The sequence below is a fragment of the Peromyscus californicus genome, unplaced genomic scaffold, assembly GCF_007827085.1.
Source record: "Peromyscus californicus insignis strain IS unplaced genomic scaffold, ASM782708v3 Scaffold_16__1_contigs__length_79575227, whole genome shotgun sequence".
Classification (NCBI taxonomy): Eukaryota; Metazoa; Chordata; class Mammalia; order Rodentia; family Cricetidae; genus Peromyscus; species Peromyscus californicus.
The window spans coordinates 67,184,717-67,473,074 of record NW_026294458.1 but is presented as its reverse complement, the minus strand read 5'-3'; positions in this window follow the sequence as shown (position 1 = coordinate 67,473,074).

The following is a 288,358-nucleotide window of genomic DNA, read 5'->3' as shown; positions in this document are numbered from 1 at the left end:
AGTAGCTGCTCAAGTTTCTAGACCACCAAAAAGGTCAAAGGAAGGTGCAGGGACATTGGTAGAGTTATCTGAGCCAATGATGCAGAGTGAGGTTTAAGAATACTATGATCTACATTGAAGCAAACTCTGATCCTACACTAGCGTGCCAAAATATTCATTCACAGGGTCTCTCTGTTCCTTTAAGAATGGTGGGAAAATATTTAAATGTTTCTATATTTTTCTATGTGTATACACCTATAATTGTATATGCATATATTTTTGTTTATGCATTTTTATTTACATGTGTTCTTGAATGTTTATGTTCATGGATTTATGGTTGAGCTTATTTTGTGTATTCATATGTTTACATTGCTATTTTTAACTACCAAGTATAATACTTAATGATGATAATTATGTTGAGCTCCATTTTCAAGTATTAACACAGATCAAATTAACTCAGCACAATATATCACAAAAGAAACAACAGCAGACATTGAGGATTGAAACTCGCAAATCTGGTAAAGCACATCTTTTTTTAATTCAAAACTTTGGTTTGTTCATATTTTCATATTTGTGCATTTTCCACACTCAATGTGACCCCATATGTACCTGAGGCAAGATGCAGTGTAGCAGAGGGACACAAAACATTGAGAAGTCAAAACTTGCAGTGAGGAAACAATGTGCTGCACTGGCCTTTTATTTTTTTGATTTACCAAACTGTCTAAGAAGGTGGAATTCTTTTCTTCTAAAATATAGGGCATAGGATTTCAAACTCATGACTATCCCATCACCCTCTTTCTTGTGACAACTACTAGGCATAACATCATTTATTATTTATTTAAGTTCTCTTTCTGTAGCAAAAAAAAGACTGCCAGCTTTGTTATATTTGATTTATGGTACCAAGAACAATGGGTAAAAATTTTCAGATATCTGTTTCATCTATTGAATGAAAAAGGTGTGCTGTGTCACTTGTAAAGCCTATGAGAACAAAGTGATACAGATGACAGTGTATTAGCATTTTTTGTCATACATAGGTGCTTATCAATATCTTATACTTAACATCATTTCACCATTCTGTTTTTCCTCCATGGTTGAAATGTGATGCTCTCCTATCATGCTCTATTACAGTTTTCATGTTTGATACTGAGATGCACTTTGTTTTCCTCAGAATCTGATATTCCACCCAAATGTCTCAACATTTTTTGTGATTATTACTTCAGTGTTGAATCTACCATAGACACAAAGCAAATAAAGGACAAAACTAGCTTATAAAGGACAAAACTGACACTAACCATTTATACTCATTCTGCTTATCATAGCATAATGGGTATTGGTCAACTCCCTGAGATTCAAGGTTGCAAATTTTCATTCTCATATACTTAGTGTCTGAAAGAATTTTGTGGCGTAGGGCCAGCAATGCTCTTCACAGCCATGTTCACTTGCCATTCCAAGATCAGGAGAATGAATATATCTAAGAAGGGTTATTAGAATGTCTTACAATCTGTGGTCCAGTTACTCCAACAATGGCTGTCTACCAATAATACAAGGTCCAAGAATCCACTAATTGTTGAGTCCACAAGGCTGAATGTCTGAGCTGGTCTTGAGTATATGCCAGAATCCTGAAGATGTAGGCTCTAATGCCTGTGAAGGAATAGACTTTTAGCAAGAGCAAGAGCAAGAACAGGCAAAGTGAGTGCTTTCTTCTTTCATGTCGTTTGTACGGGCTGCCAGCCTGAGATGTACCCTAGATTAAAAGTGGGCCTTCCCTTCGTCTAAGAGATTGGTTCATTTTATAAGGTAGAGAGTCTGTTCTATCATGTTTTCTGATAATAAAACCGTGACATTGAAAGTTTCCATAGTATGTACTCCATCAATATGTACATAAATACTGCATAAATATGTACATCATGTGCTCATTAAGATTTAAAACTTATATAACCAATATGAGTAAAAATTATCATCTAGTTTCTATAGTTTAAAGAGTTAATCTTAATTTATGTTGAATTGAGGAGTAAATCAATACATAGACTCTGGGGTTTATATGATCTACATATGGTGATTCATAACCATGGAAATATTTAATTGCTTTTTACTGCATTCTTATTTCAAGTTCCTGCTCACTAAACTTAAAACATTTTTTCCTCTTGTAGAACAGATGTCTGGAATATCAATGGTGCCTCTGAACTTTTTGAAATGATTATTAATTAAAAAAAAACAACAAATTTCATTTTGACATTTCCATTATGTTTGATCATATTAGAATTCTTCTATCTTTTTCCCCTTCTATACTCTTCTATACAACTTTTATACAACTTCTCTTCTTATTGTCATATTCCTCTTTTCCACACAAATTCCACACATGAGAGAAACAGGTGACTCATTTTATTGTGAGACTAGCTCATTTTGGTTAAAATGAGAATTTCTTAGTTTGGGCTTCTTGAGAACTTAACTGACTCATGTGGAACAGTGACTAAGCATCCCATAGTCCACAATGAGAATTAGCTTGTTCTTCCCTAATGGAAACCATGATCTATTTTCTCCCATTTTGTAAGTAAAATAGTTTTTTTTTTCTATTTAAAACCTTTAAACTTATTTATCAGTCATGAATACTATTTATATGGGTCTTTGTATTTATCTCCCTTCCCCTTTTTTTCTTGTTTGTTGAACTGAAAGAATTATCTGCATATCTACCTAAGTGTGGGATGTCTCATGTTCATTGTTAATGTAAATCACAATCAAATTTGAACAAATGTAGGAGCACAGCCTTGCATAATCAAGGACAAATCACACTCTGGAAGGTTAGAAATCTTTAGCATAAAACATGATGTACCAAGGATGAGAAGATAAGTTCCGTGCTTTTCCTGGATAGTTCAGGGAGCACATACTTCAGAATGCTGACTTTGTGCCAACATATCAACTTGGATAAAAGTTTGTATTATACTTAGATCCATCTCATTTGTGAATATATAAAAGGATATTTTTAAATTTCCTGTGTGAGTTACTGAAATTCACTAGAAGATATGTATCTTGCTTTTCCAAGAAAAATATTTTCACCATAACACGTTTAACAAAAATGTTGGAAGCATGGCAGTATTTTCATTCAGTATGCCAATTCCATGCCTGTTTTGTAAGCTCAGATGTTTGCAGTGTGGTGAGAATGTTAAACCACAACTCATAAAATGAAAGAGCTAACGGAAAATCTCACTTGTATTTCTGAAATATGCCAACTATTTATATTTACATGTTTAATTTCCAAGCCAAATCCTGACATCACATAATTCTGTGCATTGCGTATGGGATCTGTGGACTAAAGCATCTTCTTTCTCATGTCAGAGTTATAGTTTAAAGCAAAAACAAAATATAATAGAAAACCATTCAGCAGAAAACAAATGAAGTCATTTCACACTTGAAACTTAGTGAAGGGCCGGGCAATGGTGGCACATGCCTTTAATCCCAGCACTCGGGAGGCAGAGCCAGGCGGATCTCTGTGAGTTCGAGGCCAGCCTTGGCTACCAAGTGAGTTTCAGGAAAGGGGCAAAGCTACACAGAGAAACCCTGTCTCAAAAAACCAAAAAAAAAAAAAAAAAAAAAAAAAAAAAGAAAGAAACTTAGTGAAGGAATAATTATATACTAATCCTTCCTGGAAGGCACATTAAATATATCAAGTATAGATTTCTCTAATCTGATACAAATAGCTGGAAAAACAGAAATAATGAAAGATATAGCATGAATCTTAGAAGGTCTTATTAATAAAAACAAACCTGAAGCCAGGTATTGGGGTGAATGCTGGAAGATCAGAGAAGCAGAACAAGGCACAGCTTCCTCACCTCACAATTCCTCAGCTGATCCTGTTTCCTCAGACTGTAAGCCTTTGAGTCCTCATCCAAATGAATCTCAGCTGAACTGCTGCTCAAAAGCCTAAAAGCTTAACCAGACTCTAGTTCCAGGTCCTCATGCCTTATATACCTTTCTGCTTCCTGCTATCACTTCCTGGGATTAAAGGCATGTGTCACCATGCCTGGTTGTTTCCAGTGTGGCTTTGAACTCACAGAGATCTCTGCCTCCAGAATGCTAGGATTAAAGATGTGTGTGCCGCCGGGCGGTGGTGGCGCACGCCTTTAATCCCAGCACTCGGGAGGCAGAGCCAGGCGGATCTCTGTGAGTTCGAGGCCAGCCTGGGCTACCAAGTGAGTTCCAGGAAAGGCGCAAAGCTACACAGAGAAACCCTGTCTCGAAAAAACCAAAAAAAAAAAAAAAAAAAAAAAAAAAAAAAAAAAAAAAAGATGTGTGTGCCACCATTTTCTGGCCTCTATGTCTATCTAGAGGCTGTTCTGTTCTCTGACCCCAGATAAGTTTATTAAGGTGCACAATATATTGGAAAACACAATATCACCACAGAAAGGTTACCTACCCATACACTAATGGTGCTTGCTCTAAGAAATGAGACTATTGGATTTCACCTTAGAGTTTTAGCATTTCACTTTTTATTTATTTTAACTTTCCATATATACCTTAGAAACTGGGGCAGAGAGGAAGTGGTATCACCTTTTTAAACTTTGTTACCTCATGACTTGTATTATGATCACTAGGGACAGAAAATTAACACAAGAGAACTCAGCATCCAAACAACATGGCAAACAATTGAACAACAAACCAAAGAGCTTTCATTCCCCTGAGATGGTGAATGACAACATGGCCAAAAAGACAAATATGAACAAAAAGATATCTAACCTCAAATAACTGAAATGCATTTATTGCTAATTTTTTGATGACTCATATCATACTTAAAATTTATTTTTAAGGAAGAATCTTTCCTTGTACAAAATCCCCTATGACTTTGAATCTTTCCTTTATCAGAACATATTGATATAATAAACAAATTCTTAACTTTCTCTCATTTATCTATTACCTTAGCTATCTGTTCCTACAATACCATAAAAAATATGCTTGATAGTCATTGCTTGCTGAGGTTAGCAGAAATATTAAAATATTCCTTCTCTTTGCTTTCTCTGTTTTGAGACTAGAGGACAACATGCTTTTTTGGGAGAAACAAGTAAGGGCGGTTGAAGCTCCTGAAAGAAAACATGAAGGCAGGGTGTTTTTCAAGACCTATGACAAATGGTGCTGCTACTTACTGTACGGGAGCAAGTAATTCCTGCTGTGGAACTGGGGTTATGAGGTGAAGTCACAGTGAACCAGCAACTGTGTCTGTTCCTGCCATCAATAGAAATGTTAGAAACCTCCAACAAGGCGCATCATAGGATAAATGCTGCAGGTCAGACATAGATAGAGATTGTGGACACAAGAATCAAGGATAACTTCCAGTCGTAGACTAGAAAAGTCTTCATTGAATCACAGGGTTAAAAGTAGACTGTGAGAAATGGGACTGTACTAGAAGAACAGATGGTCAGGAAGATGATGTCAGAAATCACAACACATTCAACAATGGATACAGCGTTCCAAAAAAACTTTGACAAAGAAAATATGCTCACATCAACTATTCAAAACATAATGACTAAAAATATCAAATGTTTGTTATCATAACGAATTAATAAATTACTCAGTACCTCAGACCATCATGGTATCTAGGTAATAACCGAGTAGATCAGTCACAGAGTCAGGGCACAGAAAGGCACCTCTGGTCTGTCTTAGGCTATCCTTTGTCTGCAATACATTCTGAGTGAGCTCAAGATTGACTGGGCTCTGGATTTCTCTGAATGTCATAGCATTGTGAAGTATCCCAAGCAAGCTTCCCCGGGACACCTGAGGTCTAAGAAGAGCAGATGGGTTGCTCAAGGCTGTCTGAGGCCTGGGTTTGAAACCCACATGGAGCAGTGTTTTGCTATATTTCACTGGTGAGAACATTTCACAAGACCAGTCCAGAGGGGACAAACCCCACGGAGAGAGCATGAGTAACATGAAGATGTTGCATTTGGGATGCACGAGAAGTACACAGTCATAGCCACAAACCATATACAGCGCAAATGGACACACGAGCATATCCTGGGAGCCTTAGATTAGCCCAGAATTTGTTAAAAAAAAAAAAAAAGAGCTATCTGGTTTGAACGACTGTTCAAGAAGTCAGTCTAGTTTTATGACTTACACTGTCTTTCATTGTTTCCTATAAATGACCCAAGATCAAGTTAAGCAGGTGAGGCAGGGTCAAAAATGACACTGCTAAGACCAAATCTCAATCTGTCCTGTGTTGATGGACAGGGGTTCACTGATAAGGATATAATGAAGAATGGATACAGTTGGAGACCCAGGTATATCTTAGGTTTCTTACCAGACACTTTTTTTGTTTGTTTGTTATCAACAACAGTCATCTGTTTTAATGACATTTTTAATTATTTTATTTTTGAGATTATAATATAATTACATAATTTTCTTTCTGTTTCCTCCTCCAAACCCTTACGTATAATCCTCCTTGCTCTATTTCAAATTCATGGCCTCTTTTATCACTAAATGTTGTTACATGCATATATGTGTATACATATATGTTCCTAAACTCAACCTTCTGAGTCTGTATAATGCTGCTTTTTCCTAAATTTAACCTCAATCTACATAATGTTACTTGTATGTATGTTTTCAGGGCTCACTATTTTTAAGGAGATTATTGTAATGTCTACAGATAGTTTTGTTTGTCTGGGTTGAGGTTTCTCTTAAGCATATATTGCTTTTTGTATTTTCGTACAAAACTATAATGTGTTAAGCATGAGCACATTGTTCTTCATTCAGATCTCAGATTGCTCACCATTGCACCAAGGAAACCACATACGTTCTTCATTCAATATCATGACTTTACAATGGACATTGAATGCCTGAGACTCTCCATGCAGCAGTTGACATCTTATCCATTCCTTGTAGAGCTGTGAGAAGAGAGAAATGATGATCATTTTGAGGCATGTGGTCCCACCAAGGGAAAAGAGCCATAGCAGAGAAGGAGAGGGCAGATGCAAGATGATGTTGGTGCTAGAAACAGATTCCTGTAAGGTCATAACAGTATCATAGTTTACCATATAGATCTGCCCAGGTCCAACTTGTCTTCTTCCTGTCTTGGAAGTTCTGTGGGAAAAGTTTTAAAAACTGATCATTTCACAGGCACATTAGGGAATCACAATGTGGGGAGGAGAATTCAAAACTTCTCTACTGCATCTTCCTATTCACAGAATGTGGAAGTGTCCAAGTAGGATGAGAAATCTGATGCAGATAGGCAAGCTCACAGCTTTCATTGGCCATTTTTGGATGACCTTACATAGGTATCATTTTGGGAACAGCATCCTTGAGTAGAATCAATCTTTGTGTACTTAACATGGACAGATCCTTCACTGTCTATTGACCATGAGATGTTCAGTTTTTAAAAGGTTTTCCTTCAGCCCTTCCTCCCCTCCCTCATGCTCATTTGCATAATCCCTACATGCATGCTGACCTTAGCAAAATATGCTATCTATTAGTTCTTTCTACTAATTATAAGATTAACAGAAAAATAAATTTTCTTTATCACAGAACAGTGTGTGAGAAGCCCATTTGTTTATGCATATGAGATACTAAATTTATATTTTTGCAATCTACAAAACCAGGGAAATATTAATACAGAATGAGAGTAACATTAAGAGATCTAGTGGGGCTTCTGCACACACAAAAGAACTGTGAGTTCACTACTACTTCGCCATCTCTCCTGCGGGCTCAGTCAGCCCCTTTCCAGGATCTGTGTCAGGGATTTTACAGTTCCTCTCAAACTTCTGTTGTTTTAAGATCTGATTTTTACCTCTAAGCAAATATTTCCACATCCTGCTGAGTAGACACTTACTTTCGAGATAATAACTGGAAATCATGGTCACTTGGTGTCATCAGTTCTGGTTTCAACACATCAAGGCACCTATTAAACTCTAGGTTATAATAGCAAAGGCCATTGAATGCAATTAAATCAAATGATCATTGGAAGTTGTGCGTGAATTACAAAATAAAATGTGAATGATTAAAAGCAAGCACAAGGATATATTTATACACAGTTAAACCATTAAAGTCAATTGAAAATTGATCCTACATACTATATAAAAGAGATTCAAAGTAAAACTGTGTGAGCTACATAGCTCAGTGAGGAAGAGTGGTTTTGCAAAGCCTGAAAACCTGAAGTTAATCAGGTTTGGAATCAACATGGTAGAATGCAGGGACTGATGCCTGTAAGTTATCTCCCGACTGCCACACCTCCTCCATGGCATGTGGGTGCATGCACGCACACACACACACACACACACACACACACACACACACACACACACATCACACACACATGCCCACAAACACACACAGAGGCACACAAACACACAAATATCTGTAAAACACTTTTCAAGTGAGTTGTATCACAGGGACAATAAATCTAACATGTAGTAAAATGAGCAGTATATACAATATTTTCATAATTTTATTAAAAATGAATGGTTAAATATACCATATTAAACATGTTCACATGGAGGGTGGTATATTCTGTTCAGACAAACAATTAAACAAAGCTGGATTATTTTATATTCTAATGAAGATGTCAAGGCTGAGAAAATTGCCTTACCTAAAGAAATGGTGTACCATCACACTAAATATGATTATCACCTGAAAAGTTATTGTTGCTGCCTAAGTCATACTACATGTGATAAAAATGTCATGTAAATGATTATGTAAATAAAAATTGAAGGGATAAATGAATTTCATAAGGGACATAAATGTTAGACTGTGTAAATGCCTTCACCACCACGATACTATTTCTATATCTTTTAACAAATATACATGTTTCTCCAAGAGACTTAAAGAATATACCAGAAATGTGTCTTTATTTATTAACAACATTAGATTCAAATAACCATTCTAGGATGTTTCTCCATCAAAAAACAATCCACTAAAATTCAATTTCCTATGCATATTTTAGTAAGTTGGACCTTTTAATTTTATTTATTATATGCAGAAATATAGTCACTCCAAACCATCATGAAATTCCCCATGATACCAGAGGAAATGAGTGTGAATTAATGCCTTTGAAAAAAAGTTTATATGGCTAACTGCTTTCCCAGGTTATATTTCATTCTCCCTGAAGCATACAAAGGGAAAGAATTTATTTAATTTAAGCATGTACTTATAACAAGTTTGGACAAAGATCGTGCATTAGGACTCAAGTCCAGCAAGAACTGAAGAGTGCTGGCTTATATCATAGCTGGAAAGAGAAGTTTGAAAGGGTTAAGGTGACAGTCTTGGCCCCTTAAGAAATCACAGAAATACTCCCACTCCATCCCCATGTTTTAAGGATCACTGATGCTTAGAGATATCTGTATCCCACATTCAATCCTTCCTTCTGATTCCTTCAGTCTCTAATCTCCAAAGTTCATTTCCACTTACAGAGAGCCAAGGATACAAGTTTATCTACAACAAGAAACACTAAAATGAAGCAGACTACTGAGTAATGATGACATGTTCACGTGAAGGGAATGAGACTGTGATTGACTGCTTGTGTGGTCACAACTCATGACATTCATGTCATCAGTTCTGGTTTTGACACATCAAGGTGCCTATTAAACTCTGGGTTATGATAGCAAAAGCCATCAAATGTAATTAAACAGAATGATCCCTGGAAGTTGTGTGTGAATTATAAAATAAAAGCAGACAAATAAACACAAGAGCAAAGATGTATTTAATATGCGGTTAAACCGTCAAAGTTAAGTTGAAAATGAATACTACATACTACATAAAAGATGTGTTAAAGAAAAACTGTGTAAGCTAATTGTGTATTTTGTCTGTCCTTGTGACTCTAACTACCATCTCCAGGACACATATGAAGACAGAGGGTAAGAAGGGCTGCTAGATTTCTCTTCCTTTTTACACAAGGCTCAGGGTGCCCTATCTGAGATAAAGAGAAACAAAGAGAGTGAGCAAGACAGAGAGAAACAGAGAGGGGAGAAGAGGGGAGGGAGAAGAGGGCTGGGAAACAGAAGAGGAGAAGAGGGAAGACAAGAGGAGAAGAGCACCTTGAGGTTGGAATTAGTTAGTCTTCCCACGAAATTATTAATTTATTTCTATTCATGGATCCATAATCCTATGACTATAAAAAAGCACTGTCTCAAAGACTATTGCTGTTTGGACTGTAATGCCCGGGAGATAATATTTGCTTTTAGGATTCCATTATAGGAGAAAGGAGCAGGCACAGCATTAGGGAGAAAAAAGATTCAGACTTTATTTCTCTGAGTTTCAAGTTTTTTTCAATGTCATGCTGTGATAGATATTAAATATCATACTTTAGACAAAAGCTTTATTTTATTCCACTCGTACAATCATAAAAATATACCATAGCTAATTAAACACATACATTTTATTTCCACTTGTGTGTCTTCGGTTCAAGATCAGGGTTGCTGTGTAGGGTGGCCTCTCTCCCTGGTATCATTCACAAGACTCAGAACCGAAGTGTTAAAGCCATTCTTTGTGCTTCTATCTTTCTAGCAGCACACAGGTAGGAATTTAGGGCTCCACATTTTATTTAACGGGTCATCTTTTGCTCTCTCTTTGGACTGCATTTTCACTGCCTTTCAGTAATATGTGTGTCCCTAAGTGTAGTAACTTCCCAGATTAGGTGGTAAATCTTTCCTGCCTGCCCCACTGTTTTTATGCAAACAGCAATTCAATTGCCAGTTCCACAAGAAGCTTATCTAAACTTAAACTATAAATAAGGAGGGTTCTTACCAGAGTAAAGACACTGAAGAATCCAAAGAGCGAAGATTATTTAAAGGTCAATAGAATAAGAATTTTGTGAGGAGAGTTGCTAGATTTCTAGTATTCCTTTCACAAGGCTGGGGGTGTCCTAACCTAGTGAGAGAGAATTTCATACGTACACCCAGCAGCTTGACATGTGTTCTCCCAAGTGGGAGCCACAGTGCTGACTCATACCAAAGGAAGACTGATAGAACATCCTTGGCAGCAGAGTGAAGAACTGCAGCTGAGGAGTCACAGGGTTTCCAGCTGGAAACAGACAGGTCAAAGTGCGTGCCTCTCAGGGGCTGGGTGTGATATGTGTGGGCAACAGGGCAGGAGCCTGAGGTCAGTCACAGTGATCTCTACCTAGTTGAGGTCCTCCCATAGAAATGCGATTTCATTAGTTAGTGGCTACTTGTGACCAAAGCAAATGCCAAATTCTAGTGGCTGGGCCACAGGGACAAATCACTCACATCGTGGAAGCTACACTGTCATTGAACCAACAAGCCTTCAAGAAATATACAAAATACAAAAGAAGCTTTAAATACTTGATAGGCACAGGATACTAGCTAGAGCTGTGGCTGCAGAGCCAGCCAAGAAGGAAAGATCTTCATTCACGTTTGCATTCACGTCTCTCCTTTCAGCTAAATCAAGGAGTGCATTGGCTTGAATGTGAAATGTTCCCGCCCCCCAAGAGCTCGTGCGCTTGAACATTTGGTCACAGCTGGTGGAATTGTGTGGGAAGACTATGGAATCTCTAAGGGGTGGAGAAGGGCTGAAGGAAATGATAAATGGAGCAGGTCTTGAGATTTTATAGGCCAGCCTCATATCACGTTCAGTTTCTGCCAGTGTAGCTACAGGGTGACCAGCTGGCCACCAGCTTCTGCTTCCATGTCTCCGTGGTGTACTGTATTTCCATATGCCAAAGCCCTTCCTCCTTTAAGTTGCCCCCTGTATGGTCGGTAACAAGACAAGTAACTTATGCACAGGATGAGAAGCAGCCTGTGGTACTGGAAACAAGATGGAGATACAAAAATTGTGAAACGAACCCCAATTATTTTATCTGCTAGACAGATGTCATTTTGAGTCTAATAGCTGGCAGAGGAATAGGAAGTCTCATTGCCTTGAACAAAGAATGAAAGTACAATTACTGAAACTGGGCACTTTAATTTGCTGAAGTCATGAGTTTTCAATTTTAACCATAGATTTTTTACTATCTAAAAGAGAAAAAGTTTCTCCACACTATTTATATAGTTTTGTGTGATTAAAAAATGAACTCTTCTATTAAAGTGAAGTAGTTACTTGACAAACAGAAAAAAATGTATTATCTTTCTTCACCATGACATAGAAACTTGGGAATTTGGGGTAATAGCCTGCTGCCTAGTGCTACAGTTTGTATATGAAATACCCCCAAATTTTATGAGTTTAGAGGGCCGTTTTCCAAAGGTGCTATTGGTTGGGGGTGAAACATAAAGATGAGGTCCTCCTGAGAAGTCTTTAGGCCTTTGGGAACATACTCTGAAAGAAATCATGGAACTCAAATCTCTTCACTCCCTATTCCCAGCCACAATGAGATTTGCTTTGTTCTAACTGTCATAATTTCACCACAGGTCTATAACTACTGGAACATGGACATGAAATTTTGAAATCTGTGATCCAAATTAAAATGTTTTACTTTACATAACTTGATTACATCTGGAATCTCTCACTATAGTAATATAAATCTGACTAATACACTTACCTTTTAATACATTGCTACAGATAGAAAGACAGCAGATGAAAGCACATGGGATTATCAAGAATTCAAGTTGATATGCAAGCAATACACAGATGTTTTGTAGATTACATGACATATTTGGATACACCCAGCCCTTTAAACAACCATGTTTTAAAGGAGTTTCTATTTTGCTATTTTACTAGTTACATGGAGTACAGTTTGGAATTTACAGAAAAGCTCCAATCCCTTAATACTCTGCTGCTGTTTGTCTCTCATTATTAGGGCTTCTTACTCATGCCCATGTCTGATTTAGCTAGTCATTTTATGTAAACTCTATTCTGGGATCTAATTCCTTCCCCATCATATTCCTGCGCCACACCTGCCTAGTCAAACTCTCATACTCTGGTCAGTTACACCATTTGTTTTCAGCGTATCAATTCTCCAGAGGCTGAGCGTTGCTGGGGAATATTTCATCAGCTTGCTGATTGGCAGGAATTCAGGTTATTATTCAACCTCAGCTGCTCTCTCCATGTTCTTAAGCAAGTTATTTTCGTAAAACCCTAATGACATCGTTTATTGAGCCCTAAAGTCTAGTAACCTCAAATCACTCTCACTCCTAAGACCTGTTTAATTTTTTTTTTTTTTTTTTTTTTTTTTTTGGTTTTTCGAGACAGGGTTTCTCTGTGTAGCTTTGCGCCTTTCCTGGAACTCGCTTTGGAGACCAGGCTGGCCTCGAACTCACAGAGATCCACCTGGCTCTGCCTCCCGAGTGCTGGGATTAAAGGCGTGCGCCACCACCGCCCGGCAACCTGTTTAATTTTTACTTCTCTGGTGGAAAAAAAAAAAAAAAAAAAAAAACAACCAACTAAACAACAAGAAACTAGAGATCTTGAGAAGTGGATACATCATGAAAAACGTAGCACTTTGTCCCCTTCCCTCTGTCTTTTTTAGCTTTCAGTCAGCTCAGATTAGCTTCTATGCAGTATGTCTCCATATTTACATCATTTACAGATTTTAGTTCATTTTTCATTATGTCATATGACTTTTCCCAGGATACTTATGAAATGTCTACCCATTCAAGTTAGAGAGGAAATTGCAAATATAAGAAACGATTTCATGCAAATCCAAATAAGTAAACCAATGTGGTTATCGTGGTTTCATACAGGGTCATGACTGATGGGCAGCTGTGTTTAAAAGTTTCATATAAGCATTGGCAAATTCAGATACAGCTCTACCACCTAGAAGACTCCTAAGCTATTTGTAGAAATCTACATTGTGAAAGAATCCCATGCTGATCAATTATTTTTCCATATATAACTTTGTAGAGCCAAGGAGCCTCCTGATAATATCCTGTAGACTTTTGAACTCCATAAGCTTCAGTATCTTTTATGCTTCCTACAAGAAGGAATGGCAATAGGTCAGGCATTCTGAGGCTCTCCCTACAGCTCTGATTCAAGATGTCAATGGTCAAGTCCAACTCAAAAGGAAACAACTACGTATCACATTCTCACTTCTATTGTTTTCTTTTCTTATTTTATCTTTAATTCAGTTTTATTAGCTTTTTCAGAATTTTATACAATGTGTTTTGCTCCTGTCCATCACCTACAGGTTTCTCCAAGATCCATTCCTCCCTCCCTACCCATCTAACTTTGTGGTTTTTTTTTTTTTTTTTACTTTTTTCTTCCATCAAGTACAATTTCTTCTTCACATATATTCTGAGCTGTGTGGCCTTCCACTGGAGTGTGATCATCTTGCCTGAGACATTACAATTAAACCAAATTGACTTTCACTTTCTCAGCAGCTATCAATTGCCAATACATCTTTGGTTCTGTGTTAGACTTCATACCCACCCTCCTTTTCATACTTGGATTTGGTCTGATTTGAGATTGCACTTACATGAAGTTTCTGCATGTTGTCACAATCACTGAGAGTTCATATGAATTTAATCTGAAATAGAAAATAAGATTCAATTTTTAAAAAACAGCAAATATCTTCATAAAGTAAAATCTTTAAGACTAGAGCCCAGCAGGGTGATGCACACTACTAATTCCAGTACTTGGAAGGCAGAAGTAGGTGGATCTCTGAATGTTTGAAGCCAGCCTATTCTACATAGTGAGTCCCAGACAAACTAGGGCTATATACTAAGACCTTGTCTCAAGAAAAGAAAAGTCTTAAGAATAAATTCACTTTACAGTACCTGAATATTCTAAATTTTAAAAGGAGTATTTGGAAATGGAGATTTTCCTGCTTTTTTCTTTAGCAATGTGGGATGCTTTCCTGGTCACCCTTCCCAGCTGCAGGGTTATTTGGCCCTGCTCTAGCTTAATCAGTTGAGAAAAACAAGAACACATTTTCTATCTCTCTTGACTTTTCCAGGATCTGTGCTTGCCACATCCCTTCTTGTCTGAGTTAATCACAAGGGTGGGAACCCAGAAGATTCCAGACTTCAACAATTACTCCTTCATCCTCACACCCATGAGACAAGGCTTTAGAGATAAAGTCATGTTCTGCAGCACAGGGGAGGGACTTCTCAGGTCAACTTTGGGAGAAGAAATGACAGGGGACATTAAACACTGAAAGTCAATTTTCCTTTCAAGTATCTGAATAAGTAAATGTGCATCAAGTTTACATGTGATGGAAAAGTATTATGGCTTATTTTTGTTTCAAGAATGGCTTCCCTTGAATCATTTTTTTCTTCCTTAGTTATCTTTGCTGTTTAAAAAAATCCCTTTGAGTAGTTAATGCATCATGGTCTTTATGATAAAAGATTTGGTCACTTTTCAAACCATTGTTCATTTAAAAGCATAGGTTATTAAACCAATTATGCAGCCAGTTTGGAAAGATTTTGAGTACACTATTTCTCTCTGATAGATTTGGACTTCCCTAAGCATCTGAACTTTAAAAGTAGAGGGATTTATCCAGCTTTTAAGCTTGAGTAAATTTATAAAACATGTCTTATTCTAGACAACTAATTTCTGGTTGCAAAATCTATCATTCTCCTTGGTCTGTACTTTCTACATGCATGGCCTTTCCTTCAAATTTCTTTCTGTGTGTAGTGGGTTTCAAAATCACAGTTTTATTTATTTTGGCATTTCATATACATGTACGGTTGAATTCCTCAAGTTTATACTCAGTGAATTTTGTCTTATGCCCTCATGAAAATTTATGATTGAACAATGGGTAAATAAAACCAAAACTGTGGGTTACAATGCATGAATGTTAGACAAAATAGACATTTGATCAATGAATTAGTCCCTCAATTTTCATTTGGTTCCTTGACTATAAAACATCTAATGTTAGGTTTCCTTTATAAACAGCTTGTGTTTGTATCATTGAAATAAACCAATCATATTTTGTTTAAAAATACACACACACACACACAGTAACAGTGTTTTTCAAACAGCCAGTAAAAGGGCAAATACAGAATTTAGTTAACCACAAAAAAAATCAAAAGAGATTATAATTAGTAATGCCAAATTTAAACAATATACTTAAAACATAAATGTTGATAGTGTTATTTTCCAAGTTAAACAATTGTTTTTTATTGTATTCTATTGTATTACCAATCCCTCTCTGAACCCTGACCCTGTAAAACACACACATTTTGCTTTTATTGTCTTTTGGCTGCTTTTGTACTTTGAGAGTAAAGTTGGAAATATTGGAAATATTATTAACCAGCTAATAATTGCTCTTTTATATTCTGAACAATTAATTTTCTACTTAATTTCCTCCTTAATGTCTCTAAATGATAAATGAGTTAGATGAGAACATTGAGTTTTATATATTTGTGAGGCTGAAAAAATTTTAACTCATGCTAAAATCAAGAAAAAAAAATGATCTTACATTACAACACTCACCCAGGGAGTTCAAGTATTGTCTGCGTTTTCCCATAATTGAACAATAAACTCATTCACAAAACATGTAAATCTGGAGGTGCATTTTTACAAAATATACTAAAACAACTTCCTACCCATAAGTCGTGTCTGCCTTTTAATTGGCTGTTAGAAAACGCCATTGAAAAATTTTGTTCAGTGAAGTCATGAAACATTCTAAGTTGACATTAGTTCTTACAATAAGCATTTTATTATCATGGCCTTACTTAGTTTATAGCATATTGGATAGTAACATTCTTTAATGTGTTATCAGTTATGGCCTGGTTCTAAGATAATGAATCACACAGCTCTTCCTTTTGGGAAGTTACAGAGTTCTCTGAAATTGTCCTTACCTTGGGCTAACAAGGTCTGTCTGTGATAATCTGTGGGATAATCCTTGCTGCTCTGTCGACACACAAAGAGAAATGGGGATGGTGGTGAATTACACACATGCCTCTACAGGCAGGCAAATAGCCCCCAGAGGTCAGTATTACTTAAGCTCCAGAAAGAAAACTAGAGTAAATGCAGATGTCATTCAGAAATTTTGTGTTTTTAGTTGTCCGTATATGGGGTTTCATGTAACCCAGGCTAGTCCTGAACTCACTATGCAGTTGAGGCTGGCACCGAATGAAGTCTTCTTCCGCCTATCTATCTTCATCTTTCAAATGCTGGACTACAGGTGTGTGTCAATATATCAGCTTAACCCAAATAACTTAGCTCAAGGAATTTGCTTCAGTACATGTGTAGGATGGCTAGGCAACTGCAAAGTACACGGGGTAGATCTTGTGTTCCTTGCAGTGGAGGCTGGGACTTCAGAACAGAAGCTGTTTGTCAGTCTACCAGCAGAAATTTTCTTTTAAAAGAGACATAGTTCTTTATAACTTTTAACTGATTGAATGATGCCCATCCACATGTACTACCACAACAGTTATTGTATAAGTTCAAGTGGTTGTTGACATCAAATGTATCTGAAATATCTTCATACCAATACCTAGATTATTGTTTATGTCACTGAGTAATGGCATCTCGTCAAGCTAACAAAACACTAATTATGAGTGGGTCCATACCAGTTTTTCCCAGTATTTTATAATAAAAATACCTCAAATATAAAACAATGATAGATGTATAAGAAATAACAACCATCTAGGTTTGAACTTTGCTAGCATTTTTCTCATTTAGCGTATTGTTCTTTAAATATGTGGGTGTGCATGTTTTAGAAAGGACTTGAAAATTGTAGCTACCACAGTGTGTCTCTAAAATTTCGGTGTGAACCTGCTAGGAATAAGACATTATTGCACATCACCATGATTTCATCATTTCTTCTAAAGTAAGCTGGTAATAATAAAACAATTATTATTGAGTTACACACTAAAAATTTCAAAGTTATTCTAAAATGAAGAAGGGGGAGAAAGAAAATCAAGAATTTATGGAAAGAAAAAGTGAAAAAAAAACCCAAGAAAGTAATAATCAAATGTGAAGCTTGAGTTTTCCTTCTAATATTTAAAGTTTTATAAGGGATGCATGGGTATAAAACACTTCTGTGTTATATTGACTGCCAATCCAAGTTTATCATTAGGGAAGATTAATTGTGAGTGGATCCAACTGAGAAATAGTGTACTTCTGTACAATTTATACACTATAGTATAATGAATATATTACAACTCCTTCTGGGATCTACATGCTAATGGTTCATATATTTGAAGTTACAAATTTGATTAAATTTGAGCCATTTCCTTGAAAACATTTATTGATGACTTGTTATTCTTTTTTACACATCAAGCTCTGTAAAGTAATGAATAACATGTAGATGATGCCTTTATTTTATTTCCCATATCATCCTATGCTCTAAATTCTATTAAATCCTTTTTATATTATCTAAGACAAGAACAACACCATTTGATGAAGCCATGAAATTTTTTGAAGCCATGAATTTTTAAGTAATGTATTATTAAATATGATCTTTACTACCACTCCTTTTGAACTAAAATTTGAAATTGGAGTAATGTTTGAGTTACTATATTATTATCGTTCTTAATATGTATATGTTACTTATAATGGTAGAAGGAGCTTATACTTAATTAGTAATATAGTTATGAATTGAATGCATTAAAATCATTAGCGCTATAAATGTAGATTCAGTGGCACTACACTAGCTTAGCATGTGCGGGGTCCCTGGTTCTGTCCTCCATCACCACAAAGAGATAACATCAAATCTCTGTCAAGTTTCTTACTAGAATTCAACAGTGCTTGAAAATGTAGATGTTGTCATGAAGTAAACAGTGCAAGTATTGAGTGAAGAGAAATGGAAGAAAGAAATGAAAAGTCATAAAATTTGGTGAGGTGATGGTAACTATCTGGTCAATTGAATATCCCAACTCACTCACTGCTCCATTTAAATTTACTTTCCATAAATCCTTATCACTTTCCACACCATGAATTAGGAATTATATGGTTGACCAATCCTGAATCTCATGATTCAGAGTTTAGAGAAGGAATTCCAACATAGGCATTCCTTTAAAGATAACAACCTAGCATGTGACAAAATTCATTTTCTCTTTCATCCATTTAATTCCACTCTGTGTTTGCACACTTGAGCATTGTATAAATCTAGTTTCCAAAGGATTTGAAGGAGGATTACATCAAAGAATTTTTCTGAAATACTTTAAATTTTGGTAATTCGCAACATGAGTATTTGCTTAGGCAGGCTAGTTCTTCAGAAAAGTAGAGAGAACACTCTGTACCAAGGAGGTAGTTTACCATATAACAAGTACTGAAGAACACAGGGAAGATAACAAACATTCAGAAAATTGCTAACCTTGTTAGATTTCAAGTCAACCTTAGAATTTGTGGCAGGATTCTACCGCATGAAAAAAAAACTGGACTTTTCTACCTTCATACATTGAGAGGTTTATTGAATTTGTCAGCAATCCACATTGCATACAAAAATGTCACTGAGTGTTCCCACCATAAATTATGCCCTGAAACATGAACATTAGTGGCATCAGTATAGGCTAGTCATTTTCTGAGGGTTGCAAATGTTAATCCAAGGTATTCCCTCACGTAATCACACCACCTCACAGGTTTGGGGGAGTGGAGAGAATGTTTTTTTTTTATGACAACATAGGAAAAGTTCAGTATCTAGGTACATGGGTATGGAAGTGATCAGAAAGACCTTCTAAATGGGAGAGATGTTTTATATTCAGCAGTCATGTCAACTTGAAATGAATCCTACTCTAATATTATATATTTTCCTACAGGAGCTTAGTTTTGGACCCCAAGTTTCTGAATTTAAATCCCCAAAATAATGTTTAAGATATATTAACTCCAATAATAAAGTTCTAATACTCTTCTTTGTTGTCAAAAGCCCTGGGACAGAATCTTATCCACATAAATATATCCCACTTACAATTTGAGTTGTTTCTTATTTTAAGATGGGCAAGACTTATTTAGGGTGAGATGAGTGAGAAAAACACAGAGGGGGGAGAAGAGATTAAAAAAAAAACTAAAAATAGTTGAAAAAGCCATAGACGTGACACTACTTGGGTGACAAGTTTCACTCCCCAAACTATAGACTAACAAAAACCCTATTTCTAGGCATAGTAAATATCTTTTCGTTATTGATTTAAAGAGTTCAAAAGTCGCTAAAATAGCTTAGGTTATTGTCAAGTCTTTAGCTGTATTCTAGAAAAGAAGGCTAAGGCGCCACCAACTTTGCTTGTAACACAAGAATTGGAGGAACTGATCTGGATCAGACCAACAATAGAAGAGTAGATCTTATAGTATCAGCAGGAGATATGTAAGATGCCAAGGCAGCAAAGCAAGCCATAGTTCTATCCCTGTGGATGCTTACAAAGCACAATATTGACCAAAGAGGAAACATATTCAGAAAAGTACAATAATAGCACTTTCTTTCTTGGGGTCACCAATAGCTACCTAATAGGATTTAAGGCTCAGTGAATAGGAGCGAATTCACATCTGATACTATAAAATTAGCCAACCACTCATGACTGGTGAGACTATGAAACTTACTTGCAAACCAACTACAACCATTTTCATAAACAAGTATAGTTTCTAACTTAATTATAAATTCATATCCTTATATCCACAGGTAAGTGTAACTCTCTCTTACCAATGAAGCTTCTTTGTAGCAGATGGAAACCATTAAACAAATGTACAACTGGTCCAAATAAGAAAACAATTGACAGTGGGCTACCTGGTCCCAGTGAATACATTTACACAGCAATCTCTACTCCTAAGGCTCAGGGAATATTGTTGAAGAAGCTGTGGACAGCTTGTAAGAGCCAGGGGACTTGAATATTTGCTATGAGATAACGTCTTCTTAAAAAATAAAGAAAAGAAAAAAAAAGAAAGTGAAGAGGGGTGGCTGAAGGGGAGATGGGAGGAGGAATGGATCTGACTGGGAGGTAGGAATTAATGGTGAATATGATCAAAATACATTGTATAAACTTCTTGAAGAATTAATAAAATCATTATATAATTTAAACAGTAAAGTTCTTAAAGCATCTCTGCAAAAGTTCAACAGTTACCATTTTTATAACAGTTTCAAAGTCTAGTATAATCCACCATCTCATTGCCTTAACACTGCAGTTAATAAGGATAGGTATTAAAATGCAGAACAACACACCTCCCAAATATCTTTGGTCAAAATTCAGTTACCTCCTCTTTTAGTGTTTTTATAAAATGTTTATGTGTATTGCATGTTGTGTTTTATTGGTGGTCTTCATTGTTGGACAGAGGCATATTTTGTTTTAAAGATAAACTCATCAGATGAGGAGAAATGCTGTGAAATACTGTCTTCTGGAAGAAAAGGGGCTAACACAATGAATGCATAGCTGGTGCAATTATCTGTGCATGACCTAAACAGTATCCAGTCAGCCTGAATTCCTGCATAGATGGTAGAGATTTCCGAGGTCCCACCCCATATTGAAGAGTAATTATCAGAGGATAGTTCCTGGGGGAAGGAGATTCATTCATTGTTTGCTTGAGACAGCATCTCTCTATGTAACCTTGGTTGTCTTAGAACTCACTATGTAGACCAGTTGGCCTTGAACTCCTAGAGACTGATTCGGCTCTGCCTGCTGAATGCTGGGATTCAAGGTAAGTAGAGCCATGCCCAGCTCAGAGATTCATTCTTTATTAACGACATGGCCATCCACTGATTTCTCATGCTGTGCTGCTTGGCTCCACATACACAAACAGAGGGGAAGTTTTGATGGAACATTTAGTGGGTTACATTAAAATGATGTCATGAAGTTCAGAGGACGGCACTTTGATAGGCTATAAGGGAAGTTGGAGTGGGTAAATAAGCATAGGTATGATAATATTTCAATAAATACATATGTGAGATTCTAAAAAAGAAAAAAGAAAAATATTTTACCCTCTGTACACATTCAAATAAAACATATTTATAATCAACATCCTACTAACAGTAATTATCTTTACCGCAGCCACATGGGAGTTATTTGCTTTACTAAATGATTATTTCTTATGAGATGATAGTAAAAACACTTTACATATTTTACAAGGAAATGTATTTGTTTTTCTCTATTGGATAGATTCAAATTCAGTAATTTCTGTCCTGAGCAAAATATAAGTTTGTCAAAGGAAACATCTTTACTATGTATTCCATTTGTTTTTATTCTGCCTTGCTGTTCATGTACAACAGTTCTTTAGACATAAAAAAAAAATAGGCAGAAAGGGGAAATTTGGAAGTGGGAAGACCTTATCTAGTATAAAATATTGAAAAGTTAATAATGTGAGCTATACATATGTGATGGTTTGAAAGAAAATGGCCCTGAAAGGGAGTGGCACTCTTAGGAGGTGTAGCCTTGTTGGAGGAAGTGTGTCATTGTGGGGCAGGCTTTGAGGTCTCTTTTTGTCAAGTTTCCCTCAGTGTGACAGTCAGTTGATTTTCTGTTGCCTGCAAGATGTACCATTTTCAGCTCTAGCACCACATCTATTGCCCAACGCCATGCTCCTCATCATGATGATAATGAACTAAATAAGCAAGTCACTCCAATTAAATGTTTTTGTTGTATAAGAGTTCCCATGGTCATGGGGTCTCCTCACAGCAATAGAAAATCCTAAGACAACATATACATATAATTATAACATTAAATGGCTACACTACTACATTTATATCACAGTAAACTTACAGTGACATTTATATATGTATATTAATTGAAGTATATCCTTTAGTAGTGATTTGGAATTAAGGCAGTGTAATTTTATCAGCAGAAATATTTTTGCTAAAATTCAGTACTGAATTCCTCAGTGTTTTCTTCCCCCTTCTTTATATGTATCCTTTTGGCTGCTAATGTCTTCTGATCACATGTTTTAAATGTGATGTAACCATGGAACAGGCATTTATTATAACTTGCTCTCTCTCCCCCTGTATGAACTTTAAAAGGGTCCACCACTTGCCTGGGTGGCATTAAGATTTCATACAGTGTGTAAATTTCACCTTATCATCTCTCACCCACTTATCCTTGCCTTGATTACAGATCGTAGTATCTTTCTAGGATTTCTCAAAGCTTATGGATCAATCTTTATTCTTTATTTTTCTTACACTTTCACTTTTAATGCACAGGTAAATCTCTGGGCATTTTTAATGACACGAACCTCTCTCTTCAAACTTTTCTAACATTTCACATTCCAGTCTCAGTCACCACACTGCTCACAAGAACGGTGACTAATATTGCTCTTCCGGAACTTCTTGTTATAAAAGTAATTTTTCCTAAAGCAAATACCATTATTTTCCAAAAATCCAAATTAGGTCCTTGCATAGCATATCCTATAGCTTTCAATTTTACTTATAAGAAATTATGCAACCCTTTCAATGGCTGAAATCTTTAGAGGCTTTGGTCTCTGCCCATGTCTCTTTATATTCTGTGTGCACTTTCAGTGTTTTCAGGACTGCCAAACTGACCTTTTTTTTTGTTTGTTTGTACATCAGTCTGTGTTCTTCCTGTGGCTTCTACACCATCTCTTGCTCTCTTAATCTCAATGGTTGATCCATCTTGACATTATCATTTCAGTTTAAATGGAAGCCTTCTAAAATTTCCTTCATTCATCCAGTATAATAGGACAGAAGTGGCTATTTTAATTTCAATATCACTTTTAATTTTATCATAAATCTACCACCACTTAAAAGCATTGTGGTTGCACATGGGGGTAGATACCATCATGGATCACAGGGCCCTTTTCACTATTGAACATTGTGTGGTAAAATTTGAGTTGTCGAACTCCATGAACTCATCATTACTTCATAGTTTATCTAAGTCTCTACGAACATTGTCTTCTGAAAATTTTTTGTTATTCCTATAATCAATTGTTCAATGCAAACAAATACTTAACATCACGACTCATATGATAATTACAGATATTGTTGTACTTAAGAATCTTCCATGTGGCATGAGATTGGTACAAAATTAGGTAGTATCGGGCTTTCTATCTTGTATTTTCTCCAAAATATTTTCTGCCATTTTCACAATAGCAAGAAATATCCAACTTTAGCTGAATAATGGAAATAGTAACTGCCCCTCAATGACGTCATTGCCATCTACATAAGTAAGTGAGTAAATATGAGTAATAATTATAGTATCATATCTGTGGTAAAAGACTTCATTAAAATGTTTTACAAAATGATTAATCTGAAAACCTTATCCAAATGCCTCCCATTCTTGCCCAGACTGAATAACTTTAGCACAGTTGGAACTGGTTAATATTGGCCTTCACATGATGAAATCCCAAGAATGTTAAACAGCTGACATTTAGACACATAAGCCTGGAGGCTATAAAATCAAAAAAATGCCAGTGTGAAAAATAGAGCTTCTATTAGCGGCAATGTGAGAATATTTAACTGTGTTAAACAGGTTGAAGATGTAGACACAAATAGAAAATATAAATAGAAGTTCATAGTCATATTCAGCTCTGGGCCCATTAATGATCTCAAAGATACTTTATGCAATATCTGTGTATGAAGATAATATTGATTTATGCCACCTTGACCTACACACATACTGTTCACAATCACATAAGGCAAAGTTTTGTGTTGAGTACATGCTTAAATGTAAACTGCGGTCTTTCTTGCTTTATTCATCACATTAGTTTCTAAATGTACCCTAATGAAACTCTGGATAATTCCTTTGATGAAATTCACTTTTCCCTGCCATCCAAGTCACTTTCAGACAAATGAAATAATGAAAGAAGCCTGACGCCAGAGTCTCATGCAGAGCACAACTGAGTCTTTGAGCCCTTAGGTGTGGTGAGGAAGAATCAGTGGGGACAACTGGGTGAAACAGCATGATAAACATGCAGCACGTGGTGACCTGTCATCCCTCAATTCTATTTCTATGGTTTCTAGTTGCTATTCAAAAGAACTGCGGATCCTGCAGTTGTATCAGTGTTTGTTTTTTGTGGTCAGCCATCAAATAAAATGAATTTAACCAGAAGAATAAAATGTGGGTTTTGTGTTGTTGGATGGAATACACAGTCTTTCAAAGATTTTTTTATGTTTATCTTTGAACAGTATTGAACATTTTTGTTTGGGTTTCATTTAGAATGTGAGAGAATACCCAGGAAACAGCAAGCATTAGTAATATTTGTCAATATTAAATATGACCATTGAACATATTATGAAATGTCCAAGAATTAAAAACATGGGACATCAACATAGCCAAAAACCTTTAACCTACAATCTGTCCTGGTTGAAAGATGTGCTGGGGCAATAGGCGCCTGCACAGAGTGACCAATCCATGACACATCCAACTTGAGGTCCAAGCCACGAGAGGGAGCTCATGCCTGACATTGCCTGGACAGTTGGGAACCAAAGGCAGGACAGACAAGAGACCCATAATAGAATCAAACACGAATGGTTAAAAAAAAAAATTCAATGAAATGATCCCTAATATTATTGTGATATATTCATAGATCAGTGCTTAGCCCAATTTTCATCAGCAGGGCATCATCTAAAAACTGATGGGAACAGATGCAAATACTCACAGCCAAGTACCAGGCAGACCCAGGGACCACACAAAACCGGGGAGGGAGAACTGTAGGAGTCAGAGGGGTCAGGACACCAAGAGAGCACACCCTGTAGAATCAACTAAGCAGGGCTCATAGGGTCTTACAGAAACTGAAGCAACAAACAGGGACCCTGCATGGGTCTGAGCTAGGTCCTCTGCATACACCTTATGGTTGTGTAGCTTGGTGTTCTTGAGGGACTCCCAACAGTGAAAGGGAGGGGGTGTCTCTGACTCTTTTGCCTGCATTTGGGAACCGTTTCTTCCTACTGGCTTGCTGTGTCCAGCCTTGATATGAGGTTTTGTGCCCTTATTGTTCCTTGTTACTCCATGTTCCTTGGATCTCCCTGCTTCTTAAAGTAAAAAAAAAAAAGAAAGAAAGAAAAAGAGAAAAAGAAACCTAGGAAGATTTGCTGGGGAGACAGGAGGTGGGGGAGAAACTGGGAGGAGTAGAGTGATTAGAAACTATGGTTGTGATGTAATGTATGAGAGAATAGATTTTTAAAAAGAATTTAAAAGAAAATCCCCTATATAAAACTTAGTTCTGTACTCTAATAAATTCAGTGTAAAAATTGAGCACAGTCATTTCCTTCATGGTACATTCCCTTGCAATGTAGCTTTTCAAAAATCTTCTGAAAATGATAGAATTTATTTACCTCTCCCTTGAAGATGTCCTACCCTTGTGACATACAGTCCTACATATACTGGAGCAGATGTAATACTGTATTGGCTTTCTGTTGAGGTCTTAAGTTCTGCACATTCTTATAAAATGTTTCCAAAGCTATGTGGAAACATCCAGACAAACATGCCAGAAAGTAAGAGATCTGGTAGCCTGGTAGCAACTGACCTTTTGTCCTGAACTGGGCTGTTCTATGCCAACCTTCAGTCAGCCAAAGTCCACGCAGGTAGCCCAGCCAAGATCAACAGAGCTGCCAATGCAAAAACACAACTACAGCTAGGATAAGGAATTCTTACCTGACCAGGACTCACAAATAATAAAAATAACAATGCTGTCAGAGTCTCTTTAATTGATAGCAATATTGTGTCTACAAATAAATAATTCTGTAAATGAAAACACAGTCAAAGAAAACAAGCCATGGTTTCTCGGTACTGCTCTGGATCTGCATGCCATAGAACCATTCATAGTTGCTACTGGATACATCATGAATTGATGTAGGTAGTGAATTCTTGTCTATAATATACTTATCTATAATAATATCTATATCAGTAAATGGAACTGATGCTCATCAGACATGATAATGGGTATCCCCTAAATGTCTGCAATGTCATTAGCTCAGTTAAACCAGTCATTAAATTCCATTCGAACAGCAGCTAATATTAATCAAATATTCCTTCATCCTTTTTTGGAAGGAACATATCTGGTCTTTACATTTGGGTGCTGAGCCTTCTAGAATCAGAAGCAATCATTTCTTTTAGACCACTGAAGAGGACCTCTTGGTTCTAGAAATCAAAGGAAGGCAGTAAACATAGTACAAATGTGCTCTTCCTGAGCTCCAAATCAGGAAGAGCACATGACAGCTTTAGAGACAGTGATATGAAGCACCCAAATCAAAGTAGATTTTAAAAAATGGGAAATGTAAGAATATATCAAAGTTAGCTTTGTGTCTTTTCAGCCAGGTTTATGTCAACTTGACTGCAGCCCAATCTTATAAAGGCATTTTCTTGATTAAGTTTCCTTCCCCTCAGATGACTCTAACTTGTGCCATGTTGACATAAACCCATCAAGCACAATAATGCAAGGGAACTAGTAGAGTTTCAATAAAAAAATGTTCTCTGAAAGCTTGTACATTTGTAGCCAGCAGACAGGTCTTTGGGAAGTAGTTGGATTAAGAAGGTTCTAACATCAGCAGTGCAATCATCCATTGATATACTTGTAATTTGATGGTATTAAGATTGGTGGAAACCAGGAGTAGTGCCTGCCTCCTAGGCGTGATGAGTGAGCAGCCTTCCTCTGGCATATCCTTCTGACATGATGTTTCTACCTTTCAGTAGAGCTGAACACAATTGGCCAAGCCTACCCTGCACTGAGCTTTCTGAATCTTCAAGCCCAAATAAATCTTTCCTCTTACAAGTCATCATTCTATGTGACAGGATGTTTGTCACAGTAGTTTAAATGAGAATAGCTTACTATATCCATGTCACCAATCTGCCATCTATGAAATCTAAATATATCTTAAGAACACAAGTAACACAGTCATTATAATGATATCCGCAGCAGCTGCTGTGCTAGACAGTCTACTAGAAGAGCTTTGAGTGATGTCAGATACACAGTACTAACAAAACATGATGAGTTTGTTCTTTTGATTTCTATCAAGAAGGAATTGTATATATGTGTGTGTGTGTGTGTGTGTGTGTGTGTGTGTGTGTGTGTGTGTATTCATATGGGATTGGTTGTGATATGTTTTTATGACCTTCCTTCAAGGTTTTAGTTTACAATTAACTGTCATAAATATAATGTTAAGCATTTGAAATGTCAAGAAATTTTTTTCAGAGCATAGCAATGATTATTGATGATATTACATGACTCAGATTAATATTTTAAGACAATATTTAATTTGTTTATTATAATTAGAATGCATGTATTTGTTCTCATCTTCATTATTTTTACCCAGTTCAGAAGCCAAATTTGCACTCTGTGAAATGATGACTGACAACAGCATGTCAAGATAGTAAGATGAAGATGACTAAACCATTCATGATCAAATGTCAGAGCAACCCCAGCATCATTTCAACTATATTCTCTTGGTGGTCACACAATCTACCCTTCTGTGGTGGGAAAGTATAGACAAGGCAGAATGTCACATGTCACATTCAAACAAATTGACAAATGCAGGAAGGATGAGCTATCTTAGAAGATACAATCTGCCATAAAAATGTGAGTGTTTGTCACATTATTAATTAAATATTGATACAATGAGCAAGTGAAACTTCCCTTTTGAAAATACAGTAAGTAACATCATAGTAAATGAGCATCCCATATTGGGTATCAAATATTTCTCCAATTCATGTGGGAGGTCTTCTAAATCACTCTAATTTTATAGGAAATATTACCATTGATATTCAGGGCACAGAAACATTGTATTTATTTATAGATGACAAGGTGACACGTTTCTGCATAGATCCACTTATTGAGCACATATTATTATGTGCTGAGAACTGACTATAAGATATTTACCATATAAAACTACTTTGTTAAATTCTCTACCAGGTACAACCATTTTATTACTTTTTTATACAATGGAAAGCAATTTTCTACCAGAAAAATAGTGTGTTTTCTTAAAGATTATTGTTTGGATATGTACCACTTGATTGCCAGTAAGTAAATTAACAAGTTCTATATGCTTTCTGGGAATGGACTTAGAGAAGGAATTTTCCTTTTCTTTTTTCTAGTGTTGTTATTATTTTTATGAAATTGTTTCCCAGGCATTTTCATTTTAAAGTTACAAAATATACATTTACAATAACCAACAAATCAAGGAAAGAGAAGAAATTTAAGACAATGTGCCCTGATGTGTAGCTGGCACACCCTTCTCCCTAACATAAGCCACATCCACTGTATTATAACAATTACACAGTGATACCAAATGTCTTTTCCTCAGTATTCTTTCTTGAGATAGTTATTGTTCTGTTCCTATTTCCTCTTTGGAGGGTTTCAGTAGAATATTAAAAGTGCTGGGGAACTTCAGAGCAAATAAATAAAGCTGATGAAAAGTAAATTTATGTAGTGTAGGTCATTTTGGAAACGGGCTTCTTTCTTCTAACTGGATGTCCAGCTGAAGAAAACTTCGAGATTCCCCAAATGGCTGAAATATTGACAGCAGAATATTCTAGACAGTTGAGAGTCTGAATCACTACAGGGAGGAGGCTATTGAATATCTGCATTAGCCTTGACACAGAAAAGTCACATTTTCTACTTGCTGATTCTGAATTACTAATTTTACAGTAATTTGCCTACTCTAATTAATAGTTATTGCCACATGGTAGAAAGTAAGGCTTGAGTTAACTTTTCATCTGTACTTTCGCTACAAGTAGTAGAAGAACAACACCATTAGTGATGTGTGATGAAGGTTATCTACACTTTAGAAAAATAAATGTGGAGGTTAATTCTGTACTTTGTTATACATGTCAAGAATCTTCGCCATCCTATTATCTTGCATATTCACTGTTAAAGCAGACTTGGGATCTTTGTTAATTTTCTGTGAGGCAAAGGTAATTATAGCTCATGGTCTTTCCAAATGCCCCTACTCCCATTGTGCTAGTTTCAACACCAGAAGTTGAGCAAGAAACTTTGGGTTATATTTCTCTGGTCAGGCTAGGCACATGGAAGAGCTGAATTTTCTGACTTCCAGCAGGATCAAATCATACTAGAAGTGTAGATAAATCCAGCTTTCTTATGGTGCACTTGTCCTAAAGAGAAACCTGATATGAGATTTTTTTATAAGATCTTAGAAATGTAAATATGGGATGTTCATCCAATAAAAGTTCATTCCTCTTGAAAAACACCACATTTTGTTACTTATAAACACTCTAATTTGGAAAAATGGTGCTTACATACAAAATCATTTCAGTGGATAAAAACTAGTATTAGCATGATGTAATCAACATCTTCAAGCTAGAAATAAGATAGTTTAAAGGTGAAATGGGCAGGTATACTTTTTTGTAGTTATGGTAGATACTTGAGTTCTGCATTTCTAGGTTATAATTATAATTCTGAATTAACATTGTGATTTAGCCTGGAAATGTTTAACAAATAAATCAGCCGGGCGGTGGTGGCACACGCCTTTAGTCCCAGCACTCGGGAGGCAGAGCCAGGTGGATATCTGTGAGTTTGAGGCCAGCCTGGTCTCCAAAGCAAGTTCCAGGAAAGGCGCAAAACTACACAGAGAAACCCTGTCTCAAAAAACCAAAAAAAAAAAAAAAAAAAAAAAAAAAAAAAAAAAAAATCATAGCCTTAAATGTCAAATATTAAAATGTTAGTGTTAAGTTAATACATAAGATATTAAATTGGGCCACATACACCTAAAAAATAAACCTTTAAAAAATTGTCAAATTGAAAAACTTCCATATTACACAAAGGAATGATACTTTAGCATATTTTAAAAAATACAGTTAAGTGGTGGCCAACATACTCTTGTGTGTATTTGTCTATCTTCAACTCTACCAGAAATGTAGCAGATAAATATTCAACCACACTGTATCCTAAACGTCAGGTTAAACAGCCTGTTTAGATGCTTCTGTTGTTTGTTTATGGTGTTTTGTTTCATGGGGAGGGTGAGTGCAAAACTACTTGTAACTACTTAAGGTTTCTGTTGTTATTGTAAATTTCAATATTTGTGTGTTATGTTTGATACATAGTTGATAATTAAGATTTGTGATTTTAATCTCAACAGATGAGTAAACATTTAATGCAAAAGAATAACTGAGTAAATAAGTAGCCCTGTCTCTAACATTTTCATCACTGTCTCTATCTTTCTAACCTCTCGTGTGTGTGTGTGTGTGTGTGTGTGTGTGTGTGTGTGTGTGTGTGTGTGTGTGTGTGTATGTATGTATGTCTCTCTCTATATATATACATATATATATATATTATATATATATACCTTTATAACATTCTCTACATTGACCTGGCAAAGTGCCCTCTCATGTACAAAGGATTCAATGTCCATTTTACTCCACGTTTCCAATTTTACACCAATTATGGGTCATGAAAACCATGGCTGCTTGGGTAGCATTTACAGAGCAGGAACTCCACTGAAGTTATACAGCAGTGGCTGGATAAGTAAACGATGCATATTTATTTTAAATCTGATATACTAGTTTAATGTAATACTGTATTTTCCTACTTATCCAAAAAGCCTTAAGTAAAAAAAGAAAAAGAAAAAGAAAAGTTTGTTCTGTTTTGGTTTTTTTTGTGTGTTTTTTTAAAGTATGGGTATAGATTCCACAGCTGTGTAAGATATCTAAAGTACTAGTCTACAATTTGTCCACTTACTTTTCAGCTCTATAATTTTAAACTGTGAAAGATCTTTACAACTTTTACAAGGATATCACATGAAGAGCTTGCTTAGAACCCTTGCATGATGATTCTGAGACATCACCATTCACTCCCAGATGCGTTTTATCATGCAATGTAAGTTTTCATGGGAAAAAGATCACTTGAGGATAGAGAACTTTGGATTGCTGTATAACCATAAATTACAAATTCCAACCAGTTGACAGACTCAGCAGGGGAAAAATGCAAACTCTGAAGTTTAAAGTATAACTATGTTGCCTAAAACCATTAAACAGTCTGTTTCTGTGAAGCCCTCATAATTGTATTCTAAAAAGGCTGCTGAACAAAGACAGGATTGCATTCCCTCTGAGGCTGCTTCCCGGAACCAGTGATCTGAATTTCTTCTACTGCCAATGAAAATTGAAAATATAAATACACAGCCTACTTCACCCTTAGACTTGTTGTATGCTTGCTCTCATAATTTCTACCACTTCTTTGTAAACTTGTCTGTGGGAGTCAGTAGAAGGCCATGTCTGCATGGAATATCTTTGCTACTGACCTTCATCACAGGTGGCCACAACATTGCAGCACAGCTGCATTAGAACCTCCTGGATGAGCTTAACTAGGCAGGTTAAGAGGGTGGCAATGCAACAAAAGATATGGACTTTTCCTGGGTGTGAGAAACTCAGTGAAACTTGAACTGATAGGCAAGGCATCATTTTGAAAATACATGCCTGGCCTTTGCGATAGATTGATTTTGAAATCTGAATTGGGTTCAAAGTACCCCATTTTACCATCACTCATAGGTCATGCAGTGTTTAATTTTATGGCCCTTACTCTACAGAGAGCTTAATGGTAGTGGCTGCAGCCCTGAACATGATGGAACCTGCAATGTCATCGGAGCACACACACTCTGCTGACAGTGGCTGTCCAGGAAGTGGAAGGGCCTCGTGACTGGTACACCCTCTTATTCTCTCCTTTCAGGCATTTTGTCTGTCTCTTTGCTTCACACCTTTCAAAAGGTAGTCAGTCATTCTCTTGCGATTGTGCCATGATGTCCAGAAAGTGTTGGAGTCACAACTTTCTTAGTTTCAAGTTTCTGGATTAATCTATGACCAGTGCAACTTTAACTTTAACATCCATGAGATGCTCTCTTCCTTCATTTTTTTTCCTTCATTCTATCAAGTTTAGCTGTTCTGTGCTCTGGGATGTTGTCCTGTATGCTGTGAATATATGCTTCTCTGATTGGTTGGTAAATAAAATGCTGATTGGCCAGTAGCCAGGCAGGAAGTATAGGTAGGGCAAGCAGACAAGGAGAATTCTTGGAAGAGGAAAGCTGAGTTAGGAGTCACCAGTCAGAGACAGAGGAAACAAGATGACAAGGCAGAACTGAGAAAAGGTACCAAGCCATGTGGCTGAATATAGATAAAAATTATGGGTTAATTAAATGTAAGAGCTAGTCAGTAATAAGCCTGAGCTAATGTCCAAGTAGTTATAATTAATATAAGCCTCTTTGTGCCTACTTGAGGGACACAAGTGGGAGAGATTTGTCCTGGCTATGGCTGGCTGGGACACACGAAAACTTCCGAATACAGTTTTGGCCTAGACAGAGCTTACCTAATGTCAGTGTTTGATCATTAAATTCTTCATTCACACAAAGTCCAGCCAAACTTCAGGCTAGTTCAGCTCTCAATACTCTCCTTTTTGCAGCACCTGAAAAGTTCTGCGTAGTCCCAATGGACAGCAGTATGAAGAAGATAACCTCTCCCAGAGTCAGTAGAATCCAGACCTGCTGACAACACTAATGTGACTTCTAATCAGTCACCCAGAACCTCCTCATATTCATCTTGACAAAACAATACTCCTCCTAGAGAGATTTTCTGCAGCGTTTCTAAGTCAGTCTTATCTATCTAATTACTCACACCAGAAATCGTGTCACTTTTAAATATGTTGTCTCCTTACTTGACAACGCTAAGTCACCACAGGATGGGCAAACACCTTGCTAGGGCTTCACTGTTCCTTGGTCAGACAGCAATCATCTTCTTGATAGATCACGGTAGAGACTCTCATGTTCCTCCCATGTTGCAGCCATGTTCATGTGAGTGCCTCCAATATGTTACAGGTGGGATTACTTTTTAAAAGTGCAACTCTGACTGTTTTCTTCCACTTGAAATACTTCCTTTGTTTCCCATTCCATGTAGGAATGTGTCGTCTCGTTTCGGAATTGAATGAATGAAGCTTTAGGCACTCAATTTTTGTTCACTTGACTAATTTCATCTTTGCACCTTTCACCAACACTTCCACTTCGCTCCCTCTCTTTAGCTTTTTGTAAGAATCCCTTATTCTCTGCTTCTCTGACTGGGCATCTTTTATACCAATAAGGAGGCTTATGTCTTCTGAGCCTTGCTTGTTTCACTTACGACAATATCCTCCAAGTCCTTTCATGTTTGTGCGAATTGCTCCCCTTTTTATTATCCCACTTGTATAGATGCCATATTTTTTAAATCTTTTCATCCATTGACAGACTGGATAATTTTATATGTTAGTTATTGTAAAAATACTGCAGGATTCTGTGAGTACAGATGTGTCCTAGACATATTCATAGTAAGTGATGCTCAGAAGTGGAGAAAACCTTTTCTCCAGTTTTCTCATCTATGCGACAGGGTGCCTGACAGAAACTACTCAAAATGTGAAAATGCTTCTTTTGACTCATGGTTGCAGAGTGTTCGGTCAGACATCATGTTCTTGCATCCCTTATGAGAGAACGCATCATAGCAACAGGAGCGTGTGGAGGAGGAGGCTGTTCACCACATTGGGGACAAGAAATAGAGACAGGGGATGACACAGATGTACCCTTTAAAGTCTTGCCTCTAGTGACCCACTTTCTCTGACTTGTCCCAGTTCCTAATGTCCCCAGCCTCCCAAAATAGCATCACAAGTTGTGGACCAAAAGCTTCAACATTTGACCCTGTGGGGCACATTTCAAATTCATACCTAGTATTATGTCTGTAATTTTATGAAATGTCTTATTAAAGTAAAAATGTAACCTTATAGCTTATGTGAAATTAAAACCTTATAGAAATGGACAACACGTTTTTCATTTATTGGGTGTAGAGAAGTTGTAATTATTAGAAAGAAAATATGACAATTAAAGAGTGGTGTTTCATAGATCTTTTTGTTGGCTACACCAATTAGGCCATAATTCAATGGCATAGAAATTTATAGACAAGTGGTATGAATATAAGTCCCCTGGATTTGATGTCATATATTGCTATTGTTAGGATGTCACTTTTACTGAGTATGAAAAGAGCTACATTAGAATTCTCTGTGCTGTATTTGAAACTTCTAGGGAATTGACAGTGAAATAAAAAAGTTCTAAGCTAAAAGTAATATTGATTATAAAGAACGTGATCTTATTTAGTGTGAACGAGTACCAAGGAACCAGATGAAAATAGACACTAATAAATGGAATGAAAGCAAAAATAAGTGACATAGACTGGTTCATTTATTTTTATTCATTTTTATCAGTTTTTGGAAGTTTGGGACTGAATCCTAGCTTCATGCATATGGGGGAGGCATTCACCTTCGAGTCACACTCCCAATTACTCATTTGTGTTTTGGAATCAAGAATGCCTTTGCATTATTATAAGTACAACAAGCAGAAATATAATTCACATTATTTTCAAAACTATACATTCTTAATCAAAAATATATGCATGGGCTGTTAATGTAGAAAATTATTAATGTACCCTTTCACTTTCTGCAGTCATAATTAGGTAAAATTTACAAACCAAAGTTGACTTCCTATGTTTATGCATGTAGAGAACATATTGGATGTAATTGCTCAAAGATTCTAATGAGATGCATATAAGCACAGTTGTGTCTGCCAGCATGTCCAGCCGTGGTTCAGTTCACAGCAATGCAGATGATAATGGCTGTCAGCGGTGCCCCCAGATTTTTTTTTCCGCTGACACTGTGCAAAAGCCACACTCCAGGGTTGCACTGTCAGCAACAGAATATTCTTTAAAGATTCTTATTCTTTAAAGAAAACCCATCAAACTCACCTTGTTTTAACTTGTGTTTAAATATAAATAAATCAATGGTATATTTTCTACATTTATCTCCAATGTTTCACCAGTAGCTTTTTCTAGCAATTTAATGTTATTTATAGTAACAAAAATGTAAATTTCTGTATTTTAAATATTTGATAGGAATATTTAACTGTTTGTAGGAATATAGTAACCACACTAACATTGAGATGATACTGGTTATTCATACATAATAATATATAGGTTCCCAGAAGTCTTTCAGTTTGACTTTTGATTGTTGGTTGTTTATATGCATGGTATATAAACATGTTTTGTTTCTGCTATATCTAGATAAATTAACATCAGTAACTTCACCCAAAATATCAAATAACTCTGGCTATCACTAAACATCCTTAAAAGTTGGAATAAGTCCTGTTTTTTTTAATTTTTATATATGGATGCACTGAATTTGTATAATAACTCAAATGCTTTTTAAAGAATTTTTCCACTTGATGACCACCTTGTATTTTAATTAGATAAAAGTGAGTCCCCACCCATCTTCTTCATCACCACATGGTAAATATAACAACCTTGTAGTCAGTGTGTTACTACTTACTTAAATCATAATCAGTGCTATGACAGGGAGCACCCTGTTCTGAGATATTTTTCATGGCGAGAATTTCTCAATCAAATAAATCAGCGGGTCAACATGCACTCTGGTGAAAGTGCCTTGCTGGAGTAGCTATCCCCATGTTTGGGTCCTTAAGCTACAGCTACATCAAACTGCACTGACGCACCGTCCCAGACCTGACATTGGAGAGTCTGATTTGATTGGACTCTTTACTGCTGATTTTCAAGCCAACTTCTTGGACACCAAGTTTTACTAACATCTCAGTGATTTTTTTTGCAGTCTTGCCATCCAAAAATGTTTTTTCAATGGAAGCCTACCTAGTAGCAATATTTATATATGAAATATTAAAAGTTTGCATATGTAGACTTGTGAATTCAATACTCTTTATTTAGAAATATTTCTTTTGGTTTCTAACATATTTGTTTATATGTTTTAGATAATTGTTTTATAAGTGTTGATGGTTTTCATCACTTTCTTATCCAATAAATCTCCACAAATAAAACAACATGGCTTTAGCACATCATAAGTTATGATTAGAGCACTGATCTCTGTAGACTGTAATTTAAATGTCTGAGTAAAACACATATGAACTCCTGATGTTCAGCTCTTCCTCATAGCATACTTTAACACTACCCAAATTTTGTGTATTTCAGAACCTATTTCTTTCTCATAACCCCAGTAAAACTCATTCTTTTCCGTATAATTTAGCGATTAGATAAATGGTACAAGTCATATTCAGTAACATAATGGAGGTAAATTATAATATACAAGGCATATTTTATTAGATGTAAAAATGCTTCTAACAATAAAATTCATGAATATACACAAAAGTTAACCTTTCAAAACTTCATATGCACTTGTCCTACAGTAAACAAATTAGTCTGAAAATACTGTGTTTCCATGTCATCCTATTATAGATGACTAGCACACAACTTGGATCCTGTAAATCATTACTCCAAACTTCTCCATGTCCCGGTGAGAAATGATCTTTCTCATTACCAACTTGGATGGGTTAGAAGTGTCATATTTTTATGGATACTATGAAATGCCTACCTTCAATATTTAAAGTTTTATGATGCTTGGTAACATATTGATCAACCAGAGAACATTCATTGATGGCCACAAGAAACTACATATCCCAGGGGCTTAGTGAGTAAAGTGTTTCCCATGCAGCTATGAAGACCTGAGATCAAATCTCCAAAATCCTAATAAAGCAAAGCTTTGCAGTTTACATCTGTAACCTCAGCACCTCTTAGGCCTGGAAGTTGGTGAGCTAGCCTAGTATACACCCTGGCAAATGACAAGAGACTGTATCTCAAACAAAGTGGAAGGTGAAGGGTGACACTTGAGGATGTCCTCTCCCCTATATATGTGCACACTGGTACCTGTGTAACCAAATTCACCCACATGAACACATACACATACACAAAAACATAAACATTGTATAACCATTTGCGGTGCCATTTAGTTTGTGTAAGCATGCACTGTTTCTGCATCACCTAATGGGTCGCTTTCTATAATACATCTTTGCTGAGTAACACACAACTGACATGTAGCCCAGACCTTTAGCTGAGAGTTCTCCACTAGCCCAAGTCTACTAGATCATGTTCTTCAAGAACACGAGTGACCATGTTCTTGAAATCCTAACAGGTGTTAGAAATAATGCTGCTGCAAATGTTTAGATAGTAGATTATGACATTGCTATGAATAACCCAAATACTAAGGAAAGATAAAAGATGTGGACAGCCTTCCAGTCAGAAAATAGAATACATATAGGTATTTCAGGAACAAAAGGAAACCTCAATTCCTAATAAATTATTAAGGCTGAAGAAAATTAGGCTGAAGAGATTACTCAGTGGTTAAGGGCACTGGTGCTTGTGCAGGGTGCCAGAGTCCCTTTCCCAGCACCGACATGGGAGCTCACAACCATACATAACTCCAGTTTTATGAGATCCAATGCCCTCTTCTGACCCACTAGGCCACCAAACACATATTTTGTACATATAACTATATACATGCAAAACATCAATACATAGAAAATTTCATATATATATGATTTTGTTTGACCCCAACATCTGCAGGTGTAACAAGAAATGCATGTTCTTTAGTGATGGAAACACCATGGTTTGGTGTTTAGTTGTTCCCTCAGGTAACTTGACTAGTACAGACAGCCTCTGCTGCTACAGATGATTAAAGGAATTTACAATGAATGGCAGAAACCCCACCATATTTGGGCATTACTGAGATTTCAGTACCCGGTAGTGGTAAAATGCGGTTAGAACTAGGTAAGCATTACAGAGCGATAATAAGAGTGAATATATTAGAAGAAAAATTGTCTTCATTATAAGACATATATTGAAAGTCGAAATAGACAAGTACAAGAATGTGGCCAATAATGGGAAAGTGTCACATGAGGAAAAGCCAAAAACACCAGATGAGTCATGTTACACACAGAAAAGTAAGAGGAACAGAGTGTGCAGCAGAATCCTTGTTACTCTTTCACTCCCTCTGTTCTTTGTTTCCCCTCTACCCATTCCTCAAATGACACAGCAAAGTTTCATATCTCACCATGTCATCTACTTTCAAAAATTTTGACAGCCAAATATTTCAAGATCCCATATTCTTTTCAAGATTCCATGCTCTGGTGGTTTTCTATTGACATTCAATCCTTCTTGGGTGTCAAATCATTGCATTACTCACTGCTTTCTCTCAGCCCTCTTCCCAGAAAACTCATACTTTCATGAGTGATCTCACCCTTAATCACAACTTCCTTTAGCATCTATTCAGAGAACCATGGTGTGATTAACTTCTGATATTCGCTTGTCAATTGAGATTTAACTGTGTGCGGCTAACTGTATCTTTTATACTTTTAGGGAGATTTCTTCCAGACAGTATTACATCAAAGACATTGATCATATGTGAAAGATTGCATAAGATGATAATTAAGGCAGACCCATGACATTGAGCTGTCTAGCCTGAACCAAAGTTATGTTTGTGAAAGTCACAGAAGTAGAATCCAAACAGCAATAATAAGAGAAATTAAACAGCTACTATGAAATTGAAAGAATGCACATTGGCAAACTTGGTAAAGTTTATAAAAAGGATGAATAAATGTAAAGTGAGTATCTTTAGTACTATTAAATTTGGTTTGATTAATGGCAAAACATAACATTTGCAGTATATCCTTCATAATGCCCAAGTTTTTGATTACAGAGATAAAATTCACAATACTGTCATGTAATGTGGATATTTTCTTCCTTAATTTGATGTTAAAAATAACATATTGCCAATTTATAAAAGCAAACACTGAACTATGGCTCAGTTATTACTTGTTAGATTAATATATTGACATTCATTGATCCACTTGTTCATGTAGCAATGGACTCTTCAAGTTTAAAACTCAAATGTAAGTTACAGAGTAACAAGACATATTCCATATACTTCTTTTCATCTAAAAGTAAACATCCAGAACTGAAGGTACATCTCAATGGTAAGTACTTCTCTAGCATGGTAAGACCTTAGATTTGACTCTTACAGTTAATATATATATATATATATATATATACATATATATATATATATATATATATAGTATACATACATATGAAATTTAATAAATGTGATGGTTAATTTTTAGATGGTGAGATAACTGAATCATCCACCTATTTGTTGAAATATCAATCTAGATATTAGCACATAAATCAAAAGAGTTGGAGAAAAGTTGATTACCCTTACTCATATTAATTAATCTCCTTTAGATATCTGGAAGCCTTTGTGTGGTACTCACAGAGGTAATATAACAGTTAAATTGAAGACTACAGCCTCGTGTATTCCAACCTCATAGGTTCATTTCACTGAAGAACCCTGACAGAACAAGAATAAATTGGAAGAAGTTTGTAAGGGCTATGTAGGATTTTTTAGGCCACAAACAATGTTCATTTTTTTGAATTTTTTTTTTTACTTTTTAGATCATACTTCATTACACAATTTTCCCCTTCCTTTTGCTCCCTCTAAACCTTCCCATGTACCCATCTTTGCTCCCTTTTAAATTTATTGCCTTGTCCAATTCCAGTGAGTAGGTTCTGTTTTACTTTTTTATGTTTTAATATTTCATTTTATTATTATTCCATTTTTTTCTAATGAGAGACAGGAAGGGCATGGATGTGGATGGGAGGGAAGGTGGAGAGGAACTGGAAATAGTATAGGGAAGGAAAATAATAGGATATATTATGTGAGAAAAAAATCTATTTTCAATGAAAGGGTGATAAAATGAAAAGTGGAGAAAGAAAAACTAATAATAAAAAATTAATAATCTCTTTTTAATTATATGTTTGTATATATGAGACAACAATTAATATATTAATGTAACAGTGTTTATGTAACAATTATGTTAACATAACAATAGTAATATATTTGTATAACACTTGATATATTAATATGTATTTCTAAAAACATAAATACAACCTTCTCAGTCATCAGATTACTTTTTAGCTTGAGTAGTAGTTATATTTAATTTACCAGTAGCCAATTAATAAACATAGTTATTATTTGTCAATTAAATATACATATTCTTCATGTAAGTTCCTTACTGTATTAATGATATACTTCACACACACACAAAAACCCATAAAACTTTAAGTTTGAATCTGAGTAGGGATTATATAGCATTCAAGACCTATATTTATTTTGCTTAAGACATTATACCAATACTATTTTTCTCTACATAAAAGAAAAATGTGGTATTGTGTAGCTAGAGTTTTTCTGCCTGGCCCACAGTCAGGACAAATCTCTGACACCCGCCAGTCCCACAGCCACTCAGACCCCACCAAATAAACACAGAGATTTATATTGGTTACAAACTGTATGGCCGTGGCAGGCTTCTGCTAACTGTTCTTACAGCTTAAATTAATCCATTTCTATTAATCTATACCTTGCCACCTGGCTTGTGGCTTACCGGTACTTTACATCTTCCTTGTCCTGATGGCGGCTGGCAGTATCTCTCTCACCCAGCTTCCTGTTCTCTCTATTCTCCTCTCTGTTAGTCCCGCCTATACTTCCTGCCTGGCCAATGGCCAATCAGTGATTTATTCATTGACCAATCAGCAACACATTTGACATACAGACCATCCCACAGCACTTCCCGTTTTCTTTTCTTAAAAAGGAAGGTTTTAACCTTTACATATCTCCAAAGTCAGCTTGGTATATTTGGGAATTTGGGCGTAGCTTCTCTTACTAATTCCTGCTGGAGGCGGGCGCTGTATCTTATGGGGACACAAAGAACATTTTAGGATTATGGAGTAGTCCATGAGGGTGTATTCGTCTGAGCCGGTTGCCTTGAAACGGTTCTGGATGTTGGATCATCTGGGCCATGGTGTCATCGGAGACCTTTCAGGGGGTCTTGGTTGGTCAAACCTGATGTATCTTAATCTGGAATAAATCCATAGTCTCTGGCTTTCGGTACTTTACATCTTCCTTGTCCTGATGGCGGCTGGCAGTGTCTCTCTCCTCAGCCTTCCACTTCCCAGCTTTATTCTCCTCCTTGTTAGTCCCGCCTATACTTCCTGCCTGGCCAATGGCCAATCAGTGATTTATTCATTGACCAATCAGCAACACATTTGACATACAGACCATCCCACAGCAGTATTGAATCTCAGGTTCAACATTTTTACTATGTATATCCAGTTTTTCTTCTTCCTTCTTTCATTCCTTATATCTTACCGTCTTTTCTTCTTCTTTATGTGAGTCACTATGATTTCTTAGAGATAACCTAGGGTATTATAATGTATAAAATATCTCTAAACTTTATTTTTCAATACTGTAAGTTATGATTGAGTATTACCTTGCAACAAGGCATTTTATCCTATTTTCAACAAAATTTGATTCATTATGTTTCTCAATACTTTCAGACCTTGCTCTCAAATAGCATAAAAGGAATTTTAGTCCTCTGTGAACTAAATATTAATTATTAGCTTCTAGCTATCAATTTTTAAAGTCAACTTCAGTGAAGCTCTCAAGATGTGTTAGAGCCAGAAGTATAGAGATTATGTAATCAATTTGGAATTATTAGCTAAATGGCCCTTCTTGTCCTTGTGTCATGCAATTTTGTCCTCTTATCTAAGACTGACAATGGACCTTAGCTTCACCATCAGTTAGCAAGACAGAAGCAAAACTACTATGTTTTGTTCAACTTTTTCACAGAGTGAATGAAAGAAGTAAACTAATAAACTTACAATTTCTACTCAAAATTACAAAGGTGAAGAAAACTCACCTGAAATCAACTGATTTAGAGTTAGGTGATGTCTAAATCCTGGAGTTCCACCTGCAAATTTATTGAGCTCTTTATTCATTTTTTCTTTTTGACTAACAGTGATTGGGAGTTATGGCAGAAATTTTTGCTGTCCACCAGTGACAGTGAAAAACGATTAGAATGAAGTCAAAACACTTATTATAAGGACATGTGCCTCTCAGCGACTGTCTTCTGTTCTAAATAAGACACTTCTTCATAGATTGTGAAAATTACTTATCCACTAAATAGTCACTTTGTTTCCTGTGCAAATTCAAAATTATGGCTAAACAGATGAAAATGCTGAAGCATTTCTGTTGCTTTCCTATATGAGCTTAAGAGTTGAGGCTTTGTGATAGCATTCTGAACTTTCTTGCATTAAACAGTCTAGCACACATGTGGTTTTCAATTTAGTAATGTGAATGTTCTTGCATACTTTCAATTTACCTTCTGTGGGGTCAATTTTTGAATCTGAGCTGTTTTTCCAGTTACTCGACATCAAGAAATTGAATGATTTCAATTTTCTTCAGCGAAAACTCAAGCATTTTCTTTGTTTACATGGGGTTGATGTTTTTCCATCGCCAGTTTCTAATCAGTCCTCACTGATCATAAAGAGATGCATTTGTGTGGCTGACAGGTAAGCATTTTGTAAACAGTTACTAATTCCTTATTAACCATCCCAGACTTTTGTAAATTTTGTTTTTTAATTTTTTTGTATTTTTTCACAAAAAGCCTAAAATATAGGAAATAAATCTCTATCCACAAAGTCAGTTCCACCAATGAGAATGAAGTGGTTTATTAATTTGATGTATAAAATGTTTAACTGTTATTCTAGCAGTTTAAATCCATGCCAGTGTATTGTCTCATTTCAAGCCATACCACAACTGTGATCTCATTTCAAATGTTGATGTGTCCAGGTGATACTCTCAAATATTATCATGAAACAAAATAACAACAATTCTGGAATTATTTGTGGCACGTTTTACTTTTCAGATAATTTAAGCTGTTAAAACATTTACTTTTTATACAAAGATATAGTTTATTTGTCTCACTGCTCGCTTGAATGTGAGTTGTCCATTACATTCCCTCAGGCTTATGGAAGGGAGTCACTCAGTTAACTTTGCTCCAGCTTACATGTATGTCTATCATTTTCCATGCATTTAGAAGGAGGCTTAATCTCAAGAGAAGATTTTCCATTAAAGAACTTATATTTATTTTCAATGATTCCCATGATCTCCTAAACCTGAATTAAAAACTCCCAGGGACGAAAAGGACATTTTCCCTCATGTGCTGACCAGAGCCTATAATGTATTTACGTGTATTTGTAGGCTGGTGTAAGTGTGGGTAAAGTCTGAAATTACTCTAGACAAGAAAGTGGGGGAGTATAAACTTAGATGATGGGATAGAATGGGGGCAAGCCAAGGACCTCATGGGACATGAAAGAGTAAATGAACCTGGGTAGAGGGGAAGCTGACTCCAGGGGGAAGAGAAGGAGGTGTGAGGTAAGTAGGGAAGAAGAATCACAAAAACACATTTTGTTTGAAAATATCAGGATGCTTTATAACATGCTACATGCGGATTGAAATTTAATTGTATACATTACTACAAAAATTAATATTTCGGGTAATATATGTTTGGCCATATACCACGTAAAATTTTGTTTTTGTGAAATTATAGCAGCATTTCAATTGAAGTACAAATGTGAATTTAAGTAAATTCACTGTTAATAATTTTCCTTTTATGTGATTACACATCTAGTCAGGTTTGACTGTGCGCGTCCATAGCCCCAGCACCCAGAAAAGTCAGATACTGGATTACATCATGAGTTTCTGGCTAGCTTGAGCCAAGGATATAGCTGTTCTCAAAAAGCCAAAGGAAGTCGAGAGTGACAAAAGGATTAGTGCATTCCTCGGAATTTTATGAATGACTATTAAAAGTGTCCCTCCAGCTTCCTTCACAAAGGTGGGGTGTGTGGAGCTACATAAGGAGAAACACAGTAGAGTTTGGCTTACAGTTAAGTAGCTGCCTTCTAAAATTATAATTGCATAGAATTTCCTACTTCTGAGTGTTATCCGGGTCTCAACACCCCAGCCTCAGGTTGCCATTTATACAGTTTTAGATAACCACAGCATCTTCATCATGACCTTGGCTCCTATTAGTTTAGCTACTGAACAGAGGCACATGCAGACAAGTAGCAAGGTCTCTGCCACCTCATTGGCTGAAGGAAACTTCTTTGCATGGAAGGCAGAATGTAGAGAAGTATAATAAGTAAAAGGTGGAATGGACAAAAGTTAAACTGTTATTTCTGGAAATGCTCTGAAGATTTTAGCACATAAAAACAGGGCAAAAATAACACTTGTGAGTGTGAGTCTTTCAGCAGAAAGTAGAATTGGCAGGAGCTGAAGAAAGGCAGAACTGTGTTTAAGTTGGAGTTCATTCAGGTTTAGCAAATATAAAAGACAGAAATAGGTTAAATAAAAAGAAAAAAAACATGTATACAATGTATTTTGATCATATCCATTCACCATAACTTCCCTCTAGCTCTCTCTAATGTTACCTACTCTGTCCTTCCAGCTTTGTGTCTTACTTTTTATTGTCATTAAGAACCCCAGAGTCCAGTTAGTCCTACCCACATCAGGCATAACTGATGAGATATCCAGTATGGAATGAGCATCCTTCCAGCGGTCACATACCCAAAGCGGAGTCGCTCTCCCTCACTCTGCAGCCATCAGCTGTCAATAGCTCTATCTTGTAGAAAGCTTCTGTCAAAAAGACATTAACTTCATCCAGTCCTTTACATTCATCCATCCATGGCTCCCAATACACATAAGGTGTTTATAAAAATGTCTCATAGGTAGTAGGTTCTCAGTTTAAGACATTTTTCTGTACTTTCCACGTCATCAAACTGTACACCGGGCTTTGCTTATCATAAATTGTCAGTTCAGCGTTCATCACAGTCATGTGCTTTATCTTTATTTATGTTTTATAGAGAAATTTTTTATTCATTTTCATACCAGTCAAAGATCCCCCTCTTCTCTCCCCCCCTCCCCTCCATTTTCCCCTCCCCCCATTGCCTCCTACAAGAAGGCAAGGCCTCCCATGGGGAGGTACTTTTAGTGGAGGCAGGTCCAAGCCCCTCCCCCTGCCTTAGGCTGTTCAAGGTGTCCCATCATAGGCAGTGGGCTCCAAAAAGCCTGATCATGCACTAGGGATGGATTTTGATCCTACTGCCAGGGGGCCCCTTAAGCAGATCAAGCTACACAACTGTGTGAATGCTGCAGCTTTGAATTACTATAGACCAAGAAAATGTTAAGACCATCATATAGGAGCCATTAAAATTGAGTTTTGAATGACTCTTAGCCTTCTTGAGACTGTGAAATCTTGCTTGCATTTTTTCTCATAGCATAGATCATCATCTGTCCTTTGGTTCTCTGGAGATGAAAAAATATTGTTTCTAACCAATTGCTGCATTTAAGTTCCCAGTAGCTTACGTTCTGTTCTCTCTGAATGAGGTAAAAGGGATACCTCATATACAAGTGTATAGTATTCTGAGGGCAGGCTTTTTCTAACATTCTATTGTCCAGATAGACTCAGATGGAACATGTTGAATAGAGGGCAGTGTTCCTTGCCATGTTTCTGCTCAAACATGTTGACTCCATAAACTTATTTTAATACTGAGCCAAATGACTCTAATATTGTCCATGTGCTCATAACTACATATGACATGTTTCCTTGCCTCTCCATGGCGGAGTATCAAATGTCTTCTGCTTTCTCAAAAACTATTGATTTATGCCTATTGGGACCAATTTGTAGATCTTCACTTTAAAAAGTAAGTTAATTTCATTTTTATAAAACAACTAAAATACTCCCCTCAGAAAAGTAGGAAGTGTTTTGAGTCTGCCATAGACAGTTTAGTTTTAGATTCACCACAACACTGAATGAAAAGAGAAACTTACCTTACACTCCTTAGTAAGTGTATAGACACACACAGACACAGATGCGCGCGCGCGCGCGCACACACACACACACACACACACACACACACACACACACACACACACATCATGAATTACATCCCATGTTAAAGTAGATGAATTTTTTTAAAATCAGTGATCCAGTATTAACATTTCTTTAGTACTTCTAAATTTATAGTATACATTAGGGTTCATTCTTTTATGGTATACAGATTATGAGAGTTGTGTGACTGCCTGTTTAGCACTAGGGTAACATGGTATCATAGCATGCATAGTAGTTCTACTTCCCTAAAAATCCTCCGTGCTGTGTCTATCTACTTATCCCTCATCTACAATTGCCCTAAAACACTATTCTTTAATTTCTCTGTAGTCCATAATGTATGTGACTTCACTGAACAATGTTCTGTTTTGTAAACATTCATCTTCTCTCCTACCCAAAGACATAATTTGCTTTGATTTTATTTGCTCTTCTCAGTCTCAGCAATAAGTAAAACCTATATAAGCATTCATGAGTGGTTTCTGTTTGGACATAAGTTTTCAGTTCAGTTGAGCAAATATGAAAGAGTAAGTATTTACTGGATCACCATCTGAATATTATTGGTAATGCTCTGAAAGCTTACTAATATCCTAACTTTTGATGCACTGAATTTTAGAGTATCTAAATAATTCATTTGGTAATTACTCAAGTCTTCTAATAATTGAATCTTATTCTAAAATTGGCAATTATAGGGTGTTAACAAGATATTGCATATAACTTTTACTTTGATTGCAATTAACCATTTATGAAAAAGGATAATGTTATTTTACATAAGGTATCATGATTGGAAGAGAAAGAAAAATATTCGCAATCTTTATTGCATGCTCGCTATATTTCAAGCATTTTCATAAAACTGAAAATAATAATTCAGCAGTCTGACTTTTTTATTAGACATAGAAGCTTAAGTTCAAGAAGATTAAAGCATCCCCATAAGAGTTACACTGCAGATCCCTTTGTCAGACTAAGAGTCCACATCTTCACAGAGCCTACTAGTCTTGACATTGATGGAGGACCATTCCAGATTTATTAGTTCACTTCAGCTTTATTTTTTCTTCACTTAAACTACATGCTTGGGCAAACATCCCCTGTGATTTTCTCACTGTGAAAGTGAAAGGTGGGGCTGCAAATAATTTCATAATACACAACTCAAGTATCTAAACCATATGGCTTTCTTCTGTTTTTTTTCACAAATAGAGTGCTATCTCTATACAGCAGCAGCAGTACATGTGTAATTACATTCTCACATAGCAAGCATCCATCCCTCCGATGGAATCAGCAGTAAATATGGAGACAGAAACAATGAGATCTTATGTTCCTAGAGTAGGAGAATGAAAATGGAAGCTTCCTGGGAATTAAAAACTCTGTTTTTGAGGAGGGCAGATGCAAATTGTGTTTATAATAATAGGGATTGTAGCAAATTTTCTCACATAGGTTAATAAACATAGAAGTTCTAAGGACATTTCCTTAGCAATTAGCATTTTCTAAAGTGTATAGGCAATGTTTCTTTCCTTCTGCAGCAGCTAAATGTGTGTCCTAAGGAATAAAATAATGCTCTTTTGTACCTCAACAGCTTGTAATTTACTGTAGTGATCAGTTTTAAAGTTGCTTGAGTAAATAAGCCCCACTGTCAAGCACATTTGTGAAAATGTTAGCCAAGCAACTGAAAAGGAAGAGGAAGGCTCCAGCATCCCAAGTGCAGCTGGGAAAAGGAAAGCACCCCCTTGGGGAGTTAAAAGCAGTAGAAGGACTCACTTAATGTGGGGTGCCCCTAGAAAAAGGAAGAGCCTTCTCAGCTGCTGCAGTGTCCTGAATGAAGACAAATTAACATGTAGATTCCTCTTCTAGCAAACTGGGATTACATTCCCTTAATTGCTAGCTCCATACCATCCATACACAAGCCATTGAGATGATACTAGCTGGTGCTACTCAATGAAGAAAAAAAAAAAGGAAGATCAACTTGTCTCAAGTATTACTGTGGGAGTATAAAATGTACTTCTAGCTTAAGTGTGATAGGACAAAATACTCACACATTAGATGCTATAATTAGCATGTAAAACACCAAATGCTCATACCTTTTACAAACAAATTGTAGGTATCAGAAGAATGATAACATACCCATGTTATCTGACTGTCTTGCCTTAGCTGTGTTTGATTACAGAACACATGTTTGGACAATGAATCAGTGACAGATAAGTGAGCAATGAGCAAAAGATTTTTCCTTTTAAACAGTGAGTTGTGTTTCATGGCTTTAAAGTTGAACATAGCTCGTAAAATCATTGCATTGTGTTTTTGGCTAATATGCTATCCAAGGCTAAAAGGAAATTAAATGTTTAGATGTAAAATGTTTAGCCAAAAAATAATCCTCTGAATTCTGCTCTATTTTCTTATGTAGGTATGTGTGTTTATAAAATACATTTTAAGTGCTTAAAACATTGTGGATAGTAATTTGCTGATTTAATTGTAATAGGTTCCAAAACATATGGGTTACATTTCTCAGTTCCACCACAGTCCCATTGGGTTTTCAAATAGTGGGAAAAAACTTCAATAAAAAAAAAAATGTGAAAAATGGCTTGACAATTTCAACAAACTCACAATCGGCAGGATGCGGCCCTCCCACGTGCACAATTGACCTAAATGAGAGCATTTCTGTAAAAAAACATGCTTTCTCCTTGTGAGCTTATTCAACATCGTCTATTAGGCAGAATAAGAGCAGCATTTCTGCTTTTAGATCAATTTTTTAAAATTGATACTGAATTGAATTTGAAACAGCATTCTATAAGTACTGCAAAATGGGGGGAAAAAAACAAAAACAAAAACGAGCAAAACCAATTGACCCAGCCCATCAACCTTGTGTCAAAATAGACTTAGTAAGAAATGGCACTAGCATCTACTATGATTTTGACATATAGGCTGAAAATAACATTAATATCACGTAAATTTCAGGCTCGTGCTATTGAAAAGCATCTTACTGAAAACGTAGCTCTCTTCTATTTGTTTTGCAGTGGTAATTATTATTCTTCTAAACATATGAACCATATAATTTCTCACAATAATGAGAAAATGCAAAATCTACTCCCACTCTGCTTGCAAAGAATTCCAGATTCTGTGAATTTCATAGTGAAATAATGTTGCTCCTCTGTCTTCTGAGGAGAATATATTTATACTACTGTGAATTCAAGAGAGAAGCAACCCTCCTCTAACTCCACATCTCCTCAGAGACAATTGTGATCCAGGCACAGAGCATCCATTGTCCTCTGGTTTGCTTCATTAAGCCTAAGCAAACATCTTCCTACATCTGCTATAACCTTTAGGATAGTCTCCTTCCATTGTCTCCAAGTTCATTCTTTTCTTCTTTGATTCCAGATTTTTCTTCACTTCCCCACTTCCAGCCACATTCCAAGCTCTGTCGGATGTAGCTTGATGCTAGAGCACTTACTTAGCATGTATAAAACCCTGAGTTTGAACCTCATTGTCAATGTGGAAAGAAATAAATCCAGAAAGTATTAATAACCACATGTTTTCTCCTATCCTTCTGAAACAGTACTCAGCTCCCCTTTGGTGTAGCATATGTATTATCATCAGGAACATGGCATATTATATGCCTGTGATCTTAGCTAAGATCTCCAGCCTTGCATACCCAAAAGTCTTGGGATCTGAATAAAACTTCAAACTTCTTCACCTTCTTGCTTTCAGATTAGGAACATCATTCCAAAGTGTACATGAGCACACTGCAGGTTTGTTTATGTTATTATTCCTAAGAAGAGACTCAGTCACCTTGACATAAATCAGAGGATGGCAAAGCCATCCAGACACCCTAACAGCATAGACTGGCATTTTGTTTTTTTGTTTGTTTGCTTCCTAGCATCTGTGGAAGAACCTCCGAAAGAGAAGGATCTAACTTTTTAGACATTAATGTTTCTTGCAGTTCTATAATTTCTAAGGTTCTTTGGTAGTAGCAAAATTCTCTCAAAAGGCAATAGAGACACAAACAGAGTGAAGATACGTACCATACCTACGATTAAAATGAGAACATATTCATCATCTATTTGCTACTACAACTTAATCATTTGCTTTCAGGCAAACAAATTAAAGATCAAATCAGGCCAATACTAATGAAGGAAATCAAAGTAGGGTTTGTCAAGACCCCAGGAAAGCGTTTCTTGGAACACATCCATGAAACAGCTAGTCTCATATAAGACAGCTTGGGGACCACACTGTGGCCTGTGAGCAGTTTTTCCTGTCTTGTAGCTTCTCTTTTATGATTGTAAAATAGAGTGTATTGAAAACAGTGGATATAATTTGAGTCCCAGGGGGAGCTGAACAGTGGACTTACCAAACTTACCTGTATCATTGAGGGTAAAGAGGAAGGCTTGTTTACAGCTGTGAAAGCTGTGTAACCTCTTTCCCATTGCATCCCAATGAAATGTGTCTATGCTTTAGTGCTCTGGAGGATTTATTAAGAGCTAATTAAACCATGTTGAGGAGGATTTAATAGTGAACAACTCAAAAGGATTTATAGGCATGGCTCTGAGACACAGCAGCACTAATTGCAGAGGAAATAGGAGCAGAAGGAACGTGAGTTGTCAGTGTGATGAAATAAAATAGTTGCGGATGCACGTGGGTTGTTAACTAACACTGACTCCTGCTCTAAGAGCCGTCAGGACTTTGCTATGCAGCATTGAAACAGCTGGAAATGTTCTGTCCAAGACCCATGGGAGAAGTACTTTATTTGGCTTGAAATGCAAAAACTAGATGTTTGCTAAAATCATAAAAGCCATATGTTTTAAGCCGGTTAGATAAAATTAAACATCACATTGATAATGTGACAAGAGGAGTGAATATGTGATGTGCCAACCTTAACCTGATTAAAAAGAAAACATTTATTTCATGATTTAAAGTTTTCTGTGAATTGTGAGGAAAAAATAGGCATGTAGGTTGGAGTAGTGGAAAACAGACATGAGGAGATACATGCTCAACAGACTTGACGTGTCCATCCAAATTACATTGCAATCTTGGGCAACACATTCAGATTGAAGTATTTGTTTCCACCTATGCTGCTAGTCTTGTAACTTGTCACCACTTATTCCGTTATCCCTCCATCCCAGAATACCTCACTCTGATCCGATATCAGCCAGAAAATCAGGTCATGTAAGGGAAGGAACCACCCCTTCTAGAAAAGTTTCACAGTATGGTGGCACACACAACTTCTGCTATATGCTCCATGGGTTTCTAGATCAAGGGCCTAACATAATAGTTAAGGACAGCAGGACTGGAACATCAAGGAATCTTTATGTTGCTAGAGTTTTCCTGCCTGGCCCACAGTCAGGACAAATCTCTCTCACCCGCCAGTCCCAAGCCGCTCAAACCCGATCAAGTAAACACAGACACTTATATTGGTTTCAAACTGTATGGCCGTGGCAGGCTTCTTGTTAACTGTTCTTACAGCTTAAATTAATCCATTTCTATTAATCTATACCTTGCCACCTGGCTTGTGGCTTACCGGTACTTTACATCTTCCTTGTCCTGATGGCGGCTGGCAGTGTCTCCTCTCTCCCCGCTTCCTGTTCTCTCAACTTTCCTCTCTGTTAGTCCCTCCTATACTTCCTGCCTGGCCACTGCCAATCAGTGATTTATTCATTGACCAATCAGCAACACATTTGACATACAGACCATCCCACAGCACCTCCCCTTTTCTTTTCTTAAAAAGGAAGGTTTTAACCTTTACACATCTCCAAAGTCAGCTTGGTATATTTGGGAATTTGGGCGTAGCTTCTCTTACTACTTCCTGCTGGAGGGGGGCGCTGTATCTTCTGGGGAAACAAAGAAAATTTTAGGATCATGGAGTAGTCTGTGAGGCTGTATCATCTGAGCCAGTTGTCTTGAAATGGTTCTGGATGTTGTATCATCTGGGCCATGGTGTCATCGGAGACCTTTCAGGGGGTCTTGGCTGGTCAAACCTGATGTGTCTTAATCTGGAACAGATCCATAGCCTCTGACTTTCTGTGGAAACAAAAGCAGAATCTCCTTTCCAAAGCAACATATCTTTATCTTTACTCAACTAACTACTTTCCTGCTGCAATCTTATAAAGCAAATAAGCAGACAAAATGGCAGTTAGACATTTTTTTAATCATTATGGAAATACAAAACAACATGTATAAGCCATTTAAAGCTTAAAATTCTTAGTGTCTGTGGGAGCCCACAAAAGACTCCAGTTTGTGGCTTGATTTCCATCCTGACTCAAGGTCAGAGAGTTCAAGCTTGTCTTTAGCCCTTAAGGCTGGATAACAGGATGTTTGGCCAAAGGTGTGGTTAGTTCCCAAGGATGCATAACAGGATGTATGCCCAAAGGCCCATCATGTGTCTTGAGAATTAAAGATGTGTTTACACTTGTTTGTACCTTAAACCATGATGTCTTTGAGAGAGGGAAGTCTTTTGCTCCACTTGCTTTGGATATAAAAAGGCTGTCAGTAATAAACTCAGGGCAACTGTGTTATTGACTCAGAGCCCTCCCAAACCAAACTGTGTCTCTGTCTTTATCTTTTACATCTATGTCTCTATTTTTCATATCTATTATTTCTCAGTCCTCACTCCCTTCCCTATTCAAGACTGCTCAACAGGCTGGGTGAGACCCAACAACTGGCCCCCAGAAAGTGGACCTGGATATAGGGGATACAGTGAAGGACATTGCAATTTGAAGGGAGAGCTCAGAATGTCAAAAGTGTAAGTGCAGTGAGTAACTCAGGAGTAAATTGTAAATATACAACAGGGTAAGAGCAGACAGCTGTTTAAAGATATTTTAAAAGCCAGGAGGAACTAAAGTTAGAGCTGCAGCAAGTATCTAAGTCAGGAAGGTTTGAATTTATTATTATTTTTTTAGGTCTGAGAAAGTAGTTTGAAAGTGCGAACATCTGGGTATGTAGTGTGGGTTTGAATGAGTAATGGCGTGAGTTTGAGTGAATGATCCGGAAGTACTGAAAATTCAGGCCTAAACTGGGTCTGGAGTTGTTGGAGCCACTAGATGTGGATACCTTTCCAAACTTGTTTGATGACGATCAGTTCGATCCTGACTATAAAGCTGAGTTGGAGAAACAGAAACTTTGTGATTAGACTAAGAATGAGCTGAAGGGCTTGAGAGATTTAGTAGCTTCCCTTTGACAAAAATTGGAGTCTGTGTAGGTCTCCTCTTCTCAGAAGGGCACTTCTCTTCCTACTCTAGTGGCTGGATTAGAACCCTAGGGGGCCTGTCAGCATAGCTGGAGTCTCTGTTTCTCCATGTTTAACGGCTGGAAGATGCTCCAAAGAGACCAGGCTTTGAGAGAGGAGGTGGTTGTCTCCAAGCTCCCAAGGGCAAAGCAGTGGCAGAGGCAAGTCCCATCTTGGGAGAGGGCAGAGAGCTTGGGCCCCACTGTCACTCTGAAGGGATGGCTTGACTGGCACACTCGCTCACACATACACACACACACACACACACACACACACACACACACACACACACACACAGAGGCACATCTGGCCTGGGCATAGGCTGCATCGGAGTCACTTATGTTTGGTGGAGTCTGGGCTCCCAGGGGCTACATGAGGCAGACCTCACTCTAGGCTGAATGGTAACTGAGCTAGATCAATTTCTACAAGTTTATATTATTCATTATATGGATGATATTTTTGCTTGCCCATTAAAATGGAGGAGTTTTTCTGGAAACATATGGACAGTTTCAGCAGGGTCTTGCCCATGCAAGGTTAGTGATTGTTGTGGAGAAAGTGCAAAGACAGCTGTCTTTTCAGTATTTGGGATGTATTTTGTGTCCTAAGGAAATGAAGCTTCAGAAATTGGAAATTAGGAAAGACAGCTTGCAAACTTTGAATGATTTTTCAAAAATTATTGGGGGATATTCAAAGGCTGTGGACCGATTTGAAGCTGTCTTTGGGAGATCTTGAGACCCTTGGTTAGATTCTTAAGGGGAATGATGATCCTAGTTCCCCTTGGTGTCTTACAGATGCTGCTGGACAGGTGTTGGCTAAGGTGGAGCATGCCATTCAACATCAGCAAGTATGCTATGTTGACTATGAGAAACCATGGGAAACCCATGTGCTTTCTACATGACATACTCCAACAGCTGTGTTATAGCAAGATGGCACATTTTTATGTTTGCAACTGCCTGTCTCCCCAGCCTGAGCGTTGAACCCTTATTATGAAGCAGTAGCTACAAAACCAGATCAAATCTAGGCAATATTTCGGTAGAGAACCAAGTGTGATCAGTGTTCCTTTTACTAAACAACAAGTTGATTGGTTATTTCAAAATAATGATTCTTGGGCAATTGCTTTTGCTCAGTTTTTGGACCAAATTGATAATCATTTTCCAGCTGATCAATTATTGTAATTTGCCCAAATGCATTCTTTTATATTTCCTAAAGTTGTGATGAAAGATCCCATAAAAGATGCTATGCTGGTTTTTACTGATGGTTCCTCCAATGGAAGAGCTGCTTTTGTTATTAATGGTAAAGATTATGTAGTGCAAACAGCTCCAACTTCAGTTCAGACAGTAGAATTATGAGCCGTGACTATGGTTTTCCTACTTTTTATAAATAATTCATTAATTTCTATACTGATAGTTATTTTAATTTTAGAGCCATTCAAGTTATGTAGAATGATTCCTACATAGGGGCTAGTAATGGTCAGGTTAGGATGCTGTTTCAGCAAATTCAAGAGGCCATCCATCAAAGAAAGTTGCCATGCTTTGTGAGTCATATTAGGGTTCATTCCAATCTTCCTGCCCCTCCCCTAGCTGATGATAATGCATCAGCTGATAAGTTAACAGAGATGGTCATCTTGTCCCAAGTAGAAATGGCTCAACAGTCACATGCCCTTCATCACCAAAGTAGCAGAAGTTAAAGAAAACAATTTGACCTTACCGGGGAACTTGCTTGTAAAGCAATGTGATGTGTGCCCACAGTATTTACATGTGCCTCACTTAGTGCTAAATCCTTGAGGCCTTCTTCCTAATCATTTATAGGATGTTACTCATGTTGTGGAATTTGGCAAATTAAAATATGTGCTTGTGACAATTGATACTTACTGAGGATATTTGATGGCCACTGCACAATATGGAGAATCTACCAAGCATGTAATTGCTCATTGCCTGAAATGTTTCCCATATGGAGACACCAAAGATATTAAAAAACTGATAATGACTCCAAATATGTTAGTAAACCATTTTATCAATTTTGTTTTCATTGGAAAATTGAACACAAAACTGGCATTCCTTATAATTCTCAAGATAGTCTCAAGGTGAAACTTCAAAGAAAGAATTAAAAAGGGGGCATTATACCCTCAGTCATCACATAATGCATTGAATTATGCCTTATTTATTTTAAACATTTTTTGAATATGGATGCCCATGAGCAATCTGCTGCAAATAGATTTTGGCATGATGCCACTCAAGTGACTTTTGCTCAGATGAAATGGAAGGATCCTTTTACTCAATCATGGAAGGACCCTGACCGTCTTAATATGGGGAGGAGGGCATGTTTGTGTCTTTTTACAGAAAGAAAATGGAGCTTGATGGCTGCCTGAGTGGATGGTGCAGTGTATGAATCAGAGGAATGCCAGCCCGGATGATATTGTAGCTGCTGACACTCTCCCAGAGGAGTTGAAGTTAGATTTACTGAACCTGTGTTCTGACCCTCCAATGTTTCATCCTGCAGTATGGGAAGGGAAGGAGATTATGGTAATGATTAATAATCATACTAGAATTATGGTATTAAGCTGCTGATGCTTGTAACCACTTCTATTTACTATGAAAGTGTTACTGGATGAGAAAAGGTTAGGGCTCATCTGAGAGGAATTTTGTATGATGCTAATGAGTCCATAAATTTGATGCAGTTGCATCAGGAGATTACTGATTTTAAAAAAGGCAAAGTTGGATTTTGATGCAACTAAAACTTCTGTAGATATCCTAAACCAATTTTAAAAGGCCATTTCGTCTTAGTCATCATTTATTCATTTATTAGGAGGTATTGTAGCTATGGGAGCATGCGTCTGATTTAGAGCTGAATAGAGTTATATTCTTCACCCTCCCTTGAAATTTTCCAGAGGCTGATAGTCAAAGACAGGTAAGTCCATTTTTTACCATCTTTCAACCTAAGACAAGACATGGATGATAGAATTCATGTGCCAATTATGGGTAAGACTAGATGGTTGAAAAGGCAACCTATGACAGGCACAGTCATCTGAGTGCTCCAGGGGACCTTTAAAAAATATTTTTTTTTAAAAGGGAAGAATTTGTGGGAGCCCACAAAGGACTCCAGTTTGTGGCTTGATTTCCATCCTGAATCAAGGTAAGAGACTTCAAACTTGTCTTTACCCCTTAAGGCTGGATAACAGGATGTATGGCCAAAGGCATGGTTACCAGGTATCTTGAGAGTGAAGGTAGTGTTTATACTTGGTTGTACTTTGAACCATGATGTCCTTGAGAGGGGGAGGTCTCCCCCCCCCTTACTTTGGTTATAAAAAGGCTAATAAATACAGGGTGTAGATGTAACTGTCTTATTAAGTAAGAAACACAGAGCCAATGAAAAGTTGAAAGCCCAAGAGGTCAGAGCGATAGCTAAGAGCTAAAAACCTTACCCTTCACTGCCGCTGCTATCCTCCTCAGCAAGAGACCTACATCCTGTGTATCTGTCTTTATATAGACTTTCTGTTCTGCCTTCTCATTGGTTGTAAACCCAACCACATGACCTCCTCATCACTGCCCATCTATACAGACATCCAGGTCTTCTATGGTTGGTATTGAGATTAATGACATGTGTCTCCATGCTGGCTGTCTCCTTGAACACACAGAGATTTGCCTAGCTCTGCTTCCTAAGTGTTGGGATTGAAAGCGTGCACCACCACCACCCAGCTTCTGCTATGGCTTGCTATTAGCCCTGACCCTCAGGCGCCTATATTTATTAACATACAAATAAAATCACATTTCAGTACAAATAAAATATCACCATAGCTGGGCAACTGTGGTATTGACTCAGAGCCGTCTTGAACCTATTCTGTGTCTCTGTCTTTTTCTTTTACATCTACGTCTCTATTTTTCATACCTATTATTTCTCAATCCCCTATTCAAGACTATTCGACAGGCTGGGTGGAACCTGGCTGTGTCAAAGGTATTTTTATAGTCACAGTGCCTTCTGGATGTATCAGGGAAGCTGCACATGTAAATTTACAGCTGTTATGACAACATGAGAAGACTGTGCAATCCCAAGTCAAACCAAATCACAGCATAGATAAGTGAGTTGGCCAGAAAGTTCCAACCAAAGCCAAAGAGCTAGTGATAACTGTTAGCTGATGGGGGAGAAAGGGTTAGTTTTCTCCAAGAGTGTTGCCTCCTGATAAGTCAATCATGTTAGTATAAGGCCACATATTCAGGATTATTTGGCTAACACAAATTGGCCTTGATGGGGGAAAAAAGACAAAAATATGTGGGAAGCAAAGGAGGATGGATTTGGGAAGAGTTGGGGGGAGGAGACTGAATATAATCAAAGTCATTATATAAAATTCTCATTATGTTGTTGTACGTATTTTTGCACTGACGTCTGCCCATCTCTTCCTCTAATAGGTGCAAGAGGTGCCTGTGTCTGAGTAAGCTGCCATTGGTCCACTCTGTGCTTGTTGTGTCTGTGTCTCAGGGGGCCCCTCTGGGTCCAATCCTAGCTTTTGATCTAATTGGAGCAGGCAGATTCTGTATCTCAGGGAGCTGCTCTTGGCCTAATCCAAGTTAGCTGATTCTGTGACTCAGGGTGCCACTCTTATCTTATCAGGGCTCTTGTTCCCGTCAGACCTGGTGGATTCTGTGTTTCAGGAAACCTCTCTTGGTTCAGTGAGATCTGACAGATTCCTTATCTCAAGAAGCCACTCTTGGTCCAATGGGAGCTGGTGGATTCCTTGTCTCAAAAAGTTACTGGGGTCATAGGCAGATGAGTATTGGGCAGGGCGTGGAACATGTAGATTGTAGGGTCTGATGAAAGGTTTTGGTGGTGGTGGGGATTCCTGCAAGAGTTTTCCCTGCTGGCTGGCAACTGGGGCAGAGTTATTTGGGGGTTCCTGGGGACTGGCTGTGTCCCAGGGCCTGGGTCCTAGAGGCAGGACTCTCTGGGTGGAAGAGGAGCCACTCACCTCTTGGTTCAATGAGAGCTGGCAGATTCCTTGTCTCAGGAAGTTACTGGGCTCACAGCCAGATGGGTATTGGGGTAGGGCATGGGTCTTGTAGTTTGCAGGGTCCAATGGGGGTTTTTGGTGTGGGAGCCTGGTCGCAGGAGTTTTTTCTGATGGCCAGCAACTAGGGCAGAGTTGGGAGGGGATATCTCCTAGGAGATAATGTCTTGCAGACACAAGAGGACTGATGCACATGTGAACTAAAAGATATTGAGGCAGCAAGCACAAGAGCCACACAGGTCCAAACCAGACTAAACCCCAGCATTAAGAAAGTAAGTGGATGAAAAGTCCCATTCCTAACCAAGAAGCTATTTGCAATTGATATCTGTTGGAATAGGGAAAGGTCAGTTTTCTCCTACGGAGTGTCACTGAGCATATCAACCACACTTCAGGGTAGGCCCTATGCTGAGAGGTAATTGGTCAACATGAAACAGACTCCATGTTGATGGTGTATGAGTGAGTGAGTGTAAGTGTGCATGCACACACTTTTCGTTTTAGTATTTTTTTTTGTCTTCCTGATTATTTTTTAATTTGCTTGTCTGTTTTGATTTTCTTTTCTTTTGTTTTGTTGTTCTTTCTGTTTTATTTTTGAGATAGAGAGAATATGAAGTTGGATGGGTGAAGAGGTGGGGGATCTGAAATGAGTTGGGGGAAAATTTGATCAAAATCTAATATATAAAAATTTAAATAAAAATAAATTAATTTAAATAATAAAAAAAGAATTCTCAAAGAACTAATAAGAAAGGAAAAATATCAATGTTTCACAATGTAAATTTCTGATCAGTTTTAGACTTTAATCACAATGAATATTTTGTTTGTTAAGTGTGTGTTTGTGTACTTTGGGAAACTGTTGTCTTCATCAAACAATGGCAATCACATCACTGAAGAAACTATTCAAGAAAAGTGGTTTAATATGATGTTAGATTGTTATGTCACTATTAGAAGAAATCGAGCAATTATAAAATTTGTGAAATCTGCCGGGCGGTGGTGGCACATGCCTTTAATCCCAGCACTCAGGAGGCAGAGCCAGGCGGATCTCTGTGAGTTCGAGGCCAGCCTGGACTACCAAGTGAGTTCCAGGAAAGGCACAAAGCTACACAGAGAAATCCTGTCTCGAAAAACCAAAAAAAAAAAAAAAAAAAAAAAAAAATTTGTGAAATCTAATCCATAATGTCATTTTAGAATTTATACTATTAAAGACAGCAATATGTCTACAATGAAGAGTATTTGATTTTAGTTATCTCTAGAACACGATTTTCATATACCTTGACAAGTTCAAAAGAAAACTCATGTGATTGGACTGAGGGAACTATGGAAATTCAAGTTACAGAGAATAAATAATACATCCAGCATTACATATCTTAGCTTTATCCCAAACTCCCTGAAGTTTCAACTAAATATACTTCCTTGCTATTTAATCTTGTATATCTGCTTAATATCTATCTCCCTAACTACAACTATCTAGCCTTTCACTAAATCATTAAAACTCTTTGTGATAACATATAATTAGTGAAATGACAAAGCCTGTATTTTGGTAGACACCACAGGACACTATTTTTTTTGGAGGAAATTAGTCTGGCTTTACAATATGAAAGGTAAAAGTTGTAGTAAATTTTCAAGCTTGCCTTGATCTTCACACCACTCTCCTCACTTTCATTTTCATGTGAGTGTGATTGTATAAACTTATTTTGGGCAATGGGACCTGAAGAGAGATAGGCAAATTGTTTCCTATAACAACTGCTTACTTACTATAAAGACACAGGGTCAGCCAGTGTCAATCAAGTGCCTTCATTATTTTTATTGCTGTGATAAAATATCCTGACAAAATCAGTTCAGGGAAGGAAGGATTAACTGTGGCTTATTGTTTGGGGGTATAGTCCCTCATGTGAAGAAGCCAACATTCACATCCTTTCAACAATTAAGAAGTAGAGAAGGATGAATTTCAATGCTCAGCTAGCATCCCTATTTCATTCAGCCCAAGACTGAAGCCTTAGAATGCTGCTGCACAGTTTTAGGGTTTTTTTTTCTCACTACCATTAAACTAATCTAGATATAAAAAAGACAAACAGACAGGAAGTAGGTCTCTTGCTGAGGAAGATAGCAGTGGCAGTGAAGGGTAAGGATTTAGCTCTTAGATATTGCTCTGATCTCTTGGGCTTTCATCTTTGCATTGGCTCTGTGTTTCTCATTTAATAAGATGGTTACATCTACACTTATCAAGTGTTTTTGTCCTTCAGTAAAGATTATTTGGTAAGTTGAATTTTAAAAAAGGTTCTGGTTAAGACACCAGAGTACATACATCTAACATTAAACATGACTGACAGTAGGCACACATCAGAAGTTTACAAGAAAGTTTGTTGAACTGATATGAGCAATGACAGTACAATTAATTTGGATTTCTTTCTTTTATTTCCATTAAATTCTTATTATTCTTACAATTGAAAAATTTCCTTCTTTGCTTTTTACATTATTATCCATCCTGATTATTATTCTTATTATTCTGTTATCCAAACTAACCAAAAGGCAGAGCGAGAGAGCATCCAAATTAACAAAATCTGAAATGAAAAGGGAGACATAACAACTAACACTGAGGAAATCCACAAAATCATCAGGTCATACTTCAAAAATCTCTACTTCACAAAACTGGAAAATCTATAAAAAAAATGGATAATTTTCTGGATAGGTACCACATACCTAAGTTAAATCAAGACCAGATAAACTATTTAAATAGTTCAATAAGCCCTAAGGAAATAGAATCAGTCATTAAAAGTCTCCCAAGCAAAAAAAAGCCGAGGACCAGATGGTTTCAGCACAGAATTCTACCAGGTCTTCAAAAAAGAGTTAATACCAATACTCTTTAAGTTGTTCCACACAATAGAAACAGAAGGAACATTACCAAACTCCTTCTATGAGGCTACAATTACCCTGATTCCTAAGCCAAACAAAGATGCAACAAAGAGAACTACAGACCAATTTCCCTCATAAACATTGATGTAAAAATACTCAATAAAATACTGGCAAACAGACTCCAAGAACACATCAAAACAATTATCCACCATGATCAAGTAGGCTTCATCCCAGGGATGCAAGGATGGTCCAACATATGAAAGTCCATCAATGTAATACACCATATAAGCAAACTGAAAGAAAAAAACACATGATCATCTCACTAGATGCTGAAAAGGCATTTGACAAAATCCAACACCTCTTCATGATAAAGGTCTTGGAGAGAGCAGGAATACATGGAACATACCTAAACATAATAAAGGCAATCTACAGAAAGCCAACAGCCAACAACAAATTAAATGGAGAGAAACTCAAAACCAATTCCACTAAAATCAGGAACAAGGCAAAGATGTCCACTCTCCCCATACTTACTCAATATAGTACTTGAAGTTCTAGCCAGAGTAATAAAACAACATAAGGAGATCAAGGGGATACAAATTGGAAAGGAAGAAGTCAAGCTTTCGCTATTTGCAGATGACATGATTGTATATATGAGTGACCCCAAAAATTTGACCAAGGAACTCATACAACTTATAAACACCTTCAGCAACGTAGCAGGATACAAGATTGTGGTGGTATTGTGTTCCCCAAAATATTGTACACCCTAATAAACTTATCTGGGGTCAGAGAACAGAACAGTCACTAGATACAGAGGCTAGAAAGTGGTGACACTCACGCCTTTAATCCTAGCATTCCAGAGGCAGAAATCCACCTGGATCTCTGTGAGTTTAAAGCCATACTGGAAACAGCCAGGCATGGTGACTCACACCTTTAATCCCAGAAAGCAAGCCTTTAATCCCAGGGAGTGCTGGCAGAAAGCAGAAAGGTATATAAAGTGTGAAGACCAGAAACTAGAAGCTCTTGGCTGGTTAAGCTTTTAGGCTTTTGAGCAGCAGTTCAGCTGAGATTCATTTGGATGAGGCCAGAGAGGCATCCAGTCTGAGGAAACAGAATCAGCTGAGGAATTGGCAAGATGAGGTGGTTGTGGCTTGTTCTGCTTCTCTGATCTTCCAGCGTTCACCTCAATACCCAGCCCAGATTTGTTTTTATTAATAAGAACTTTTAAGATTCATGCTACATAAGATTAACTCAAAAAAATCAGTAGCCCTCCTACATACAATTGACAAACAGGCTGAGAAGGAAATCAGAGATACATCACTATTGCCCACTTGGGGCTTTAATTCCATGTTGAACATTGTTATGCTTTACGGGCATCATTGCTAGCTAGGACTATTAGCTGCTTCTGTCCTTTGGAAACTTACAAAGTAACTTCTAGTGCAATGGCAACTAGTTGTCAAGGAGGAGGCTTTCAGGTCAGAGGCAGTTTGAATCCTTTGGGTCCTGCATCTAAAGCACATGGTGTCTTGAGCAACAGTGACTATCAACCTCTGGAAGGCAACCAAGGGCAAAAGCAATAGTGTATATTTTTTGGGGGGGGGGTCTCTTGCACTACTCTGATGAACAACTCAGATGAAAGTTTCCCATGTCTGGTGTTAAGTGTTTTTATTGGACAGCCGTCTTCCAGTCTCTTGTATCCTGCAGAATATGTAAATTTTCTAATTTAAAAACAGCTCTCCTTGCAAGACTAATTTCAATCATTGTCTAAACAATATATAGAATGTAATGTTTCTATTCTCTTTGTTCGTTTTTTTCTTTTTGTTATAGGGTATTTCCATATAGCCTAGGATGTGTCTGAAATTATGATCTTCCTGATTCAGCCTCTTGAGTACCCAGACTGATTAATTTATGTTTAAATATAGAAAATTCACACAACACTTCTAAACTTTCCCCATTATTGTGTTGATTTACTTTCTTCCACACCAATTATTTTACAAGTGCTGAATTAGGAAAAAGCAAACAATGTTCATATGTTCATAGCTCTGTTTCTGTCCACAGACAGGATGCAGAAAGGATTTTACTGCTTCAGAAATCCTAATGACAATAATTTGGGAAAACTGGAGTCTGTCCTAAGAAAAGTAGGTCATCTGCATGGAAGAGTATTATTGGCATTTGTGGATTTGACATCACTTTATGATGCCTCCTTCAATGAAGACAGCTTAGCCACAAAACACAAAATCTTTACTCTAAAATTACAGTAGACTGTAGACATGAACATGAATTTATAAATAATTGTATAATATATTGTATGTACACTGTGTGTATACTTAATGAAGAATGGATTTCTATTTAAACTTCTTTGGTGTATAACATCCATAAATTTCAATTCTTCAAGAATATTTTGACTGTTTTCTTTTCATTTACTTTTCTTTCTTAGGTAGACTGTGCATTTTCTAACTCAGAAAGTATTCATGCCATTGGGCATGACTTTTTTTTTGTCTAGTTTTTATATAAAGTGACATACTTTTCCAGAGACTGTTTCAGTTAATAAAATGTTGCCCATTTCAAATAAACCAATAAATAAATAAATATGCATATCCATCATGTCTCTTATTCACAGAGTATTTTCTTCTTGGAGAAAGGAAATGGAATTTGGTTTTTAAATAAAATATGTACACAGGTATAATGTTATTTATATTATAGGAAACATGCATTATAATTTGTATTTTCATTAATAAAGAATTCTAGTAGCTACATTGAAGGAAATGCTAAATAAGTCAAATTGCCATTAGTTTGTTTTTACAAGTTATTTTACAAATATTGGATTTTATAAAGGTAGATAAAGGAAAAGTGTTGCTTATTTTAGATAGCACAATGAATGCTTTATCTATAGGCAAAACCCAATGTACATTTTCTAAATTGAATAAACGTTAGTTGAAGCTGTCATGTAATGTTGCTGGAATGTGTTTCAGGCTTCGTTACGGACTCATATTTCTTCTGTAGCTTCACATCTGTTTATTTTTATTCTCCTGGAAAATAATCTAAATTGCCTTTTGATTGTTTGTTTGTTTGTTTGTTTTGTCAGGAACACAAAACAACCCAGAACAACTCACAATAGTGTCTAATACAATGCTTTCTTGAATATCTTCTAAATGAACACCAGAGTTTGATGACTAATTGAGACCAAATCCTCAAACCAAAGTTAATTATGTTTGTCTTACTCATTGAAGTTGGACAAATGGAGAAGATTTCAGCAATACAACTGTTGGAAATTTGGCTTCAGCTTGAATTAACTTCCTCTTTCTGGAACATGTGGTTTTATAACACAAATACATTTTCTACAATGAGTATGCATTGCTTTTAGAAAACTTGGCTAAATGGTTGATTATGTTTAAGGTTAAGCATTATCAAGGAAAGTTCTAAGTTGGAATGGAAGTACAATTATTTCAGGTCCTCTGAGAAACAGTCAGGAAAGGACAAATTGATGGGGTCTTAGATCTGTAACTAATTATCTCTTCATGCATTTCCATTAAGCTAACATATTGAAATGATTAAACTTAAATGATTAAACTATTATATTGAAATTTTTTTACTTCACTTGAGTACAAATTGATCTTATATTTTTCCTAATTTTCTTTTCTGTAATTTAAGGCTTCTAGAATTGTGGCTTCCATTGGAGTTAGACATTTTTACTTGAATAAATTCTTTTTTTTTTTTTATAACTGACATGTGTTTCCAATATATCAGCTATCCACCCATCATTCACATATTCCCTCATCCATTCATTGGCTTGGTATTCATGTAATTTGTACATTAAACCCACACTGATTATATAATATATATGGTAATAGCTTAGTAATATGAACTAAGAAGTTTAAACTTAATATCTCTTCTTAAGCTCACTCATCTTTATTCTTATAGAAAACTTGGTCAAACACTAGTTTAATTAATATGCAAATGGCCAACATACTAAGGTGATAATAATTTTGAATGACTACCATTAAATGTGTGCAGGCCACATCTTTTACAACAGTATATGTGCAGTAATGATATCCAGAATCTTCAAATTTTCATGAGCATGCTTCACAAAAACTGAATGAATATTCTACTCTGTCTAAATTTTTCAGTTTGGTAGGACTTTTTTGTTTGTTTTGTATTATTTTTTGTAGCTATTCTCCATTTTCTTTCCAAGGTATTTCAGAGGAATTCTTCAAAAGAGGGGTATAGTACTTACAAATTATTCCTCTGTTGTTCTGTACAGTCAATAGAATGACTTCTGATAGATGAATTTTTTTGAATGAACAGGTTTATTAAATATATAGCCAGCTGAAGTAAAAGAAAAAATAGAGATACACAGACAGACAAGCAGACAGACAGATAGCAAAATAACATCAAATCAGGCAATCAAAACATCTAACAGAAGTCAACTGGGAAGATGCTTTAGGACAGCCCAGTTGAAGATATTGAGAGAGAGAGTCCTAGACAGGGAGTGTCCAGACTGGTGAGACTTCCAAGTAAAAGACTGAACAGTGACACGCAGAGACACCAGAAATCCAAGTTTTCACAACGTCTAGCAGAAACCAATGTGGGAAGTTTAGGTAGTTAGCTGGAGTTTCCAATTGTGCTTTTTCACAATCATGTCTGAACTTTCAGCTTTTCTTTCCCACCGCAACCACTTGCACATTGTGGGTTAAATAGCCTCTTCCATTGGAGATGGCTTACTTTCTAGCTGCTATCTTTCGTTTCTGTCATTTTCAGGGTTAGTGGAAGCATTCCATCTCAAGATAAGGTATCCCTGTCTGGGGGACACATTAGGATAAGCATGTTTGTGTCTGAAATAGGGGGGAAGTAAGTCTTCTTTCAAATACTGTTTCTCGGTAAGAACAGGATACACATAATAACTTAGTCTTATAAAGTACACTATGCCTGTCCAGAGATATTTTCTCTACAGAAGTTGATACCTATATGGGATTCATTTTATTTTTTCATTTGCGAAATTGTCGCTTAAACTCTAATGATTGCTGTGGGATGTCCTGTATGTTGTGAATATATGTTGCTATGATTGATTGATAAATAAAACGCTGATAGGCCAGTAGCCAGGCAGGAAGTATAGGATAGGCGGGACAAACAGAGAAGAGAGGCTGGGAGGTGGAAGTCTGGGGAAGACACCAGCCTGCCATCCAGGGAGCAACATGTAAAGGCAACAGGTGACATGGAACACGTGGTGACATATAGATTAACAGAAATGGGCTGAGTTTAAGTGTAAGAGCTAGACAATGGTAGGTCTGAGCTATTGGCCAAACAGTTTAATTAATATGAGCTTCTGAGTGATTATTTTATAAGCGGTTGTGGGGTCTGTGGGGCTGGGCAGGACTGGAGAAAACTCCAGCTATTTGTACTTTATTTACCAACCTTTTCTAATTGTTGATTTGTCACAAAGACAGTATGGTGTGATTGGTAAAATTTACAAAGCAACATACATTGGATATAATAAATGGAAACACTGGAACAATTGTTTAGAAGAGGTGTCAACCTAGCATGGTCCCAGATGGGAGTAAACCTATCCTTCACGAAGTATCAGTTTTATCACTCTCATATTTTTTTCCATGCTCACAGCTACATCTAGGCTCTTCATGACCTTGAACTATTTTTCAATTAATTTTTTTTCATCCCAATTACAGTTTCCTCTTCCTCCTCTCCTCCTATTCACTTCCCCTGCCTCCCCTCTACACCCTCCATCCATTCTTCCTTGGTCTCCTTAAGAAAGGGACAGGCCTCTTATGGACATCAACAAAGCATGGCACATCAAGTTGAAGCAAGACCAATCTCCTCCCCCTGCATCAAGGCTGGACAAGGCAACCCAGTGTGGCCCCATGCCCATGGACTGAATGCATACCTTTAGATTTTAATTTATGGCCTTTGTCTATGTCTGTGATTTTGATCAAATCTTTAAACCTCATTGGATCTGCATCTTTGTTGATTAAATTATTACTGATAACAGTACCAATAACAGGCTGGCAAGTTGGTTCAGTGGTAAAGATGCTTGTTGACACTCTTGAGGACCTAAATTCTTTCCCGGGAATCCATATGGTTGAACAAGAGAATCAACTCCTGTAACTTGTCTTTAGACCTCCATACATATGAACCTTATTGCATATAAGCAAATGCACATATACAAATTAATTAATTTCAAAAATTGCACCAATATTATATAGTTCGGGCTTTACTGAATATGTTAATATCAACAATATTTAAACCAGTGCATGGATTTGCACGGAATTGTTACAGACTTTGAGACATGTTCCTGTAATTCTAGTCCTTGAAAAGCTGAGTCGGGGGTTCCTGCATAAGAAACCAACGCTGACTATATGGAGAATCACATTCTATAAAGAAATAAATTTTAAAAAATAGCTATCATAGTGATACATTAACACATTTCTGTAGCTTTAGTCATTGTCCTAGTTTCATTTTAAACTCAGCATGCCCTGATGGTTGAATCTTTTCCATTATCTAATCATAACGTTTCTCTGCAATAGTTTTCAGTTTTTACACTGACTATTGAAAGAAAAGCCTGTGAAATCATTGAGTTTCCAGAAAGCAGCCATATGCATCATCCTAACTTTCCTACAGTCTAGTCCAGAAAGCAAATGTATAACTTAAGTATAGTTAGCTGGAAGAGGTAGCACATTTCTGCCATCCTGCATTTAGGAGGTAAAGGGCAGTGAATAACAAGTTTGAGGCCAGCTTCAGCTATGTACATAGACAGCCTCAAAAATTCTCCCCCCGCCTCTCTCTCTCTCTCTTTCCTCCCATATATATATACATCTAATGGTAGTCATTCACAATTATTATCACAATAATATGTTGGCCATTTGTACATTAATTAACCTAGTGTTCAATCAAGTTTTCCAAAGGAACTTAAGAAGAGATATTAAGTCTAAACTTCTTAATTTACATTATTTTTTTCTTTTTTTCTTTTATAATTTAATTTAATTTTACATATCAGCCAAGGATTCCCCTGTCCTCCCTCCCCCCACTGCCCTCTCCCAACTCACCCCCCATTCCCATCTCCTCCAGGGCAAGGACTCCCCTGGGGATTCAGCTCAGCCTGGTAGATTCAGTCAAGGCAGGTCCAGTCCCCTCCTCCCTTCACCCAGGCTGAGCAAAGTGTCCCTGCATAGGCCCCAGGCTCCAAACAGCCAGCTCATGAACTAAGGACAGGTCCCAGTCCCACTGCCTGGGGACTTGCTTTTTTCATCCCTGTGCTTTTTTCAATCATGGTCTCAACAACTCTCGCTCATATAACCCCTCCTCTTTCTCGCCGATTGGACTCCCGGAGCTCCACCTGGGGCCTGGCCGTGGATCTCTGCATCCGTAAACCATTACCATACATAGCACATAATCAGTGTGGGTTTAATGTACAAATTATATGAATACCAAGCCAATGAATATATATATGTATATATATATATATATATATATGAATACATATATATATTCATACACACATATATGTAAGGATATATCATATGTGAGAAGTCAACATTGGTTATATGGAGAAACACTTTCTCAAAATAAATACATTTTTAAATAGCTACTACTATAGTGATACATTAACACATTTCCATAACTTTAGTCTTTGTCCATGCCTTTATATTACACTATACCTATCCAGATATATTCTATCTTCAGATGTTGATACTTTTATGTAATTCTTTTTTGCCTTTTTATAGTTTCTTTAACTCTAAGAACTTACTTATACTGCATATAGTCATGTTTTGGTTTTGTTTGTTTATTTTTATTTCCATTATATCTCAGACTGGCCTTAATCTTTCTGTGTAGCAGAGAGTGAACTCTAATTTCCTTATCTTCATGTTTCTACCTTCTCAGTGGTGCGATTTCAGGCATGTACCACCATACCTGGCTTATGTAGCTCTAGGGATCAAACTGAGATCTTCCCGTATGCTAGGCAAGCATTCTACACTAACAACTGAGTTTTACTTCAGTCTTGATCATACATATTTGAATGTAGAAATACCTGGAATCTCTAATTCTTCAAAGAAAGAATAACCTGCATGAGTGCATAGATAATTTTGAATCTGTTGACTACATCCTAAGGGAAGCTGTGAGACTAGAGTGTTGAGTAAAGACTCTTAGTAGAGATGCTGGTCTAGGACTTCTTTTTTCACTAAGCAACTCCTTGTACCTTGAGTTAGCATTTCAAGATGAACCCTTGAAGAGCTCCACTATTTATCACAATCAGCTCCTCACTGCTGAACTTCATTGATAACAAGAGCTCAGAGGATAACTGGCCCCAGGGGTAGATTTGAAATTAAGAATATAAATTAGCCCAGCTTTGAGGAGTTCCCAGTTTTAAAGCCAAAAATAATTATTGAAAATGCCCCTAAACTACAACTATTAAAACATACTGCTCACTGATGAAATATTGCACAGGGAAATATCATAATGTGAAAATAATTCACTCCTGGACTTTGTCGGTTCTGATTACAATTCATGACATTGAATTTATCTTACAGCTCATTTGTGCAGAGGACAGGGAACTCTAGACCGCTTTCTCTGCATCCCACCCTCAGCAATGTTATCCTGTATTTTCTTAATGGGTTATATATACAATTTATGACAATCATTCTGTCTCAAAATTTAAAAAGAAAGTATATTACAACAGAGCCAAGAAGCAACTAAGCACATAGCTGGTTATCAAATGCCTTTGTCTATTGGAGTCAAGATTCTTCAACCCTTTCAGCACTTCAGTTTGGCTTCAGCTACTATGTCTGCATAGTATGACTTCATAGGAACACCAAGAAAGATGTGCTTGTTGATGTGAAGGGTCTGAAGTGTTTCTTTGTTGAAATAAACAAAAGAGTCCAAATATCTAGCCACCTTAATAATGTAAATTTCAGCTTAGAAATATTTTCTTTCAAGGGGTGGATGTTCATGACAAATACAGAGATTGAGAAAGTGGAGTCTGCACACTGTGCTCAAAAACATTCCTAAAACCGCATTTTCTCAAACTGAATGTAATGCATGTTTCATAAACGACTTTTACAGACTCATTTAGATTTTGTTACACCCTTTGGGGAGTTAACTAAGAAAGTGTTCTGTAACATTCAAATGTTTGGGATGCATTCTTTAGAAATTAATATCCTATTGGCATATGAGATATATTACCTCATCCTTTTCTCTGCCTAAAACTTTATGACATTTTGGGAGGGGTAAGAAAAGTGCAGCCTATCAGTGACATTGTATAACACTACTAGTGTTATGAATCTAAGCATAAAGAACTCTATCATTGTGTGTTAATTTTGAATTCACACCAGAGATACAAAATACAAGATTCAAAGTTGCTATGCACAGGGGTAGTATTGAATAAAAATAGAAGTTTCTATTCTATTGTAAACATAGAATAAAAGTTTGAAATATAAAGACCTGAAGCAATAGCTTTCTTCAGCTCTCTGTGCCAGACAGTGAAATCTGTGCATTTCAACTATTTTCTCTTTGTTCTGACATCCAACATTTTCAAACTGCATTCAGTGGAGCCAGAGCAGAAAAGGAAGTCTTTATATCTGTAAATTCCTACAACATGGACCAAGTCCAGTTAATTTTTCGTGACATGTTTGTTATCATAAGAGGATTTCAGCTTGTTCTTATTCTTTTCTTATTTGTTCAAGAAAAGTCATACAGGCAGATTCTCTTTTCTCTCCTCTTGAGGGATGTGCTCGTTTGGGCAATGTTGCAAAATCTTACATTGATCAATACATTTCCCTTTGAATTTAACATATGTTGCTACCTCATTCTTTTTGCACCAAATAATAGTCTAACAGATTTCAACATCAACTTCAATTTTCTGTTCCCTACAGAATCTTGAAGCAATTAAATTATATTATTTAATTAAATATAATTATTACATCATCTCTCCCTCTCTTCCTTCTCTCCTACTAGTCTGATGTTCCCTCATATCATCTTCCTCTTAAATTCATAATCTTCCATTTTTTAATAATCATTGTTATATATAAATATGAATGAATAAATTTACAAACACCCATTACTGAAACCTTTCAGTATTGTCTGTATTAATTAAGCACCAAGGCAATGACTGGAGATTACTTTAGACATGGCACTTAAAAGGATCTATTTGAGGATTTCAGACTCATGTGAACAATAGCTATTACAATTAAATTTAATAGCTTAGAATTTGGGGCCATGAATGATTCATGTTCTGTTCTTCAAATGCATGTCTTGGGGAATCAATTACATTAAAATATAACAGGATTTCCACAGGCTCTGAAGGGAGCTTGATTATCAGTAAAGAAAAGAATAAACCAGGATAAAGAGTGTGACAAGAAAGTTAAAAAAGATTATCTAAATTAGAGGAAAATAATAAAAACCAATGAAGCTCTTTCACTTTACAGCTGGTGAAACAGTTTCTGAACAATGTGTTGAATTGAGAGTGGGAATAAATATTTCTGCTACACACTAGTCCAGATATTAAATAGAATAGATTTAAATGTCTCCATAGAGAAATATAAAGTTTCCTAAGAGAATCTGCACTTTATTCTGTCTTGACTGGAGAATCTGTTAATAATCCCTGCTGCAGAATGAAGCAAGAGTCCTAAGTGGTACCAGCATTGAGGCTGTTATTCTCTATGTTCCAACTGTGGGAAGAAAGCAAGGCTATTTGAATCTCCACATTGTTATAGTTGAAGATGAGTTTATGTGTTTCTTTGTCCTCAATACTGTCATAAAAACAGACAATGAGAGAGGGGATGATAGCTTTTGATGGAGCTTAGCCACTGAGGACTTCCTGGTGTGGAATAAGTAGGAGCTTATACTAGAGTAGAGCACACATCTTTCTCTTAAGGGAGGTGGGATGCGATAATGATCACTTTGATTTTATGAAATTTGGTTCTCAAATATCAAAAAAAATCAAGTTAGCAACATAAAGTTGGTACCCTAGATATATGTGTACAATATCAATCATGGTATTAATCATGATATGGTGATGCCTTCATCACTACAGTCCAAAGAATTTTCTAAGTCCTTCCATGTGTAACCCAGTAATAACCTGTTGAAGATTGTTTCAGAAGATGAGAGTGAGATGAGAGTGAAGCAATGACTATTGGCTAAGAACTGTACATCATTAATCAATCATGAAGTTGATTAGAAGGAGCATAATTTGTTTGGCTACTGCTCTATTTCTTCATTTGTACTGTGACCACATAGCTGCAAAATATAATTACATGTTACATGTATCTAATATCAATAGCAGATCATAGACTAGTTCCAATATTAACCAAGTCTTCTCCAAATACATTCATCTTTTCTTGCTTTCTGTATGATGAATCTCCTTGTTTACTATTGTTTGAAATGTATCCTACCTCATTACAATAAAATATCTATATGTTAAGACAGTATTTTACATAATTTTAAAGCAGAAATAATAAACCAATTAATATAGTTTATATGAGACATCTACCATAAGGTAGCACTGCCACCCCCAGAAATAAAATTAAACATAAAAACATAGACTATGGGACAATCAGTGAACTGGGTCCTGTGGTGATATTTTATTTGTGCTCTAACAATAAAGCTTGCCTGGGGTTCAGAGGAAAAAGGCAGCCACTATATTAAATATAGAGATCAGGCAGTGGTAGCACATGCCTTTAATCCTAGCATTCAGGAGGCAGAGATTCATCCGGATCTCTGTGAGTTCAAGGCCACACTGGGAACGGAGCCAGGTGTGGTGACACACTCCTTTAATCCATCACTAGTTAACCATAGAGGTTTAGAGATCTGAACAGACACAGAAAGTGATAGAGCTGGGCAGAAAGAGGAAGTGATGGAGCTGGGTGAAGAGAGAAAGTGAGATGGCAGGGCAAAGAAAGGTATATAGGTGTGAGTATACAGGAAGTAGCTCTCTCTTGGGCTGAGGATTTCCTAGTGGTAGGAACTTGTGGCTGGCTTGTTCTATTCCTCTGATCTTTCACCTTTCACCCCAATATCTGGCTCTGGGTTTTTTTTATTAATAAGACCTTTTAAGATTGGTGTTACAGGCTCCATTCTTCATATAGATAAAATTTAAAAGTAGAGTTTGAAAGTTTTTAAATTTTCATTGGCTCACCTTCACCCCGATTTCTTTGTGGAGCACAATTCATTTTTAGCAAATAAAGGCAACACATGTCATGTTTTTCCACTGAGCTAGAGCTTCTAGGTGTTGAGGAAAACATGATTAGAAATACATGCACATACACCATGGATTTTCAAATCAAATTCCTTAAGTTTGGAAGTCCAGAATTTTTTGATGATCACAGTGAAACACCTACAATGAGACACTTTATGTATTTGTTTATTTACAATTTTTTAAAAAGAAATGTATAGATGGAAAAATGGGAAAAATTATGTGTCTTCCAAATGTAGACTCAAACAAAAATTCTCAATGCTTGAAAAGCACAAATAAATTAATCCTGTTATTTTTACTGATACTGAATAATTACACTTATTATTGAAAGTCTGAGTGATACGTTAGTACATGTGTGCAGTATATAAAGGTAAGATCAGGGAAATTGACATTTGTTCCTGGAAACTTTCATCATTTCTTTGTGTTAGGAATAATCAAAATATTCTCAAGTAGCCTTTCTGACACATACCAATATTGTCAGCCATGGCGTTTCACTGTGCTACCGAATGTGAAAAGTGTCTTCCTTTTCATCTGCACTCTTGTCTCTACTTAAAATCCTTGAGTTCTCTCCATTGCAGTCCTGCAATACTTTGCCTTAATTTTTTTCCTTTTTCTTGTAACATTGTCTACTGATGAGTTGGCTCAAGGTTCATCAGTAGGATAATTTGAGATTGGCAGGAATCAATTGATGTATCACTACAGACAACATATTATCAGACATGATAACACTTTTAAAAATGACTCTATCAGAATTAAAGATTCTATTCTCCCTCTTCAATAATTAGAAGACAAGAGCACCTCCCCAGTCTTATCCCACAAGTATTCACTGTGTTGATGTGAAGACTGCTACTGTCTTCTCTATAATACTAAACGAGCTATTATGGGACTAGCGCAATTCTGTGTGCTGTTACTAACTGATAGGACACACTCCTGTGTCACAGAGAAAGGCAGCAGAGAAAATCAGATCCATCCCAATAATTTTGATGTAAATAAAATTATGATGGCAAGCTTTGATTTTTTCATTAAGTTCTATTATATATATCAGAGTTTACACCTCTTTTTTATGCTATCATTAAATTAATATTTCAGAAATTTTACTTAGATTTTATAGGTGTTAAGTATGTGTTATCAATTAATCTTTTACTATAATAATTAGAAAAGACTGACTTAGGCAAAATATCAGTGACCAAACAGAACCCAATTTATTTTTTGTGGCTCTGAAATCCACCATTTATTTTGATGACCTTGTTGTCTGGGCAGTGACTCAATAAGCATGACTTCTCATCCTACTGACACAAATTCCTTAGCAACAACCAATCTACTCAATATCTTGGACAATGTGACAGGAGAGCTATGCCAGGGCTCAGCATTATTGGAGCTTAAGAATGTCATTCATTCCTAACTTTTGGGAGTAGCACCTGAATGACCTTCTTCACCGAAACAGCAATACCATCAAGAGTAGCATCACACTGTTCAGTCACAAACTTCCTTCCACTCCTCCTTGACTGTAAATGACAGGCAGGCCTTTGAGGTTTTTTCTTATATTACCAAGAAAGAAAGTACAATCAAATATCGTTGAGTTCTACTATTTTCTTAGCCAAACTCCACAAATGTTTCTTCCTTCTCCTATCCTTATCGACTCATTCTGCTTCATAGACACTTATTCTTGCCACATTCATTAACAAAGTCACTTTCCCAAGCCCTGAAATCAGAAACTTGATGACTTGACACAAAGATTTTAAAAAGTTACCACAACAGACTCCATAATTGAGCTTGTACTTTGGTTCAACTAGTTACTTTTATTTTTTACTGCTTTTCCTGGAGTATTGCCTTAAGTCATCTTTATGTAACACATTATGGAGTATTCAGTTTATCTACAAGATTATTTCAAAGCAAGTCAGTTCTCTGAACTCTACTTGTATAACACAATGAGACTGGATTGAAATTGGCGGGAAAAAATTTTTTGATCAATATGTGAAGAAATATTATCTAAAATGTGAAAGTTTTTAACTACTAAACACAAACCTTTAGCAGGTAAGTGAAGTTTCCTTCACAAATTTAAAGGATTAAATTTTATTGGACTCTGAGAATTCACTTTTAATTTCTTTTATTTTTTGAGATTATTTATCCCTTTCATTTCTTCCCTTCAATCCTCCCATATAATCCTCTTTACTCTATTTCAAATTCATTACTTCTTTTCATTTATTTCTTCATTATATATATGCACACACAGAGGCACATATAGACACACACACACAAGCACAACCTCCTCAGTCTAAATAATGTTATTTGTATGTATGTTTTCAGTCTGATCATTGGTGTGCTCTTTCCTGGAGATGACTATTTCTCCTTCTCAACAATGATCCTTAGTTGCCTATAGTTCTTTGTGTAGACTTCAGGACTCTTGGTCTTCCATGTCCATATTAGCATGCCTAGTGCTGTTGTTGTTCACGATCAGCACATGAAGAAAATGATAACCAATGGTAATTCAGAGTCTTGGAGCCCAGTCCCAAAGAATATCTCACAATACAGCCTCCACACCCAAGGCTCACAGATTATTACAGAAGAGGGGACATAAAAGATTATAAGAGCCAGAATAGCATGGAGTTTTTGTTGAGATTGCATCTCATAGGAATGAGAAGTAATTTTTATCCTTGGTTTTTATTCTCCTCACATTATTACATTAATGTTTATGTAAGTTAAATCCTTGTAAGAGTATTAACTACCTTTCTGTGGGAATGCCTGCCTCAGATGGTACATGTCAGGGTCATATACTTGACAAGTTCAGTGCTATGAATGCCTATGCCTTTGATGATCATAATTCACTTAGGAATAACATCTCCATGAATACCAGTTCCAATAAAAATATTCACAGTGTTACCTATAATGAAATTGTAAAATTTGGATGTACTCTCATCTCACTGAGAACTTAACCAAAAAGAAATACTATTGAAATAAAAAGAAGACCAGGGTTAATCATACCCTGAGCAGATAAAAATCAATCAGGTCACATAAACAAAGCACAACAAATATATTGTCAATGTGCATGATAATCATTAGGTTAAGTGATAAATGACTGCAGTCAGTCCTCTGCTATCCTGAGGGATCATAGAACCTACAGTCATTGTCAAGGTTACATAATTGTCCTCATTTGCTTTCCCAAGCCAGCCTGCAAATCCCTGTGGCTGGTCTTCCTCTGTCTGCCTTCTATTTGATTGGTCACAGTTCACAAACAGTCCTTCCTCATGAATCATATACTTTAATATATTTGTAATTATACTTGATTCTGTTCTTGACAATATGATATACATAATTTTATTTAAAATAACATTCAAGCTGTTACATGAAAGTTATATTTGTCTTAAAGTCCACCTTCTTACCTTGACCCCATCAACTTGGCCAAGAGATACAAATTAGCATATAATTCAGTTTTGTAAGATTTCTTTCAAACTTTAAAAATTAATGGGAAAGTAGTTAGGTATGACTCATAAGAAAACTACTCATGTCTTCATTTTAAAATGTACTGTGAACGAAAAATGATAGCTATCTACAACTTCTGGATAAAGAATCTCAGAGATTCTCAGGCTTCTGAAGTCTCTTTGGTGAAGGCTGCTCTGTCCTCTCTATTGTTTGATGCATGGAAGCCAACATTGGACCTGAAAAGAAAAGAAATTGACCCAATAAAAATACCCAAGAAAAGAAATCGACCTACATTTTGATGGATTATGAAGTGACATTTTGAAGTCCTATAATAGACTGTGAAAGCTAATATTACTGGAGCTTAATTTAGATGTATTCTTCTTTCTATGTATACTTTTCCTAGCATCATGGGTAGCTGCATTATTTGAAAAATAATGGTGAGGAAATTGTTTCTTACAATAGCAGTATTACAGTTTCTCACCAGTTGGAAAACAATCTTAGATACTCTCTAGTTTTAATATGACATGTGGCAAGACCTGTATGCGAAGTTTCGATCTTCTGAAAGTCCTGCATCAGATAGAAAGGAGACAAAGTCCTAGAAATAGCTTTTTATGTAAAATATTTTTGTTTAGCTGCTACCCCAGTGTGACCATGGCATGTCACTTTGTCTAGGACATTTACTTGAGATTGTGATACTCTGTGTATCTCTTTAAAAAACTCAAGTCCAAAGCAATGAAATCACATACACTCATAAACATACACAGAGAGAGAAGGAGAGAGAGAGAGACAGAGAAAATGAACAAGAAAAAATTTTCTGTAACTGTCCTAGAGACAAAGTGACATCAAAGAATACAAAAAGAAAATAATGCAAAACAATAAAAACTTAGTGTCTCGTACTTGTACTCTTAGAGATGGCAGTAGTCAGGAAGATGACACAGAAAGATTGCCACAAGTCCAAGGCCAGCTTGGACTGCATAGTGAGCCAGGCTGGATTCAAACAAAACCAAACCAAACCGCAAGTCTCATTGTGGAAGAAGATTGTCAAAACGTTTATACATTTGAAAATCACTGTTGTCCATTTCTCAGGATTGATACAAAGATTGTAAGTGAGGATTATGTTCATAATAACAAAAGACAGTAACTGGGTCTTTTCTCTGTTCAGTTTATTCTGCTTCTGAAAACAAAAAACATCCATAAAATTCAACGTTTGCCAGGCGGTGGTGGTGCATGCCTTTAATTTCAGCATTCGAGAGGCAGAGCCAGGCAGATCTCTATGAATTTGAGGCCAGCCTGTTCTACAGAGTGAGAGCCAGGAGAGGCACTAAAGTTACACAGAGAAACCCTGTCTCGAGAAACAAACAAACAAAATAATTCACCGTCACTGAGCTTAATAAATAGAAGAAGCTGCAAGACTTATTTGGATTTTAGTCATAATTATAAATAAATCCTAACTTACATGATAACAACTTATTTTTTGAAAATGCCACAGTAATTTAATTAGTGCATATTAAGTAACTTATCTGAATGTTCCTTCTAATCCTCCCCCAAATATTGTGAACACTAGCATGTATTTGCAGTCTAGGCAAATCTAAGTTGCTCTTATAAGAATGAAAGCAAACTCTGTGCTAGATTTTGTAAGAACAAAAAAAGCATGTATGAAGTTAAAGGGAGAAGAAAAGGAAAAGGAAATGCAAAGAATGTCTGAGACCCAGACCAAGCACAGAAAGCTGAACAGAAAGGAATTTCCCACATCCTTGATGTCTTTCCAGTACATTTTAACCCAAAGTACTGCTAAATGAAGTATCACAAGGTGACATCATGTGGATACTTTCCACTGCTGATAGGTAATTGGATTATGAATGAGTTAAACAGCTAGCACAAAATTCATAGATACTGAGTTAGCCAGTACTCCATGGGGGACATTACTAGAACAGCTTGCTTGATGAGAATGAATAACACATTAATGAAATTTCCCACAAAGGTGGTATTGGAGAGAAAGCTCTGTTGATAAACTACAGCAAGCAAATGGAAAGTGCCTGGTGTGGCAAAGACAGAAATCCTCAGGAATTTATTGGCTACATCACTGAAAGATCAATATAGAGAATATCGTGAAGAAAGGAGAGAGACCAAAGTAGAGCCATGGTGAACCTCAATAAAATAGGGAAAAATGGTAAATGGGGACTGGTGACCTACGAGGTTTCCATGCTTTGGGGAAAGTTTTCAATCTAGTGAGAATTTTGCAAAGCAGTAGAGAATTAACTTACCTGAGATTTAAATTCTCCAAATGAAAAATAATAATAATTTGATCGTGCAAATGGAAAAAGGAAATATAGAGCTATGAAGACCTAATTCAAACTGAGGAACCCAGTAAGGTGTTTTAATTAGTACTGACTATAAAAAAATATATGAAATGAAAGCTTGCCAAGGTTGAGCAAATTTATCAGAATGGTTGTAGTGATAGCTAGATCATAAAATGAAAGGATTTAAGCTTCCCTGAATATTTCATTTATCTTAGGATTAAAATTCTTACTGCACATTAATTGTGACATCTGAAAGTAGTTGCATAGTGATAAGCAGACATATTTCCAAAGTGTGGGAAGGAGTTACATATTAATACCCAATCACAGATTTATTAACCATATTTAGTAACACTCTCCTGGGACATAGCACAGATAAGGGATGACTCAGTTTATCATGTTGGCTGGATTCCCAAAAATTAAGTTTAGTGTATGTGTTGACAGGACCCCATTTGAGCTATTTTTTAAATATATAACTCTCTCAAAATTAATTGTTGTGCTTCCATGAGATGAAATATACTTTGTGGAACAGATCATGGAAGCATTATTTTCCTCCTGGGGATGGAAAGACAATTAAACCAGTGAAGGAAAAAATAAAATGGAAAAAAAGAAAGTGAAAATCTAGTGTCTTTAATAGTTTAAAAAAGTTTTAATTTCTTTTAAATGAAGATATTTTCCTAATCATCATAAAACATGCAAAAATCTTAAGGTAAATTTAAGTGTAGATGAATAATGTGTTTTTTTCTTGTATCGAAATTATTTTTGGGTAGGCCATGTTTTCCTGGTATCCTATATCCCTTCTGACTCCTACAGTCTTTCCTCTCCCTATTCTGCAGGGTTCCCTGAGCTCCTGGGAAGAACCAGATGGAGACCTCCAGTTTAGATGCTGTTTCTTCATAATGTCTAGCTGTGGGTCTCTGCACCTGCTCCCATCTGCTGTCAAAGGAAGGCTCTCTGATGAAGTCTTTTTAAGATACTGATCTATGAGTACAGCAGAATATCATTAGGAATCGTTTCATTGAATTCTTTTTTTTTTTTTTTTTTTGCCAGTCATGTTTGATTCTATCCTAGGTCTCTGGGCTATACAACTAATCTCCAAGCAGAGTTCTTAGGTGCTCACAGAGACTGAAGTGGCAAGCTCTGGGCATGCAAGGCTCTTTACTGGGCCCACTGCATGTATGTTATGCCTGTTAGGTTGGTATTTTTGTGGAACTCCTAACAGCCAGAGCATATGTGTCTCTGACTCTTTCGCCTGATTTTGGGACTCTTGTCCTCCGTTTGGGTTGCCTCGTCCAGCCTTGGTATGGGGGGTTTTCTTTGCCTTGTCTCATTGCATCTTGTTTTGTCATGTTTGGTTGTTGTTTCTAGGAGGCTTGTTCTTTTCTGAGAGGAGACAAGGGTACTAGAGCTGAGGGAGACAGGAGGTGGCGGGCTTAGAGGAGTGGAGGGAGCAGGAACCTTCGGTATGGATGTACTATTAGATGAGAGCAGTTACTCTTCATTTAAAAAAAGACAATAATTTTTCACACAATATATTATGATAATGGTTTCTCCTCTCTCTGCTTTCCTCAGTTCCTCCCTACCTCCTCTTGTGTCTGTATTCACCTACTCTCTGTCTCATTAGGAGACAAACTGGCATCTAATGAATAATAATAACATAAAACACAATAAATTGAACAAAAAACAAACAAATCAGAATATGACCAAACAACCAAACAAGAAAAAGAGGAAAGGAAAGGCAGAGACACACATGTTTGCACAAAAAAGAATCCCATAAAAACTCAAAACCAGGCGGGGTGGGGGGTGTGGGGGTGGGGGTGGGGGCGGCGGCCGGGGCGCATGCCTTTCATTCCAGCACTTGGGAGGCAGAGCCAGGTGAATCTCTGTGAGTTCAAGGCCAGCCTGGGCCACAGAGCGAGATTCAGGATAGGCACCAAAACTACACAGAGAAACCCTATCTGGAAAAACAAAAAACAAAACAAACAAACAAATAAAAACCTCAAAACCAGGTGCTACTGTATATACTCAAATGCCCTGGCTTCACTTTACAAGACAAAGAAACTCCAAAGTAGTTAATGTGATCATTTGGTGTTGGCCATGGAGCCTACTCTTAAGCGCGGTTTGTTTTGCCAGTGAGATTCCCTTGGAGAAAGCTAATTTTTCGTTTGTGAGTAGCTATCAATTGGAGATAGCTTCTGGATTAGGGTGAGGGAGTGTGTTCATTTCTCCTTTTATCTCTCAGACTCCATCTGATGTAGATCCCTGTGGGCCCTGTGGATGTTGCCATAGTCTCTGTGAGTTCATGATTACGCAAGCCCTGTTATGTCTAGAAGACCTTAATTTCTTGGTGTCTTCAATTTCTTCTTGCTGTTTAACTCGCTATGGATAATCTTTATGGACTGTTGTAGAAGGCCCGGTTTGTTCATTCCAACTGCTATCCCCAAATGGCTGATGACTTCACAGAAATATTTGTTCACACCACATTTTGGTGGAAATTTAGATTTCAAAAATATTAACAGAAAAAAAGGAAGGAAAAACAAACAATGGAAAGCAAAGTAAAAGTCAAAATAAGAGAAAGAAAGACTGTGATTGTAGAGAGGAGAAAAGAAAAGGGAAGTAAAGAGGAATTAAAACAAAAGAAAACTCATTAGTAAACATCAACTTAGGGTCTCAGATCATGAGTTCAAAGGACATTCCATTCTTTTTCAGTTTTTATTACTTACTTTAGTTATTTCTAAATGATACAACAAAAATGTACATGCCAATGAGGTATGTTGTGCTGCTGTGATACCTGCATTCACTCAAAATGTTCATTATTTTTAATGGTAAAGCCAATTAAAATTCTTTCCCTTAGCCTTTGAAAAGAAACACTACATTATTTTCTTTATAGTTGGTAAGCAGTACCAACTGCTTGATCTCTTTAAACCAAAACTTAGTGCACATTAACCAGTTTCCTCATACCTCCCACCCTATTTGCTGATAACCAACATTTCATTCTCAATTTAGGAGGCCAACTATTCTTCATATTCCACATAAAAGTGAAATAATGAAAGGGAATTACACTATTAGGAGGTGTGGCCTTGTTGGAGTAGGTATATTCTTGTTGGAGGAAGTGTGTCACTGTGCAGGTGAGCTTCAAAGTCTCATATATGCTCAAGTCATACCCAGTGAGACACACCACTTCCTGTTGCATGCAAATCAAGATGTAGGACTCTCAGCTACTTCTTCAGCACCCTGTCTGCCTGCATTCCACCATGTCAAACCATGATGATAAGGATGTCTGAAAATGTAAGACATCCCAATTAAATGTCTCTTCATGGCATTAGAAACCCTAACTAAGACTGAAGTTGGTACTAGGGATTGTGGTATTGTTGTGATATGCCAGACCATGTTTTTGATTGGAATAATACGGACTTTGAGGGGTTGGGTTAGGTAAGCAGTAAAATGCTTTAAGCAATCCTTAATGGGCCATACTAGCAGGAGCATGAAAGACAGTGGTGCTAAGAGTTATTTGAACTGTGGGGGCCTGGATCAAGAGTTTTCAGAGGAGAAGACAATTAATATGTAGCCTAGAGTTCATTCTTGTGATATTTTGGAGAAGAATGTGACTGCTTTTTGCCCTTGTTCAGAGTCTGCCTGAGGCTAAAGTAAAGAAATTTGGATTAATTCTATTGGCAGAGGAAATCTCAAAACAGCCTAGCAGTGTGTTTATTAGTGTTAACTCTGAGGAAGATTTATAATGAAAAGAATGCTGAGCAAATACAAATGTATAGTTTGAGAAAAGGGGCACTGGGTAGTGGAACAGAGTTAAATCCTAGGTTTAAGGAGATAAATGAATTAAGAAATTGAGTAAAGGGAGTGGTGTTCTCAGGGCAAGATCCTACTCAGCTAAGTTTCCAACTTGTGAAAAAGAATTAGAGAAAATCTTAGAGCCCTTGTATGGTGGTGCATGCTTTTAATCCTAGCACTCAGGATACAGAGGCTGGCAGATCTCTAAGTTTGAAGCTAGCCTGGTCCACAGAGCAAGTTCAAGTACAACCAAGCTTAGAAAGTGAAGGAAACCATGAAAAACAGAAAGCTAGTGAAGATTTAATTGTATAAGGGGACCATGTTTCAGCCCCAGAAAGCAGCAGAACTTGGCAGCTTAGGCCATGTGGATCCTGCTTTAAAATCAAGTATCAAAGAAAGGCATTATGGAACCTTTCTCTGTGACTAAGAAATGCCACTGAGGCCAAGCATGTGTCGGGGGTGTCCCTGCATGGAGATCCAGGAGGTTGTTGTGTGAAACTATTAGTACTGGCACCACTTTTTAATCATGAATTGATTTAAAAGCAAACATATATCAATGAAACAATATGGAATCTCAGAAGAACACCTGCATTGATAGCCAGCTGAATTTCAACAAAGGTATAAGGGTGTGGATTGTAAAAAATGCAAACTTTTTAATAAATGGTAGTAAGAAAGCAATATATTTACATTCAAAGGAGTCAATAGATTAGAGAAAGGGGAGGGAGAGAGGAAGATTTTGCCAGTTGTAAAAATCCACTCAAAATAGGTAACAGACTTTTAAAGCAAAACATAATGACAAGGCTGTAAGAAAACATATAGGAAAAAATCTCAACATTCAGTACAATTAAATAGGCATTGATATTTTGGACAACATACAAAAGTAGAGAAAACAAAAGCAAAATTAAGACAAATGGGCTTACATTACATTGTAATGCTTCTACACAGCAAAAATAAATTAATATCAGTGTGAAGAAACAACCTACAGAGTGGCAGAAAGTATTGACAAACTATGCATCTGCTAGTGTATAAATGCTCAGAAAATAAAGAACCCACAAACATCTTAGAAGCAGAGAGAAAACATTGTGACTTCAAAAGGATGGTGATTTGTCTTTTCTGGTTGGGGTCAATAAGTAGACATAAAAGAGACACGTACATAACACCAAACAAAATCACCCACTGCCATTGTTCTTTGCTATTTAGTTACTATTTGGTAAATTTCATACATCTCAGACATTTGTATATAGCAATAAACCATTTAATACAAAGTTGTGCTTTCTTTTTTGTGGTTTGATCCCTCATTTTAGATAAGTATGCATTGGCATGCTGAATATTTCAGTTTCACTTTCAATAGACGTTTTCAGATTGCTTATCCATTTATGTTGACAAATACTGAAACTGATTCTAGTCCAGAAGTGATTCGCTTCAGAAATCTAGCCACCCATGCCATCTTGGGTAAAATTATTCAAAGGCATCAGTATACATATCATAATGTCAGCATAAGGAAAATTATATTTCAAACAATTGCACAAACCAATTTCTCACAGTTCTTACAAGACCATTAAAGTCATTGTTTTTCAGTTTTAATATTAGTAGTAGTTGTGACAGCAAGAAGATATCTTCCAATATGTAAATACAGGGGTTTATTGACAGAGAGAGAAATATTACTAACTTATATTTGCTTCTTTAATTTATTTTTGTGTGTTTTTTAGTTTGTGTGTGTGTGGTTGGAGGGGGTCAAGGTATTATAATGTATATGTGGAGGTCAGAGAACAATTTGTAGTGAGTCACTTCTTTCTTTCATCATGAGAGTTCCAAGGATTGAGCTTATTTCACCAGGTTTGGTAGCAAGAGCTTTACAGACTGAGCCATCACACTGGGCCAGAAGAGGAAAAGTCTTTAAGCAGCTCTTACCATGATGTCACTGGAGGTATACGCAATGACTATATATATGCTATTGGAGCTTAGCCCAAACAATTAAAATAAAAATCTTTAGGGACTTACAATGCATTGTACTTTATGAAGTTGAAGTTGGTCGCTGGATTTAGTGACCTTCACAACTATGCTTGTCTTATTCATTTGTCCTGTTGCTGTGATTGATAAAATAATTCACAAAAGCAGCTTAAGCCATTAGGTGTTAGTTTTGTCTCACAGATCATAGTCTATAACGATGAGGACATCAACAGGAGGAAGCAGAGGCAGTTGACCAGTTGCCTCAGCAGCTATAAAACATGAATACAAGATAACTGTGTGTGCTTAGTTAGACTTTTTCTTTTTATGCAATCCAGGGCCAAAAAACAGGCAAATGTGTTTGTTGGACTCCTTTAAGGAGTCTCTTGGCATCTCAATTAACCTAATAAATATAATCCTCTCAGAGGCATGCTCAGAGTCTATACTAACATAAAAAGTCCTCACAGACATACCTGGTGTCTTGTCTTCTATGTGATTACAGATCCCACCAAGGTGACAATCAGCACTAACTATAACAATGTCAGATTGGCATCATTTCTTATAACGATTCACTCAGACACACAAGAGAGATATCACAATTTGGTGCATTCTCCATAAGAAGATTACCTATATCATGTGGCATTTTCTTTCATCACAAATAAAAAAATACAATGAAAATGAAAGTGACATATTACCATCATCTTACAAATGTATCAAAAAGCAGTTAAATTTTCAAAATTATTTGGAATAGAAAAGTTGAGTAGAGTCGTTGCATTAAGCCAGTAGAAATAAATACCCACGTTTTAAATTAAGTAGCAAAAACATAAATCCAATCAAGTGAAAAATATTGTATTAGCCACAAATAGACCTATAAAGCATACACCTACTAGTTACATCAACTAGGAAATGGTAAACAGCAGTACAATTTCTCTTAAATATTTTTATTCTATTAACTATGGTCACTTACAGCATTAATCATGTTCTACATTAAATAGTTTTAATATATTTCCTTGACATGTTTATTTTTATAATTTAATAACTTAAAACAATAACAAACATTGAACCATATATTTAAATTACTGTTACAATTTATGCATTTTTAAATTTTATATATGATCCGTTATTATGGATAATATATTTTCAGTGATAAAGCAAACATTCACTCTACTTTTTATTAGGGTTGTAACATGGTTACATCACAAAGAAAATATGTTCTGGTAGGTTTTTATAGAAAACCTACTTTCAATATTACACATTTCTTAGGAATATGCTCAATTATGTTATGATAGCAATTCTAAGAAAACTATAAAATGTGTTTATGAAAATTTTAGCAGAGTTAAGTTATGCAGTTAACGTTGGTCTTTCCTAAATTACTTAACTCAACCATTAGCGACCTGAAAGTCAAATAAATGAAGAACAAATTAGTGGACACCTATAATCATAGAGCAAGCAGCCATCCTACCTACGGATCTGTAGGTGCATTGGGATGTTCAAAGTTATGGAAAACACCCCAGTAATTAGTATTGAATATCTATAAGACAGAGCTAACCAAAATGTAAAAGAAATATTAAAATATATATGACATTATAAATGAACAAAGTTGAAATCTCAAGTGAATGTTTAACTGAAAGGAATAAGAAGCAGGGGGCTACGGATTCAGTAATAAGGTCAAAAAATGCTTACAATCTATTCAGAATCCAAAGCACATTTTTGCTTGCAGCTGAGAGATGAAAGGAAAATGGCAGGAGTAAAACTTTGGCTGAACACAAATAATGTTCTATTTCTAATGTACATGTGTATATAACCTTGGTTATATTTTTTCATGAGCTTTGTAAAACAGGGCATCTTTATTGATAACAGTGACATATACCTGTAATCTCCCACACTAGGGATAAAGGCAGGAAGAGAATCAAGAGTCTAAGGTAAGCTTGAGTTACATAGTGGTCTTCAGGACAGCCTGGTTAAATGAGACCCGTTTTCAATTAACTGTCTTAGTTAGAGTTTCTATTGCTGTGAAGAGACCCATGGCAACTCTTATAAAAAAAAAATAATAAAACCATTTAATTGAGGTGGCTTAAAGTTTCAGAGCTTTAGTCCATTATCATCATGGCAGGATATGGCGGCATGCAAGCAGACATGGTGATGGAGAAGGAGCTGAAAATCCTATATCTACTTCCAAAGGCAACAAGAGATGAACTGAGACAGTGAGCTGTTGTGGGATATTCCTTTATACTCTGTGAATATATGACACTGTGATTGGTTAATAAAAAGCTAAACTTCCAACACCTAGGCAGGATTTGGGGGGCAGAGAGAATCCAGGGAAGAAGGACAAAGGAGCCAGACAGACACAGAATAAGTGGGACATACAGAATGGGACAGAGGTAAAAGCCACATGGTAGAAAGTAGATCAATAAAAATATGGGTTAATTTAAGTTATAAGAGCTAGTTAGGAACAAGCCTAAGCTATCAGCCAAGCTTTCATAATTAATAAAAGTGTCCATATTGTGATTTGGGAGCTGGCAGGCAGGACAAAAAAAATCTTCCTAAAAATGAGGCCCAACTTGGGGTACGTATTTCCACCTAAGACCTAAAAAAGCTTTTAAAAAGATTAGAACAAAGAGTCATACATATCTTCTTGGTGGCCAAGATTTCTCAGATAGGCTCAGTGTTATTGGCATACAGAGCTGCGGCTCTTTTAAGAGTCCTCCTATGGAACACTTGAATGGGGTTTATGAGCAGTGGGCAGCTTGCTACTTGGTAGCATAAGACTACTTAAAAATGCCTACAGCAGCATGGACCCAGAAACTCGCCAGAGCTGGGGCAGTAAATGTGTCTCCCATAGGTACCTCCACCATGAGGCTACGCTCTCAGGAACCAAGCAGGGCAGAGCCAGCCACCAGCATGCCAAGAGCTAAGCTGTACGGTGGTTTAAGATTTTGCTCATGTAGACAGAAAAGGTTACAGATATGCAGTAAAGTTGATTCAGATGGGAAAAAAAAAAAAAACTCTAAACAGGTTATAGTGTGTTTAACAATGTGCATAGACTTAAGGAAAAAAATGGGTATAGGCAGTCATAGAAAAAAAAGTTTAAAAATAGTAGAGTTAAGTCTTTAAAAAAGAGTAAAATAATAATAAAAAAGAGAGAGCAAGTGTGGTGATATTTTATTTGTATATTAGCAAAGTTTGCCTGGAGATCAGAGGTCATAGTGAAGCCATAAATAGAAGTCAGGCAGTGGTAGCCCATGCCCTTAATAGGATCACATGGCAGGCAGAATCTCTGTGGGGTCAAGGACACAGCCAAGCGTGGTGACACACACCTTTAATCCCAGTACCAACCATAGAGACCTGGAGGTCTGTATAGAGAGGCAGTGATGAGGAAGTGATGTGGCTGGGCTTAGAGCCATTGAGAAGGCAGAACAAGAAGGCAATAAAAATACAGGTTAGATGGTAAGAAGTTCTCTCTCTGGGGAAGTGATGGCGAGGTGGTAAGCTGAGGCTAGTCATGGCTCTCTGTTATTTCTCTGATCTCTTTGGCTATTACACCTGTATTTGGCTCTGTGTTACTTATTTAATAAGAACATTTAGAAATTTGTCTACAAACAAGCCACGTAGAGATGGAAAATCCACAGAGTCTGGATCCTGTATGTTATTGTGTCGTGTTTGAATATTTTGGTTGCTGATAAGCAAACAACAGCTCCTGGGAGACATAAAATTATGAAAGGGGCTACTGAAATAAACCAGACTAGAAACTTTAAGAATGCCTTAACTTTAAAATGGAACTCAAAAAATGTATTACTTTGGATAAGAGGTTGTGCTTTTGTTTCCACAGAAAATGAAAGGCTGTGGATTCATTCAATGTTAAAGAAGATCAGATTTGATTGAGAAAGACCCCCCTGAAAACCCTGGATATAGTTAAAAGAGGTAAACCTAGAAAGACTGCAAGACAGAGCAAGGGGAACACACACAAATGAAAAATTGGTAGCCCATGTGATCCAGCTACTCAGAGTGCCTCTGTTGCAGTTTCCTCAGAGTTCTGCATGCAAAACAGCTTCAAGGCTGCTGTCTGAACTGAGATAGTTCATCCTCTGTTAGGAATTCCATAAGAAGATCAAGCTACACATCTGTCTCATATATGCAGAGGGCCTTGGTCAGTCCAATGCAAGTTCCCTGGTTGTCAGTTCAGGTTCTGTGGATTTCTCTGAGCCCAGATTAGTTGATTATGCGGGTTTTCTTGTGATGTTGGTTATGTAGCCTGAATCAGCCATCTCCTGTAAATAGACAAGACTTCCAGTGGAGGGATTGGAACATCAACCCAGCCACATAACCTTTGATCTACAGTCCTGCCTATGGGACGTACTGGCATAAGGGTAGTACAGAGACTGTGTGAGTGACCAACCAATGACTGGTCAGCCTGAGATCCATGCTATCGTAGGATTTCTATTGCTGTGAAGGGACGACATGACCATGGCAACTCTTATAAAGGAAAACATTTAATTGGGGTGGCTTACATTCCAGAGGTTCATTCCATTATCATCACAATGCAACATGGTGGCATGCAGGCAGACATGGTGCTAGAGCAGGAACTGAGAGTCCTTATATCTCACAGGCAACAGGAAGTGGTTTCAGAAACTGGTTGGTATCTTGGACATATAGGAGACTTCAAAGTCCACCTACACAGTGACTATTTCCTCCAACAAGACCATAACTACTCCAACAAGGTCACACCTCTTAATAGTTCCTCCCTTTGGGGTCCATTTTCTGGCCCCCAAATACTTGTAGCCACATCATAATTCAAAAATGCATTCAGGCCAACTCCAAAGTCCCCATAGTGTATAACAAACTTGTTTAAAAGTCTAAAGTTCAAAGTCTCTTTTATACAATATCTTAATTATAATACCCTGTAAAATCAAAATAAAAAAAACAGATCACATTCTTCAAACATACAATGGCACAGGATTATGTTACTTTTATGCCAAGATCATGGGAATACCCAAAAGACCACCACGGAGACCTAATCTGTATGTAAAAGCAAAGATCCTTTATTATCTTCAAGCTCTGAGCTTGGTCTCTCTGTCTGCCTGATACAGTGATGAGAGCAGAGAGCCCTGAGCCCAGGCAAGGTAGGGGTTTTTATCATAGCAGAGGTTGGGATGTGGGGATTTCCAGGGATCAGGACCCTGATTGCCTGGCAATTGTCTGTAAAACAAAAACAGGTGTGTGCTAGACTCAGGGACATCTGAACAACTTATCTAGTGGTTTGAATGTTAGGTGGATCCTTGGGTGGTGTTACTTTATGGCTTTTCTTGGATCTGGGTGCTGCCTGCCAGTAAGCCTGTCACAGAAGCTGTGTCTGAGTCCCTAAGCTTGTCATGGCAGCTGTGTGGTCAAGCTGTTTTGGGGCCCCTCCACAGTTAACATTCCAAAGAGTAGGGAAGAGAGCATAGTGAGGAGATACTGGACAAAAGCAATACCAAAAACCAGCTGGGCAAACTCTAAACTCTGCATCCCTAAGTCTGATGTCAAAACGTTCCTCAGGCCTCCAACTCCTTTCACTTTCGTTGATGGCAACATACTTCTTTCTCTTGGGCTGGTTCCACTCCTTATCAGCAGCTCTCTTCAGCAGGTATCTCACGACTCTGGTATCTCTAGTATCTTGGGGTCTCCAAGGCAACACAGGCTTCAACTTCACAGCTTCACACAATGGCCTCTCTAGGCCTCCATTCAGGGACACCCCTGACATATGTCTGGCCTCAGCAGCCTTTTTAGTCTCAGGGAAAACCCCATAGCCTATTTCTTCTATCTTTAACTCTAAAGCCAGAACCACAAGGCTGAAGCAGCATGCTTTCTCAGGCTGGAACATCCCCCCAACCCCTTGTTCAATTACATTTTCAACACATTTCTGTTAATTTGGTGGTTGCCTTCACTGCCTAAGCTTGGCTGTCATTGAACTCGCTCTGTAGACCAGACTCATCTCAAACTCAGAGATTTGTCATCCTCTGCCTCTGGAATGTGGGGATTATAGGCATGCACATTACACCTGGCTCTAAGCTTGTCTTTAATTCCTTTTTCACAAGTTGGAAATTTAGCTGGGTGGGATCTTGCCCTGAGATCAGCACTCCCCTTATTCCATTTCTTAATCTGTTTATCTCCTTGAACACAGGACTTAGTTCCATTCCACTTCCTGGTTCCATTTTTGTCAATCTGCCCATTTTATATTTTTATTTGCTCAGCTTGCTCCTTTTCGTTATAATTCTTCAACAGAGTTAATACTAATAACCACACAACAGAGTCTATACTAGGCTGTTTTGAGATTTCTTCTGCCAACAGAATTAATCCAAACTCTTCACTTTAGCATCAGGCAAACACTTTGGACAAGGGCAAAAAGCAGCCACTTTCTTCAATATCACAATGATCTCTAAGCAACATATTGAAATTCTTCTCCTCTTAAACCTCTTGAGCCAACCCCCCACAGTTCAAATCACACTCAGTAACACTGTCTTCCATGCTTCTATGAGTATGGCCCATTAAGCAGCACTTAAAGTATTCAATGGCTTTTGTAATCCACAGTCCCAAGGTCGATATTTCTTCAAACAAAAGCATGCTCAGGCCTATCACAGCAATACCCCAGTCCATGGTACCAGCTTCTATCTTAGTTATGGTTTCTACTGCTGTGAAGGGACAGCATGACCATGGCAACTCTTATAAAAGAAAAATATTTAATTGGGGTGGCTTACATTTTCAGAGGTTCAGTCCATTATCATCCTGGTGGAACATGATGGCATGTAGGCAGACATGGTGCTGGAGCAGGAGATGAGAGTCCTTACATCTTGCACAGGCAACAGGATGTGGTCTCAGACACCGCGTGGTATCGTGAGCATATGTGATACCTGAAAGCCCGCCTCCACAGTGACACACTTCCTCCTACAGCACCACACCTACTCTAACAAGGCCACACCTCCTAATAGTGCCACTCTCTTTGGAGTTCATTTTCTTTCAAACTGCCACATATGCCTTGACAGTAAGGCCATACCTGGTACTTCCTAGAGTGCTAGGACACAGAGGATAGATGGCCTTGAGACGGAGGATAAAACCAAACACTATTGGAGAACAATAAAACGTCAGTGAAAGGATGCCTAGTGGTATTCTGCTCTATTCACAGATTAGTGCCTAGCCCAATTGTCATCAGAGTCTTCATCCTGCAATTGATGGCAACAATGCAGAGACCCTTAGCCAAACATCAAACCTGTCTCGGGGAATCCTGTTGAAGAGAGGGAGGAAGGATTCTAGGAGCCAGAGGGCTCCTTTAAACTGGAAAACTGCCTTAAGTCAAATTTTAAAGCAGTTTTTCAATTTACTTAACCAGAGACTCATATGTATTTTCGCTTTTCTTTTGCTATTCTACTTTTTTTTTTTGCAAATTTCTACATTATTCTTTAATTTTCCTATGTGAATAATGTCTTTTGTGCCAGCTTGTGTTGGGTACAGCAGACCCATGCAGACAACGGAGCATCTAATCCCAGGGACAAGCTGTATGTCACATCCACCTTGGATGTGAAGGAGTATGATAAAGTACAAATATGTAATGTTTCAGTATTAAAAAAATGTCTACTATGTATGGTAGTTTTCTAAAGTACTATTTAACACCACAGATCAATGATTCTTGATTTATGAATTGATTTTTTGTTTTCTTGAGTTTTTTTTTTTTTTGGCTTTGAAATAGAGGGTCTCCCTTTTTCACTGGGCATATACATTAATTCCTGTGGCTACTAAACAAGCATAAATAAGTCGATATGAATACATATTTTTTTCTAAATCCGTGTTTGGTCTGGGGAAAGATAAACCAAAGGGAAACTAGTCTGGCACAAAGGAGGTAAAATGGCTGTAAGGTAGTGGTGTGGAAATTTGAGTACTATTCTGCTAGGTGTTCCTAATTTCTAGCTATTACAGGGTACATACTGAAGGACTACCATAAGTCAGTTCACAGTTTAGGTCTTTATTTTTCTATCACAAACTACTGGAAGGTACAAACCTAATCCTGCTTCAGGCCTGCTGGAGAGATATTTCTTCTGGCTCTCTCACTGGAAAACATGTCTATGATCTTTGTCTTGCATAACACCGCATCCAACGTGGACATGATGTACAGCTTGTCTGTGGGATTGGGTGTTTCATTGCCTGCATGTGTCTGCTGTACTCAACACCAGTTGGCACAAAAGACATTATTCACAACTAGGGCAATTAAACAACAAGGCAAAAATTTGCAAGAAAATAGAAGATCAAAAGAAAAGAAAAGCTGCATTATGGGTCCCACCCTCTTGACACCAATATGGCCAATACAGACTTTATTGGAGAAAGATGGCCAGCCAGTAAGAAAAAGGCGCTGACTCCAGAGTTGTAAACATATGACCCTGCCAGAGTGAGTTATTAGTTTAGTTTAGAAAAAGAAGAGGAGATTCAAATTGAACAGTGGAGAGAAATGGAATTACGTTTTGTTCAATGAACTAGATTTGCTTAAGAATACAGTATGTTTTTCACTACATGTGCATATGTGCATGTTAGAACATTTTACATTGATGCTATTAAAATAATAATCTAACATTTCCCTTTGCTACCCTCTAAATAGAGATAGTATTATAAATTGAATTTCTGCATGTCATAGATTCTGATGTCTGTTTTTCATTATTCTCAACAAGTTATTTTCATTATAACTTTTTTCCTAAATTGTGAAGCTTTCAATCCAGACACATGTCATTTCAAAAGATAACATAGAAAACTTTATTGATAGTTTGTGCATTACAGATTAATGTTCTCATTTGGGCTCTTAAAGGGAATGCAGAGTATATTTCCCAAAGCTTTCATTCTACTATTCAGTGTACTAGCTCACATTGAATGAGTTATTTCACCATGTAACTTCAGTCTATAGCATTTTTCAAAGACTGAAAGTCGAATTATTTTTATCTCTTTTGTCTTTTGAGTTCTTTCATAATTATATTATTTCTCCCTACCTTTTCCTCCCTCCAAATCTTTCCATACACCACTCATCACTTTCTCTTATATTCATGTTCTCTTTTCTCATTAGTTGCTGTTACATGCAAATATGTGTATATTTCTAAAGCAAAAATACAACTGCTTTGTCTGTATATGTTTTGAGGGTCACCCATTTAGTATGGGATAGATGTTACTGACCTTCTGTTCCTTTCAAGCCATGTCTCATACATTTAATATGCAGACGTATTTTAGCACCACACTACTCTCTAATTTCCTATCACATTAAAGACTACTGTAAATACAGGACATAGAGTGACAGTTACAAGACACTGAGTGTCAGCAGTTCTCAAGTAACATGTTGATTGTTCAGCTTCTAATGAAAGTAGAACATTGGCAAACATGCTATTTAAAAGCATGGGCTATGAAGTGACAAAGCTCGAACCTGAAGTTCCTATCTCATCACTTCTGAATATTGAATTTATTTTGGACACAGGACATGGACATATAGGCCAGAATGGCCTTAGGTTCTGACCTTCCTACCTCAGACTGCAGCTGCGCACTATCACATCCGGCTCTGGCATTCTATTATTGTCATTCTATTATTGTCCATACTAACACATAAAAGATGGTCAATAACAGGGATTAACACATGAGATTTTCAAGAAGACTAAAAATGCAATTTCAGATATACTTCTCTTCCATTTCTGTTTCTATTCTCTCTATATATAGATTTCATACACACACACACATATATATACATACATACATACACACACACACACACACACACACACACACACACACACACATATATATATATATATATATATATATATATAAAACACTTAAGAACCACTTAAACACTGCTTAGAAGCATGCACTCATATGACCACACATATATATACATACATACACACACACACACACACACACACACACACACACACACACACACACACACACATATATATATATATATATATATATATATATATATATATATATATATATATAAAACACTTAAGAACCACTTAAACACTGCTTAGAAGCATGCACTCATATGACCAGACTACATAGATATAAAATTTAAGCAAAATTTAAAAAAAAATCACAGAATATTCTAAAATCATAAGCCATTATTATAAACGAGGGACACACAAAGATTTGTTCTATTGAGTACTGTGGTGATTTGTGAAGTGGGAGAAAGAGTGGAAGAGGCACATGGTTTAGTACATGATAATGAAGGTTTCTCCTAGGCAGGATAAAAAAACAACGTGAGACAGCCTTTAGAAGTAGAAGCTGCCCCCAGCTGAAGCCAGCAAAGGTGGAGCTATTAGGCCTAGAAACCCAGAAACTGAATCTGGCCATCAACTTGAATGAACTAGGAAGCAGGTTTTTCCCTAGAGTTTACCATCAGGGACCCACCCTGCTGACAAGCTGATTGTGGTCTTGGGAAGCCTACTTCAAGGACTTGTTCCAGCTTACCCACATTTCTGGACCACAGGATGTGTGAGGCAAGGCATTTTTTATGATTTAAGCCGCTATGTTCATGGTAACTCTGCATGGCTGCAAGAGAGAAGCAAAATTTACCCATGATGAATTGTTAACATAATTTTGTCCTCTATATCTTCAGTAACTTATTGCATATATCAACTATCTTGAAGATCTGCAGGGATGTACACTGAAACAAACCAAAATGTAGGGTGAGGTGAGCATCACTGTTGCCTATTAAAACTGAGAGAATATTTGTTCTGGGGAAGGAAACCCAAGACAGACCACAGTTTCCAAGCCTTGCATCATAGCCAAAACCCATACTCACTTTTCTCAGAATTCAAGCTTGAGATCCAATCATTTTTGTGAGGCTGGAGGAAAAAACTTCAATGAGAAACAGTCCAAAACTAAAAATGCATTATGACTCCCAGATGTCAGGCCCAAGGTTACCAAAACAGCGAGGAGCCTACCCAAGATGCTGTTCCACAGATTCTCTAAGGATGCTGTAAAATGAGATGGCTACAAAAAAAAAAAAAACATCTCTTATGGAAACTCTCCACTCTGAAAATATGATTTAGTCTCAAAGAATTAATAAATAAATACTATGATCAACATATTTACATGTAATTTACTTACCATTAACTATTAAAAATTATAACATGCCTAAAGAGCTTCTGTGGTCCTTTTTTTTTTAAATTGAGAAGTGGTTTCCATGGTAACAGGTGATTCTAAGATTTCCATCATTCTGCTGTCGGTCTAATCAGCAATATTTCTGACTATTTAGATGCAAAATTCTGTATATGACCTACATGTTAGCCTTCTCCTTAGTTCCATTTAATATTTATCATCATATGTAAGCCTGCATAAAGCTTTTTAATTTATGGAACATACTATCTTACATGAGGAATCTCAAACCTGTTCTAAGCAAGTTTGAAGTGAGAATAAAGAGTGTGTCTTAGCATGTGCAAGGCTGTAGGTTCAGTCTCAAAAACACATAGACATACACACATCACATAAAGTGCATGTAAAGCTTTGCTTTGTGATCACATGTACTAACATTTAATGAAAAAAGAGATAGAAATTGTTTACATAAAGTTTCTACACAAAGACATGGTTCTAATTTGCAAAGTATTCTATATTTTGTGCATTTATCAAAACTCACAAAATATACTCATAATTTTTATTCATTGATGATAACATAAGAGAAAGGAAGAGAGTGAACCAAAAGAGAGTGAGCATTGCAGGGAAAGTGTAGTTATATTAATAATTTACATTAAATTACATAGAACATAAAATAGGTTAATGAATGGATAGAACATATAAATGAAAGTATACAAGGAAATACAGGTATAATAAAACATTAATGTTAAATTTGAGATAGTATATAATTTTGGGTGCCCACAGTGAAATTCAATGCAATGTCATTCATGGAAGTTTCTATTATTTAGCTGTCATCTGTGTCATTAAGTATGTATGCATGCACATGTGTGTATATAGAAACTGAGGGTAACAGCACACACATTTCATGAGTGACTCTTAATCCTATGCATTATTACTACTTTTAAACTTACTAAGGTAATCTTTAGCCCATATCTGAGCACATTTCTTCATCTAGAATAAGCTGGACAAAAATTGTTAAGACAATATTTGAGATTCAGTAACATTGCAAGATGGGACTAGCTTTCATGAGTAGCCCTAGCCACTTAAAGAGGAGCAGCATTAGGGAAATCATAAATGAGAAAAATGTTCACTTACAGAAAATGGTGACGGAAAACACTATACTTCAATTTCAACTGCAAATAATAAAGCAATGTCTGCCATATGTTTTGTGAACAGATATATCCATAGAAAGGGCGGAGACTTGATTTTAAAGTGGATGTATTGTCTAGGTTATCCATAGCAAGTAAATTAACTTATGTGGCTCTTCTTTGTCCTTGAGATTGTTGACTGCATTGGTCCATGAGGGTGGAGGGAGAAGTAGGGAACAGGGTTCGGAGGACTGTGAGGGCAAGGAAGACAGTCCTCCGTGAGGAAACTTCAGTGAATCTGCACAACTTTATTCCAGAGTATAAGGAATACATAGGATATTGGGGAGCCTGGGGACAAACCCTAATTTGCATTAAGTGGCACAGGCCTATCATAAGGCTTCATATGTGTCAGCAGGATCCTATAGCAGAGCTCCTAGCACAAATTACCATATGTGCAGCAGGGAGGTTTCCAGCAATGATCTGTGTCAAGGGTCACCTTAGAGATAAACCAGGCATCCAGACTTAGAGACAGATTTCAGGTAAGGCTAGTCCTCCAGGCCCAGGGATATTCTCCAGATAAGGGCAGGTAGAGATCAGAAAGTTTTGGTGGGGGAGAGGGAGTCTCCATGTTGTTGAGATTTGGAAAAAACCTGCCAGGCCATGATAGACTGCAAGCTCTCAACTGTGGTGATCTATTGTATACCCTAATAAACTTACCTGAGGATCAGAGGACAGAGTCAGCCACTAGATTAGACACAGAGGTCAGGCAGTAGTGGCACACACCTTTAATCCTATTACTTGGGAGGCAGAGAGCCATTTGGATCTCTGTGAGTTCAAGGTCACACTGGGCTACATGAGAGAAACAGAGCCAGGCAGTGGTGGCACACACCTTTAATCCCAGCGTTGCGATCTCATGCCTTTGCTTGGGAAGCACACATGCCTTTAATCTCAGGAAGTGATGTCTGGGCAGAGAAAGGTATATAAGGCATGAGGAAACAGGGACTTACTCTCTTTAGACTGAGGATTTTGTAGAGGTAAGAACTAGAGGCTGGCCGTTCTGCTTCTCTGATCTTTCAGCTTTCACCCTGCTATCTGGTTCTGGGTTTTTTTTTATTATTATTATTAAAAGACCATCTAAGATTCAAACAACACTCACCAGTAAGACCTTCCCACAAACTTAAAGGATCCTAAGATGTTAAGATTCTAATTAGTATGACAGAAACTGGAGGACATTTTGTTTGGAGAGTTGAATCCTAGAAATAGATCTCAAGTGATAAAGCTCAGCAAAGCACAGGTTTACAACTTTAAATTTCCAAATAAAAGCTGTGGATCTCAAAGTAAATATCTACAAATAATATGCACACAACAGTTAGACATGCATTGGATTCAAGTTGAAATATTCAGCTGTATAGTATTTAAAAAATGCATGTGGTGAAAAGAGTAAATACCAATTGAATATACAAGCCCAGAACATGAGAAGACAAAGAAGTATATGAAAATATACTGGAAATAAAATGTATAGTTATTAAGCTTATAAAAGCTCATTAGATAGAGTCAAAGCAAACGTATGATGTGCACCAGAACATATTAGATGAATATATTCTAAGACAGATTGAGGCCAGGGTCTAGATGAGCCTCAGAGAGTCCAATGCATGTGAAATGTGAAGAAGAATCCAGTGAACATGACAGACATAAGTAGCAGAGAAAAAGGGGGAGTGAACTGGAAAGATGGGAGAAAACAGAGAAACAGAATAGCAGGAATATTACTGATACAATAGAGTCAAACAGTTTACAGATCTTACTTAGACTTCAGCTATCCTAGTTTTCCTTTTTATTAATGTTTGGTGCCCTCTTGAGTGGTGCTAGTGCCCTTTATAAAAATGACCCAGAAGAGATTATTTACCTACAGGGAACCATTTTTGAACCCAGAGCAGGGCTGGGGAGAATAGGGGGACAGAAACGGGAAGGAGATACTTAAACATAAGTGATGGTGTCCCTGCAGGTGTTGTACAGGGAGCTGAATCCCATGACTAGATAAGAATGAAAACTCAGTGCAGATTGGCTTCATCAACCTGGACTATATAGGGGCTCAGGGCAGCTTAAGCCACACAGCTGCCATGACAGGCTTAATAAAACCAGTTAAAATGTAGGCCTGAGTTTTGGTTTACTGGCAGGCAGCACCTGGATCCAGGAAAAGCCATAAGATGAACCAACCCAGGGATGGGCCAGTATCTAAAGAGAAAGTACCCGACATTCCAAACATTCCAACTGTTAGATAAGTTCACCAGATGTCCCTGTGTCCAGCACACACCTACTCCCCTTTTGCCAAGACAACCCTAGACTAATTAATGATAACCAATCCAGGTACTGAACCCTGGAAATCCCCTCACCCCCAATCTCTACTATAATAAAAACCCTACCCTGCCCAGGCTTGGTCCTCTCCTCTCTCACCACTGCATTGGACAAATGGAGAGTCCAAGCTCAAGCTTGAAATAAAGGCTCTTTGCTTTTATACATGTGGAATCTGGTCTCCATGGTGGTCTTTGTGGGGGGTGGGGGTGGGGGGGGAGTGGGGGGGTTCCCTGTGATCTGGACATAACATTTGGAGGCTTGTCTTGGATCCCTCAAGCTCCACCAGGACCACCATGCATGGAGCCTTCAGCCAGCTGCTAAGTTTTCTGTGTTTACTTTCATTTCATGTCTTTCTGTTTTGGATATCCTTCTGTAAGTGGAACCAGTTAGAGACTGTAGATGGTCTAATTGGATGCTCAGGGGGGGTACCTGAGGAGATGTCCCAGGGCCTTTCTGTACAGGATTGGATTCCTCTGATTAATTTGGGTCCCGGGGCCCTTCTCTATGGATTTGGATCCCCCTGGTTTCTGTATTTAGATGGTGCTGGTCACACCTGTGAAATGGCAGGCATCTTAGTTTTAGTTCTGCCTCTGGGCACCAGGATGGCTGTTTATCTGTTCACTGTCTTGTGCTGTTGTGTTGTTTATCCTCTTTCTGACTTATGAGACTGAGGCTGACAATATGGGACAGAAAGTGTTTTCTGACGTGTCCATGGAAGCTTTGTCTGTTACTCCCTAGAGTTGTGTCTCCCTGTTTTGGTGGAAAGTTTTCTCTCTGTTTTCTGGTCTGTTCATAAGTTTTGTTGCAAGCTTGGAGCTGAAACAGAAGTGGCTTGGATCTTTTCGCTGTCTCTGCTGCTGGCAGCAGCCTGTCACCACCCACCACTGCCGTGGCGGCATTTTTGGTCAGGGCTCAGAATTTATCTCTGAGCTCTGGCCACTGGATTTGGGTTAGCAGGATTTCAGATGTCTTTTTGATGTAGATAAGGTTAAAATTGTTTTATGTTGTTCTTCTTTTTTGGAAAGCTGGCTTTAGAGTTGGATTATGGCTCTTCCTTCACTAGACCCAGGCATGCTTATTTGAAAGTTTCCTCCTGACACAGTGACAGGGAGAAGAAAGCAAAGCAGAACAGCCAAAAAAAAAATGGGACTTGGTTTATAAGAACATTCTGTACCTTGAGATGTATAAGTTTATTTTGTTGGATACTGTTGCATGAATCTTAAAAGGTCTTAATAATAAAAAATAAGCCTGAAGCCAGGTATTGGGGTGAATGCTGGAAGATCAGAGAAGCAGAACAAGCCACAGCTTCCTCACCTTGCCAGTTCCTCAGCTGATCCTGTTTCCTCAAACTGGAAGCCTCTGCCTCCTTATCCAAACACATCTCAGCTGAACTGCTTCTCGAAAGCCTGAAAGCTTAACCAAGGCTATAGTTCCTCGTCCTCATGCCTTATATACCTTTCTGCCTCCTGCCATTACTTCCTGGGATTAAAGGCATGAGTCACCATGCTTGGCTGTATCCTTGAACTCACAGAGATCCAGGAAGATCTCTGCCTCTGGAATGCTAGGATTAAAGGCATGTGCTACCACTGCCTAACCTCTATGTTTAATATTGTGGCTGTTCTCTTCTCTGACCCCAGATAAGTTTATTAGAGTGCACAATATTTCGGGAAACACAATACCACCAAATGATACAGTTAAAAATCTGTTAAAAGTTAAAAGTAGTAACCCTGGGAATTGATAATGAAAAAAAATCTATGCATGGGTAAATTTAAAGGAACCATATGGCATGATTTCATTTTGAATTGCCTCCATTTTTATTCAGTCACATGACTGGTTGCCATTTTGCTAGAGTTAGAGAAGGTGGATGTCACGTGATTTCACCATCTTTGGGCAGTCACATGTCCGGCAGTCATCTTTGCTAGGTTAGAAAAGATGAATGTCATATGATTTCACCTCCCTCTTGATTAAAGGTGACCATATGGAGTGTGCCTACTAAGGAGATAACAACAGGTTCCCAAGGTATTTTGGATTGGAATGGATTTTTTTGGTATGAGAATTCATGTCCTGTCCTGAAGACAAGTTTTATGAAAGATAGAATTTAAAAACAATGCTTTTTTAATAAGATATTAAAGCTGCACCTCAATGCTTTTATACACAAGAATGTACCTTGCTCTGCCAGCTGAACTTGTAATTTAAGAGTCACCCAGGTGATAATGCTTTTAAAGATATGAGGGGATCATGGGGAAAAGCTGAGGACTGTAAATGTATGACAGGGCTAGAGTTCCAAAAAGAGTCCAGTTGCAATGGTGGACCTTCACAAGAAGCACCAGCCACAGTGAAATGGAACAAGCTGAGATCTAGCAGACTATTTATATACTGTCAAGGGTGAGTCCAAAGAGGGGGTTCAAACCTCTAAAAAAAAGGGGAGGATGATCCAAAAAAAATTGTGAATTGATAGAGAGTCATACCACCTCCAGGAAACACCCCTATTTCCTCCAAAGAAGATGGACAGGCACAGAAGAACCTCCACCAAGAACTTGCTTCAAATGTGGCAATACCAGCCATTGAGCAAAAGCAGCCTTTCACCTCAACTGCTGCCAAGGCCTTCTTCAGACCCTGGACAGCAGGATACTGGGGAACCAACTGCCTTGAGTTGCCTAGACAAAGGTAGGCTGGTCCCAGCCACAAGTTCCAACTTCATAGCTGTTGGATCTTCTGGAGCCTGGCAGGCCTGGTAGCCAAAGATTGATGTTGCCTTGAGACCTCTGCCCTCAACAACCATAGAGGACCCTGGGGTGACTGTCTAGGTAGCTAGCAAGTAAGTCTCTGTCATTTTCAATCACTAATTAAGGTAAAATTAATCCTTCTCAGAACTCTGATACTGTTTGATGACTAGGCTAGTGGTAGCTTTGTTAGCTTAGTAGCAGCAACTAAGGCTTCAGCTGACTTCTGAGTTCTCTGTGTAAACTTCAGGTCACAGTCCTCACTCTCCTAGAGTTAATACTAGGTCTAGACACAATTTACCTCATTACCAGACTCAGAAAAGAGATTAATCCACAGAACAGATTTCAATGTAACTTTCACCATTCCTTTATTTAAAGGAACTCACTTTGCAGTGGCTGCTATCAGTGGTCAGCCACCTGTATCTCCTGGTGAATTAGATAGAAAGAAGGTGTTTTAAGGTGTAAAGTTTACATGAGGGTATGCAAGCTGAAGATGTGAAGATCAAAGAATGTTTTAGGGTTGAGAAAAGTGACTCAAGCTGTATAAATGCAAGTTATAAAGGTCTGGGGATGAAAAGGCCTAAGTGGTGATGATAAGAAAATAATTTGAAATTTTAAGTAAGTCATGGAAGTTTGAGTACAAATCTGAAAAATAATTTAAGAAAAGCCTGGGATATCAGAGTATATGTAAGTTCTGAGGGTCTGAGATATGTAAAGGTCTAAGGTTATAAAGCTCAGAAAATGATTTGAGATGTAAATACAAGTTACAAAGGTTTAAATAAATGATTTAAGATATGCAAAATGCTTCATATTTCTTTTCTCTTGGAGATTTCTTTCCCCTCCTGTGATATTGTTATATTAAGATTTCAAAAGTTCAGGGTTTAACTTTAATAGACTACTGAGAATTTAATAGAGAAATAACTACTTACTGTTTGGGTCACAAGCTCAAGATTTTAGATTTCTTTTGGCTTTTTTCTAAATATAAACTTAAATACAGACATCTCTGTTCAAGCTATACTTGACTCTCTGGATAGAAGGAAAATGTACATCCTTCTAATCCAAATCTGTAGATTTTTTTTTGTTGTTTTTTTTTTCTTTTTAGTATTCAAAGGTATGAGTCTATTCCTGCTGGTTTACAGATACCCATTTCCTACTTTTTATATGATATGGATTTCAGTACAGATTGGTAATACTAATATATCTAAAACTTTCTTGTTCTTTTGCAAAATAAGAATTCATATAGGCTTCAGGGGATCAAGAAATCATAAAATGTGTATCCATTTCACAGAGGTCAAAAGGACTCCAGATAAGTACAGCCTAAGCTTTCCCCAACTGTCTATTCCTGAAGATGGTATTTTTCTCTCTCCTGATCTTGGGACTCCTGCCCTTCCCAATTACTAAAACTATGGGTCTAAAAGTTCAAATAAGTACAAATTTTAACTTCTGTTCCTAGTTTGAACTTGTCTCAACAGGTTTCCACTTGGCTGACAGACACATCCAAACATCAGTTGTTGAATATGAGCTCAGGATTTGTTGAAAGCTGATGTGGACCAGCCCAGCCAATGTGATAATTCCCCATCTCTACTGATGGGTCAGATAACCACATGCTTCTGACAAAGGCCCCATTGCCCAGCCTTTATTAGCCTTTCAGCCTTTTGGGGCCATAACTACAACTCCCCAGTGTCAGCTGGAAGCAGTTACAGAAGAGAATACATTGTCCTATTCTCCCTGCCCATAATAGGTTGAAATGCTGAGTCAAAATGAAATTTCCTGCTATAGGGGACAAAATGGTTAATTATAATGCATATTTACATACCAGGAAAATAGGTCCAGAATTGTCAATTGATGGATTCATTAACTAAAATTGTTCTACAATAAGGTAAGATACTTGACCTTCTTTATGCAGAAACAAAGAGGTATTATATACCCTTAAGAAATTATTATTTCTATAAAAATCATTCAGGATTATAATCTGGTTGTTCTCAAAGATCAGAACTACAGGGCCTTAAGAATGGCAATAGATGTAAATGTTGCTACCCTGGAAAAATCTGTTATCTAGAGGTTTTTAGATCCCAATACCCTTGAACCCCTGGACAGACAGGAGTCATGATTGAGTTCTGTCATTGGTACTTATGAAGAGGGGAATGTGTGGCCCAGTGGAGCTTAGCTGCACAGCTGCCATAATAGGCTTAATTAAAAACCACCTAAAAATTAGGTCTTAGTTTCGGTTTACTGGTTCACAGCATGTGGATCCAGGAAAAGCCATAAGATGAGTCAGTATCTAAAGAGAAAGCACCTGACATTCCAAACATTCCAATCATTAGATAAGATGAGATAAGATCACCAGAGCCCAGCACACACTTATTCCCCTTTCACCAAGACACCTCTGGACAAATGTCAGCCAGTCGGGATCCTGAACCCTGGAAATCCTCTTACTCCCAACCTCTACTATGATAAAAACCCTAAGCCACTCTGGCTTGATGGTCTCTGCTCTCACCACAGCATCAAACAAATGGGAAGTCCAATCTTGAGCTTGAAATAAAGGCACTTTGCCTTTACATATGGGATTCAGTCTCCATGGTGGTCTTCGGGGTCTCCATGATCTGGGCATGACAAATCAGACTTTGGGGAGTCTAATAACACTTGGTTTATCCTAAATGTATTTAAGTCCAGTATAATTTGGAAAAAGATTCCTGGGGTAATACAATCCCCATTGCATAAGGAAGCATAATTACATTGAAACTCAAGATATAACAGCATGTTATTTCTTCCAAGAAGATAGGTTCTAGAGATATTCTACCTGTACTAGCTCAGGGCCTAAGGGTGGGGGTCTGATCTCAGTCATACAGATAGCATAAACATCAATGGGGCTATTAGCCACTTCTAATTCTGATTTAGGGACTTTGGGGGAGCCTCTGGCTATAGGTGTCATTTAGATTACAAGCCACCTCTGGTCCTGGTTCCAAGAGTTTGATATGGCCTGGCACCACAGAAAATGCAAATCACCAAGCAGTTAATCATTTCCAGTTCTCAGCTTTCTGGATGGAAGAATGTGTCTTTTCATCTTTCCCATTGGAAAGACAGTTCTATGTGAATAACATTTCTGGTTTTTCTGAAGATCTGTGGGCCCAAGGACCTTTGTGCTATGCTCCCAACACATTGAAAAAAAGCAGGCTTTGACACATTGATGTGAGAACCAAATATTCATTAAATACGAGTGAATAAATCCAGTAGAGGTATAGGTGGAGTCAAGGACAAATTTCAGTTATATATTTTTCCCTTTGAATTGAGTACTTAATGTGTGGATGTTCATATTTTGCTCTTTACCAATTTTTGAGTGTTGCTGTATTTCAGAATAATTTTGAAAAGAACAATAGAATAAGATAAAAGTAAAAACTCTGAATTTTTGAACCTATATTTTGTATTTGTGGATTTTAAGAACTTGAAAAAGTTCACCCACATTACATATTTTCACTGACGTTAGTGGGTGACTGACTACATTGTTCTCTGATATTCTACCATTTACTGAGAAGCTCAATGAAATATTACATGTGAAATACCTTATAAATCATACAAGTTAATTAAATTACATATAAATTATATAAATATAAAATAAACAAATGCATCTTTCTTAAAACCATGTAGCTTCCACTATAATTGCAGTAAAATTGATTACTATAATCAATGTAGTAAGTAGCTATTGTAGTTTAATATCTTTGAAAGTGAGATTTTTTAAAAACACTAGTTTTAAGGGCCTTTTCCAAATAGCATTATGAAATCAATTTTTTACCAGAATTCAATAAATGAGAAAGAGAAAAATGTTGTATATTGGTTTGAGTAATACAATAGTAAATTATGATCACGATAGTACCAGTTATGATGAAAGTTTAAACAAATAAAAACTAACACATTAATCACTGTGCAATGGATATTTATTCTAATACTTGCTATTATGAATTAAAATCATTCCATAATAAATTTTGTTAAGTTTAGACTTAATTGGCCACATGCTTCTAAGTCAATAAGACAGATATTTTAATGTACTACTGATTAGCATATATGAAAAACAACAGATTTTAAAAGAAAATGAATTAGCCAAGGATGCAGAAACTTCTAGGAACGTTAAGGTGTTGGGCAGGCGTACTAGTGGGTGTCTGTTACCAGAACTGGGTTGGGAAATTATGAAGGCAATGGGTAATTGTTCAATATGTTGGAATATGCAGGCTCTAAATGAGAGACCCCCTCCCAACACATACACACACACACACACACACACACACAGGCACACACAGGCACACACACACACACACACACACACACACACACAGAGGAGAGAAAAGAATGTAAGAGTCACAGGTTGGACATACGTGCTGTAAAAAAAAGTCTTCTGAGTATGACATACCCATCGCATTTATAAACTCAAAGCATCTGTGGTTATTTCCTCAAGACCTACACATGACTGAGCTTCTCATCATATCACCATAGATGCAGGAGGGGGTCCCATGAAGATACTCCTGTCCCTGAGGGCTTATTGGAAATTAACAGTTGTTGGGGAGGGGTAAAATTTTCTTCAATGGTATAATCACTGATAAGTTGCCCTTGTTCCAGTAAATAATTTTCCTTCCATGCTTAAGCAAGAAATTCTAAGCTCAGTGGGTCACACACAAAGGAAAACATAATTGTAAGAGGGTAACTTGTTGAGAAAAAAGCTTCCAGTGGGAAAAGGAAGGGAAAATGGGTGAGTGAAAATTATTATACTATATAACATTAGCATATGCAACTGTCATGCTATTGCATCAAAATTCTCTAGTATCTCTTTACACTTTTTAACTTGGCTTACTAAACCCCAGGATCCCAGAGGATACTAGTTTTAGAAGAGGAGCTAGGTTGTTAGGTTAGGGCAACATTACAGCCCCTTTCCTTGAAGTACTTTGCTACAGTTCATAAACAGTTTTTTCTCTAACTCTATGTCTTTATACCCAACAGTGTTTCCCAGAGTTTTTCTGTGATATGATTTGAATCTTTTTGTCTTTAGATTTCCTACATTTTGTTTATCTCTACTAAATAATCTAGTTAGATTTTTAACTCTAATTTTGAAGACCTTCAGCTAATTTCTTGATACTCATTGCTTTATGAAACTATTGCTACTATTCATGTTCATGACTAACATTTACTGCTATTGGATATGATAGTGGGAATGCAGCACACTGAATCACAACAAGGAGATACCAAATGCAGCAGGATCCAACCACAGCACCCAAATTCCCAGGGTTTTTGTTTATCATAATCAGTTTCCAAATTGTAGAGTTTAAAGTTAAAGGATCGTGGCACTTGTGCAGTCTTCATTTTTTACCTAACACCTTCAAGGCCTTCTTTAGTTAGACAATTAGTGATGCTGTGAATGCAAACCAAATTCATCCCAATTAATTATTCATTGCTTTAAAATCACTCCTGACTTTAAATACATGAGTAAATCACTACAACATAGGAAAAGTAATTTACTGAATAGAATGCCCTGAGTGAAGTATATGTAATGTATTATTCCTCTTAATCATATTTAAGTTTTTGTTTACACTTCATGAAAATGTTACTATTAATACCTAATGCTTATAAATTTTAAATATTTCTAGTCCCTTTTGTCCATTTCACAGAAGTTCTTTTTTTTAATTCAAGTCCTCTACTCATCTAGAAACTAGAACAATTCTTTTGCTATTTTGTATTGAGTTACTTTTATTCATTTTACGTACCAGCCACAGATCTCCCTCTTATCCTTCCTTCCACTCCCCAGCCCTACCTCCTCTAGAAGGTAAGTCCTCTCATGGGTAGTCAGCAAAGGCTGGTACATTCAGGTGAGGCAGGTCCAAGCTCCTCTCCCTGCATCAAGGCTGTGCAAGGTGTCCCACCATAGGTAATGGGCTCCAAAAAGTCAGTTCATGCACTAGGGATAGATCCTGTTCCCACTGCCTCTTAAGGGCTTAATGGAAATATCTGCAATAGATATTCAGAGTACCAGAAGATCTTTGCAAAATGTTAGTATTCATTTAATTTAAAAATTCACTTTTAAATTATTTTTTCTAGAGTTAACGTTTTTTTAATTCTGAATATGTTTGACAGTGAATTTTCAAAAATGTCTGTCACTCACTTCAGTGATTATGATACACTTACAAATAAATCAGTGTTGAATCCATAGACTCAAATTATTTATTGTAAAAAAAACAAACATGGCAACATGCTTTCTATGCCTTTACAATTAATGCAATTGATCTAAACACTTTTATTTTCCAGCAGTATCTTAATATATTGTTTTGTAAAATATATGCTATACAGATTAGAGTTTTAGGAGTTTTGATAATAAGGTAGGTACAGGTCAGGTTGAATTTTGGCTAACAAACATGCAGAAAGGTAATTAGGTTCAGCAATTCTTTAAGGGCAGACATGAGGAAATTTTTACAAACTCATTTTCTAGAAGAGGAAAATAAGAAGGGTGAAATTCCAAGGGGATAAAATGTTCTGAACTCCTAAGATCCTTCTATCTGCTGCCACAAGTTCTCCTTTAGATGGTCAGGAAAGTGTCACAATGACATTCCAAGGATTTCATCTTTCCTTTGGAGAATCCATAATTCATTGATATGGTCTTTGAACTATTTCATCATGCATTCCCCACAAAGTCTCCAAATACCAGGCTGCTTGGAAGTGTATAAAATGTTACAAGCAGTGTCATAATGAATGTTTCTAGCAGTTTTTCATTTCAGCACTCTGTATATTCCTCAACTTGCTTATGATTTTGTTTTGCAAAAAAATTCAATATAACCATAAATATTTATCATATTAAGAATTTTGCCTACTAGAGTACATATTTCACACTATCTTAAAATTATATTCTAAGTTTCTACATTGCTTTAGACTCTATGTAGTTCATTTCTCTAACTTTAAACAAACAAAAGTGCTGCTTTCAAAGCCAAACAATTCATCTGTTAAAGTTGGCACACTCGTAAACCACAAAGAAGATAACAGATAACCATCTGTATGGGAGCTCTTTGCTGTAAGGTTTTGGGAAAATGTTTGTAGCTGTGTTTTACAAGCTGCCAAGTGTCTTAAGGAGCTTTTAGCCATCCCCACACCCTGTAATCACTATAGGTACATTCCTTTGGGCACATATTTTTAAAAAGTCCTTTGAAGTTGTGGTTGGTATTGAGGTTGTTGATAAAGGAGATGACTGATTATTTGAAGGAAGGAAGAAGTGATTTTGCTCCATTTACTGCTAGAAGTGCAAGAAATGTTTTCTTAAAACTCTGAAATTTTCAATATTTCACTGCAACTTACAGAGAGAGGGATTTGAGTTTGTTTTTTATTGTAGATAAGCATATTTATCTTTGCCTGATGGTGTGGCCTGACCATCCTTAGTCTACACATAGTAGAGAAACGACCTGTCTTCAACTTTCACTTTGAGAAGAAGTAACCAAATAGCAAATTCATGTTCCCAGCTAAGTCAGCACCAAGTTTGTTTCCTTCATGGCATTCATTATAATCAGAAATTATATCACATTTATATTAAGATAGACATATTTGTTCAGGGTCATCTATGAGAAGAAACTAAGTTATGGCCCTTTTCTGCCTTTTTACTATCATACTCAATCAGGTCTGTACTTACAGTTTGGATTTTCACTTGTATCTTGTCTCAAGTCAAGAAAATTCTGGCAGTGATGATAAGGTCTATGCATAAGCCTCCTTCCAAATTAGATAATGCTAAGTTATTTTTTTCTACTTGAAAAGAAATGCACAGGCTTGGGAACTGTGAAGCTAGAACATGATTTCTGTATTTGTATGACCACTCAAGCATAGGACCTACCCCTACCTATTATGATTGTTAATCTCATCATGAGACATTTTAATAGAACATACAATTGAACTACTCATCATGATCCTAACAATATCTTTAATATCGTCCTTTTACTCAGCTTTGCAAATTAAATTTAATACTTTTCAGATTTTCAAAATACAAGTTGCTTAAAAATAAACAAACTGCTCTACAATAGAGGTATCAACAAGTGAGCTGTGAAAATAGAAAAAGTCGTAACAATTGGGAAGGTTTGATCACATGGGATATCTTAGTAAGTACTCTTGTTGTCTAGCTGTAGATCAAAGGAACTCAAACTAAGAACTGTGGTGTTTTAATTAGAATTTTTCACATGAAATAACAGAAATTGTTCTTATATGGCTTAAGAAGAATAATAGAGCTATCATCCTTATATTCAGTCAATAGGATTGCCCTGTTGCACAGACAAGCCTAAGGCAACAACCATTTGTTGAGTAAGAAATTAGAAAACAATTATTTTTAAGACCATGAAGCTTCCATTTGTTAAACTTGTTTTATACTTGTAAACTACATTTAAACTATGCCACCAGTTCAGAGATCCATGCTCTTGCAGGATGTATGTCACGAGCATCCAAGGATGTGATTTCTTAGGTGTGGGATGAAGAAGAGTGCCAAGAAATCCTGAGTTATCAACATCTGCCATGTTGTGAAAATGTGGTTCTACAGCCTGGTAAGACAGCTCAGCTGTGAGAATCACTTCCTAAGGACATGAGTTCTAATCCCCCATACCCATGTATAAACATGAAGCATAACTATATGGGAACCTGTAATCCCTGTACTGTGTGGTGCAGAGACAAGAGGATCACTGTGGCTTGCTGGTCATGATCCTATCTCAAGATTTAGTGAGAGACCCTGCTGCAAGGCAGTAAAGTTGAGAGTGCTACAAGACAATCATCATCATCTCCTGACCTCTAAGCATGCTTATATGGCCATACACTTGCATATGCACATTCAGTGCACATATGTCACAAACACAACATGCATATAACACACACATGCATATGCACAAGCATGCATATGCACAAGCATACATATGTACATGCACACACACACACACACACACACACACACACACACACACATGCACACATATCACACACAAACAGTCTACTGCATGGAAATTTAGGTTACATAAACTTTTTAAGTTTTTTTAGGTTCTTGATAAAAATGAAGAATATAATGGCTACTTTCAATACTTGGGGTGAACATCAAAATAAATGGCTTGAGAAACATAGAACTCCAGTAAGGTTAATATTTTGATAATTAATAAGTGATAAAAGAATACAAAAACGTGATTGGACACAGCAGTAGAAGAATAGAGAAATCAGAATTAGTTTTCATGTTTTGAAGACTGTGAGCTGTAGGAGAGAATCTCTAGATGAGATACCACCAGCGAAGTTAGCAAGCTAACATACCGAATGCAGGTATGAAAACATGACTGTGTTCTAGGTGATGAAACTTGATGAAAAGGTGTGTGTAACAGGCAAGGAGTGAAAATGTTAAGGATTGTGTAAGACTGAGGTACGTGCACTGAGATGAGTGGGGTTTCAGCACCCTGAAGGTACTGGGATGCAAGAATTCCAGACGACAACCAGGAGAAAAGAATGTAAGTCTTAAAATATGATTAGAAAAAAAGAGAGAACTGAAGCTCGAGATGAGGTTCAGTCCTTAAGAGCACTTGCTGCTCTTTCAGGGGACCCGACTTTGATTCCCAACAATACATGGTCACACACAAACATCTGTAACTCCAGTCTCAGGGGATCTGATACCTTTCATTTTGGCCTCTTCACATTTTAGGAACTATGGAGAATGGTACACAGATATATGTCCAGGAGAAACACGCATATACATGTAATAAAATAATTAAAAAAAAAAAAGAAGAGAGAACTTTTGCTATCAAAACTGCCTAAGAAACAAGAACAAAAGGCTCATTTTTCCCAGGAAAAGTACGATTTGTAAACAAGTAAGAATACACTTCAAATTTTCAGAACCCAAAAGGATGCCAGTTAACCAACAAGATTTCAAAATATGTTTCTTTTCTTATCTTCAAAATTAAAAAGAAAAAAATCTTTGCAAAGCTGGGCATGTGTGGTAGTGAAAGACTGTAATCCCAGAACTTGGGCAAAGGAGGCAGGAAGATTACAAGCTCAAAGCCAGACCCAGATACATGGTTTGAGGCCAGCGTAGGCTACATTAAGTTATCTCAACTAAATGAATGAATGAATGAATGACTAAGTACCATATATGTAAGTATATATATTTTATATATAGTTATATTTATTATATATAATATATTTATATTATATTCATATATGATTATATGTTTTATATATAAATATATAAAATATAGTATACACATATGTTTATATATGGTATAAGGGATTAATGTTGACTATTTTTCCATAATATTTAAATGGATGTCCTAGTTCCTTTTTAATATAGAATATATTCAAACTTTAGACAGTCACCTATGAGAAGAACAGGTAAGTCTTACACAATGACTAAGTGACAAATTAAGATAAAAAGAATTTGTTTGAGGTTGTCAAGCAAACAGAGAAAACAGCTGTTGGTAGTGTTCTCATGTTTGAGCCCACATAGACATGTGTTTTGTTTGGCTTTTGTCAATAATAGAGTTACTATTAGACAGAATCTGATTGGACCTGGCAGGCTTCCAGCTGTGCTGCCAGCACATTGCTTGTCACAAAGAGTAAATCTCTTGCAAACTCAAGGAAGTAAACAGTTTCAATTATTTTATCATGGTTTTTGATATAAAACCAAGAATTCTTGGGTATTGCTTGTCATAAATCTTTCTGAAGTAGTGATAAGTCTCCCTTTGGAATGGAGGCATTGTAAACTGTGACATGCCTTTGCTGACAGAGGAGATTTTTCATACAAACCAGTTATTGTGCACATACAGAACAATACCAGGTCATGAGAGGTTTGTAACTCAAAGCCTTATTCATTTCTATGATAGTTCTCTGTTACAGAGAAGCTGTATTGTGTTTATGCTAATTAAAAATTCCTTCCATTTTGAGGGAAAAAAACCTAAAGGAATGCGTTTTTCAACAACAACAAAATATAATTACTCCCACAGTTTATCAATGTACTTTTATTGTTAATAGATGAATCACTGCCACAATTAACAGGTTTTTCAAATCCAAACAAGAGGAGTTTTCTCAGAAGGAAAATTCTGGAATTTCAACACTGTCAATAATAAAAGTATGAGAAAACAAATGGAGAGTGTGCAAGAAAAGCAAGGGAAAACCAAACCAAACAAGTAAAACAAGAAAGCATTGAGTCTGCCTGTGTGCCCATCACGAGGAAGAGTCTACCAGCCCAGAAAAGTGAATTCTGACTGGAGAAAAGGTTCCACAGTGACACCTCAAGTCCCAACACACTGATAGTCACCTAAGGATCTGGAACTGGTTAGGTAGTAACAGGACATTTCAGATACCATGACTTATGCTGTTCTCAACCAACTGTTAGCATATTTTAGTTACACCATTTGTGAAGCACAACACTATTTTGAAATGCAAGACATCACTGTTCTCACTGTGTAAATGAACACTGATGTGATGTTACAGCAAAACAATCTCACAAAAGCCAAACATAATACAAGCATCAATGTTTAACAGTCTTATTTCCCTTTGGAATTTGAATATCAGAGAAAAATAAAGAAGAAAATTACTTTCAGAGTACATGACAAACTGTTAAGAGATTGTATGCTCACCTATCTACTCAGTGAAAGAATATCTTCTAGATCAATGTGGTTAAAAAAAAAAGTCATCTAATAGTCACAAGAAGATGCTATTACAATGCAAATGATTAAAATTCAGGTTTTAGGAAGAGTCAAAGTCTGTATTTCTAACACACTTCCTGACCACACCTATTGTTCTGTGAACCAAATCATATGAAAGAATCACATTCTATTGTCAACACTTTCCATGACATGGAATTCATTACTTCAAGAGGAAACCATTCCAGCTGGCTTTATGCTTTAATCAAAATTTTCTGCTTAATGATTTCCACCATTGATCCTGATACTCAGTCTCAAGAATCAAGTTTGGAGATCTCATTTCTCTTTGACCTAAAACACAACTTGAGAAATGTACCTTAAGTCTTCTCTCGTAGAAAATTGTATTCCCAATTTGTCTGTTATCCTTTTTTCTCTAAACTAGTATTTCAACACAGGAAGCTGTGTGAACTTTTCCTGGGGAGATGTGAACTAATGTCTATTCATCTCAAGCAAGGCAATGGTGATGAACTGAAGAAATGATTCTGCCCAAACCTAGCCTGGTGAACCAGTGAAGTTCTTGAGGTTGTTAGCTGGAGTGTGTGTGATTCAAAGGCATGTATATTTCAGTAACAGATACGCTGATTAGAGTATGGGCAGTTCATGAAACCTGCCTTCCTATTACTCGCTGCTTGACTTCTCGCAGCTCCATGGGTTTGTTCCATCTCATCTCCAGGCTCTCAGCCTCATTTTGTCCTTTTCCTACCGTCTCTCTCACACTGGAGCCTCAGACTTCTTAAGACTGTCAAACTTCACAACCTTCTTGTGCTGTTTCTTAAAATTGCTTCTCTTCAAGCCTTGAGATTCTGGCCACTGGTTCAATTGGAACATTTCCTGGTCCTCTGAGCTGCACAGAAAACATAATTAGCTGCTGTGTGGCCATCATGTCCTTCTGATGTTGTTTTTCTTTAAAAACAGTTACACCTTTCTTATACAATTCTTTGAAAGGTTTGTGCAATGTATCTCTAATGCCTCCAGCAGGGTCCACATTTCCTTCCACAATTCCATCCCTGGGAATTTCTCAATCACTATATCCTTCCCTCCTTTCTGGATAAAAGTGCATGCCTAAGGGGGAAAATTACTTTTAACTGATTGATTCATTAGAAAGGCAAATGATTCAAATTTCATTGTTGATCTTGTATTTGATTCCCTATAGCAACAGACTCAAATTTTGAAGTCCCCAACCTTCCCAGTGAGCATAAATTTTTATAGATGAACAAATGATCTCACAGACTATCCGCTGAAATTATCACTCCCACATGGTGTGTGCTCTCTCAGTCCCTCTGTTCCCTCCAGACTCTCTATTTTCACAGACCTTTCCTTTCCTAACACAGCCTCTTGGAAGATGCTTGCTTTTATAAATGCTTCCCACACATAAAATCTCAAGTGTCTATGTATTTCCAATGAGCATCTTCCTGCCTAAAATGATGTTTTATCTGTTATACACTTTGCATTTTATTTTCAGTGTCTCTGCTAAATTTGTATAAACATGCCAAGTCTTTCATGGTTTAACATAATCTTTGTGGAATTTATTGATGGTTACCTAATTCCCACAACTTAGAATAAACCAGCTCGTAAGCACCACTTTGGAGGAGCAGTGGCAGGGCTCGTTACTGTCCTTGCCCTTGTTTCTTGTCTGAAGTTGCCTTATCTGAGAAGGAGGTCTTAGTTTTCCTTTTTGAACAATGCATAACAAGTCACCTTATGCCTTTAGCAGATAAATTTAATTGCCGCTTAACAGCAGATCATAGTCATTGTGTAAAAGTATTGTGTAAAATATCCAGAAAATGAAGGACAGTTGAAATTTTGCCAAGAGAAAGAAATGGAAAAAAAATGAAAAAGAAACGAGGCAAGAGAGGGAGGCATGGAGAGGGAAGGGTAGCATAGGAGGATGATGTGACTGGAAGAGGGTGAGAATGAGGGAAGTTAAGAAGACAGTCAACAATTCTCGCTCATATAAATCCTCCTCTTTCTCGCTAATTGGACTCCCAGAGCCCCACCCGGGGCCTAGCTGTGGATCTCTGCATCCAGATCCCTCAATCGTTGGATGGGGTTTCTAGCACAACAATTAGGGTGTTTGGTCATCCCATCACCAGAGTAGGTCAGTTCGGGCTGTCTCTCGACCATTGCCAGCAGTTTGTTGTGTGGGTATCTTTGTGGATTTCTGTGGGCCTCTCTAGCACTTTGCTTCTTCCTATTCTCATATGGTCTTCATTTACCATGGTCTCCTATTCCTTGTTCTCCCTCTCTGCTGTTGATCCAGCTGGGATCTCCCGCTCCCCCAACCTCTCTTTCCCTCGACCTTCATTACCCCCACTCATGTCCAGGCCGTTCATGTAGATCTCTTCCATTTCTCCGTCATTGGGAGATCCCCATGTCTTTCTTGGGGTCCTGTTTTCCAGGTAGCCTCCCTGGTGAAATGAGTAGCAGTCCAGTCATCCTTGTTCCACATCTAGTATCCTTCTATGAGTGAGTACATACCATGTTTGTCTTTCTGAGTCTGGGTTACCTCACTCAGGATGATTTTTTCTAGATCCAACCATTTGCCTGCAAACCTCATGATGTCATTGTTTTTCTCTGCTGAGTAGTATTCTATTGTGTATATGTACCACATTTTATTTATCCATTCTTCAGTTGAAAGGCATCTGGGTTGTTTCCAGGTTTTGACTATTACAAACAATGCTGATATGAACATAGCTGAGCAAGTGCTCTTGTGGTATGATTGAGCATTCCTTGGGTATATGCCCAAGAGTGGTATAGCTGGATCTTGGGAGAAATTGATTCCCAATTTTCTAAGAAAGCGCCATATTGATTTCCAAAGTGGTTGTACAAGCTTGCATAAAGCACAGGGACAAATAGCCAAAGGAATGGAAACACATGAACTATGAACCAATGGCTGAGGGGCCCCCAACTGGATCAGGCCCTCTGAATGGTTGAGACAGTTGATTGGATTGATCTGTTTGGGAGGCATCCAGGCAGTGGGACTGGGTCCTGTGCTCATTGCATGAGTTGGCTGTTTGAAACCTGGGGCTTATGCAGGGTCGCTTGGCTCGGCCTGGGAGGAGGGGACTGGACCTGCCTGGACTGAGTCTACCAGGTTGATCTCAGTCCTCGGGGGAGGCTTTTTCCTGGAGGAGGTGGGAATGGCGGGTGGGCTGGGGGAATGGGAGGGGGGTAGGAGGGGAGAGAACAAGGGAATCTGTGGCTGATATGTAGAACTGAATTGTTTTGTAAAATGAAATTAAAAAAAAAAGAAGACAGTCAAGAAGCCTTAGATAGGGCTCAGATGCAGGGTGTTTGTCTCCAATCCAAGTGGCTGAGTTCAAGCTTCAGGTACTCACGCAGTGGAAGGAAAGAACCCTCATATGATGAAATGAGAGAGCCAACTCCTACAAGTTGTCCCCTGACCAACACATGAATGCAGTGACATGCATGTGATCCACAAACATAAATAAATTAATGTAGGATTTTTTTTTTAAACAAGACAAGCCCAGATTAAAAATTTGACTATGATTTCTTTCCTTGCATTTCTTACTGAGAGGCTTCAAATCCAGACATTCTGATAAATTTTATAGATCTATAATTAGGAAGTTACAGACTATGATAAATTAGATAACATATAAATGGAGACAGAGGTTATTTGCTAACAATTTTCTGCAAACTTTCTTTCATTTTAATCTTATTTTTTAGATTTTTAAATAATATATTTTGATCATATTCTCTCCCCCAATTCCTCCCAGATCCCCCACCCACCCATCAAACTTCGTGTTCTTTTTCTCTTAAAACAAAAAAAACATACACACATGCACACACACACACACACACACACACACACACCCCACACACAGGAAACAATTTGTATTATTTGACTATTCCAGAACATGCAGCCTACTCTGGAGTGTGGTTGATATACCCAGTGTTGCTCCAATGAAGAAAACTGATTTTCCCTTTCCTAGCAGCTATCATTGGCAAATAGCTTCTTCGTTGGGGTGGGACTTTTTATCCACTTTCCCTTGTCCATCCTAGAACTTGTCTGGCTTGAACCCTGTACATTTTTTAATCAAGCTGTTGTGAATGGTAGCAGAGTAGGGAGAAGGAGCTCTTTTAAAATTGTTCTCTTGTGAAACACCTTTGGAGTTGAGTCAGCTTCTCTGTTTCACAAAAGCAGGAATGGCATTGTTCTCTACTTCTTGTCTTGAAAACTTCATGTTGTCCATTAAGAAAAATGCCGTGGTTGTTCTTCAGTGCTATTAACAGAAAAATTAATTTGTATTATTTATTATTATTATTATTATTATTATTATTATTATTATCATCATCATCAATTTCCTTAGTTCATTTTCTATTGTTTACCTCAGTTTCAGGCTGAACACATCTCATATCTGACTCTGTTGTGTTAATGGAGATGATTATCTAAATCTATCCAACTTTTCCTGGGTATGCAGTGGTAGTCAGGAGATTCTGTATGTTTTTAGAATTAGCTACTTTTACCATCATAAATAATATGCACATGCATGTAGGCATAATGTATATATATATTCACCTGCCCATGGCCAAGTACATGCTGATAGGATAATAGTTAGAACTGAATCATTTCAGCATTCTCTGAAGAAGGGGAAGGAAACTTCCCTTGTAGTTTGATTGATGTTCACCCTCCAATGTACTGATTTACCTAGGTGTGAACTGAGAAAATAGCTCTTCAGCTAATTCTTCAGATATAAATGCATGATTGGCCCAAAGCTAACCTTAAAAAGCTACAGTTACTGAATCTTTTTAATTATAGAAGATCCTGTGAATCTAGCCCACTCTCAAGGAGTGTGGACACCTACCTCACAGGAAGTGGGATCAGAATAAGCCTTGTCACATGCTATCTATAACACAAATCATCTGATCACTTACCAGAAGTCTTTGTACACTCACTAGATTGTTTGTTTGTTTGTTTTTGTTTTTCGAGACAGGATTTCTCTGTGTAGCTTTGCACCTTTCCTGGAACTCACTCTGTAGCCCAGGCTGGTCTCAAACTCACAGAGATATGCCTGCCTCTGCCTCCTGAGTGCTGGGATTAAAGGTATGTGCCACCACCACCTGGCCACTCACTAGATTTTTAAATGTGCCTTTCATTTGTAATTGATACTTGAGGAGAGTATTCAAAGCTGTGTGCCCTACTGAAAAGGGACAGTGCCACTCTACCCAACAGAGCATATGAATACTGAATCTCATAGAAGCATAGACTATTATCAATATATCAGTGAATCCTGGCAAATATGTTAGTAGTTTCCGCAGAACATGGCAATTTGAATGCAGAAATCCAATGACATGTCTAGAGAACAATACTAGGCTTTTATAAAATAATTGAAAGGTCAAGTCAATTGTTTTTACCTACAGAAGCAGCAATGTGTCAGATGGATATTGTTTTGAAGGTTGTTGGTATGTAGTCTTCTCCAATTCCTTCCCCATTTATATCTAGCCACTATTAACCCTTTCTATAAGGATAATTGTTTTCCTTGTGTATTGCATATTTAAGATGGCTTCATAGACATAAGGCTGCAATACATGTCGTATATATTTATGATTCATAATCTTGCCTTGGTTTCTCAATGTACTCTACATAAATCCCTCCTGGTCTAGAGTTGTTCAGCTCTCAGCTGACCTCTGATATATATCCAGTAAAAGAAAAAGAAGCCATGAATTTGAAAGAGAGCAAAGGGGTACATGGGAGGAGTTAGAGGGAGAAAGGGGAAAGGGGGTGATGTAATTATAGTTTCAAATATATATATTTAAAAAAATAAGTTATAGCCATCATCTGGAAATGCATATATTATCCACCACTTACAGAGTCCAAAAGTACATGTTGCTAGGTAATAAACAGATGTTAGTGAAAACAAAATCGTTGGAATGGTATCTTTTAAATATGATCAGCTAAAACTAATTTTATTGCTAAGCAACCACTGTGTTAGATTTTACCTTGGAGGCCTCATATGTTTTTTCAGATTAAAAACCAAAGACAGTAAATAAAAACTGCATATCAAACTCTCCAATCATTGGCTCCTTGAATATAATCTGAAACAAATTTTAACAGGATTTTCATTTTCTTTTGGTTCATTCTCTTTGAGGTTCATGTCATTCTATAAAACTTTTTACATGTATGAAACTATGTTAACTATGAGTTTGCATTTTTATCCTGAATATTATTAATCTTTTTTAAAATTAAAAATAGATTATTCTCTCATACAATGTATCCTGACCACAGTTTCCCCTCTCTCCATTCTTCCCAGCTTCCCACTCCCCATCTTTACCCAAGATGCACTTCCCCTTCATTCCCTTCAGAAAGAGCATGCCTCTAAGAGACAACAATCAATCAGGACAAAACAAGATACAATAAGCTTTGCCATAAAAAGACATACCTTGAAATTCAACTCAAATTTTTGAAGTAAAATGTACAAAAAGTATTAATGATTACTAGCCCACAATGCTCCACCTCATTTTCCATTTCAAGAACACCTAAGTTCCAGAGCTCTTCTCTCTTCGGCATCTTTTCCTGGAGCAACATTTGCTGTCATGTCCCAGTCATTGTTAGCAATTATTTAAGCAGCCCAATCTTCCATCTTATCCCTAAAAAATGTGTTCATTTACAAAACACAATGGCAAAAGCCCCAGCATTTATCTCATAAAATTCTGACAAAGGAAATTAAGAATGAGACAGATTAATTTGTCATCTCGTAAATCAGCTATAGACATCTATGAGATTAAATAATTCAAAGAAATGCCAATGTTTAGTGATTTATTACTTTCCCTAGGTGATTGCAGAAATTTACCACACATCAAGTATAATGAAACAGTGTAAATACATTCATTCACAGTTACAGAGAGAAAAGTCAAACAGGTGAAGCCTTGGTGGAGGTCTAATCCATCTAGGACCACTTCTTTCCATGTCAGGTACTACTAAGAGTTCATGAATTGAAGAGGACCACAGGCTTGACTCTGTCTCCACACCCTTCACTTCTGTGTGGCCAGTGTCTCCTCTATAAGGTTCTTTTTTTTTTAATTTTTCAAGACAGGGTTTCTCTGTGTAGGTTTCTCTGTATCTCGCTCTGTAGACCAGGCTGGCCTCGAACTCACAGAGATCCGCCTGGCTCTGCCTCCTGAGTGCTGGGATTAAAGGCATGCACCACCACTGCCTGGCTCCCCCCCCCCCCCCCCCCCCCCCCCCCGAGCTGAGGACCAAACCCAGGGCTTTGAACTTGCTAGGCAAATGCTCTACCACTGAGCTAAATCCCCAACCCCTATTAGTTTCTTACAATGAGCAATTGTTGTTTAAAGGACCCAAAATCGTGTCTTATACTAAATCTTTAACTTACTCATACTTTCAATGCCACCTTTCCCAAATTAGTTAATATTCACAAGCTGTGGAGATTGGGCCATGGGGCAATCCTTTCCTGCTCCACCTTCAGCCTCTTACTATCTAAATGAGAAGTTTAAGTTGGTAATGTGAATGGGAATGTTCACATGTTAATATATCTACATCTTTAAACTAAGATTCCAGAATCCAGCCCCACAATTCTGCCAACTCTATTTTCCTGAAATTGTTACTTCTTTTGGAACAAGCCTTGAGAATTATAAATCTTAAAACCTATGACTCTATTATACCTAAATAGAAAACAATATCTCCTTCTTGTTAAACACTGAGCACACATCTGAGATATTGTAGGAGGTTTGTATATTTTGGTCTTAGCATGCTTGGGAAACTGGAGGAATGGGTGGAAGGTAGCTCATGATACTGACAGAGGGCGTAACTGTGAGGACATCGCTAGAGAAACCTGTAAAAATTACTGTTAGAATTTTATTGCACAGAACATCATTATTTATGGCTTTGTACACTGGAATAAAGAAAGCCATTTAAGACCTCAAGTTCTTCATCCCAGGCTTGACTCTAAGCTCGCTGTACCAGAGCACAAAGGCAGCCTGGGGCTCAGAGCTTTTTCTTCCCTAGAAAGGATCATGTAACCTGTCTCACTTCCTTTTTCATCATTTCTGTAAAGGGTAAGATATCCACAGATTCACATGGAAGAAATTAGACTTCCATTCTCATCCCGTTTGACGAAATTTTAGTAATTCCACTTTCCTTTATCAATTTCTGTTTCCTAATTTCTTTTTAAATACAGGAAAATGAGGAAACCTGTTTATGAATATAAGTGCCTAGCAACTTTGCCTGAAGACTTTGTCAGTTTTCTAAACACTTCAAATTGTACAGACAGATTTGAAAATACTGATTTGTTTATTTAAACCTGCCAGCCAACTGAACTAGAGTTAGCTTGGAGGCAAAGCATTTTCCTTGCAAGCATGAGGTTCTGGGTTCAATTTCCAGCACTGAAAGCAAAGAATTAATAGAAAAATAAATAAAAACCCTTCCCATCCTACCCACTTTTTGTCTTCCCAGAAAAGTGACTTTGATGACTAAACAAAAGTTCATAATGTTTGGTCTCCATGACATCAAATGTCACTCTATAAACATATCCATCTTTTGTACCTACTTGTTTTTTTATAAATATTTTTATTTTGTAATTAATTTAATTTTACATATCAGCCACGGATTCCCCTGTCTTTCCTCCTCCCACCCCCTAGCCTTCCCCCCCCAATCCACCCCCCACTTCCACCTCCTCCAAGGCAAGGTCTCCCCTGGGGAGTCAGTTCAGCCTGGTAGATTCAGTTGAGGCAGGTCCAGTCTCCTCCTCCTACACCAAGACTGAGCAAAGTGTCTCAGCATAGACCCTAGGTTCCAAAAAACCAGCTCATGCACCAAAGACAGGTCCCAGTCCTACTGCCTGGGGGCCTCCTAAACAGTTCAAGCTAATCAACTGTCTCACTTATCCAAAGGGCCTGGTCCAGTTCCATGGGGGCTCCTCAGCTATTGGTTCACAGTTCATGTGTTTCCACTAGTCTGACTATTTGTCCCTGTGTTTTTTTCCAATCATGATCTCGATATCTCTTGCTCATATGATCCCTCTTCTCTCTTGCCTGGACTCCTGGAGCTCCACCTGGGGTTTGGCTGTGGATCTCTGTATCTGCTTCCATCAGTCACTGGATGAGAGTTCTATCATGACAGGTAGGGTGTTTGGCCATTCGATAACCAGAGTAGGTCAGCTCAGGCACTCTCTCAACCATTGCCAGTAGTCTATAGTGGAGGTATCTTTGTGGATTTCTGGGGACCTCTCTAGCACTCTGCTTCTTCCTATTCCCATGGAGTCTTTATTTATCATGGTATCTCTTTCCTTGGGCTCCCACTCTGTTCCTGACCCAGTTGGGACCTCCCACTCCCCTAAGCTCTCTTTCCCCCGACCCTTACCCTCCATTACTCCCACTCACACCCAGTTTGCTCATGTAGATCTCATCCATTTCTCTGTTGCTGGGCGATCCCTGTGTCTTTCTTAGGTTCCTCTTTACTAGGTAGCCTCCTACTTGCAATTGACCCTTTAAATCACAAAGAGTTCTTTTCCATCTCACCAGAGCTCTGGGTGTTAAAATTGATTCAGTGACTCACTATGGAAAATTCAGTCAACATCACATTTTGAGGATCTACTGTATGAAAAACATTCTGCTGTGTTCCAGGAGAACAAGACCAGATTCTTTCTCTTCAAATGGCCATAAAGCATGTTGGGCAAAGCATTGATGAACAGATTGAACATGATACATTAAGATTGGTATGGTGAGGGTTGGAGAAATAGCTCAGTTGGTAAAGTGTTTGCTGCATAAGTGTGAGGACCTAAATTTGTTTCCCAGGACCCCTGTAAAAGCTGGCCATGGTAGTGAGTGTTTGTTTCCCAGAAACTGGAGACAAAGAGACAGGAGGATCCCTGGGGCTTGTTGGTCAATAGGTCTAGCCAAATTGATGAACTCCACATTCAGGGTAAGACTCTGTGAAATAAAGCAGTAAATAATAGAGGAAGACACCATATAGTACCTGGCAGCCTCCAAAAGTACTCAAAAAATCACACAAACACATACACACAAAATAAAAAATAAATTAATTAAATTATAAAAAATATTGATATTATGACCAAAGTAGGAACACATCACATTAGTGTGAGAATCCCAAATCAAGGCTTGGTCTTTGGTGTATCTTAGAGATCCTCCATGGAAGGAAGAGATACTGCATCATGTAATTTGTGTGAATTTTTTCTACTCGACCTATTACCTACTTTAAATAATTGCCTATACCCCTGAGGACTTCATTCCTATAGGAAGATACCAATCCTTGCAAAAGTTGATTTAATGGCAGTGAGTATCTTATCTGAAAATTTCAGCTTCAAATAGAGCTTGGAAGACTGTAAGTGTGAAGAATGCTAGGTCTAGAGCTCACATACCTTCAGGATATAATGATTCTTTTAGTCAAGTTATTCTAGGTCCTCTCTGCAAGTGAATTAAATGACTGGTTCACCTGAGGAGAGAGTTGAAGCACTAGGAGACTTTGACTTCAGAGATGAAGAGGGACAGGCTGCCTTGGATCATTGTTCTCTCTTATGAGACTTGACTATACTTCCTCCACTTACTCTAAAATGACCTGAGAGAATCTCCCAATAAGAAATGTTATAGTCACTAAATGAATATGTCGTCAGTAAGATGATAAAGAACAATGTTGAAGTGAGTTTCTGTTAGGTATAGGGAGTCATTATATAACTTTAGTTCCTCTGAGACCTTATGGGGTTTGTTGTTGAAAACACAATTATTATTACACTTAATAAAATACCACAGAAGTAATTCAGTTAGGTACAAAAAGGCTGCATCTATGGAATCTGGAGTTCAGGAAATGCCAAGCAAGTAAGAACTGATGCCTAGCTTCTGTTTGTTAGGTGACTTGAGATATCAGGGAAGGTGGTTTATTATAAGAAATCATGGAAATTACCAATTTGCTAACATGAGTGGTAATCCCATAGGCCTTCCTAATCACCCAAAGTATTTCCCCTAAAGATTCATCAGTGTTCCAATGAACTATTAGTCGATAACATAGTTTAGAAAGCTCACTTTTCATTAGTAGCCCCACTCTGATTAGAGGAACTCTACATAAAACCGTTGGTTTTGATACCTGTGTATGGAACCAGTTGAGTTGACTGCTGCAGTTTGTGAGCCTTTATCTGGTATTTTCTCCATGTGAAGCCAACACTAAGGACTTTCTCTTAGTTTCCTTTACTTAGGTCCAGTTATTTTTCAAGTTTGTTGGTAAAAAAAAATAAGACCATAAGAGATCATGAAGTCACATCTACTCCTGAACATTTGTCATCCTAATCATAATTCTGTGCATCGTTTTATTATTTATCATGGCAGTGCATTTAGATAGAGCCTCAAACTTCAAATTAGGCTATAATCTATATCAGATATTATTATTGCTCCAACTACTTGCATTCACTGTATCTAAAAATTAGATGTGAATAATTACATTAAGTTCTTTTCACTTAACACAGTGTTTCTGCTGTGAGACTCTCTAGCTATTTAGTTGTAAAAAAGATGTAGGAATCTCCAACCAATGATTGCGGTCCAGCCTGAGATCGATGCCATGAGAGTGAGCCCTCCCCTGACACTGCCTGGAACATCAAGAACCAGAGGATGGATAGCCCAGAGAGCTAGAATAGGACCAAATATGACTGGAGAAAATAAATGTCAATGTAATGATGCCTAATGATTACCTGCTATACTCACAGGTTGGTGCCTAGCCCATTTGTCATCAGAGAGGCTTCATCCAGTAACTGATGGAAACAGATTAAGAGACCCACAGCAAAACGTCAGGCATACCTCTGGGAATCCTGTGGAAAAGGGGGCAGAAAGACTATTAGAGTCACAAGTGTTAAGGACACCACAAGAAATCCCACAGACTCAAGTAACCTAGGATCACAGAGGTTCACAGAGACTGAACCAACAACCAGGAAGCATACATGGGACTTAGGCATGCTGAATACATGTGACAGTTGTAGTGTGGCTTGGTCTTCTTGTGTTACTCTTAACAGTGAGAGCAGAGGTTGTCTCTTACAATTTTGCTGGCTTTTGGAACCATATTCCTCCTACTGGGCTGCCTTGTCCAGCCTTAGTATGAGGGGAAGTTCTTAGTGTTCCTGCAATTTGATATGCCATGTTTGACTAATATCCATAGGAGGCCTGCCTTTTCCTGAACTGAAACAGAAGAGTTGGGCAGAAAGAAGTGTGTGGGGGGGGCTGGAGAAAAGGTGGGAGGGGTAATTGAGGTCAGGATGTAAATAAACAAACAAACAAATAAATAAATGTTGCTATGTTTCCTGGAGGGCATTTTCCAAATTTATTAAACTTGAGAGTAAATAATTCAAAGATTGCCATGCTGGTGGAGCTATCTAGCAGAATCGATGCTGAAAAAGAATTCCTTTTTTTCTTCTCCAAATACGTTTCTTATCATATTGATAGTGTCAACTAACTTCAGATGAAAACCATACACCGAATAAGTACTAACTGAAGTTTAGAAACTGCTTTAAGTGTTAAATTTCTGTTAAACTATCATCATATTATTCAGCCACCAACATCTACAGAGTGCTGATGAGAAACCTAAGAGACAGAAAACTTAAATGAGTATCTGTAAGCCAAATTGTGAGGAAATGTACAAGTTCTAACTACAATTGAGACTACTGGACACTTGGGTGTATGCTTTTCATCATGATACTAGTCTGCATCTCATTTTAACTGTTTTCCCTGTGCCTACTTTAAATGGTTCAAAGACACTGCTTATCTACATTTTGTAAAAGCAAAAAAGCAAAAGGTAGTTATTTCAGCTTACAGAAATAAAAATGATAGTCTCTCTCTCTCTCTCTCTCTCTCTCTCTCCTCTCTCTCTCTCTCTCTCTCTCTCTCTCTGTGTGTGTGTGTGTGTGTGTGTGTGTGTGTGTGTGTGTGTGTGTGGCATAAAAGGTGAGGAGGCTTTCCTCTCAAGCCATTTTTTTTAAGTGACAGGTGTCGAAGGGACCCTGATTGATTTTATCATAAATTGATCATTCCAATACATTTACTTACTTTAATGTAACTTTTTACCCAATAGAAATCCTGCTGTAATTAGTTTTCTAAAATTCTCAATAACATGCATTTTGTCTTATATGAAGGAAATAGAAATGAAATGATAAACTCTGGCCATGACTTTGTAAGCAAACAGTATTCTTAAAACAGAGTGTTTAGACAAGTGAGTTTACAAGTGGCATGCGTTTGGGGCTGCCATTGCATCATCTCCTGCAGGTATAACTGCATTCTGCCAGTGTTTTCACACCACTCTATCTTTTCTTAAATAAGAAACAGCTGTTTGAGTTTTAAAAAATCTGAAAGGTTGTGTTCTTAATTTGTCTCAAGTAGTATCAGATACAAATATACACATAAAGTAAATATTATTGAATTAAAATATTGTTTTCAAAATTTATTTGAAATTGTCAAAAATGAAATTCAGATGTACAAGAGGCATTAAAAATGAACTGTGGGAAATAGGGGGTTGTTACTCACTGGGTATAAAGTTTCAAATATACAAAATGAAAAACTCTAGATACATACTGTCATTATTAATACAGCAGACATAAATATATTAAAGGCATGTCTCATGTTATTTTTTAACCACAATACAAAATGGTAAATTGCTTTATTCTTAAATTTTGTAAGCTTTGGAACTATGTTCCACCAGAAAAGTTAAATGACTTTTTCAGTGTTAAATTTCTAATGTAATTGACAGCAAGTCGACAGCCAACATCAAATTAAATGAAGAGAAACTCAAAGTGATTCTACTAAAATCAGGGACAAGACAAGGCTGTACACTCTCCCCATACTTATTCAACATAGTACTTGAAGTTCTAACTAATGCAGTAAGACAACAAAAGGAGATCAAGGGGATACAAATTGGAAAGGAAGAAGTCAAGCTTTCACTATTTGCAGATGACATGATAGTATACATAAGTGACCCCAAAAATTTGACCAAGGAACTCATACAGCTTATAAACATCTTCAGCAATGTAGCAGGATACAAGATTAACTCAAAAAAATCAGTAACCCTCCTATATACAAATGATAAATGGGCTGAGAAAGAAATCAGAGAAACATCACCCTTTACAACAGCCACAAATAATATAAAATACCTTGTGGTAACTCTAACTAAGCAAGTGAAAAACCTGTATGATAAGAACTTTAAGCCTCTGAAGAAAGAAATCAAAGAAGATATCAGAAAATGGAAAGATCTCACATGCTCATGGATAGGTAGAATTAACATAGTAAAAATGGCAATCTTACCATAAGCAATCTACAGATTCAATGCAATCCCCATCAAAATCCCCAAAAAATTATTCACAGTCTTGGAAAGAACAATACTTAACTTTATATGGAAAAACAAAAAACCTAGGACAGCTAAAAGAATCCTGTATAATAAAGAAACCTCTGGAGGCATCAAGATCCTGACCTCAAGCTCTACTATAGAGCTATAGTAATACAAACAGCTTGGCACTGGCATAAAAACTGACACATGGACCAATGGAATTGAATTGAAGACCCTGACATTAATCCACACACCTATGAACATATGATTTTCAACAAAGAAGCCAAAACTGTACCATGGAAAAAAAGGAAGCATCTTCAACAAATGGTGCTGGCATAACTGGATGTCAACATGCAGAAGATTGCAAATAGATCCATATCTGTCACCAAGCACAAAACTCAAGTCCAAGTGGATCAAAGACCTCAACATAAATCCAGTTACACTGAACTTGATAGAAGAGAAAGCAGAAAGCAGTCTGGAATGTATTGGCACAGGAGACCACTTCCTAAATATAACACCAGTAGCACAGACACTAAGAGCGACAATTAATAAATGGGACCACCTGAAACTGAGAAGTTTTTGTAGAGCAAAGGACATGGTCAATAAGACCAAACAACAGCCTACAGAATGAGAAAAGGTCTTCACCAACCCCACATCTGACAGAGGGCTGATCTCCAAAATATATAAAGAACTCAAAAAGCTAGACTTCAAAAAGCTAGACTGAACAATTAAAAAATGGGCTACAGAGCTTAACAGGGAATTCCCAAAAGAAGAATCACAAATGGCTGGAAGACATTTAAGGAATTGCTCAATATCCTTAGTCATCAGGGAAATGCAAATCAAACCACCTCTGAGATACCATCTTACACCTGTCAGAATGGCTAAGATCAAAAACACTGAAGACAGCTTATGTTGGAGAGGATGTGGAGCAAGGGGAACACTCCTCCACTGTTAGTGGGAATGCAAACTTATACAGCCACTCTGGAAATCAGTAGGTTGGTTTCTCAGAAAATTGGGAATAAGTCTTCCTCAAGACCCAGCTATATCACTCTTGGGCATATACCCAAGGAATGCTCAATCTTACCACAAGGACACATGCTCAACTATGTTCATATCAACATTATTCACAATAGCAAGAACCTGGAAATAACTTAGATGCCCCTCAACTGAAGAATGGATAAATAAAATGTGGTACATATACACAATGGAGTACTACTCAGGAGTAAAAAACAATGGTATCATGAAATTTGTCGGCAAATGGATGGAACTAGAAAATATCATCTTGAGTGAGGTAACCCAAACTCAGAAGCACAAACATAGTATGTACTCACTCGTAAGAGGACACTAGATGTGAGGGAAGGGATGGCTAGACTGCAACCCATAGCTCCAGGAAGGCTAGATAACAGGAAAAGACCCTAGGATGGACACATAGATGACCCAGCGAAGGAGAAGTGGAAGAGATCTACATGAGTGGACTGGGAGTGGGGTGGTGGTGGCAGAGGGTGACGAGCTGGGGATGAGAACATAGGGAAATGGGAGGGTCAAGCTGGAACAGTAACAGAGTGGGAGGGCAGAGATGGAGATACCATGATAGATGAGGACCTCATGGGAATAAGAATAGACAGGGTGCTGGGGAGACTCTCAGGAATCCACAAGGATGACACCACCTTAGTCTGCTGGCAGTGGTCCAGAGGGTACCTGGACTGGTCTACTCTGGTGACTTGTCTAGTGAAAAACCTAGCTGTCATCATAGAGCCTTTGTCCAGTGACTGATGGAGGCAGATGCATTGACCCATGGCCAGGCACCAGGCTGAGCTCTGGAAATCCAATTGATGAGAGAGAGGAGGGATTCTGCAGGCGAGGGATATTGAGATCATGATGGGAGAATGTGCAGAGATGACTGGCCACACTAGTGGAAGCCCATGAACTGTGGACTGGTGGCTGTGGAGCCCCCAAGGGACTGGACTAGGCCCTCTGGATATGGAACACAATTGTTTGGCTCAAACTGTTTGGGGGGTACCCAGGCAGGGGGATCAGGATCCGTCCCTGGTGCATGGGCAGGCTTCCACAAATCCAGTGTCTATGGTGTGACACCTTGCACAGCCTTGGTGCAGTGGGCAGGGGCTTGGACCTGCCTAGGCTCAATGTGCCGGGCTCTGCTGACTCCCCATGGGAGACCTTGATCTGGGGGATGTGGGGATGCAGGGTGGCTTGGGAGTGAGGGCTGGGAGGTGAGTGGTGGGAGGAGGGAGGAAGGGGGATCTGTGGGTGGTATGTGGAGTCAATAGAAAATTTCTTAATAAAGAGAAATAAAAAAAAAGGAAACCAGGCTGAGCAAGCCATGGGGAATAAGCTAGTAAGCAGCACTTCTCCAGAGCCTTTGCATCAACTACTGAATGCCTCCAGGGTCCTACCCTGTTGGAGTTCTCTGCTGACCTCATTTGATTATGATATGGAATCATAAGCTAAATAAATGCTTTTCTCCCCCGCCCCCCCAAAAAATTCTAACGTATCACAAAGCTCACAGCACATAGTTCATAACTGGTCTCACAGCATATAGAGCCTGGAGCATGGAAGGAAAGTCATGTATTCTCAGTCTGTTGTTATTTCCAAATTCACTAGGTTTCTTTTTGCATCTCTTTATTAACCACAGATGAATTCAAGATTTCACAATAGATGCAGAAACTCACTTCTGCCTACATGGAAACTGGCTGAAAGTTTAAGTAGCCACAAAGGCTCAGAAAATGATAAGAATGCTAATGTAATGTGCACAGCACAAGATATCTCTTTACAGCACCATAGAGCTGGAGGAAATAATAAGTCCACAGGGAAATAAAATCATCAACACTAGTTTCCAGTGTTTGATGCAAACATCCAAATACGCAAATGAAAATATAGAATTGTTGCCGGGCAACGGTGGCACACGCCTTTAATCCCAGCACTCGGGAGGCAGAGCCAGGTGGATCTTTGGAGTTCGAGGAGAGCCTGGTCTATATAGTGAGATCCAGGACAGGGACCAAAACTATACAGAGGAAACCAAAAGAGAGAGAGAGAGAGAGAGAGAGAGAGAGAGAGAGAGAGAGAGAGAGAGAGAGAGAAGAAAATATTGAATTGTTCTGCTTTTGATAGAGCCAAAATCTTTGGAAAATAATTTTTCAAGTTCTAATTAATTTTTACATTAGAAATTATTAAACAAATACTTGCACTTATTATGTTAATTTCTCATAAGAAATGATTTGTAATCTTATATACATATTGCACCTTAAAAAATCTATTTAGAAGAAATGAACATCCCAGGGTCCCTATTTCAAAATATGTTCTTTCGTTCAGAGGGAGAAAGTCATTGAGAGTCGCCATTCCACATAATTGTGATTACTAATCATCAGGAGAAAATTAGTCATTACCCAAGAGATGTGGCCTTTGAAAACAAAATTATTTGAGAGTAGAGTCATTTGAAGGAGACTTTAATTTTTGCCATCTACCACAATCTTCAACATAGAATACTTCATAAAACATCTTGATGAAGGTCTTAAATAACAAATGAACTGGTGTTTTCCTTCATCTTTGCGAAATGCAAGTAAAAATGGTATTGGCAAAATTTAATCACTAGCTTACAACAATAAAAACATGTGTTTTTATCTAGCTTAAAAGTTGGTTTAGTATTCCTTTCTTTCAATACAAGAGTCTCCTTACATGTTACTAGTGTGTCTGAAACTCAATTTATTATCAGTTGGAGCCTGTCTTTGGAGGACTCAAAGGATTTAAAAATTCACTAGTAGCCTTGTAAAGGCCCGACCAGCTAAATCTGAAGACTCTGCCAGCTATCTCCTGCCCTTACTGTCCACACGTTCTTTTAGCTTCTAACAACTAGATGCTTCATGATGAAAATAAATCAACAATGATGTTAAAGATATGTGCTTAGCTAAGTTAAATAATACTTGTATCAAGACAACTTATATAAACTGTGTCTGTGGTACACTTGCTTTCATTTGCTTCCTAACCAAAAATAAGTGCACAACATTATAAGATCGACATAAGAACACATTATTTGACCTCATTATCCCTTTTTAATGAATTGTCATTTATTTTTTGAAAATTCCATTCAATATATTTTCATCATGTTTTTCATCCCTCTCAACACCTCCAAGATCCCTATCCATCCACCTCTTTATCCACTGAACTTTGATTTTGTTTTTCTTTTAAAAGAAACAGAATAGATACAAAGTACATGGATTCTGTTTTATGTTGGATATTTTTGAGCATTGATTTCCACTGCAGTGTGGTTGATATATCCAAAGTCACACAACTGAAGAAAACTGATGTTCCCCCTGCCAGCAATTACCAGTTATGAATAGCTTCTTGGTGAGGATTGGGACATTGTGTCTAGCTCTCCTCCATGCTGAGATTTTGTCTAGCTTGAGCTTGTGTATACCTTGTGTGTGCTGTCAATCTCTTGTGAGGTAATATGTGTATCTTCCTTATTGTGTCTGGAAAATGCTGTTTCCTTGAAGTCATACATCAACCCTGACTGCTAGAATTTTTCTGCTCCCTCTTCCTCATAGTTTCCTGAGCTTCAAGGAGAGGGAAGGGTGTGATAAAGACATCTCATTTAAGACTGAGAGCCCTAAAATCTCTCACTCCTTGCTCGTTGTCCAATTGTGGGTATCTGTGCTGATTACCATCTACTGGAAGAGGCTTCTCTGATAAGGGATGAGTGATGCAGTAATCTATGGATATAGTAATATGTCATGAGGAGTCTTTTTCTTGCTGTGTTCATTTAGCAGCATAATAGCAAGAGATGTTCTCTGAGGGCCCCGGACATATGTAGTATCATATACTTGGCCTCACTAACAGTGTCAGGTGTAGGTTCTATTCCCTGAAGCAGCCCTTAAATCCAATCAACTCCCATAATATTTGTACTACCATTACACCAGAAGATATATTTCTCATAAACAGATCATTATTGTGATTCTCTGACTTTGTAATTTGGTGAGATTGATGATTATTTCTCCTCTGATAGCACATATTAGACCTTGTAGCACTATAAAGCTAATCATTGGAGATGAATCTTCAAGTTGAATACCAGCTAGATACCTATATGCTCTATGTCATTGAGCATGTGGTTTATTTAACAGTAGGAGCTTATCATCACATTGTGGAAGACAATCAACAGCGTTGGGAATAGCCTATAAAGTTTAGGGGCTCTCTTTGGCAACAACTAAAAAATATCTAGCCCATTTCTACTATAGGAAGCTTGATTTGGTAATATATAATGTTGAGTTGGGATATTCCCTCTCCTCTTATATGGTAACTTCACTTTAACTCCTTGGAAGCTTCTGCATTAGTAGGATTTCGTACGGCTTTTCAAAGGCCTTTAGTATTAGTTCTTCTTCTCCATATCCTCTCCTTTACATTGCTCTTCCAACTCCCACTCCATTTCCTCCTCCTCTTCTAATCTCTCCTCTATTTCTTTATAACACTATATTCTATTTATTCTTCCTTGGAAAATATCCTTCTCTGCCCTGGTTCCTTACTAGCTACCTAATTGCTGTGGGTCTTCTAAATGAAACACATTTACACGAGCAACTCATGTTTTCTCTTATATGTTGAGGTTAAGAATAACATGGTAGAAAAATCAATCCATTTTGTCCTAAGAATCAATTTAGTAGTTGGAATGTTGCTTAGTACAATATCACAGTATGATTACGAGAGAGATCCAGGTAACTACCTACAAGCAAATATGATTCATAAATGAATACATGAAACCAGTAAATATTCTTTTTGTAGTAAACAATAACTATAATAATAGTGAAAGTAGATTAAAGGCAAGAAAATGTGACCATTTGCAAGAGAGTTACTTTATTAAGTGAAACAGACAACCACGTACATACAACGATTCATAGCTAAAAACATCCTGGATTAGAAACACAAATACCTGACCATTTTTGCAATAGAATAGATTCAGTAGTTTATCTTTATGCTTTCCTCTCATCCATTTTTCTTGCAGGATTAATATATCTTAGCACTAACTGTTATTTTAATGAAATGTCATCAAAAGGACGAAATACAACCATGTTTGTATGTGAGTCTTAGAAATCACTTCTGGGCAGAGGTGCAGCTGCACTGCTGGGCTTGGATTTCAGTATCAACTAGACAGGATGCTGAGCTTTCATTCAGTTCTTCTGTGAAAACCACAACAATGTGTCTTCAGTAAACTAGCTTATTTCTTTATAGATAGCCTAAAATGTGTGGTCCTATCAATGTGATGGGTCTTCATAGTCCTTGGGAGAAGTGGGTTCTTGCATAGATGGAAGAAAGAATGATTGTGTCAGCTCTTGGTGTTTTATCAAATCTTGTGTCCTTCCATTTTTGAGGAATTGGAGCTGAATCAACTCCCCTAACTTTGCCCAAATATTCTTTGCAAAGCATTGAGCTCTGGAAATCTGTCCAGTTTCTGCATCTTAGTTGCCAACTCACATGTGAATAATGATAATAAGGCTAAGTCTAGATCCTGGCTCTGTTTCTATGACTTTCAAACACTTTTAATGCTCTGTTTTTCCATATAAACAGTTATGCATCTGTTTCCTCAGCAAGTTTTGTTTAATTGAATAAACACTACACTATGGGTTAAGAAAGGAAAGTAAGAGAAATCTGGAATTCCATTGACTTTAATTTATACACCAACAGTAATGGCTGAAGGAAAAAAATGAGGCCAGGTCATATTTCTTGTTTTACTAAATGTACTGCTAGACATATCACTCTAGGTCACCATCCAGAATGTGCAGAATGCATTATGTTTATTACTTTACTAAATTGTTTTGCAAAACTGAGTAGAATAACTTGATTGAAAAGGCTTCAGAAAGGGATATTTTTATCATGAAGCAGATTAGGAAAAATGTCTCCAGGGTTGGGCACAACTTAAAGAAAACAGTTGCTAATGCACTAAAAAAATGGATTATGCCAAGCTTCCCGTTAATACTTTTATTGCTTCTAAAAGATAATGAATGATACAGAGTACTCAAAACATTTTATAAAGTGGATTATATCCAATCAACCAATAATCACACATAAAATGTATGTGGATTGGAGGTGATCTAATACAATATTCATACATGAAATTCCTCCAAAATAAAAAGTTTAAATAAAAAAGAATTCCCTTTACAAATTAGCTTGTAATAATTTTGTAAGTAATACAGTCAGTAAAAAAGGAAATTTTAAATGCGTCTTTTATAAATGATGTGAAATATCCAGACAAAAATATTTAGATTAAAGTAATTTCAGCATGAGTTTTTGATCAAATTATATGTCTTTAGCTGAAACTTAGAGAGCTACATTCTTGTAGTACATTCAGTGTGAACAATGTGAGGAATCTTGGTTTTTCATACCTACTGACAGTGTATAAAAGAACAGAATTAATAAGCTAAAATTATAAGTGAATTTAATTCAATTCGTGTTTAAATAAAAATTTAAAAAGAAATATTTTTCAATAGATAAAAACATATAGGAAGGTAAATTTTGAAAAATTGCTGCTCTGGACAAAAATAAAAGTTCAAAGAAAAACTCATAAACATTGTCATATATTTTTACAGTCCATGGTATTTTCTTATGTGACAGGACAGGAACTTTTCAACCTGAAAACATTGTAATATAGGAAGCAATTGGCTACACAATGGGCAAAGAAGAGTGAGATTGCATACATGCACTTAAGGCCAGCTCCTCAAGAAAACTTTGGGTTAACTGTTCAAAATTTAATTTGATCACAGTTCTTTGTTCTGTAAGAAGGAATAAGGACTATCCCTAAGGAATAATACTGTATAGTTAGAGAGTCAAAAAAGTGACTCTTCAATTCATTTTTAGAAGTATCTCTCAAGCACTAAAATGGCAAATACACAGGTCCATATTTCTTTTGTGATGTTTGGGAGTGTTTTTTTCTCATAAGACTGAAGCCAAATTCCAAGAGCATAATAGCCATACTTTCCCCTCAACTTCCTGTCTAAGGTTATATATGAATACATATGCCTATGTCAAAGAGTCTCTGTACAGCACAGTACCACATATGATGAATATATACAGTGAAAATTTAAAATTAACAATACATAGAATGTACATGCATTATCTATATTTCAAATAATTCCTCATCTTGTTAGGCTGAATAAAGAAACATGTTCCCTTTCTCAATCCCCTAAGAAAAAGTCTCTCATATACATAGACCGTCTTTTTCCCTAGTCTTCGCCTACCACCACCTTTGCATTAAGGAAAATGTGGCAGCATCTCATTACAGGGGGACACACAACTATCATCTTTTGCCTTTGTGCCACCTTTGGTAAGTGATAAAGAGGAGCCTAGGGATTAAAGCTTGTTTCCTTTACTGGACACTTTGATGGGAAACTTCTTGAGTATACAATTCCAAAGCACAATATTCATGCTTCCAAGTTAAGCGCCCAGCGGGACCCAAACCCAGGGGCTCACAGTCACAGCAGATCTACTCTATAATGCTTGCCTCACTCCTCTCCCCTTTTCCTCCTAGTCACGAGCCAAAGTAAACTATCTGTATTTAGTCCTTTTTCTAGACTCTGTTCGGGGACAACAGGATGGAGAAACTCCAAAGTAAAGAGAAGCCAGAGTTAAAACTATAGGCAGCTGACTTAAAATATCAAAAGGAAGGTAAAGCCAATGTGATAACAGAAATAATAAAAATTCACAACTTTCATATTTGTGGATTTACATAGGTTCATTTGGAATTTAAAGGGACATTTAAACTGATTAAAGCTTGCCTTGTCATTTCAAACAGGAGAGGCGTCTATCAGCAGACTGTCCTAATTACTGTCTTCTAAGAGTGAAACATGTCTGCTGGGTCTCAATGTATTCAAATGGAATGCCTCCAGAACTCTGAGGGGCTATGGAATTTCCTCACTGCTTTGCTTGGCAGAAATCCCTAGGACAATTTAAACCCACCTTCTTCCTCCAGTTTGTGCTTTATCTTTTACATAAATCGTGCACACAGTTTCAAAACGCCATGAACTGTTAGGGCAGAAATGATCTCCTTCCCCACAAAACTTCCAACACCATCATCGATTTCTGACTTTTTTCCCTTTTTTCTTATTCTTAAGGGATTCGATAATTTTAACATCTCACAGCATGAATTGAATTTATACAGTCCCTATTCTGATTTTCCCACCATGGATGTATTGTTGTAATGCTTTTGTTCAAGTGTTATTTTACTTTTTTTTTTCATTTTTGTCCCCATATGTAAAGATAAGAATAAATTAAAGACTAACGTGTGAGTATAAAGTCCAAATACTGCAAGACTTGGAAACTGTGTGTGTTCAGTTCTCCTTGACCATTAACTTCAGTTGTCTCTATCCATACCTTCTCAAAGCTATGTGGTATACAACTATCACAGACATACACAGTGACCTTAACATTGTCTTCTTACTCCTTCGTTCACTTATGTGCCAGTTTTCTGATTGCTGAGGCCCTGCATCTTTGTTCTTAATCATTAAAAAACACATCATCTACATGGAAAAAAGAATCATTTCCAGAGGAATAATAAACATAAACACAAAGGCAAAAAGTAAAAGTAGCAGATACACGCAAAAAAGGCAGCAGCCCTGCAGAGTCACTACCTGAAAGTAATTATTCCCTGTGAAGGTGGCGTGCAAAAGAGGAAGCAGTAGTGGGAAGAGGTCTCATGTTGTAGAAAAAGAATGACAACTTGAGATGCTAAGAGGGCCTTGCCTTTTGATTGCTACCTAGGTCAACATGTCTACAGAATCCATCTATTAGCCTCTGACCTTACTTGGAATATAGGCCACCCAATGTTTATTAGTGCCTTTGAAACTTTAGCCAGATTTTTAGGAAATTTTATAATTTACATGTGGAGATTTATAGTGTATCTCTTATCATATAATCCAATACACTCTTACTTATTATAGACATACATAACAGCATCAGTGAAAATGAGGAAATATCACTGTCAACTTCTGATCTTCTATATGAGTGAGTATCCTATGTTTATTATTTGAGCCTCACACTTTTCTAGATATTTATTGAGACCACCCAATGTAGGTTTCAGCTGTGAACAAATATGGGTAAAGATCCATTTGGAGGGTTGCTGGAGAAATGGCTCAGCAGGTAAGGTCACTGGCTGCTCTTCCCAAGAACTAAAGTAGACTTTCCAGAACCCCCATGGTGGCTCATAACCATCCATAAGTCTTTTCCCAGAGGATCCAAGGCCCTCTTTAGCTTTCATGAACATCAGGCATGCATGTAGTTCACAGAATCCATTTATTTTATATAAATAAATATTTAAATTTTATTTAATTAAAATAAATTTTATTTGACTAACTAATTAAAATAAAATATTTATTTTAAAACAGAATCCCAACCTACTCTGGGTGAGGTTCATGAGTAGATGAATGATTGCTTATTTAAAACTGTGGAATTAAACTAGAGTTGCCATTCAAATGAAACAATTCATTTAAAAACAGAAAGATTAAACCGTGGAAAATACAAATGTGAAATATCGTTTAGAAAAAAGAGTACTTTAAAAATTGGTTATTTTTGATCTGGTTAAAAAAATCTATCAAACTAAAGTTAGTTTGTTAAAGCAAAGAGAGACTAGAATACCACTTTTTGTACACATTTGTACAGATTATAAGCTGTTAGGTAAGCATTGAGTTTAAATGCTGACAAAAGAAATCATCCATATGATTCTGCTGAAGGTGCCAAGGTATTCCATGAGAAATTTTGGAAATGAGGTTAGCTTTCCTCAATTTTATTTATCAATATAACTATAAGGATAAAAGTAAACCTAAAACTTGTATGTATAGATGTATAATATATAAAACATATATACACACACATATATATATACACACACACACACACACACATATATATATATATAAATATATATATATACTAATAATATTCATATAAGCAGATACTATATAACCTACTTTCAGCTGTGGTGAGAATATTTTCGTTTTTCAAAGGAAATCACATTTTTATTTTTATTTTTTTAAATTTTTTTTATTATTATTATTTTTTATTTTGCAATACAATTCAGTTCTACATATCAGCCACGGATGAAATCACATTTTTTAAAGTATTGACTTTGTGTGCATGTGTGTGAGTGTGTGGGTACAGCAGGTATATGGATTTCAGAGGACAATTTCTAGGAATAGGGCTTCTCTTTCCATGGGTCTTAGGGATGGAATTCAGTTGATCTGTCTTAGTGGAACGTATCTTTACCTGCTGAAAAATTTCACAAGCCTCTATTTTAATTTTTTTACATTTTATTATTCTCTTAGAATGCGTAGTATTATTTGTTGTATTCTATAGACTACTTCAATGTGTAAGAGTCTGAGGTATCCAGTATATTTGAATGTAGAATTTCCCTTGTCTTTCAGGAAGTATTTTAAAGTACAGTAACTAAACAATTCTTACCAACTATGTAATCACATAAAAATTAATATATTTTTCCTTTCCTTCTTCTTCTTTTTATGTTTTTGGTTTCTCAACACAAGTTTTCTTTGTATAACTGCTCTGACTGTCCTGGAACCTGCTTTGTAGGCAAGGGCCTCAAACTCAGATTAACGGGATTAAAGGCATTCCCTGGCTATCTTATTCTTTTTAAAATATATTTGCTAAAGTTTGAATTTTTTGGAGACAGAGAGCTAATGTATCACACTAACAATAATAAAACAATAATTCTGTTTTCAATACATGCTGTGGGATGTTCTGTATGGCAAATGTGTTGCTGATTAGTCATTAAATAAAACACTGATTGGCCATTGGCTAGGCAGGAAGTGTAGGCGGGACAAGGAGGAGAATAAAGCTGGGAAGTGGAAGGCTGAGTCAGAGAGACACTGCCAGCCGCCACGATGAGAAACAGCATGTGAAGATGCCGGTAAGCCACGAGCCATGTGGCAAGGTATAGATTTATGGAAATGGATTAATTTAAACAGTAAGAACAGTTAGCAAGAAGCCTGCCACGGCCATACAGTTTGAAACCAATATAAGTCTCTGTGTTTACTTGGTCGGGTTTGAGAGGCTGTGGGACTGGCAGGTGAGAGAGATTTGTTCTGACTGTGGGCCAGGCAGGAAAACTTAAGCTACAAATACAGCTATTCTATTCATTTTAGAACAGATTACTAAATATCTAGTTATAAAAAGTCCATCTTATGAATAAATGAGATTGCAAATATTTGGTTACATATCCTTCTGTATAGAATTCAAAAGAAGAAGAGTACTGCCTATTTCCAAATAGCAATAGAACTAGTGAAAAATATCAGCATATTAATGTATTTATGTACTCTTAAACACCTACTGTATGTCAGGGAGAGTTACAGTAACTGTATGTACAGAGAAAGGAGGGTAGGAGCCAGAGGGGTCAAGGACACCACAGGAAGACTCACGCAATCAATTTACCTAGGCTCAGGGGCTTGCAGAGTCTGACCCGACAACCAGGGAGCCTGCATGAGACTGACATATGCATTCTCTATGTATGTTACAGTTGTGTAGCTTGGTCCTATAACGGGACTCCTAACAGCAGGAACAGGGGCTGTCTCTGACTCTTTCACTGGCTTTTGGGATCCTTCTCCTCAGACTGGGTCACCTTGCCCAACCTTAACACACAGGAGGTGCTTAGTCCTACTGCAACTTGATATGCCATGTTTTATTGACACTCTTGGGAGACTCATAGGTGCCTTTCCGGGATGCAGGAGGAAGAGGAGAGAATAAGGGGGTGGAGGAGTGGGGAATTGGGAAGAAGTTCTGGGAGGGGAGGATGGGGGGAGGCGGGTGGCAGAAATGTAAAATAAATAGATGAATAATAATAATAACAAAAAGCAGACAAAATCTCTTCTATGATGGAGATGAGATTCCTGTGGGGTTGTCAGAAAACAAACAACATCTCTCAATAAAATATTTTGGAGAATTGAAGGTATTAAATACAATGAAAAGTGAAGAATGAAAAAGGAAGTAAATGGTGTGGCAGGTTTTGAAATACAGTACTGACAGCAACCTTGTGCGCCTTTAAGCTGAGCTTCTGAAGATGTTAGAGAAACTGCATCCTGTAGAAGGAACAAGGCAGTGCAAAATCCAGTGGTTAAGGCTGTGTCTGTGCTGAGGAAGCCAGTTTGAGTACAGCAGAATGAGTCAGAGAAGTCACAAAGTTTACAAGGTCAAAGAGGTAAGAGAAAACTGTCTCAATAAGGATCTTGATGCCATTGAAAAGGATGAGGCTTTTGTGCAAAGTAAGATCACAAGAAGTTGGGATGTTTTTAGAAAAGAAACAGAATTATCTGAATCATATTTTAGAGGGGTCACTCAGTGGGTCTATTCTGAATACAGAGCACTTTACTGAGGCACAGGAGGAAGTCAGGAGTTATTTAAGAGGATATTTCAACAACTCACAGGATTGATAATGGTCCCTTGTACTAGAAAGACAGTAAGAAAGGTTATATCTATTTGTTGATAGCAGCTGTATTTGAAAGGCGGATCCTAAGGATAACACTGGTAGATCTGAGTCAAACTATAAATAAAATAAGATGAAAATAAATCCTGTATTTGTTTATTTGTTTAAACAACTGAAAAAAAGCTGGTTTTTTGTTATTATTTGTTTTGTTTTGTAGGTTATAGTAAAGGGAGTCAGAGGGAATGACACAAAGCTGACGTTTGAACATGTTAGGTTTGAGATGCCTATCAAACATCCAGCACAGAAGTTAAATAGGCATGGAGAGCTGGAGAGATGATTAAGAGTGTGTACTTGCCTTGCAGAGGACCTATGTTCAGTTCCCATACCTTAATTGAGAAGCCCACAGCTGCCTGCATCTTTTATTTCACAGGTACCTGATGCCTCAAGCCTCTACAAGAACTCATGAGCACACACACAAGCACACACACAAGCATACACACACACACACACACACACACACACACACACACACACACACACACACACACAAACACACCCCAGTTAAAATCAAATCAGATCAAAACAAACAAACAAAGCAAAACATGTGAGAGATAACCAAAATATAGATCAGAAGAAAGGAATGATGTTCTAGAGTTAGAATTTTAGGAGTCATGGTGGCATGGGGGAATTTTTAGATTGCTAGTCTTGGTTAGATTACTAAAGGAGTGAGTGTGGTACATAGACAAGAAAAGGGTTAGATTGGGAACCTGTAGGATCAGATTAGGAAAATAGAAAGAAAGCAGAGCAGTCAACCATGAAAGATACTGATGAGCTTGAGTCTATCTGAAGTCCTGAGACACAATACACACATTCAAATGTGAAAAGTGGTGTCTACATGAGATGTTACTGAGAAGACAAATTATACAGGGTGGAGTGGAGACCTTGGGACTTACTGGTATAGAGACCACAGCTAATACTAAAAAAGTTCCAGTGATATTACGAGGTGATCAACTGGATTGATTTTAGAAGAGAAAAGGTAAATATAATAAATTGTAGCAAGGATAGACATCTATGTTGAGACATTTTATGGGCACAGACCATGTCCAAAGTGGAGTATCCATGATGGGAGAATGTTTATACTTTAAACAGAGGAAAACAATGGATATTGAGATTTATCAAATAAGTATCACAGCTACTGGGAGGAAGATGAAGAAGTATGTTAATGTCATCAGTCAGACATTTCTTAGGATGCTATTAATTAGTTGTATAGTGGAACTTTCTACCTTTGCCATCACTTTCTTGAGTGTACAGGAACATTTAGAGTGGAGGTATGAACTCACTGTCAATAAATAGACTTCGTTTATCCAAAACACAACTTCTTTTATCAAATAGATAGAGCAAGTTGTTCTCTGAGTAAACAATGATGTTCAACCTTAGCAATACCACTCACAAGGACTTAGATTATCTTTTTCATGAATCTGGATCACCTAAGGGGGCTGCCATTCACATTGAAGATATCTCATAACATAATGTGGGATTAAAGAGAGATACTCAGAAACTACTACTAATTTACAAATCAAACCTCTCCCTCAGTCCCCACACGTACAACCTCAGCTCTGAAGGCAACTGAGACCACATGCCTCTGACCCTTCTCTCAGAATCTATTGACAACCCTTCCATAGCATCCCTACCATCTGAGTCCACACATAAATTCAACATATTCTGAATGACTCTGCTCCCTCAAAAATGCATATGTTGAAACTCAGTGGCAGTGTGATGATATTGAGAAGTACACTCTGAGAGAGCAATTATGTCATGAGGACAAGATTCCCATTTGTGTTCTTGTAAAGAGGCTACAGAGAGCTGTCTGGTTTCTTTTTTTCTTAATGTAAGTACATATCAAGAAGACAGCATCTATGAATCAGTTAGCCAACACAAAATTTCCTGGTGCCTTAACTTTAGACGTCCTATCCTCCAGGCATGTGAGAAATTATATTTTCTTCATTTCCTTGTCTCTATAAGCACCCATTTCTATATTGTGTTTGATAACAGTAGCCTGAATAGACTAGGGCATCCCATATGATGGGCAAGAGTATGTTGATGGCAAGGCATGGCATGCTGTTGACTATGTGAAGATCCATCTTTGAGAAATATGTAGGAGGAGGCTAGAGAACAAGGATGCCTATGCCCAGAGCCAGACAGCTGCCTATTAGCAACTGGGAATCTAGCCTGATCAGAAACAGCAGACTGTATTTCATATACATTATTCGAAAGTAAGCTTACATTCCAGCATTATATAGCAACAAGTTGTCAAATGGATGAGTCTATACACTGACAGAATATTATTTTTCACTGTTTGTTTTTTTTTGCCTTAGAGAATCAGTTCACGGTAGAGTTCCATCATGGGATAGGGTTTGCTTAAATTATAAGGAACATCTTTGATTATTAAATCTACTGAAAACACACACACACACACACACACACACACACACACACACACACACATCCTCACTTTATGTACAAAAGAAAACTGAAGCTAAAATTCTGTGACAAATCTCAACAAACTCCAAGTCTTAGTGTATGCTGGACCCATACTTTCAACCCAGATGTTTGGTCTCCAGAGTTCAGAAATTTAGCGGTAAAGTGAAGCCAGCCTTGTGAGTGCACTATACAAAATCCTCCCATATTGGCAAACTCACAACGCAATAATAATTCAAGCACTGTCAATTCCAACTATGTCTTCATATACTTAAAAGCACTTCTATGTCAAATGGCTGACCTGGTTTGTGTTAGATAAGGTGAGGATATCCCTTGTATTTCCACACCAACCTAATCAAGTGCAACATAAAAATTTTGCTGAAAAACACAATATTTTAATCAGCATGAACAGTTAAGCCTGAAAGCTTCCTAACCTTGCTTGAAGTAATTTATAGATATATCTTCTCTCTCTTCATAAGTCACAGTTGGCTTTCAAGATAGACTGGCACACTTAAACAATCCTCCTGCCAAAGTCTTGAAAAGAATATTGTGATACATGCACAGTATTCCTTAGTTTTTATTTCAATAGACATGTGGGAATCCACCAAATATTTTCTTGAAGAAAGAAGCTTTTGATATGTGACCCTTTCCCTTAACATATTAGATTCTTGATTTAATGCCTAGAGTAGTAAACCATAGAGGGAAATAAAAAGCAGAGAGAAAGTAAGCCCATTGTTATGTAGAGTTAAGCATGTAAAAGTAGCACTAGCTTTACAAGATATAAAAAATGATCATAAAACTCATTCTGTTATTCTCATTTCTCAGTTTCAAAAATGTGCAAATCAGCAATTTTTAAAAATTTTTCTCAAATATAGAATGTTAAGGAGTTTTAGTATCAAACAGAAGAAATTACATCACCTAATCCTTCCTCTCAGATTCTTATTTCCTTACCTATTAATTCAGACAAAGTTCCCAACTTTCAAACCTGAATTCTTTTCACATGCAGCTGTTAAAGATTATGTGTAAACTCCTGTAAAGCCAGCTTATATTGGCTGCATGTTGGCAATCTGAGTTGACAGAAATAATATAACACATTTGGGGATTTACAGTGCAAAACATAAACTGGATTCTAGTGTTGCACATAGGCATAATAAATATTAATGTGTAAACTCTAGTTTCTTAAGGCTGTTGCTATTTAATAGTGCTATCTACAAGTTATGTTTGTTTTCCAAATCAAATGCAAAAAACAATGAGTGCTAAACGAAGTTTTAATTATGAGACTCTATGGTCAAAACTAATCACCTCATGTGTTTTAAGCAGATGTAATTAGTAAGGTAAGTGGGCATGTATACATCATTGGAATGGCTGGATAGTGAGATCTACTTGGTAACTCCCAGTCAACAAAACCTTTCTTGTGAAGCAACTTGGCCATTTGGCCACCATGAAACCACATGTTCAGTGTGTTCAACAAAATGTCTAGCACAGTAGGAACACAGATGTGACACCTAGAGTCAGGAATCATCACAATCTGAGTGGATAGAAAAAGTCCCTTCAGAAAGACATCTGGAAAAAACAAGCCTTAATTTCTCAGCCCCTAGAAGTAGATGTTGAATGGAAATTCAGTACCAGTAACACATGGTTAGAGGATACATTTAATTGACTTATGAAGTAGATAAAATTTCATGGCTTTATAGAAACTACAGAAAATCAATTTGTAGCCTCCATTAATAATGAACAATGGAACCCTGAAAACTGATAGTTGTTTTAACAGATGCATTAAATTGGTAATTATAGGTATATTTACCAAAATAAAATTTAACTGATATTCACACAATTTTGGTCTCTGCCATATGAATTTATAAGCTATTTGAGGCATCAGAAAGGAACTGAGTGCAAAAACATAAGAAACTTTGGCATCTAAAAGCAAAGTCTGATGGCTCTTGAAATTAGAGACAGAAAAGGCAAGCAAACAATCTTCATTAGCAGATGCATAAGAAAAAATATTGAGCACATGTATATTGAGAGTAATTGTTATGGTACATTCTTGGTACTTTGTCAGAAAAGCAAAGTACAAAGCACAGAAAAATATGTAAAAAAGTTTTACTGTCTAACGATATTTCTGAAGGACACAATATGTCATCTTTCCTTATAGTAGTAATCTAATTTTACTTCTTAAAATATAAGTATGATATTTTAAAGATAATTACTTACAACAATATTTAGTGTAATTACCTGGACTATTATGAAGGTTATTTTACTTAGTAATGACAAGATCTGAGAAGATTGAAGTAGAATGACTCAGTTGTATGCTGTCTATTAATATTTGTTCCTGAGATTACCCTGGACATTATGAATCTACTCATCTGTTGTATTTTGTTAGAATTTTTGCTCAATCCTCTGGCCTATCACCTAACATTGAAACTCAATTTGTTTTTAAGGTAGAGTTTCTCCTATCTTGTAAATTATTCCATTGGCAGAGAAAACATTGAAGTAATATTCATTACCTTATCTCTGTGGAAAATAGGAAGATAGATCCTGTGGACTTAGCTAAAAGGAAATTGATTTTAAAAGATAAATAGCACTTTTCAAATGTACACCTTTTATGTTGTAATATAAATATGTTTTAGCAAGCCATTACAGTAATACTGCAAGCCTGACCTTGTGACCATACACTAACAGCACCTCATGACCAGGACTTGACTTGTCCCTGTAGGAACGGACAGCTCATTAAGTGGCACTTGATGTCACTCAAAAATGCTGCTTTCTAATTGTTTTTTTTTCAATATATTGAAAATTTGTGTTCATGATAACACAAATGAAAGATACCTCAATATCTTTTTTACGATACTTTAAATTAGAAATAGTGTTCCTTTTGGCATACCATAAGATTATATTAAATTAAGATGAAATTAAAACCAGAAAGATTATTGAAATAACTACTCCAACTATAAGAAACATAAGAAAGTCTAAAGTCTTAAAGCTAATCTGAAGCTTCATAGAAAATAACTTCGTTATAATTCTAGATGTGAGGGTAAGCATAGTTTTAGAATGAATTCCATGGTTTTGTACAGATAAAGACCAATCAGATTTAAGATTATGGCAAGATTCAGAACAGCTGATCTTTAGTTTACTTATATGTAAAAAAGGAAAAACAGAATACAAACAAATGTTCCCCCAAATAGTGATGTTTGGTGGGTTACATGAACTAAAGCTGACCAGAGTGTATAGGGAGTTTTAAAAGATATAGAAAATATGTTGAGATATATCACTGGGGCCCTTAAGAATCCTAAATGGAATATAAGTAGCAACAGAATAAATATAGATAAAATAATATGCATTATAATACAGACACACAAATTTAATGAAATACATATAGATCAACATGAATGATCTATGTTATTTAACAACAAAATTGTTCAAAGATCTCTGTCTGAAAGTTTCATACTCCTTGCTAAGCTGTGAATAACTGATACAAGGGCCATGTCTGATCTTTTCTTTTCAGGTTGAGCTTGCAATATAAGTGATTCAAAATTATATCCCTTCAGTTTCTTAATCTGAGATCATCTTTTGTGATTCCTGGCCTAAGACTCAAAGAAAAGTAGAAGCTTAAGGAAAATAAATAAGGTGTCTACTGTCTATAGCTTATATTTTGATACCAATATATTTCACAAGCATTATTTTAAAAAAGAATCTTATCAGGCTGACTTGGTAAGTGGTGAGATTTGTGAATGAAATGTTTCCTGGTCTTAACAATGCCCTTTATGACAGTGGCACCTGTAGTGGTGGATGGGTGTGGTCTTTGAAGACAGACTGATCAGAAAGAAAGAATGAGCTGCACTACTTTCTCCCTTTGAAGAGTTTCTTAATCTCTGTGTCTTTTTTTTATCCATAAAATTGAAGCAGAATTTTGGCTTATCCCATAGAATATCCCCAGACAAATTACAGAATCTGATTCTCTTCCTTGCCTTTACAGTAATGGCAGGTAAGAATCCAAGTTTCATATAAAACCTGTGATCATTAGTGTTAATTATCAATCTGGAGGAATCTAGAGTCACCTGGGAGATGAGCCTTGTGGAATGCTTTAGAGAGATTATCTTGATTGCATTACTTGAGGCAGAAACGTCTTCCCACGGTGGGTGGCAGCATTCCCTGGCTGGGATCCTGGACTGTATAACTGGAGAAAGGAGTGGAACAGCTACAAGCCTTGCTCTCTGCTCCTGACTGTGGATGTGATGCTATCAATTACATCAACTTTCTGCCACCTTGGTTCTCCATGTAATGGACTTTATGCTTTAACTCTGGTATAGAATAAACCATTTCCCCTTAAGTTGCTTCTGTGTGTTTTCTCCTGGCCAAAAAGAAAGGAAAAACTAAGGGGTTCTAAATTTCACTGGTGGTGCAACCTTGATTCTTTTTCCTATGCCATTTATTGTATTTCATTTGATAAAAGATCTATCCAATAGTCTAAACGCAATATGCTCAGAGAACATGGACCTTCTGAAAAATTAATTCTTGTAAGTGTAATAATGCCCTAGCTAAAATATTGGATATAGTTATAGAAAGAAAAAAAATAGGCTAGTGAGACGGCTCAGTGGGTAGAGCACTTGTCATACAGGAGTGAGGACCAGAATTCAGATCCTCAGCATCACAGACATGTCAGTAGGACTTCTATCCCTACCACCTGGGAGGCAGAAACAGTTGATTCCCAGAGCAAGGGGGGTGAGCTCTGGGTTCAATTGAGAGATTCTGCCTTTGTATCTAAAATTGAACGAAATCAAAGAAGATACCTAACATCAATTTTAACTTCCACATGTAGGTGTGTATGTACCCACACCCATATAATCATGCAAACACACATTCATATGCTACATACCCATACATGCACACCCAAAGGAAAGATAGTATGTATTTATTTGAAATTCAATTTAACTAAGCATTCTATATTTTATCTGAAAAATTTCTCCCCCTTTGCAAACGGTGTCAAAGATTTATTTTAAAATTGCTGCATATTATTTTTAAAGTGGAATACACAAACACACACACACACACACACACACACACACACACACATATATATATATATATGTATATATATATAATTTTTACTGTGGGTATAAATTTTATATTAGAAAAACTAAACTGGGTAAAAATGAGCCTGAATTATACAAAGTGAAACTTCATTTATTTACTGAAATCTACCAAGTAGGGCATTCTGCCTCCCCGCCAAAAAAAGAAAATAGTTCAAAATGTTAACCAAGCCAGAACATTTTAAATTGACCTTTCAAAAATAATTGATCATGGAAACTGATTTTATTTTCCCTGAGTCCATGTGCTGCCTCAGCCAAATTATTTTATTTGATGTCTGACTGATATATTTCACATGGGAGAATGATAGAATTTGATAGCAAAACATGTGTGCCAGGCACTCAACAACAGGGAGACAATTCTGCCAAGGAAATAACATTTCTCACATCCTGTAGAACTTGCACTAATTTTCTACAAAATAACTCCATTTCAAAAGCTTACATGCATGTTTAGCAATAATAAACAGGAATTACGACATAGGTCTTCAGGTACACAATTAAGTTATTCGAAGAACTTGTTGGAAATTGATGCTATAAACAGAAAATCTGTTTATCCCCCAGCAACCGCCTTGGAGGGGAGAGGTAGAAGTTAAGCAGTCTTGGAAGGCAAGGCACTGCCCTCCAAGACAAGGAGGAAATCACATGAATGCTATATTTCTTGGGTGTGTTCACACAGTCTCAATAAAATGCTTTACTCAAGTTATTTTGGCAGCATTCACAGTTCAGCAAAACACAAGGAGAGGCCTAAGTGAGTGTGTAGTTTTGGAATACTGTATTGGAGTTGAAATGTATGATATGGGAACCATAGAAATGGAAATACACAGACATGCTATGCTTCTTGAGAGCTCAAAATATTTTTTTAAATTTTATAAGTGCTACTTTCCATGAAAAAATCTTCTTAGGCTTTACAAAGCCTTTGAGCATTTATAAAACTACACACTCACTTAAGTCTCTCCTTGTATTTTGCTGAACTGTGAGCTCCAACTATGAATCAATGTGTCTGAAGGAGATAGATAGATAAATAGATAGATAGATAGACAGACAGACAGACAGATAGATAGATAGACAGATAGATAGATAGATAGAACAAAATGTGTGTGAATGGTTTAAAAACATCCTCCTAAACATTAGAGAAGTAGACTTTTTGTAAAGTCACAGAACATTGAATTCTACATAAAGTAAAAGCAGTCTAAATTTAAAAAGAAAGAGAAGGTGTAGATTTGGTGGGTGGGGAGGTGGGGGGATCTGGGAGGAGTTAAGGAAGCAGAAAACATAATTTGAACATAATGTATGAAAAATATATTTCCAATGAAAAACACTTAAAAATGAGTGCCCATGCTTGTTCACACCTACACGCAGAGAGACAGACATAGACACACATATGCATAACCATCATCCAGGCCAAAACATCATGGAAATCATCAGGATTGAGATTAGGTGTTGCCAGACACTGAGCTGAAGTACCAAGAACCAAAGGCATAATTACTCACTAGCTTTAGAGTGTGAAAAGAAACACAGGCAAGAAGAAACGGGCTGAAGAATCTGAGTGAGAAATATTTGATATTTACAAAGAGGCAGACTCACAAATAATTCAAGAGAGCAGAGGAGGGCAAAGGAAAGAAAGAATGAGTCGCGCGCGTTTTCCTGAGTGGCTGGTCTTCTGTCTGTGTATAACAGCTTTTTCTCCACTCTCATGTAACAAAGCCATGTAAAACACAAAGGCAACACTGGCTGTACCTTTTGGTAATGGGTAATACTTGAGGCAGAATTTATGTTTCTGACATGTCTTTGGCTTTGTTCTCTCCTCTAACAGCCACAGACCCTTCACGTGCCAGTGGAAGACTAGACTCACCGAAGCAAAGCAGAATATTAGTCTTAACTGTTTGACTTTTAGGATTAAAGAAACAAATAAACTTGGGAATGTGTAAACAGAAATTCCCAGAAAAATACATATAAAATGAAAGCTGTACCAGAAAGTTTGTGATAGTGGAATTAGACGGTACAAACACAGAAGTCAATCACCTTGGGCTATGTCTGTTCCTTAACAGTCATTCATTGTCCAGTTCTGTGATTGACCAAACATCCTGAATTCTTAGGTAAATTGTTTTGTAATATATGAACAGGCAACTGTCTTCCATCAATCCAAATGCTAAGAATGACATCAGAGAGTTTCTATAACCAGAAAATTTTATGTCTTTATCTAACCCACCTACCTGATATCCACAACTCTGTATTATAAAAAAAATACCTTGATTTACAATTTCTTTTTTTTTTTTCTATTACTACAAAACTTAGGACACATGTTCTTGTGTTGTAGTGTGGTATATAGAGTAACCTGAATCCAGATTCTTGAACCATGGACATTCAGATTTTGCCATGAAGTAAACTATCATTTATGTCTTGTGATGTAAGAGTTTTACTTTTGTAAACAAATGGATGAACCTTTTTTGCATGTCAATCGAGGAAATTCTTTGTGTCTAAGACATTATAATGACAAGCCATTGGTCACTAATAATGACAGTAACACCAAGACAAAACAAGTCAGTAGGTGCCTTCATTTCCAGTAATGTTTGTCCGTCTTCTCATAGATTTCTGTAGCTAGAGTTTTCCTGCCTTGCCCATAGTCAGGACAAATCTCTGTCTTCCACCAGTCCCCCAGCTGCTCAGACCCAATCAAGTAAACACAGAGGCTTACAAACTGTATGGCCATGGCAGGCTTCTTGCTAACTGTTCTTATAGCTTAAATTAATCCATTTCCATAAATCTATACCTTGCCATGTGGCTTGTGGCTTACCGAAATCTTCACATGCTGCTGATCATGGTGGCAGCTGGCAGTGACTCCCTCCGCCTTCCTGTTCTCTCCTTTCTCCTCTCTGTTAGTCCCGCCTATACTTCCTGCCTCACCACTGGCCAATCAGTGTTTTATTTATTGACCAATCAGAGCAATTTGACATATAGACCATCCCACAGCACTCCCCCCCCCTTTAAAAAAAAAGAGGAAGGTTTTAACTTTTGCACATCTCCAAAGCCAGCTTGGTATACTTGGGAATTTGGGCATAGCTTCTCTTACTACTTCCTGCTGGAGGGGGGTGCTGTATCTTATGGGGACAGAAAGAAAATTTTAGGATTATGGAGTAGTCCGTGAGGGTGTATCGTCTGAGCCAGTTGCCTGGAAACGGTTCTGGATGTTGGATCATCTGGGCCTTGGTGTAATTGGAGACCTTTCAGAGGGTCTTGGCTGGTCAAACCTGATGTATCTTAATTTGGAACAAATCCATAGCCTCTGGCTTTCTGTGGAAACAAAAGCAGAGCCTCCTTTCCAAAGCAACATATCCTTATATCCAAATTTTGAAGTCAAGGTACCTTTAAAATATACATTTTGGTATAACTCAACAGCTTTTGCAATCAAATGTTTTTCTTCGGTTATGAATATCAAAGAGTACATAATCCAGATTCTCTGTGTGGTAGCCATGTTTATGTGGCTTATTTTTTATATTACCTTGAGGCTATTGCTTTAAACTGTAGCCTTCTAAGACTGAAACGGCACTGTGGCTGCTGGCTCCTCCCACTTCAGCTTCCCAACATGGCTGTTTTCCGTATACAATTTTCCTTAGAAAAGATATGAATAGAAGGAAAATAAAAGTGGTCTGCATTTCCCCTCATTGGAATACCCATACTTTTCACAGTCATCGTCTTTGGAGTTGAGGTCCACTTTCCTTACTTGTCAAATGGAAAGCATATATTTCAAAGCGGTACTAGGAGATTTAAAGAGGCACTAACTCTCCAACACACAAGATTCACATCTTTCTTTACAGCCCACTTGTTCCATGAGTTCCTGGGGGGAATTCGGCTTTGTAGTTCTCTGTTTTAACATGAACACAGGAAGTGAAAGATCTCTTAATCCCCTTCCTTTATGACTAATGCTTAGGGATCCTTCAGGAAACATAGATTTTTACTGTAAAATCAATGCTGGAATTAGAATTTCCCACAGGGAACGATCCTATAGGCACACAGGATGAATAGTGTGAGATTTCATGTCTAATACAAACTTAATACTAAAATGAAAGAACATGGAACGCGTGGATCTAGAGACATAAAGGAGATTCATGACCCAAAAAAAAGTGAGATTTCATTCCCACATTCCTTCGCTATGTGGCAAGAGATCACGAGACAACTTATTTTACCTATGACTAAAGGCTTCAATGTATTTTAAAGAGAAAAAAATGTTACAGTAGAAAGAAAGTGAAAGGTGGAAAATGTTGGTTACACTTCAGCGTGGCGAGCTCTAGGTACTCAGAGCAGAACTTGGCCCTGCAAGTGGCTTCATTTAACACACTAAGTCAAAACACCCACCGAAGTTCTCCAAACACCAATACATATATCAAAACCAAACTCAGTAACTGAAGAATCTGAACTCAGAGGAATCAAATTGTTTAATGATTATGTAATTTTGATATTTTATTGCATGCACTATGAAGGAGAAGCCATTAACATGAAATGACAGTACAAAGAAGCCAGGGATGGCTCACCGTGTGTACATTTTATAGAGATTAAGACCCACATCTAAAATTTACATGATTTCATTTACAAAGGTAAGGTTAACTCTGTCATTTCATGTTAAGTCAGTATCTATGAACATATGTGTGTTTCTTAACTAATGAGATTTTAACATAATGTATGTAGCTCCTCAAATTTAACCTTCAAAGCTGCTTAAAATGGAAAAACGCTGTATAATTTCAAAGACTTGGCAATAGTGCAATAACACCACTACATGCTTCTTTTCATATGGTTTTGAATGTGCTCTTCAAAGCCCATTTCAGAAGTCATTAAAACAAATTATGCCTGAGCACCCGATTCCTGTACTTTACTATAAACCTTTGCTCTAAAATTTACCAATGAAACATTGAGCAGCTTATATACTGCAAAAATTTTAACCATTTCAGACTCAGGTGCCAACAAATGCCAAAGAGATTCCTAGAGAGCTTCTGCTCTTTGAGTTACATTAGAAAGCTTTGGAAGCTTTTTTCCTATGACAGTAGAGGATGGTGCCAGCAACAACAATACTGGCAGCTGCAGCACCTGAGTGGAGGAACTCTCCAGAAGGACAATGCAAAAGTAAACAGGCAAAAATCAACAGTCTCTTTCTGAACCTAATCAGAAAATCACTCAGAGGGCTGTCACTCACAGAGCTTTGTCTCATGTGTGATTTTAGATAGCATCCAGTCTACAATAAATATTAACCATCACTGTTACTTTGTGGCTCTTCTCTTCCACACTAGCAGTGTATTTTAACATTATAAATTAATACTGATGAAGAATTAAGCACTTTTTTTTTGGTTTTTTGAGACAGGGTTTGTCTGTGTAGCTTTGTGCCCAGGCTGGCCTCAAACCTCTGCCTTCAGAGTGCTGGGATTAAAGGCATGTGCTGCCACCGCCCGGCTTAAATTAAGCACTTTTTAAGTGCCATCAATCAGGTTCATGAGTCCTAGGAGCTGAACTCAAGTCATCAGATTTGACAGGAAAGACCACTGATCCATTTTTTTTTGTCAGCCCCATGACTTCTTTTTAAAGCAAGAAAGTAGAAAATGATGCAATCAAATTTCATTTTTGTAAGATAATTCATCAAAGTTAGAGAAAGTACAACAGCAAGAAATGATAAATGATAAAATAGTGATAATGCTGCATTGAGTCCTCTTGGACTATATGGAAATAGTACAGTTATAAAAAAATAAAAAAAAAAAAGATTTTTATCCTGTAAGCTACTAGTGTTTGTTACACAGATATGGTAACTATCAGGATAAAAAAAAAATCTTTGTAATATACAGGCATGGAACTACGAGACAAAGTCCAACAAATTGCATACAGTTGGGTCTTGTTGGCAAACATACTGCGGACATAATTATGTAAAAGAATGAGACTACTTTGAAATACAAATGAAAGGAAGAAACTAGAAAAGATGAACTTGGATATCAAACATTGAATTACTAAGTAATAGTAAAACACATTGACTTAAATACTAGATCCAGAAAGGATGGATGACTCCTCTGGAAGAGACAGTATTAAAATAAAATTTAAAAGTCAAAACGTCACTATAAGACAGTGTTTCAAAAAGAGGATATAAATAGAGAATTTTTTATAGAATGAGGAGTTGAGGCAGTTTCAATCCTATAGTTTCTGGTTCTTTGTGAGGTACTAGGAAGTTGATCTCCCAGAAAGATATAATTTTTCAATAACATTCCCTCATTGAGGTAGTTACAGAAGACACAGGAAGCTAATAAAACTTACAAGACTCAGGAATCTTAGGAAGCCCCAAGTTTCATAAGGCTCCTACCCTTATTTATAAACGTAGTAAAACATCTGAAAAAAAGAGACTCTCTTTAAGATGCACCTTTGATGACTCATCTGGGACTTCGAGTCACTTATGCTTTTGTAAGTAACCGCCCTCACCCACATTCTTGTCAGTAACCCCAGTAATAGTCAGTAAATTCATTGGTTCATCAATCTAGTCTTTAGTGGGATCATTTCTGTGACCTGTTGTCAGTGCCCTATATATAGTAATAGACTGCTGTTCAGGTCTCTCCAAGAAAAGCCACAGAGCAAGAATAGACAAAGGCAGCAGTTTCTCAGAATGGGATTTTAGGTTGTGTGGAGCTCTGAATTTACATCTCCAGAACTCATGTAAAAGCCAGGCATTGTGGCATATGTCTGTAATCACATAACAGAGAGGTGAAAGGCAGGTTCTTGGAGTTTATTGTAGCCAGAAGTTTCTCTGGTCCTGCCTGGGCCCTGCGGTCAAGACAAATCTCTCCCACCTGTGTCCTACAGTGGCTTGGTCCCAAGTAAACACACAGAGGCTTATATTATTTACAAACTGTATGGCCTATGGGTCAGGCTTCTTGCTAGCTAGTTCTTACAACTTAACTCAGCCCATTATTATTAATCTATGCACTGCCATGTGGCTTTGTGTCTTACCAGTACTTTCACATCTTGCTTCTCCTGGCAGCAGCTCACAGTGCCTCCTGACTCCACCCTTTCTCATCTCCCTCTTCAGTTTGAATGTACTACCTAACCTTATTCTGCCTCGCCATTGGCCAAACAGCTTTATGTATCAACCAATGAGAGCAACACATATTCATAGCATAGAGAAAGATATCTCACAGCAGTTCATTGACTACAAGTTTTGCTAAATTGATGAGATTCAGTTTCAGTGACAGATGCTGCTCCAAAAATAAGGTGAGAAGCAACTGAGGAAAATATGCCCAAAATATCAGCCTTCAGGCAATACTAACACACATACACATGAGTGTGTGTATTTGCAACTCATGTGTAAACACATACAAAAAAATAGCCTGTGATTTGTCAATTTTTAGTAGCAAACTCATTGAGAACTAATTGCTTGCCTGAATGAATTATCAGCATCCACATTGTACTTTGCTGCTCTGGAGGATCTTAAATACATTGAAGTCAGACTATCACAGAGAAAAAAGGAAATACATGAATTATTGTACCAGAGCTTTCCTAAATTTCCTAAAAAAACACTGCAAAAATACAGCTTTAGGCCTTTACAACTCTAGGCCTTCGGTCACTCATCTTTCTTTGTTCCCTAGTAAGTAAGAATCTTTGTCTCCTTTCTAAACTGTGACATTCACTTTGCCCAAAGTGACAAATCCCAACTTGTTTCTGAGCTAGTCCCCGAGGGTGGTATGGCCAAAACAGATCTTTGGAGGGCTATGATCATCTTCTCCACCCAGGGAGGTGTCCTTCTTTGGCCTCACCATGACTGATCACAGAAAGAAAGACTGAGTATCCTTTCCTTCCTTTCTGGTTTCCATTTTGCAGTTTTGTGGAGAAAGGGTGGGGGTGGTGGCATTCATCATCATTTTATGAAGAGATGGGCAAGAGAGAATAAATAGGTCCTGTTCTGAGTGCTCACTGTGAAGTAAGAATGATTTTCTTCTGACCAAAACAAAATGCCACGCTGCTGATTTCCCTCAGCTCCTTGTCAGTCTTGTAAAATAGAAAAGGTTCATAGCTGCTACTCTGAAACTTTTGCCAAAATAATTTAATATATCATGGTGACTGAACAACACCTATATATGAACTGGTCCAATGTAATAATGGATCATATCATAAGCTTGTGTGCAGAGTATGAATAGCAATTGGATCAAAAATCCCCCTGGTGAACAAGATACCCTGTCCTACATGCATGCTACTAAATCACTGACACTTTGGTAAGTTTATGTTATAGGTATGACTAAAAGTTTCATGCCCACAACTAAACTTGATACATACTGAGAATAACCACACATTTGTTTACACACAGAATACTAAAACTTCTAAATTTTAAACACAAATGTTGACAAACATTGTTGGATTATTTTATTTCAGGATCACCCTGTGTTTGCAGAATACACTAAATCTGAACTTCATTGTCATGATTAATGGCAAAGCCCGTTGTTTTAAAATCGTATTGAAATTAGTTTCAGTACTATCAATTTTGTAAGCATGATGTTTGGGCCACACACCAACCTATAATGAATAATGCTGCACTTTGCTAAAGGATAAACTAATTTCCTAAAATTGTTATGAAGCTCCTTCTTCAGTGATTGGTTAACTGTGAATGTTGATATACAACTTATAGTGTATGTTAAAGGATATACAAAATTGTTGCCATATTAAAGCTTAAAATGTACTGTCTAACTGATTTATTTGATTTTTATTCTTTTCTTTGACAGGTCCATGCAAGTATATAATGCATTTTGAGTATTTTCATGCCTACCCCCTCTTAGTCATACCTCCCACACACTTACCACTTTACTCCGTTCAAGTTTCTTTTTCACTCATGTCTTTTTGTTTGGTTTTCTGACCCACAGAATTTCATCAGGACCCTCTGTATGACCACAGATTTCAAATTATCTGTTGGAACCTGGTAGACTCACCTCTGACAAAACATTGAAGTCCATGACTGCATCTTCCTCAGAATCCACTAATAGTCAATTGCTCAGCAAGAGCGGGATAGCCCCATGAATCCCTCCTCATTCCTTGACTAAGTGATAAAAGGCCAAATTTTGTGCAGGTCTAGTGCAGGAAACCACAAATAATTCAATTATTTAATCTTTTTAATAATGAAAATTTCATAAAACCCATAAAGATATGTTTTATCAATACACATTTAAATGATTTCCTCCTGTTTATCAATGAGACTTCTTTTTTTCTCCAAAATAAAGTAAAAGTGACATTTCCATGGTAATCTTTTTTTGCCTCAGTGATTATTGAAAGGACTGTATTTGAACGGAATATGTTTATGTTAGAATTACTAAGAAATGCTGAGGCTGATTGTTTTTCAAATACATTCCTTTCAAACCTTTTAATAATTCAAAACAAAGCCGAGGTCTTGCAGAATGTATGGAAATTATTCATTAATACATGGTTATTAAATGTCCATGGAGTATCCGTGTTGGTCATTGTATTTATAGTTTTTTTTTCAAGTGAAGAGTTTAGGAGACTGAGTTAAGATCACTATACAGGAGCTCCTAAGCTTTTGGGTGGGCTGCACTGAGTCACATCTATTAGGGAAGGCTTGACCATGCATTATCACAGAAGTGAGGAGAACAAGGCTTTCCAAGACATCAATAGTGGGTAAAATCATTGCCAAATATTACTGAGTGCTCATCCATCAGGCAGAAATAAACTACAGCTGTGTATTTATAGTAGAAAGCTTCAGTACACATCCCTTCACTGGTCCAACCACACTGCCTGCATCTTGTATTGTTTTACCCCTGCCTTATTTCTTTATCAGTCCCACTTAATGTCTCCGGAGCAGAAAGAGATATGATGTTGACAGGGCTGAATGAGAAGTCTTATGAAAAGATACGTGTGAGACTGACAGATTATTCATATTTGCATTGCTACTATTTTCTGTTCTCTGGACATTGGGATGCTAGGTTTACAAGTGGAAAGATGCACAACTTTCTAGCCATGTATGCTAGAATAAGTTACAGAACTATAGAAGAGGCATGGGCTCATGGGAAATGAATCTGAGTCCTTGGTCTTCCAAAATTCCTAAAGTACCCAAGAGGAGCCACTTGCCTGGCTCCAGAATTATACATTTTTAATCTATTCTTCATGATGTATGATTTTTAAAACACAATATTTGATCAAATTATGAACAAAAAATATATGCATGTGATATCTTGACTAAGAAAAATTTCTCAATTTGACTTAAGGGGGTTATTTTAAGAGGTGGCAAGCTAGATTCTTACTTCCCATGAAACATGAGTGACTGTGGACCACCAGTTGGCTAGAAGATACCAAGCAATAGAAATAAGATCTTGGATTGAATCATAAACTGAACTTAAGGAAATTTTTCCACTACAGTTAAAATATTCATTAAATCCTATGAATAAGATGCTAGGAAATATAATTGACAGATCCTTAAGGAAATTACATTGACTAGATACTAACAGTGAAAGTGTTCTCCAACTTCAATAGCCTATTTACTATTGCCAATACTTTCAGTAATTTACAGAATAATTGACTAATTAGATTTCTTTCTTAGCTCTTAAATAATTTATAGTAGAGATTACAAGTGAGTTTAAAATTTTTAATTAGTCAATTTGCATGCTATCTAGAAAGATAAATATACATTCTACACACATAACGTCTACATACTTTTAGCTTTATGAAATAGATAATAACATTCTGTTTTGAAATTCTCTGTATTTGATGGATACAAAACCATTAATTAACATTCTAAATTGTAATTTTGATAAAATTGGTTTAAAAAAATCAGGCTATGTATTTCTTTAAATAGAAAACAATTCAACCAACAGAGTATTCCTATTATAAAGAAATAGATGTACTCAACACATTTGACAGGTGGCAGTTACTCTTAGATGTGACTGAATTAGCCACAGCTGCTTTCCATAGAATAAAGCCCACATGCTCCATAAAAAGGAAGATTAGTTTTCATCATATAGTCCTATTGGGTAATAATATTTAAGGAGCCATGTTAATGCAAGCTAACTCCATTTGTTTCTGGTGCACTAAAATCAACACAGAAAATACACAGCATATGTGAAGGACTTATGAGTTATGAGCCTCAACACTGTAAAAGGAGGGATATTTCATGGAACATTAATTCTTTCTAAAAATTCAAATATTTTTTCTAATTGCCTTATGCCCTTTGCATAATTACATCTGGGAACCTAGTCATTCACTAGTAATTAATTCAAATATCACTCTGTTTCATTACAAGATCTGGAGATCCTTATTGGAAACTAAGGATCTCTAGATCTTGTAATGAAACAGAGTAATATCCACAGTGACCGGTAGAAGCATGTGTTTTTGGCATGGGCTTCACATCTTCTCCCATTGTTTCCCAAACATTCATAACTATTTCAACTATTAGTTTTGTTTAATCAGCAAGTGTTTTGAAGAATTATTATTTGCACATGTGCTATATTTTACAACGAAAACATTAGTTGTATGTTTACAAGGGAAAATGGTACAAATCTACAAAGTACAGACAATATTTGGTTACCCTTACATAATATCACTGTGGAATTAACTTAGAGCAGATGGAGCATTGTTTTACTTGAGTCACCAAAAAGGAAAAGTGAGATACTTTTTAAAAAAAGATTAACCTGTATTAAAATGAGAGTGTGTCTGATTCACAAATTTCCGTTGGAGACAAAGACCCAGAACAGCAAAGAGGCACTCAATCTAACCAAAGAAGTCAATTACATTTTACTGTAAAATAGTGTTGTGTTGATAAGCAAATAAATAAAAATGAGCCTGAGCAGAAAGTGAATATGCATTTCCCAAGAAGTCAAAAAACATCATCTTCCATTTCAGAAGCTTCTAGGCTGTTGGGGCAGTGTGTTCCTTTTGCTATACCCATAGCTCTTATTGTCACATCTAAAAGCCCACAAGCAGAAGTATTATCAAGGGTCCTACATGGATAAATCAATCAAAATATGCCTTTTTCTAAAGCTTTGCTGGGATCTTGAAATCCTAGAGCTAATATTGTTTGTTGCTATAGTATGAATCTAACAATAATATACACTAAACACTAATAAACTAATAAGTAGCTTGTTCTCATAGAAAACATTATCTGATTCTGGTAGACACTTGAAGAGAAATTAAATATGGCCTTATCTGTAGTGAATCGCCTCAACTCTGAACTTTCTCATACAAATATGCTTATTATGTTAGCAATGCAGGAAGTGGACTCCAAATCTCAGAATAATCTCCAAGTTTATTTTTTAACTTTGCTATTATTTATTCACCCTGGGAATATAATTAAAGCTTTACTACTCTAATTACTAAAACATGAACCAAGACCAAAGAATTCTGGATCCTGTTTTCTCAAACTTGTAGAACCATATATACAAAGGAACACATACACAAATACCCACACTCTTGCTGAATTCTATTCTCTTTTCAAGGATAATTTTCCAAACATTTTTGTTAAAATCAGTTTTAAAAATTAAGAGAATAAAATATCTTTTTATGTGTTTATGCTTTATGAAAATTTTATAAATATTTTCCATATAATTAAACTAAAACTTTAGCTGAAGAGCTTTTTATCATAAAGCACATATACACACACTTGTATTCAACATACATTGATAGTATCCACTTTGATATTGCTAAGAAGACAAATTCCAAAAAGAGAAATAAACTTAACTTTTACCTTTCAAGATTTGTGCACCCTGCAAAAAAAAATAGAGAAAGCAAATATAGAAAGAAAAAGAAAGAAAGAAAGAAAGAAAGAAAGAAAGAAAGAAAGAAAGAAAGAAAGAAAGAAAGAAAAAAAGGAAGAAAGAAAAAAGAAAAGAAAGACCAAGGCCAATTGAGAGATAGGAAATCTTTTAACAATTTGTGTTTCAAGGCTGTGTAAGTGTTTCCTACCACACCCATGGCAAAGCTATTCCATTCATGCTGCACATAAAAAGGTCCATTCAGACTTTGGAATTGAATGGAACTGGTGTAGATCTTATTTATAAACTTGATGGAGGCCCCCTGATGTGTGAAACAGATGTGCTGCTCTTTACTATCTATACCGATATCCAAAATGGTTGAGCGATGAGTGTTTCTCTATTTTCTTCAGGAAGCAAGTGGAAAACTGGAGATAATGTTTAAGGCATATGAATAGAATTTTGTTATGAACAATAAAACACAGTGAGAACATTGGGGAATTTTCTTAACAAGTTTCTCATATTGCATTTCAAATGTATGCAATAATGAAGGGATTCAAACGCACCAAAGGTTATAACAATTCTACTCTTCGCTCCTCGCCACACAAATTTGTTAGAACATCATCAGGAGTCTTCCAATGACTTTGCTTTAAAATTCTGTGTCAAAAGAAAGTGAAAACAACAAGTAAAAAACCTTCTGTTTTTAATACAGAAAAAAAAAAGGCTGGTGCTCAATGGACATCTGAAATCATGAAAGTCGGCATTATCAGCCTCCATTGCTGCCTATCCTTTCATAAACATACGAGAAAATCAGTTAATCCATATGTTACCTTGTGTGCCTGAGTAACAGGACATGGTATTTAGAGGCCAGTATAGAAGAAGATTCTGCTTCCCTTGGCATGGTATGGTTTCATGGTTCACAAAAATTCAAGCTCCAGACTAGAGACATCTGCTTTGGAAAGCAATAGGAAGGATACGCTTAGTAAAAGCAAGGTTCCTGGTCTCCTTGGCTCTGTGTCTGGTCCAAAGAATAAGGAAGATGTCAGAGTTTTGTAGTTTTTTTTGATGTTATGGACTCCCAATGACCTTAGGACTTTCTATTAGGTACTGTTTTTTAAAGATTCTACCACCTTCTAGCAGACTAAGCAGATAGCTCACTGGACAATGTGAGATGTTCACATCCAAATTACAGTGCCAATCATGAGGTGGAACTTACCTCCCAAAATATCTATAGAAGGTGATAGCTGGGAGAACAGTACAACCAGATGGTTGGGGTCTTAGAACTAGTGAGTGAAGCTGGGTGGTGGTGGCACACTCCTTTAATCCCAGCACTCAGGAGACAGAAGCAGGCAGATCTCTATGAGTTCGAGGCCAGCTTGGTCTACAGAGCAAGTTCCAGGACAGGCTCCAAAGCTACACAGAGAAACCATGTCTTGAAAAACCAACCAACCAAACAAACAAACAAACAAACAAACAAAAACTAGTTAGTGATTTAATCTAATATAGATCCTTTTTCATATGGTTTTAGGTCCCTTACCTGTACAATGGACACTAGTAACTCATAAACGTGTGTGTGTGTGTGTGTGTGTGTGTGTGTGTGTGTGTGTGTGTGTGTGTGTCTGTGTTGCGAATGTACACATATGTTTCTGTTACATGTGTGGAGACCAGAGAAGGAAAGTGGCTTATTATTCTCTGCCTTATTTCATTGAGACAGTACCTCTCACTGAACTAGGGCTGCACCACCACTTCAGTTAGACTGGTCAGGCAGTAAGTCTTAGTGACTCTTGTCTCCAACTCCACAGTGCTGAAGCCACGTGAGTCCCTCCAACATCTGTGGCTGGATGTTTATAGGGCATTCTTATGCACAGTGCAGTGTGGCATTGGTGGTATGACAGTGAGCATGGCTGCTTCCCAAATCTTAATTTTCATGTAATGTCATTTTCTGCTCAAGATCCTGTCCAAAAACCACACTACACTAAATGCCTTCTTGAGCCTCCCTTATCTGTGATGATTTATTGCTGGACACTTTAAATAAAATGGTTTCTTATTGAGTAAAGAAAGAATTTTGAAAACTTTTTTTTCAAGTAAATTTGATTAAACCAAATAAAACTGTAGCTATGTATGACTTATGTGAAAATCATGCATGTGAGAGAAGGATGTATCATGATTGTTCTTTATTTACAAAATCTGACCACTAAACAAAGGGCTTTGATAAGATTTAAGAAAAGTTGATATTCATGAGGTTTAAAACTATTCAAATGTGTTACAGAACTTGATATGATTTTGAGTATGTGTTTGGTAGCATCCTTGATAAAGCTCATTTTAAATCATCTAAAGAGACCACAAGAGAATCCAGCTAGGTAACAAAACTATTTTAGGATGATTTTCCTTAGTAGATCTGCAATATAATGCTCACATGCTCACATAATGACAGATAAATATGCTTTGCATGCAAAAAACAGGAGCACAAATATATGCACATAGGAATATGCACACACATACTTGCATACACATCTGCACGCATACCTATGCAGACACTCACATGCATACACACACACACACACACACACACACACACACACACACACACACACACACATTTTAGAGTGCTATACTCTGGGTATTTGGATCTTTAGTCAGTAGCCAAGAGTATTGTTTTCTTCATAGAGTGAAAAGATTTTCACTTTATTTCTACTGGTATATTGTTTTGACCTCTCACTCACCTTTCACATCTACGAGGTTGCTTCACAACTCTTAAATAAGTAAACAAATACCTGAGTAATTAAGCCACCTTTTCTTGCAGCAGAGGATGGTATTCTCAGCTAATTACTTTGACTATTCTGGATTGCTGTGCTACTTACTGATCTTGAAAGTGAGTCTCTGGGCCCTTCATTATGACCTATAGAAACTTAAAAAATGCTACACCATTGATTGCATAAATATATTCTTATGGATTCAGCTGTCATTGAATAGTGGATATCAAAATGTTAATCGCTATGATTAGGAAATTTATAAGGAAATGCCTTATAAAATTTTCTTCAGGAGACTATCCATGCTTTTTATCAGGTAATGAATTCCTTCTTTACTTCTAAATAGTTGATATCATCACAGAGTGCCATGAAAAGAATCCCTACACATTGGACAGAAGCAAATCTATGGCCCAGTGAAAATGCATTAGTCAATTTTGTTGAGCAAATGTATCAGTTGAGTGTTAAGGCTATACAAATATTGTAATGAAAACAGTCAAAACAATCTTTACAGGATGCAAGGAAGTGGTGTGAGGTAAGAAAAAAAAGAGATGCCTAGAATCAGTGACAGAAACATTTCAGTTATGCTCTTACATCATGACCTAGGTCAGAAAACAGGTTCGGGATAGAGTATATGGGTCAGATCAAGAAGGACAGAGAGGGAAAAAAAGTGCTGGTGAGCTAATGGGAGACAATAGTCCACTAGAAGCTCTTGGCACCAGATTAGAACCATGACCAAGACAAAAGACTTCACTAAGGCAACACACAATAGCATCTCAGTTATAGGTAAAGAGCAACTGTTTGAAATGAAAATCTCATCTTTGAATTTGAAACTCACATCAGGAAAAGTTAGGACCCTTAGGCTAAAAGTGAGCAAATGTTCTCCTTGATGTTGCTATTTTATGCCTCCAATGGAAGTAAAAAAGTCCAAAGTCACTTGAGTATGAGTTAAGAAGTCTTAGCTGAGGAAAATTAGTACACACATAAGCTTAATAAAATAGCTGTTAATATTACTAATAAAATTAAAATATGAAAATGGAGAAAGGTGTGAATATGAAAAGGGAGTGAATTATGGTCAGTCCTCTGATAAGTGCTCTGCAAGGCATTAATATAGTTAAAAAGACTTTCTAAAAGTAAGCATGCACTAAACATTTACAACTCTTAAATACTTGCTCTTGAGATGATCCCCTTTAAAAAAATAAAAGAAATGTAGTTAACTCCAGTCCTCTGAGCAGAAGCTTTATTTATAAAACAACGTATTTATTGCATATTGACATTTGACCACACGTGGTTGGTTTTTGAAGGCATTTTTCCTACTATGAAAATTACATCTTAAAATTCCTTTTCTAGCACATCACAGAATGTTTCTGATCCCTGATTATGTATTTGGGTTAATAATGAACAAACAATCCCCAGCTAAAGATAATTATTATATTTTATACACATTTCTCAAAGTTTTCCTCATGAAAAACCCATAGCTTTTACGGCATCCCTTTCATTTTTGAGATTTTCTGAAATAGTTCTATAATCATACAACATGGGAAAATATAGTTTGTTAAATGTAGCAAGAATACACTTGATCTCAGGGATTAACCTCAGAAAGTGAGTCCCAACTACTTAGCGATCAAATCAAGTTTCCCTAGGCCAAATTCAATTCTTGTAGTTTAAGATGCAAGTTTTGGGTGTGCCAGTCTGAATGAATGTAAGCTTGCCTTTGGGGACATGTCCCTCCTTTAGACAATGGTTCTATTCTCTCTATGCTTCCTGGGATACACTCACCAAGTCCATAGCTTTGCTTGTCATGCTTGGTTTAGTGGCATTCTTCACAGGATTTCCTCTAAGCTACTGGACCTTTCAGGACAGAAATGCCTGCCTACCTGCCCTCTCTTTCTTCCCGGAAGCCCCAGACCTCCCAAGTGATTCCCTTCACAGAAAACAACTCCCCTCTCCATCAGCAGAGACACACTCATATTGTAGAAGAAAGGGAACTATTCCAATGAGTTATCCACTGATCTCCACACAGATAAACAGAAAAAAATGAAAGAATAAATAAATTACACATTACTTAATTATTAACAAATTTTTTAAAACAAGAATAGCACAAGAAAACTAAGATATTATTTAGCTTTGGGCCTGCTTCTTTACATAGACTTACTTTCAAAGTTTTCTGACTTTTGTCTAGTCTTAATTTCCAAAGATATCTAAGTCTTTTTGCTATTCTGATTATACCATACTTATTTTATTTTTATCTACTTTTACTATGAACATAAAATATCTGGTGTTGGAAACTATTCAAATATTTGTAATGCCTAGCTCTCAGCTTGAGCTTATACCTATGACATAAAAGGAGTTTGGATATCTCAAAGCATGACTTATGGGTTCATTGACTGGAATGTACAGACCTTCTGTGAACTAGATTTCCAATGTAGGCTTGCACTTAGTTCATGAGACACTCATGTGGGTGGGTTTCTTGTCTTAGGCTGTGGTGTGCTGTGGTATATATGATACTAGCTAATCTGTAGAAGTTTGCCAGTTTTCTAGCTGTCCATATAGTCTTAGTGTCGTAATGGCATGGTAATTATAGTTAAGTTAGAAACTACCTGTGTTTTCTTTATCCTAACTTCATATTAACTGTGAAAATATCACTAAAGAAACTGTGTTTTGATGGACATCCTAAGAACAGAACATATTCAAGCACAATCAAGCCTTCCTCCCCATGCCTAAGGAATGTCTCCAATGTACTATGAAGGTGCTATGTGATTGAAGATTTTTAAGTATAAAACATCATTTCAGGGTTCACAGCATGAGAAGATTATCCAGATAGGATAGGCAAGACTGTATCTTTGGATACAAATGAGAAAATGCAAATAAATGATGAACCCTAGAAAATAACCAACCATTTCAGAGAACACATCCTTGACTTTGAACAGCCATGAAATGTCACCACAGATGTTGAGATGAAGTCCATTTCAGTTAGAGCCTTGCATTACTTCCTTGTAGACTATATATGTATTCCTTGTTATTTGTGCTCTACAGTTATTTTCCTTCAGACTGAATTAAGCACCAATTTAAGTGAAGGGAAAGTCCCCCACCCTTGTGTCTTCTGCCAGATGAGGGGCTCACACTTCCTGTCAATGAACTTCCAAGTAAATAAATCATGTTGAGTTGAGCCCTTGGATTTCTACAAACATTTCCAAAATACAGCTATCAACCTGTCACTGGTGTGGAGGCAAGTAGCTCTTGCTATCTGGCAAGTGTTAAAGAATGCTTGCTGAATTAGTTTTACTACCAGTATATCTCATGGGAGGACCATGGGTTAATAAGCAAAAGCTTTATTGGCTGGGAATTTCTAAGATATTCTGCTACATACTCCGTAAGTTTATATTATGTTGGAGATGTCTAATGTGGTTTTAAAATCCATTATTCAGGAATGGAGGGAGAAAAGTCTCCATCTTTTATGTGCCAGGCTGTGAAAGAAAGTGATCATTGAACAAAATACAAGCAGTCTTTGTCTGAGGTAAGTTTCACATAAAATTCTGGATACTGGAATTTGGAATTGTTTTGGGTCTGGGCCAGACACCAACAAGCCATGGGGTGATGGGAGACAGTAAAGAAGGCCATGTACTGTGAGAGCTCAGTAAGCTTCAAGCATGTTTCTTAAATGGATCCTATCTAAAGCTAACCTAAATACATGACCATCTCTTCATCTCCAAACAATTTAAAATAATATTTATATTTATTGAACAGAAAATAGTTCTATCCTAATGTGACTTAAACTGCATTTCACAAAGCAGAATAATAGACTGAAAAACCAAACATTATAGCCAAGAAAACTGAACTGAAACTTTCCTGATATCATTATACTACCATAAAATATGTAGGCATTAAATTGTTCTGGTCATATTGAGCAACTGATTGATAGTTCTGAAACAATTCTCTCATTCATTTATTTGTTTCTTTATTAATTCATTCAACAATATTATGTGTGTAAATACAGAAATAAATAATCCTGAAGCTCAGCCAATTTATAATCCAATGTATTTTATAATCTTTAAGTTAATGTTCTCAATATGCTTTGTAAAAATCAGAAGTATAGCCAGTCTTCAGAATTTACATGAAGAATAACTCTAGCCTACAACAAGAGAATTACCATGAAAGCTTACACATATTCCATGGGAATTCTTGTTGCAGTTTTATTTTGCCAAATATTTGGAAGCTACAAATATTTCTTCTGATCTTGATTTTCAGTTGATACTGTATATGTCTGTGGTAAAGAAGAAAGCTAAAAGAAAGGATCATAATAAAGTGAAGGTTTATAGTCTACTCATATCAGATATATTTATTTTTTCCAAAGTTGGAAATGCACAACTCACATTGGCTTCCTCCTATTCCTTATCGCCCTTTAGTCATCTAACTTCTAACTAATCTAAATACTGTATTTACGTACTTCACATATGTCAAATCCAGTCTCAACTCTCAGTTCTTCTACTGTCATTCATATATATATATATATATATATATATATATATATATATATATATATATATATCCCCTTTCTGAATATATTAAACATTTATTGTCACTTGCACAACCTAAAACCCAGTTTTCACCCTTAGTTATATTTTCGCCATATCTTTCCAGTGCATTAATAGAAATCACAAATCCTGTGGCGTGTCATCCCAGGACATTTCTGTTCCATTCTCAGCTTGTTTAATGCAAGTACTGGGGCATCGCTGCCATACTGAAAACCATGTACTGAGCACATCCCCTTATCCAGTGCTCATTGAAACACGTGTTTCTCTGTGTTAAAGAAATATTTCATCATCCCCAAAACCTCACTCAGTTTTTAAATTGGTATTGTGCTGCTGTGGAATTTATGATCCTTCTGTATGCTGTGAACATGTTAATTGGTTAATCATAAAGCTGTTTGGCCTATAGCAAGGCGGGATAAATTTAGGCAGGACAACCCAACTGAGGACTGGGATGAAGAAGGGCTGAGTCCAGATAGACATGTGGTGGTATTGTGTTCCCCAAAATATTGTGCACCCTAATAAACTTATCTGGGGTCAGAGACGGAACAGCTACTAGATACAAAGACTAGAAAATGGTGGCACTCACACCTTTAATCCTAGCACTCCAGAGGTAGAAATCCCTCTGGATCTCTGTGAGTTCAAGGCCACATTGGAAACGGCCAGGCATGGTGACACATGCCTTTAAACCCAGAAAGCGAGCCTTTAATCCCAGGGAGTGATGGTAGAAAGCAGAAAGATACGTAAGGCATGAGGACCAGAAACTAGAGGCACTTGGCTGGTTAAGCATTTTGGCCTGGTTAAGCTTTTAGTTGGTTAAGCTTCAGGCTTTTGAGTAGCAGTTCAGCTGAGAGCCATTGGGATAAGGACACAGAAGCTTCCAGTCTGAGGAAACAAGACCAACTGAGGATCTGGCGAGGTGAGGTAGCTGTGGCTTGTTCTGTTTCTCTGATCTTTAAGTGTTCACCCCAATACTTGGCCTCAGGTTTGATTTTATTAATAAGAACTTTTAAGATTCATGCAACAGAGACCCAAGCGAGTTATCCAAGAAGGAAGATGCTAGAGGAATGGTAAAGTCACAGACCACGTGGCAATACATAGACTAATAGCAATGGGTTATTTTAAATGTAAAGCTAGTTAATAATAAGTCTGAGCTAATGGCTGAGCATTTTGTAATTAATATAAGCTTTTGTGTGTTTATTTGGGACTGAGCAGTCAGGATGGAAAAACTCAGCCTCCATTTACATTGTGTTGTACGTATTAATAATTAGGGGAAAATTGGTATTTTAAATATTTTGTTTTTTTAAGATCTGAAGAAAAATAAAGTATGTTTCCCAATCTACATGAGTTTTCATTTAACCTAAGTAAATTTAATTGTTTATTAGTATATGAGCCTTTTACATTTTATTTTAGTTCCCCATATACATTTCATATTTTAAAGTTACTCTAAACTTTTATTTTGGTTATCAGTAATTTATTTCTTGGTCATTGAAACAATTTTCACAGGCAGAACCTCTGAGAAGTTTTGGCAACATGAAGATTCTTGCCTCATAAATGGGTTAGTATCATTGTTTCAAAATCGAGTCAATATAAAAGAGATAGACTTTCTCATTCCCTCTTCTCTCTCTATTTTCCTCCCTCTCTCCCCCACTCTTCCTCTCCCTCCCTTCCACTCTCCCTCCCCTTCCTTTCTCTTTCTCTCTCTCTTTTTCCCCTTCTTCTCCCTTTCCCTCCCTCCATCTTCCATGACAACATGCAGTAAAAAAGCCAGCTTCAAGCTCTGGAAGATGCTGACACTTGATATTAGATATTAGATTTCTTAGCCTCCCAAGCTGTGAGGGAACAAGTTAGCATATGATATAGATGGATGGCTTATGATATCCTATTACAGCACTGCAAAACAGACTGAGGTAGTCTATTTTAAATTAATTCAGTTCTAGGGTATTTTCTATTTCTCTTCTGAAATTTCATCTAACTCATGAATTACCCAGAAAAGCATTTCAAAATATTTTCCCACTATTTAAATGTTTATCAGTGTTTTTATTGTTTGATTTCATTTTAATTTCACTGTGCTCAGGAAATAAGATTTTAAATTCACTGAATAAAATTATATACATGCAAGTAATTTGATGTTTGAAAATTCACAGAGACTTATTTAGGGCCTGTAGTATAGCCTATTTTGGTCAATTCTGAGTGTTCATTTGAGACAAACAGGTATTCTAAAGACAATTCTCAGTTAATTTAGTCAAGATGAACCATTAGTGTATAAAGTATCTTAACACTTCAAACTAATTAACACTCTGACTCTGTTACAGAGGAGTGATCCTCAATGAGAATGAGTCTTCATTTAATCTAAATAATTTTTGTTGATTAGTATATAAGTCTTCTACATTTTGTTTTAATTCCCCATATGCATTTTACATTTTAGTGTTACCAAACTTTCATATTGGTTACCATTAATTTATTTGTTGGTCATTGAACCAGTTTTAACAGGTAGAACCTCTGAGATGTTTTGACAACATGAAGAGTCTTCCCTCATAAATGGGTTAATTGTCTCAATATTTCTCAAAATTGAAGCAATTCATTTCTTTCCTGCTGCTTTGCTCAAAGGCAAGCATTCATGGGAAACAATGTCACTACCTTTACAATTTAGATTTAAAATGAGAGATGGAAAAAGAGAGACAGAGACAGATAAGAAAGAAACAGGATGAAAAATTGAAAGTGGTGGAATATTTGCATACTTGACTCTATTCCCTAAATTTTTTCTGTGTGTGATTTTAGTGCATATAAAGCTCATAGACTAAAGAGCACTTAAGAATTTCTATTCTTAACTGGGCAATAGTAGAGAACACCTTTAATCCCAGCACTCAGGGGGCAGAGGCAGGTGGATCTCTATGAATTCAAGGCCAGCCTGGTTTGCAGAGCTAGTTCCCGGACAGCCAAGGCTGTACAGAGAAGCCCTATCTCAAAAGAATAAACAAACAAAAATAGTAATGTCCATTCTTACCCCAAATTAAAATAGATGTCATCTCTTTTGATATTTAAAAAGATTACCCCAAAAAAGTTATCAAGAAATTATCAGAGTATACACAACCATATAGTTCATCACTTATTTTTTAAATCAGTGAAAATGTAGCAGAAACAATACCATTTTTTCATACTTCCTAATAATGAGTTCAAGATGTCTTAACCACATATTACAGAATTGTTACAAGTTCAGGGTTGTCAGTGGGACAGCAGGCATCCACACTCAAAGTATGTTTTCCTTCAAGAACCCTCCAAATGCTGAGATTTTTATCCGCCCTGCATGAACCTCACCAAGGAATGAGTCACTGTGGGTGGGGAGTGTGGAGAACACTCTTCGTGAGCCCACCAATGAATTCTTGGCAGTCACTTGAATCTACTGGCACAAAAAGTTCATCACTTTATATTTCTTGCCGCATTAGAATGGGTCTTGCTGAAAATATTGTGCAGATGCAAAACATCTTGGAATTGTATAAAATACAGTTTTGATGTTTCTGTTTTTAAAAAGATTTATGTGAACACTGGGGATTTGTCAGTAATAAGCATCTTCTTGGAAACCTGAAGTATTCTTTAAGACAGTAACCCAAACATACACATTTTAAGATAATTAATCATATTTTTAAATCTTGTCAAACCAATTTATTACACATAAGGGCCACTTCCCTGAATGTTCTAGAAAAGAAAAATTACAGCATGGCCCTTCACTGACCTTCCTCACTCTTTGGTTTAATTTCAAATAATGTCAATGACTAGCCCTGTCTCATCCTGTGACAACAAATGATTAAACTATGATAGGAACAACATTTCTATATTCACTTAAGTCACACTTGGAAAGTCGATTGAACCATTGGTGTCTAAGTATACTTCATTTCATTGATAAATCAGCTAAATATGAAATTTCAGTTTGTTCTCTAAAAAAAGTTTTTATAGGCTTCTATAAAACTTGTTAGATATTTATATTGTGTTCATTTAACGGCTTCTGGAGCCTTGGATGGAATATAAGAAAATGAATAATTACTGCAGTAGGGCAGGCCCATAGGGTCAAGGAAATTGGCTCAGACCAGTTGCCAAAGCATACGCATAATCTACTCCTTAAGAGAAAACCTGAAGTCTACCTGAGGGTCTAGCAAAAGGATCTGTCAGAGTTCCTCCTAATCATGTGGAGTCTGACTGAACATCTAGCAACAGTCATGTCAGAGTTCCTGATCAATTTCAGAGTTCTTGATCATGCCCAGCCAATGAGGGACAACTACACAGACTGGGTGCTGGGAGGAGAGTATACAAAGCCTTCCCTGTTATTGAATAAAGGAGTTTGTTATTTGCCTTCAAGGACACAGACTCCCAGTGTCTGTGTCCTTGACTCTGTGCCTTCTTACCCCCTCCCCTGAGGGAGCCATTAGGATCTAAGCTACAACTTACCTGTTTTATTTTAGGTGTTGGATAACAATTTTACTTGATTCTAATAAAGTATTGTCATAGATTAATGTGCACAAAGATCAAGAGACGTGGTAATGTATAAGTTTTTATATCAATTGCTGTGGGATGTTCTGTATGGCAAATGTGTTGCTGATTAGTCAATAAATAAAACACTGATTGGCCATTGGCTAGACAGGAAGTGTAGGCGGAACAAGGAGGAGAATAAAGCTGGGAAGTGGAAGGCTGAGTCAGGGAGACACTGCCAGCCGCCATGATGACAAACAGCATGTGAAGATGCTGGTAAGCCACGAGCCATGTGGCAAGGTATAGATTAATAGAAATGGATTAATTTAAGCTATAAGAACAATTAGCAAGAAGCCTGCCATGGCCGTACATTTTGTAACCAATATAAGTCTCTGTGTTTACTTGGTCGGGTCTGAGAGAGGCTGTGGGACTGTGGGTGAAAGAGATTTGTCCTGACTGTGGGCCAGGCAGGAAAACTCAAGCTACAATCAATGCCATTTTTTTTTTTTTTTGGAGGTCAGGGCTTTGTATGTAGTTCTTTTAGTATAGTGCTTTCCACCATGCAGGAAGCCTTGGAGCAGCTCTGCATAAAACCCAGGTGTGACGGCTCAAGCATCATAGTTGATATACTCATCTATCTCCTTTCTGTAGTTTCTGGCTTCTCTCAGAGGGAAGTAGTGTCCTTTAAGACAGATTGAATGTAGAAAGACAGGTTTCAGAAGAGACTAAACTTACTATGTTTATTTAACTGCAGTTCAGCATCTTAGCAAGTTGTGAATTAGACATTTATTTTCTTTTTTTTTTCTTCTTGGTTAGCAATCTTTTTTTTAAATTTAAATTTATTTTAAAATATAATTTAGTTCTACATACCAGCCATGGATTCCCTTGTTCTTCCCCTTCCTGCCTCCCTCCCCTCCCCCCCCAGCCCATCCCCCATTCCCACCTCCTCCAGGGCAAAGCCTTCCCCAAGGATTGAGATCAACCTGGTAGACTCAGTCCAGGCAGGTCCAGTCCCCTCCTCCCAGGCTGAGCCAAGCATCCCTGCATAAGCCCCAGGTTTCAAACAGCCAACTCATGCACTGAGCACAGGACCCGGTCCCACTGCCTGGATGCCTCCCAAACAGATCAAGCCCATCAACTGTCTCACCTATTCAGAGGGCCTTATCCAGTTGGGGACCCCTCAGCCATTGGTTCATGATTCATGTGTTTCCATTTTGTTTGGCTATTTGTCCCTGTGCTTTATCCAACCTTGGTCTCAACAATTCTCACTCATATAAACCCTCCTCTTTCTCGCCAACTGGACTCCTGGAGCTCTACCCGGGGCCTAGCCATGTATCTCTGCATCCAGTTCCCTCAGTCATTGGATGGGGTTTCTAGTATGACAATTAGGTGTTTGGCCATCCCATCACCAGAGTAGGTCAGTTCGGGCTGTCTCTTGACCATTGCCAGGAGTCTATTGTGGGGGCATCTTTGTGGATTTCTGTGGGCCTCTCTAGCACTTTGCTTCTTCCTATTCTCATGTGGTCTTCATTTACCATGGTCTCCTATTCCTTGTTCTCCCTCTCTGTTGTTGATCCAGCTGGGATCTCCCACTCCCCCAAGCTCTCTTTCCCTCAACCTTCGCCCTTCATTACCCCCACTCATGTCCAGGCTGTTCATGTAGATCTCATTCCATTTCTCTGTCATTGGGCGATCCCTGTGTCTTTCTTGGGGTCCTGTTTTCCAGGTAGCCTCCCTGGTGATGTGAGTAGCAGACAAGTCATCCTTGTTTCATGTCTAGTATCCTGCTATGAGTGAGTACATACCATGTTTGTCTTTCTGAGTCTGGGTTACCTCACTCAGGATGATTTTTTCTAGATCTATCCATTTGTCTGCAAACCTCATGATGTCATTGTTTTTCTCTGCTGAGTAGTATTCCATTGTGTATATGTACCACATTTTGTTTATCCATTCTTCAGTTGAAGGGCATCTAGGTTGTTTCCTGGTTCTGGCTATTACAAACAATGCTGACATTCATTTTCACTCTCATCATACCAAAATAAGTATTTAATTACAATGATTTTAAAATTTCAAAACATGTCTTTTAAAAGTTGGTGTGTATGTATTATGATATATGCAGTGTATGTGTGTGTGTGTGTGTGTGTGTGTGTGTGTGTGTGTGTGTGTGTTTTATGAATGTTCCTGTGTGAGTGTGAGCACATATGTGCCTTGACAGTTATGGAAATTAGAGGACAACCTCACGTGTAGGTCCTCACTTTCCAACTTGTTACAACATAGGGTCTCTGCTCACCACTGCTACACCACGCTTATTTTCACAGCTTCTGGGGATTCTCCTGTCTTAACCTCTCATCTCCTTATTCTCAATCTAAAAGCCAGCTTTGTATCCATCTTTGAATTAATGTTTGGAATTCAAAGTTGTTATCAACGCTTATGTAACAAATGCTTTATCCATTGAGCCATCTTTCCAGTCTCAAGACAGTTGTAATTTTAACAAGAAACTCTTTTTTCACCATTACACAGAGACCATAGAACAAAGTTGAAGCTGATAGAAATTTATTTCACTTCTATAAAGAGAAATATTTACCAGAAGTCTGATTTCACATTTTTATGAGTAAAAAAAATCTGTTTTATAGCCAGAAACTTCTAAGTAATATCAAATACAAATTTCTCTAAGTATTAGATGAAGAAACTTAAGAAGCTGTAGCATGGTGCCTGGCTTCCTTGAGCTCTGAGGAGTGCCAGTGGCATTGAAACACTGGCCTCTTGGGTCACATATCTTACAACCACCCCCACTACCTCATTCATTATGTGAAAAAGAGACATTCCTGTGGTTTTCGAATAATGTCTTAGTTGAGTTGATCCACGATGGGGCATATTTCTTTATATCCACAGTGTGTTCACTCTTTACGGAGTTCCAACAGGCTGGTTTGCAGACTGCTAGAAACTCAGGCCAATGGGACTTATAAAAGTGCCTGCTCTTAATGGCCACTTCCAAGAGACCTTCAGGCCATTAAAATTCACCTATTGTGTTTTACTGGGCACATAGCCAGGCAGTTCCAAAGCCAGTATAGCATCAAAACCCAGGAACAGGGTAATGCATTAAGCAATTTGCCTTGTTTCTCGTTTTGACCCAATCTGAAATTTACAGGCAAATATTAAAGAAACCACTAATTAGAAAATGAGTTTCAGGGCCAAATTTTTATGCATGATAATTTACTAGTCTGGAATTTATTCATGAAAACTGAAGTTTTAAGCACAAAAGCTACTTTTTATAGCTCTATAACAGGTGTTTGTGTGTGTCTGTGTGTGTTGTGTGATATGACTGAACAGTGGTATATCACTAGATACCACATCAAATAAAGTGCAAGCTTTTCTAAAGCTCTAGAAAAGAATAGGCAATGGGTCCATGTGGCAATAAACACAAAAAATAGGCAATTGATAGATCCATGTGGCTATGTTCTATGTTTACATGGACAGTGATTTGGGGAAAATTTATAAGTTTACTGTGGTTATTGAGAAGCTGTTCCATTCCCCTCCCACTTAACCTTCTCCACACTTCCCTCTGTAGAATGCTGTCTTAGCGACTGTAGGAAAGCTAAGAGCCATTGGAGGAAGCAGAATAGGGCAGATATTTTGTTTCAGTTGGGTGGTCTCACATACCTCCTTATCTCTGTGATATGGTGTCAGGTTAGTGTTAGCAGCATTCTAGCCTAGTGAATGGACGGACTAAAATATTAACCCAGACTTTTCTGAATTTAACAATAAGAATTTTTTTCTTTTTTTTTATTTAAAAGGTTTTTTTTTTTACATTTTACATGCCAACTACAGTTCCCCTCCCTCCCCTCCTCCTGCTCAACCTCCATTTTCCCCTCACCCCACCACCCATCCACTTCTCAGAGAGGGTAAGGTCTCCCATGGGGAGTCTGGGAAGGATAACAAAATATTTTTTTTAAAACAACAGGATAGTAAATATTTTAGGCTTTCTGAACCACATATGGGGTATCATATAAATATTTTGTGTCTTTAATGTGACCTTTAAAGGCTGTGAGTCATGCTTATCTCATAGCTTTCTCTACTACTTGCCCCTACTCTGACGTTTCATCCTTGTCACAATCCTAAAAAAGCAGTGCGTTCAATTGGTTTTGGAATAAAACCACTGAAACCATGAGCAAAAATTAATCTTTCTTGTTTAGTCTGTTTTTACCAGGCATTTTTTCATAGTAATAGGGAAAAAAAAAAAAACGGTACAGGTTAGAGGAAATGTGGATTTTTTTTCTACTCTTACCATAAAAATCAATAATGATTAACTGTGAAAACAGGAACATCCAAGAGTATGCACTTACCAAGTATGGGGCTATGTACATTGTTGATATATGCCTGAGGGTTAACAAATATAAGACTTGGTTATTTTCTTCTATTCTTCTTTTTTCATTTATTCTTTTTATTAGACTTTGAGCCAGGACCCATATAGCACAGAATGGCCTCAAACTCACTGTGTAGCAGAAGGTGGCCATCAAGTCCTACATCCCCTGTCTCCACCTCCCATGTGGTCCTATAGGCAGGCATCTTTAGGCCTGGTGTATGTGGTGCTGGGGGAATTCATTATGGAAGCTGAGGTCTCAGGCATGCTAGGAAGGTGCTCTGCCAACTGAGGTGCATCCTTGAGGTGGGATTCAGAAAGTTGTTCATTGTTTCTGGGCCCTATTTGTTTTTTGCCTATGGCTACATACCTTTCAATTTTCACTAACCTTTATCCATTACTTTTTCTTCAGGATTACCAAGTAGTTGACAGAGAGAACTTGAGGTTGGAGCTATTTACCTCACCTCATGGTTCCAGAGAGCTTTCTATCCATGACAGGGAAGAGAGAGCAAAATTACTCTTCACATGGTGAAAGGAGTTTATGGTAGGGGAACCTCACATCTACGCAGACCCAGAAGAAGTGGAGGTTGATAACATATAAAGGCCCTCTCCTTGTGATCACACTTGAATCTACCTCCTAATGACTCCACAGCCATCAGCATAAAACATTAGATAGACTAAACATCAGAATATGAGCCTATGGAAGAGATCTTAACACCACCACACAGTACATTTACTTTGGAGGTGTAATGGGTCTTAATAACTAGTACTATATACTCCCAATCTTTTTTTTTTATAAATTCTTGATTTCTGCCCTTTAACATGTACTTGAGATTTTTCTTCTTATATTTTAATTAGTGATGACAAATAGATAGATAATAGTGCAATAATTGTCGTTGTTACACAGTCATCTTCAGTGTACAAGGCAGGGATTGTGTCTTATGTATAGTTAGATCTTTTCTAATTAACTTCACTTTTTTATTTATTTTTGGAGGACAGGATCTTCTGTATGTCATATTATGACTGAATTCACTGTGGAGCTGAACCAGCTCAGAAATTCTGGTCTCCCTGACTCTACACCCTCAATCCTGAGATTGCAGTGTTTATAACCACACCAAATGCAGGGGTGAGGATGAAACACAGGGCGGCATGCACACTAAATAAGCATTCTACTAGCCGAGCTGAGCCCCCAGACTCCTGAGTGACTTCAATAAGACTTTATACTCTTCATTGTAGAAATGTTGCATATCATTTATTAGATGTGTGTTAGGTGTTTAATGGTCTCAATCTATTTCCTTTCTGTGCATGATCACTGTTAATTTATAGAAGTAGAACTGATTTAAATATTGGTATTATATTCTACCACAGTTAATTCACTCATCAATTCTAATCTAACTTGAAATGATTTTGAATTTTCCAGGCACCCACTGTTATTGTCTGAACTTATGATTCATACCTCACTCACAAGTCTCTTCCCTTCCTTTTGTTCTTGCCGCCCCTCTGACATAAAGATCTCCAGAGCAATGTTGGGAACTGGTAAAAGAGGTTGCCTTTCTTGAGGAGCAAAGTTTTCAAAAGTAATTAACATTTTATTTTCTTGTTTGTTTTTGTCCTTTGGTTTCTTTCTGTAATTGTTGGGAAGAATTTACCATTGTGGCTCTCTGGATCTCATCTTTTCTTTTTTTTTAGCAAGGTTTTGAGTGGGAAAATCAATTTCTTAACTATATAAAGGAAAATTTAATTTGGACTCCTGTTGGAATTAGTAGTAGGTTTTGATTTTAGAAGGATTGATTATGTTTTTTTATTTAGTTGTTAATCAACTAATACAAAGTTTCGATAGATTTTTCTTATTTGCACTTTTAACTTAACTTCTATCAGTTTCATACATGTATCCAATGCATTGTGATCATTGTCACCATTCTTACAGATTTACCTGTTGCTCACTTCTGCTGACTTCCTTATTACTTTTTAAATATCTGTAAGTTTCTCTTTTCATTCCCAAAATTAGTAACATGATTCTCTCTGTCATTATCTTTCTTATAGGATGATCACTTTTGAGAAAAATCTCAGTATACCACTAAAAATGAAAAGCATAGGATCCCAAAGGTATTCAGAAGTAGCTACCTAGAGGAAAAGGTTGACTCTGGCACCGTCTCTGGGTTCCTAGGCATTTGAATGTGCATGTATTGCCTCATGTTTCTCTTCTTTAAAAAGTGATTGCCCATAAGAAAATAATAACTGAAAGATGGCTCAGCTGGCAATGGCACTTAACACCAACCTGGTGATCTGAGTTTAACCCCTGGAACCTATGTGGTGGAAGGAGAGAACCTACTCCTGCCCGTGTTTTTTGAACTTACATCTGTACTATGGCACATCTATGTCCATAAACACAGGCACACACCACAGCCACCCACCTCCCCTCTCAGGCATATCACACATGTGTACACACACACACACACACACACACACATAAATAAATATGTAAAAAAGAGATATAGTGATGCTTTCAGAATAAAATAGACTAATATATGCAAAAGATATAAAATGCTTCCTTCATGATTATTGCTCTCCAAAAAGGGGAAAGAAAAACTACAAACTATCAAGCATCAGTGAATCCTATAGACTTTAGAACTTGGGTTCCTCACACATCAGTATTACATAACCAAATTCTCAGCAAGGTGATTACCTATGTTTCTAATCTACTCTTTTGATATTCCTTGAAGCCATTGTTCTGGAAATGGAATAAGTTTCTTCTTAGGTGAGGAAATAGAAAGAAACACATTATCTTCTTTTTATTGCTAAGATTTTTTGTTGTTGTTAAACATACACATAAATACTCAATAAAACTCTTACAAGAGAAAGCCTCATTCAAATTTTGTGCCCTTTCTCTTCAACCATGATTTAAAAGAAACAAAGAACAAATGTCTGCACAAACAAAAGACCAGACACCACAAAAAAACAAGGAAAAGTGTCTCTCTCACACACAAGCGATGACATAGAACTAAAAACTTATAATCACAGCTAGGAAGGTTTAAACATGCCTACTGACTCAACCATATAAGATGGGTCTGTTTTTGAAAGGTTATTTACTGTAAAGCAATCCTAGTTTTAAGCCCATAAGCTCATGTCACTTAGATGACTAATAAGCCTTTGTCTAGACTTCATCTCCTTCATCTCTTTCATATGTAAAAAGGAACGTGTGGAATGGATTCAGAATTTATTTTCTCTACACACAGCAAAGAAAAGGAGGGCAGGGTGCAAAGACCCTTATATCTTCTTTGTCTCTATAGTCACACAGAGAAGAGCAACAAAAGACAATGAGATACATAAGAAACAGCTGTCTAAATGGACTTAAGGTTCACTCAGTAAGAGGGAATTCATGCCTGCCACTATAAACCTTTCCAATTTTCCTAAACCAGAATAATTCTAAATGATTGCCCTTATACTGAAATGCAAGTATAGTTCATCAAAGAGGCTTATTCTGCCCCAGACAGAGATTATTACAGATATGCACAACTGGTGAAAAAGTTGAGAACCAATGGCCATTGGTTACTCAATGCCAATTGCTGCATCTACAATACAACCCCTATATGTAAGTCTCAGAAAACATCACAAAATATGGGCCCATGATAATAAGAGCTGTACCTGTAAAATCTCAATAGTATGAATGCATAAGCAAGCCCTGCACAATGGCAATGCCAGTTGACATGCCATTGTAGGTCAGGGAAACATCACAAGGCCCTACCAATAGATGAAGTGTAAAGGCAATCAATGGATACTGAGAGATGGAGAATCAGATTCCTCTAGGAAACCCCTTTATAGTTTATCCAATCCCAATTGCTCAGATGTAAACACACACACACACACACACACACACACACACACACACACACACACTTATCATTATTATCATTAAGAAAAGTTGGACAAGCAAGGACACATCAAACACCCAAGGGTGACACCACATCTTGTGAAATAGGACCACCCACATCTGTCATAAACCAGGAATTGTACTACAGACTTACCCACAGACCGATCTGTTGGGAGCATTTATTCTTAATTGAGGTTACCTCTCCCAAAGTAACTCTAATCTCTGTCAAGTTGACATAAAACTAGTTTGCATACCTTTGAGCATTACCCAAAAGTATTGTTAAGACAGAGTGATATTCATGCTACCAAAGAAGAAAAGTAAACATCAATCTCATTCAAATGTGAAGGTTACAAACTACAACAATAACTGACCTGAGGAAATATGTCCATTGGTACAATAGTGGCATAAACGTCATGGTAGTAATCAATCATTTTAAAGTTGAATTTGAGGCCTGATCCACAAGATGAAACACACAGCTGACACCATCATTATCAGGCTAAGAACCTCTGGCTGAAGAGACCACAGACTCTAGGAGACAACCCAATACTCTTATTCAACTACATATACATAGTATTAAACCAATTTTTAATGACTTATCATTGCATCCATAGATTAAGACATCTGTTAAAACGCATCAGAGAAGCTTCTTTTTGCAGATGATAATCAGTGCAAAGCCACACAACTAACCAAAGTTTCAGAGAATAAAGTATCACTGACTGTCCATTCCTAAATGGAACACATGTATCACGTGTCCTCCTCTTGTGGCTCATGGATAATTGGGGAAAAGAGGGCAAAAGAGTGTAAGATCCAGAGCTGGTAAATTACTCCAAGAAACCAGTGTCTTATAATCACTGTAGGACGGCTGTTCATAGGAACTCACACATGATCTTTGCAAAGCCAAGAGAGACAAAAAAAAAAATCCGAAAACGGAGACAGGAGTAAGGCATGAAGATCCTCCCTCTGATTTGGGGCTACTTGCAAATGTAAAGGGCTAAGAGAGGGAGAGTCCTTTTCTCTAAAGACATAGCCCCTGAGATGTCAACTACACACTGTAAAGAAAGGCCACACAAACAAAACTATGTGGGAAGCACAAATGGGCCATGAAGGTATGAGGGAAAAAGAAACAAAGCTGGATGACTAGGGAATGGGGTGGATCTGGAAATAGTTGGGAACAGAGGTTGAATATAATCAAAATTCATTATACAATGTTATTAAAGAAATAGTAAAAAAAAAAAAGTTTAAAGATTAAAGACAAAACCAAAAAGAAAAAAAAATCTCATGCACTAATATCCAAGTTCTGGAATTGGGAGTATAAGCAATATACCTGGCTTATACTTTATTAAACCAATCACTTATTTTCTAATTCTGTATAACAGGAAATACACACATATAGAGTACTTTACCATTTTTATATCATTGTTATCTAAAACAAAATAAAGTCATACTTGATTTTGAACCAAATCAGCTGTTTCATTTATTGACAATGATTTTATTTAAAATAATAAGTGACAAAATGCCTTGATCAATAGAGAATATTCATGACATTTTCTCAAAACTGAATTGAGTCTTCAATTCTATTTAAAATAGCAGAAGGTGTTTATTAAAATACAACCTCTCAAGTGAAATTTAGAACCTTTGTAAATTTGAATTGATTATTGTTTAGCTCAATGTTTTCCCAATACATGACTTTTCAAGGGACAATATCAGCATCATTATCAATAATTGTTGGGTTTTGATACTACAAAATAAAAGGTCTTTGCTTGGAAATTTTGCCTGTCTCTGTGAATTAATGATGTTTATGTGACTAATGTATGATGAGACAAAGTTGAACTTGAAAAATGGGTCATTTACTATGCCACAGAATCCAGTGATTTTTAAAACAAACCTAAAATGTTCACAGATGTGCTTGTCTTTTTATCTCTGTCTATCATCTATCTATTATCTATCTATATCATCTCTCTATCATGTAGATCTATTTTCTATCATCTATCATCTATCTGTCCTCCATCATCTATCTATATCTATTATCCATCTACCAACTATCTATATGTATCATCTATCTATATCTACATCTATCTATATCTATACCTATTATCTTTCTATCATATATATGTATACACACACACACACACACACACACACACACACACACACATATATATATATATATATATATATATATATATATATATATATATATATATATATTCTATTGTGTACAAATATGTGTGAATTTGTATGTGTGCTCACATGTTGGTGTTGGTGTACTTACTTTTTTAATTTTATTTTATTTTACAATATAATTTGATTCTACATATCAGCTATGGATTCCCTTGTTCTCCTCCCTCCCGCCTCCTCTCCCCTTCCTCCCAGCCTACCCCCCATTCCCATCTCCTCCAGGGCAAAGACTCCTCCGAGGATTGAGATCAACCTGGTAGACTCAGTCCAGGCAGGTCCAGTCCCCTCCTCCCAGGCTGAGCCAAGCGTCCCTGCATAAGCCCCAGGTTTCAAACAGCCAACTCATGCACTGAGCACAGGACCAGGTCCCACTGCCTGGATGCCTCTCAAACAGATCTAGCCAATCAACTGTCTCACCTATTCAGAGGGCCTGATCCAGTTGGGGACCCCTCAGCCATTGGTTCATAGTTCATGTGTTTCCATTTGTTTGGCTATTTGTCCCTGTGCTTTATCCAACCTTGGTCTCAACAATTCTTGCTCATACAAACCCTCCTCTTTCTCACCAATTGGACTCCCGGAGCTCCACCTGGGACCTGGCCATGGATCTTTGCATCCAGTTCCCTCAGTCATTGGACAGGGTTTCTAGCACAACAGTTAGTGTGTTTGGCCATCCTATCACCAGAGTGGGTCAGTTCGGGCTGTTCTCGACCATTGCCAGGAGTCTATTGTGGGGGCATCTTTGTGGATCTCTGTGGGCCTCTCTAGCACTTTGCGAACACTGAAGACACCTTATGCTGGAGAGGATGTGGAGCTAGGGGAACTCTCCTCCACTGCTGGTGGGAATGCAAGCTTGTACAACCACTTTGGAAATCAATATGGTATGGCGCTTTCTTAGAAAATTGGGAATCAATCTTCCCCAAGATCCAGCTATACCACTCTTGGGCATATACCCAAGGAATGCTCAATCATACCACAAGGGCACTTGCTCAGCTATGTTCATATCAGCATTGTTTGTAATAGCCAGAACCTGGAAACAACCTAGATGCCCTTCAACTGAAGAATGGATAAATAAAATGTGGTGTTGGTGTACTTATGAGCGTACATGTGCATGTCAAGGCCAGAGATGACGGCCAGTGTCTTCTTCAGTCACCTTCCACTTTGGTTATTGAGGCAGGCTCTCTCACTGAACTCAGTCTGACAAATGTGGCTAGTTTTCTATATGTGGAATTGCAGATAGCTGCTACACCTACCCAGCTTGTAGTAGTATTTGGGGACTTTGAACTCTACTCCCCACACTTTCAAAAGTGCTATATCCATTGAACCAAATTTTTCCCTGAGAGTAATGTTTAACAACCTACAATTTATCTAAATCATTGTACCAAAGTATAGTATCACAACTATCAAAAAGTACAACTAAATATTGCTTATTTTTCCACTTATATGATGGTATGATGCTGAGTTTTCTTTACATACTTGAATAAAAACAATGAATCAACAAAGTAAATGCAACAGCGATTGGAGCCTCTAGTTCTCTTCCATTAAATTCTTCAAAGAATTCTTCAAATATATAATACAACTCTTTTCATGGTTATTTTTGAGTAATAGCTTTCATGAGAACTTATAACTTAATTCAGTTTATATTTGTTACACTGTTTTCAAATAAGAAAGCATGCATAGCTCAACCTCCTAGTTTTAATTTTTCGTATGCTTAATATTGACACAACTTTTATGAAAAACATACTATGCAGGTCTAAGAAAGTAATAAAAGAGTACAAGGTTTAGTAACAGCATTTCTTCTGAAAATAGCTAAATAAAACATTTCGTGTTAAATCCAAACAATAAACGCAAACTGTTGGTGTGGAGTGGGTCTGTTCTGCTTTGGGGAAATTAACAAAGCTAAGGTGAGGTCAGGTGTTGCTGCAAAGGTGTCGGGTCTTGAGTATAAGTCTTCTTTAAAGGAGAATCTCTGAAGCTAATAATACACTTTGCCTTTAACTGTGTTTATGCATGTGGGAAGGGACAGAGAGCTGAAAATCCAACATGGACATCTGAAATATGTGTCATAGTTAAAAATCAGGTATATTTCAGTTTTGTCCAAAGTTCTTACAAATGAGTGCTTTGGGCTCCCTTTCATCTGACTGCAGAGTGATTTATCAGTCCACTTGGCACGTCACCTCAACTCGGACAGCTCTCATCAGAGTGGCTGTGAAGTTATCATCTGCAGCTGGTAAGAGGAACACTAAAACCCTAAATCCTAGCAAATGAAATCTGCACTTAGTGATGTTATGAAATATGTCAGTGGCCACATCACCCAAACAAATACCAAGAATTCTTTCCATTTTTAAGCAAATTTCTTAAAGTTTAAGCATCCCAAGAACATGATTTTGAATTAAAAGGCCTGAAATTCTTAAACAGTTGTTGTTAATTTAATACAGGAGACTTCAGAGAGACAAGTATGAAATTGACCATCTTTTAGGAATTTCAATAAAAAGAAAGACAACAATAAGATGTAAATAAGTAGCATTTAAAAGAACGCATTCATTAGAAGTTGATCAAACTTAATTTCTAGAAACAATTAGAGCATTTTTTTCAAAGACAATGGCTCTCAGTTCTAAGTAATACTTTAACTTAGTTATATTTAAAATTACAAAACTATGTGTTTTTAAAAAATATTAAGGCACACTCTCACAGCAAACTCCCTGATCTTCTTGCTTTTACAATAGTTCTGTACCCTCTTCCAAAATGTTCCCCGAGCCTTAGATTTGGGCTTTGTTTGCAGAAATATCAGTTGGGATTGGGTTCTACAACACTGCGTTTTGGTTTATTGCGGTTTTCTGTAGTGATCGCCCCTGTTGCAAAGAGAATTTTCATTGTTGAGGAGAAAGGACTACATTTATCTGTGGCCATAAAGATGCGTTTTTAGATTGTTGTTAGGAGTTATGCAGGTTTAGTAAAGTGGCGGTTGTAGGTCCTCAAAAGTCTGAGAATTTACTAGCCCTGGGTAGTTGGCTGGGTTTGCAGGACCAGAGATGATTATCCTCCTGTTGAGTGGGTCTCAAATCCAATTAGGGAGCTGTTGATTACCATCAAGGTATGTGTGCTACTACTGCAGCCTTGAAATTATCGTGCCATGCTGGTTGTATTTCAGAATATATACACATATATACATGTAACACAAATAATTTCAAAAGAGATAATGAATATGAAAGAGAGCAAAAAGTGGTGGGAGGGTTTGGAGCGAGGAAATGGTAGAGTGAAATGATGGAATTATAATCTCAAAAAATAAAAGAGCTATACAAAAAATATTATTTTTGATCCCCAGTTTTTTCCACATAGTTCCCTTTCCCTACTAACTTAACTTCATGTCCTTTCTCTCACTCTCTAAAGACAAACAAGAAATAAAAAAAAAAATAAAATGAAAAATAACTTTAAAAAGCCAATAAGAGCAAAACAAAACAAAGCACAACAAAAAGAAGGAAATGTTGGGGAATGTTACTTTAACCATGTAGAGATATGCTACATTTGTTTATGTTGGGAAATGTTACTTTAACCATGTAGAGATATGTTACATGTGTTTATGTTGGGGAATGTTACTTTAACCATGTAGAGATATGTTACATTTGTTTATATTGTGGAATGTTACTTTAACCCTGTAAAGATATGTTACATTTGTTTGTGTTGGGGAATGTTACTTTAACCATGTAGAGATATGCTACATTTGTTTATGTTGGGAAATGTTACTTTAACCATGTAGAGATATGTTAAATGTGTTTATGTTGGGGAATGTTACTTTAACCATGTAGAGATATGTTACATTTGTTTATATTGTGGAATGTTACTTTAACCCTGTAAAGATATGTTACATTTGTTTGTGTTGGGGAATGTTACTTTAACTATGTAAAGGTGTCTTATATTTGTTTATGCTGCATTTGTTTAAGTATGTAAAGATGTGTTACAATTACTTACATTGCATTTGTTTAAGGATGTAAAGATGTGTTGCCTTGCCTGCCTAAGGCACTGATGGGTCTAATAAAAACCTGAACAGTCAATAGCTAGGCAGTAGTAGGATAGGCACGGCTGGTGGGCAGAGAGAATAAGAAGGTGTAGGAATTTAGACTCAAGAGAGGAGAAGAGAGATGGAGGGAGAGAAGGTGGGGGCACCCGGGGCAAGCCAGCCAGGCAAGCAACCAACAGCCAGCCAGACAAAAGAGTCAGGAAAAGTGGGACATACATAAGGAAAGAAAGGTAAAAGGCCCTGAGACAAAACAGATGAAGAGAAAGAGGTTAAATTAAACTATAAGACCTAGTGGGACAAGCATAAGATAAGGCCGAACTTTCATAACCAATAATAAGTCTCTTTATCATGACTTGGGGGCTGACATCTGAGAAAGCCTGCTACTCACATATACACAAAAAGAATCTTCCAGGCACAGCAGGACTGAGGCACAAATGAACTCACAGAGACTGTGGCAACATACACATGACCTACACAATTCAAGAAGACAGATAGAATACATACCCTCTATCTCTAAAAGGCAGACATAGACATGAGGTCCCACTCCTAATAAAATGCAGTTAATTCCCTCTGTCAAAGGGAAATTTCATTTTTCCGTGGTGTCTGACTGGGTATATCAACTACAGACCAGGGCAGGCCCCATGCCCAGGAGTAAGTAGTTGGACAACACCAAACTGACATGGTAAGTTTTTTTGTGTGTGAATTTATTGTTTAGTTATTACCTTATTTGGGCATTTGTTTTGTCTTATTGGCTTTTTATTTTCTTAATTTTCATTTTTGTGGGGATTTTGCCTTGTTTCTTTTTTTTTAAGTGCAGTTTTTTTATTTTTTTATTTTGATTTGGTTTTGTTTTATTTCTAAAGACAGAGAGAGGAAAATAACAAATAGTTGGGTGGGTACCAAGGTGAAGAGGATTAGGGAGGAGTTGGGGAAGAGGAAAACATGATCCATATATATTTCAATAAGTATTTTAAAAATAAGCTATCAAGAAAACAGTGACTTTGGATTTGAGATTTTTGTATTCCTGTGAATGTTGAGTACATTGTGATTCAAATTATAATTGTGTTACTTGGTTCCAGTGAGTTCATCCATATTAAAACTGTCTAATTTTGAAAAAAATAATAGATCTGAGAAATAAAATTAGGTTAAGTATTTGTCCTGTTTCTCTCATCCAACTATCAAGTTTATTATAGCAATTTGCTACTGTGAAGGCATAGTATTTTATATGAAGGCTTTAACTGATATTTGTAACATCATTAAATAAAAACCTAATTTAAAAGATTGGGGAGGCATGGTGGCATGCTGTGGGATGTTCTGTATGTCAAATGTGTTGCTAATTAGTCAATAAATAAAACACTGATTGGCCATTGGCTAGGCAGGAAGTGTAGGCGGGACAAGGAGGAGAATAAAGCTGGGAAGTGGAAGGCTGAATCAGAGAGACACTGCCAGCTGCCATGATGACAAACAGCATGTGAAGATGCCGGTAAGCTAAGAGCCATGTGGCAAGGTATAGATTAATGGAAATGGATTAATTTAAGCTATAAGAACAGTTAGCAAGAAGCCTGCCAAGGCCATACAGTTTGCAATCAATATAAGTCTCTGTGTTTACTTGGTCAGGTTTGAGTGGCTGTGGGACTGGCAGGTGATAGAAATTTGTCCTGACTGTGAGCCAGGCAGGAAAACTCTAGCTACAAATGGCGCCCAGCGTGGGGCAGGAGTTTCCACCTACAAACTGAGAAAAAAGATTCTAAAACGGAGCTAAAAACAGTTCCTAATTGTCTCTCTCAAATGAACGGCAGCTGCTGGTTTGAGCTACTGGTGGGTTCCTAGTGTGCATGCTCGACCTGTCTTATGGCAGAAATGAGGCCTCTGCAAGTTGCACATTAAGCTGCATGGTGGATTTAGACTTTGCTAGTACAAAACAAAAAAAAAAGAGGTTTCTGGGCTACACACTGCTTGGATAAAAGCATAGACCCATGATAGCTCCCAGAGCTGGCGATAAACCACCACCATGTTGGGAAGCTGAGGTGGGTGGAGCCAGCAGCCACAGCTGCTGCAGTTTAAAGCAAGAGATTCACAATAAGACAGATTCAGATGGAATAGTTTACAATGTATGTAAAATATACATAGGCTTGAAAGAGACAAAAAAGGTGATATATACAGTTATATAAACAAATACATAATTTAAAAAAATAAAGTCTTTAAAGAGACAGTAAAATTAATATAAAAAATAACCCATGTAAAGATGAATATTACACAGAGAATCTGGATTGTGTTGTCTTTGGGATTCTTAACTGCAGAGAGATATTTGATTGTAAAGGAAGCTGAGTTAAACCAATATGTATATTTTAAAGATACCTTGACTTCAAAATTTGGATATAAGGATATGTTACTTTGGAAAGGAGACTCTGCTTTTGTTCCCACAGAAATCCAGAGGCTATGGATTTGTTCCAGATTAAGATACATCAGATTTGACCAGCCAAGACCCCCTGAAGGTCTCCGATGACACCATGGCCCACATGATCCAACATCCAGAATGGTTTGAAGACAACTGGTTCAGACAATACAGCCTCATGGACTATTCCATAATTCTAAAATTTTCTTTGTGTCCCCATAAGATACAGCACCCCCCTCCAGCAGGAAGTAGTAAGAGAAGCTACGCCCAAATTCCCAAATTATATGTAATTTTACTTTGTTAAGGTTAAAACCTTCCTTTTTGAAAAAAAAAAGGAAAAGGGGAAGTGCTGTGGGATGTTCTGCATGTCAAATGTGTTGCTAATTAGTCAATAAATAAAACACTGATTGGCCATTGGCTAGGCAGGAAGTATAGGTGGGACAAGGAGGAGAATAAAGCTGGGAAGTGGAAGGCTGAGTCAGAGAGACACTGCCAGCCACCATGATGACAAACAGCATGTGAAGATGCCGGTAAGCTAAGAGCCATGTGGCAAGGTATAGATTAATGGAAATGGATTAATTTAAGCTATAAGAACAGTTAGCAAGAAGCCTGCCAAGGCCATACAGTTTGCAATCAATATAAGTCTCTGTGTTTACTTGGTCAGGTTTGAGTGGCTGTGGGACTGGCAGGTGATAGAGATTTGTCCTGACTGTGAGCCAGGCAGGAAAACTCTAGCTACTGTGGCATACAATGTACATCCCAACACTTGAGAGGTAGAGGCAGGATGACAAACAGTTCAAGGTCATCTTCAGCTAGGTAAAAAGTTAGAAGCCACCCTGGTTACTCAAGACCGTAAAATATAAAAATAAAAGCTCAGGGGATAAAGGACTCAAGTTTAGTACCTGTGTCAGTCAGCTTATGGTTGACTGTGAGTCCAGCTTCAGGAAATCCTACACCCTCTTCTATCCACCAGAGGTGCTGTCACACATACAGCACACACCGACACACCCATATACACATAAATTTTAAAAAATAAAAATAGAAATTGAAAAAAAACACAAAGGAGATAAAGTAATTCTGTTTCTATGAATTATCTACATATGTTTTCAGTTCACTTTTTATGTATTCAAAAATGTCAAAAATTGCTTCTCTAACAGAGTACAATGAGTCTGGGGATGCAGGTCAGCAGTACTGTACACATTTACCACGCACCAACACAGTGTTCAATCCCTACCAAACACACATAAAAACAGTACTATCTCTTATGAATTGGGAGATTTTAGATAATTTTAATTTCTTTAATTTTTTTACATGAATATTATTGTTGGTATATATTTCCATAATAACATACTGAAGAAGTTTGCACTTTTAAATATTTAATAATTTGAACAAGCATGAGAAACATAAGGAGATCTGCTACTCACATGAAAATGGGACTTTTCCTCATCTTTCTAGCATGATAAACACTTGGGATCATGGGTGGAAATACAATCACACTGCTGAACTTAGAACTTTGTTTCTCTTGTTTTCTAGCCTTTTTATCGAAGCGCAAAGCTGCCTCCCATCCCTGCTGCCAAGGTCTGAACACTCAGTCCCCCGAGGGTCATGAACCTCTCTGGGAGCTGGAGATGGGTCATAGGAAATCCGTCATGGCGATAAGGTCCTTGGAGGTGTGTTATCCCTGACTCCTTCCTGTCTCTTTCCCTGCTTCTTGGTCCCGAAGACACGTGTAAGAAGCTAGCTCTGACACACAATTCCTTCTCCGTGGGTGGAATCTTCTTGTACAGTCCTGTCCCCACGGGTGGATCTGCTGGTACATCTGTGCCTTCTCAGGCCTGATGAAGTACACCTTCTAAAACCAGGGATCAAAGTACATCTTTGCCTTCTCATTTCTGTCTAGGTATTTTGGTCAAAAAGAATGAGAAAATTATAATAATGAGTACATTATATTTTATAAATTCTTCTGACCTAATGTTAAGACATAAAATATATTTAAGTTTTTGGAGGTAAGTATCCTATCTTGAAAATGTTTTGCACTAAAAAGTTTGAGTTACATAGACATTAAAATGAAAAGTACTCAACTTATTTAAAGAATCATAAATGTAGACAAAATATTCATTTTCTATAATACTGCACTTCATTATTCCATATTTGCACATTTAATGATATTTAAGACATCACTAAAATACTATGCCTCTCAGTTACTACCTGTTGAAGTCTTAACTAACTTGATTCTATTCATCTAATGTAGCATATTATAAGAAATAGGCAAAAAGATGAAAAGTAAACTTAATCTTAATTACCTTGAACCAAATTTGCAGCTAGTAAACTTTTTCAAGTAGGCCTAACCCTCTTTAACAAATTAAAATAAAAGTTGTTATTAATATACAAGCTTCAAGAACATAATTCTTATGGAGTACTGGCTGTAATTTTAATAAGTATAGAATGTGAATTATTGCTTGAGTGATATCCTCATAATAAAATTAATTTCTTCTTAATGCCATGCCAATATATACTTGAATCAAGTGATGTCACGATTCACCCCTTCACACAAACACACACAGTCCATCTCTTTCCCAGCTGCCTTCAGACACCAGACTTCAGGGAGAAAGCCAGATTCTCAGGGAAGAGAATCCCCGAGCATGTTTGCTGCAGACTCCACCCTCATCAATTGCACAATGTGGAGCTTGCCACTGGCTTTTCACAAGTCTGAGATGCAGCTGAGAAAAGCTCTTAACTACCTCCTACAGCTGTCCAGAGAAATAAAAATCATTATGTACTGCTCACGTTTCAATTCCATTCTCCAAAAAAAGCAGTAACTTGTACTCATAAAAGCACTCTATGAAGTTAGTCCTCTGACTAAAATTCTGTAATTACTATTTATTAGGAATATTAGGCTGGAGATTTTAAAATTCTCTTATGTTTTCTTTCCCATACTGGCCTCTTTTAAAAAGGAAATGGCTAATATTATTGGTCTGGTTGACAATGTCAGTCCTCTTAGCTCATTGTAATCTTGATCAGATGTTTGCCAATAGAAAATCATGACAAAGCTATTTCATGGGTGGGAACCATGAAAAGCTACTTCAATATCAACTTTTTTTTGGCTTGACTATTTTCATAGTTCTTTTTATTTATTTATTTATTTTGGTTTCAAATTCAGTAATATTTCTGAGTAATCAGGTCTCCTGAGCAATCATTTCTTGAGTAAAAACCTTGGATTGACTATTAGAGTTTTTACCCCTATCCAATGATCAGTATTTAAGTTTTTAAGTGTTCTTTGATATAAAGGTAACTAAACATGGTGTTCCTTCCTTCCTTTCATTAGTCTCATGCATATTTTGTTTAGTAGACATTCAATAAAATATTTGAACAAAAAATAGTTTGTGTATAGATAAATAGTACTACCTTTGTAATGTGGAAATAGAATTTTTGTTTTAACATGAAGAAAAAGTATTTTAAACTCTAGTAAAATGCTCAATTATTTTTTATGTAAATTCCATTCAAAAATAACAGGGTGCTGATGAAAATTTATATAGTGTTAGCAAAGCTAACAACTTTCCTCTCCGTGTGGGGGAGGGCCAGGAGAAGATGTTCTCATGTTTGTGTTCTAGTAAACTCAAGTTACACAACATTAATACAGATTCCAGGGCAATACAAATTTTCTATCAAAATTCTCATGTAAAGGCAAGGTGTCTGCCACTCAGTGATTCATTTTCAGTATAAAGAAGGGTACTTAACAGATTTAAGTATTCTCAAGAAAAACAGTAACACATAACTTTTTCCAAAGGGTAAATGCAGAATATTTCAAATAGGAAAAGTGAATTTTATCCTAAAATTAAATACCTCCTCAAAGTTAATGTTTTTTTTCCTTAGTATAGTTTTTCCTTGCTCCTAAGTATAAATCAATAAAATTAACTGCACTTGCATGATAATATTTAATTTTATATCTCATATTTATTTAAAAATCACAAGCACTAAGAATCCATGTCCCATTTTCTGATGCTGACTGTGGAATAGAGGGAAATCTAATGTTCCCTCATCTCAGAGATTGTAACCAAAAGAACTCAGTACAAGAAATACCTGAAGTTGTCCTTGTCAATCAAGTTAGATATTTAAGCTACTTAAATATTGTGGATTTTTTAAAGGTTTAATTTCCATTCAGTCCCACTTTTTAGAGGGGTAATAACACAACTTAGCAGTATTACAACCCCAAATATTTAGCTGTGTGGTCAGAGTGAATACAAAAGCCATGAGTAACACTATAATCAGTCCAAAATTCATATCCAGTGAACCCAAAAGAAAAGAATTCAATACTTTCATGGGAAACTTCTTCACAGGCTCTGTTCTCAAACACAGACTTAAGGGTGGGGACACTCATTACTTTATTAACTGTTATGTATTTAAATTTAATAGTAATTAATGTTGAAATACAATACACAAACTCCATATTACATGTATTTTGGAAAGAAGGGAATAACTCCAATATGCATCCATGCTGTTATATAAAACTCACTTAAAGACAAGAATATTTTATTCTTTTCAAGATGAAGAGATAACTAACATTTTATTACATATATCTACTTTAACTTTTAAAATATTAGATAATGCATTTCTATTTATCCCTGAATAAATGGATGCTTTATATTATATGAGTTCTAAGCACTGGACCTAAGATGCAGAAGTGTTTAAGAAGTTGAGATTTGAACCATGAGTAGAGTATCATCTCAGGAGAGGTTTGAAACCTGTAGAAGAGAAGGCCAAATGAAGGGGGAGCAATCCAAAGGTTTCAAGACCTAAATGTGGGGGAAGCAGGGGAGGGATAACTGGCAAAAGCATGATGGAAGTTCCAAGTTAGTCAAAGCTAACAGAAGAGAAAGAAGTCTAGATGCAGAGGTACCATGCAGTCAATTTCTCATCTTACTGAAAAAGTAGAGAACACAAACTCATTTCCTTTACCTTAGTGCATACTGCATGAAGCAAACAGTTAGGAAATTGTGAGTGTGAAGATAAAACTACACTCATAGTTCTTAACCTTTTAGAAAAGCAGTGGGGGGGCCTTACTCAAATTGTTATTGACAATTATGTCAAGAGAAAGAAATAGGAGTAGCTGGACAGTGGTGGCACACACCTTTAATTCCAGCACTTGAAAGGCACAGACAGGTGGATCTCTGTGAGTTCAAGGACAGCCCAGTCTACAGAGTGAGTTTCAGGACAGGCTCCAAAGCTATAGAGAAACCCTGTGTCAAAAAAAAACAAAAACAAAACCAAAACAAAACAGTAAGACTAGGCACACATGAGAAGGCTTTTAAGGCAAGTGTGACTAACAAAGATGAATTCTAAGCATATAAAATCAAAGGTGTATGCATGTAAAGAACCCATTAGAGATACTAAGTGTGTGTGTGTGTGTGTGTGTGTGTGTGTGTGTGTGTGTGTGTGTACATGTTTATGCATGTGCATATGTGTTGGAAATTGATAATAGATGATAGATTTTACAGATATATAGATTATATCAATAGCTATAGATAGATGTTATATAGTCATGTAGTAGGTAATAAAGGTATATGTTGGGGAGAAAAATAATAGACAAAGTAAAATAATAATTATTGGGGCTGGGCACTTGCTATTCTTGAAGAGGATCAAGGTTCAGTTCCTAGCACCCACGTGATATCTCACATCCATCTGTAACTTCAGCTCCAGGGTTTCTGATGCCCTCTTATGACTTCTGCAGGCACCAGGCTCAAATGTTGTGCACATATAAGCAGGCAAAACTCTCATATAGATAAAACAAATAAAATTTTTAAAACTTTAAAAATATTTACTGTTGAAACAAGAATTAGTACTCTGAATACATTGTAGACATTAGGTAGAGAAATTCTACTATCTCTAGAAGTAGATAAAGGAACATACCAAAAGGAAAGTACGTAGATTAGGGTAATAATTATGGCATTCTTGAAAATGTTTAAATAGTTAAAATTATACCCAAATAGGTGGTCCACATATGTTCACTACAGAGAATATTTTTGATGAATATGGAGAGAAGACTTTTCTTGATAGAGATTGTGTTAATTAAACTCAGTGATTTGCTTCTAATATACATGTGCATAATATTAAAATTAATGCATACTGAATGAAAGGACAAGGACAATCATCCAGTTTCCAAGAGGATTATGGGGCACTTGAATAGACTTGCCACCAAAGCAAAGGCAATAAAATGTCATGCCACAGTAAAGAGTCAATAATAAATTAGGGGGTTGAAGAGATAGATAAGCAATTAGAGCACATGCTGCTCTTCCAGACAACCTGAGTTCAGCTCCCAGTGTCCATGTCTGGTAGCTTAATGCCTTTGGTAACTCCAGACACATGGGACTCTCCAGGCCCCTACAAACACACGCACACACACACACACACACACACACACACACACACACACACTCACAATAATAATTTTAAAAAAGAAAATAGCAGAGACATTGTCAGTGAAAGTTACAAAAATGATTAATTTTGCCTGAAGGAGTAACTCAGTGCTGGACTGCTTTTGCAGCATGCACAAGACCCTGATTTTAATACCAGTACTAGGGAAGAAAATGGATAAACACTGTCCACACATGGCAAAGGAGAAGGGGTGAAGGGAATGAGGAGTCCAGCTTGTCCTCTCCTGCCACATTTTATGAGACACATCTTTAAGGAGAGAAACTCAAACCTTTAATAGTATAATATTGAACATTAATTTTCAGTATAAACTTTGGAGAATCACACAGGCTAGGGAAGCCAATAGGCTAACTGCCTATCTTCACTTCTCCCTCTGCTTCTCCAAACCTAATCCCCCATTCTCATAACCAGATCTTTAACAAATCACCTATTTCAGCCTCCCCTTTCTCTCTGCCTCCAGCCCCTGTCTTCCCCAGTGAAGGAGACCTTCTCTCCAACCTTCTTTCCCCCAACTCATCACTTTATCTCAACACTAAACTCCAACAGACAGTCCTTGGGGATCTGTAAGCCACTCCAGCCAGGCAGCAAGGAAGTAAATTTTACCTTTCTCCTCTCCTCCAGATACAATCTCCCAGTCTTGCTCCAGCCTTGCAGCAGAACACCTGGTGCAGCCTCTCCTTTCACTAGGACTTCCATCTCCACGGGATCATATAGATCTAATCCTCCTGCCTTCTTTCACCCTACCGATCTCATTACCTCAGCCACCAAAACCATCAGGCATTCCTCGGAAACCCACAGACCACTGTGGCCAGAGAATCCAGTAGCCTATGTGTAGACCTCCAGCTCTCTCCCTTCTCCTCCAAAGGCAGTTCCACAGTCTCACCATTCTCTGTATAGTAGACCACCTACTGCAGCTTTGCCCCTCCTTTCTGGCCAGTGAATCATCATGCAAATCTTCCCTTCCAACCTCCCTCCAGACTCCAACTCCAGCAGATAATCTTTTGAATTCTGTGGTGGTTTGAATGAGAATGGTCCCCAGAGGAGTATGTGTTTCAATTCATGGTCTATGGTCAGCAAAACTGTTTGGGAAGGATCAGATGTGTGGCCTTGCTGAAGGAGGTGTGTCTCTGAGAAGGAGTTTGAGGTTGCAAAAGCCATGCCATTCCCAATGAGCTCTCTTGGCCTCTTGCTTGTGGATCAAGATGTAAGCTCCAATGAGATGACCGGCCTTCCTACCATTATGCTCCTTACCATGATGGTTATTGACTCTAACTCCCTGGAACCATGAGCCCCAAGTTAAATATTTATTTATAAAAATACATAAATTTTATGAATATATGAAATTGTACAAATATGAAAATTGTAGCAATCATGTAAAATTTAGTGAAAACACAAAAATACAATCATTTTTGTATTATGAGAGATTTGTTCAAAATTTGTGTATTCATTTTTACATGGAATTACTGATTTTTCATGTTATTTATATTTCCTAGGCAAAACTTTATTTATATAAAAATGTATTTATGTAATCTTGTATAAATTGCACATATAATTGTTCTACCCTGTGTACTTATGATAAAGCTTAATTTATAAATTAAGTTCAGTAAGATATTAATAACAGTATCTAATGTTGATATAAAACAATTATGACATACTTGTCTTAGGGATTCTATTGCTATGAAGATGCCGCATGACCATGGCAACTCTTATAAAGAAAACATTTAATTGGAGTGTCTTGCTTACAGTTCAGAGGTTTAATCCATTATCATCATGGTGGGACATAGCAGTGTGCAGGCAGACATGGTGCTGAAGAAGGAGCTGAGAGTTCTTACATCTTGATCCAATGGCAACAGGAAGTAAACTGAGACACTGAGTGTGGCTTGAGTGTATATAGGACCTCAAAGCCTGTCTCCACAGTGAGACACTTCCTCCAATAAGAACATACCTACTCCAACAAAGCCACACCTCCTAATATTGCCACTCCCTGTGAGCTAATGGGTGCCAATGACATTTAAACTACCATATTCCACTGCCTAGACACCATGAGCTTGCAACAATATCATAATACAAAATGCATTGATTCCAAATTCAAAAGTCTCCATAGTCTATCAGTTTCAACAATATTTAAAAGTCCAAAGTTCAAAGTCTCTTTTGAGATTCAGGCAATCTGTTAATTGTAATTCCCTATAAAATCAAAATCAAAAAACATAACATATACTTGAAACATATAATGGCACAGGATATACATTACCATTGCAAGACATATGGAAGGGAACATAGTTAAGAAATTTGGACCAAAGCAAAACTGAAAACCAGCTGGGCAAACTCTAAAACTGCATCTGGATGCCTGATGTCAGGTTTGTCTTCATCTCCAACTCCTTTGACTTTTGTTGACTGTCACATACTCCTTTCTTTTGGGCTGATTCTACTCCCTGTTATCAGCTCTCCTCAGCAGATATCCCACAACTCTGGCATCTCCAAAATCTGGGGGTCTCCAAGTCAATCCAGGCTCCATCTTCACAACTTCATGCTGTCCTCAGTCACAGAGGAATATTCCATAACTCTTCTCTTCTATCCTTAAAGCCAGAACAACATGGCTGAAGCTGCCAAGTTCTGCTACTTGCTGGGGCTGGAACTTGGCCCCCTTGTTAATTACATCTTCACCATCTTTCTGGTTTTGATAGTTCCTTTACTGCCTGAACTTGACTATCCTGACTTAATCTGTAGACCAGGCATGCCTCAAACTCAGAGATCTGCTAGCCTCTGCCTCTGGAGTGCTGGGATTAAAGGCAATTAAAGTCATGCACCAACACACCCAGCTCTAAACTTTTCTTTAATTCCTTTTCACAAGTTGGAAACTTAGTTTGGTGGGATCTTGCCCTGAGGTCACCACTCCCTTTATTACATTTCTTAATCTGTTTATCTCCTTGAACACAGGATTTAGCTACATTCCACTTCCTGGTGCTCCTTTTCTCATCAAATTGTACATTTTGTATTTTTCCTTCTCAGCTTGTGTCTTTTCATTATAAATATCCACTAGAGTTAACATTAATATCCATATGACAGTCGATACCAGGCTATTTTGAGATTTTCTTTGCTAACAAAATTAATCCAAAACTTTTCACTTTAGCTTCATGCAGACTTTTCAAAGCAACCATATTCTTCACAAGAACAATCTCTAGGCCACATATTAAGATTCTTCTCCTCTGAAATTTCATGAGCTAGGCACCCACAGTTCAAATCACTCTTAGCACCACTGTTTTCCATGCTTCTACTAGTATGGCTCATTAAGCAGCACTTAAAATGCTCAACTGCTTTTCTAATCCACATTCTCAAGGTCTATATTCTGTCAAACAAAATTACAGTCAGGCCTATGATAGCAATACCCAGTCCCTGATGCCAACTTCTGTCTTAGTTAAGGTTTCTATTGCTGTGAAGAGACCCCCATGACCATGAAAACTTTTGTAAAGGAAAATATTTAATCAGAGTGGCTCACTTATAGTTCAGAGGTTTAGTCCATTATTGTCATGGTGGGTCATGCTCCACAGACATGGAGCTTGAGAAGGAGCTGAGAATTCTTACTGCTTGATCCAAAGGCAACAGAGAATAAATTGAGATACTGGGTGTCTGAGACACTTGAGCATATATAAGACCTCAAAGCCCATTCCCATAGTGGTATACTTCCTCCAACAAGGCCATACATATTCCAACAAAGACTCATTTCCTAATGGGTATCTTCCATACAGAAAACCAAATTTTAGACAAAGGGGGGTGGCAGTGGGGTTTATTCTTAATCCCATAGAATATTCATCTAGGAAAGCATCACTGTGGAGTGGTTCTAGGATCTGAAATAGACAGACTGAGAAAAAAAGAAAAGAACAAATGCATTGAACCAATTAGAGGGTTATAAGATATTATGGATTTTGATGATATCAGAGCTTTGCTGCAGAATTAGAAACCTTCAATTTGATTGTGAGTCTATTTTTACTTCATTTAATAAAAGTCTAAAAATGTGTCCTATTATAAAAACTGGCTGCAAAACACTTGGAGACAGAAGCCTACAGTCAGAAGCATTTTTTTAAAAAAACACTAAAATTTTAAACTTTTCAGAAATGTTTTTCCTTTGTAGAATCATTAGTTACCCAAGAACCTGCTGCATGGGCTAGACATAAGAGCAATGATGTAACTGGGATGTGCAAGAACCAGAGAGCATTTATGGAGAAAGAATTCAGACCACATGAGCTCCACAGCATGTTTTAAAAAGAATTTTAAAAGTAAAAGTCTGTGTTATATTTATATTTTTGCCAGTGACCAGGTTGTAATCCATAAATGAAAAGATGTCACAATGAAGTGTGAATTCAATGAAGTTTTCCTCTCATTAGCTAATGGAGCATTCTATTTCTCAGCAGCTGCAATTTGAGTAAATAAACAAATTGAAATATGAACTGAGTCAGAAAGGCAACATACTTTGATTCCTTTTGCTTGTTAGGTTAGAATTGTAGGAGATATATTTAAAACATATTCATGGGAAAACATACATATATTGTTTTATGAAGATATATATATGCCATATATATCTTCATATGTTTATTTATGTATTTATTTATATATTATATATCTTCATATATTTATTTGTATATATTATATATCTCCATATATTTATTTTTATATATTTATGTATATATTATACATATTTATTTATATTTACTTAAATCACACACACATGAACAGATGGATGGATGAATGGATAGATTATAGACATATGGACACCAGAAATGAAAGACTAAAATTTTAAAGGTGTCTATTTTTTTGGGTGGGGAGGTTTGAGACAGGGTTTCTCTGTGTAGCTTTGGAGCTGGAACTTGCTCTGTAGACCAAGCTGGCCTTGAACTCACAGTCTACCTGCTTCTGCCTCCTGAGTGCTGGGATTAAAGGTGTGTGCTACCTCCACCAGGCTCAAAGGTGCCTATTTAACAGAAGAATTAAGCCTTATGTAAAAGAACTCTGCTCCCTCCCACTACTACATGTGGGAGACAGTTCCCTTGGGAAACAATTACTACTATTTCTGTTGGGGAGAGGCTTCTCGAGACTGGTAAATCAGATTCCTTAGGAAAGAGGCTCCATGTTGAAATGCAGGAAAGAAAATTGTTGCCACGATCCAGACTCTGAGGTGTCTTGGGAGGAGACTGGGTGTGATCAAATACTTTTGGGTATGGTTTCGAGTATACAGATGCTCAAAACTGAAACTTGGCCAATCATAGCAGTTCCCTGCCCACACATGCAATCATGGCATCTTGGAGTTTAGTTTGATGGTTTGGCTGTATGCTTACAATGAAAGCACCCAATTTTTTGTTCTCAGGACGAAGAAGTTTAAGTGATCAGGTGACTTTTTCTAAGCTGCCAATTATCTCTAGAATCTAACAACACTTTTTAATAGTGATACTTTGCATATAATTCAGCGAGGACTCGCAATTCCTGATCAATCAATATTTCTATTTGAAAAGATGAAAGTTACAACTTCATTGAAATCTCTTTCATCAAAAACTTAACTTTTTGCTAAATCAAATCAAGCACAACCTTCCTTGTAAGAATCCCACCATGGTCACCGTCTCAGAATTTGCTCTGATGCAAAACGTCTCACAGGCATAACCAATCCGAATCAGAGTCCATGCCATGCTCCTCCTGATGATTTCCAGAGGCCTCCTGTTCTCCTCATACAGGATTCTCATATCCTGTATTCAGCGCTTACTTATGGCATTTGAAAAAGCAATGGACAGGTTACTCATCATAGTTTCCTGAGCCTCAAAGCATTTGTAATCTATGAGGGAAAACATGCTTGCAAATTTTAGTAGCTAAAAATAGACAGCCATGTGTGTATACTTAAATGAAACAGATGTGTTATTTTCCTGGTTTTTGCTGCTAGGGTCTGAAATACTTGTATATCCTTAAAATTCTTATGCTTAAACCTGATCCTCCAGGTCAGGGTATTAAGCAGTGAGGTCTTTGAAAGTTGACTATGTCACAAGAAAGCAGCTCCCCTAGAAAATAATTCTTGATGTGGTTTGGCTGTGGTTTTAGTGTGTCCTCTGAAAAGTCTATGTGGCTGAAGATCAGTCAACATTATGGTAGTGTTAAGATGCGGGAGACTTTTTACTGGATGGATCCTAATGAAAGGCAGTGAGAAAGTTCATGACCCTCTTCTAGAGAGTGACTAATAAATAATCAACCTTTAAACAAGATGGGTTTGAACTATATCAGTCAAATAAAGCACAAAAGTTTTTTTCTGCTTGTTTGGATTTAGTAAATTTTGATTTTAAAAAAATGAAACCCTGCAACCAAATGTATTTTTAGAAGCTCATTTTGTCAAACTGTCTTCTAAATATTTATGTTCACATCCAGAGATTTGCCCTGCTTCCAACCTTGGTCACAGAAGCTTCTTCTCACAAAAGATGGTGATTAGTACAGAGATACATTACTGTTCAAAGTGTTGAGAAAACAACTGTGAGTGCCCAGCTATAGATCTTACAGGCAAAACCAGTCCAAATCAGAAATCTACATATACACACTCCAAAACTAATGGAACATCTCAGGATAGGGGATGTGAGATCCCAACTTTAGCTGAAGAAATATTGAAAGTTGATGGCTACTGGGAGAACAAGATTCACTTTTTTTTTTTAAGTAGTGTGGCCATTGACAGTTTCCCATGCCACAGTGGATGACCCTATGCCCATGGACATAAAAGTAACACTAAATGGACTCAATGAGTAAATACATAAATAAACAATTCTATACAGAGTATATGGAGTCAGGAAAGAGATTCTGAGAAGTTATGGGGAGTCATAGATGAACCGTAGACATATACAAAATTTTTTAAGAATAAAATTTAAAACTAAAGAAGTTGGGTATGTCAGAAATGCATAAAATACAGATGAATAGCCTATTTACCACAAGAACGGCTAGCTTGAAAAAGGGCAAGCCTATTGCCCAACAGGCCTGGCCTGCTGAACTCACTGTGTAATCTCCTTTGCATGTCTTCTCAACATTGTTTCTGTCTCCCATAATCCCTGCAGTGGAAATAGATTGTTGTTGTCATTTTTACAAAACACCCATCCTCTTGTGTTGTATCAAGAGAAAACAATTTTACACCCAGTATGCAAGACTCTAATCTTAAGCAAGCTAACCTTCAGAACTATAAGGAATTGACATTCATTACTACTAAACAACTCACTCTGTTATATTGCAACAGCAGCAAGAAGGCATTCAGGAGGTAGCTGTCAGGGGAGCCATTCTTCTCATATTTTGACCTCCAGAGCCTAAAACCTGAGGACCTGCTTCCAGGCAGGTTTCTGCTTCCCACTTATCTAGTCCCAGGCTCTATAAAGAATCATAACATCTCCTACCAGGAATAATACTTTCCAGTTTGATCCATCATGGTTTTTCCTACGTGGTTGATGAAGAAAAAAGCAGAAGTGAGGGTAGTGCCTGAGAAATGTAAGAAACCATGGCAGTGATTCTTCACAAAGTTTTAGATAATACGAGTTATTATTTCTTATCAGAATGAATGAATGGACTTATTCTTCTTGTCATGGGGATCATGATTTTCAAGTTCATGCCCCAACTCTCTTCATCCAGGCTCTGCTTTACATTCCTTCTTACTATGGCCAGGGTCCCATAAAAATGCCCCCCAAAATAAATGGGGAATCATTTTTGGCTCTAACTTGCTGTGAAATCTTGACCATCATGTTGCATGTATCCTGATCTTTAGATGCAGGAAATGGAAGTTCCATTAAATGATACAAACATCTTCCTGCTTTCACAATGCAGACATAGCAGCATCTACTTTTTTTCCTTTAAAGCACAACAAACTAGAATTAACCACCGTTATAGCCTTTATAATGTGGTACATATATTTCAATCAATGTGATATCACAAAGACCATGTTTTACTTCTTTATTTACACTATAACCCATATCAAATGATGGAAAGTAGGCAGGTAGACTTTTGCATTTTGTAAACAATTCTTACCACAGTTGGGAAAGAGTTTTATCCCACACAGTGGGAATGGGAGAGGATTGTCAGCTTTTAATGTGTCCCAGAGCTGGGTATTTATACAAAATGTTGGAGCTATAATGCAAGTAATTCTACCTCTACTCAAATTATTATGCAGATCCCATGGCACAGCAGGTATTTTTGGTAGAAAAGAACATTTTGTTTTGTCTCTGAAGAAGCACAGATAAAAACACAGCACAAACTTAGGAAAGAATAAAGCTATATTAGAAAAACAATCCAAAAAAAAAAACTTGCCACCATTTAAAATTCAGTTTTCTATTGCAATCTGTGAGAGATGAAGAATCAAAATATGAATTACAGTGTGGTGTGTCCATTAACAGCTCCATATCCTCCAAACTACCAGACATGGTTAAGGTCTGACACAGCATTGTCTGTTATGCAGTGAAAATTGCGTTTAAATTTGACCTAACAAATTCTAGAGGACATAAACTGTTATATAAACACTTAGTCAAGGTGCTGTGTCATCTACATGCATTTTTGTGACATGAATTTTTATCTTCTATCCATACCTTGGAAGGTTTCCTATAAGTATATAATAAATAAGGATTAAAAAGCATAAAAGAATAAAACTTTGATCATGACTCATGATGGCCCAATTCAACATATTGCCATGAGTCAAAGTATGGACAGTCACAGGTTAAAAACAGACAAAACAGAGTATTTAGAGATTCCTCCTGAAAGACATTTGAGCCTAGATTGATTGCTTACAATATATTGTTTCTTTCCATGATGCTGTTTCATTTCATTCCAACAACTCCTCAAAGACACAGATAAGTCTTTAACTAGATATTGTAGTGCATGATGTTGAATGATTTTACTCCTACACACAGTATATACTTAGAACTAAGATCTATGACAATGTATGTATCATGGTTCTAATAACAAATATTTAGGCCTGGAAACCAATGAGGACGAGAGAATGCAGGCCCTCATACTTTTGTTTTCAGTAGTGTACATGTAACAGTCTCATTAAATAAGAAACACAGAACCAAATGCAGTGTTAAAAGCCCAAGAGGTCAGAGCAATAGCTAAGAGCTGATACTAAAAACCCTTTCTTACTCTTCGCTGCCACTGTCGTCCTTCCCCTCAGAAAGAGACCTACTTCCTGTGTATCTGTCTTTTTATTGGCTTTCTGTTCTGCTTCTTATTGGTTGTAAACCCAACCACATGACCTCCTCGTCACTGCCTGTCTATACAGACCTCCAGGTCTTCTATGGTTGGTATTGAGATTAAAGGCATATGTCTCCATACTGACTGTATCCTTGAACACACAGAGATCTGTCTGTCATGTGATTGGGATTAAAGGTATGCGCCACCACTGCCTGGCTCTTGCTATGGCTTGCTATTAGCTCTGACCCCCAGGCAACTTTATTTATTAACATACAAATAAAATCACATTTCAGTACAAATAAAATATCACCATATTCTCCCCTTTCTATTTTAATAAAAAGAAAAAAGGAAAAAAGTTGAAACTAATATAAGAAAAACTATATACAAAAGTGCAATAACTATATACCATATGTATAAGCAATAAATACCTAAACAATGTCTAGTTCATTTGCATTTGACAAATTCAGAGAAAATAATTCCATTATCTATCCTATTTTGGTAAATCCAAAATGTACCTGATTCACTTTCTATCCTAACATATTACTAACAGAACTATATTATAATGTCTTTCAAATTTATACACTTACTCTTTAGTGAGTTTCTTTTTGAAAATTCTTAACAAGGTAAACATTAACTATCTAAACTTTAACTATAACTCTCTAATCTTCAACTATAACTAACTAATCTTCAACTCCCTCAGAGACCCAAGAAGGAAATAATACTACCTAATAAAAAATAAAAACAGGAAGTGCATGCAAGCAGTTTCCAAAAAAAAATGTAAGTTGACAGAAACAGCCAGCTGCCTGGACAGTCACCTGAGATTTCTCTGCAGTGTTGGGGCATCATCTTCAGCCTACAGGCTTAGCGTATCTGACAGACTCATTTGTGAAGTAGGATGTACACAAAGTTAACAGTTTGACTTCACATTTGGTGAGAGCAGTCCATGTACCAGAAACACCTGAATTCCACTAGTGTCATGTCATGATTCAGGATTTTAAATTCTGGAAATTGTTGATGTTTTTTTTAATTCAGCTGTCCATTCTTCTTGGCTGTGTGTGTGTGTGTGTGTGTGTGTGTGTGTGTGTGTGTGTGTGTGTATGGCTTCATCTCTGCATCCCGTTCTTCTCCACATCCCTCTATTAAATGCCAGTCTACCATTAAGAGGTGTGAGCTTAGTTACTCTTCAAGAATAACTGTTTCAGCTGCTGTTCCACTGCACATGAGAAGCCATCGGCCCACTGCCTGTTCAGTTGCCATCGAAGAAAAGGGCACTATTTTATTTGTACTGAAATGTGATTTTATTTGTATGTTAATAAATAAAGTTGCCTGGGGTTCAGAGCTAATAGCAAGCCATACTAGAAGCCAGGCAGTGATGGTGCACACCTTTAATCCCAGTCACATGACAGACAGATCTCTGTGTGTTCAAGGATACAGCCTGTATGGAGACATATGCCTTTAATCTCAATACCAACCATAGAAGACCTGGAGGTCTGTATAGACAGGCAGTGACGAGGAGGTCATGTGGTTGGGTTTACAACCAATAAGAAGGCAGAACAGAAAGTCAATAAAAGGACAGATACACAGGAAGTAGGTCTCTTTCTGAGGGGAAGGACGACAGTGGCAGCGAAGAGTAAGAAAGGATTTTTAGTATCAGCTCTTAGCTACTACTCTGACCTCTTTGGCTTTTAACTCTGCATTTGGCTCTGTGTTTCTTATTTAATAAGACTGTTACATCTACACAGTAGCCAGTTAGTAGAAGAATACTTGCATTTCCAAAAGTTATATTTTCTCCTGAAATAGAAATACAGTTGTACAGGTGTGGAAGGGACATGGGGGCAATGAGTACTTTTCTCTCAGGGGAAAGAAAATCAGTTACTTCTACTTGACCATTTTAAAGTCCCGATCCTTGTGCTTCTTGAGTCAGGAGAGAAACAAGGGTAAACCTATGGAGAATGGGAGTGAGCAGAAGCTCACTTGCCTTTAGAGATCTGAGCATGAACACAGACTTCAGAGACACTCTCATTTCACGATGTATGACCTCCATATATAGTAAACAGTAAGGTATTATCTCTATACATGAGATTGCTACCAAAGAAGTGCCTTTAAATGACATAGAGTCACTTAATTGGTAGCAATAAAGAATGAATAGGAAGTCCATATAAGAGCCAAATCCACAGAGTGGTTTGAGGAAGGAAGAGGGTTTTAAAAAGGTACTTTGGAGAATTCAGCTTCTAAAGAGCCAAGGGAAGGCAGCAAAGCAAATATGCCGTTAATAGCTTCATAAATTAACCCAAGTATTAACACACACACACACACACACACACACACTTCCAATTCAGACTCAACATGGAAGAAAAGAGTAGGCAGAGCGATTTAGTTACTTTTGTGTGAGCTTCTTTCATAAAGATTTGGTGAACATTGCTTTCTCATGGCTACAAGAAATCACATGTACAAAAAAAATACTCACAATGAAGATCAATTCTCTCAAAAGATGGAAAGAAAGGAAGATCCTAAATAATAATAATTACATGGAAAGAAAACCAAATAAAAAAATCTGCAAAACAAAGCTGGGAACTACCGAGTAGGCAATTTCAGGTTGTCAGAGACTGTGCTATGAACTTCCTCATTGGAAAGCACTGGAAGGGCAGGTTACCCCAAGGACAGCCAAATGAGTTCTTGGTGCACTGTGTCCTTGCCCAGGTCTATATTTAAATACGCCCTCTCTGAAGTTAATGTCAGAGGTCTGTGGTTGTAGCTGTGACATTAAGGTTTGCTTGTCCCAACTTAGAATGCCATGTCAAAGGAAACCAAGGGCACCACACATTTCTCCATCTCGGATTTTCTTGTTTTCCTCAAGTAAAATGCAAATTTTTCATGATTTTCTGCCAACACAAGACTCACGCATATAGTCCAGGTATCTGAAGAAAAAAAGTTCTCGAAAAGCCAAGGAAAACATGAGCTGATCTCACAGGTTTCCCAGTCATTTGTAAATTTGCCTCTGGGAAAGTGAGGATCAGCCAGGAAGGCAGAGATTGGGAAAGTGGTTTCAGTAAGAGCTTCAAAAGAAAAACAGAGAGCCTTTTCCTTAATATTTATACTTTCACACTGATGATTTGATTTTTCTGGAACAAAAAAGAACTTTAGTTAAGACCTCCCCACCTCTTCCAGAGGATGAGGTCACATCACAGAGAGTAAATTAAACACCATGGGTATGTTACAGACAAAGGAGTTTTAAGATGGGAGCTACTTAGGTATAATGTGGCAAGTAAGTCTCTGTGGAGTTTCTCTCTCATTGATGCGCCTCACAGGCTGACCTCAGGACACTTTATACATTTCTTGCCCTGGTTTGAGAGTTCCTGCCTCACTGAGTGCGACGGTTAATCTCAATCTTCTTTTTGACAGGATTTAGAGTCACCATGGAGACAAGTGCAAGTGAGAAAGCAAGTGGATCTCTAGATTAGGTTAATGAGATGGGAAGACCTGCTCTAAACATAAGTGCTATCATCACATGAGCCAGAGTCCTGGATTGCATACAAAGGAAAATAGTAGATGAACATGAATCCTGAACATTCATCACTGTCTACTCCCTGATTCTGGATGCCATGAAACCAATTTTTTTAAGCCCTTGTTGCTAGGACTTATCTGCCATGATGGACTACACTCTGGAATTATAAACCAAAATAGTCCTTTCATCCCTAAGTGGCTTTAGTCAGAGTATTTTATCACAATGACAGGAAAAATAACCAATACAAATGTGAAATACCTGCTTTTCTCAAATACAAATCATCACCTCTTTTATTATATTGTCCAATACAATAGTCAGTAGTCATACATAGCCAAAGAGCCCTTGAAACATGCTGGGTCCAAATAGAGATGTACAAGAGGTGAAAAACATATTTTTTTAAATAAAGAAAATCTCTTAAATATTATATATTTCTTATGATTGGAGATGAAAATACTTTGTATGTGTTTAGCAAATAAAGACCACTAAAATCAAAGTTACTAATACTTTCTAAGTTTTATGAGATGACTAACAGAAAGTTTGAAGCATACTAGGTCTCCTATTAATGGCTCTATTCATATTTATATCCCACCTGATTACACTGATCCAGAATTTCCCACCTTCTTTATAAAGCTTAGAAAATTCTCAATACTTTGGCTCATGTTCTCTAATATACTTAGGTTTGCTGGTACTCTTTCTCTCTTGTTCGTGTTGACTATCACAACACCTAAAATGTATTAAACTCACAAGAAAAAGTCAATGTAATAAATAGAAATTAAAGCATAGGAAATACATTTTTAAAGATATTATGTGTACTTCAAGTTATACTATTAGGTATCATTGAAATATTACTAAAGTGGTTTGGAATTATATTTTGCCTACTCCACTCTTATCTTTTCTTCTTGTCAGATATTAGCTAATCTCTTTTTCAAATTTTATGAAATGTTACTACTACCATTAAGCTACCTAAAAAGCTGATGGTATGCTTACACTATACCATGGCACAGAGGAATTTTATGATTATACTTACCTAAGCAATACCCATTGAAATGGTAAAAGAAAGCAGAACAAATAAAAATGTGTTTTCTAGTGCTGGTGAGGTCTGTCAAAAAGACATCCTTATTAGTAATTGGTTATGGTTGGCCCCAGATGGTCTCAAAATGAGACAGGGTCTGCCATCCTTCATTGTTACTCACAAGAAATAGATGCTAAGAACTGCTGCTGAATATACCACATACCTTGACTACAAGACATAAAAAAAAGAAAGAGGAACTGAGCTGGGTATCCTCCCTGCTGGTTAGGATTCATGGTGTTGTAAGTTGACGACAGCTGATAGAAGAGCAAAGACTTCAGTGCTCTTACCCAGATCTGAACTCATGAATGAGAGTACCAACTTCCGGTCAAGCACAGTGCCCCACTTGCGCAATGTTCATATGAATTTGGGGGGTGGGGGTTATTCACCAACTACTCTGATACTCAGATTAGACTTGTGGTCCACTCCACAATAGGGAATCCATGCCTGGCACTGTAATTGCAGCCCAAAGTCCAAGCCTGGTGAGTTCATAGCTAGTAAGGGGGAACTTACCAGACTTGTATAGCTAAATGACATAATGTTAGATTGCCTTACAAATACTTATGTTTGTACCCATAGACTCAGAACTTATAAGAACCCTGCTTTTCATAGTTAGATTTCTATTGGTTGATAAACATAATGACCAAATGTACCTTGAGAAAGAAAGTGTTTATTTCACCTTATACCTTACAATCCATTACTAAGGGGTAGCAGAGTAGGAGCTCAAAGAACCTAGAGGCAGGACCTGAAACAGAGGCCATGGAGGAACACTGCTTATTGATTTATTACCTACGGCTTGTTCAGCTTGCTTTATTATATAACCTAGCACCACTTGCCCATGAGTGGCCCCATTCATAATAATATGCTGGGACTTCCCACATCAATCTTTAATCAGGAGAATGCCACACAGAGTTGTCTATAGACAACAACCTCATGGAGATATGTAATGAACTGAGGTTCCTCTTTTCAGATAACTCTAGCTTGTGTCAAGTTGAACCAAACAAACATAAACAAAACAAAACACATAACTGTTAGCAAAGCCCAAAAAATGACAAAGAACTCATAAATCTATTAAGAAAACATAATTGTCCTTTAGAATCATTCACTAAAATCTGTAATAGTGGAGTGGCAAGATGGACCTGTAGGGTACAGTGTTTGGTACACCTGTTGGCCTTATTTCAATATCCAGGACACACATGATGGAAAGAGGGAGCTAACTACAGCAAATTGTCCTCTTACTTCCACATATGTGCCATGACCCACACATGTGTTTGTTTGTATGCTCATATGCTTACACACACACACACACACACACACACACACACACACACACACACACACGCAATAAGTAAATAAATAAGTGTAATAATAATTAAAATTTGAAAAAATATTACTGTATTACACAAAACTATCCCAGTACGTAACATTTTAATTGATAAATGCCTTAGGTTCCTAGAATTGAGTTTTGCATGAAGAAGGTTATGAATAAAAGTTTTTAATTAATTGATTAATCAATTAATGGAAAAGTTAGCCTAAGGTTTTGAATAAAGGTTTTGTCTTCTAGGAGTTGACAAGTGCAGAGTATACAGTGAAATCAAGGTAGACTCTTGTTTGCTTGTGTAACCTCCCTCAGGTCAGTGAAATGTGGTTTACCAAAACACTATTTCGGATGCATAGTTATATTCCAATAAATTGAAAGGGCCTATGTGTTTATTAATAACTGCTTATTTAAATGATAACCACATAAGACAAACCAAGTGTTTGGCAGCTTTCAGTACATTTGGTTACTGAAATTAAGTGCTTGAAACATCAAGATCATTTTTTTTTTAGGAAAATAAAAATTATGACGATGTTGGCAACCCACCCATTTCAGTGCTCCTCACAGCCAGGATGGAGCTACAACTTTGCAAATTGCATCTGGTTTATTATGATGTTTATTATGACTTTACTTCACCTTCAGTAAAGTTCTCATTGGGGAAAATGAATTTCAAGAAAATGATAGGTTTTTGGAACATGCTACTTCCATGGTTTTATAGTTAACCAAACCTCTGTTTGCATCATCCACACATAAAACCCTGGAATTTCATCCTACTGTTTTGCCTTCAACACTTTTTCTCTTTTTCAAATGACTTCCCTTCCTCCCCTCTTGCTGTTTTTCTTCTTACTACTTGTTCCATTTAAAGGACTTGTTAACATGTACTAGTGAGTGCAGTGCAAAGCTCCAAAGCAAACAAGTTGCAGAAGAAATGGGATGAAAGGAGAGGAAATTCACATTTCCTGCCAGGTCTCTGATGGATCTCAACAGCAGCTGGAGTAACCAGCCAGTTTTTGTACAAGTCACTCTAAGGCCACCACCCTGTTCGTCTCCATACAAGTAAAATGGGAAATTGTTAAGAAATGCCCCAGTACTGAAAAACCTACTAGTCTTAGGACTGGTTTCTCCACCATCAAAATATGTTTTTTTTCTTTGTAAAGATCATTTATCCCATTCACTGAGTATATTCCCTTTGCCCTAAAGATGACCACTCCTAAGCCCTAATTTAGAAACATCTTTAGTCTTCAACATTAGGGAAATGTGTAATAAAAACATCATCAGTGAAATAATTCCCTTTTCCAGACACTATTAAATTGTAGAAGGAATTATTCTGGGTGGTATTATTTCATCTTGTTTGTCTCATTAGAAAGATTGAAGTTTTGATCTTTAATTCATGAAATAATAACACTCCTTTCCTATCTTTGGTGCTTAAGAAAAGAATTTTTACATTATGCAGATATCACAGATACTCATTTAGATAATTAATTGCTTTCTTTAAAAGATTAATTGGATTAATGCTTTATGCCATTGACCTGAGTAGATGTTGGTAATACATCAGGAAGTGTGCATGTTACTTAAGGAGATTAGCAATGAGTAAAATATCTATTGAACAATATTAAAATCTGGAAATAAAAACATGTAGAGAATTTAAAGTCTTTAGAATGGGAAGAAAGTCACAATTTTGAATATTATACTAAAATAAGGTATAACTAAAACAAAGACCTAAAATAGAAAATGTTTTAAAAGGTATGTTTTTCTTAGATTAGATACAGGTTCTCTGAACAGGTTGATAATAATGAACTATTACAAATAATTCTGATCGTCTTCAAGTCCAGGTTTTCAGAAAAATTTATCTTTCTGGATTTATAGGCCATGGGGTATGCCTATGCTCAGCGGGAGTGTATACTCTCAAATAGTCCCTAAAATGGTCTGTCATCTCACCTTCCCACAGGCAGGAGATGAGATGTCAGGGAATCCCATGCTGTTCCTGGTACATATTTTATGTCTTATTGTTTTTAAGAAATACTTGTTTTTTAATCACTAGTTTTCCAAGTGTTTCATAGATCTATTTAGTGTGTGTGTGTGTGTGTTTGTGTGTGTGTGTGTGTGTGTGTGTGTGTGTGTGTGTGTGTGTGTGTGTGTGTGTGTGTGTTTTGCATGGGTACACATGTGCATATGGAGGCCAGAGGTTCATGCTGAATATCTTTCTCGTAGATCTCCACCTTAGTTTTTGACACAAGTTTTCTCACTGAGCTGGAGTTCACAAGCTAACTGGACTGTGTGGTCAACAAGCTCCAGGGATTTGCCTGTCTCTGCCTCCTACACAGTGCAGAGTTTAGCAGACCCATGTCTCCTGCTTAGCTTTTCCTGGGGTATTTGGGATCACACCTCTGCTCCTCATGCTTACACAGCAAACACCTTACTGACTGAGCCATCTAGCATCCTTGTATTTATTTTTTTAGCTGACAAAAGATAAGTATTGTACATATTAAGAGAGTTTTATGTGATGTTTGATGCAAGTATACAGTGTGTGTTAATCAGATTACAGATACCTACTATTTCAAACAACTACCATGTTTCCACCATGATAACATTTTTGTTAAATGTAAACTACCTATATAATTGGAGCTACTCTTAACTGAAAGTTAAATATCATAAAGTGTTAAATGTTTTTCTACTATTATTTGAATCTCACTCTGATTCATTTCTTTTATCTGTTTTCTTTTTGCTACTTCATCCATTGATAAAACATATTACATAAGAAATAAAGAGAGCAGAGGTGTGACACCTTGTGCAGCCTTGGTGCAGGCAGGAGAGGCTTGGACCTGCCTCAATGTATCAGGCTCTGCTGACTCCCCATGGGCAACCTTGACTTGGGGGACGTGGGAATGGTGTGTGGGTTGGAGGGGAAGGCTGGGGGTGGGAAGAGGGAGGAGGGGTGATCTGTGGCTGGTATGTAAAATGAATAGAAAAATTCTTAATAATAAAAAAAGAAATAAAGAGAAAATATACTTTCTCTATAAACATTATGAATAGTAATTTATCTACCTACATCCAACTTTAAGAGTATAAATCCTTTAGTAGGCAGATAAATTTTCAAATTCCTACATGAATTATCTTCTCTCTAAACCTGAATAACCACTACATGAAAACGATGCCTGAACTCAAGTTCATATCTTACAAACATTGAAGTCCACTCTATCATCCATGGTATCAAGGATGCATTCCACAGACATTAATGCATATTATTTTATTTATTCCTTGAAAATTAGGTGCAATTGTGAGATCCTGCTCTTGATATCTTGCAAATGGAAATCAGAAACTTGTGAATTTTTCAATGTCAAATCCTATAAGTAGGGAAGGAGATGTTTTGAAGTACAATCTGTTAATTTTACATTTCCCTATTTACTTCACCAAAGGACTCTGTTCCCGGTACACTTGCATACATCCTATAAACTAGTTTCCCGCAGATAACACTTTGAAAGGCATTATTTGAATCCCAAATCCAATCAACTCTCCATTTCACTACAGATGCCCTTAACAAGCTATGATTAAACTATATTTAAAACAGCACATAAAACCAGGCTATCAAAATTGAATTAGTCTCCTTATTCCTTTCTGTAGCTTTAGGTGAAGGACAAGTTAAAAGGATTAACTCAGAAATGTTCATATTTGAGCATATTTAGCTATTTTTATACCAAATATATTAACTTCCCTAATTTGATTCAGAAGTCACTAATTCTTGTATATCTAATTTGTGAAGTTTTTTTTTTTTTTAATCTGTCTTCTCAATGTTACATCCCTGTTTCCTCAAGCATTAGAATCAGATGTTGTGGCTGGCAGCCAAGGCCAATGTGCATCTTTACAAATACATACAAGATGGAATGGAGACCAGAGTAAATAAATGCTGCAATCTAATAGCACGCTCACAGGGAAACATGTAAGGAAACATGAGCACGCGTGTCCCACTCATGGCCTACGTCTCCGTGGTCAAAAGTTACACTTATCCAGAGTTCACTGAGTGTCATGAAGTGCCCTACATGTTTTCCATTTAGTAATGCATTTCATGTCTCTAAGCAATGATGCAGATTCTATGGTGACCACTTTTTGAGAGTTGAGGATATTGGAATATGGGATTCTAAGTAAGTGATCTTACTAAAATTGAAAAATCAGGTAGAAATATGTACTTTTATGTCAGATTTGCTCACGAAGAATTTTAACAATGGAAATACCATAACTAAATTCTCAAAACAGTGTAAAAATAGAAAGAGTGAAAGTTGAGATTGCTGTACACAGGCTGAGTGTGTCCACATTTCAATATGAGACTGTGTTCCCTAAGGACTCATACTCACAGAGCTTTGTTAAATCTCCCTTGTCTGCAGACACTGAGTTACGGTCAACCACATTCCACTAATGTTTGGTTGAGGGATGATAGTTTTTACTGAATTAGCAAGAATAGTTGTGATGCATTTATATGATATGATTGATGTCTTCATCTACATATACATCTGGATGTAAATCAATCAAAGCACTTAACCTGTCTCTTCTCTTGCCCATGGACAGCAGCAGTGTTGGCATTTTGTGCCAAGCAAAGTCCTTTTTCCATACCCCAGGTACTTTTCCTGTATATTACCCTATATCATAATCCCAGCTTCATCCTTTAGACCAGTGGTTCTCAACTTTCTAATTCTGTAACCCTTTAACACAACTGCTCATATTATGGTAATCCAACCACTAAATTATTTTTGTTGCTACTTCAAAACTGTAATTTTGCTACTCTTATGACTTGTAATGTAAATGTGTTTTCCAGTGATCTTAAGAGACCCTGTGACAAGGTCCTTTGACCCCCACAGGTTGAGAACCACTGCTTTAGAGCAACTGGCACATTCTCTTTCCTTTTGATATTCTCCCATTTCTGGTTAGCAGTTTATCAAATAGGCTCGGGCAAGTTTTCATAGTTAGTGTCTTGTCAGTAATTTCCTGGAAACAAAGGCTGTTTTCTTTTAAATATTGAGAAGTAAAGTTGCCTGATATTAGTCACAAAAAATATATTCAGAGATGAAACTCACAGACATTCTGACAAAACAGACATACAACAATAACAACAAACAGTCAGAAAATGAAAACTTAAAAATCTTGAGTGTGGTCAGCAAATCCCTACAGTTGGGCTCCAGTAGCAATTGCCAAAGTCTAAAGGGACCTGCTGCTCCATTTAGAAACTAGGAAAAAGCACGTTCTTTTTTAAATTTTTGCTTTTGCTTTGTTTTTTTTTATTTTTTGTTTGTTTGTTTGTTTTGTTTTAATAAATAAAAGCTTAGTTCTGTGCATAGTGTCAAAATTCACGCAGATACTTTCAGCTGTGACAGCTCGTATTCTGTTTCTCCACAATAAGCCTGCAAGATAAAGCTGCCTGTTGTACATTTTCTTATATGTTTTTGGTTTGGGTTTTAATTTGTATTTATTTTCCTTCTGAGCATATATTTACCAAGTACTTTTACTGAACTAAGTGCTTAGTCTGAATTGTTTTATTCATCCTCATAATGCTCTGAAGTGGGCTTTCTTTACAGGGAAGAGAGAACAACAGTGTTGAGTCGTTATAGAATCCATCCTCAGTCCCAGGTCCCAAACTGAGCAGGCTACAATTCAGAATCTACTTCTTCCCATCATTGCACACTGCTCTCAAGAACTCATGTTCAGTCTTAACATTGCACACTCCTTTCCATTCAGTTGTTCCCTGGAAGCCCAAGGAGCTCTCACTCACACTGGCACTCACACTGGCATCAATTCCCCATTGCTGGTCAATCTTGTTGATTCCAGAATTAAAGTCATTGCCGTGGCTGTTTCCTCCACCACAGCAGCCGTCACTGCCTGAGCCTGCAATGTGGAAAGAATGTTTGCCCTCTGAGTAAGTCCCGGTCTGTACTTAAGACTGCCCACAGTCCCCACATGTCCCTCTGAGTAATGTGGTGCCTTCAGTTTCACAATCTCCACTCTTACACGGGGAGAAAAAGGGAAGGAAATTTAAAAAATAAAAATAAAATACAAGCATGACTGATCATCATCAACTTCTCAAAGCAATCGTCATAAATGTAACTGTTTTTCAGCACTTGGCATGAGCCACCATTGTCTAGAGACTTCCCAGGTTATACAGGCACTACAGGCACACACTGATACACAAGGCTTTTACATGGCTACTCACACTCTGACCTTAAGTCCTTTCAATTGCACATCAAGCACTTTACCCAATGGTTAGCACTGAAAATGCACATACAAGCTGCAGTATAAGGTCAGAGCAGGTTATGTTTGGGAAAATACATGTAGGTGCATATACACATATGCATGTAATAATAAAAGGAAGTGAAAAAACAGGCCACAAATTTGAAAGAGAGCAAAGAGTGTTGTGTGGGAGGGGTTGGAGGGAGGAAAGGGAAAGGAGAACTGATGTAATTATTTAACAATCTCAAAAATAAAAGAAATAACTTTTAAATGTAAAATAAAATTTTTAAATGTTCACAGGTATGCCAACTGAAATCATCCTGAGGCATGACAGATTGGCTGCAAAGCACATTCAAAGCCTATAAATTAGTCACTTATATAATGAACTACTGCTATGAAGTTCTTTAAAAGCTACAGAATCTGTATTCCTTAGCCAAATGTAACTGATCTTTCTGAGAAGTTAAGATGGATACTTTTAATATGGTCAAGCCAAAACTTGACAATTAACCTTCTTGAGTCAACATTTTCCACTTTCTCAATTTCATTGACTTATTTTCTTACTTGGGCTTTGAATTTTTATTACTGTTGTTTTTTTTTATTATACTACAGGAAAATAGATTAAATCCTTTCCTAAATTATCAACCTTTTATTTGTATTCTTGTAATGAATTAAAATTTTTCTATAAACTAAATACCACATTACTTCAAAATTTCAGAGATTCTTAACATGTCATTCTTTATTGTCAAAAAACAAATTTTCATGATTTTATGGAGAATTGGATTAAATGGGATGACTCAAGGTATGCTCCAATAGACCACACCTAAGGAGTGTGGGATTAGAAATGTATCATTCTTTATATGAAGGTTAAGAGAGATAATATGTACCAAACATGTTCAGTAGTCTTTTTTTTTTCAGTTTGATGAATAAGTTTACAAAGCAGTACTAGCATCCCTACTCATTTAAAAACAATTGCAATGGGGGCTGGAAAATTGCTCAGTGGTTTAGAGCACTTGGTGCTCTTACAGAGGATCTGTGTTTTTCCCAGTATACATATGTTAGTTCAGAACAACCTGCAACACCAATTCAGGAGATCTGACACCTTTTTCCCAACTCCATGAGCACCAGGCACACATGTGGTACACGTACATGTACACAGGTAAGACACTAATACATGTGAATTAAAATAAATCCCCAGAAATTAAATATCTGCAATAAATGTTCATCCTTTAGATGATAAACTTAGTTTTTTATTGATTCACCTTTAATTCGTTATACAGAACCAGTGATAGATAGTGCAAGTTCTCAGAAGCAAAAGCAATGAAATAGATAAGAAAATAGATGATAGGGATAGATAGATACATAGATGGTAGATAGATGATAGCGATAGATAAATGATAGGTAGGTAGATAGATAGATAATGTCATATAAATGACAATAAATAAATTTTTTAAAAAGAGACTTAAAAGCTCAAATAAAAGCAAAATATGTGTGTTATGGTTGTCCACAGAAATACAAGTAAAGTTAATATGTTAATAACCTTTATTTGTGACTGCAATTAAATTAAAAAGATAGATAGGTAGGTAGGTAGGTAGGTAGGTAGGTAGGTAGGTAGGTAGATAGATAGATAGATAGATAGATAGATAGATAGATAGATTGACAGACAGATAGATAGAAGATATTCATCCCAGTGGTTCTCAACCTGTGGGCCAAGACTCGTTTGAGGATTGAGCAACCCTTTTGCAAGTGTCCTGCATATCAGATATTTACATTATGATTTTTAACAGTAACAAGAGTATGAAGTAGCTATGAAATAATTTTATGGTTGGGAATCACTACATTAAGGAACTGTACTAAAGGGTGGCAGCATTAGGAAGATTGAAACCACTGATCTAGATAAAGTTAAGAATTGTAAGTTAGGGTGCAGAAAAATAGTTCAGTGGCTAAAAGCACTTACTGTTCTTACAGAGGATCAGGTTCATCCCCTAAAACCACACGGCTGCTCACAATTAGGTATAACTCCAGTTCCAGGTAATTCAACACCTTCTGACCTCTACAGACATTTCATGCACATGTCGGACATACAAAGATGCAGGGAAAGCACCATATATAAATGACAATAAATAAATCTTTTTAAAAGAGAATTAAAAGCTCAAATTAAAGACAAAATATATTTGTTATGGTTGTCCACAGAGTACAAGTGAAGTTAAAATGCTAATAATGCTTGTTTGTGACTGCATTTCAATATAAAAAAAGGTACACTTCCTTTAATAGCCCCCTAAGCAAGCTGTTGTTTACATGGTATTAGGTACCAATCTCATGTGACAAATTTTTGAAAATAGAACAAGTTGGGGCTATGAAAATGGCTCAATGGTTAAGAGCACTTCTACCTCTTCCAGAAGATATGAGTTCTGTTCCTAACATCCATATTAGGCTTCCCACTGCCATATATAACTCCAGATACAGGAATTAGATCCCTTTGGACTCCTGGGATATCTGTACCCACACTCATATATCCACATGCAGACATACACATGCCTACATGTAATTAAAAATAATCAAAACAACTTTTTAAAAGGAAATAGAACAAGAAACATGAAAAGAGCAGTGTGATCACTCTGCATGGGAAAAGGCTTTGATCTTTTTCTGCTCAGTCAATGATACGGATTAACTTGAGAGAGCAAACCCCACAGTTTAAGAACATATATCCTATTACCAATGGAGAGTTACCTTACTGCCATACAAACTCTAAAATCAGGAACTAGTACTAAATACATGCAGAAAGAAGAATTTAAAACCAAGAACATAGGAGATCAGGGTCAAATGGACTAATCAAAATCATCGTAGGATTTCATGATTTCCAACTTTGACCCATAGATGACAGAAAAAAAAAGCTCATTACATGATGTGTAGCTACTACTTCTTAACGTAATCACTATGTCAGAATGTGTGAAATATATCTATGATGTGTCAATATGACCATCTTCTTTTCTCCAGCTTGACTGAATCAGATTATGAAACTCACAGTTTGGAATCTGCAGGAGAGCCTAAAGATATCAGCTCCTGCTTGGTTTTGTGTCTTCTGATGAATGCCTTTGTCTGCACCAGAGCATCCCTCAGTCTTGTTCTGAGAAGAGAAACCTTTCTGCACCTCTGAAGACTCATGGGACTTCAAGGACTTCTTCCTCTTTATAGAAACAGACATGGCTTCCCACAAATCCCTCTGAATTTCAGATTTGAGATACCTGTGTACCATCACCATTTAGCTTCTTGCTCCCTCAGGCCAAATGCCTTCATACTCTCTTTGGATCTGAAGAGCTGTCACTACATTCTGTAGCCTGCTCCTTCTGTTAGCTGGCTTCATTCCCTGAGGCACAATGCATGTGATAGGAAACCAATGCCTGGACATATAATTTGTGTCTTCCTTTCCATATGCCACCCAGAGCCAAGGTCCTGCCCATGCAGACCTACTTGTTGGCTGGATATCCTGCATAGACAGACCTCCCAGAATCTTGACCTCACACACACTGAATTCCTGGAGGTAATGACCCACCCACAAAACTGGTTGACCTTCCCAGTTGTGACTTTTTCCTGGACTTAAATCTAAAACATTTTCACCCTCTCTGAAAATGGCCCGACACCACAAGGCTCCACTTTCCTAAACAACCCTCGGGTCAGATCAGTTTCTCTCATGACTCAAACCACTCAATCTGAAAATCTCATTATGCTTGCAATGTCCAGATTCTCTAGAGAGACAGAGCCAATAAAATGTATGTTTATAATATAATATGTATTAAAAGTGGGGATTTATTGGATGGGCTTACATGATAGGGGTTGGATAATCCAACAACAGCTGTCTGCACTCTAAACTGTCAGAGAGCTAGGTAGCTGACCCATTCAAGAAGCTGAACTCCTCAACAGTCCCAATTTGGTGTTAAAAGCCTGAAAGCTCCCTGGGAGAATTGTTGGTATTGAAAGAGCTGAAGAAGCTGGCATTGATGTTATAAGAAAATGGGAATAGACAAACATGAATTAACCCAAAAGAAAAGCCAAGTTGAACATGTGCACTGGGTCTTCCTGCAACTTCTTTCCATTTGGACTGGCAGCCCATTTTAAAGGGTTACCCACAGGCGGGCTGGGTCCTTCCCCTCCATTCACTATGCCACATGCCAAACCTCTCTAGAAATGCCTCCTCTCTACCTTTCACATGAAGAAGTATATTTTACCAATCCTAGACATTTCTTAATCTAGTCAAGTTGAAAACGAAGATCAACCATAACAATCACCATGCAAAGAATGTAGTCTAAGTTTAGTACCAACACATGCACACACACACACACACATATGCACATACGTACACACATCTGATTAATATTACACAGATTTATTGACACAAGTCATATGTCTAACATGTTGCTTGCAAACTATAAGTTTTGGTCCATTTTTATTATTCTTAATAAATCCCTATTTTGTTGTATGATTTGTAATTATATAATTTGAATAAATACACCAATTATAAATGTATAATTTGTATTTATATACAGTAGTCATTCTGTATCATAGGGCCTTCAAACGAATACATAATTGCAAGTATTTGGTAAATAATTACACCTGTTTTAATCATGCATGCTATATTTTTCTTGGGCGTACAGTTCATTGAACAAAACAACAATAGATTTTCCCCACTGTCAGTGATTTATTCATTGACCAATCAGCAACACATTTGACATACAGACCATCCCACAGCACTTCCCCTTTTCTTTTCTTAAAAAGGAAGGTTTTAACCTTTACACATCTCCAAAGTCAGCTTGGTATATTTGGGAATTGGGGCGTAGCTTCTCTTACTACTTCCTGCTGGAGGGGGGCGCTGTATCTTATGGGGACACAAAGAATATTTTAGGGTTATGGAGTAGTCCATGCGGGTGTATCGTCTGAGCCAGTTGCCTTGAAAAGGTTCTGGATGTTGGATCATCTGGGCCATGGTGTCATCGGAGACCTTTTAGGTGGTCTTGGCTGGTCAAACCTGATGTGTCTTAATCTGGAACAAATCCATAGCCTCTGGCTTTCGGTACTTTACATCTTCCTTGTCCTGATGGCGGCTGGCAGTGTCTCCCCCACCCAGCTTCCTGTTCCTGCCTGGCCACTGACCAATCAGTGATTTATTCATTGACCAATCAGCAACAAACACATTTGACATACAGACCATCCCACAGCACACTGAGATTGATGATTCCCTAGCCACGGGCTTTATATGAAGTTTAGAGTAGCAGACATTCTCTTCTGTGAAACAGACCTCAGATCCAATAAAAAGGTGATTAATTATCCTCAAAACAGTTATGCCACTATTCACTAGTGAGCCTGCCTTCCCTCAGGTCAGTATGTCATAAACAGAGTCTGCTGTTAGGTAAGAAAATTGATGACCTTTGCAGCCTGCATAGCACTATGATAGCTAGCCATCAGGAAGGAAGTTTCTAGAAAATATTTTTCTTATGTTGGCAAATGTCTAACAATTAATACACATGTATGTAATCATACAACTTATTAATATAATTTTAATAAATCAATTAAAATTATTAAAATTGGTATATTTAATAATGCATAATCAATTATGACACCAAGGAAATAAAACCTTCTAAAAAGGGTTCTTACTAATCAACTTGTATACTTTCGAAGTTCCTGTTATTTTCTTTCTCAGTGATAGAGTGAATTGAATTAGATGCCATTTCACTGAAGAGTCAATACAAGCAAAACTTTACTGAAGATAAGTGCTCAATTTGAGTTTCTGTTTCTTTTTTTAAACATTTAAATTAACCATGGGATTAAATTAGTGGTTTAAATAGATAAAAATTGAAAGAAAGAATTTTTTCCAATTTTGGCTTTAATGGTCTATTTACCACTTTCATTTGCTTTTCTCCTTTTTGCACAGAGAGAATGATTTAATTAAAAAGGACTCAGTGGACTAGATAATAACAACAACCACAAACACATTTGTGATCACCACAAAATGAAATTCAATTATCAGAATAGCTTAGAGAGGCTCATTTGCTGTGAAATAGTTCTCAGGTTTCATGGTTCATTCACCCTCTGTCTTCTTTCAGAGCTCTGAGGGGTTTCTGGAACAAAGCAAAGACTTTGCATGCAAACTTTTTCAAATGTTGAGAATTTATGGTTATGCTCTGTAGATCACAGAACAGGCATTTATTATGAGTTATGCTGTGAAAGGAATAGACATTCTTAAAAACTATGAATAAGAAGAAAGAATAGTGATGCCCTAAGCCCAAGAATAATTATCTCATGTATCTTACTGGAATTTGAAATATTGATTACATGTATGAATGTCATTTTCTTAACTGGAATGGGCAAAGGTTGTAATACCATATTTTCGCCTCTTATTCTCAGTGTGATTTTGCTAAAATTCACCAATTGAATTTCACCAACCATCTGTCTCTAGAATTCAGTATTTAATGTCTCTAAGCACGTCTAGTTCATGCTAGCCACATGGGCATCAGTAGTTATAGATTCTGTCCATGATAGATCTTGCAAGCATGTCATAAACTCTACTTCTAATACTGCTTGCTTCCTTCTTGTAGGTAGAATACCCTTCTTTGAGGACACTAATTATTGTCACTGCAAAGCTCTTTTTGGAAATTGCCCGAGGTGATATGTAATATCTTTTAATTTTCTTTCAAACCATTAGACACTTATAGTACCACAGAGCCTACTGAATTATAAGGTGTTATGGCTTGAATTTGAAATGTCACCACAGGCTTGCATTTTGAATGTTTGTTCCCCATCTTGGGATGCCATTTTGGGAAGCTGTTGTGCCTTACCAGATACAAGCTTGGTTGGCAGAACTAGAGCATTAGTCTTTGAGGTTATAGATGGGTTCTGGTTCTAGAATGCTTTCTTGCCCTTAACAATACAAATAGCTGTTGCCCCATGATCTCACTCCCATTGAAGGCCACACCTGTTGTCATGCCTTCCTTGTCATGATGGAGTGAGACCTCTGAAACCATGAACCACAATAAATTCATTTTTCATTGGTTTCTGTCTAGTGTTTTGTTACAGCAACTAGAAAAGTAACTAATCCTTAAGGCCTAGTGGGCAAGACTGCTTTTTTTCTGACTGAGAAATATATTTTTGGAGGGCCCTATTGAGAATTGCTGATATTCCACATTATTTAAATTTGCACTATTTAAATAATAAACAATGCCATACATAGTTATAATAAGTAATGGATAATGAATATGAAAAATAAGTGAATTAAAGCAATGTGCCTAAATACCCAAAGTCTTTGTGAACTCTGTGGTTCTGATTTAATGGAAGGACATGCAAAGTTGAATAATCTCTTCTTTACTGCAGAGAGAGAGTTCAGCTTGCTGCAGACATTTCCTAAAAATTATATCCATGCTGTAGTCTCCATGATGTTTGAGTTGGTTTCCCCTCCTGTGGAATGTGCATTTCCTATCAAAGTATCCAGAAACGAATTCCTTGCTCATCACTTAAGTCAACAGCATGTTACTGTAGAGCTGTTAGTTTCTGGGCAATAGTCGTGTTTTGTATTCTATAATATCACAGGAGAGTTAACATATCCTTGAGAGAAGACAATTGATAAATCCTCTAATTATTATATGAGAACAGATTCTGATCCTGATTTGTAATGGCTTCTGAACATAAAGCATCCAGTGGATCACTGGCCACTGTTTTAACATGCTTTAGTAAAATGCCATATCTGACAGAGAAGCTGTATTGGCACCACTGAGTTCTTAAGACTCTGATGATGCATACTATTTGGGCAGTCGGTATGAGGAGTAGAGAACTGGTACAATCCATGAAGAGGCAAGTGATCTAAATGGAAATACAATTCAAAGATCACATGGCCAAATTGTATACTCAAAATGATGGTATCAGACGTCAAGACCCCTGGAAGTTGATTAGGTTATGAGATGGAGTCCTTATAGACAGATTTGTGCTCCTGCACAGGAGCCCTCAAGGCCACCCATACTGCTTCCTGACAGGAGAGCAAGAAGACAACTGATAAAAGGTCTGTCACCAGACATTGAGTCTTCTAGTGCCTTTAGTATGGACTTTTCACCACAGCATTATGGGAAAAAACATGTTTGGTTTATAAGCCACTCATCCACCATAATTTTATGAGCAATGTCAGTGGATTAATGAGGCATCATTGTCTTGTAAGGTACCACTTGACGTATTTGAGAGCTTTGCATGATCTTTAAGAAAGAGAGGTAGGGTGGAACTATGTTTACAACAAGGGAGGAAGTGGACAGTTGTTCAGATCTGTAGGATAAGGAGACTCTAGACATTCAAAGTCATCAAGGACATTTCCCTTCCAAGTTTTTATCTTTCCTTACAAAATCCTTTACTTTGTTGTTTAATGGACAGTGGATCCAGCTGTGATTAATTCAGATATTTAACTAGGTATTACGACTTTATCAGGCCCAGCAGTGTTGGTGCATGGCTTTAATCCCAGAATTTGGGAGGCAGAGTCAGATGAATCTCTATGAGTTCAAGGCCAGCCTGCTCTACAGAGAGAGTTCCAGGACAGGCTCCAAAGCTACACAGAGAAACCCTGTCTTGAAAACACCAAAATTAAAAAAAAAAAAAACAGACTTGAGCAGTTAAAACACTGCCAGTGAGGCCCTCTGATATTCACAGGCTATTTAGTTTTGGTACCCTAGAACAATGAGTTCATCATTTCCACTTTTTAGTCATGATTCCCATCACCGAACATCACAGATTTTATATTACTGTGCCCCTATATGTCTCAATGATCAGGAACATTGCAAATGTAGGTATGTCCCTTCCACTTACTTTTCTTTCTCAGATCACCACGAATGAAAGAGTTTAGCAATGTTGGGAACAGTATTCTAAGGAAAAAGACACTCAAAAATCTCTATCCCCCTTCAGTGAAGCAATTTCCATTGTCACAACCAGTGGGAAATTCATCCTAAGAGAGTGTCTCCTAGGGCCACTCCTTAAAACAGCTGTTTTTTATCAGATGTTCTATGAGCAGAGCCTGACCTTTGGATCCCTATGGTGCATTAATGGGGGGTTGATTCTAGGAAAAGAAAATCAAATGGGCTGGAGTGTGAAAGAAGTGGTGCGGGAAGAGCTGAGTGAGAACGTGCCCCCAAGAAGTCTAGTTTTAATTTGATTCTTGAGATACACTCAGCAAAAGTGAAGCCAATGGAGTGCTCTGTCTTGAGACGAGGAGGTCAGACTTTGTGACCTAATGTTGAGAGATCATCCCTAGAAGCTGACTCTGCCTGGTGCTGCGGGTGTTGCAATACAACTTTCTTTGCCAGGCATTTTTCATGAGGGAAGAGTGGTCTTTGTCTTAAGAGCCCATAGTTATAACTGCTGAGGGAATGTATGTACCATCCATTAAAGAGAGACTGAGCAGAGTATACCAACACATTAACATACTCTATTAACAGAGTTTTAAAATCAATGTATATCTAACGTTTTAACAACACACATCTATGCCTGACATGATATATCAACTCTGGCAGCTATATCTATTATTTCATTTAAGAAATATTTATTGAAGAGCTGCCTTATACTAGCATTGCTTCACATTTTGATACAGCCATATATCATAGATCTTTTCTAAATGCAGTCAAGTAGTAAAAATAGTGTGTATTTTTGGACCTAGAAATCCTATACATCACCAAAATATTTTCCAATACAATGTAAGCTAGCAGCTATTGTAATATGGCAATATGCATTGAAATATTCCATGAAATAATGATTGTTGTGCTTGCATAGTCCTCAAAAATGAATGCAAACAGTCAAGTCATCAGCACAGCATATCTTGCAAAATACGTGGACAACATAACATATTATACTATGTTAAACAAAATTTTAAAAAAATGATACAGTTTGCAAGCCAGCACCAACACAAAGCAATTCAAGTCAGGGCTTTCTGCATATGATCAAGAGGTATGTCGACAAAGCAGTCAGCACTTACACTTGCTTTACTACAATTTAAATAGCCATATGTCAAAAAAAATAAATATCCTGACAGTTGTAATAAAGAATGGATTGTCCTTAGTGAAAAGTAGAAATGTAACTATATTTACTAATTTTAGTTTATGAATATAAACTATGATTAAAATCTGACACAGTATTCATTTTTTAATATTCTATCAGGATGATGTTGTGGTACTACATTATTCAAATATCTTGGAGACTTGGCCCAAAATGACTGATCTCCCTGGATGTGGGTAATGAGTCTTTGAGAGAAGCCATTCTCTGTGGTCCTTCAGGTTGCTTAAGGGTTCATCCTCTTCATAATTTGAACAAACAAAGGTTGGAAAACTAGTTGGGACAGGGACTCCTCAGCAGCTGAGGGCCTCTTTCTTGTTCTCATGTTCTTGCTGGGATGCGTGATCCAGGGCTTCTTACTCCTTGAAGGCCATGTAGGCTATGAGGTCCACCAAACTGCTGCTCTAACTGTATTCACATTGTTATACCAAGAAATGAGCTTTATAAAGTTGTCATTGAGAACAATATGATCCCCAACATCAAGGGTGGAAGATTTGTTGTCACTATTAAAGTAGAAGAAGACAACCTGGTCCTCAGTGTAGCTCAGAATGCCTTCAAGTGAACCCTCTGAAGCCTGCTTCATCATCATCTTCATGTCATAATGCTTGGCAGCTTTCTCCAGTGGCATGTCAGATCCATGATGGACATACTAGGAATAAGAACACAGAAGGTCCTGCCCGTGAGCTTCAAGTTGAGCTCTGGGATGACCTTGCCCACGGCCTTAGCAGCATCAGTGGATGCTTCATTCTACCACAAGGACACTTGCTCAACCATGTTCCTTGCTGCTCTATGTACAATAACCAGAGCCTGGAAACAACTTAGAAGGCCCTCAACAGATAAACAGATTAAATAATGTGGTACATTCACACAATGAAGTATTACTCAGCTAAAAAAAAAAAAAAATGACATCATGAAATTAGCAGGTAAATGGATAATAGAACTAGGGAAAAAAATCATTCTGAGTAAGGTAGCCCAGACCCAGAAAATTAAATATGGTCTGTATTTGCTTATATGTGGATATTAGCCATTAAGTAAAAGATAGCCAAGCTACAATCCACAGACCCAGAGAGGTTGAGTGTAGGAGGAGGGGCTGAGGGGACACATGGATCTCCCTGGGAGGAGGAAATAGAATAGATTTCAAGGGGGAACAGCGGTTGTTGGGGGACATGGAACAGGAGGATCAAATGGGGAAGGAGTGAAATATGGAAACAAAAATCTCCCCTTAGAGATTGAGAATAATAATATAAAAACTGAACCAGAGTTAAATGTGTGAAGTGTGCTGAAGACTGAGCTCATAGTGCTATTTATGTTAAAGCCAATGGTTGTTTATCACGTTTAGAGATTGCCTAGCAACCAGCTCTCTCCTATCATGAATCCAGGGCAAATATGTGTTTAACCTGTCTCTCCTTTATGAGTTAGCCTAGAGTAAATCAGGGGCTATGGGAAACTTTGTAAAAACACCCTGGCTAACAAAAACTAAAAGAATGACGTAAGTAAAGATATCATCATTCTGTTCAATCAAATAAATGAATAAATACATAGGTGGTGGAAGCCAGCCAGACCTTGAGGCCAGTTCAGTAGAGCCAGCCAGGCACCACTACAGTGAGAAAATCTGTGATGGAGAGGTGGGAAAGAAAGAAAAACAGAGAGGCAGAACTGGAGACTGGACAGCAGGAATGGGAGGGCTGACATGACAGAGGGTCGAGGTTGACAGTAGGGCACGCCATTGCCCATTAGGGTCTGCAGGGTGGGGTACAGCAGCCTGGAGCTTACACAGACACAGACAGCTCCTGTATCTGCCGCCCAGCTGTAGGATCGCCCTTGCTCTGGGGAAAGACTGACCCCGAGATGAGGAACAGCTCACTTTCTGGATGCTTTCTGAATTGGACCTTTTCGAGGGACCACTATCGTCTGGGTTGCCACTAGAGGCCTTATTGGTGTATATGGTCCATGATGCAGCCCCAGGACGTGGTGAAGCTGAGAGAGCCATGTGGACCTGCAAAATCAGTGCTGCTGAGTGAAACCTTGGTTGCTCTCAGACATTGCTGCCTGGGGGTTAGGGAGATATGTTGATTTGTGAGTGGTCTGTGTTCTGTGCTATTCTATTTAAGAGGCAGGTCACTGAGAGTTTGACCATGCTCCAGTTAGTATATAAATGACACAAACTGGAGATTTTTTCCTCTTTTTAAATTTTTTATTCTTTATTTTTATTTTCATTTTTACTTTTCATGGAGCAGTCACATGGTGGGCAGGCATGGAAGGACTGGGAAGTGAGTGTGATGGGGTGCATGATGTGAAATTCCCAGATAATAAATAAAAATGTTATGTTGAAAAGTCGATCAATAAATAAACTTATTAATTATTATCAATGGCACTTAAAGTCATAAAAAAAAACCAAGCATCCATATGTTATGTAGCTCCTGATGGAGGACACAAAGGCTCAGTTATAGAATATTCTGGTCATAGAATGGAAACTGAATTAGATCAAGCATCTATTTCTAACTGGAAATGTGTGGACTTTACACAATGCAAGCAAAATCTAAAGTAACGGGCCCATTTATTTTTTCAGCAAATGATTACAAACATGAATGGATTGGAAAAGAATGCCTACAAGTTAAAATTACCTGTGAGATACAAAGATTGCACCAAATGCAAATTGTAGAACACATTGGGATATCACTTAAACAAGCCAACTGGTAATAAACAAAATGATATTATGAAAGAATTGAAACAAATTAATAATGATTACAAATCACATAATAAAAAGGCACTGGCCACACACCTTCGGTTCATATGGATTTGGGTTATGGTTAAAGCATGTTGCTATAAAAAGGAAGTCATGAATAAGACACTGTCCTGAAATTAAAAGCTAAATCAAGAGTCTAAGTTTTTCCTTTGACCGTGAACATCAACGTGGCTTTAGGTGGCCATGCAGGCCATTCACATCAACTTGGCTTCCAGTGGCAGCACGGCCCCCATGGACATCAATGTGACTTCAGGCAGAAAGTTTAATTTTTTTTGGAACAACTATTTAATGGTTTTTATTTTAGATATTACTTAGTAATAATAGTAACAAAGCTGAATTTAAAATGTGCTGACTAGGCTTTCTATACAAAATATTTACAAAACAACTCTGGTTTTCCTTGCCAAGAGCAGTTGCCCAAGGAGAAGAATAACCACAGCCACAGTCTCCAGGGCTCACGGCCTCTTCAGGCTATGAGTCCCCGAGTCCCCGAAAGAGAAAACAATGGACGCAGCAGGTGCTGTCCCCACACTTTTGCTTTTACTTGAAGCATTTCTGCATAACAAGTGCAAAATGAGGATTGTACCTAATAAACACCTGGGTGGCCACGCCAACTCTGGATTGTGCTTCACTAGAGGACACCCACCCAGAGAGAACAAGAGTCATCCTCATCTATAGGGTCTCTATGATGGAAGTCAGAGGACTCCATGAATGTCATCTGGGATCTGAGTATAGACATAGCTAGTCCTTCTCTGATGTGTGGGGTTTGACCATCCCACCCGGTGAGCTGGTTTCAAACCCAAATCTTTCCATCCTAGGAACCTGCCCTCCTGGGTACAGTGGATGCTAAGAGGAAAGTCCGTCAGACCACAGCATCAGCCTTTGGGATGAAAAATAACTACAGTCAGGCAGAAAGTTTAATTTTAAAAGAGCCTTCCATATACATGAATATCAAGGAGATTTAGCCTAGGAACTCAAAAGGTACCACAGCTAGTTAAACATATTAGAAGACCAGGGACCTCTTACTTAAAACACTAAGGCTTACTTGAACCACGGGAATTCTTTTTCCACAGAGAATTCAAATTGTCAACACTTTACCTCTTCAGTCAGTTGCTTAAATGAACTAGTGACTACCAATAACTAATAAAAATACATTTGAAATTAGAAAGTGACCTTGATGGACAGCCTTGGTCTCAGAATTTAAGAGAAATAACACACCGAAATTTCCATGATCCTAAGGAAGGAAATGGGACTGGAATAGTAGATGAAAGTGGCAATATTAACCGAAGATTATCACCTCCTTCACAAGAGTGGGTATTAATCCTGTACAGAAAGGGTCCTAATGTTGATACTCTTTCATTTTTGAAAACCAAGATTTAAAACTTTGGGGTAGGTGGCTGGCTAGATAAGAGCTCAGTTCCTATAACCTTCTTCAGGCCCCTCATAACCTCTAGTAACTCCAGCTCCAGGGAATCTGAACCTGTCCTCTGGCCTCTGTAGACTTCACATGTACATACACATATACACATAAATAAACAAAAAACAAACCTTTAAAAATATTTAAATACTGAGGCTATTTTTAAAGCATGGCTAGTAAATGTCACTATTTGTATTGTCACAAAATGAAATATTGTATCTGAAATAACAATTGTGTTCAATGTAAGTTTAGTCAGGAAATTATTATGAAAAGGATGGAGAAGAAACATGAGACAAGAAAATATAAGTTTTTGTGTTGAAAAATTAACCTTAGTTCCATAAAAGGAAAATAATAAAAGAGGTAAGATATGCTTATCCAAGAATTAAAATAAACACAGAAGGTAATACTCAATAATAATGGCATTTTAAAGTAAATAAAAAAAATAGGACCACTGGATCACTAGCAGACATATATTCTTTTGAGTAAGAGCTTGCCTTCTAGTAACAGGTAGTAATTCGTTCAATTAAAAATGTTACTTTAAGGGAGCAGTAGTAGCACTCAGGAGGCAGAGTCAGGCAGATCTCTGAGTTTCAGGCCTGATCTACAGAAATAGTTCCAGGATATTCAGGGCTATACAGAGAAACTTTGTCTCAAAAACTCAAAAAAAATGTTACTTCATTTTTCTTTTTGAGATTGCAATATCATTATATCATTTCCCCTTTTCTCCATCCAAATCTTCCCATATGTCCTTCCTTGATCTCTTTCAAATTCATGGACTCTTTTTTCATTGTTATCATACACACACACACACACACACACACACACACACACACACACACACACACACACTCTTACACACATACTCATACACACATATGTATGAAATATATGTATATGTATTTGTATACATGGATACTCTTAAATGAATAAGGATAACCTATTCGGTCTATATACTGTTAATTGCATGTATGTTTTCAGAGCTGACCTTTTAGTATTTGATAACCAATTAGTGTGTTCTTCCCTAGGAAAGACTATTTCTCCTGTGTTCAGCATTCTTTAGCTGCCTAGAGAGCTGTGTGGAGTTGAGGCTTTGTGAACTTTACCCTATTTTCTTTACCGTGTCTATTGCTGTCATCCTTGTTCAGCTCATGTCTGGGCAGTCATGTTGGTGCGATTTTATGAGTGTAGCTTCTGACATTCATAGAAAATTCAGTCTCACAGAAAACTCCTTGATCTCCTGGCTCCTACAATCTTCCCTCCCCATCTTCTTACAAAGTTGTTTTGTAGATGTATCAGTTGGGACTGGGCTCCACAACTGCGTTTTGATCAGTTGTAGTTTTCTATAATAGTCTCCACATATTACAAAGAAAAGTTCCCTTGATGAGGCATGAGAAGTCCACTTATCAGACAAGACCCTAGAGAAGGGGCAAAAATGTTACTCTTTGAAAATTATGTTAATACTGTCTTCAAGAACAAGTAACTGGATGAAAGAAATCTAACAGAAGGACCTTATAACTAAAAAGACCGTGAAGTTCAATTCCCTTCCATTTAAGTTGCAACAGTGTTAGCACTTGCCAGCCTACGTACTATCTTTTATATTTAGCCTTCTGCGTCTTCAAAGGTCCACATCAATTATGTTAAACAAGTACTATATGCCCTAGTTGCTGCTGTTCATACAACATAAGAAGGACATCTTCATTTATAATTTTTATATTTGCTTGATGAGCCCAAAGGTTTAATGAAATCGAATGCTCATGTTCTCTTTAACTAGCTAGAAACAACTGGCACTCAAGACATCCCTTATACTGTGTATATAAGGTGGTATATAAAATCTTTATGGAACAGAACATTGCCCTGGAACCCAGCAGTGGCTAGACACGGCAGCTGCTCCTCACATAAAAGTCTCCATCAGCTTTTGTGGAATATCTTCACAATATTCAGAACTCAGGAAAAGAAAAAAATTCCAAATCAGTTACTCATTTCTGGGAAAGTTGTTTCACATGAAGACAGGGTTCATCCTATCTTGAAATTATGAGATGAAAATCAAAACAGCCAAAAAGTATCAGTCTGATTCAACAAATTAATTAGCATGAGTTGTAAAGGATAGAAATATTACAGGACTGTTTAAATTGATGCTGAAAACAGAGAGGCTTTATTGTAAGTGTTTGTAGAGAGAGTGAGATAAATAAACTTGAAAGAATAAATGCTGCAATCTTTATCCATGGAAAAGCAAATTAACAGCTGTAAGCCTTGATTTCCTCCTGTATACATGGCAAGTCTTGTGCAAGTTCTGAAAACACAGAGCCAGTTTTGAAACTCCCACATCAATACTGAAGGAAGAAGTAGAATAATGGGGAAAACATGAGGAATTAATGAAACCAAGGAAACAAATAAAAATGAAAAATTATTATCACATTTTAAAAAAGCATAGTCTGTATCATTGTCACAGAATACACCCATTTCTGAATTTCAGAAATAGCCATAAGACAGGATATGGGGAATGCATTTTATGAAAACTCTACCCAGTGACTGCCCATTTACCTGTGAAAGTTTGCTCACAGGGATCTTAATGCCCCCCACACATGTATTTTCTCTATCCTAGTCTCTCTGATTTCCACTAGGAATGCCAGATACAGATAGTGATTTTTTTCTGAGCCCAGAAATGGATAATAGAAGTTCAGCATGAGTGGGTGCATGTAGCCCTAAGTTTTTTCAGGTCCCAACTGGCCCCACAGACCCTCAGCCGCTTATAAACTAGTCATTCAGAGGCTTAATATTATTGACAAACTGTATGGCTTATGGCAGGCTTCTTGCTAGCTAGCTCTTATAACTTAACCCATTTTTATTAATCTATAAGTTGCCACATGACTGTGGCATTACCGGTCTGTTGGCATCTTGCTGCTCCTTTGGGAGCTGAAGACTCTTCTTGCTCTCCTTTCTCCTTTCACTCTCTCCCTTGGATTTTCCCACCTGGCTCCATCCTGCCTTGCCATAGGCCAATGCAGCTTTATTTATCAACCAATCAGAGCAACACAAATTCACAGTATACAGAAAGACATCCCACAACAAGTGGAGGTTAAGTCAGACATAGGTGTCCAATGCATGACCGACTGCTAAGTGGCAAGAGATAGAGCCAGGAGGAGTAGAAGGTATACTTCCATACAGCTGATCAGACTCATGTGTGACAATGTTGAATTTCAAGATTCTATTACCATATCTGTCTCTTCAGATAAAATTCTAGAATATTCAATAATTCATCATCACTGTCTATTCAGTAATTACAGAAAAGTCCATTAACTGTCTACTGGCACCATCCTAGCAATTAGGAGTTTATAGTCTTTAATTCCTGCTGTAATTTCTGACTTTCACGAAATCAAGTGGAGAAGTGAAATGTGGTATCAGGTGCCTTAAAAAAGGAAAAGAAAATTGCCATATAGAGGCAAATCTGGTAAGAATCCTGAATTCCATAGATAGCTCCTCATTGCTAACAGCTGTGCAGATTTGGGTTCACATCAGAGCCCCAATATTCTCCTCTATTTCTAGTACCCTAAGCTGCTAACCCATAGGACGTTTGTGTGTCCATTAGATGTAGTAGCATGGAAGGGTGAGTGATTGTACTCTTCAAAACAGAACAAAAGCTGTGGTTGCATTTAATGAGGTCTTAAAAATTCTGTTTTTAGTTCTGGAATCCCTGCCTAAGTGATGTCCAGGGCTGCATGTACATGCTCAGTTCCAGAGAAGTCCCTAAAGCCCTTCCATTTAAGGATTAAGAGGTTAAAAAAAAACCACACAAAGCAAATCTATTAGGTATGCTTGATGGGCTTTTGTTCTCTGGGTCATTTGTGGAAGAGTGCACAAATCATTTCATTAATGTACCATCCTGTCAACCCAGGGGCAGTGTGATTACCTAACAGTCTCATAGTGGATTGTTCAACCAAGGCTTTATGGGTGGAAAAAAGCAGAAGAAAAGTTAGACTACTATGAGTTTGTGTGAGTCGCACCCCTAGGTTGTACAGCACAGTACCTGGACTGAATGTGAAAGGACTCTCCAAGTCCTGCCACCAGCACTAATTCTAAAATAGAGACTATTGAGTTACACCTGGGTCAGCTGATACCCAAGAAATCGATATGACCTGGTCATTGAAAGGGCAGAAAGCAGAAAATACCTGGGTCATCTGTTCGTCATCCTTTGTTGGACTAAGACTCTGGAGAAATGGACCCTTTGTGAAGTATCACGTATAAGTAAAACATGCAATGGGTTAGCATAGGTCACTGAATGCAGTAACATTATAGTTTCTTCAATATTTTAGATATTAAATGATTAAAAAGAGGTTTATGGGACCGCAATGTAGCTCAATGTTAAAATTCTTTTCTAACATGCATTAAGCCCTTCATTCAAACCTCAGTACTACAAATAGAATAAAATATGGATTTGCACATGAAATAGTTTTTTGGGCTTAATCTAGCCACCATATAGGATAACCCACACCCACTTCATGTAGAAAACTGTGTTTTAAAGGAAGAGGGGATAATGTTCTCTTTTGTTGTTGTTGTTGTTTTTCCAGAATGATGGTTTTACTCTTTCAACCACAAGGGAGAACAAAGTTACATTATCTACAGGAAAATGGATGCAACTGGAGAGAGATTGTTGAATAAGTCAGTCTCTGAAAGACAAACATTTTCTCTCATTTGTGGTTCCCAGATTTCATAAACAAAAATCGACATAAAATCATTTCTCTATATATGACGTGAAAGTAGAAATAAAGCTGTCTGGGGAATCACAGGAAACTAAATGGGGGAGTGTGATGTAACATGAGGGCAGGTGTGCATTTAATACCTTGTATACTTATATTAAAATGTCCTTATATAACCCCATCCCACGCACTATGAGACCAACAAAAGAATGGCAGTGTTTCAGAGACAGAAGCAAGCAGTACAGATCAGTTGCTCAAGCCTTGGGTTCGGAGGGGAGCCTCCCCATATATCAATGCTATCATTTGAAGGTCACCTTGCTGGCTTATCTACAAAATGAAAGTAGTTCCTCACAAGACCTGTTAAAGTACAACATACGGACACTTGGAGAGTGTACTGAACACTCAGAACAACCGTATGTGGTGGGGGAGATGAAAGGAATACGAGAGATCTCATCTTCCTGACTCAGTAGGAAGAATCAAGTCATATGCAAGCAGGCCTGGCTGTGAATGGACAATGTTCTCTTTATCTTTTTAACTACATTGTCATTTTAATTTTATATCCTTAGGGGCCTTGAAATATGCTCCAGATTAAACTGCTTGATGATGTCCAATTGAACAGTAATTCAAACTACAGGAATATGAAAGAATTAGCACAATATTGGGCAAGGGGAAGAAATAGAGAACCTAACCCATTTCCTTTTTCTCTAAATGAATTTTCCATTAAAGACACTAGCACAGAATTTGAGACCATAAATACAAATAATAATAATAATAATAATAATAATAATAATAGTAAGGAAAACAGCAAAGGGAATTGAAAATAGCTATTGGAATCAAAGTCTATCCCTAATTGAATGTAGCATGAAGCTACATATTTGGTATGTATTTTTTTACTTAGTCCATTTGAGGAAACCCCTGAGATAAAGAATATTTCCTCTTTAACAATAAAGGTTAAACCAAATGAAAACAAAGGGCTAATTGGGAAAGTGTGGTAGGAGATCATTTCAATTTCATCTACCTTTATTAAGTATCTACTGTAATGTATACAGCTTTATACTCATTGCTGTATGAGACAAAGAGAAATGAGACAGAGCCTTGGCTCCTGTGCCCTATTGTCTAGAGGGTTAACGTGCTATGCACTTAATTATGGAACTGTGGATTTAATTTATCCACATTCTCTCAATCTCCTATTATAATGAAGCATAAATGGTCTGAATATAAAAACTAAATGAACTGTAGTTAAGCCTGACGAGGGCTAGAATAATAAGTAAAATTAATGAGTCCATTAGAGACAGGCCTTAGAGACAATTCCACTGCTGTCCTAATGAAAGCCTGCTAATAATTTTCCTTTACTCCCCACCAAAAAAAAAAGAAAGAAAGAAAAGAGAAAATAAACCTTTAAAATATAAAATTGAGATGTTTGTTTATTTGAAAGTTATCTTCCATCACATTACCCCAAAGCAAAGGTGTTAAACAAATGGAAAGCAGACATAAAAAGAGATTTCAGGACACATTAACTCCAGACAAACCATATCAGTCTCCATGTAGTGTATCATGTATCCTCTGAAAAGGTGTGGCGTTGGGAAGCTGATGGCTGGCAAGGTGTGTGGGGTAATCTTCTTTGACTGACTTGAAGCTCTTAAGTCTCAAAGAGAAGACTGAGTTGAGAAATGACTCCAAGCTGTGACTCTGTATCTCACTAAAGACTTTAATGTCACAGCTCCCAGCTGAGTGTTGCATATATCTAAAAGATATCGCAGAGACTAAAATACCCAGGAAAATCTTGGCATCATGGGTGCCAGGCAATAACAACCCTTGGGCAGCAGGATAAGAGCCTGCCCAACATGAATCCATCATGAACAGCCCAGACGCTTTGTTCCATTACCACATGGCTTCTGATATTTACTGAGGGTGACACAACTTTACAACAGTTTAAATTGGGTTATTTAAAGTTGTTTTACTATTTTGGGAAAAAGAAAATTAGATGAATAAAAGATTACAGTTATTTTACTATTTGGGGGAAAGGAAGACATGTTATCAACAGGACAAATGCTAGTGAGTAGCAGCGTAATTTTCCCTTCAGAAGACAAAAGCAAGACTCCAGACTCTGTAGTTGCTTCAGCTACTGAACATTATCATAGCTAACCTGCTATGAAGTAGGTTGACTCACATGTATACTCATTTACATAATCTCATTCATAAAATAGAAGTTAACACCAAACACCAGAATGACCATCACTCTTTTAGATCAATGGTTTTTAAAGTTGAGTTTGTAGGCCAGAAAAACGAAGGGCCAGCATGGTAAAAAAAAAAAAAAAAAAAAAAAAAAAAAAAGGTGCTGAACTTTGTCACACTCCACTGCAGGCCTTCCATGTCAGAACCACAGATGTCAGCAGTCTCTGCTTAAACCATTTCTCTAGATGAGTCAGATACATGCTCCATAGTGGGACACCCGGCTTCAGACATTTGACTTCAGAATTTAGTATTTCTATTCTAAAGCTCACAAGGACCAGAAAAGGTAAATAGATTATCTTGGAAAATGCAACTATAGTGGCTCTTGGGGACTTCAGGCCCAGATAAAAATGCTCATAGTGGAATTCTGTAAATGCCTGCACTGGTTGTCAGCTGAATTTAAGCCGTTGACTTTAGCTAGCCTGCAAGTCTCACTGAAAAGCTTGGGTTTTAACAGCGAAATTTGACAGTTTTAAGGCAAGTTGACCACAATTTATAAGAAAGAACACATTTTTGTTTCTAGCTTACATTCTGAAACTCACCTTCAAAGTTTAATTCAATTTTCAGGTTTTCAAAGTTGTTAAGAGTTAACAAGAAAGGTAAAATCTGGGCATGGTTTGAGGGAGAAGCTACTAAAACTGAAATAAAAAGTAATTTCAGAAGATTAAAAACTCATTTTTCACTGACACTCCTCATATCTAAGTGATATTCTGTATCCCTTGGTCAATATTTCTTCGTAATTTACATTCTCAGGTATGTATGCAAGTCAATGCCCTGCTTTAAAGATTAGATGATTAAAATCTAATGTTTTGACAAAAATAACTAAATTTACAATGAAATCAGGTTTTAATAGAGGCTATTCAAACTCCAGAACATTGAGAGTTTGGGCTTATAGCCATTTTCCAAAGGAGGATATTTTATCAAGGTTAAATCTCAAAAGCAAAGCCCATTCTTCATCTGCTTCCTTTACACTCCATTATGATTTTTTTAAAAGCACATTTGCAGAGAACTTTTCCTTGTTTAGTCACAACTGGGGAGGACTTATTTTTAGTTTTAACCTAAATCAAATAGTGTTGAACCATAGCATTTTTTAAAGGGAAGGGGGGAAGGGAGCCATAATCTCCCCTATTTTAAGAAGCTTGAACTCCATTTGCACTCAGAGAAACAAACCCCCCAAAACCTGAAAATGCAAACCTTGAACTGAACTTGGCAGAAGAAGAATCTGATGAAGGAAAAAGGCAATGAAAGCCAAATCCTATGAGAAAAAAAAATAGTCTCATACTTTAAAAGTCAGCCAGACTTAAACAGCACTTCTGACATCAAAGGAAACACAATTTCTTGCATTAAAATAAAGCTATCTCCATTGATAATGGTTCAGAGAATGGCAATGTGCTGGAAGGCTTGAGTTATCGTGCCAGAATGAGGAATGTAGAAATCAGGAGATGAGTGAAGATATCAGAACCATTCAATCAGGAGACAATCTCCAAATGCCTTTTCTACATTGTCCGTGAGCGATGGAGTTATTGTCAGTGGACAGTTTAAAAATGCCTACGATGAGGCAGGGCTGGAGAGGGAGTAGAGGGGAGAAGGGAGGAGGGGATGGGAGGAGAAGAGGGAGGGAAAACTGCAACTGGGACATAAAATAAATGAAATTTTTTAATTAATAAAAAAATGAAAAATGGCCATGAAAAGATTTTGGGTAATTTGAGCATTAAAAGAGTTAAGTATCTGAGACAATTATCTCATAAATATAAAAGAAACAGAGAAATTATCTCTATTAAGGTAATCAAAATGATGTTTTGATTTTGAATCCTAAAATCTGACTTCAGCTGTCAATATCTCACAGAAATCACTAGATGAATTTGCATTTGCAAAGACCTACCAAATTCTCCTGTACATTGTTATCATGTAAATGGATTTGTTCTAGACAAGAGACTGACTGCTGCTTTTGAACTTTATTTTTTGCTTAGTATGTTTATAAATTAATTGATAAATATTAATTACTAACTAGGAAAGAAGCAAAAGAGTGACAGTAATTTGAGGTGACCATGAGGATTCCCTCCAGGGGGACTAAGAATAGAATGGAGGGCTGAAGTTGGCTGAGCCAAATTGGATACTTATTTTAAAATAGACTCTATGAGAAAAACTGTCTCTTTAGTTCTCAGTCTCTCTTTGTTTTTCTCTGTCGCTCTCTGTGTCTGTCTGTTGTCTCTCGATCTCTCTCTCTCTCTCTCAGTGGTTGTGAAATTACTGGCCAATATTGATTATTTTATCTTGAATTCATTAAAATCATGAAGTCATGAAAACTCGGATTTTAACATCATTAAACATAAGGGTGATTGAATTTTAACTCCTCCCCTTATTTGTTAGTTCTATTTGGGAAAGTTCTAGACGCTTCTGTTTCTCCATTTAAGGAATGGTTTAAATATCTAACTCCCAACTGAAAAAGATAAGAAAATAGGCAATGCTATGAATGTGTCCTGTAGATTTCAGCACCGCCAGCAGAGAATCCCACTGACAGTAATGTTAACAAAAAGCTGACTGAGGTGAACTGCTCAAAGCCTCAATGATGGGAGCAATTGAATGTGTATATTAGACTGGTTATCATATAAAATACGTTATATCAAAACTATCCCCAGGCTAGGTGTGGTGATTTATGTTTATATTCCCAGCCCTTGGGAAACACAGGCTTTTGGGAAGATTGAGTTTGGGTCCTGCCTGGGCTATATAGCAAGACCCTGTTCTAAAAAAAAAAGAAACCCAAGATCTGGAGGTGAAGCTCAGGGGTGAAGCACTTACCTCTTGTGCATGAGGCCCTGACTTTGATGTACTCTGATCTACTTACTGTTCTCACTGTAGGGTTCCTTACTTGAATTGTGAAGGATTTCATGCAATTTATTTATTAAAGTTAAAGGAAGGAATATGCATTTAACTGGAAGAGTCAGGAGAAAAGCAAGATTCAGTAAAACTGAAAGATGATTTTGAAAGAGTAAGGAACAGTATTGGAGACAATCTCAAGGGCTTCTTGCATTTGCTGTGGTTTTATAAAGAACACTTTTTCCTAAACTTTTGTCAAGGATGATAGGCACATAGTTTTAAAAAGAGCAGTGTCCCTCTATCAAGCACAGTTTATATTTATTTGCTATCTAGCAAAGTAAAGAAAATGTTTGGCTCTAAGAGAGTTAAGGTCAAGGCAGCTGTTTGTAGTCTTTAAGGAAGACTTAGTTCTGAAACTTGGGGCTTTTAGCTATAGTGCAAATTCAGTCTGTATTCCTATTTGCTTGGCCCTCTTCACATCAGCACCATGGACTTGAGGTACAAAGAGAAGTGACACAAACATTATACTCATGGTATGTATTCTGCCATGAGTAGGACACTCTTATGTCAAATTTTGAAGCCTCTGACACCATATTCTAGAAGCTTTACACTAATCAGAAACTAAGTCCCTCATTTCATCCATGAAATGCTGTTTGTTTTTGTTTTGTTTTGTTTTGTTGTAGGTTTCTGCCTGAATCAATTTTAAAATCTGATTATATTCCTGTGGGAAAACACTGCATAGTCTAAGTGACTCAATATTTCATGCTTTGCTATTTACTGAAAATTTAAGGGTCACAATTACTATCTATTTTTTTCCATTCAATAACCCAGAAATCAAGATTGTTTCAATCTTATGGGACATTCCTTATAACATGACCTGGCATCCTATTCTCTAGAGACAGATAAGTCTCAAACACAGCAATGCTACACATCACTTCAGCTCAGTCTATCTGAAGGGAGATGAGAGAATGGCCTTCTGGTGGATTATAAATGAGAGGAGAGTGGAAAAAAAGCAGATGAAGAAAGAGAGATGGGCAATGGTGTTTATAGTCTTGTGTTCCAGTGCACTTTTTTTGATGAGGAAACTGCTGTGGATCCAGACTGCTGTTCAGGAACAGTGGCAACTGAGTTCTCACTATGACACCATTTGAGCAGTTTTGGTTAGTGAAAGTCAGAGCTTGAAACTCTTCCACTTGACTGATGTTTCTTTCACCATATAAAAAGACTTATTTCACTTTAGTTATCCGTTATGATTTAATCATTGCAGGTCAATAGATTTTTTTAGCAAGTATTATTTACTAGCAATTTGGGCATCAAATGCTTGATACACATTTTCCAAGAAAGTCAGGAAGCTATGAACCAAAAGAAGTTGGCGATTACAATCTCTCCCTAAATAGGGTTTTTTGCATTTTGTATTTTATAATCAATTATGTTTTATATGTAAAAATATACATGATGTCAGAAAGAGGAATTCCAAAAATTTAACGCTGAATAAGAATTGGTCTAAACTTCAAGTTGTATTATTTCCTCAATTTTAATGTGATTGGTAAATAGCTAAATTATAATTTTGGTATAGTTTATGCTAAATGCTATTTAAATTCCTTTTAAAAAGATATTTACTGAAATAACAAACCTGTAAGAAACACTGCATAATAAAAATGAGTGTTCATGCATGAAAAAATCCATGATGCTCACTTCCTATCTTTGACCTTATGAGGTTGAAATCAAAGTTCTCTAGAAATCACAGATTCAGTGACAGACATTTGGCCTTATAAAGTTCAAAATGGTGCTTTAGTGGAATTCCAGTGAAAGAAATATGAGAGGATAGAATTAACAAGAATGAAAATCAAAATAGACTTTGACATTTGTCTCAAACCAGCTACAGTTGCCTGGGCAGTGACTATAGGAATGCATGAGATACAGTGACATCTCTTTCTTCACAAGAATGTAATAGGACCCAAGACGTTACTGCAACAGCTAGCAAAGCTTTTATTTCCTCAGATATCTTAATCAGACTCTCTTCAATGATCAATGTACTTCATTGTTAGTCCTTTTAAACCTTATTTGTTTATAACTACTATGACAGCTTGTGTCTGTGGTAGCCTTCAGGAAAACATGGGGGAACTACAAACATCCTTTCTCTACTGCCTGGCAAACCATGCAGCTAACCATTATGAACAAACATAACGACTAAAACCATCCCTATCTGCAGCCTCCAATTTTGCCAGTAAATAATCTTTTCATATCCCATATCCATTGGAAGAAGAATATATTGCTTTTTTTGAGCCTCTGTTAGAAAGTGGAAATACATTCCCCACTGTATGAAAGGTATGGTATAATTTACCTTTATTTTGTAGGTGTTAAATGTAAACGTGTGCTGGGGTGCTTATGCTCTTCCAACTAGTGTGTTGGCACTAGCACAGCAAAGCTCATTTTAATTTGAGAGTTTAAGAAAGGTTTGACGAACTGATTGTAAGTTTAAAAAAAAATTATCATCCAGCTTTGTATTCCATGGTAAAATATTTAAAGAAAGGTAAAATGTAAGTTAGCATGATTAAATGGTTGTTGTTCAAATGTTAGATGGTCTTTTAGTATAAAAAAAAAAAAAACCAGAGCCAGATAACAGGATGAAAAATGGGAGAAGCAGAACATCCAGCCACTAGTTCTTACCTCTTCAAAATCCTCAGCCTAAAGAGAGTGAGATACTGTTTCCTCACGCCTTATGTACTTTTCTCTGCCCAGACATCTCTTCCTGGGATTAAACTTGTGTGTGCTTCCTAGTACTGGGATTAAAGGCGTGTGCCACCACTGCTTGGCTCTGTTTTCAGTATGGCCTTGAACTCACAAAGATCCTAAGTGATAGGATTAAAAGTGTGTGCCACCACTACCTGACCTCTATGCCTAATCTAGTGGCTGGCTCTTCCTCTGATCCTCAGGCAGGTTTATTAGGGTACACAATATATCACCACAAACTGTAACAAGCGTTTGTGCAGATTAGATCATTTTAATAATCCATTACTTCTCTGGAATATTCATCTTGCAGAAATCCCCACAGTTACCCTCTAAACTACTTCTGAGCTTTACTCCAATTTCATTCCATAAATGAAACTTGGCTAACCACATATTTAAAATATCCATGCTGTCAAATCTGCTCTCCTCTATGAGTTTCCTGGCTTTATGCTTATCTGTGACTCCTATCTTTCCATGGCAAAACATCTGTTTATTTCTTTAGTTGTAAGCACATCTCTAAAACCACACCAGAAGGTAAATGTTCTAGTGTTCTGGTCGCTTCATTTAGATCACTGTCTTATTTGCTAATGCTATTGCTGCATAGAATTCCTCAAGAAACTTTTACTTGGCACATTAATTAATATATTATCTATGAAAGATCTAAGTAATCAAAATTATGAGACCTCTGTTTCAGGGGACATTTACTTAATACTCCCCTATACATGATTATTTCCTTCCTGTTCTATTCAACCCCTTGTGCCCATTCTAATGGTTGACATGAACTTTGACTTTTCTCTGACACAGATCATAATTCATTTGCATAATGATAATTATCTGATCCAGGACAAGTTTTTCTCCTACTCAGAGATCCCATGCCTGTGCATTATTGAATGGCAAAAGAAGGATCTGCAGTCTTAAGTTATAGTAGTTCATAACCATATCAAATACAGTGAGTTAGTCTTCCCTTCTGAGGAGAAAGTTTACTTTAGGCTCTGGATGTGTTAGATACTTTGTTTCCTTCAAAAAGCTAGTCATCTCTGAGAAAGCATAATGAAGCCCATGATTTAGAAAGCTTTCGAAATAGACTGTCTTGCCTGAAAATGGAATCCTCATTACTTAAGCAGCACTCTGAGCAAGAAAAATTATTTTCAGCATGTTCAAGAAAGAAAGAAATTAGCACTTAATCATGGAGCTATAAAACACTAAAACATAATTTAATTCTTCATGTTACCAGTATTTAGAGCTAAGAGCAATGTATCTATTTTTTAACATGGGTGTAATTTTCACTAGTGCTAGTTTTAGGACTAAAGAATTAAGTCTATTCACAGTGGGACTATCAAGGTCATCTATTATATTGTTGTTGAGAAAAGAATCTGGAAGAGTCTCATGTAACCAAGAGGATGCCAAACCTACTGAGGTAAATTTCATTCCATAGTGCTCAAGTTATTCATGGAATGTTGTTTAATCATACCCTAACTTACAGGCTAAAAGGAATGATTAAAATTATCATCACTTTTAGTTGGTAACAAGACAATGATTACAATTATAGGTAATTCTATAACCTAGTAACTAGGCCCTGGGGGGATGAGCCTATATTTCATTTTTAATTAGAAAGTTTATAAATCAAGATGGGTGGAGAGTGCTTTCAAAAATGATTTCCCAACGTAACAGGGAAAGATTGTTCTCTGTTTCAAAAACCTGCCAAAGCTAATCCATATAATGTTAAAGGCAATGTTGATCCTGTCTTCTAGACATATGTATCCATGCTATTTCCTTTCAGATGGACTGAAGTTACAAAAGTTAAGAATCTCCAGCTAATGTACAGTTTTTCAATACTTACTCTCACTTCAGAAGCTCACATGCCTTGAACCTTGAGTTAAACTATATGTTAAAGTCCTTACATTCAGTACCTCACAGAGAGAGCTCACTTGGCAAAGGAGTCACTGGTAATGTTATAAAAAAATGAAATGTCAACACCAGTACATACTTGGAAAACATAATATGGAGACACAAGACAGACAAACATCTGTAAGACCTGAAGAAAGGCACAGAACACATTTTCCCATAGCCCTCAGAAGAAAGTAATCCTGATGATAACTTGACCTCAGACTTCAAGCTTTTAGAACTTCTTGTGCTGTTGCTCCACCACTGAAGACTGTTTGAAGAATCTATTGCTCTTAGGACTTGATGCACACCTACTTGTATTATATGATGAGCAGTGTCTTCTGGCCCGTGCCTAAGTATTTAGGCTTTCCTCAGCCATATTGCATTCTTCATAATCACTATGTGTTAGAAGTAACTCATGCCTGTGCTTTATATTTCGTAAATAGTCACTATCACCATGTGGCCAAGTTGTTGTCATTCTCTAAGCTTTGTAGAGCTTTGTTTTTAAACATGTATTTAAGCCAAACAATGGTTAGTTCAGGGAAATACTGAATTAAGTACAACTATCTTGAGGCATTATAGAGGACATGTTCCTAGAACCCTGTGGAATGCACAATCTGCCAGTGTTGAAATATTTATATGTAATGGTAGATTTGCATAATACCTACCCACACTCTCCTGTATGGGTTTCTCCTCTACTTTGTATCACCTTTAGCACCTGTCCCAATCATGTTGCTCATGTGACAAAATTTACTAATCTTTTTCTTTTTTATTATTTTTGATTAAGAGATTTTCTATTTGTTTTACATATCAACCACCAAGTCCCCTGTCCTCCCTTCTCCCACCCCCCAGCCTTCCCCCTCAACCCACCCCCCATTCCCACATTTTGACTCTTTTTAGAAGTTTCCTTGACTGGCAACTCAAAGATTACCAGAGTACTGAAGAATTCTACTAGTTCTGTTTAATTACCTGTATGTCTCCAAAGAACAGTTCTTTATAGTCAAGACTATGTTGTCTTCACCATTGTGTCCTTATGAAGGACACAAAGCTGAGCTAGAAGCAAGTCTAATACCAAAGCGTGCAGAGCTTTGTTAGGCTTTAAAAGACATTTCTATATTCTACTTCTCTCAATTCCTTGTAATGTAATGTATAATTTTTATAACACATACTATATATTTTTGGAAGCTAAAAATTGAGAATTTTGGGCAAGCATGACAGTGCATGTCTTTAATCCAGCACTCCAGAGACAGAGGCAGGTCTGTCTCTGAGTTATTATCTTCATAGAGTTCCAGGACAGCCAGGGCTACATAGAGAGACCAAACATATATTAGAAAGTTTATAGTCAATCATGGGATACTGAGTACATTATCTCATTATTGGTATGATACTGTTGACCAAGCAAATAGTTGATATGCCTTACTCCACTTATTAATTTTATGAGAAAATAGTGTAGCTCACAGTTCAGAGGCAGTTGGTGATGTGTTATAAGCGTCCATTGTATTCATCATTAAAGGAAAACAATGATCCTATACAGAAAAAATAATTTGTTCTCTAGTTGGAGTGAAAATTTCCCTATAGTGAAAAACGTTCTAAATCTACACTAGCAAAATTTAAAACCAGGCATCAATGTGTTCAAATTAGTCAGCCAATAATGGCCATCATAACAGACCTTGTGCTCTTTAAAGAAATACAACAGAATCCAAATCCGACTATCAAATCTTTAACTTCACAATGCCCAATATACAATCAAAAGATACTAAATATTCCAACTAAAGGAAAAAGCTACTCATAACAAGTAGAAAAAAAAATCTATACAAACAAATGCAAAGATTTTTGTCATGACCACATAGTGCAGATTCTATATTTGATATTCTGAATGACTTGGGTCTTAATTAACTATGAAGGTTTGGTGGGTTGTCTACTTGCTTTAAGATTCAATGTCATATGAAAACTCACCAATCTAGATGCAACATTCCACGTGTCTCTTCTCTGGAATTCTCACAGAAGACCACTATTACTCCACTATTACCACTCACATGAAAGATATCTAGATGCAAAACCTGTGCACCAAAGACCACTGAAATGATACTAAACCACCCCAAACCTGTTTCCCACTCCTCACAGAAAACACTATGAAGTCTGTTGACCATACATTCTCCTTGATTTCCCTACCTCTGGACCAAGGTTGGTGCTCCTTATGAGTCAAGGTGTGACCTGACTGCACTTCTGGATTTAGGAGCATAATGAATTGTCCTTTCATTTACAATCATCTCTTGAACTATTGCCTTTGTATACCTAAATAATAAGTCTCATTTTCAAACAGTGTCAGAGATGACACAATTAGCCACCAGATGTGTCAAAATAGCTTTAAAACTGTTCAAGTAATTCTGTAATTGAAGAATATTAACTTAATCAGAAATAGAAGACTTTTTTCCAAAAATAAACCCAATAAAATAGTAATCAAATTAAAATTTAGAAGAAAAATGTCTTGAAGTTTAGAAAAACAAGTCACCATTGGAAAGAGGCACCTGAAGGTCCTGTTCACTGCTTGGGCTTGGTAGCTGCATTGATTCTGCCTTACAGTGAGATATACAGAGAACTGATGTGGCACATTCTCTTTTCTCTCTTTTTCTTCCTTAATCCTTCAGGTATACAATCCCCCCTCCATTCTTTTTGTCTAATAGGAAAGAACTCATTCTAGAAACACAGACAGTTGAAGCATACATTTACTTAGCAGAGCAAGTCAGCACTACAAAGAAATTTAAAAGGGATGCCCCACCCTGGGATGAAGCAGTAGAGTAGACATCACACTGTGGACTTACAGGAGAATGGCCCCCACAGTCTCATAGATTTGTGTGTTTGGTTCCCAGTTAGTGAATGGATGGGAGGGTGGCCTTGTTGGGGTAGGTAAGACCTTGTTGGCCAAGGAGTGTCACTGAGGACAGGCTCTGAGGGTTCTAAAGTATGTGTGTCTCTCTCTCTCTGCTGCCTGGGGATCAGGATACAAAGCTCTCAGCTACTGCTCCAGTGCCAAGCCTGTCTCTTTCCTGCTGTGATGATAATGAACTAACCCTCTGAAACTGTAAGCAAGACCCCATTTAAATGTTTTCTTTTATAAGAGTTGCCTTGGCCATGGTGTCTCTAAATAGCAATAGAACAGTGACTAAGACACTGATCTTGGACGACATTCTCTTTAACATTGTGGCCTCACAAAATATTTTTTTGTCTTCTTGTTTTATAAACAGAAGAATAGAAAGGGTTGATTTTTATGACATTCACATTAAAAAGGCAATGAAAAAATAGTAAACAAAGCCCAATGGAATAGTAGCAGTATATATATATATATATATATATATATATATATATATATATATATATATATATATATATACACAAACCACTATGTAAAAAATACAGATAAATAGAATCTTGGTGATTTCTAGGCTGATATTCAAGTCTAATATTGGAATAATGAAAGTCTTCAATGGGGCATGAGCCAGGAAACCACTCAAATAAATATTGCTCATTATTTTCTGAATTTGTTGAAAAGCTTCAACCTGCAACTTCTAAGAATCCCAAAAGCAGCCAATTACTGTGAAATAACTTGTCTTCTTAAAGATGTCAAGTGTAACAAACTGCTCTTGCGTGCTAGCTACTTATTATTCTAAGCAATAGAATAGAGCAGTCTCTTCCCTCCAAGTTGCCACCATCTCTTTCAGTCCAGGAAATAACCTGCTGTTCCCTTTGGGTGAGAACTGTGTGGTCATACTAATCTTGTCTCCTTCTCTTTGGAAAACAAAGTTAGAAAAACACAGAAACTTTCTCTCTCGCTCTGCATTTAGAAGTTTTCACAAATATGCAGATGATGTGACTCTGCTCTGGAATTCTCACTGATTTTTCTACTGGTTTTAACCATAGAGAACACACCACTTTCTTATATCTGACTGGAAATACAAGGTGAATTCTAATTTCATTTCTCATTTTCACTCCCTGTATTACACTGTTTTTTTTGTCTTGACTCTGATGTTACATGCAATTCTACTGAAGAGTGACTGGTAAAATCAATACCTGTTGGCTAAATTGACTGTAGACAAAAATATTCAGACAGAAAACACAACCTTTGGATATGGCCTTTAGTAAAATATTTTATTTTCTGGATATTAAAATATGCTAATTTTCATCATTTAAAAAATATTTAAGAGAAAAAAATGTAAAGAATGGCAGATTATTTTGGTTCACGTGTCTGAGGTGTTTCAGTCCACAGTCAACTGGCTGAACTGTTTACCATGATTAGGCAAGACATCCTATCTTGGCAGATGGGCTTCACAGTGTGAAGCCATGCTCAGAAGGTAGTGAGAGTCCTGCAGGAAGAGGCCAAGAGGAATACACACTACAAAGACACATCTTTCCATGATTTATTTCCTACAGCCAGGATACCCATTCAAAGTTCCCACCACTAACATATCAACACATGAACCTGTGCAGACCATTTCATATCCCAACCATAAGAAAATGGGCATCATGCTCAATAGTGCCATCAAAGCTAGGGAAAAACTTGCCAGGCGGTGGTGGCACACGCCTTTAATCCCAGCACTTGGGAGGCAGAGCCAGGTGGATCTCTGTGAGTTCGAGGCCAGCCTGGTCTCCAAAGCGAGTTCCAGGAAAGGCGCAAAGCTACACAGAGAAACCCTGTCTCGAAAAACCAAAGAAAAAAAAAAGTTAGGTAAAAAACTAAAGTAAAAGTTCACAACATCTGATCAGGGGCTCTGGCAACTTATCTGTCTCTAAATACAATTATTTCTATGTATGTATTCATTTATTTATTGCCATGGTTCCCCTACTGGCATTATTGAGGAACAATCATTATTTTCAGTGAAGTTTTGGCATACATTGTGGTGTTTTAATGGGTACTCACTATAAAATGAGCAGTAGGATCATGTTAACAAGCATGCCCATCACGATACATAGTTAACTTTCTTTGACAATTGCATTTGCAATGCACTCTTTGAGAAAAGTTGAGGTGTACTATACAACATTATTCATAGTTATCCTACAGCATATTAGTTCTCCAGAATTTGTTCACTTTTCCAAACTGAACTTGTGTATTCTGTAACCAGCATTACTCCATTTTCTTAGCCACAATCCCACTGCCAATTTCTTCAGTTTCTCTGAGTTCAACACTTTTAAGGGTACACTTACAAGGAAGATTGTGAAGTATTAGTCTTGCTATATAAAACTTATTTCATTTACTAGAATGGCCATGTTTATCCAGCTTTCTGATATATCATTGCACTGTGGCCTGGCCTGTCAGGCCTCCATTGAGAAAGCCAATTTTAGCCTGATGGAGGATCCTTTATATGTGAATAACCACTTTAGTTATTCTGATTTCAAAATTCTCTACTTTGGGCATATGAGAATTTAACTGAAATATTTCTTGACAAAGTCTCTTATATTTGATTTACTTTCTAACTGCTTTTGTGATAATATAATACAATGTATTTTTTTATCATATTCACTCCCTTACTCCAACTTCTCCCATATCCACCCTGTGGTGGTATTTTACTTGTACTGAAATGTGATTTTAATTGTATGTTAATAAATAAAGTTGTCTGGGGGTCAGAGCTATTAGAGTCATAGCAAGTGCATGGCGGCGGTGGCGCACGCCTTTAAGGACCTGGAGGGCGGTACATTCAGGCAGTGACGAGGCAGTCACATGTTTGGGTTTACAACCAATGAGAAGGCAGAACAGGAAGACTTTAAAGACAGACACACAGGAAGTAGGTCCTTTTGCGGAGAGCTCTCTTGGCTGGAGAGGATCCCTGAATCAGGAAGGGTGAGGCTCTTAGCTCTGACCTCTTGGCTTTCTTCTCTGAATTGGCTCTGTGTTTCTTATTTTATAAGACCGTTGGTTACATCTACACCACCCCCCTTCCCTATCCCCCCAACTTTGTGTCCTGTTGTTCAAAAATCCATCAAGTTCAGTTTGCACTGCTTATATGTTCTTGGGTGTGTAGATCACACTGGAGGTTGGTCAACCTATCAGGAGTAACACCTGTAAAGAATATACTGCCAGACAAACCAGACTGGAACCTGTTTTGGCAGGATGCAGCAATTTTAGTTTAATGTGCCTTCCAAGAAACTCTTACACATGTAAACTTTGAGGACCACTGACCTACACGGTCCCACAGGGCTACACAAATCCAGAAAAACAAAAGAAAACAAACAAAGGAAGCACAATAAACTGTTTTGCTCATTTTGACTTTGGCTACTGATTTCTTTAGATATTCTTATTACAAATGGTTTACCTTGAGTGTGTGTGTGGCTGGTGGCTATAAGGGAATCTCGTAGATAAAAATGAATATTTTCAGGAACTATTTTTGCCTAGTGGACTGCAATGATGGCCAAGCTAACAACAAATTGTTTTGTTTCATTGTTATCTGGGCTGCTGAAGTGTCTGTCTTGGAAAACACACAAGGTCTTCATTGAAGATGTTGCATTTGTTAGGAAAGGGCAATGCCTACATGTTTACCTAATTTCTATGGCTGCTTTTGAGTGAAGAAGACAAAACTGACGAGCTGTGATAAAGACCATATGGTCCCCAAAGCCAAATATATTTATTAGACCTTCTAAAGTAAATGTTTGCTGATTCTACAGACTCCAATATACCCAAGAACAAACTAATTACATTCCACCCCCATCTGCCTCAGGAGCAAAACAAAAGTACATTCCTAGCCTAGAGAAAATTGGTACAAGATTTGGATTCCGGGAAGATGAGATTAAATTCTCAGTGTAAGATCATGGCTATTTATAACAAACCTGGGTGGGTTCTATTGATCATTCTCTATGCTATTTTAATGGCATGAGTAATAAAATGGGTACTTGCTGACCAGAGTCTAATTGTTCCTAAGAAGAATGTTATTGTTTTGGTAAAAAGTAGGACATTGCCCTCTGTGGCAACAATACCCCAGAGTCAAAACAGTTTCCAATATCATCAAAATATAATACTGAAGAAAATATAAAACTCACAAAGAAGCATGCAGATTAGACATACATCAGGGTTCAAATCTCCTGTAATCTGACAATTGTTTCAACATTTTTATAAAAGCAATCATTTGAACAGGTCCACTAGTAGTCAACCATGGTAGCTCATGTTTCTGCTCTCAGATCTTTGGAGGATGAAGCATGAAGATCAGGAGATGAATGAAAGTCCTCCTGGGCTAACTACGAGGTTAGAAGTCAGATTGGGATTCAAGAGATGCTCCTTCAAACAAGTGAATAAACAAATTCGTAGAACAAACAGTAACAACATTATAAAAGTTAAATAAGACATGAAAAAATGCTATTTGAATTCACAGACAGTTGAAAGTATAGATCAGTTGTAAAGTACGTGCCTAACATGCATGAGATCCATTGTTTGATCCCAAGTAGGACAAAAATAAATAAACAAAAATTACATGAATTTGCATAAGATAGGTATGTATCTGTCCCAATGGTTCTCAACCTTCCTAATGCTGCAACCTTTAATCCCTCATGTTTTGCTGACCCCCAACCAGGTGGTGGTGCATGCCTTTAATCCCAGCACTCGGGAGGCAGAGGCTGGTGGATCTCTGTGAGTTTGAGGTCAGCCTGGTCTACGGAGCGAGATCCAGGAAAGGCACAAAGCCACACAGAGAAACACTGTTTCAAAAAACAATAAATAAATAAATAAATAAATAAATAAATAAATAAATAAATAAAAACTATTTTTGATACTACTTCATAACTATAATTTTGCCACTGTTATGAATCATAATGCAAATATACGTGTTTTCCAATGGTCTTAGGACACCCTCTGTGAAAGGGTCATTTGACCTCCAAAGGGGTCGTGCCCTACATGTTAAGAACTATTAGTCTGTACAGTCATGTACAAACCAAACTTCAGAATGCCTTGGAAACTGAACTTTTTAGGCAAATAGAGTCCAGTGAGGTAGCAAACAGATTGTATTTTGTTTGTATTTTCTTGCCATTTTAATAATGCATTATTTGTTAATCATTTGACAGATATGATTTCTGCATATCTAGATCTTATTATATAAAGTATTTTATAAATTATGAAAGCTTTATCTACCTTTATTCTCAACATTTATTTGTAGGCCTATCCATATATATATATGGATATATATATATTTCACTGATGATAAAACAAATACTTCAAACACCAAACTGGAAAACACATACCTAACTGCAATTCTATGACTTATTCTATACAGAGTGTATCTTCAAGTATGTTATACATTTTTAAAGTTAACAAGTCTAAACTGAACTTTAAATTTTCCTTTGTAAAGATTGGAAGATTTCTCAGTTGGTAACACTGTTTTCTGAACAATGTGAGGAGTTTGAAATCCCAGTGATCATTTACAACCTGGGGGTGAGTCTGTAATCCTAGCAGAGACAGAAAGATTCTTCAGTCCTGCTGTCCAGGCAATCTAGGTTTATTAGTGAGATGTAGGCTTGGTGAGAAGCCCTACATCAAAAAATTATGTGGAAAGCAACTGAGGAAGACACCCTACATTGACCTTTGGCACCAGCATGAACCTACACACACACACACACACACACACACACACACACACACACACACACACACTCACACAAGCATATATGTATGCATATACACATACATATCCCCCATATAAAATCTCACATGTGGCACATCATTGGGTTTTACGAAGACAAAGTGACTTTTAGTTGTTTCAGAATGCCTAAGGAACACTACATTATAGGAGATGCTGTAGGACAGACCCCTTCAATTGTAGACCTTTCCATCCCTATGTACTGAAGAGACTAGTCTGTTTCCTATGCTCTATCTGGTGATAGAACAAATCTACAAAGTTACTTCAGGATCATCTCAGTATAGTTCAGGATTCCATTTGTGTGTGTGTGTGTGTGTGTGTGTGTGTGTGTGTGTGTGTGTGTGCACATGCTTTAGCACATGTACACTTACGTGCCCTGTGCCACTTCAAACTTAGATTTAAACAATCTTTCATTATTGCACATAATAGGAACTTAGACTTTATTTCTCATTAGTAGAAAAAAAGAAATTGGCAAAATATGTCTTTCAAAGAGTGTCCTCTCTTTTTCCAAAATGAATGACTATCCAAGTGTATTAATTGTAAAATACAAGAAAATCATTCCAATAATTCTAGCCAGATTAACTTTATATTTTCATTTTTAAAAAATGTCAATACTGTTACTGTCTTATCAATAATGAGAGCATACATACAATGAAGAGCCAAACAGATTTCAAATGTTTTCACCATTCATAAATTCCGTTATTATTCATAATGAAACACTTTTAAATATTTTAAAAGATATAAATGTTCCAATCGCCGTAGGGAGCATATGAGGGCAAGGGGGTGCCGCACCTTACCTAGACAAAACAGTAGAGCTGGCCCTGGTGGTGTGAGTGTGGGTGTCCCGGATCTGAGGACCCGAGAGCAGGAGAACCGGCCCCACTCCTTGCTTCAGGCGGCATTGGATGTGCTACCCCAAGCAGTGCTGGAGAGCTTGCTGCCTGGGTAGTGACAATGAGGGAAAGCTAGTTAGCCCACCCCAACATCATCTATGAACTCTTGGAGTATGTGAAGGGGACAAACTTACAGATCCAAAACTGCAAAATCTCCACAATACAGGACAACAGGATATCCAAGAGGAGTCCCAGAGAGAACCCATCATCTCATTAGCATAAGCACAAGCCAAGCCAGAGGCCTTGAACCAGACCAACGACTCATTGCAATGAACCTCTTACAAGTAAAGATGAATGGACTAAAGGGAAAGCTGATTCACCAGGCCACACTACAGCTTCCTAGACAAAATTCTTTTTTTTTAATTGTTGTTTTGTTTGTGTTTTGGTCTCATTTTAAATTTTGTATTGATTTGCAGGGGAAATTGCAAGGGCAGAGGGAAGATGTGAAGGGATGGGGAGATGAGTGTAATCGGGATGCATTATGTGAAAACCACAAGGAATCAATAAAAGTTCTAAGAATTTAAAAAATAAAAATAAAGAGATGATAAAACAAACAAAAAAGATACAACTGTACAATTATGTGTAAACTTGAAAACCCTCCACTGGGAAACATACTATGAACTTATTAAATTGAAAATAGACTCAAAAATTAGTGACAAAAATAATGGACTTAAGTCTCTCAGAGTTAACCTAGGGAGGAGAATTGTTTAATAGACAGGAAGCTGAGACTCTAGAGAAATAATACATTTAAACATTCATTCATGATATTCAAAGAAATTTATGAAATGGACAATTGTTTAATTAGAATAAGTAAGATAGAGTAATGAATAAAACACAAGATTCCATTTTGGCTTAATATAATAGAAGTGTGCCTTTTCAAGCAAACTACCTACAGTGATAAATAGCCACCCTTTCCTCTCTTTGGGGAACAGCTGACTACCTGCCCTCATTTTAAACTGTTAACTTTGCAGTGGTCTTATCATGAAAATCATGTGATAGACCAAGAAAAAAAGCATGATGAGTGTGTTTGTTCTAAGTAGACATGACTGACACACTGTTCATATTCGATTGTCAAGAGCTGGTCATATGACTTCCCTAACACACCAAAGAACCAAGAAGTAAAATTCTCTAGGCAGCAAGAGTCCTTTTATTCCAAGGGTCAAAAAATCCAGGCTTGGGTAAAGTCCAACTTGTTGCTTATTTTTGTGTGGCCTGAAAGCTAAAAACGTGTTTTAGATTTTAAGTGGTTGTTATTGAGGTCCCTACAGGATGTCCCTTACTTTGCTTCTTGTGAAGTGTCAAATACTTATTCTTTGGAACTTGACAGAAAAATTTGCTAACTTGCCTACACTGTAAGAAAAAAAATTACTTGAGAGACAAATTCCTGTGATAATCAGCTTTCTAGCTTCCAAATGTCTCTGTGCTTGAATCTTTTTCTCTGAGAAAATCCTGAGTTTTCTAAGGGAACTCTTTTAACTTGTACCAGTTACTAAGTCAGGTCTAAGTCCAGATCTCTGTCTTAAAAATCCTCACGATCTAGAAAATACTAAAAAACCAAGTTGCAACAATACTTAAACTCATTTCTCTTCACTTAGTATAAAAATGATGAGCAAGGAAAGCTTAAAAAATATCATCATCCACAATGCAGAAAAATAGGACACTCAGCAGCAACATAAACAGAAATGGAAAAATCCCCAGTGGTTACAACCACCCTATGACTGTAATTGGGGTCACATTCATTCTGATGTTGGGAGGAATATGCTTCTTTGTAGCCCCTCCATCTGCCCTCTAGATAGTTGTTCCTTAAACAGCCCACATGAACATTAGAAAGCAATGCTCCACCAGTATCCTCAGATATTTCACAACCCAGTTTCTTTAACAATTTTAGGGGCCCAATTGTTAATCTAAAATCTTAACACTCAATGAGTGTTTTATTTTTGATTTGGACTCACTGCTTCTTCATAAGATAGTCTCCTTCAACGCTGCCCTGATTAAGAAATGCCAGATTGCATGAAGGAGAAGGTCTTGGGTGGATGAAGAAGCATCTTCTCTTCAGGACGTAAACAAAATACAACCTTTTAAGTTACATAATATATGTTACAGAGACATGCTCCTACTGAGCCACTATTTACTACTTATCTCAGTTTAACTGAATGTCTTCTATTTTTGCTTGCTAAACCTGGCAGCTTTATGCAGAATCTTTAAATCCATGTTTCCATAATTACATTCCAAAGCCTTTCTAGATATTACTGTCAAACCTGATTGATTCCTTGAGGTTTTTAGCAGGAAAGCTCACCCTTTCAAGTCTGTGTGACATCTTTGCTACTACAACCAGATGGACAGGAAGATGTACTCTCAATATGATCTCTGACACTGGACTGATTGTTAATGGGCCTGGGAAACTAAAAGCTTTTTAGGCCTTATCTCTCCCCATTTTGGCGATGGAAGCTTCTCTGACCCCAAAGGCCCCACATTCCTGAAGTTTTATTCTCCTCTGAGTGTGTTCTCAGTTACACCAAATACTGCCTGAACTTCTCTCTTTCCTTGTAATAATTTGCTACAAAAAGCTATTAATATCTTCCTTTTTTCTAAGCCTTCTCCCTTATGAGCTTTACAAACAAGCATCCAATTGTATCCCAGGCAAATTTTACCAAATGTTTTGCCATTCAAGTGCTTAGTTTTTTCAACCTTGTAAGTTTTATCTTTGATCACTGCCTGACCTTGAAGTCAGAGTCGTATATTTGGGGGCTTTTTTATGTTAGCAGCACCACTGCTCCCCACAGTTTCTGCACAACACTGTGTAATGCCAGCTGATAAGTGAGCTTTATAATCTCAGTAGTTAAGGTGATCTTAAGTAGCAGTCAGATGAATTTGCCTCATCACAAAGGCTGCATTTCCTGAGAAAGTCCATCTGCTTTACTCTCTGACCTAAGGATTCAAACTAACAGAGGCTTCCCCGACTTCAGAATGGTGTTTGCTGAGGCACTGGCATTCCGTAGGCAAAGGAGACGAGAGAAAAAGAAGGCATGTATACTTCCTGCCTCTTTGAGCAGTAAGAGTCCTCTATCAATATTCCTTATTGTGGTCAACTGCATGTCTCCCAAAATTCATGTTGTTGGGGGCTTAACCCCGTGTTTGTACATTGGTTGTATTTAGAGGCAGGGCCACTTGGGAGTAGGGATGCACTTAGGATGTATGAGATCATGAGGATGGAGCACTATGGTGGTGTTAGGGGCTACCATGGCGAATTTTATTTCAACTTGACAAAAGCTGTAGTCATTTTGGAAGGAGAATCCTAAACTGTAAAAATGTCACTATCAGATTGGCCTATGTGGAAGGCTGTAGCACACATTTTAGATTTATTAATTAATAAAAGTATTATATAAATTATAAAAGCCTTATCTGCCTTTATTCCCAACATTTAATTTCTAGGCCTATCCTTATACCTTTCACTGATGCTAAAACAAATACTTTAAACGCCAGACTGGAAAACACACATCTAACTGCCATTCAAGTATGATACACATTTTTAAAATTAACAAATTTAAACTGAATTTTAAATTTTCAAGTGCAGAGATTGGAAGATTGCACAGTTGGTATATTGCTTTCTGCACAAGCATGAGAAGTCTGGATTCCCAGTAATCATTTAAAACCTGGAGTTTCAGCTCACTGTCGGTGGCACAACTACTGGGCTGGTGGTCCAGTGTGCTATATAAACAAGCTGGCTGAGCAGAATATGGCAAGCAAGTGAGAAAGCGTCACTCCTCTGCTGTGGGATGGTCTGTATGTCAAATTGCTCTGATTGGTCAATAAATAAAACACTGATTGGCCAGTGGCCGGGCAGAAAGTATAGGCGGGACTAACAGAGAGGAGAATTGAGAGAACAGGAAGGTGGGAGAGACAATGGCAGCCGCCGCCATGACAAGCAGCATGTGAAGATGCCGGTAAGCCACGAGCCACGTGGCAAGGTATAGATTTATAGAAATGGGTTAATTTAACATATAAGAACAGTTAGCAAGAAGCCTGCCACGGCCATACAGTTTGTAAGCAATATAAGTCTCTGTGGGTCTGAGCAGCTGTGGGACTGGCAGGTGACAGAGATTTGTTCTGACTGTGGGCCAGGCAGGAAAACTCTAATTACACTCCTCTATGACTTCTGAATCAGTTCTTGCCTACAGACTCCTGTCTTGGGTTCTTGCTTTGACTTCCCTGGATATGGACTACAAAATGCAAAATAAAATTAACCCTTTCCTCCCCAAGCTGATTTTGGTCATGGTCTTCATCACAGCAATAGAAACTCAAACTAAGAGAGTTTTTAATAAGGAGATCTGAGTTAGGACACTTTCTCCATTTTAGTATTATGCTGTCTGTCATGGCATGATGGGGTAAGAAGGCTCTAACTCAGTGGTTCTCAAACTGTCTAATGCTGTGACCCTTTAATACAGTTCCTCATGTTGTAGTGACCTCCAAACATAAAAATTTTTGTTGCTATTTTGTAGCTGTAATTTTACTAGTTTTGAATCATAATGTAAATATCTGCTTTTTCTGATGGTCTTAGGTGACCCCTGTGAAAGGATCATTTGACCCCCAAAGGGGTCATGTCCCAGAGGTTGAGAACCACTGCTCTAACCAGATGTCTACAGCATCAAGGACTATGACTTAGTTTATTTTTTGTAAACCACCTGCTTCCATACAGATTTCTATAGCAAAAAAAAATAATCTAAGACATGTTCTAATAAAGAGAAATAATCAAAAGACTCACCTAGATAACATGGCATAGGACAAATATACCTTGAGGAGGCAGCTGAGGAGAAGGCATACAGATGTTAAAATGAGGGCTGATAATCAAAACTTCAGGAGGTCAGTATATCCCCCTTACTCGCCCTAAAGAGTTATATGCAAAAAGAGAATCTACTTATAAAATATCTGATGTTTCAACATAATAAAATATTTACTCAAAAATAATAAAATGGTATACAAAAGTTCAGTCATGTCTGTCCCAAATAATAAATGCGTTCTACATTACTTTCTTTGGACTGCCATAAAACCACTGCATAGAATGGGAGGTGCAAACATTGTAAACTCATTGTCTCATGGTTGTGAGCACCAGAAGTTCAAACAAGGTTTCAGAAGGTTGGTTTCCAACAACTAGAAGAAAAGGACCCTAGGTCTCTCTCCCTGTCTTACATATGGCTGTCTTCTTGTGTCTCTTTACATGTTTTCCCTCCTGTGTGTCTGCATTTTATTTTTGTAGAAGATCCTCAGTGACAATGGATTTATGCTCAGACTACATCATTATATTTTTAGCTCCATCACTGTGAAAGCCTTATTTTCAAATACAGGGGGTCATGACTCCAATATAGGAGATTGAGATGAATTTAATTCAATTTGTAACACATGCTATAGCAAATCGATGTGATTTCAATTCCTTTCCATCCATAGAATGGTTGACTTAGGTGTTCTTCCAGTTGGACATCTGAAATTATTTTAACCCATTTCCTGGGGAAAGAGGACTAACCTTCATTAAAGCGGAATGACAGCAATCGAGAGAAGCAAGGTGGGATGTGACGTAAGTTTTTGTCTTTATGCCTTTGGTTTGATAGTGACAAAACAGTAAAAGAGCATAAAGCATTGCTTAGGAAACAATGAATTCTACACAGAATGAAGTACAATAAAGAATACATTAAAATCATAGAGACAAGATTAAGTCCTTTCAGTCTGTAGTAGATGAAAAAAATTAAGACAGCTAAGATTTTTATCAAGGATGATAAGATCTTTAACCATGTAAAATTTGTCTCATGTTAATCACCTTGGTTGTTAAAATGTCCAAGAGACTTTGAATTTTATAACCTTTGCAGTCCTGGGTTGCAGGATGTTGTCAAGACTACTTACTATAATAACACAATGAAATCACACTTAAATGGGATTACAAAGTCGATTCAACTAATGCATAAAGATGCTGAAAGCAGAGAAATGAAAATTACTTCAAAACTAATGCATCCAGTTGCAGTAGTTCTTTCTTCCCAAGAGGATGATATTTCTTTTAAGTGAGAAGAAAGCAGGGGAGAAACATAAAGGAAACTCACAAAACAAACTCAGAACAGCCTTACTGTCTCTCTTGCATAAACACTCTGATTGTCCCACAGAAATTAGTACTTGCATTTTGAGTTACTTTGACAGTCATATTTGTGAGTCTCTCCACTTCATACTATGGTTACTTTTTAATCGCCATATTTCTGGCATGATCCTTATATATGGGTGATAGATCTGTGGCCATAACCCAATTTCCTTGTGGCTGAAGTGCTCTTGCCTACATAGAGAAGAAACCTACAATTTTGGTTCATGCAAAATAATCTCCAGTGTGCAGAGCTATTTGACTCAGTCTCTGCAATCCACAAGAACTAACGAGCAAAACAAACAAAGCAAAGGGTAAAAAGGCCCTGTTCATGTGGTGTAGCAGTTATTCAAAAGTTTCTTAAGAAAACGCCACACAAGAATGCCAGACAATGAATTGTTCAGCCAGTCAGCGAATATAAGAGGTTGAGATGTTTTCTCTCCCGCTAATAGGAAGCTGACCCAGAAGTGAACTATAGCAAGAAACATGCTCTGGCACTTAGAAAAGCTTTTCTGACCACTCAGCCAGAATCAATCTTTTCATTTCCAGCTTTTACAATAAAAATTGTGCTAGTCACACAGGTGCCTACTGGTGTGCTAAGTAGAGCTGCCAAGTCATGTGAGCATCTTGTAGATCAGGCTGGCTCAATTGTTACCACATCCGACTTCATTGTAAAAACACACCCTCTCAGCAGAAAGAGAGGTATATTCACAGTAGGAAACAAGATATCGTATTTTAAGGAACTTACCTCTCCAATATTCATCTGACTATACACCTGCCCAAATAAGGGATACCAAGTCAGAGTTTCTAGGCCTTGTCATGATGGTATATTTTAGACCAGGAAATTCCCTATCATAAGGAACTCATGGGCAATAATAGAACATCTACATTATCCCCAGGGGTCTGTGCAGTAGAGGCCTGAAGCACAACCCGGTCAAAATCACATATCTAGTTAGTACTGTTACAATGGGTCTCTTTGATAAATAAATTCATGAATTCCTTATTCAGCTATTAAGAATTTCAAACAAACAATTAAACTAAACATCAGTGTCTTCTAAGGGCAAGGTCTGATATGGATTGTAATCTCAGAAGCTATCTCTGCAGATGCATTATCTCAGCAAACATTCATCACAATGCTCATGATCCATGTTTGTGTAGCTTACAACTGCCAAGGGCTCGTCAGTTGTCTGCACCCATGAGTTTGTTATGTTTGAGGTGGTTGCTTCCCTTACCATTTTGTCTGTTTCTCTGTGTCTCATATTCTATCTACCACACTCCCAGGTCAGTTAACACACTCATGAGAAGAAAACAAGAGTTTCTCAGCATCTATCATTCCTTCAACCAGGACTCTGATCCAACTCTCTGTTCATCATCAGGTAATCTTGGGTTTTCTTAATTTTTTTTTGTGCCTCTTGCCCTATCATCTTACATAAACCATGGGCTACTTTACCCTATCTTTGCCCTCAGAAACTATCCTAGTCTACAGTTCCTGCTAAGGTCCCATGTTGATTTTGAACAAAGCTTGCCACTTACTAAATACTTCCTAGAGGGACAGCCACTGGTGCTTGAAACACATCAGCAATTTGAAAATGAAGAGAGAAAAACTTTGAAAGGTTCCCTGATAAGCCAGTAAGACATAGAACTTAAGTCCTTCTTCTTATCTCCAATGTCCTTGACCTTAAAGATTATCTCATTCTGTCCCCTTCCCAACACTTCTCTTGAGTGTGAATTTTATTAGAATGATTTCCTATCCCACCTGTGTGCTCGGAAATTATATCTCAAACCAAAGATATATTGCTACAAAATTCTTAGTGTGGTATTATCTGTAAGAATTCAATAGGAAAAAATCAGTATAATATTGGTGAAATTATTAAGGCCACTCCACGTAGATAAAAGGAGATTTATTTAATGGCGTAACTTACAAATTAAGGGATAGGTAGGTCGCGGAGTCTGGGGAAGGTGTATCGCAGTCCAGCGGTGTTCTCTGGAGCTCTGCTTGGTACACCTCTCCAGTCCAGGGTCCCGCAACAGAGAGAGCGCCAGCCGATCCAGATCTCGGGTCCCCAGGCGCCTCCTTTCGCCCCGCCTTGTAGGCGTGACAGTTGCCGAAGTCTCAATGGGGGTTGGAACTTACAGATCAAAGCTGGAATGGCTACCCACTACAGTATAAAGTAGATGTGACATTAATCCTTTGACTTTTTATACTCTTGTAAAATAGAAAGAAGGAAAGAAAGGAAGAAAGGAGGGAGGGAGGGAGCGAGGGAAAGGAAGACAAGACAGAAAGACAAAAGGAAAGATAAAACAGAAAGAACAGTAGACAGACAGACAGACACAGAGAGAGACACACACACACACAGAGAGAGAGAGAGAGAGAGAGAGAGAGAGAGAGAGAGAGAGAGAGAGAGAGAGAGAGAGAGAGAGGAAGAAAGGAAGAGAGGACAACCTCAGTGATGGTTCCTTTTGTAAGAACCTTAACTTTGTTAAACATAAAAATACACTTTCTACTATTCCAAACCTTATTAGCATTAATACATGGTATTCAAGTATGGATTACAATCCTCTTATGCATGAATCTAAAACAATACCCATAGTAAAATACTAAAACTGAAGTTGACACACTGGGATATCACTTTCTGCTATTTTTATTAAATTATTTTGTTCAATCTCTGATCTCTCAAATATAGAAATTTTATAAGCAACTTTCACCTGAAATGTCTTGTAGAGCCAAAGGAGTCTTTCTTTTATAATGCATACATATTACGATTATGTAGTGAAGTTCATGATTCCTGTGATTATTAGTGAATTGCGGGATAAAAGCCAGCTCTGCTGAAGGAGTTTCTGTATGTTGGGCTCCTCTGCCAAAAAGCACTTGTGTTGAACTCTGACCACTAAATTTACCCATTGTGAAACGATCCCACGAGAAGAGAAGGAAAATGTAGAGTGTAGACTAACGAATAATGAACATCTTTGTGGGTTTTTTTTTTTCCAATGTATTGAATTTCCCACAGTCATCGGTAGGTCATGGGCCCTGCCAAGGAAGCACATCACATGGACCAAGAATGTGTGAGAAAGTACAGCCATTCAATGTCCAGTGTCAGAGACGTCACTTGTTTCCTGCATGTGGCGGTTCCAAAGTGCTGAGCAGTTGGGAAAAAATTAAGAGAAAAAGAAACTCTTTATCAGTTGAAATAGCTCTATGTGAAAAGAATCTATACGCATTTGGTGGAAAGTCGTTGACTCACAGACGACGCTTATCATCACCAAAATGAACTATTAACTGTGTATATAGAAATAAAACTTGAAAGACACCCAACATAGCCCTGCAAGCTGTTCTAAAGTTGAACCATAATAATCACAATATAGTCATTAATGTCAATACAGACAATGACAATATAGTAGATGATCATTCAGAGGGGTAAGATTCAAAGCAAAGATAAAAGCAAATCTAGTAAAGTGCTCATGGCTAGTTATCATCATTTTAAATATTTAAATCAAGTTTAAATACAGAAGGAAAGAAGAGCATCCTTGCCCATGCATATCATGTCCTTCACTTTCCCTCTGAATCCTGTCTACTTCCATTTTCCAGAAATTACTATCATTTCTCTTTGAACCAGCTTTCTGCATCAGCAGCCTGTTCACTGCATTTCATTTTCATAACTCAGTCACGATTAAACATATCAGAGTGCTCTCATTCTTGCTCTGCTTTCTGTATTTCTTCTCCCTCTTTGCCAGTCTTAAATATTTGAGTACACCATGACTCTGCTGTGGGGTGTCTTCCATTCTTTCCACTCCCTTCTTGACCTCACATTTCCCTCAAATGCCACAGCCACTTCCAGAATTCCCATCATTCTCACACAGATGCCCAGCATGGCTTTTGTTTTCTGAGGTCTGCATTTATATAAGCAACAGACAAGTGGCCTCTCCATCTCAATGCCCAGGAGTTCTTAGCAGAACATAGTCAACACAGAAGAGATAAAAGCTTTGAGTTTCAGAGGTCACCAAGTAAAATAGGTTTGTTTTCTGTGATCTTGTCCCTTTGTCCATCAGCAGACTATACTTTATCCCTAATCACTGTGACAGCATGACCTTATCATTCCCTGGCCACATTATATAGCTCTAAAGTAGTAAGGGATGATAGGAATCCTCTGAAGTTCTTCTCTCTCTTGAATATTTCTAAGTTAGTGTGTGACCCTGGACACCCGACCCTTCACCCAGTGTCTCCTCCTCCTCCCAGCCCCACAGACTCGGTGCAGCCTGTACTCCACTTTTCCCAGATGGCTGTGAATTTCTCCACTTGTGATCCTGTCCAGTTTCTCTCCCAGGTTTTCCTCCCTCTTCCTGCCAGAGTTATTTTATAAAACCCAAATTAGATCATAAAATTTGTCTCTGAGCTAGGTTTGCATGACATTTTATCCCATAAGATGGTATAGAAATTAAAGTCATTTTTAGTCTCTGCCTAGTTAATCCGCCCTCCCCATTTTACCTCAGCTGCTCAGATCACAGATGATCTCACCAAAAACTCAGTTCATCTTTATTGGCTTAGCGCCCCTCCTACGTCCCCTCTCTCCCAGCTCACATCAAAGTGGCTCAGAGGCTTCAGAATCTTGGCTGTAATACTAACCAACTATTTGAACACAAACTGTTTAATTTCTGTGTGTCTTATTTGCCCATTTGTAAAGTTGTAAAATGGAATAGCAGCATCTTCCCATGGAGTTTCCATGGGGTGTAAATAACAACCTGTGAGAAAGCCATAGCATGGTTCCCAGTCATTAGTTAAAGCTTGACCAGTGCTATTTGTGAGGATTATCATGACAGCTCATGTACATATCTTTTCACTAGAGAATTGCTCGTGGAAACTGCAGATAAGATATCTCTGACATGTAACAGCAACTCATGCAATGTTTGTTGTTGAGCATATGCATTGGAAAGGATATAAACTAAATCAATCTACATAATTTCTGAGTCACCAAGTAAAACATCAAATATTAGAAGACACCTAATAAGTTGTCCTTATACCTCATTGTTTACTTATGATGCCTTTGAGGAAGGAGTTGGGGAAAGCACACTCTCACCATGCAGTCCTTGCTAACCTAGAATGTGCTGTGTAGACCAGGCTAACCTCAAACTTTCAGAGATCTGCCTGTTTCTACCTCTCAAATCCTAGGATTGAAGGAGTGTTCAATCATGCCTGGGAGACTTACCAAGTCTTACTTGATTTGTGTGTTTCTTCAGAAGTAAGATCCCATAAAATATAAAAGGTCTTATAAGTCTATACTAGTCATGATTCTCCAGAGAAATGGGGTTGGAGAAAGGAGGGAGTGAGGGAGGGAAAGACTTTTAAGAGTTGAAATGTTATGACTACAGTGTATGGCCAATTCAAAATCCACATCAAAAGACTGTATCCTTGAGACTAAGGGGAGTGCCACTGTTGTAGTTCATGTCCAAGGCTGTCTGTCTGTAGGCACTCAGAATGACATTGTCAGAGGGCTTTTTGCCTTACTATTACAGATGATATGGGAGAGATTCATTCAGTTTTACTGTCTACAGCAATCATCTCAGGCAAGAACTGTACCTCATGGTACAACACTTGTCTAGTTGTCATCCAAGGTATGAAAAGGTGTGAGATGCCCTGCATGTTAAAAAAGAAACCACACGAACACCAACAAAGCAATAATCCATTTGAATAAGTCCAAAAGATTAACCTTATAGGCATAAAGCAAGAGAGAGGATCTAGAGGCACTTCCATGTCAAGTGGCCACATTCTGAGGAACAAAAGGAATTATATGTCTTCACAAACTAAGAGTTTGCCTTAAAACCCAACAGCACAGCAGCTATTTCTTTGGAGAACTTTGGAAACTATCTGTAAGTGAGAGGCCCAGATGCTGAGAAATATTCTCTTGAACACAATTTCTTTCCTTTTAAGGTATGTTTACAACTGAGGAGAAAATAATAATACATTCCAAATATTTTAAGATAATTTTGGTTGAAAAACATAGAATATTTTTATGCCTGTCCAAATGGATTTTTCACAGCAGTGAGCTTGTCCTGATTGATGAGTAACAAGCCCCAAAAATACGTTGTGCTAGGGAGTGTAGAGGACAGCACATATGAGCATGGTTTGCTCTCCAGAACACAGCACTGTATACAGATCTGGGCCTCCAGTACATTGTTTCTCTAATGAAAAGCCACAACATCTGTGATCCTGCACTCCTGTGTACATGTTCCATAGTATGAAATTGGGGGTTTTGAACAAGTATATAGGGGTGAATGAATATTTGGGAATTATCTTCTAAACAAATTTATTAACCACAAAACATACCATCACATATATAGCAAGATAAATTTCCCAAGTGAGTTCTCCATTTTATTTTACTTCTCCATTTAGTTTGTTAAGTTTGGCCCCAATTAAATTTTAGTATGTGGAAAGAAAATCTAATCCATTTTCAAAGAATAAAACATTTAAGAATTATGTGAAGGGTATTTAATTTGGTATTATTATCTGATAATGACATCTTTATCAATGAAATAAACATCACACTCTTAAAAAAGGATGACTGTGGGAAAAATTATTTCTTTGTAAGAGTTGTTACAGTATAGATGTGGAAAACAAATCTTGAGACTGGGGAGGTGAGTCAGTTAGAAAGGTTATACTATGTGAACATGAAGACCTGAATTCAGAACCTCAGCACGCACATAAAAGCCAAGCATGCAGTGTATATCTGTAACATTACCGCTGGAAGTAGAGGTAGAGAGGGGGATCACTAGGGACCAATGCCCAACCAGACTAGCCAAATTAGTGAGGTCTAGGTTCAGTAAGAGGCCCTGTCCTAAAAAATAAGGTGGAGAGCAGTTAAGGAAAATATCCAGTGTTGACCTCTGGCCTTCACACATACACACACACACACACACACACACACACACACACACACACACACACACACATGCATATATAGATATGAAGATACACATACAAGGAAGAGCAAATTATTTTCTTTCTGGAGCTTTAACCTCATCCATATCTACAGGGGGAGGGAGGGAGGAGAGGGATAGTGTTCATTCCCTTCCTGTGTGAATACAGAATGAAGAAATTCATTAGTGTCTTATGAAAATGCCTCACACTCATAAAGCACACACATTGACTTTTCTTACTTGATGATAGGTAACTTGGCACAAATTTATGGGCTTAACTTGTCATTTAGATAGACATTCAAAAACTTTCAAAATGATAAGCTGTGCCGGGCGGTGGTGGCGCACGCCTTTAATCCCAGCACTTGGGAGGCAGAGGCAGGCGGATCTCTGTGAGTTCGAGGCCAGCCTGGTCTCCAAAGCGAGTTCCAGGAAAGGCACAAAGCTACACAGAGAAACCCTGTCTCGAAAAAACCAAAAAAAAAATGATAAATTGTGAAACTTGTGGAAGTCACATTCCCTTTCGGTTTTTGTGGTTCTGAGTTTTAATCCAGGGTTTGCTTCACTTCATTGAGCCACATGAGATGGTTCTTTTTCTTTGCTTTGTTTTGTTTTACTTTTTTGTTTTCATACAGTCCTTGATAAGTTGCCCAGGCTGACCTTGAACTCATGAACTCACTGTAGTCCAGGAGTGCCTAGAATTTGTCATCTGCTTGTCTTCGGCTTGATGAAAAAAAATACTGTGATTGCAGATGTGTCATGCCAATTCTGGTTCAGAGTTGGTCACTGTCAAAGTATAAACAAAATATTTTTATTTTATTTTCCTACCAGGCAAGGTTGGAAAGCAGAATGGAATTCTTTCTAAAGCCTGAGGATAACACTCCTTTTTACCAAAAACCACTAAATCTGGCATGTATAGACATGATCTGCTGATTCTGCCCTGATTCAACTATCAGACTCTCTAGTTGTAAAGGGTTTCTGCACACATATGCACACAATTTGCTTACTAATATATTTGCTCATGAACATGTCCTTTTGTTAACCCTAGAACTTCTACAAGAAGGTTTATGGCAAAGAATGGACACTCCTTCCCCACTCTTTTGTTCTTTCCAGAAGTATGAATACTAACCTCCTTTAAAGAAAGATTATTTTTGTATTTACACTGGGATGGCTACTGTTTTATGTCAACTTGACTTTTGATGAGGTCTCAGTTATGAAGTACTCTTAAATATAATTGAGCATCATGCATGGGTGGGTGGGTGAGTGGTTTTCCAGGAAGACTGGTAAAGTGATAAAACATATCATCCTTCCCAATGTGGATGGGTAACATTCAATCTGTTGAGGGTCTGAGTAATCAAGAAGGCAGGTAAATGGACAATCTACTCTTTGCCTACTAGAGATGAACATCCATCTTCTGCTGTCAGGATGGAACTCACCACTGGCATCCCTAGCACTCGTTTCTGGACTTAGGTTATAACTATAGCAGTGGATTTCTTGAATGTTTCATTTGGAAATGGCTGATTGTGTGAATTCTCACCCTTAATTGGATCAGTGGAACTAATTTCTAATTTAAAAAAAATACCATTATATCCTCCTCATTCTCATTCTCTCTCTCTCTCTCTCTCTCTCTCTCTCTCTCTCTCTCTCTCTCTCTCTCTCTCTCTCTCTCCAAGAAGTATATGTCCATAGGGGACATATTGGAAACTACAGTTCTAGGCACATGGAGACCTAAATTTACTATGTGAAAGGACATACTGTTAAATAACCATTAAGACACATAAGTCAGAAGTGAACACTTTATGATCACATCGATATTAAAAAGAAAAATAAATTATACACATAAAATTGAAACTTTAAAAAGGTATTCTTTCAGAAATGATGCTAACCTTGAGCATTAATATTGTTTTCAAATTGCTGACATGAAGGTCCATGCCTAATGCTAGAGAGAGGACTGATGACAGATTCCATCAACCTTGCATATTCACTATATGGGGTGAAATTGTATTTGAATTTACAGGCAACAAATATTTTTAAGCATGAAAAATATGATTTACTGCACATGATAGCTAGACATGGCAAGAATCATAAATCATAAAGGAACTTTAGAAAGTCGCATGGTCAAGTGTTAACATGAGACAAAATAAAACATAACACAACAAAACGAACATACAAAAAACAGCTATTAGACTAAGGTTATGAAGTAGATAAGAGGCTTTTTAATGAGATGAACTTATCACTTAGTAACTATTTAGGTGGAATCAGGGAGGAAGCTAGGGAAAGTAAGCAAGGAGCATTAGGATCATTTCTGATTTGGGAAAGGAGAAGATAATGTTATTCATCAAGATACGAATTACAAGAGTGAAATGTGTAAGGGTAGCAAAAAGAGTGCTACGCTCTGGATCTGACGTTTCCTTTGGAAAAATAATGTCCACTGAGTAACTCTATTAGGTCTGCAGCTCAGTGGAAATAGAGAAAAGGGCGGGAGAAGTCAGAGAAAAAATTCAAGAACTTTCAGTTATCTGAAACGAGGAGATCCCCAAAAATGAAAAAGCTAGTATTTTAGAAACAAAGGAAGTACGGTGACACCAGCGGCCATCACAGTAGGGTTTTTCTTTAATGCAAGCAATAAGCACATACGTGTAACATGATAAAAATGGAACACTCCACCAATGGCTGGCATGTGTGTTTTACCTGACAAGGCCTTAGATTTTCCCTTCCGACAATATACTAGACTAGTTTCTTAAATAAAATCAGGAGGCAGTCAAAAATTTATTATTGTTATTATTATTATTATTATTATTATTATTATTATTAAATTTTCTTCAAAGGATAATCTAAATGTTGTTTGTGCAGTTCACTAACCTGTATTCAAAGCAAAACAACACAGTTAAGCTAAGCAAAAGAAAGGTATATCTAAATTTGTTACCCTATGTCAGTTTGGTGCCCCCAACATCAAGTTCTGCCTGGTCCATACTTCAAACATTTTTGTGACCTTCTATAGCTCACCAGAAGAAATGGTAATAGGCTTGAAAAATTAGGAATTGTCACAATTCCTAGCTGACAGGGGAAGGTTTAGCCATTGCCTCCATCACTTTAGCTATGCGAAGTTAAAGCAATAACAAACATCAATTGGATACATAACACGCGTCAATCACACATATAGTGCCATATAAATGTTTCACAGGGCTTAGATGCCCAAGCTCTACAAACAGGCAACAATGAAGGGATCGACTTTTATACACACATCAAAGCATTTGTTGTTGGCTCACAAGTCTGTCCCTGTCTGTCACCCAGCTCTATTTGACAGCAGGGTTAAATTCCCTAGGTACTTGCTTTAGCTGGTGTCTGGCCAAGTTCAACCAAGAGAAGAAGCTGGTGTGAGATTAGAGGGCAGCAGGAAAACTGAAGTTGAGACTTTTCTCTTTCTGTTGATCTTGGATAGCAGTAATCTCCTTAAATCATCAGGTCTCCATGGATACAGACTTGGTGTTCCTCGTGGAACACCCCACATGGGCCAGACCAGGATATTCCCACATTGCCCTTCCTTAAAAATTCTATCAGCTTCCTAATTCTCTTGTCCTCTGAGACATCTCAACACCTCTTGTTTGGTTTCTCATATCTCCCATTTTGTGTTCGATTAAAAGTTAGTATAATACTTATTTGAATGTTTACTTTCCTAAGTAGATACTGACATATACATAATTGTATGTATATAAATATGCCACACACGTTACATGTGTGTGACATATATTTATATATTCTATAACCAAGAGAAATGAGAACAACATTTACTGTATCTGAAAGCCTTAAATAGCAATCCCCCACAGTTAGAAAGTAATTGAAGCAGGATTTGATGCCAAGTAAACAGAGTACAGATTCCAAACTCTGAGAAGTACAGTGAAATGGTATATTCTAAAGCACACTGATGAAACTATGCTGTCTCAGATAATAGACTAAACTGTGCTGTCTGCACTCTGAGGAGATCATCTCATTTCCCATTTGTGGTCACTTCTCATGTGTCAGACGTTGCTTCTGGTGTTCTATAACCCTCCTGCCAACTTTATAAGATGCTTGTTCTGATTGTCTCCTTGGAGTCAGTTTTATCTTTTACAAAAAATATTAGCTGTCATATTTCAGTGCTACTCTCAAGTTCAAGAAAATACACTCATCTATCTCCCTCTCTGTGTCTCTGTCGGTGTCTCTCCCTCTCCTCAGTAAGCATCACTTTATTTATTTTTATAAATATTTTATTCATTGAGAATTTCATACAAAGTATTTTGATCATATTGGCTCTGATCCTCTTAGCTCTTCCAAGGCTGAACCCTATTACTCTACCCTCCTAACTTATTGTTAATTTTTAAACATTTAATAGCCTCTGAACTCCAATCTGTGCTGTTCACACACTTCTTGTTCTGAGGCAATCCACTGAAGCCTGTTTGACCTACCAGGAGAGACATTCTTAAAGAACAGAGACTCTGCCTCCCTCAGAATCTCCTCAGAAGCTGTCCAGAGTTTCTCAGTTAGGAGTGGGGACTAATGAACCACTTCCAAGTCTACGCAAGAATGTTGACTGGATTGATCTTTTTTCAAGTTATTCATTCTATTCCAAGAGTGAATGTATTTGATTGCATGCATGCTTGTGTACCACATATGTGCTTTGTGACATTGTATGTCATATGACATCATCAGTCCCCTGGAACTGGATTTATAGAATGTTTTATATCATCATGTGGGTGCTAGGAATCAAATCTGGCTCCTCTGCAAGAACAAGAAGCCCTATTAACTGTTGATCCGTTTTTCCAGTCCTTGGGTTGATCTTGGGTAGATCTTGTACACTCAGTCAAAGTTGCTGTGAGTTATCAAGGGCAGCAGAACTGTTGGTCAGAAAACACAGTTTCACTTTGGTCCTCTCTGACCTCTGCCTCCTATAATCTTTGTACTCCCTCTTTCTTGATGGTCTCTGAATCTTATGAGAATGTGTGTGTGTGTGTGTGTGTGTGTGTGTGTGTGTGTGTGTGTGTGTGTGTGTGTGTGTGTGTGTTATGTGTCATTTTTGTGACTGAGGACTCCACAGTCACATTCTCTGCACGCTGACAAATTGTGACTTTCTATGTTAATTATCGTCTATTGCAAAAAGTAGCTTCTCTGATGAGGTCTGAGAGCTTCGCTTATCTATGAGCAGAGAGATAAGAAGTTCAATCTGCTATGAACACTGTGAACTGCAATAATGACCAATGTGGCAAAATATACCCACAAAATATAGCACAATCAGGCATGGATGCTATGGGGCTAATAAATTGTTTTCTGATTGGAATTAAAGCCCACTCCAGAGAATAATGCACATTCATGGTACTGCAAATCTGGCTAAGGACCCAAGACTGGAAAGTTTATAGACCTGAGGATGAGCCTACTTCTATTATTTTGGTCTTTCTCTCATCTGACTGCTTATAACAAAAGTTGGGACCAGTCAGAAAATACTGTGTAAGTTTTCCAATATGGCCAGAGAAAACTGACAGAAATTTAATAGCTTGAAACAAAACCCATTAATCTATTGTCTGAAACATGTTCTTCTTGCGTTGGAAATATTTTCCCAGGATCCAGGGGCTGCCACCATTTTTTTTAAATTTCTTGCTCCTTCTCTCTGTCTTTAAATACAGTCACAGCTACTGTAATACTTTCAGTTTGTATCACTCGGTTTTTGTTTTCTTCCCCTTTCTTTCTTGTTTTGTTTTATTTGATTTTGTGTGTGAGGCAGGTGTCCTCACACTTATGTATAGTACAAGCTGGCCTCAAACTTGCAGTCTTCTTGGCGTACCTTCTTCTCAAACACCAGGATTGCATCATGCACAGTGGCACCTGGATCCATTCTTTCAGTTCTCAGTATGCCCCCAATGATATTGCCACCCCAAAGACAATTCATGAAAAAAAAAATCCCTATTTAAAGTGAGCTAATTAGCAACCTTCATTACAAGTACAGCCTCAATTTCTGTTGCAATGTCATGTAACAGATTCACAGATGCCACTGTTCATCCCATGGATGTGTTTGCTGGGAGCATTACTCTGCCAATCACAGGAAACCAACTTTGGTATATGCTGATTTTCTCTCCCTCTGCCTTCTCTAAACTACCTTATACAAAATACAAAATTGCTGATAGTAAATTACTTATTACATTTATTGATGTTGCTCCACCAAGGACTTACTCTCAACACAGCAAAGGTCAACAAAGAAATGTACGGAAATTTTAGGGTAAAATGTACTACTTTCATTTTTCCTCTGAAGATCGTCATTGATGTGTGTAACAAATAAACCATTATTTCTTAAGCTACTGGCAAATATGACCACAAAGAATGAGAAGAAAACAAAGAGAGAAGCCTAGTAAGTGGTGCTGAGAGGCAGGTAATAAAGATGATTATAGCATTTGCTTGGTCTGAGATACTCAAGAGGTCCACTTGCCTTTCCTGTGAAAGGCGAAAGCTCGAAAAACAGCATTTCTTGGAATAAGATGAATTCTAACGTGAACATAGAGAATAAAGTACAGCATGACTACTCAGTGTGGTGATCGACACTTCTCACTGTGGTATTAACTGACCTAGTCTTGTGTTACAGGTTGATCTATCTTCTATAATTCTAAACTGAAAGAAGAATAAAAGCTATTGCTTATATTCATTTTAAATAAACACAAACAGGAAGGCAGAAAATTATTCAAAAACTCAAAGATAATATGTTGGAAGAAATGTGTTATGTAACTTTTGCAACCACATCTGTGGCACTCTTTTCAACTCTATGCTCCGGGACCTTGGTGGCTGCTAAGCTTCCCTAAGAATAGAATTTCCTTCATTTCAGTCCAACTGTACTTGGCTCTCATTCCTGGCACTGATTCCTGGAACACAATGAAGCTGGACCCTCTTCCAGTTCTATCATCTGAAGTGTGCCATAGAATTTGACACTTTGATATTAGCATTTATGCAAAACCATGGATCCCAAGGGGGTAAATGACACCTCCTTACTGATGCTGAAAAAGACTTGACAAGTGGCCACTGGTGAAGGAAGTAGAGATAAAGGATACATATCCTTTTTCTCATGTATGTATCATATCCGAGCATCACTAGGGTACTGAGTTGGGTTTCATTTGGTCTGGGACAATACATGATACAACCAAATGATCCCATTTTTTCCTGTAAGTAGAAACCCCAGGAGTAAGTTCATAATTTTTATTCCTTGAAAATGTATTTGTCATTTTATTTTGTCACATTATTACTGCTGCAAACCAGAGAAGTAGTAGCATTACTATATGTAGTACACACCCCATAGAAAACTATACCTCCTGTGGATGATGAAATGAGATGTTCCGTGAGATCTGTACTTCCTGGTAGTACTGAGTTTGTAAAACAATCCTAGGCTCCATCATTTCTTGATTTCCTAATAAAGGAATAATAGTTCTTACACTTAAGTATACTGTCTTGATTATCTGGTCTTGATTATCATTGTGACTAGACAAAGATGTGGAGCACTAGAGAAGTGTGTGTAAAAATTTTTCCAACACACCTCTAGCATTTTGCTCTATTCTAGGTTTCCCGAATCTAATAGAGATAAGAGGATTGACACATGGAGTAGGAACTCCATATGAGTGGCAACATTAGAACTCTAGAGATCCAGATAAGAATAAACATTAAGCGGGGTGCACGCTTTAATCCTGACACTCAGGAGGCAGAGGTAGGCCAGCATCTCTGAGTTTGAGGCAGCCTGTTCTGCAGAGTGAGTTCCAGTATAGCCGGGGTCACACAGAGAAACCCTGTCTCAATACATACATACATACACACATACATACATACATAAGTAAATACATAAATAAATAAAATAAAATTTAGAGAAGAGGAAAACAGAAACCAGAAATCACGTGGAAGGTCCTTACTTCCTGAGTAAGTGTGGCTGTTGGTGCATACATAGCCTGGGAACACTATATTGCAACTTCTTTAGGGTTTCAACACAAAATCACATCAGCCATTTTCTAGAGAGCTTCCAGTCCTTCATAACAAAATGGGCTTTGCAGACTGTCAACTTCTTGAACTGAAAAGCTATTGTGTTTTCTGTCTCTCTATCATTCAGATCACCATTGCTGGACTATCCAGCCTCATATCTTGATGCTAAACTAATAAATTCCCTTTGCAACATATGTATGCATATTACATGTATAAGGTAGACAGAGAAATAGCCCTTTGCAATATATGTATGTATATTATATGTATAAGGTAGAGAAATAGATGATTGATAGATAAATGATAGATAGATAGATAGATAGATAGATAGATAGATAGATAGATAGATATGATAGATAAATAGATTGATAGAGAAAGTGACAAACAGACAATAGGCTGACAGAAAAAGATATATAGAAAGATAAATTCTTTTCCTCTAGAGAATTCTTATTAGCACAAACTTAGATTGAAATATTCTCAATTCACACAGTTCATAGCTAATAAATAACTTTAACACAATTCTTGGTTTTTCATGATTAAAGATAATTATGTTCCATAGAAAACTGACATTTATATGCTTGTTTATTTAGTTTTAAAATAATATTTTTTCAATCCTGTACCCAATCTAAAATCAGAATTAAAACATTTCCATGAAAAGGGTGGTAAACGTTAAAAAGCACAGTAACTGGCTGAGAAAGTGAGACCATATAACTGCTTCCTAATTTTTTATCTCTTCTTTGGGGCATGTTACTGCCTCTGAGGTAGATCTCTCTTCTTCTTCATCTGAGTACATAAATTCTTCTTTCATATTGAATTTTTCTTATATCACATACATGGTTCTGAATGACCTCTTTCTACTTCACATGAACACAATTGCAAGGAGAAAACATGAAAATGAAAAAAGGTAACTATCAGAGAAATAATTTTAAAATGCACTCAGTATTGGATAATATTTGGTCTTCTGTGTCCTATTTAACACCAAACATAAAGTAAATTTTAGCAGACTCACAGTCACATTATCATGAATTTTATAGCATCAGACACAGAAAAAAAAATTTTCCAAACTCCTCCCCTGTCAATAGATACATCCCAACAGGAAAATACCTTAGAGTCAAGATGGTCAAACACAATGGAATGAGAGCTGGAAATCCCAGGGTAATATATATTGAAGTCACTACCCATGAATGATTTCATTCTCCACTAAACCTGTGATGTCAAACTGCACTTCCATATGCATGTAATTCCATACGTGTTAATGACACATGTGTGCTATTGGCACAAAATGGCTATTTGGACAGTAAAGTGTGAGTGGCAATCTTTTATGTCACCTCTGGGTAGAAAGTGCATAATGTGTCATGCTCACTGCACTTGGCTTATTAAAAAAATATGGCCACTTGACTTTCTTAGCCAATTATGTATAAATCGAAGTAATGTATGTCACCTGCAGGTGGGCCTTTTCAGAACCTCTCTACAGAGCTCCCCTTTATCCGCATTGCTAATTACAGGAGCATTTGCGGTAATGACTTAGCTTGATTGGACTATAATGCACAAAGTGCCTTTTCCAGTCTGCATTTGACATTCAGCTTAAATTAAAAAAAAAAAATAGATATTTTTCTTGTTAAGTCACCAAGATGTGTAGATTGTTCATTAAGACCGCATAGCTAACTCAGCTGTTCTCATAGAGCAGGGAATCTCTCCCCATTCAAACTATCTGTGAACATAGACAAGACATTTCCAGACAGGCAAGTAGTTAGAACAAATACTTCTATTTCTATTGTCCCAAAGTTACCTAAGAAAGTACTGACAGGATAATTGATAAAGTATGAAATAGAAAGATGGGGAATTCAGAAATGACTGGGCCAACTGTAAGAGCAATGAAAGGAAACTTGAACAGCAGCAGCCCCCTCAATTGAAGTGTGAAGAGCACAGCTTGAAAAATGGAAGAAGGGGGTGGGGATAGCTGAGAAACAGGAGGGATAGCTCTGTAACAGGATACATGAGTACTTGAAACATTTAAATTATGAAGTAGGCAAGCCTCAAAGCAAAAGAGAAAAGTAATTAAAGATTCCTAGAAAAAGTGCATTTTAAGTTTCATGTTAATGTAGAATTTCAAATGTAAAACAAAACACTGAATGAATTATAAATTAATGACATGTATAGAACATAATACATCTGCCTTTGACCTAAAATATCCTTTGTATACAATATAGGAGTTAGGATAATACACCTCTAATGTCATATACAATGCTAGGAAATAATCGTGAACAGGACAAAAGAGCATATCCTATAACCAGTACAGTTACAATGTGAATCATGAAATATATTCAAAAGGGTTTTTACTTTCCATGTGTATTTTTTATTTAGAGAAAATTATATTCTTTTTTACAACTAGATGAAAATTAGCAATACCATTATCTCTTCAAATACTCTAAAATCTAAAATAAAAGCAGCGTGATCCATTTTCCCCATGGGATTAAAAGTATATTCTTGGTCTAAATATTAGAATGCACATTGTCATAGTGTAGCTTAAGTTTTCCTGCCTGGCCCACAGTCAGGACAAATCTCTCTCACCTGCCAGTCCCACAGCCTCTCAAACCCGACCAAGTAAACACAGAGACTTATATTGGTTACAAACTGTATGGCTGTGGCAGGCTTCTTGCTAACTGTTCTTATAGCTTAAATTAATCCATTTCTATAAATCTATACCTTGCCACGTGGCTCGTGGCTTACTGGCATCTTCCCATGCTGTTTGTCATTGTGGCGGCTGGCAGTGTCTCTCTGACTCAGCCTTCCACTTCCCAGCTTTATTCTCCTCCTTGTCCCGCCTACACTTCCTGCCTAGCCAATGGCCAATCAGTGTTTTATTTATTGACTAATCAGCAACACATTTGACATACAGAACATCCCACAGCACTTCCCCTTTTTTTTTTCCAAAAAGGGAGGTTTTGACCTTAACAAAGTAAAATTACATATAATTTGGGAATTTGGGCATAGCTTCTCTTACTACTTCCTGCTGGAGGGGGGCGCTGTATCTAATGAGGACACAAAGAAAATTTTAGGATCATGGAGTAGTCCGTGAGGCTGTATCGTCTGAGCTAGTTGCCTTGAAACCATTCTGGATGTTGGATCATCTGGGCCATGGTGTCATCAGAGACCTTTCAGGGGGTCTTGGCTGGTCAAACCTGATGTATCTTAATCTGGAACAAATCCATAGCCTTTGGCATTCTGTGGGAACAAAAGCAGAGACTCTTTTCCAAAGTAACATATCCTTATATCCAAATTTTGAAGTCAAGGTATCTTTAAAGTATACATATTAGTTTAACTCAGCTTCCTTTACAATCAAATGTTTTTCTGCAGTTAAGAATCCCAAAGACAACACAATCCAGATTCTCTGTGTAATATTCATCTTTGCGTGGCTTATTTTATATATTAATTTTACTGTCTCTTTAAAGACTTTATTTTTTAAAACTATGTATTTGTTTATATAACTGTATGTATCACCTTTTTTGTCTCTTTCAAGCCTACATATATTTTACACACATTGTAAACTATTACATCTGAATCTGTCATATTGTGAATCTATTGCTTTAAATTGCAGCAGCTGTGGCTGCTGGCTCCGCCCACCTCAGCTTCCCAACATGGTGGTGGTAGTTACCGCCAGCTCTGGGAGCTATCATGGGTCTATGCTTTTATCCAAGCAGCGTGTAGCCCAGAAACCTCTTTTTTTGTTTTGTACCTGCAAAGGCTAAATCCACCACGCAGCTTAATGTGCCACTTGCAGAGGCCTCATTCCCGCCATAGGGCATATGCTAGGAACCCACAAGTAGTTCAAACTGGCAGCTGCTGCTCATTTGAGAGAGACAATTAGGAAGCTGTTTTTAGCTCCATTTTAGAATCTTTTTTCTCAGTTTTTAGGTGGAAACTCTTGCCACCATGTTGGACGCCATTTGTAGCTAGAGTTTTCCTGCCTGGCCCATAGTCAGGACAAATCTCTCTCACCTCCCAGTCCCACAGCTGACAGACCCAACCAAGTAAACACAGAGACTTATATTGGTTACAAACTGTATGGCTGTGGCAGGCTTCTTGCTAACTGTTCTTATAGCTTAAATTAATCCATTTCTATAAATCTATACCTTGCCACGTGGCTCGTGGCTTACTGGCATCTTCCCATGCTGTTTGTCATTGTGGCGGCTGGCAGTGTCTCTCTGACTCAGCCTTCCACTTCCCAGCTTTATTCTCCTCCTTGTCCCGCCTACACTTCCTACCTAGCCAATGGCCAATCAGTGTTTCATTTATTGACTAATCAGCAACACATTTGACATACAGAGCATCCCACAGCATCATAGTGTCTTGGTTACTTTTCTATTTTTTTTTTTTTTTAACAAAACACCATGACCAAGGCATCTTGTAAAGGAAAGCATTTAATTTAGGAATTCATTATTTCAGAAGGCTAGAGTCCATAACCATCATGGCAGGAAGCATGGCAGCAGGAAGGCAGGCATGATGCTGGAGAAGTAGCTATGAGCCTACTTCTGATCCAAAAGTAAGAGGTAGAGAATATTAGCTAACTCGGAATGGTATGGGCTTTTAAAATCTCAAACTCAACCCTTTGTGACACAGTTCTTCCAATGAGGCCATATCTCCTAATCCTTCCCAAACAGTTCGATCAGCTGGAGACCAAGTACCAAATACATGAGCTTATAAGGTTCATTCTAATTCAAACTACCACATTCACTGTAGTTTATGTTGCTCTAACAAACTACCTGAGGCAGTGTAGTTTATAAGGAACAGAAATGTATTTCCTACAGTTCTGAGTGATGAAAAGACCAAAATTCAAAGGGCTGAATTCTGGTTAGGAAAGTGAGAGGCCTGAAATCAAGCAGCATTGAAGAGAGGAGATGGAAAGACCAAAGGTCATCTATTTATTGCAAAACTATTCTGACTATATACTTCCATGACAACCTTAATCCATTCCTCAAGTCAGAGTCCTTGTGTCCTAATTGCTCCTTACAGGTTTTGCATTTCAACACTGTTGTATTGAGGAATTAGAAATACCAGTACACAGATTTTTAGGGCACCATTTAAACCATAGCTCTCACAATGTCAATCATCATCATTTTGATTTTCTTCCCTTAGAGACATCCTTCTCACAAGTGCCACTCGAGAGTGCCAGCAACCTTTCCATGTGAATTTAGATGGAAAACAATAGGCAGACATGATTCCATTTCTTTCTTTCTCATTTAACTTATTAGCTCCCTCACCTAATTCCAAAAACTCCTGGTTTTGAGCATTAGAAGATTAGAGGGAGGTCAACAAGGAGCCAGAGCATCGTTCCTTGGCTGGTGTGATCGTGAGTCACCTTCATTCTCCATATGCTGGGTAGACTAATGCACACTTTCCTATTCCTTTCCTTTTCATGTCCTTCTTTTCATATATTTTTCTGTTTAGACATGTTTTGCTCTGTAGCACATGCTTAGACTCACTCTATATCCCATCAAAGAACGTATTATTTGAAGAAAGCCTCAAACTCATGGCAAACTACCTGCCTCAGCCACACAATTGGTGGGATTACAGGAACATGTGACCATGCCTGCTGCCTCAAGCATACATTTTTCTTGTAAGTGTGAACCTATGAGGATTTCCCATTGCTGATCCCTCCAATCATATTTTTCCTTACTCAAGCAGCACTGCTAACTAACTTTACAAGAGTCTAAGTTGACACAGAATTAGTTGCCCAAAGAAATGTTCTTGAGCAAGAGAAAAAGCCTTTAATGGTTTAGTGCTTTGATGAGAACGGCTTCTATAGCTTCATATGTTTAAGTACTTGGTCCCCAGTTGATGTCACTATTTGGAAAGACTTGGGAAGTTTGGCCATGTTGGAAAAGCTGGGTCATGGGGGCCAGACTTTCAGTTTTAAAAGACTTGTGTCATCCCCAGTGTCTCTTTCTGCCTCCAAATTGTGAATCAAGAGGTGAGCCTTCAACTGTTAGCTGCTGCCATACCTTTGCTCAGTCATCATAATCTCTACTCCTCTGAAATCATATGCTTCAGAATAATGCTTTCTTATATGAGCTGCTTGGTCATGGTGTTTTATTATAGCAGTAAAAAAGTAACTAAGACGTAAAGCAAGCTTTCTATCCTATGTAATCTACATTTAGTGAATGGGAAATGCTGCTTCTTAACCTTGATTCTAAGGCACAATTTAGTTCCTTCCTTTGTTTCTAAATCACTCCTTAACTTTCTTGGGAAAAACATCAGACACAACCTACCGATCTGGCACTCTGAGAAATACTTTAAAGCTATTCACTATGTTTAGATGTTAGGAGTTCAGACTTTCACTTTTTAAGCTAGGTAGGATTTGACTCATGCTGACAACTTGATCAAGAAATCCTTACCATAAAAAATGTCCATGTATTCCAAAAACCTTGAGTTTTCTACACCCAACGTTTGGGAGGCTCAGTGATCTAGGTTGTTAAAGGAACTCTAAATGTTAACATCCTGAAAACATGAAAGCAAAAGTTTTTAATACTTGAAGACTATATGAGAAGAAAGACAACATGCAGGAAAGAATAGGGGAGATAATATTCTCACCTGACTGTGGGAATTTAGAAATCTCACAGAAAGAAAAATCAATTATATTGTTTTTCAACTTTCTGTTTTCCTAATAATCCACACAAACCCACTTTTTAATTGAGCTGTTTCTTAGTAGAGAACATTGAAATGGTGATTGTCAGAGACATGTATAGGGAATACATTCATTTGACAAAATAATGAAATTTTGTTAATTATACAAAAGAATTGGGATAGGTGAATCAATTCATTTTATTGGCTATAAATTCTTAAGTCGTGACCCACGCAGAGGGCAAAGGAGTGAAACAACCACACACAAGTTTTACCCATCTTTCATTTCTTGGAGAGCCAAACAAAAGCATGATAAATTAAAGTGAAAATTAAAGCACAATCCCATAGTCCATTATTTTTAAAAACAAGAGACCTTAGAATTGATCTACAGAATATCACTAATACAGGAGTATTCCATTAAAGTTTTTCTTATTTTTTAAATGTTTATGCTATATCTATATGATCCGTATGTTTAAATGTCCACATATATTTATGTCCCCAATATGTTTGCCTACTGGTCACAGAAGCCAGAAATAGGCACCAGGTCCTCTGAAACTGGGGTTACAGTTGAAAGTTGCCTTGTCAATGCACAGAACAAAACCTGTGTCCTCTGAAAGAGCAATAAATGTTCTTTCTAAACCACTGAGCACTGCTCTATCACTGAGAAGTGTCTCTTGTATCATCAGTTCCAGTTTTGACTATGTAAGACCCCTACCCCATACCCTGGCAGCCCATAGGGCTTAGACCTGGAAACCAAACTGGGGTGGTGAGAGAATACAGAAATGACAGAGTAAAGACATGACAAACACAGGAACACAGAAAATCTTGGGTCAGTGGGCTGTGCAAGCTCTGAGGGAGCCATACCAACCACACAGTGACCTGGAACCTCAGCTTGTTTACAATGTATGGCCCAGAGTGGAGGAGTCGGTATCTGTAGGGAAGCTGGAAACATCTAGGAGGAGAAAGCTGTGATTTCAAGTCCTTGCATACACTGCTAACAATTGTGCTGGGATCAAAGGAAGGCTTTGCTGATTTTGAGCCTGATCCACATGGGGAAGGCTTTGCAATTTCCCATGGTCTGAGTTTTTCCTCCTTGACATAGCAGGGTTCAAGTTAATATTCACTGAGGATTTCATTGACTCCTTACATTTTCACTCCAGGCTTCCTCCATTTACCACTTTCCCCAAACTACTGTGAGTTATAGGGTGAATTTCCAGCTTGTGGAACTATTAGAAGTAATGGAAACAGCATAAGAGATTGGACATAATGCTTTCAACTGTCTGTCTACTAAGGGCATGCATTCCTGACACAGATTGTAAGACCCCAAACTCTTTGTCTTTTTTTTGATCCCCGACTACCATGAAATAAGAGACCTGTCTCTACCACATTCTCCCCACCATGATATGCTTGCTTTTCCATACACCAAAAAGCAACTGAGTTAAAGAAAACCTTCTCTCATAATAAGTTGACTACCTAAGACATATCTTGTATGCATGGAAAGTTAACTTTAATGCAGTCATCAGAGGCTTTACCAAAGAAAAAGGACACAGAGAAGATCAAGGGAGAAATCAGCAGGCCCCATGATCCAGAGAACTTGGGCAACACAAACTGAACTCCATGATTTTCAGTGGCTTTTTTAAAAAGAGAAATAAAATACATGAAGTTGCATGAGGGCATGTGGGTAGGGAGAGGATCTGGAAAGAGTTGAGGGAAGAAAACAATATAATAAAAATAAACTGAATAGAATTCTCAAACATTTAAAAAGAAAGAAAGATATAAGTAAAATCTCACATGTAAATTTATGTATTTTTAGATCCATATATTGCAAAAGCAATCATTTGAAAATTTCTTTAATATAGTGAGTGACCATGCAGTGAGTCACTAGACTAGTTGATCCTATACAATACTGTCCCTGGAGAGTTTTCTCTCCGGGTCCCGCCAAGCCCCAGCAGTCTGACAGCCCACTTACAAAATAAACACACAGACGCTTATATTATTTTAAACTGCTTGGCCATTAGCTCAGGCCTATCATTGTCTAGCTCTTACTCTTATATTCAGCCCATTTCTATTAATCTATACTTTGCCACGTGGCTCGTGGCTTACTGGTACCTTACATCTTCCTTGTCCTGGCAGCGGCTCCAGTCAATCTCTCCCTTTGCCTTCCTGTTCCCTCAATTTTCCTCTCTGTTAGTCCCGCCTATACTTCCTGTCTGGCTACTGGCCAATCAGTGTTTTATTTATACAGAGCGATATCCACAGCATAATACTTTTGTTTGGAACATTCTATAGCATTTTATCTCAACTGTCCTAATGCTGTGACCCAATTATACAGTTACTTATACTATGGTGACCCCCACCATAAAACTATTTTTGATGTTACTTTGTAACTGTAATTTGCTACTGTTGTGAACCATAATGAAAATATATGTAAATATATGTGTTTTCCAATGGTCTTAGGTGACTTCTGTGAAAGAGTTGTTTAACACAAAGGGGTTGCAACTCACAGGTTGAGAATCACTGTTCTAAAGGAATCAGGGGTTATGGTAGGCTTCTACATTCAGTAGTGCAAACAAGCAATAAACTAAAGAGATAAAATTGTTCTAAAAAAGCAGATCATTGAGTGATCGCTACATAGAAATTATGTGGTTAATATAATTATAACTATGTGGCTTCTATTATCATGATTAATATTTGACGTATATTATATGAGTACAATTATACTATTAATAAACTCTATTATTTGTGAATGATTACATGCATATTTCTTTGTCACCCAGAATCCACTAATCAGTACTTTGTCTCTGTGCATACCAATGCTTCACATGGATTAACTGTTTTTCCAACTATCTGGGAGACCGGGCTTAAGTAGTACTTGGGCCCAGGACTTTGGAGCCTGCTTGAGCAACACAGAAAAATCCATATTGATGGAGAAGGTGATGCTTTTAACAGTATTCTTACCTAAAGTACACTCCCATCTGGCCCGGTCTGGAGCTCCCATCCAGACCAGAGACCCCCCAGCGGACCCTACAATCTACACGCCCTGCCGCCACACCCATCCTTACCTAAAGTACAAAACAATGATTTAACCAAGCAGAAATCTAACTCATTCATTAACCAACTGTCCTAACTAAATAACTAAATAAATAAATGTCCTCCAATTTAGCTCTAAACACATGTGCTGTTCCCACGCAATAAAATGTTGCTTGCTGAAATTTCTCCCTAACATGGCATGAATGTAAGAAGGGGGAGGTTATATTTGAGAGAGAGCAGTAGGCAAAGGACTAATTATGTGGTTTTACCTGAAAAACAGCCTTACATCAACCTCATGGCAGTATTAGAGGAAGGCTCTAGCAATGTCATGTTTTTTTTTTTTTTCTGTCCAACATAAATCATAAGTGACTAAGCATTGTGTTATGATTTACCCCCCAAAACCAAGTTTATCTTGGAGTGGAGACAAAACAGGAATGAATTACAACTGAGAGACATTTTCTGATATATTCCAAACATATGCAAACAAAAAAAGCCAGGCTGAAAATCTATATGGCCTCTTCCTCAACGTTAGGGAGTGACCTCATTGAAACTGTTAGCTACTACATGGAAAATAACCAAACAGATTAGCCTCCTGTAACAAAAGAAATAACATTACAAAGTCAAGTCACAAGCAACAAGATCCCATAGGAAGCAAATTCCGTAAACGGAACTTTCAAAATCCCTTTGTTCTAGGTTTATCACCATGAGGAGCTTAAGTTCACGGAGCTTTGGAAAGAGAGAAAGCTGTGGCCCACACTCCACTAAGTTCAGATCCCTTAATCCTTCTAAATTGCTCCTCCTTGTTTAGAGAGATCTGCTTACAGCCATCTCTGTGCAAGTGTAAACACAAATGCTCTCAGAGGGTTCTTTGTGCTTTAGATCTGCCAGACATCTCACGTCTCATTTTACAGGCTAGCCCTCAGCACCACCATAAGCTTCTTTTAAAAACCAAACCATAATGTGTGGCGCATGTACAAATCGTTGCATGTCTGGCTTTCCCTATAAGGACCTTGGGTTTTGTTCCCATCACAATGCTTGTTTATACATCACTGAATTTATAGCCACCCTCTTAACCATCTGCAGTCATCACATTTTATTTCTCTTTTCTTAGGGAAAATACAGATCTCTCCACAGTAAAGCAGATATGTTTTCCCATTAAACTTGAGGTGGAATTTTGCTTTCTGTGTTTTTTCTCCTGAAGTAGCTCACATATAAGACTAAATTGTGCCAAAAGAATTGAGATGAGTGACTTTGACACTAGAGCTTTAACATTTCTGGTGAATTCCATTAGCTATAAGTCAGGAAAACAAAATTTTAAGCCAAAAGCTTTATCAATTTAGTGTTGACTAACTGCCTATCTCTCCATTTTGTTTTGCTTTCATAGAAACACAGACTCCTACAGC